The 288,358-nt window shown below is 33.0% G+C and overlaps 12 protein-coding genes, 3 long non-coding RNA genes, 2 other non-coding genes and 1 pseudogene across 33 annotated transcripts; 9 read left to right on the forward strand and 9 right to left on the reverse strand.

Moving 5' to 3' along the window:
- The first annotated feature begins 52,302 nt into the window (after window positions 1-52,302).
- On the forward strand, window positions 52,303-53,562 carry LOC121223320 (uncharacterized). Its single transcript, XR_005920635.1, has 3 exons — window positions 52,303-52,540; window positions 52,667-52,719; window positions 53,417-53,562. It is a non-coding gene; the product is annotated as an uncharacterized lncRNA (long non-coding RNA).
- A 7,093-nt stretch (window positions 53,563-60,655) lies between these two features.
- On the reverse strand, window positions 60,656-64,191 carry LOC107928715 (inositol phosphorylceramide glucuronosyltransferase 1-like; annotated as a pseudogene).
- Window positions 64,192-69,037: 4,846 nt separating this feature from the next.
- Window positions 69,038-69,141, reverse strand: LOC121223833 (small nucleolar RNA R71). The gene has a single exon (XR_005921299.1). It is a non-coding gene; the product is annotated as a small nucleolar RNA R71 (small nucleolar RNA).
- A 14,484-nt stretch (window positions 69,142-83,625) lies between these two features.
- LOC121223922 (small nucleolar RNA R71) lies at window positions 83,626-83,732 on the forward strand. Its single transcript, XR_005921388.1, has one exon. It is a non-coding gene; the product is annotated as a small nucleolar RNA R71 (small nucleolar RNA).
- An 11,130-nt stretch (window positions 83,733-94,862) lies between these two features.
- On the reverse strand, window positions 94,863-98,392 carry LOC107928764 (putative disease resistance protein RGA3). The gene is made up of 2 exons (XM_016860030.2): window positions 95,588-98,392; window positions 94,863-95,286 (listed from the first exon to the last, which is right to left on the reverse strand). Exons 1-2 carry the CDS (start codon window positions 98,001-98,003, stop codon window positions 95,261-95,263), a joined length of 2,442 nt encoding a protein of 813 aa, XP_016715519.2. The 5' UTR covers window positions 98,004-98,392; the 3' UTR covers window positions 94,863-95,260.
- A 13,845-nt stretch (window positions 98,393-112,237) lies between these two features.
- On the forward strand, window positions 112,238-115,888 carry LOC107928738 (leucine-rich repeat receptor-like protein kinase PXL1). The gene is made up of 2 exons (XM_016859993.2): window positions 112,238-114,972; window positions 115,067-115,888. Exons 1-2 carry the CDS (start codon window positions 112,314-112,316, stop codon window positions 115,471-115,473), a joined length of 3,066 nt encoding a protein of 1,021 aa, XP_016715482.2. The 5' UTR covers window positions 112,238-112,313; the 3' UTR covers window positions 115,474-115,888.
- On the reverse strand, window positions 115,741-126,994 carry LOC107928737 (probable inactive ATP-dependent zinc metalloprotease FTSHI 5, chloroplastic). 5 transcript variants are annotated; one of them, XR_001692695.2, is made up of 20 exons: window positions 125,781-126,979; window positions 124,674-125,145; window positions 124,200-124,400; window positions 123,810-124,103; window positions 123,449-123,718; window positions 123,159-123,248; window positions 122,946-123,077; window positions 122,067-122,240; window positions 120,984-121,105; window positions 120,289-120,490; window positions 119,850-119,978; window positions 119,329-119,511; window positions 118,816-118,935; window positions 117,819-118,004; window positions 117,629-117,703; window positions 117,427-117,486; window positions 117,210-117,317; window positions 116,653-116,733; window positions 116,219-116,466; window positions 115,741-116,101 (listed from the first exon to the last, which is right to left on the reverse strand). XR_001692695.2 is itself a non-coding variant. In XM_016859992.2 (19 exons), the coding sequence occupies exons 1-19, from the start codon at window positions 126,746-126,748 to the stop codon at window positions 116,398-116,400; spliced, it is 3,936 nt and encodes a 1,311-aa protein (XP_016715481.2). In that variant the 5' UTR covers window positions 126,749-126,994; the 3' UTR covers window positions 115,741-116,397. The 5 variants fall into 5 exon arrangements, 1 of the variants encoding a protein (XP_016715481.2); XR_001692696.2 differs by having other exon boundaries at window positions 115,741-116,108; XR_001692694.2 differs by having other exon boundaries at window positions 116,203-116,466.
- A 506-nt stretch (window positions 126,995-127,500) lies between these two features.
- On the forward strand, window positions 127,501-143,460 carry LOC107928742 (protein CHROMATIN REMODELING 20). Of its 2 annotated transcripts, none has more exons than XM_041104537.1 (26): window positions 127,501-127,682; window positions 128,524-128,697; window positions 128,859-128,921; window positions 128,999-129,094; window positions 129,175-129,267; window positions 129,777-129,967; window positions 130,462-130,708; window positions 131,366-131,479; window positions 131,933-132,016; window positions 133,028-133,582; window positions 133,739-134,028; window positions 134,782-134,872; window positions 134,952-135,158; window positions 135,689-135,808; window positions 136,021-136,187; window positions 136,863-137,004; window positions 137,462-137,611; window positions 137,690-137,745; window positions 137,833-138,133; window positions 139,157-139,292; window positions 141,050-141,111; window positions 141,234-141,460; window positions 141,801-142,004; window positions 142,081-142,159; window positions 142,232-142,491; window positions 142,708-143,460. In XM_041104537.1, exons 2-26 carry the CDS (start codon window positions 128,575-128,577, stop codon window positions 143,102-143,104), a joined length of 4,455 nt encoding a protein of 1,484 aa, XP_040960471.1. In that variant the 5' UTR covers window positions 127,501-127,682; window positions 128,524-128,574; the 3' UTR covers window positions 143,105-143,460. The 2 variants fall into 2 exon arrangements, with proteins under 2 accessions (XP_040960471.1, XP_040960472.1); XM_041104538.1 differs by lacking the exon at window positions 127,501-127,682 and adding an exon at window positions 128,385-128,400.
- A 1,775-nt stretch (window positions 143,461-145,235) lies between these two features.
- On the reverse strand, window positions 145,236-149,011 carry LOC107928743 (uncharacterized). Its single transcript, XM_016859998.2, has 2 exons — window positions 148,494-149,011; window positions 145,236-147,194 (listed from the first exon to the last, which is right to left on the reverse strand). The coding sequence occupies exons 1-2, from the start codon at window positions 148,624-148,626 to the stop codon at window positions 145,609-145,611; spliced, it is 1,719 nt and encodes a 572-aa protein (XP_016715487.2). The 5' UTR covers window positions 148,627-149,011; the 3' UTR covers window positions 145,236-145,608.
- Window positions 149,012-220,457: 71,446 nt separating this feature from the next.
- On the reverse strand, window positions 220,458-221,567 carry LOC107928729 (uncharacterized). The gene has a single exon (XM_016859986.2). The coding sequence runs from the start codon at window positions 221,565-221,567 to the stop codon at window positions 220,458-220,460; it is 1,110 nt and encodes a 369-aa protein (XP_016715475.2).
- A 1,811-nt stretch (window positions 221,568-223,378) lies between these two features.
- LOC107928721 (uncharacterized) lies at window positions 223,379-224,582 on the reverse strand. Its single transcript, XR_001692689.2, has 2 exons — window positions 224,038-224,582; window positions 223,379-223,718 (listed from the first exon to the last, which is right to left on the reverse strand). It is a non-coding gene; the product is annotated as an uncharacterized lncRNA (long non-coding RNA).
- An 11,085-nt stretch (window positions 224,583-235,667) lies between these two features.
- On the forward strand, window positions 235,668-237,149 carry LOC107928735 (plasmodesmata-located protein 2). Its single transcript, XM_016859991.2, has 3 exons — window positions 235,668-236,558; window positions 236,634-236,756; window positions 236,868-237,149. Exons 1-3 carry the CDS (start codon window positions 235,799-235,801, stop codon window positions 236,873-236,875), a joined length of 891 nt encoding a protein of 296 aa, XP_016715480.1. The 5' UTR covers window positions 235,668-235,798; the 3' UTR covers window positions 236,876-237,149.
- Window positions 237,150-253,084: 15,935 nt separating this feature from the next.
- Window positions 253,085-263,278, forward strand: LOC121223321 (receptor-like protein kinase FERONIA). Of its 2 annotated transcripts, none has more exons than XM_041104539.1 (2): window positions 253,085-255,635; window positions 262,511-263,278. In XM_041104539.1, the coding sequence occupies exons 1-2, from the start codon at window positions 253,376-253,378 to the stop codon at window positions 262,774-262,776; spliced, it is 2,526 nt and encodes an 841-aa protein (XP_040960473.1). In that variant the 5' UTR covers window positions 253,085-253,375; the 3' UTR covers window positions 262,777-263,278. The 2 variants fall into 2 exon arrangements, with proteins under 2 accessions (XP_040960473.1, XP_040960474.1); XM_041104540.1 differs by having other exon boundaries at window positions 253,085-255,583; window positions 262,459-263,278.
- On the forward strand, window positions 257,386-261,097 carry LOC121223322 (uncharacterized). Of its 2 annotated transcripts, none has more exons than XR_005920636.1 (8): window positions 257,386-258,247; window positions 258,359-258,534; window positions 258,619-259,197; window positions 259,271-259,345; window positions 259,556-259,671; window positions 259,821-259,919; window positions 260,132-260,198; window positions 260,671-261,097. XR_005920636.1 is itself a non-coding variant. In XM_041104541.1 (8 exons), exons 1-8 carry the CDS (start codon window positions 257,927-257,929, stop codon window positions 260,700-260,702), a joined length of 1,527 nt encoding a protein of 508 aa, XP_040960475.1. In that variant the 5' UTR covers window positions 257,386-257,926; the 3' UTR covers window positions 260,703-261,097. The 2 variants fall into 2 exon arrangements, 1 of the variants encoding a protein (XP_040960475.1); XM_041104541.1 differs by having other exon boundaries at window positions 259,556-259,733.
- Window positions 261,851-263,407, reverse strand: LOC107928720 (uncharacterized). Of its 3 annotated transcripts, XR_005920637.1 has the most exons (3): window positions 263,275-263,370; window positions 262,292-262,494; window positions 261,851-262,143 (listed from the first exon to the last, which is right to left on the reverse strand). It is a non-coding gene; the product is annotated as an uncharacterized lncRNA (long non-coding RNA). The 3 variants fall into 3 exon arrangements; XR_001692688.2 differs by having other exon boundaries at window positions 261,851-262,436; window positions 263,275-263,407; XR_001692687.2 differs by having other exon boundaries at window positions 261,851-262,494; window positions 263,275-263,369.
- A 538-nt stretch (window positions 263,408-263,945) lies between these two features.
- Window positions 263,946-268,067, forward strand: LOC107928756 (protein PHR1-LIKE 1). 8 transcript variants are annotated; one of them, XM_041104545.1, is made up of 9 exons: window positions 263,946-264,136; window positions 264,905-265,028; window positions 265,409-265,894; window positions 266,228-266,445; window positions 266,572-266,581; window positions 266,671-266,710; window positions 266,813-266,870; window positions 267,093-267,162; window positions 267,507-268,067. In XM_041104545.1, exons 2-9 carry the CDS (start codon window positions 265,005-265,007, stop codon window positions 267,858-267,860), a joined length of 1,260 nt encoding a protein of 419 aa, XP_040960479.1. In that variant the 5' UTR covers window positions 263,946-264,136; window positions 264,905-265,004; the 3' UTR covers window positions 267,861-268,067. The 8 variants fall into 8 exon arrangements, with proteins under 8 accessions (XP_040960479.1, XP_016715505.2, XP_016715507.2 ...); XM_016860016.2 differs by having other exon boundaries at window positions 266,228-266,420; window positions 266,505-266,581; XM_016860018.2 differs by lacking the exon at window positions 264,905-265,028 and adding an exon at window positions 265,284-265,328 and having other exon boundaries at window positions 266,228-266,420; window positions 266,505-266,581.
- A 136-nt stretch (window positions 268,068-268,203) lies between these two features.
- LOC107928763 (peroxisome biogenesis protein 12) lies at window positions 268,204-273,890 on the forward strand. Its single transcript, XM_016860029.2, has 10 exons — window positions 268,204-268,921; window positions 269,316-269,421; window positions 270,332-270,480; window positions 270,697-270,943; window positions 271,275-271,384; window positions 271,621-271,695; window positions 271,816-271,902; window positions 272,448-272,534; window positions 272,894-273,031; window positions 273,520-273,890. The coding sequence occupies exons 1-10, from the start codon at window positions 268,814-268,816 to the stop codon at window positions 273,589-273,591; spliced, it is 1,179 nt and encodes a 392-aa protein (XP_016715518.1). The 5' UTR covers window positions 268,204-268,813; the 3' UTR covers window positions 273,592-273,890.
- A 261-nt stretch (window positions 273,891-274,151) lies between these two features.
- On the reverse strand, window positions 274,152-276,043 carry LOC107928761 (uncharacterized). The gene is made up of 4 exons (XM_016860027.2): window positions 275,719-276,043; window positions 275,571-275,647; window positions 274,517-275,474; window positions 274,152-274,437 (listed from the first exon to the last, which is right to left on the reverse strand). The coding sequence occupies exons 1-4, from the start codon at window positions 275,803-275,805 to the stop codon at window positions 274,357-274,359; spliced, it is 1,203 nt and encodes a 400-aa protein (XP_016715516.2). The 5' UTR covers window positions 275,806-276,043; the 3' UTR covers window positions 274,152-274,356.
- Between the last annotated feature and the right edge of the window lie 12,315 nt (window positions 276,044-288,358).

Raw genomic sequence — 288,358 nt, forward strand, 5'->3', positions numbered from 1 at the left:
ATCAATAAACTAAACAACTTGATTCATCGGCACAAAGTCTGCTAGGCACAAAGCCCGATAATCACATCGATATTTAGCCTACTAAGCACTAAGCTTGATAGATTCACTGGCACAAAGCCTACTAGGCATAAAGCCCAATAAGTTCACCGGTACAAAGCCTGTTAATCATTAAGCTTGATAAATTCACTAGCACAAAGTCTGATAGGCACAAAGCCCGATAACTACACCGACACAAAACCTACTAGGCACTAAGCTTTATAAATTCACCAGCATGGAGCCTGCTAGGCATAAAGCTTGCTAAGCACTAAGGTTGATAAATTCATTGGCACGAAGCCTGCTAGGCACAAAGCTCAATAATTTCATAACATACCAAATACTCAATGAAATTCCTCACAATCAATATACAATAATACAACATCAAAATTAAAATAATTAACCATAATTTACATAATACAAACTTACCTTGATTCCTATGATTTCAAAAATAAAGTTCAAGATTAGTCCAAGACTTTAGCTTTTCCCCGATTTATGTCTGGTTCTTGTTTGTCTTGATCTAAATGATAAATTAACTTAATTAAATGTTTCCAACAACTTCAAATATTAGATTAAAACCTATAATCCATGTTTAATATAAATTTTCAACATTACTCCCAAATATTTCAGGTTTTAAACAATTTAGTCCCAAATTTCGAAATTAACAAAGATACCATTTTTACTCTCTAGACATACTAACCAAACTTCCTAAGCACCCATACCAGTCCATTTATATAATCAATTCACAATATTACCATGAAAATTTACTATTTCATAAATAAGTCCCTAAATCACATAATTACTAAATAATACTTAACAAAACTTGTATATTTAACAACTCAACTTAATAATATATTATCTAAATTTAAAACACATTCAAACCCTAACATGGCAAGTCCATAAACTTTTAACAACTTAACAAATTAATCCTTGGGCTAAGTAAACTAAGTTGAAATGAATTCAAAAGTGTAAAAAATCATCCAAAATAAAGTTCAAATACATACCATGCACTCAATTTTTTGCTTAACCGAAGCTCCCTCTTCTTACAACAATGGAATTTTGGTTTGGTAAGGAAAATAAGAAAGATGACACACTTTGTTTTTCTAATTGTTTTATTTAACTATTACTTTAATTCTTAACCTACAAAAATAACCTTTAAAAATAATTATAAATACATTAAAATCTATCCATAAACCTTCACTAGCATGTTTCATGATATAATTACTACTAAAGTTCCTTAGTTTACCTTTTAAAAGATAATTGGTCCATTTAACAAAGAGAAACAAACTTTTTATCCTTTTTCAATTTAATCCTTTTCACTTAGTTAACCATTTAAATTTCATAATTTCTAAATGAAAAGATAATACAACTTTAATGTAACCATATAGAAATTAAATAAACATTAAAATATTGGCTCACTCGTTGGAATCGTGGTCCCAAAACCACTCTTTCTGACACCACTAAAAATAGGCTGTTACAAGACCGACCTTTTAAAACCTTCAAGTGGAGTAGGATCAGTATTATTAATACAGGCCACTTCTAATGGTCCTACAATTTGACCGTCAGTAGGAGATCTAGATACAATATCCCTTGCTGAAGAATGGTTTGCTACAAAAGAAACCCATGGTGGACTTGCCAAAGAAAAGACCCTACCTGAAGTTGATGAGGGATTTGAGTCATGTTCACGATACCTAGTAGTAGCCACAACCACAGGTGAATACGATTGTTGATACGATGCATTATGGAGCCTAACCGAGACTGTGATGAAAAACCCCACCTAAAAGGAAACTTGTGCAAATCAAAAACAACATGTCGAGAAACAAATACTCGACCTTCTTCATCAAGACATTTATAGCTTTTTTTATTTGCACCAAACCCAAGAAAAACACACTACTTCGATCGAAATTGAATTTTATGTCAATTGAAAGGCCTCGGACAATGGAAAAAGAACACCCGAACACTTTAAGCTGTGAATAAATAGATTTTTCTCTGTAAAGCTTCTTACAAGGAATACATCCTTCCAAAACAATAATAGGCATACGAGCTTCTCACAAGTTACGAAAAGCTTGTCATAAAGAGCTTCCAAAATAGATTTGGCTCTGTAAAGCTTATCATAAGGAGTTACCTATTTTGTTAGGAAAGCTTATAAGGAGTACATCCTCATGTGAGCTTCTCATAAGGACTCACTTTAAAGCATTTTGATAGAATATCCAAACTGAACCTGAACAAACTTCTGGAAATGAAGAAAACAACTTAAAACTTAAGATTTATTCTTGAGAAAATAAAACCAGGTATATTTGTTAGAGTATGCCCAAAGATCAATCATGAGATGGTTGTAATAATATACTTGATTTATCATGTTTATTAATATAAGGCGTTACCATTATTATTTCAGTTTCTTTTCTGTGTGCATAAATAAACTGTTTTGTAATAATGTCCTGAGAATAATATGATTATTCTTAAAAAGTCCTTAGTCAAGTATTATTATTGGCTAGGACAACAATAATGCATTAAGACTAACATGTAGTTGATTGATGATAAAGAGTTTTCATTGATATGGAATGTCTAAATCGATGCATGAATATGTGTGTTAGAGAACAACATATTGGACTGACCCGTTATAAGTATGTTTCTTGGATTATTATGTAATTGTCACAAAATTACTCATAGTGTAATATGTATATGATCCTTAGACTTGAGATCATCATAATCCCAACATCGTGAGTTGTATATTTTGATACAGTCAAACGTACACCATAACTGGTTGTTCTATAAAGGCTGATGTTGGATATACCATGAGCTGTGTAGAGAGATATGGTTGATCGATATAGGATAAGTCCCTCCTACATAATGGGAGTAATATCTTAGGCCACTTGATTGAGTGAGACTAGAAATGCATGGCCATGCTCAAATAAGTTGATATGAGATGTCATACTTATTTGTATATCATAGTCTACTTAAGATATCAAGGAACATAGAATGGACTATGCAAGTGTGACTATTATATGACTTGTGTCCAATCTAGAGATAAAAGACTTAAGGATTATTGCATGAAAGGTTAATCATAAAAAGGTTATGTCGAATCATGATTTCTTGTGACTTAGTTAGCAATGATGCATTGCTAGGTGCCACTCATTGTTTGTAACATTGGAATCGTTCTAGTATTACTGCTAACATTACAAGAACCTACAGGGTCACACCCTATAGTTGAAATGAACAGAATAAAACATAGTTGGTATTGTGTTTGGTTGTCGCTTGAATTAAATTAATTATAGAATTAATTTAATTGGGTAATCAAATATCGAATACATTATATGTACAAGGTTGTTGTACGCATAATGAGAACATGAATTTGGTTCGTATATAAATTCAAATAAATATGTAGTTTACCGAAACTATTATTATAATTAATGTAATTATAATTTTTGGTTTAAAAACATTGTTATATTTATTTAATTTCTAGAAACCCTAAAACTAGATATAAAATCCCGTTTTTTCTTTGCTTGGTGGGTCTAGCAGCCGTCAAAGCAAAGTCTTTTCAAAAATAGTTTTGGGGATTCCTTCCATTCATTGTCAACTGGATGGATTACCTAGAGGCCAGAGTCACAATGGATTATGGCTTGGTTCGATAGTAGATCAGATTACTCGTTGTTGAGGCATCGCTGTCTACTCAGAATAAAGATTCGGTAATTTCGGAACCTTTATTTCACCCCGATTCGTTCCTCACACATGGATCCATGGTTAGGATCGTCGGATGTTTCATTTTTCTTTTGTACTGTAGGGATGCCGGCATTCCAACAATATCGGGTGCACATGTCATCAAACGAAACATAATAGAGAAAACCATCTAATTGTGTGTGTGTTGGTCCCCAAACATCCGATACAACTAATTCAAAAGGTAAAGTATACACTATTTTTGAAGAATCAAAAGGTTACTTGTGAGCTTTTCCTAGTTGACAAGTCGAACACACATGAGGCAATTTGTTATTACTAAAAATAACATTACAATCATGTAAAACACGACCAAGAGTGCTATTGTGAGGATGATCAAGTCGTTTAAGCCACAATTCAATAGAAGTTCCTAGCTGAGCATCGCACACAAGTTTTGATGCTGACCCTTGTGTGCTAATAGCTACACCAATGGCTGAGTTGGAAGTTGCATAAGAAACATCAAATCTGTAGAGTCCATCATGCATGTGGCCCACTAGCAGTTGTTTTCCTGTCTAAATATCCTTCACAAAATAAAAAATTGATGAAACTTAAAATAAACCTCATTGTCTTTTGCAAATTGTCCTACTAATAGCAAATTTTTACAAACAATTGGTACATGAAGCATATTCCTAAGTTGCAAAATCCTAGTACCAGTCATTAGAGTAGAAGGCCCTATGGTAGCTATAGATACTATTTCTGTAATGCCCCAAAATTTTAATTTTGGGTATTGTGAATGTGTGACACAAATATCTGTCTACTTCAGTTGTTAAGTGTTCTAGGTGTGTGTATGAGGTCCCAAGTTCAAGCTATGCCTTTGGTGAAATTTTGGAATTTTTTTTGATTAAAGCCTTATCCTTATTCAGTGGGCTTAAGTTTAATTATTTGTAAAACCATATCAGAATGAGCCTGCTGGTTCAAGTGGTAAGGGAGTTGGAGTGTTGGAGGTTCTGTGTTCGAATCTCTACGCGAACGAGAATGTTAATCTTTTTACTCGGTTTCCTAGAAGAGTTGTACAGAAGATAGATTCTGAGTAGTGGATTGTTAGTGGGTAGTTAATTGGGAGAAGATAAGGGAGTTGGGATTTGGGGAGTTATCAGGATTATTTTTGTTTTATTATTATTATTTTATTCCTTTGAAAATTCACTTCTCTCTCTTTCTCTCCAAAATTTTGACGTCAACTTTCTTCTTCACTTTTCTTCATCAATTTTTCGCGGTTTCCTGTTGGATTTTTCACAGTCAATCATCGCTCTTGCGTTCGTGGCCCTTTTTCATCTGGTAAGTGATTTCTTTTGGCCTTATTCCTTTGATTTGGGGTCTAGCAACGTCAATTTATGGTAGTTAATCGATGTATCCTGTGTTTATAAGAAGATCAAGGTACTGGGGTTTCCCAATCGGCGCTTTAAACGTGCAGATTAACATTGCTCGACCTAAGGTAAGATTTTTGTCTATTTATGTAGGTTGTCCATCACTTTTGGTTTGGTTTAATGTCATTCTAAGCGTTTAATTCTGGGTTTGTTTGGTCAATTTTAGGTATCGGAGTGCTCGGGAGTGTTTTTGCAACGAAACAAAACCAGGTGTGTACCCGAAACACAAAAATAAGGGATTCGGCGAAAAGCTGAAATTGCTTGCTGTTTGGACAGTAGCAGTAGGCTAAATTTAAAAAATCACCATAAATTGTGGAAATTGAATTAGAGGATTAAATATATTTGAGTCTAGTTTCCCATAGAAGAAATGAAATAAGAAAAAGAATTCCATATTAAGAGATATTTGAATTTTAGGGAGACAGGGTCAAAATGATTTCGGAATCCCCTGTCCTGAATTTGGAAAATTATTAAAAAATTTATAAAAATAATTATGTGTTAGAATTTATATTTTTAAAATCCTTAACGAGTCTATTTTCAAGAGAAACAAACAAGAACAACATCTGAATTCTGTACGAGAAGATAATTAATTTTTAGTGTAGAAAGGTTGAAACTGTCAGACAACAGAACGGGGGAAACTTTAAATAATAAACTGTACTTATTGGTTAAACCAAAAATTCTGAAAATTTTATGGTAAGAAGATATGTGAGTCTAGTTTCAGGGAAAATTTGGGGATCTTAATTTGAAATTTTATAGCTTAAAATATAAATAATTTAGTAACAGTGACTTAAGTAGACATCTTTGAAGGATCATATGAGTATATAGTGGAAACACATATAAATAATTAACTAGCACAGGTTACATTAAAATGGATCACGAGGCCAAGGCCAATTTGGGTCATGTGGGCCACACCGGCGTGTGGGCCTACATGGCGAACATCATGGTTTTGTAGGCCCATTTTCACTGTTTGACTAATAAGGTTGCACGGGTCACCCAAGTCGACTATGAACCTCCTGTAGGGTCGGTAAGCTTACCTAGACCCTTAATTGACTGTAATGACTGTATGATTGATATGATTAAGCCTGATGATGTCCCACTGATTTGATACTGTATGCCCTATTTACTTACATGATATTATGTTATAGCATGTCATATCTGTATATTACATTGCATTGGGTTGGGGGATTATAATGTTCGGAGGAAGCGTACTGAAAAGCCTTGAGCCTAATTTAGTGGTAGCTCAGCTGCAAATTACTTTCTAGTGCCGCATTCGGTACTACTTAGAGTGTAGGGATGGGTGGGTTGATTATATCCCCACATGGAGTGTAGGGTTGGACGAAGATGGTCTGTAGAGGTTGGATGGGTAGGATTTTTGTGACTGCATATCTGTTACTGCTACTGATACTGTGATAGGCTAAAGCCCTACTGCATGACTGTTTTTGTATTGAGATGGGCTAAGGGCCAAACTGGACTGATACTGATACTGAAAAGGGCTTAAGCTCAAACTGTGATTATCTGTTTACTGTTTATTCATTTGTATGGAGATTACACACTAAGTTTACGTAAACTCGCCCTTTCTGTTTAATTTGTACAGGTAATCCCCAGATTTAGGCGGTCGGTGCGGCGGAGGACTCAGTGGTGGCCACACAACTTTTTTTACACTGTTTATTACCTATTTATGATTTTACTTTTATTTGGGAGTATTTTGCTGTAATAAGATCTTTTTAAATTGTTAACTTTTAATTTGGGATTTTAATTATTTAAAATCTTACTGATAGTAGTAGGACGCTAATTTTCAAAAGATGTTTGTTTTTCAAGGCACCACGTTTTTGTAAAATACTGTAACAGCTTTCGCATCAAATAATGTTTTAAATATAGTAACAAACTAATATGATCAAGAAACTGCTAAAGACAACTTGAGTTTTCAACAAACGAGAATTAATATAGAACGGGTTTTTTCATTGAAACTATGTTTTCGAAAAACTCTTCAATGTGATATCGCCAGATTCGGCCATAACGTCTAGGCCGGGTTTGGGGTGTTACAAATTCACCATTGCCCATAGACACCTTACTTGTACTCGCATAGGTTGATGTATTCATGAGAGTAGCCATGTCATAAGTAATGTGATTAGTTGCTCTTGAATCAAGATACCAGGTTTGATCTACATTGGTAAAAGAAGAGCCTCGAAGATTGCTTTGAATTGTTTGAGATGGAGTTTGTGAAGATGAAACACTTGATCCACAACAATTGGACATGGTGGAATAGTGAGGTACTTGAGTAACACATCCTTATCCATTAAAGTGATGATAATTGACTAACATCGAAGAACCTTGATCAACACTAAAACAATTCTCATCAAATCTGTAATAGCAGTTTTGAACCACATGACCAACTTTGCCATACAACTGACATTGTGGCAGAACAAGACCAACCATGACCAATACCACAAGTTCTGACACGAGACCAATCTCTTCCATGCCCTCTGTGTCCGTACTTAAAATTCTAAGGATAACTCTTGGAATCCTCAGTTTGTTTTGTTCAAATTGCACCATCTTGTTTCTATTGAGATTTTCCTGCATAGGGACTTCAGTAAGTAAAGCCAACTGTCTTGCTTCACATCAAGAAGCATCTCAATCAGCAAAACAAGTGACAAAGAAGTTGCTGAAGAAAACACACGAATAGATTTATATTCCATTGAAAGTCCTGCCAAAATAATGCTCACTTGTTCCTGATCGACCACCATACTACCAACTGTAATCAAACTATCATTCAAACTTTTTACCTTGAACAAGTATTCTTTGATAGTAAGATTTGCTTTCTTTAAAGAATAGAAGGAAAAACGCATACTTGAAATTTTGACACTGGACATTGTACTAAACCTCCTTTCAATAGTTGTCCAAACTTTAAAACTAGTACTAGCCTTTATGAGATACACCAATACGTCAACTGTGATTGTAGATAATAACCAATAAGCTAGAAGCTTGTCTTACTTCTTGTGAATAAGAAAAGCTAGATTTTCAACTAACTAACCCTCGTTGCCAGTTACAAATTGTGAACGAACATTAACTGTACCTAAAACATATCCCTCAAGATCGAACCCTTCAAGAATCAATAGAATTTGATGCTTCTATAAAAGAAAATTATTCTCACCAAGTTTTATCGTGTTATGCTTTGAAAAATATTGAACCTTCTACAAAACCACACCACCATTATCTTGGGAACGAACTACCTCCCAAATGTTTAAGGAATGATGAGGAGTATCAACTACCAGAACATCCCCCATAGCCATTAAACCACAAGACTGGGCACTTGTTATACCAAGAAAATACTAGCTTTAGAAACCATGTTAGAATAGCAAACAAACAAGAAGAAGAAGACTTGCTTTTCAATTTAAGAACCAATTTACAGAATGGAATACTATGGCTATTTAACGCAACCATGTACTCATACCAGAAATAACATAAACAACTACTTAGCCTAACAACTAGGCAACTTCTTTAACCAACTATATCAATAACAGTAGTAACCATTGGTTTTAATACTCATAACAAGTCCGGGCAGCCTAGTCTGGTCCAGGGCATTAAGGGAAAAAAGGTTTTGAAACACCTCGAGGAAAGCAACCTCATTCCTTTGATGATAAAGAATAAGGAAGCCAATCAAAATCCACTGCAGATCCAAAAAGCTACCTAGGTGCCACCCCATAATAGTTCAAGACCTCGCAAATAAATTCGTAAGGTGGCAAATGAAAACTAGCCTCCAAAGTCTAAAGTGGCAAGACTCGGCTTCCCACCACCATACTCTGGTCCACTCATGATGCTTAACACTCTAAACTCAAACTCGTAGTTGTTCATTTGTAACCTTCTACACAATAACAATTTTTACATCTCGTTAACCTCAATGGTGTGACACGGAGCTAGAACTTTAGTCTAGAAAATCGCACGGCCTTAGGCGATTTATTGGGTTCAAATCCGCCTAAGTTAGCCTAACTTTCAAAAAATAATTTCTAATACACTGAAGCAAAGAGGAAGCAAACTCGAAAAAAAAAAGAACACACGAACGAATAAAAAAGCCACAAGAAAAATAGCACACATCAAGTATTTAAGTAAATGCTCTCAAAAGTACTATATTACTTTGAAGATTTACAACTGAGTGATTACAAATTAAGGGGAAGGCCTCTATTTATAGTTGTGCTCCCCCAGACCTATGGTACAAATTGAATTACATCAACGGTTGAGATTTGTGCCTATCTACAAAATGAGAGTCCTAAGAGATTTAAACTCTATACATCTTTCTCCCTTAGGATTTACAATAATTACTTTGATAACTCTAGTTTTACTGGAATGTTTCACTGAGCCGCCAAGGCTTCAAGTAGATGAGGTTCTCCATGTGTTCCACGAATCAGGCTAGTTCAGATGGGTCAAATGAGCTCCATTTCATCAATTGAATTCTATGAGACGTTCCATGCGTATTCATCATGAGCTTTGATCCATGACTTGTGACAAGTGCACCGAGTTAGGCCACCAACATAGGGAACCTTCATTAACCTATTACGACTACCCCTCTTTTTACCCTCTCCATCGTCACTACTACTGGCTTCCCCACTACGATTACCCCCTCACCATTTTACTACGAAAAAAAAGAGATCACTATAAATTGATAACTTACTAAAGAATCTCCATAGAGTTAACTCAAACAACCCCAAGAAAATACGAGCCCAAACGAAGAGGAAAGGAAAAGAAAATTGCAAAAATTAAAATTTTTTTTAAGAATAAAAGATTCTAAAAAATTAGCAAATTTCCTTAGATGGATAGAAGAAAACTAACAAAAAATTCGAGCACTTTAATAAGCCTGAACACTCTAAAAAACTTTCTAGAAAACATTTTTGCTCTAGCCAATGAAAACTAAACACTTGGCACCCTCTAGTAAAGAAACGGCAAAAAATAGTTAGCAATGTCTACTAGGATATATTGTAATGCACAATCATAGATACAAGTGTATACAAGCGTAAAATACTATGCAACACACCCCTCGTGTATGTCTCACACGCAAGCATTTGATGATTCAAATTTTAAAAAAATTAAATATAATACAATAATCAATATTAGACGCTTTGGATTAAAAGATACGTGGTAACGCCTTAAGAAAGGTTTTGTATAACCTTCTTTTCAACTAGGGGGAAATTATTATAGCCATACCCCTCGAAGATACTCCTTAGAGAACCCATCAGACACTCACTCCTCGGAGAGGTCACCATGCACAACTCCTCGACCACACAATCACGTGGGTCTCAAGCATTAACTGCTACCCTTAACATCAACTGTTGTGTCCCATCTGAAGTGATTGATAATGTGTCTAATCGCCACCCTACCTAGACCTATGGTCGTAGATGTTAAAACCGAAAGGATTTGATATAAAACTTAAAATCATAAACCAAAATCTGTCATGTCAAATCATCAAGAATAAACCAAGAACAAGACTAAATCTGAAAGCGTACCTAAATCCATTGATATCTTGAAATCTTTGAGACTTGTGGTTTTGATATTCCAAATTAACACACAAGTAATTTAAAGAATGTAACTCTCTCTTTTCTAAAGATGAGATGTCAAAAAAGTTACGCATGTGTAATTCTGGTGACCCCTTCATGATAAATCCTGGTACGATTATGCCATACTACCCAAAATATAATCCCCTGCACTTTACATGTGCCTAAATTGTTATTCACAAATTCCTGGGCTAACCATAATTTCCAACTATTTGTTCTGTTGGAGGATGAAAATGGCACCTCCAGCTCCTGTAGGATTTGATTAGAGACTAGGCACTCTCTGAACACATGTTCGACCGGCTCCTTAGCCCTCCGACAGATAGGACAACAGCTTACCGCAATGGTTCTCCTCGCCTGAAGATTACCAAGGGTAGGCAAAAAATTATTAGCAATCTTCCAGCATGTAATTTTGACTTTGGTAGCAACATCTAAGCTCCAGAGCTTTTTGTAAAAAGCCTTTAGCATTGAATTTTAATTTGTTGCATCATTTGTTGTTGTATCATTGTTTTGTAACATGAGCCACTTGTAGCCACTCTTGGCTGAATAAACCCTAGTATTATCCCTTCGCCACACAAGTTCATCCATTCGAGCAAACTGGGAAAGTGGAATTCACACAATTCTATTCACCTGCTCACTATCAAAGAGCTTATTTAGCACAACCATTTTCTAGGTAGTCAAATTTTCCTTGATCAAGTCTACCACTTATGAATAATTAATATTGATGTCTTGACCTCTCACCCTTCCCTGCCTAGGTCCTGGCAGCCATGACTCATTCCAAATATTTATCATCTTGCCACTGCCCACTCTCCACCCACAACCATCCTCTAACAACTTTCAAGCACTCCAAATGCTCCTCCAGGTAAATGAAGGGTAAGACCCCAATCTTGAACTCATAAAATCACCTGTCTGATAACACATAGCTCTCATAACATGAGCAAACAAGCCATCTGGCTTCGTTAATAATCTCTAGGCCTGTTTTGCTAATAATAATATATTAAATTTGCCTCAATCACGAAATCCAAGGCCACCATCACTTCTCGACATACATAATAATTTCCATTGGCAGCAATGTATTCCCCTCCTTGTTCTACTATTTTACCACCAGAATTTGCTCATAATGCCTTCTAATTTCCGGCACAAAATAATCAGCAATAGAAAACACTACATAGCATATATCAGAATTGCTTGCAAAATTGATTTAATAAAAACGTCATTTCCTCTTGCCGAAAGGAGCCTCACATTCCAACTCTCTATGCACTTGAGAAATCTCTCTTTAAAAGTAACAAACGCTTCCTTCAAAATCAAATCTTATAAAACTAAACTTAATACTTAAAACTCAAGCAAATCTTTAAAATAATATTCAAAATATTTAAAACCAAAGTTAAAAAACTTAAACCATTTTTTAATACTTAGTTAAGTACCCATAAAATATTTAAAATGATATTCAAAATCAAATTTTATAAAACTAAACTTAAAACTAAATTCGTATTATAATTTATATGAGTTTATATCAAAATACCCAAAAATTAAATATCTATCCATATAAAAAGATAATTTGGATGAATGCCCATCAAACCAATTTGAAAAAAAATCCATAAAAAAATTATCGAAAACCGTAGCATCAATACACACAAAACTTAAAACCATAAATTTTTATAAATTCAATAATATCCATTTCACGCATTATAACCTCAGAATCATTTATATGAATATCAAAACCAATAAAAAATTATATATAGATTGAAAGCCTAATAATTAACAATTACTTGTATATAAAATTTGGCACAGATATGATTACACCAAAACTGTTGAAATAAAAATCTACTGCACCATTATCGGTTTTTAATTAAATAATTTAAAAGGATAGATCAAGGCTTCAAAACACCACATACCAAATCAAATTCTATTTTGATACTTCCTTGAAAACTTGAATTTTGATTTTAAATTTAAACAATAATCCAGGAGATCCATAATTAGACGCAAAGTTAGTGAGTTGAAGTGATTATTCATCTTCAAATGTGAAACCAACTTCAAACATTCTTTTTGAAATATATCACTAAAGTTGGTTGTTATAAGAGAAGGTAACATCGTTAGATCATTTATTATTATTATTATTAAACATGAGGATCATGTCAAACATCATACAACAATCAATCAGCAGTAGAAGATTGACTAACCTGAATAAAACACTACAACAATCCCACAACTTAATTGACATGGGGCCATGGGAAAGCACCACTAGAACTCCCCCACTAGCATGCGGGCACAATATTAACTACTGAAACAAATAGAACAAGCCTACTTCTTTGACAACAAAGAGTAAATATGATATAAATGACAAAAAGGATAGGCAAACAAATTCAGAAGTGAAGAGCCCAACCTAAATAAAGGTCCTGAACATACACCTCAAACTTGACTTATATGGACAATTATTACTTAAAAAACCATATGTTCAAGAACAAAGAAATAACTTGACCTGCCATCAAACTAAAGGATTATCCCCTTTCCAATTACATGACAGAGGTCCAATAGTTCAACTGCATAAAGCTTGTAATCCAGATTCATTTTAGCAGAACAAAAATATGACTTCTTTCAGTTTATTAACACAGTTCATAGAAACCAAATCCTCAAAACACTGAATAAAGCCTGGCCAGACTATATGCAAGGGCACACATCGGTTTTCAAGCCAATAAACTGAATCCATATATTGATTATATTGAATCTATCGTGGGTATTTATTTTAATAATCAATCAAAACCTAATTCTCAAACATAAATTCAAAACATTTAATATGTATATGATCAAAAATACTAAATCCATAAAATCCGAGAAATGAATTAACTCAAAATTAATAAAAATAACTCAATCTCAATGATTCGATATAACGAGACTCTGATGCCACTTGTTAGAACTCAAAAATTTTGATATAGAACTTAAAATTATAAACTAGGATCTGTCATGTTAAATCATCAATAATAAATCAAGAGCAATACTAAATGCAAAAGCAAACCTAAATCCATAACCTTAATAGATAACTTTTGCTTATAAACATTAATTTCTAATCATCACATCATCAATTAGAAATTAGTTACAAGAGTATTTACACATATTTTATTTATTAATTGAAGTGTAATAAACTTTAATCAAATTAAATCACTTTTAATTTAGACTAATATTTTATAATAATAAATAATATGTAACTATGCTTATTATATACATGTAATGTCTCACTTACCTTTGATCCACCAATAAGAACAAGCCACACGGCACTTTAGGTATAAAACCCTTTCCCCCGATCAAAAGAGGATCTTCTTCTTCCCTCTTCTTTTCCTGTAGATATATTTCAATATATTCCCCTCTCTCTCCTCAATACACTCCGACGGCAACCAACAACAGCTCTCCACCTTACACTAAGCAAGGTAAATCCCCCATCACCGCCATATACTTCGCTTTGTATAGCTATATCAACAGTACCGTTTACGCTATCTTGCATTAATTAAATGAAAGAAAATGATGTCCATATTTATAGACTTTAGGAAACAGCAATGTAAATTAAATCGTGGGTATCTTTTGGAAATGTTGGCTGGATTTCAAAATTCCTGTATTATTATTCTATAAGTTTATTCTGAATTATGATTAGTTTATTGATGTTTCAATGCTTTTGATTGGGATAAGTTTATCACTGATGAAATTTTAGTTTCAGTTTGTGGATGGACAAAATTTGGGCTTTAGTATGAATTTCTGAAATTGGGAAGATCCCTAAGCTACTAAGTACTTTTTTCTTTTTTGGTTTGTAGTTTCTGATTTAGACTACTAAACCAACAATTCATGATAAAATACGTAAACACTAAGGATTATTTTTTTTAGAATTAATAAAAGATCATGTAATCAAAATATTCAATTTTTAATAATGTTGGTGAAAAAATTTAAAAAACAATTAGAGTTTAATAACAAAAATATATATACTAATACTTGAATGGACTAAAGAGGTAATTTACCTAAATTTCAAATGAAAATATTATTGAATCATATTTTTAATAAAGGATAAATCTTATAAATTCCTTAAACTAAAGGATTTTACGCACCCTCAAACTAATGACCTAGTAATATATACATAAATATATATATATATGATTGTGGGGCCAATTGGCAAATAACAATAATTTATATAATTGGTAAATTACATAACAAATAACAATAATTTATATAACAAATTTACCCAAATATAATATGAAAGATAAAAAAAAATTATATAACTTTTTAATTTTTTTTATATATATAGTAAATTATATTAAAAATAATACTTTTGATTTAAACATTTATAAATTTATTGTTAATCGTAATTACTTTAAATGATAATGCTATTCTACACTAAAAAAGTATTATTGCATTTTAAATCATTGATATTTATAATTATGAAACTAATAATAAATTACGTTAAAAATTTATAAATAATTCTTATTTTGTTAATAAATATAAGGAAATTTATTCATACGGTGTTCTAGAATTTTTTTTTTAAATTCCACAAGTGAGTTTAGGTTGTGACAGATATGTTATAGAGTGCAATAAAAAAGTTAAAAAAGACTAAATATATAATTAAATGTGATATTTTTCATACCCTCAATCCGCTTGTGGGTCTAAAAAAATTTATAGGCGAAATAGTTACCCTAAATATAATACATTTAAAAGTTTTATAACATATTAATAATATAAATAAATTCAATAAAAAATCATGTAAATAAAATATTATTTTTAATCTAAGGGTAAAATTGTTAATTTCAATTTATTCATAGCCTATTCTACAATATTATTTTATCCAACGAAACAATATAATACCTATTACACTAGTTTTTTTACCCGTGCGATGCAAAAGTTGATTGTACGTATTAATTAAATTACATTTAATTATTTATTAAAATTTTCATAAATTTTTTAATGTTTCATTAATAATACAATTCTGGAATTAAAACATAATAATATATAAGTTTAATTTTTTAAAACACGATAATTGGTATTAGACTGAATCAAAATAAACAATATTTTGAAATTATTTTTTATATATTGTGTGAAGTTTTTAAATAAACATGATAATTGTGTAAAATTCTATTTTTGTTATATATTTTCTAACTTAATCTTAATTATTAATTAGTTAATCTAGATTGTTAATTAAATTTAAATATCGCGACCACTATATAACTTATTGTAACATTATTTATATTTTTAAATATCTATTTCAATATTAATAGTGTATTTAATTTGTCAAAATAGTGATAAACTTTAAAATTCATAATGACTTATTATGTAAAATTGTAAATTCAATTATTAAATATAAACAAATTGGAAGAAATTATTATGAAAGTATACAAATTATATAAAAAGATTGAGGGGTTTATGTTAGTAATTTTACCCTCTACAATACTTTCTTTCTTTCATTGTCACATGTGAAATATATATATATATATATATATATATCCATTTAATCTAACCAAACTATTGTTATACTCATTCTATTCTATTAATTTTCACATGATAGCAATCCATTACAATTTTATTTTATTTCTCCAAATTAAGCGGTTTTTATTTTGTGAAATAAAATCACATGTTTTATATTGGATTCATGAAAAGTTTTATAAATATTTAGCTTAATTTTATATTGCATCTCAATTTATGTAATTTGTCATGATGAATTTATTTACAAATTAAATGCTAAAATATTAAATACTGAATTTTTGAATAAATTGCTAATATGGACAAGTATGGGGGCAACATTTGAAGAAATAAGAGGACGACACGTGGATTTATCTTTAATCATTCTTAAAAAATTAAAATTAAACCTTAAAATTTTGAAAAAGAAAATCAGAAAAATTTTAAAATTTAAGAATATTATAAATTATAAAAATTAAATAAATTAAATTTATAAAAAATAAAAAAATAAAGTTAAAATTTAACATTTAAAAGCTTACTCTATAAATATTCAACTTTTAAAAACATAAAAAATATATTTTTAAAATATAAAAAAATAAAAAAATAAAATTTAAAGTATACAAAAATAATAATCACTTTTTTTTAGAAATTTACAAAAAGAAAAAGAAAAAGAAAAAAAGACAAAAAAAATAATGAAAAATTGATCGAGTGTTGATCGAAGTTAACTAAGCTTGACTAACATTGATCGACGTTGACGAATTGACCAATGTCAATCAATCAATTTTTTATTTAATTATTTAATTTTATATTTTTACAATTTCTTGCAATTTACTAAAAATTTAACCATATTTTTTATTTTTTTATTTTTAAACATATTTAATTTTGTTTTGAATTATTTGAAATTTTATCTAATTTTTTTATTTTTATTTTAAATATATATTCTCTTTTTATTTTCATTTTATATATTCTTTTTATTTTTATTTTAAATTTATATATATTCTTTTTTTAAAGTTTTATAATTTATATATTTCTTATATTTTTTGACAAAATTTAAAATTTTTTTAGAATTTTAAGATTTTTTAAAATTTTTTAAGAATGATTAAAGATGAATCCACGTGTCGCCCCCTTATTTCTCAATGTGTCAGCCCAATGCTTGTCCACGTCAACAAATTCTTAAAAAACAAACAGAGTTAGTGGAGGGAGCAATCTATATAACATATACCAACCTTAGGAACCAATATGGTCCAAAACAATTTTAGCTGTCAATGCGAGAAAATTTGTTAAATTCAGAGGTTAACTTATATATTAAGCCATAATTTAATAAACATAAGGAAAACAATGTGTCACGAAACCAATGGTGTATTTTCTTAATATGTCACACTTAAACTATCATTATGTGTTGGGTAAACTACACTAATCGTCACCTAACTATTAGTATTTTTTTTGTGACTCAATTATGAAAAGTTACAAAATGGTCACTTAACTATTAGTAAATTTATTTTTTGGTCACTCAACTATGAAAGTTACAAAATTGTCACCCAACTATTCAATTTTATCTTTTTTGTCACAAGAGGGGGTAATGGTGACAGCTTTTAAAATGGACATGATAGCAACTTTAACTCTCAAAATTTATATATTGTGACAATTTAGTCTTGATTCTAATAAAATCTAACCGTAAATATTTACATATTGTGCAGCTTGTCTTTTTTGCAGTTTTACTTTTCGTTGTAACCCTTTCACCTAAAAATGTAAAAAAAATTATCAACTAAATTTTATTGAAAATATACAAAACATGGAAACACCTAAAAATCAAAGATAATAATTTTCATCTTTTCTTATTCTTTTAAAATTAGACCTCAATGTCACAAAGAAAGCAAAATTGCAAAAAAAAAGAGGCCAAATTATACAATGTGTAAATGTTGAGGGTTTAATTTTGTTAGAATCAAGACTAAATTTATATAATTTATAAATGTTAAGGGTTAATATTGCTATTGTGTCAAATTTAAAAGCAGCAACCGTTAGCCAACTAATGATAAATAAATAAAAAAGACAAAATTAAATAGTTAGGAAACCATTTTGTAACTTTTCATAGTTACATAATAAAAAAATTATTAATAATTGAGTGACTACTAATATAATTTATCCTAACACAAAAATACACCTTAGAATAATAATTGAGTCCATGAAAAATGCTTTTCTATAAAAAATATAGTCCTTTTCTTATTTAAAACCTTATGGATTTTGTAAATTATAATTGTCTAGCTGTGCTAAAAGGTTTGTGTTATAAAATAATAACAAACCTATAAATAAAAATTAGGTTTGAAGACAAATCTTGCTTGGTGGAAACCATTATCCAACTTGTTCGAGAATAATTATTTTATTTTATTTTATAATTAATAAATTATTGAGTGGTTTAATTATAATGTTTTGTCCATCCATCTATACTATAATAAAATGATAACAAAATATAAAGAGTGTAACACCTTAAACCCAGTCTAGATGTCCTGTCCAAATTTAGAGAGTTACATCATCGATACTCAGTTACCACAAAAAAAACAATACTAAATCATGCTTCGTAGAATATTTATCACAAATATTAGTTAAGTATATAATCTTTCAAAGTCATACTATCATAGTTTACCAAAACTCCTAACATAATACTTAAAAGAAAGGTAAAAGTTTGACCGAGCTCCCATGGTGCCGACCCTTTCAAGACTGAGAACCACCTGAAATCCAATCAATAACAAATAGAGTTGTGCACTCAGTGCGAAAAAAAAAGTTTGTTCAACTAATGCTCACTTATAAAATGATTCCGAATTCAAAGATTCGGTTCGATACAGAAGTAATTTCAGTTCAGATTTAAAGCAGATTAGTTACATATATATATAAGCAATTTCAGTTCCATATACGATATAGATCAAATACAGATGAAATATTCCTACCCCCACCCACTACACATCGTCTTCAGCCATCCCAACACACCGTTAAGGACATTCAATGCCCAACCAAACCTGCACACTTTAGAGTGTTCATTTGACACTTTTACAGAGACGCAACTTATCTACTAGATCAGAATGCGACAAAGCACCAGAATCAGATTTATATGCATTGTGGCTTAGCCACAATTTTAGAACAGATTATTTCATTCTTCACAATATCCCAACCCATGCAAATGCAGAACACAAATACCCGTACCATGTATTCAGTCATTCTAATTTATTTAAAAAATAGATAAGACAGTTCAACATCAGAATAAGTATCATAGTATACATATAACTATGTTATTCACACATCAGTCTCAGAGTATCAGACAGTTCTCATATAATCAAATTCAATCAATCATACATTGAGGAGGCTAGTATCGGTGTTAAGAAACATTCACTGCCTCAAAAATAGGTTTCAGGCCCCAATAACATGCCACATGGCATGGTCACATGCCCATGCCCTTTGCTCGTGTGGTTCTGAAGCACAAACAGTGAGTTACACGGTTTGGACTGTAACACCCCTAACTCATATCCGTCGCCAGAATAGGGTTACGAAACATTACTAAAATTTATAGATCAAATAAATAAACATTTCAAATCACATAGCATTCATACTAGAATTCTATCATAATTTCCCTTATATGAGCCCTTGAGGCCCAAACATACATTAGAAACAAGTCGGGACTAAACCGGGTACTCAGAGAATTCTTTGCAAAATCTCAAAATTTTTCCAAGGTCCAAAGGACACACTCCCGTGTGGCCAGGCCATATGGCTCACTTGGCCAACAGACACACCCGTGTCTCAGGCTATGTGAGCATTCAAAATAGGGCACACGGTCGTGCCCCTGCCCATGTCCTTACCCGTGTAACTTTCTGACTTGGGTCACACGGCCAAGTCACACGCCCGTGTTTTAGGCCGTGTGAATATGACGATTTGAATTAAATAGGTGCAGGGGTCACACGCCCATGTGCTAGGTTGTGTGCCACACACGGCTGAGACGCACGCCCTTGTCTCTACTCGTGTGGAAAAAATAAGGTCATTTCCAAGCCTTATTTCTTACCCAATTTGTATTCCACCTACATCAACACTTTAACACTTTCACAAGCCAATGTAAAACATTCAAATCAAGCCAAAACTAAGCCTTATACATGACATATCAACTCATATGTTCAATTATCCAAACTTACTAAAACAACCATTCATACATATAGACATATTTTATCAAATTTATACTATCACAAACCAATCATCAACATGTCTATACGATTTCCATCATTTATCCATTTCAAACACATCAACATATTAAGGGCACTTTTTACATTTCAAAACATACCAATTACAAGCCATACCAATGGCTAATTTCAACCAAACACATACATGCCATCCTTGACCACTTTTAGCCTATACATGCTATTATAACCTAAAATTTAAATTTCTATTTATATCGAAACAAGTTGATGGATAGTGTGAGATATCTCCGCCAAGCTTTCAACCCAACGAGCTTCCGAAGTACTATAAAACAGAAGAAATAAAACAGAGTAAGCAATTCATATTTAGTAAGTTCGTATAACAGGAAATTAACTTACCATTTAATTCACAATTAAGGTAAGCTAACTAAACATGCTCAAACCAATTTGGCCAATTACCTAAACACATATCCTCATTAGTCATGTAATTCACATGAATATCAAGAAACATATATGAGCTCATCAATAATCAATTTCCTTATACTTATACTTTTCACATCAAGTATTCATGAAACATGTTCAAATCATATCCTTGTATTTCAAGTATATACTCGTAACAATTCATCTTAGATTCATATAATTTCATGTCAGTACTTTCCCCGTTGAAACATTTAAAATATCGATGGATACACAGGTAGTACACACTAGGTGTACAAAATATGTATTCCGTCAATTCATTTTCGGGAATGCTCATGTGAGCATATAAATGGGAAACTCTCTCTCTTGAGCCATATAACGAGAAGCTCATGTGAGCCATGTAACGGAAAGCTCATGAGAGCCATTAACAGGAAGCTCATAAGAGGTATAATCAAAAAGTTCAAGCGAGCCATTATCGGGAAGCTGCAGAGAGCCATTATCGGGAAGCTCCAGAGAGCCATTAATTGGGAAGCTCATGAAAGAGTCTTTAATCGGGAAGCTCCGAAAAGCCATATATCAGGACGCTAATAAGAGTTGTGGTGTGACTAAAACACATGCAGAATCACAACTAAATTGGGATGCTCCGAAGAGCTATTAACGGGAAGTTTGCAAGAACCATATAACAAGAAGCTCGTGAGAGCCAAATATTGAGATATTTATTAGAGCTAATAACGGGACGCTCTTTCAAACTGTGGTGTGTCTGCAACACATGCAAGACTACAACCAATTCAGGAACCCTTTATCCATTGAATTTTTTTTATTCGAACGAGACTTAATATCTGTCGGACATTTTTGGATACATGTTTGATTTTCATGCATGGAAATTACACAACATACATACATACATAACATTCAACTCAAACATATAATTATACAATTTTGTTACATGAACTTACCTTGACAAGTATTCATAAATTGTAATCAACTAATCTGATACTTTTTCTTTTCCTCGATCCAATTCCGTATTCAGTGTATCCGGATCCAATTAAGTCAAATAAGTTTGCTACCTTCAAGCTCTTCTAAACTAGGGTTCCATGTTTTTTTATTTGGGAAAGATGATATTAAATGATGATATTTCCTATTTAATTAAAATATCATATTTTATTATTTCATATTTCCAATTTAGTCATTTTCTTTAATTAATTTTCCATGGATGAATCATCATACTTACCTATTAACTCTTCTTAATGGTTTATTTGTCATATAAGGACCTCAAATTTTGAATTCCATAGCTATTTGATACCTATAGCTACTAGAACCCAGCTTTTGCATTTTATGCAATTTGGTCCTTTTCATCAAATTAAACATGTAATTGTTAAATTTTTCTTAACAATATTTTCATACGATATTTAAATCTTAATGTATACAATAAAATAATAATAAATTAATTTTCTTCTGGACTCAGATTTGTGGTCCTAAAACCATTGTTCCGATTTCACTAAAAACGGGTTGTTACAACTTTCCCACCTTAAAGAATTTTCGTTATCGAAAATCTTACTAGTAAAGAGGTTCGGATATTACTTTCTCATTGTTTCCTCAGGTCCCAAGTAGCTTCTTCAATACCGTGTCGTTGCCAGAGGACTTTTACTAAAGCTACCTTTTATTTCTTAATTCTTTCGTCTCAAGTGCCAGAATTCTGATTGGTTCTTCACTGTAAGTCATGTTAGGCTGAATTTCAATATCTGTCGGAGAGATAACATGTGAAGGATCTGATCGAGATCGTCATAACATAGACACATGAAAGACATTGTGAATCTTTTCTAGTTCTGGTGGTAAAGCCAATCGGTACACTGCAGGTCTGATTCTTTTAGTAATTTCATATGGCCCGATAAATCGCGGACTCAATTTTCCTATATGACCAAACTGAAGAACTTTCTTCCAAGGTGAAACTTTCAAGAATACCTTGTTTCCAACTTGAAACTTTATTTTTTGTTTAAGATCTGCATAAGATTTCTGACGATCAGAAGCTGCTTGTAAACTATCTCGGATCACTTTCACTTTTTCTTCGATTTCTCGGATCAAATCAACTCCATGTATCTTTTTCTCACTGAGCTCAGCCCAATAAATAGAGTTCTACATTTATGACCATACAGAGCTTCATATGGTGCCATTTTAATACTTGACTGATAACTATTATTATATGCAAATTCGACTAAAGGTAGATATTTCTCTCAATTGCCTTCAAACTCTAATACATAGCACCGAAGCATATCTTCAAAAATTTGAATCACACGCTCTGTTTGGCCATCTGTCTGAGAGTGAAATGTGGTACTAAAATGCAACTGCGTACCCAGCACTACTTGTAGCTTTTCCTAGAATCGGGATGTGAACTGTGGATCTCTATCAGAAATAATAGGAACTGATACGCAATGTAACCTGACAATCTTAGAAACATATAATTCTGCTAACCTGTCTAGGGAGAAATCCATATGTACCGGAATAAAGTAAGCGGACTTCGTCAAACGATCGATGATTACCCAAATGACCTCTTTCTTTTTCGGAGATAGGGGTAACCCTGATATAAAGTCCATAGTAATTATATATCATTTCCATTCCGGTATCGTAACTGGCTGTAACAATCCTAAAGGTACCTGATGTTTGCTTTAACTTACTGACATATCAAACATCTAGATACGAATTCAAAAATGTCACATTTCATTCCCGGCCATCAGTACCTCTTTTTCAAATCATTATACATTTTATTACTCCCTGGATGAACAGTCATAGTACCATTATGAGCTTCATGTAAAATTTTCTGTACAGGCTCTAAATTCTTCGGAACACAAACTCTGGCTCTGAATAGCAGAAAGTCATTGGGTCTTATCTGAAATTTTGAATCAGAAGTCATTTCACATTGTACCCGTTTAGCTTACAACTCATTATCACTTTTCTGAGCTTCACAGATCTGTTGTAGAAATGTCAGTTTAGCTTTTAACTTAGCTAAGATGGAACCATCATCAAATAGTGACAATCGGGTATTCATTGCTCGTAAAGTAAACAGAGAATTTTTACTCAAAACATCAGCAACTACATTTGTTTTTCTCGGATGATAATCAATTAGCAAGTCATAATCTTTCAGCAGTTCAAGACACTTACGCTTTCTCAAATTCAAATCTTTCTACGACATCAGATACTTTAAACTTTTTTGATCGGTGAATATATGACATTTTTCACCAAATAGATAGTGCTGCCAGATTTTCAGTGCAAATACAATAGTTGCTAGTTCAAAATCATGTATCAGGTAATTCTTTTCATGTGGTTTAAGCTGTCTAGAAGAATAGACTATTATTTTACCTTCTTGCATCAAGACACAGCCTAAACCGTTCAATGATGCATCACTGTAAATGACAAATTCCTTACCTGATTTAGGCTGAATTAAAACTGGTGCTTCAGTCAACAAGGTTTTCAACCGGTCAAAACTTTATTGACATTTATCGATTCACTTAAATTTCACATCTTTCTGCAACAACCGTGTCATCGGCGAAGCTATCATCGAAAACCCTTATACAAAACTCCGGTAGTAACCAGCTAATCCCAAAAAACTTCTAACTTTCGATACATTTTTCAGCGGTTTCTAGTTAACAATTGTTGAAATTTTATTCAGATCAACTCTAATGCCTTCAGTCGATACTATATGTCCTAGAAAACCAACTTTTCGAAGCCAAAATTCATATTTGTTAAATTTATCATATAGTTATTTTCTCATGCAGAGTTTGTAGAACAATTCTCAAACGATTAGCATGCTCAGTTTCATCTTAAGAATATACCAGGATATCATTAATGAATACAACAACAAATCTATCCAGATACGATCTGAAAATTTTATTCATTAAATCCAAAAATACCGCTGGTGCATTATTCAAGCCAAACGGCATCACAAGGAATTCATAATGCCCGTATCTGGCTCTAAAGGTTGTTTTTGGTACATTTGAGTCTTTCACTCATAACTGATACTAACCAGAATAGAGATCAATCTTTGAAAATACTGTGGCACCTTTTAACTGGTCAAACAAGTCGTCAATACGAGGCAATGGATACTTGTTCTTAATTGTAACTTTATTAAGCTTTCGGTAATAAATACAAAATCTCAATGATCTGTATTTTTTCTTAACAAATAAAATCGGTGCACTCTAGGGTGAAAAACTTGGTCGAGCAAAACCTCTATCAGTCAACTCTTGCAACTATGCTTTCAATTCTTTTAATTTTGTCGAAGCCATTCTGTAGGGTGCTATAGATATCGGTGTTGTCTCCAGAACAATATCTATAGAAAATTCCACTTCTCTAACCGACAGTAATCCGGGTAACTCTTTCGAAAATACATCAGGATATTCACGAACTACTGGCACAGATTTAATCTTTCATTCAGATACTTTAGTGTCCAGCACATAAGCAAGATAAACATCATAATCCGTTTTGACATATTTCTGTGTTGACATGGCTAATATCACATTAGACAACCCATTTAAATTATCAGATTCAATATAGAACATTTCACCATTCTAACATTTTAATACAATATGCTTTTGTTTACAATTTACCACGGCATCATGCTGAGTTAACCAGTCCATACCCAGAATCACATCGAATTTGTCAAATGACAATAACATCAAATCAACCAAGAAATAGAAACCCTGTATTATTAACGAAAAATTCTTGCAACTTTTATCCACCATCACATATTGGCCCAGGGGGTTCGATACTTTAACCACGAATTCAGTGGACTCGACAGGTAAATTTTTATTAAATACCAAATTCGTACAAATAATGAATGAGTTGAACCAGGATAAATTAAAGTAGTTATATCAGTATCAAGAAGAGAAAATGTATCAATAATAACATCAGGTGTAGAAGCATCCCCACATGCACGAATGACATATGTTTTGGTTGGTGCTCGTGCTTCAGATCTGACAGTTGAATCTTTTGTCGTGCCCCGGCTACCATTTACATTACCAAAATTACGAGGTGGTCTACCTCCTGTAGTGGGGTTGCTCAGCCTTGAAGTTTGAATTGTATCTTTTTTAGGCTTTTTCGGGTAGTCTCTTAGATAGTGATCAAAAGAACCGCATCTAAAGAAAGCTCCACTTCTCATTTTACATTCACCAAAATGCATTTTGTTATAGTGCTTGCATCTGGGTTTAGTGTTTCTAACACTACCCGCACTTGCTACAGATGTAGCCAGAGATCTTAGACTGAATCGTTGAATACTTCTATCTCTACCCGAATATTTCACAGAGATAGTAGAATGATCATGATATCTTTTTAATTTCTTTGAGGCCGATTGTTGTGACTTTCACATAAGTCTTTTACTTGAAGTCCTGGCTTCCATCTCAGCTTGTCTTTTTTCTTTACTCAGCTCTTCGACTTTATAAGCTCAATCAACTAGTACAACAAATTCTTTCAACTCAAGAATCTCAACCAATAATTTTATGTATTCATTTAAACACTCTTCAAATCGCTTACACATTGGAATTTTAGTCAAGATACATTCTCTGACATACTTACTCAGACAAATTTTCGTTCATACTAAGATACAGTCATGTGCCCCTATTTGAGCTTCAAAAATTCTTTCTGTTTCTGATTAAGAAACCTCTGGCTGATATATTTGTTTTTGAATTTAGTTTGGAAAAATTCCCAAGTGATCTTCTTTTTCGGTACAACAGAAATCAGTGTATTCCACCATTGGTAAGTTGAATCTTTTAACGAAGATACAACACATTTCAAACATTAGGCCGGTGTGCAAGATAATTCATCTAGAACTCTAATAGTGTTTTCTAACCAAAATTCAGCCCTTTCAAGATCATCTTCACCTGTAGCTCTGAATTCTTCTGCCCTATATTTACAAATTTTATCTACTGGAGGCTTACCAGTTTTAAGAAGTTCTATATCCTGTGGCATATCAGGAACTAGTTGAAAGACAGGAGGAGGTGGAGGTTGTTGTATAGCCGAGTTTGTTCTTACATATTCGATAAACTATTCATTTATTATTTGGAAGAAGGCTTCTTCTGCCTCTCGTCCTCAACCCTCAGATACAAGCCTTCTACTACTAGATGTTGCTCTTTGTATAGAAGTTTGAGTATTGCTTTCAGCTTCTTTGGATTCAGCTCGGTTGGATGACATTATTATATGAAAAACATGTTTTAAAATGGTTAGGAGATATCACACTATCACAGGTTATATAATGACATGTATAGCTAGACTCGTATATGGTACGTTAGTCCAAGAATCGACTAAACCATAGCTTTGATACCAATAAATGTAACACCCCTAACCCATACCTATCGCCGAAATAGAGTTACGGAGCATTACCGAAATTTATAGATCAAGTAAACAAACATTTCAAATCACATAACAATAATACCAAAATTATATCATAGTGTCTCTTTTATGAGCCCTTGAGGCCCAAACATATATTAGAAACAAGTCGGGACTAAATCGGGTACTTAGAGAATTTTTCACAAAATCTCAAAATTTTTCCAAGGTGTCTCAGGCCGTGTAGGCATTCAAAATAGGGCACACGGCCATGTCTCAGCCCATGTCCTTACCTGTGTAACTCTCTAACTTGGGCCACACGGCCAAGTCACACACCCGTGTGTTAGGCCGTGTGAACATGATAATTTGCATTTAAATAGGTGCAGAGGTCACACGGCCAAGCCACACGTCCATGTACCAAACTGTGTGATCAATTCTAAGCATTCTGTTTTGAAATTTTAAAGATTCAGGGGGCACGCAGCCAAGTCACATGCTCATGTGCTAGGCTGTGTGTCACACACGGTCAATTTAGTCATTTTTTTATTTAATTTTCCATGGATGAATCATCATACTTATCTATTAACTCTTTTTAATGGTGTATTTGCCATATAAGGACCTCAAATCTTGAATTCCAAAGCTATATGATACCAATAGCTACTAGAACTCAACTTTTGCATTTTATACAATTTGGTCCTTTTCATCAAATTAAACATGTAAGCGATAAAATTTTCTTAATGAAATTTTCATACGATATTTAAATCTTAATGCATACCATAAAATAATAGTAAATTAATTTTTCTTCTGTACTCAGATTTGTGGTCCCGAAACCACTGTTCCAATTTAACTAAAAACGAGATGTTACATGGACACATACCCATGTCCCTACCCGTGTGACTCACATGGCCTGGGCACACGCTCGTGTCTCTGGCCGTATGGTCTTCTACCACAAAAAGTGAGTTACGTGACCCAGACACACACCTGTGTCTACTGCCCGTGTGAACCCTGCACTAAAATGGTCACGCATGACCTAGACACACACCTGAGTACCTTGCCCGTGTGGCCCCAAATTGATAAACAGTGAGTTACTCGACCAACCACACGACTTGCCACATGGCCATATGGCGCACACGGCCTGGACACATGCCCATATGAATGGTCGTGTGGTGTCGACAACCACCATTTTTGATGACTAAAATATGAAAAAATTAAGGTTTCCGGTACGCACCTAGAGAGATTCCGAAGTAACAACAATGCAAAAGATCCTTGAAGCCTAAAACAATTATTCAGTAACACAATTTAGCCATTTAATCAACAAAATTTCACGATTACGCACTTAATGCCTATGTAAAAAATTTTGACATGAAATTTTCAACGGACCCAAACTTACCGAAACTTCAGCGACAATCACAGAAATTGTCGTGCTGCTATTCCTTATTTCTAATATTCTCGCCTATTAGGGAAACAAATGATCATTTATCAGAGATTCTCGCAACTCACAAAATACCCAATTCAAAGCAAGTTACGAAAAAGAAGAAAACCGCAGAAACGCTCACATTGACAGCTACTTACCTGATAGCCTTCTGACCAGCGACTAACAACAAAATTTTTGTAATTCCGTATCCCCCACGAATCCGATTAGCAAAATAAAATAAAATGGAAAAGAATGAAGAAAAAGATAGAAGTGACGAGAAAAAAAAGAAATAAAAAAACTAAAGAAGGAAGAACAAACGTTAATTAAATTCCTAACTTTCAAGCAGATTTCTAACAATTGACAAAAATTTTCCTTATCGTCCCCTTCGGGACTCGAACACGGGACCTAACAGAATATAGATGCTTAACTAGTGAACCAGCATGCTCATTTTTAGCACAGTTTCATACTGAATTGAACTTAACTGGGTAATGCATGATTAAGGGTTGCTTTTAAAATAACAAAACTTTTAACAACACAACTTGAATTTCAGACCTTAAATGCAAAAGTAGAGCATAGGACCACAGATACAAAAATTTAATTACTGCATATTCTCACAATTAAATTCTTAAAATTTTGGGGGGTTACAATTTTCTTCCCCAAAAAGAAATTTCGGCCTCGAAATTTTACCTAACTCAAACAGATACGAAAACAAGTGTCAGATTGATTCTTCAGGTTCCCACGTGGCTTCCTTAATACCATGGTTTCGCCACAGAACTTTTACTAGAGGAACAGATTTCTTTCTGAGCACCTTAACATCACGTTCCAAGATCTGGACTAGTTCTTCCTTAAATGTTGGATTAGGTCGCAACTCGATTTTGTCGATAGGGACAATATGCGGCAGATTAGATCAATACCATCTCAACATCGAGACATGAAACACATCGTGAATTCATTCTAATTCAGAAGGCAATTCTAACTGATACGCAACAGGTCCGACATGCTTCAAAATACGGAAAGGTCCAATGAACCTCTAGCTCAGCTTACACTTGCGTCCAAATCGGAGAACCTTTTTCCGCGGTGATACCTTTAGAAACACTTGATCACCTACCGAAAACTAAATATCCTTTCTTTTTAAATCTGTATAAGACTTCTGTTGATCAGAGGCTACTTTCAGGAGATCACGAATCACTTTCACAGTACTCTCAGTTTCAGAAACCAGCTTAGGACTCAATATTCAGCGTTCACTTAATTTTGTCCAACATAACGGAGTACGGCACTTACGATCATACAAGGCCTCATAGGGTGTCATCTGAATACTAGACTAAAAGTTGTTATTGTATGCAAACTCCGCCAATGGTAGATACTTCTCCCAACTGTAACACCCCTAACCCGTATCCTTCTCCAGAATAGGGTTATAGAGCATTACCGGAGTGTACAAATTAATTTACAGACATTTCATTTCATCAAACATTCATATTTATAACAAGTCAAAATCAAAACATTAATGAGCTAACGTTGGCCAATTTAACTTATACATGCCTTTATAACCAGAACCAAAACATCCAAAATTACTGATAGAATTAATGGATAGTGTGATAAACATTCATACATCCATTCAATGCATTATTCCCCTTTTATCAAATATATCAATGTTTCATCAATTTTCATACAATGAACATTCAAATTATATTCACACCAGTAACATACATTTCAAGCATTTAAGAATATAATTCAAGTTACACGAACTTACGAGACTAAATTACAAAAGTACCAAAATTAAGGGACATTTTGGTAATTTTTTATTTTTTTTAAATTTCCACCCAATCTTGATCTAAATTAATATTTCATTCAATTTATAAATTTAAATAATAAAAAAATTCATTTCATGCAATTTGGTCACTTTTTGACATTTTTACCAATCTACCTTTAAAATATTACTTTTATTCAATTTAGTCTCTAAACCTAAAACATGCAAATTGGCCATTTTTAATGAAAACTCATGCTATTTGAATGATCATATATCTTTCTCCTCCTCCTCTCCATTTCACATCCTTAATGTATATAACATGCTCATATATAACATTATCTATAATTTCACCATTTATTTATATATTCATTCAAAGTTGTCCACTTGAGTCATAGTCACTAAATTATTTATATATTGAGATGAAGAACTTCAAATTGAGATCCGTTAATTTTATCTGAAACTAGACTCACATATATTCTTACCATAAAATCTTCAAAATTTTTGGTTTAGCCAATAAGTACAGTTTATTCTTTAAAGTCATCCATATTCTGCTGTCTGACAGTTTTGACTCTTCTTCACTAAAAATTAATTATCTCCTTTTACAGAATTCAGATGATGTTTCCATTTGTTTTTCTTAAAAATAGACTTATTAAATATTTCATACATATAAATTTATGCCCCTAATTATTTTTCTCCAATTTTTGATGATTTTCCAAAGTCAGAATAGGGGAACCCGAAATCATTCTGATCTTATCTCACAAAATTTATTATAACTCATGATTTACAATTCCATTACTTACACTGTTTCTTTTATGAGAAACTAGACTCAATAATATTTAATTCCATATTTTATTCATACTATAATTCGATTTTCACAATTTATGGTGATTTTTCAAATTTAACCTACTATTGTTGTCCAAAACTATTTTAGTGCAAGATGTTAAGTACTAAGTTTATAACTTCCTTATTCCCTTTCTCTATAATATTTCCCATCAGTTTCACTTATTTCTCTTCACTAATATATCAAGAACATAAGACTTTATATAAGAAAACTCTACTATAACATCTTTTCCATGCTTTTTCAATAATATCAAACTTAAAAATATATTGAAATCTCAATGTTCTTACCTTGTCCTATTGGTTTCAACCTTTAACTTGATTTTCTCTCTCCTCCAGCTTCTATTTCTTGAATCCAACTTGATATTCTAGCTCCCCATAGTCTCCTTGTTATCTTTCTCTCTTGATGGCTATGGAAATTCCTTTGATTTCTAAGTGAAAATGGTGAATTTTTGGTGAAAGGACCAAATTGTAAAGAAAGCAAAAATTTCTTTCTTCTCTTCTCTTCTAACGTGAAATGCATGGAAAAGATGATGAGAAATCATCATCTTTCCTCCCTTTTATATTAATCATTTAATAAAAAAATAATACAAAAATCTTAATAAAATATTAATTAAATAACATTTATCTAATTAATTAATTAAAAATATCACAAACATCATCATTAACTTCTAGAATTATCTCTCTTTCTAATTGACCATTTTGCCCTTCATAATCTTTTGAAATTTCATCCTTGAGTCATCACTTAATTTAGTAAAATTATAATTTAGTCCCTCAAAATTCTTCACCTTTTCAATTTGGTCCTAATTCATTCATTTTCTTTAGTTTCTAGATTATTTCATCCTTAAAATATTAACACTGTTGACCCTTCAACTTTTCCGTATTTACATTTTAACCCTTCAAATTTTGAGTATTTACTCTTAGGCCACAAAACTTTTCTCACTTTTGCGATTGAATCCTTTCTTGAATTAATGTGTCATAATATACTTCTCAATGTTGACATAACTCAAAATTACTCTTTTTATCACTTTATTTTCTTATTTTACTATATCATGAATATTATCTTACTTTCTTACTGTACTAATTTTTGGGGTATTACACCAACTACCGTAGAAGTTTAACATACAACTCCAAAACATATCATCTAGAATTTGAATGATGCGCTCAGGCTGTCCGTCGGTCTGAGGGTGATACACAGTACTGAAATTAAGTCGGGTGCCTAAGGCCTCGAGAAGTTTCTTCTAGAACCGAAATATGAAACGTGGGTTTCTATCGGAGATAATTGAGATTGGGACCCCGTGTAGTCTCACAATTTTAGCAATATATAGTTTAGCTAAATTTTGTAGGGAGAAATCTATTCCGATAGGAATGAACTGGGCTGATTTGGTCAATCAATGAACGATGACCCAAATTGAATCTTTCTTAGTGAGGGTTAAAGGCAACCCAGTAACAAAATCAATTGTTACCCCTTCCCATTTCCACTACGAAATCTTAACTAGCTGAAACAATCCGGAGGGAAACTAATGTTCGGCCTTAACTTTTTAATACGTTAGACAGTGGGATACAAAAGCAACTACCTCCCGTTTCAGTCCGAGCCACCAGTAGAGCTCTCGGAGATTCCGATACATTTTGTTCCCACCAAGATGCATAGCATAGGGACCACTATGTGCCTCCTGTAGGATCGAATACTTCAACTCTTTATCTTAGGTACACAAATTTGACCTTTGAAGCACAACATATTTTCGTTGTTCAAGCAAAAATTGGAAGTCTCATTTGAACTAACATGTTGCAATCGCTGAACTAATGATTCATCGCTCAATCGTTTAGCTCGAATCTACTCCACCCAAATCGATTTAAACCGTAATTCTGCCAACAAACCCCTATCCTCAACCAAACTCACACGAGCTAACATTACTCTCAGATTAGTCATCGCTCTACGACTAAGGGCATTAGCTACCACATTAGTCTTACCAGGGTGGTACACTATCGTGAAATCATAATCTTTGAGTTATTCAACCTATCTGTGCTGCCGAAGATTTAATTTTTTTGAGTTAACAAATATTTAAGACTCTTGTGATCGGTGTAAATGATACACCTTTCACCATACAAATAGTGTCTCTAGTTCTTCTAAGCAAACACAACCGCAGCCAGCTCAAGATCGTGAGTAGGATAATTATCCTCGTGTGTCTGAAGTTACCGCAACGCGTAAGTGACCACCCTACCATCTTGCATAAGCACACATCCTAACCCGACATGTGATGCATCATTGTATACCATAAATTCCCAACCGATTCTGATTGAACTAAAATAGGAGCTTGTGTCAGAACGAACTTGAGCTTATCGAAACTAGACTACTGTGCCTCAGACCACACAAACGGAGTATTCTTACGTAACAGCTTCGTTAAAGGTGACGCAATTAGAGAAAATCCCTCAACGAATCGTTGTAATAACTGGCTAAACCCAGAAAACTACGAAGCTCAACTACATTTTTCGGTTGCTTCCACTCAACTAAAACGTCTATTTTCTTGGGATCGACTCGAATCCCTTCCACAGTTACCACATGACCCAAAAAGGCAACTTCCTATAACCAAAACTCACACTTACTGAACTTGGCATACAATTATTTTTTTCGGAGTACTTGAAGTACAATACAAAGGTGATTATCATGCTCAATTTCTATTTTGGAGTAAATTAGGATGTCATCGATGAAAACCACTACAAATTTATCCAACTACGGTTGAAACACCCGATTTATTAAGTCCATAAACACTGCTGGAGCATTCGTCAAATGAAAAGGCATCACTAGGAACTCGTAATATCCGTAATGAGTCCTGAAGGCGGTTTTGTACACATCAGCCTCCTTGAATTTGAGTTGATAGTAACCGGAGCACAGATCGATTTTGGAAAAGACGGATGCTCCTAAAAACTGGTCGAACAAGTCGTCAATCCTCAATATCGGGTACTTATTCTTGATTGTCAACTTGTTCAACTGCCGATAATCTATGCACATCCTCATCGACCTGTCTTTCTTCTTAACAAATAACATCAGCGCCCCCTACGAAGACTAGCTCAGTCGAATAAATCCCCTATCAAGGAGTTCCTGAAGCTGTGCTTTTAGCTCGGTCAGCTCTTTCGGTGCCATGCGATAGGGTGCAATGGTCACCAGAGCACTACCTAGTAACAAATAAATTCCAAACTCAACCTCTCTATCCGGAGGTACTCCGGGCAATTCCTCTGGACAGACGTCCGAGAATTCCCTCACTGTGTGAATATCTCTCACTGAAAGTTTTAGGAAAATAGAAACGGATATGTAAGTAAGGTATGCCTAACACCCCTTTCGGACTAACTTATCTGCTACAAGAGCGGAGATTACATTAGAGAGGTAATCTCGACGCTCACCAACCATAACCACCTCGTAGTTCTCATTCGATCTTAGAGCAACTCTCTTGATTGCAAAATCTAGACTAACCCGATACTCAACGAGCCAATCCATTCCTAGAATCAAATCAAACTCATTAAAGGGAAATTCTATCAGGTCAGCTGGAAATACCATGCCATGGAGCTCTAGGGGTACTCGTTTGTATACTCTATCAACTTGAATTGGCTGACCCAAAGAACTAATCACAAAAAACTCTTTAGTAGTATTTTTAGTGGTTAAACCCAGATTTATAGAAACAACACTAGCTATGTACGAGTAAGTAGATCCAATATCAATGAGAGCATAATACAGAACAAAATAAAAAAAATAAGGTACCTGCAATGACATCAACATCATCGCTCTCCCCACAGTGTTTCACTGCATAAACCAATACCGACTGACGAGCCTCAGTTTGACTTACACCTCTACCTGATGCCGTCCGTCCTCTCCCTGAACTATTACCACCTCTGCCAGTACTCTAACCTCTGGGTGATTGCTGAACCACTCTCGAAGGCTGAACAGAACCTAGAGTCGAAGTTTGTGCGACAGCTAGTACTTTATTTGGCCTACGAGGGAAATCCCTAACTCGATGCTTCATCCTCCAACACTCGCCTAGATGGCGCTTCCCACAATCACTGCGCAGCTGAATCCCAATCACTACAAATGGTGCCTCAGCCCTTGGGGGTCGATCAGAACTAAGAGGACCCGAATCCATCTTAATCTTACTCTGATCCTTCTTATGATCATGCCACCCGCGCTCAGTGTGCTTCACTTCTTCCACTATCTTTGCTTTGTAAACAAGAACTGTAAAATCTGCTCCCTCTGAGGGGCTATCAAAACTCGTAAATCATATCTCAATCACTTTTCAAATCGCAAGCACTTGTCGTAGTCAGATGCTACTAAAGTCCGTGCATACCTACTCAGTCGCAAAAACTTGGCTTCATATTCAGCCACAGATCGGTCGCCCTGAACTAGGCTCGTGAACTCACGTCGGCGAGCTTCAACATAACTCACCCCCACATACTTACCCTAGAAGGCGTTCTTGAAATAATCCCAGTTAACCTGTTCGGGCTGAGCACCTTGCTCAACTGTCAGCCACCACTGATAAGCTTCGTTCCAAAGTAGGAACACAACACTCCTCAATTTTCGAGTGAGAGTATAGTCAAGATCTATCATAATACGCTCGATAGCCTCGAGCCAATATTTAGTAGTAGTAGGAGTGACTCCTATGACGCCCCTAAATAATTCAGCCCCATTCAGTAACCGACCCTCGGTCTCTCGATCCTGAATGGGTTCCTACGACTCCCTCCAATGCTCGAATTATGGCCTAGAATAATGCATCGTCCCTAGCCATCGGAGTTCGGGACTCCGTCTCTGAAGTGGGAGTACAACAGTCTCATTGGTCTCAAGATTGGGCATATTACCCATAAAGGATGACTTTGCTCGAGCTCCTCCTTGACGTCCTCGACTCCTCCGAATACCGCATCCATGACTACCACGCGAACTCATTATGACAATCTAGCTACAATGTTAGAGTACACAAATCAATTCAGACATCCAATAGGATGATCTCACCAGTTTATATCAAAACATTTAACCAAACAACTATTTAGGTATTACAATCTTTATAACATAACAGAAATACTTGCAGGATCAACGTCGGAGGCTCGGTCATTCACTAAAGTTTTAGTGTTTCCATATTAATTCAGATACTAGGTTATCACTAAACTATTTTTCTCTTACATTATGATCTCAAACACAGTTCGAGTGTTGACAAACTTGGCTCTGATACCACTAAATGTAACACTCTAAACCCAGCCTAAACATCCAGTCCAATTTTAGAGAGTTACATCATTGATACTCAGTTACCACACAAATAACACAATAATATTAAACCATGTTTCACATAATATTTATCACAAATATTAGTTAAGTATATAATCTTCCAAAGTCATACTATCATAGTTTACCAAAACCCCTAACATAATACTTAAAAAGAAAGGTGAAAGCTTGACCGAGCTCCCGCGGCACCTACCCGTTCAAGACTGAGAACCACCTGAAATCCAATCAATAAAAAAATAAGTTGTGCACTCAGTGCAAAAATAAAAGTTTGTTCAACTAATGCTCACTTATAAAATAATTTTGAATTTAAAGATTCGGTTCGATACAGAAATAATTTCAATTCAGATTCAGAGCAGATTAGTTACATATATATAAGTAATTTCAATTCCATATACGATACAGATCAGATTCAGATGCAATATTCCTACCCCTATCCACTACACACCGTCTTCGGCCATCCCAACACACCATTAAGGATATTCAATGCCCAACCAACCCTGCACACCTTAGAGTGTCCGTTTGACACTTTTACAGAGACGCATCTTAGATGCTAGATTAGAATGCGACAAAGTGCCAAAATCAGATTTATACGCATTGTGGCTTAGCCACAATTTCAAAACAGATTACTTCCTTCTTCACAATATCCCAACCATTGCAAATGTAGAGCACAAATACCTGTATCATATATTCAGTCATTCTAATTTATTTCACAAATCAGTCTCAGAGTATCAAACAGTTCTCATATAATGAAATTCAATCATTCATAAATTGAGGAGGCCAGTATCGGTGTTAAGCAACATTCACGACCTCAAAAATAGGTTTTGGGACCTAATAACATACCACACGGCCAACCACAAAGCCAACAACATGGCCTGCCACTCGGCTATGTGGATCACACGGCTTGGACACACGCCCGTGTACCTGGCCGTGTGGCATCAACAGCTACCATTTTTGACAACCGAAATTTGTAAAAATTAAAGTTTCCAGTACGCACCTAGAGAGATTCCAAAGTAACAACAACATAAAAGATCCTCGAAGCCTAAAAAAATCTTTCAATAACACAATTTAACCATTTAATCAACAGAATTTCCCGATTACGCACTTAATGCCTATGTCGAAAGTTTCGACATGAAACCTTCAACGAACCCAAACTTACCGAAACTTCAGCGACAATCACAAAAATTGTCGTGCTACTATTCATTAGTGCTATTATTCTCGCCTATTAGGGAAACAAACGATCGTTTATCATAGATTCTCGCAACTCACAAAATACCCAATTCAAAGCAAGTTATGAAAATGAAAAAAACTGCAAAAACGCTCACATTGACTGTTACTTAACCAATAGCCTTCTGACCAGCGACTAACAACAAAATTTCTGTAATTCCGTATCTCCCATGGCTTTGATTAGCAAAATAAAATAAAACAAAAAAGAACAAAGAAGAAGATAGAAGTGACGAAGAAGAAAAGAAATAAAAAAATTAAAGAAAAAATAATTAACGTTAATTAAATTCCTAACTTCCAAGCAGATTTCTAACATTTGACAAAAAGTTTCCTTATCGTCCCCTTCGAGACTCGAACACAAGACCTAACAGAATATAGATATTTAACCAGTGAACCAGCAAACTCATTCTTAGCATAGTTTCACACTGAATTGAACTTAACTGGGTAATGCATGATTAATGGTTGCTTTTAAAATAACAAAATTTTAACAATGCAACTCGAACTTCAGACCTTAAATGCAAAAGGAAAGCACAGGACCACAGATACAAAAATTTAATTGCTACAAATTTTCACAGTTAAATTCTTAAAATTTTGAGGCATTACAAAGAGGGGTATTTAAGTCTTTTAATTTTAATAAATAAAAATTTTACTTTATACTATTGTTAAATTTTTACTCACTATTTTTTTTAGAAAATTACTTGATACAATGGAGTTTTTAAATTTCACAAGCAGTTTAAGGGTTTGACAAATGTATTATACGATGTAATAAAAAATTTAATTACATAAATAAATGTGACACTTGCCACACTTTCAATCTGTTTATAGATTTCAAAAAAGTTGACAGATGATGTATCAAAATTTATCTATATATATTATTTTATCAATAATTAATAATTTTTAAAAAATATTTATCAATTAAAATTTTATTTTTTTCACTCACATAGATAATAGATAATGGGTAATAAATAAAATCTCTTTTTTTATATTAAAAAAACAGACATAATAATCTTTGAGTTCAGATTATGAGAAAAAAGAAGAAATCATTATGAATATAGGTTTAGTTATCATTATTTGCACTAACTATATATTATATTGTTTTTAATGGAGTTTGGTGGTTTGGTTAACAAGCTAATTGGTAATTAGTTGTCTAATAATAATTGGGTCATATTAAAAAATAAAGTTTGAATCACCTTATAATTGCTTTTTGTCAATCATATCCTATGCTCCTTTTAAATATATGGCTAAGTTAAAAATAAAGTTGAATTATGTATGAATATACATCTAATATAGTTCTTATCTATTTGTAGCATTGTTGGTAACATCCTCACAATTTAATCTTAAACTTTCCTCCTTTTTTTAACTCATCTTAAACTGGCCTTATTAGCAAATTACAACATCCCTCCATTTTTTTGGAATGAATAGACCCTACAATTAGCTGGTTCACCATAGATTCCCACTTAAAACAGAGTCTCTTTAATTTATTTAATTTAAGCAATTTTGTTTTTAATATAACAACCCATTTATACAAACATGTGAAGTAGGCCCTCACATGTAAGTGGACCTCTTCTCTTCATTTTCCATTTAAAATATTTTATTCCTTTTTAACTATTGTTTCACCCGTCCAACATACCAAGAACTATGAAAATTAATACTATTCTTCCCTCCTCAATTATATATGTATATATAATGTACGATGAATGTATTATACATGAATAAGAAATCATGCCACACATTAAAAAAATACTATTACATGTATTTGTTATTAATTTTTTATAATTAAGGTACAAAAATTGTCTAAACCGTAATTTTAACGTCTCATAACATAATACTTTTGTCACTAATTAAGAGGTTGTTAGCATCAGTATTTTTTTTGGGAAAAAGAACTTTTAAAATTTTATATTTTAATGTTCATGTGTTGTTATCATAAAATTCATTATTATAGATATTTATAAAATCTCGAGTTAAATTTTTGGACAAGTTATTCCCCTTATACCTTTATCAATATACATATAAATAAATATTATATATATACATATTAGTCTATGTTTGGCTTTCGAGTATCTCATCCTATTCTCTACCTAGCTTTTGATATCCTCTTTTCCATTTTGGGGTCTTTTAGGGTTTTAATTGGTACATGTTGGATGAAGGAGAGGGAGATGATGAACATGGAATTACCTCGCGGAATTGAGGGAAGATTTCAAGGCCAAGTCTTCAACGGTAATATCATTGCACAGTCCAAGAATGGTTTTGCATACGAGCCATGGGCTTAAATAATTGGAGCAAATTATGAAGACGATGATCTTGGCTTCGAGGAACTATTAACCTCTAGGCAAGTCTAATGCTTGGCTTATCCTCCTCTCTCTGGGTTTTCTTTTGGTTTTTTTTTTTGGCTGTTCTTGATAGTGTTTGGTTGCTGAGAAAATGGAGGATATCATATGAATAAGATTTGGAAACTTGACTTCATCTAAGATTTCCACGACTTTTCTTCTTTGAAACACTATTGTCTTTTTAGCAACCGAACAGGTTTTTAATTTTGTGAATGACATAGTTTCTTGTTCATCATTTATATATTCATAACCTCTCCCTCACTGGTTTTAATCTTTATATAGGTATAATAATTAATTCCATGGTAGAATTTAGATGAATATCAGTGTAGAAAAATAATGTAATCTATCAAGTTATGAAACATGCTTGTTCAAGAATGAATCACATGGAACCTGAAATTGTTTTGTGTTCCACCACTGCTTGAATTATTTGTTCTTCTCATTTTATGTTAAAAGTCCAATAGGCATTCTATTATTAACATACAGGATATATCTTTCTGATACATGAATAAATAAATAAATAGAAATTGAAGTACTATACAGATATCTGACAAAATGCCTATATCCAGATCTATATTACAATGGAAAGCCAGCTGCCCATACATATATATAAACGCTAAGGTAGAAAGAGGAAAGATAATTTTGGGAAATCTTGGTCGTGAAGTAAAGGTTATACTTGAAAATTTTTAAGGTTGTCTGTAATTGATTGAGCAAAAACATGATATGTATGTGTGTGACCTTCGATAAGGTTGGAGGAGTCGGGGATTTGGCAGCCTTTTAGAGGACACTGAGAACTTGACCTCATTTATAACATCCTTAGGGACATCCACCCAACATAGAAGCTACAAATATGTAAAATTGACAAATTAACATTACAATATAGTATTCGATTAAATATATCACATTTGATTAATGTAAATGTAAGCTTAGTTGCTAAGTTCATATTTTCATTTTCTTTTGATGTTTTTTAAGCAGTTTTATATCAATCTAAAATGATCAAATCAAAACATAAGATACCAATGTGCAATTATGGAATCTTCTTCTTCTTCTTCTTTTTCCAACTAATTAGAGTAACAGGCAGAAAGCAATGCGCAGATTTTGTAGCTTTCTTTTGCCTTTTCTTTTACGTAAAAAAAAAAAGGAAAAAAGAGATGTCAAATTCAATCAGCATTTTAACTTTAGGATAAGGATGATGAATGATGATTGATATAAATTCCATTTTATCATTATTAAAGTTTTAGCCGCCCTCCAGGTGTCTTTACCACACACATCCACAGCAAAATAGTTGGAAAAATAAATTATTAATCATTCAATTAACTATTTGACTCATCACAGAAATTGGGAAAGGAGTGTTTACTATCCAGGAAGATATCCTTCTTCCCAGGTCTTTACTTCACAGACTGACCATTGCTTTTATTCTGCTTTTTGTCAACAGGGCCACGGATTAGGTAGTTGGGTATACCAATGTTTTAAAAATGGATAGGAAATCGAATCCGTCAAACTACTTATTTTCAATTTAATTAATTTAATCATCAGTTTATAATTAAAATGTTATAAATCGGTTTAATTATAATTTTTATCGGTTTCGAGTGATTTGCATAAAGATTAATTTAATTTTTTTATTTAAATTAATATACTAATCAGTTCTCAATTTAACCGACCAATCCGATTTAGTTCTCAACATTATTTATACTCGACTTAATTGTTCCTAACAATTGGACTAGCGTCCCCTCCTAACCTCTCTCATATATATTATTTTTAAATAATCCTAACAAGCTCTCACATATCTGTTTTCTTTTCTAATAATCTTGTGTCACATGACACTTTTCAATGAGAAAGAAAACAAAAACACCCGAATATAATGTAATAAAATTATATATACTATTTGTTATACCCTTATGCTAGAACATCTCTTGTGCCTTAACAATGGAGCCTATACCCTTATAGCTACCGGAGGAACTATCTTCGAAACACTTTCAAGGACAATTTGTTGGATAAAACATGTTAGCGAATAAATATAAATATTTACTGTTGGACAAAACACGTTAGCGAATAAATATAAATACTTATATTAAATACAAGTTCTGAAAAAAATATAAATAAATATTTATATTTATATAAAACACCAGATTTAAAACAAAACAAATTAAATAACTATTTATATTTATTTAAAACTTCATATTTGAAAACAATTAAGTAAACAAGAATTTTGAAAAACCAGAAATGGAATAAGAGAATCGAGTTTTACTAGATGTTGAGGCCTATTACGTTAGTCGACTATCTCCCAGGATACAACAACAAAATAATCATGACAGTAGTACTTTTGCAGTGATCAACAAACAAATCTTGCCTTCTTTTATCACCGAAACGTTTGAAAATTTGGAGAGGAAAAAGAAAACAATTTTTTAGAGTGAAATAAATTTGTTGTGGCTGTAAAGAATTATGTAGTATTCTTTAGGTTTTTATAGGAACTCAATATGGAAGAATTTTAGAAGCTTCCATGAATAAAGATACAAATCTGCATTAAAGGAGCCTTTAAATCAATTTGAATAAAATCAAATAAAATCAAATAGAGATATTTTTCCTTTTACAACAAATTTTGTATAATATCTGTTGAGAAAAAATAAATTACATATTGGGCTAAAATATCCACAGGCCTAGAAGGGCTTGACCGGTCCAAACAATTCTCATTGCCCAAATTGTGCAGGTGTGCTCCCAACCCCAATGGATTTGGATTCGCACCCCCTACGAGCACAGGAAAGCATTAGTTTATTCATTTAATAACCATCAATTTGGTTTACATATATATACAAGTTCCACACTTGATTCCCAGTTAATGTGGGACTAATGCTTTTCATTTTCCTCAACATAATTCACAAGTAACTTACTTTGAGCATCAATTTCTCATTCATCACTCAATCATTGTAAGCATATGATATACCATTGTAAAGGTCTAATAAATTGGAATATAAAACCATAATTTTATGATTCAACTCTCCACCTTTACCAATCAATAATATGCCTCAAAGTTTCCAAAAATTACATTTTTTTCAAACACAACCATCACATTAAGTCTTATCTCATTTAATGATCCTAATTATCTAAGCTCATCAACCCCCAAAAAGGTTGTATCCAACCTACACCCTAAACCAAGCCTAAAAGAAAGTCATCATGAGATGAGAGCCCACTCTAAACTCATCCCCATCCATAAATACCACCTTTTCCAAGACCGAAAGACAAGCACGAGATACTAAAACTCAACTCTAATATTGCTTCAACCTTCTCCAACCACCCAACCCAACCAAGCGACCCTCGGCACCATTCACAGTGTGAATTGCCCTCAACCAAGCAACTCTCCACACCCCATACGGTGTGAACCACCTTTATTGTAATGCCAAAGAGTATGTGTAACCTTAGTGTTATAATAATTGGCACCGTATGTGGGAAACACTAAATAATAATATACGGCTCAACTAGCTCAATGCATGTCAAGAACACGAGTTGACGAGGCTAACTACGAACAAGGAGATTAGTACTACTAGGACTAATATTATGACTAGCATAGATATAAATGTGATCAATACGAAAAAAGAGGAGTATTACCAGCAATATCCTTGGACATAGAATCAAGGTTATCCAAGTCATAACCAACACAACCAACCAAAGGCCAAGGAAACAACCATTAGGAACATTAGTGAGAACAACCATCTCGGTACTATTAAGAGTATCTTAATCAACCAAATCTCGCGGGAGGCAAACTGTCAACCACAACACCAAGAGGTCAATAACCTGACAAAATAACACTTCGATGGCACATTAAGATAAAAAGTTTCAAGAATAACTTAGGCTTTTTCTAGAGAAATACAATCAGCAATAGGAGATCATACAACAAAATGAACAAATTATTTGCGAGCTCAAGGAAAAAAGAGGCTATTAAAAATGGTGAATATGACACCAAGGCATGAAGAAATGGCATCATTAGCAAATGGGCGAAGAGAGCACCTCACAAGAAGGGTGAAAGGGGCATAGGGTGTGGCCTAATAGGGTTAGATACAATGCCAACGAGTTCCTTGCTTGAGCAATAGATAGAATCGCTGAGAAGAGAACTGGATCTCTTAATGGTATTGACAAAACCTGAAGAGATTTCATCCTCTCAATACGCCTATAATCTTTTGATCATGCAGGTCGCAATGAAGTCAATCCTAGATTCCTTTAAGCTTCCAAAGGAAACTTATTATAGAACAGAAGACATGATAGACCACTTATATCAATATAATAGTTACATGAGGATTATGAAAGTCTCTTAGACCTTTAAATGCAAGTTGTTCTCTATAACATTGCAAAAGGACACTAGGAGTTGGTACCTAGCACTCTTAGCCAGATCTATTAAAAACTTTGATAATCTAGCTCGATAGTTTGAAAGTCACCACTCCGCCAATATTACCATAAAAAAGAACTTGATCATGTTCTTTAACACCAAATAGGAAGAATGTAAAATCTTATGAGAATACATCCAACGATTTAATATTGCCAATAAGGGAATTAAGGGCTTGACAAATGATTAGGCGATTTAAGAATTTCTGGTCTTAGGGTTTTAGGGTTTAGGGTTTTGGGTTTTGGGTTTTAGGGTTAGTGAAAGAACCCTTGTCTAGGGGTTAGTATGAAGAAGCAATTGTTCTTCGAGCATTCCTAGATTAGAAAACAACCATTGAGGTAACAAGATGAATTTTGAAGAAGGAATGAGCTTTTTTATCCACTATTTTAAGGGAAGACGCCTTTGAACATGTCCTGCACACATATTTTGAACCAAGTCACTAAAGAAGGAGTGGTGGAGGCTCCAACACCTATGAAACCTTTACCCACTTGATAGAGATCGAGAGAAAGATGTACATACTATGGATAAGTGGGACACAACGTAGAGGAATGTATGGATTTGATTAATGTTATAGAATGAGGCATGAGTAAATGATGGTTAAAATAATTTGTGAAAAGATATTTTAGACAGAGGCGGTATTAGAAAGAATATCAAGACAAAGATAGACAAGTGATAGAGAACCAATTCAGAGAACCATTAACGTAACAATAGGTGTGAAGGAAAAATGGGTACCTCAAATTGACGAAAGAAAGCTCATTTGAAGAGTATCACACCGATTGAAGCACCTTAAGAATGATTAAGAGACGGAGATAGGTAGAAAATAAGTTTCAATGAAACTAATGAAAGGATTGTCATTAACAATGATAGCAATGATCCCTCGATAATAATAGCCACCATTTTTAACCACAAAGTTAAGAGAATCTTGATGGACAAGGGAAGCACTACTAAGGTGTTGCATAGGACATTTTCAGATATATATAAATTAATGAATAACAACTGAAAAAAGTTTTTCCTATTTATGGGTTCTCTAATAAGCTAATTAAAGTGAAAGGATTAGTCATGTTTTCAATAATCTTAAGAGAATATGAATAAGATGTTATAGAAATGATGAAAATACAAGTGGTTGACTAACCTTCTGCATACAAAACCACCTTTGGACATCCACTAATGAAGAAGTTTAAAGTAACCTTGGCAACCTTCTGCATAAATGTGAAATTCCCCAGTCCAAAAGGAACTTGGACAATACAAGCATATTAACGAGCAATGTGATAATGCCTCATGTTATTATTACAAATGACTCAACCCCAAGCAATCAAAATGGGTAAAAGGGTATTTGATGTTTGCATGGAAAGATATATATATATAAGGTTATGGGTACACATAATTAATAGGAAGGTAACGAGTCTAGAAAGCTTGAACGTCCGTAGAGAAATTAGCCAATACAACGCAAAGCTAACAAGGGAAATTGAAAGCATCTGTCTCTAATCAGGAAAGGAAGACAAGGTACCATAGATGTCTACCACCATTCCAAGGTAACACAAGGCACACTAAAAAAAATTAAGACATGTATATGTCTTTTCCTAGATCGGGGTAGACATGCAAGGAGTAGATCCCAGTGTAATGGAGAACTCGCTAAAGGTTTACCAACACCAATGTCATACAGTAGAAAACTACGAAGTTTACCCTTGATAAGATTTTAATAGTGAAAGAAAAGGTGTAGAGGCTGCTTGCAACCAACTTTATTAGAGAAATCACATACCCAAAATGGTCATTGTTAGCCCTAATTTTTTAAATGTTTTAATATAACAAAATAAAATAAAATAATAAAATATAAAATTTGAAACCAATTGATAATCTCATAAAATTATTTTCAAGTGTTTACAGATTCATAAGATGGTGTAATTGTAAAATGCCTTTGAAAAATCTCAATTCAAAACCATTTTTACCAAATATACTTCTACCTGTACAAGTGAACAATTGCATCATAGAAGCAATTCAAAAAACACCCCAAGTATTCTGTCAAAATTCTACGACTTTAGGGCTCTTCTTTCAAAATTTGTGTTATTGTACTAATACTTGGGGACACTTCACTGATACAAGTAAGTCAGTAAGCATTTTTTGTTTCCCCTACACATTTTACCAATACAAACATGGGCACAAGTCATAAACCTTGAAACCCTCAAACTTCTACCGATACAAATACTTTTCCATCAGTACACTAGGCTTCAATGGTCACATTTTCAAAGAATTCTACAGGTACAAGTCCACTTTTACCGATACGAGTTGCCTGCAATATACAATTAATGCTCGAATTTATTGCTACAATAGCTCTAATTTACTCCCAACATCTCCAAAAAATTCCAAGGTTGTTAAAAGGCATAAATATAAGTTAATAGCTCTATATTGAAGACAAGAAACAAGTTTGTAAAGTCAATTGTACAAAAATCCAATCATTTCATTGATATTCTCTTTGTTTTTCAAAACACACTTAGGTAATAAGCTCTTTCATTCTTTCAAGTGTTTTATTGACATTAAGTGAGCTTCATCATTGTAATATATTCCTTAGAGAGGTGTCATTAATCCTTTAAATGCCATATTTGTTTCATTTTCGGTCCACAATGAGACAATATTATCTCTAAGATCTTTCGTTTCCTTAAATCCTTATAGAAAAACACACACAGGGTTAGTGGTTCCTGAATCAATGACCCAATAATCTATTGATTCTTCCACTAAAAAAATTTATTTCATAAATAGTTTCATACATTTACCCTTGATGGCTAGGTAATCCTTCCCCTCTTTATAGTTGGTCTTGAAGTTCCCTTTTCTTATTGTAGAAGAAACATTTAGACTTAGATAAGTTTTTAGGCTTCTTAGTTCTTTCCTTTTCCACTTTAGGTGGCCTAGAGGACTTTATCTTGTTTCTCTTAGCATGCTTTCCTTTCCCTTTAGAGGAAGAAGCAACTGATAAGTAAGTTTTTACTTTTCAGACTAGTTAACTTCTATTTAGCATCAGCTCATAGGATTGTAACTCATTCATGAGTTGTGTAAGTACCCGTTTCGTATTTCCATGGTTATGCGGGCCTGAAGCTTGCAAAGTCCTTGGACAAAGCTTTTGAACACCATTTCAATTTGTGTGTTTTGGTCCAAATTGGCCTCTTTATTAGTGGTCTCAAAAACGTAACCCATAAGAGTAATCATATGGTTTTTTACCAAAGTCTGTTGGGCATTCATCAAACTAGTTATAGCTGACTGTCAAGCCAAGACAGCTTGGCCTCTGAACATGTCCCTTAGCTTGTCTAACATCGCTTTGGTAGAATCATAGCTCTTCAATTTCTTATAAAGAGTATTGTTCACACTTGCCAACATATAATAATGAACTATCTCATCAGATTCTTTTTGTAACGCCTTAACCTGACCAGATTCACCGAGTCTGGATCTCGGGTGTTACTAAACGATACAAACATTTAACAAAAGTAGTTTGCTATTTCCCATATATTTAAAAATCTGTTATGTGAAGTTCCAAAAGAAAACCTTAACATTTGGAAATTTAAAATAAAAATAAATAACTTATTACATCAGACTTGATACATATCTTTAATAGTTAGAAACTATTTTAAGATAGACTAAAAAGGTGTATTCAAGATTGCGCCACAAATCCATTGTATGCATAATAGCTGACTATACCACCAACTTGGCGTACTCCTAACGTTGTCCCTCCAGGTAAAGTCTCTCCTCAACATACCTAAAAAGTAATAATAAACCTTACAAGTACAAGAGTACTTAGTGAACTCACTATAACCATACATGTATGAATATTTTGTAGTCTTTTATGAATAACTAAGAGTCAACCAAATTTTGTGCCATTTACTTCAGCTGATACCATAACAGTGTTATCATTCTCTTATACGCCAGTTGTCATACCCTTATCATACTTAACCTTTCTTATCTTGTTAACTGAGGAATCCTTCCAATCATTTCATAAATCTCTTAATCCATAATACTTACTTAACAGAACATACCCTTAGAAACCACATCCAATAATCCATACATTAACCAATACTCTTCTCTCAAACAATTGTTCATTGACATTATCTTGGGTGGATACATATATATATATGGTGGATACTTACATAGAATTTCATACCATACTCATACTTACCCTGATTCAGTTCTGTACATATATCCATACTGATAATTCACTGTGTATAACATTTAGATGAGCTCCATATCATGCTATATCAAAATTTCATAATTCAAAATAGCATTTACTCATATTTAAAATAATTTTAAAAGAAGATACAATACCTCTTCCTTTCCGTATTTATATTTCATTAAGACGGATACTCTTCTCAACATACAGATATATATTTCTTTTTTATGGAACCCCTGCGAATTTATTCAACTCTTACTCCTGAGCATATCAATACCTTGTCTTGGTCGTACTTATTATAGAACTATTATAATTTACTCATATTTTACCATAGAGAAAGACATTCATATTCATAGCTTACCAGATATTACTGACAGTTCAAACCACATAGACTTAGCAGAACACACCATACAAACAATCATATAGAGTATGCCACTAATGCGATCTATTCAGAATTTGCCACAAAGGCATTCCTTTTAGAGTTCGCCACTAATGTTATTCTTTTAGGGTTCTCAACTAAGGTTATTCTTCTAGAGTTTGCCACAAAGGCTATTCTTAGTTGTCGTGTTTACCATATGGATTTGCCTAAACTCATATTTACCCAACATCGTCCTGGGACATGTAGAGAACCCTATTGGGTAATCACCATTCCTTAGTTCTTTTTTCAAAGGGTGTCATAGCCATGAACTTTTCCTTTAGAATTTATATCAGAATTCATGTTTTCAGTCTCAATGGACTCCATTAGACACCACTACGGTGAACAAACATAGACTCTCTTGATAGACCCTTCATGCATTGACACAATCTAAATTCAACATTTTACTTCACTAACTTACACTTAGTCAGAACACACACATCTTATAGCATACATTTCAGACATATATAGGCTCAGTCATACTCCAATGTTTCAATACTCGTACACCAATCATCACATATTATACTTTTCGTGACTTCAGATCCAGATTTTAATCAATTTCCTATAGATGACTCACAATATGAACAATATACATGCAAGATTCAGCATAGAACTCACCTAATTCTCACTAATGGTAGTTCAAAACTCCATATCTGGATATCCATCTCGAACCAAGAGCAACCATTGCTTTCAAAACATAAGAACATTATTAAGACTCATTCGTATACAATTTACCATCGATTCGAGCATTGACAACTCTCATACAAAGCCTTATTCTTACATCTTACTATTCATGCACCTCTTTTAGACTTACTTTTTCAGAATTTAACATGCAAAATAGTAATACTTACATAACTATGGAATAGCCACTGATCATGACATAAACTTAGCTTCTAGATTATGGATAAAGAGATAAATCCAGACTTAAAGAAGGTATCAGTAAATTCCACTTAAGGAAGAGGAAGAAGAAAGAAGAATAACCCATTTCATAACACACTTTCACATATAAATATGAATCATCTTGCTTAATGAAATTTAATAAGTGTCATATGTATCAAAACTTGCCTTTTTAATAGCCTATAATTTCTGAGAAAAATATAAATAAGTTCCCTTTATCAAACTTATCAGGTTAAACTATACGGTTGGTTTCTAACCAGATTACTTAAAGTCTAACTAGCATAATATTCTACACAAACTAAGTGTACTATACTTTTGACAAATATTCATCTCATATTTCCCTTTTATCCCTTAACACGAACGTCTCCTTAATATAGCAGAATCTTATGAAATCAAATTCTTACTAACTCAAGTGGTTGTTACTATATGCCCACACGTATGTGCCAAAAATGATCATTTGGGCAGATAACACCATACTAGACAAACTGTTTATTGCTATACGCCAAAAATTTTAGATCTGCCAAAACTAGGGTGTTACACTTTTCAGCAATTTCTAACCTTAACTTGGTTGGCTGAAAGACATTTAGTATCAAGAATTGTCGTGAGTTTCTCACAGCTTAGGACATTCATAAGGTTCATTTTCTATTCTTTATAGTTATTTTCATTCAATTTTTTCTCAGTAAAGATATTCAATAAGGGAGTTATAGTTATTTTTGAACTAAAATTAAAAAACATCAATTCATTAATATCTTTGTATTAAGGAAATATTTTGAAAAGCTTTTGCAACATATAATATGCATTAAGATGGTGCATGCGTCTTACATTAAACCCTGAAAAACATTTATAAGTTGTTGCAATGATAATTCCTACATCCATTGAATTAAGTCACCCTTGGGAAATCTTAATCAACTAGTAAGAACGTGCATTTCCATCCAATTAATACATGGACCTAATTCCTTAGGTATTCACACATACTAATAATCATTTAATGGTTGACCATTATTCTCACACTATCATATTTGGTGTTGTCATCTTCAAGGAGGTCTCCAATGGTTGGAGTAACATAAGGGGTAAAGTTAAGCACCTTATAATCTAAAGTCTCCTTATTCCAACTATCTTACACCTCATTAGTAGGTTTTTTTATATTAACAAAATTCGGTAAAAACTTAATGGTTGTCAAGCAAATGCTTGAAAAGTTAAAGGGCCCATACAACATTTAAACATAAGCTAACATTACAGCCTAGACTTGGACAATGTTCAAGGTAACTCTTTACAATTTTCCTTCCAAATAGTGTCCAAGGTCGAGTAATATTTTTTTAATTGGTGATATTTTTCTCTTTCACATTTTTTAATGACGCTTAGCTCAAGATGGAAACCATCCAATTCCCTCATTAATAGATCTGCTACTTTTTTTCAACCCATCAATCTTTTGAAAAGATATTACAGTTTGTTCCTTCAGCCTTGTCATTTCTTATCCATCCATTTTTTTCCTACAAAAAACTTTAACCTCCTCCTTAGAAGTGGCTAGCCTAACCTTTAACTCTCACACGACCCTTTTATCAACAACTAACTCTTTTTTTTCAAACCTTTCGTCTAAACCATAAACACTACCAACTCAATGCTTAATTATAGCTTCATTTTTCTTTTCAAAGTTGCATTAACAATAAGGCATTTTTTTGTTCATCGCAATCATCATTAGCAAGGCCTCAAGTAATAAAGAGACTCCTCATTGAGTCAAAGTTTAGATTGGTTGGAGAATGAAGTTCCATATGTCACATCCTAAAAACTGGGTTAGTAGAAATTGGGTTAATGAACCGAGAGTGGTCACGCCCGAATTCCTTTTAGTGATTGAGTAGTGGTGGAGCTGTCCTTGATGACCTGTATTCGAATACCTTCCCTCACAGTATTTTCTATGTGGTACAATTTTGCATCAAACCTTAGCAAAGGTCACACCATGTTTTTAAAATAAATATTGTAGGAATTATAATAAGAAAGTGAGTTGGTTTAATGGTTAAGTGCTTAGATAATTTTCTAAAGATTCTATGTTCAATTCCCCATATTCTCATATTTTTTATTGAAATTTTGGCTCATAAAAATTTGGTCAAAGCTTCCATAACCGTCCACTCCTACTTACAATGCAAAAAAAGATTATTTCCTCCTTTAGCTAGTAAACATTTCCTCAATATCCCCCTTTTCACTCCCATGATCCCTTTTTTGCTCATTTGTCCCCACAACATGTTTATTTTTCCACCATTACCTTGTGTGACATACACTGAACCTGGACAAGGTGAATGGCAACCTTTTATTGTTCATCTTTTATTTTCCTATTCATTTTTGCCACCCTTATTTTTTCTCCTCCTTATTTCCCCAATTTTTTTTCTTTTGTTTTAGCCATCAACCACCATTTGTATTAATTTTCCTCCTTTCCTCTACCCCCATTTGCCTCAAACCACAAACGTCACCACCAGACCTCCATCTTGCTGCTACTTCTCTCCTCTATTTTCTCCTTTATCGCCCTTAGCACCGCCTTTATCCACCGTGTCAACCACCGAGAGCCACCATGCATCTTCATCCTCTTTTTTATATTTTTTTATTTTCTCCTCTCTTCTCCTTTAAGGAGTGATCGAAACCATAACCCCTTTTATTTCTCCCTTACTGGACCACTGCCTCTGATGCCAAACTGCCACCGTCGCTACTAATGTAGAACCACCGTCAACAGTGGGGATTTTTTATCCATTCTTCTTCATTTTCAATTATTCATTATTCTTTTTAGTAGTCAAGAAACTTCTACACTAATTATTTTGTTTAATTCTTAATCCGAAACTTTATTTTCTTGAATTTATTTTCAAATAGTCCTCCTTTTTAAATATTTCTTTCCCCTCTAATCCGTGATCAATATGATCCGTCGATCCTTCCATTCTAATCGTGATAGTGTAAGTGTAAGGGTGGTGTTGAAATGTTTTTCTCCTCCCTATTTCTTCCCTTGGCTGAATACTTTTGAGGGCCTTAATGATTTATTCTCTCAAATATTAACATATCATATGTCTTGTTTATTGAAGGGCCGATTGGCACCAACTCGAGATAACTAATCCAAGTGATTACTTTTCTAAGGGTAAGTGTTAATAGGAAAATCGATACCAACTAACGTATCAACCTTACTAATGGTAACCTTATTTTGAAAAGAATGTTGTGTGATACTGATGCTTATTATTGATTTGGAAAATATGTACATCTCATTCTCATGTTATGTGATTATATGGTATATGTAATGTTCACATGAAAATAAATTGTGAAATTTTGGTACCATGTGTACATATAAGATTTGCATGTTACACATGCCTATATGATTTGAGTGATTCTGGCCATATCACATGCATGAGTTGAGATATATGTAAGGTGGAAGTATGTGGCAGTTTATTTGCATTAATGTGACACTGTTCACGATTTTGATTATGTGGCGGTATACTTGTAATTTTGGTAGCTTGTCCACGATATTGATTATTGGCAGTTTATTTGCGATTTTGGTGACAGTGTTCACAATCTGGTGTGTTGGATGGATGAGTTCTAGGAAAAACTCGATTATGGTGAGTAGTGGAGATGGGTAGGATCGTTTTCACAAAATCTGCATTGTTTTTCAAAATGTGCATTGACATGATCACGCATAGTATAAGTGTGAAATATTGAGTTATATGAAATTGATACAATTACTATGATTCTATAATGTATATGTTTATATGTATGTGATTCTGTTTATGTTAATCTCACACTGAGCTTTATAGCTCACCCCCTTTAGTTTTCTGATTTTACAGATAACCCCGAGGTTAGGATTCAACGACGGCATTTGAAGGAGTTTCTCAAAAGTATTTTTCAATTAAAGTAATTAAATTTTATTTTGATATTTTGGGTTTGTAATAAGTTTGTGTATGGACTGTGGCATGAGACTTTTTTTGGGGAATTTTTCATTCTGATTTGCATAAATTACTTGCATGACATTAAGTTTTAAAAATAGCATAAATTAGTATTTGATGAGATTTCACTTGAAACTCAGTTTTTAAAATAAAATTTGTCAATAACACATTTTTTCGCTGCATTTTTGAAAAATGAGTTTTCTAATAAAATTAGGCTTAGTTTTCAAAATTATTAATATTTACAAATGAGTTTTCTAAAGACATTTGATTTATGAAGTTAATATGTTTTTATTTCTGAAATAATGACGAATAACCAAGTTCTCCAATTTCAAATAAAAAGACAAATTATTTAGAAGTATGATTGAAAATTAGAAATAGTTTTGAATAAAAGATTGAATGTTTACAATTGAGATATTATTTATTTCGATTCCTGAAATTTGCACGATTTTTATGAAATTAAAATAAATGTTTTATTTCATTTGTTTTGAATTCGTAAGACAATAGTTTTAAAAAAAATTCAAAATTCTAAAAGTTTATTTCAGCCATTTTCATGGACAAATAGTTTCTGGAATGAGATCGAAATTAAAGTTGAACATTATATTTTACTAGTTTTGAATAAATTGCGCAAATGGTTTAAAAAAATACGTTCGAAATCAAGAAAGTTTTTCTAAGCCATTCTAGTGGCCAATGTAGCTTTTCGAATTCAGTCATATCGACTAGGTCGAGTTTGAGGTGCTACACCAGGTAATCAATTTTCACATTGATCTTTATCGAGAGTGTATTGTGCTTGAGGAATCTAAAGGAAAACCATCAGTAGATACTGACCTTCATCAAGAAAAGGGTTCCTCAAAATCTTCCTTACTCAATTCCTTCTTCCTCTAGCTTTAAGAACCCTCAGCCATGGTCGTGATCTACATAGCACCCTCACTTTGACCTAGCTTAGAGGCATTGGCGATGAGTAAAGACACAACAAGATGAGAAGTTTGGTGAATTGGCATAATGATGACGCCAGAAATAGGGATAGCCAAAAACGTATCAATAATGGTACGTATTGCCTCGCTAAGCATAGTGACATCCATAGCCAACATCATCACTGGTAAAGATGATGAAAAAGGAGAAGGTTTAGTAGTTGGGGTAGGCATGACCTAACAAATGTAGAAGATTTAGGAGTATTAACAACACTCTTCCTAATCCAGTTTTACTAAGATTCTTGCTAATTGATAATGCATAGTGTTGTTCCTATAAAGCATCACATAAGGAATAAATACGCAATCAGTAAAACCAACTCCACATTGTATATATCCAGAAACCTAAACCTCAGGGTTCTCATTAAATTACGAACAATTGAAGCACCCATACCACATTTGGGTGTAGCAAGACTTAGCTTCACCTTTGCATGTTGTTTTATCTCTTTGCAGATAACATCCTCTTTATTAGAAGGAATAACCTCTCCAAGAGGGTGGGTTTGGGTTTGGCAATCCCTTTCGAAAACGATGATCACCAAAAGAGTTGTGCTTACCAACCTTTGCTTCTTTAGCACCCATGAGGCAACGAGCTTCGCCATTTTTTGTTTAGACAAAGATTTTGAGGAAGGGGAGGAAGCACATGTATTTTCCCTTTGCTTTTTGGATTCCTCTATTATTTCAACTAGCCTGCACCCTAGATTGCCAAAAGATCCTACAAGCTAAACCCCATCTTGTGTGGGCCAAGCCCCTATTATGTGGCCTTGAAGTTTTTAGCATCAATAGGGACAACCCCATTTAAAGTCTTTCTTTCCAAGAAATGAACCCAAATGGGGTCAAGCTTTAATAACTTTTTTTACGAAAAAGTAAGAACCTAGCTTATAATGATTAAATTAGGCTTCAACGCAATCTTCTTTATGGTTGGGCCTTCGAGCAAGATTTAAAAAATTGGAATCTTGCTACACAATAGGAAAGGGGAAGACATTCTAATAATCTTTCACAAAGATATACTGGCCTTTCTCCTAGTGTCAATTACTTGACTTGTCAACAATAGGTGTGCTGACATGTTTTTGTCGTTGAAAGAAGCAAAGCCCTTGTTAACCTTGCTTATGAGGAAATTGTAGAAAATAAAAAAATTTGAAACCTATCAAGGCATGGCTCCTCTCCCCTAATTCAACAATCTAGGGAAAACCCCACCAATTGGAACTAAGATCTTCGATGAAGTATTAGTGGTGTGTTAGATTCAATATAAAAAAATGAATAGTATAAAAATGAGCTGACACCTGTCAAACCACAGTGCACGATTGTCATCAAAGTAATAAGATGAAATGAAAACTTTCTAGGTGTATATCGAGGATTGTGTCCCAAGGGATTTATCGTATAAACTTAAGAAATAAAGGTTGGGAGGTATAAAAGGGTTAAATACTAACTAAGATAACTTATGGTTACTAATAGAATTACAGAAATATTATCAATGTGACCAATGAGTTAAATTTGTAATAACTAAGGGCTAAACTAAAAGGTAAATTAATGATTAACTGTTAAATACCAAGCTAGATGCAGAATGATCAAATAGTGACTAATAATATTACTAACATGCTAACATGGATTTAATAATTACGCTCTACTTAACATGCAAATGTGCTACCCCTATATTCCAAATCTATCTCTTGAGATGCATCAAGTAGAACGATCACCTCTAACACTTAACTCTCACAAATATTAGGCTAGCAAACACCTCATATCTCCAATCTAGGGCTCGGTGTGCTAAAGGAATGGTTCTTGTAAAAGTCAGCTCTAAAAAGTATTCCCTAAACAAGTTCCTACTTAGGGCGTCACTCCAAATCCTTTTAAGTCCATCTATTTAATTGCATGTATCATAAACAAAGCAAGATAAACCCACTTCACATATTTTGCCACACTATTAGTCATGTAAAAGTTTAGCTATCCATGGAATTCAAACACTCAATAGTAACAATATCAAGAATCATCATCATTTGTGCAATAAAAATGAAGAGATTAATTTTAAAGATGCTTAGTAATAAATGATAGCCCAATATTGAAAAATCCAAGTGTAGAATCCAAGCTTTTTCTTGAAGTTCCAACTTTGTGTACTTTATTTCAAGAAAATGACCAAAATAAAAGAAACTTTTACTGAATTAAACTATGTCAAGGTCTTACAAAATGTATTAAAAAGGAAACTACATGAAACTTTTAAAATAAAAAGGAAAAGACTAGAAAATTAAAGGAAAACCTAAAACAAAAACGGAGGAAAACTAAAACCTATCCTAGATTCAATTTTCAGTCTCTTCTCCTATCCAATAGCTAAAATTGGAAAAAAAAATTTATATCAAGGAATCCATGCAAGACAAAAGATAGATTTTCCCTTAATGAATGTGTAAAAAACAAGAAAAGGTTGCAACCTTGCTTGCATCATGTCATGACCCTACCTCAATTTCCTTTAAGTTACCCTTATAACTATCCTAGATATAGCTTAATGTCATGACCTTCAATGGTGAATGTTGTGACTCTTAAGTAATGAGTCGTCTTCTGTGTTAACTAGCCTTAAGCATTGCGACCCCACATTCATGTAACATCGCAACTTCCACATAAATGATTGGGCTCTATTTTAGATGGCCTTTGATGTCATAACCTAGCTTGAGATAACATTGCGACTAAAGTCTACTTTAGCCTTGTATTGCAACATAGGACTTAAGGTTGCAACCTTGCTCAGGTTCATGTCATGACCCACATTGTTGTTTCAACTCTCTTTATAGAATTTGGCCTTTTCCACCTTTTTCATGAAGACGGATATCATAATATTTATTCAAACACTAAAGTAGTATGAAAATATAACAAAGAATTTCTAAACTAGCATGCATAATCCTATAATACTAAAAAGACTTCTAAAATTGAAGGTTTTCACTAAAAAAAGTCAAGAATAAGAATAGAAAGAATGCCAAAATATACACTAATTATCTACTCATGAATCCTCCTAATAATTGATTTGGTCCCATGCTGCATGATTGCAAAACCTCCCCAAACCAAAGGTAAATAAGGAGGTGAAAACCTAATTCAAAGATATGCAATGGTAGGAGTGTACCCATTTGGTTGCATGTTATGTCGCTTAGTTGGTGCTCACCCTCTCTAATAGAGAACCTATACCGATTAAGGGATCCTCAAGCCTACTCAAGTGAAGAACTTGGTGTATGTCCTCCACCTTGGTGGTACAAAAGACATAGTCACTCATGGTAGGGATATCATTCCCTTGTACTTTTCTTTCCCCATTTCCAGGTTTTATAGAAAGACCCTTCATGGATACAATGCAAATAGAAAACAAAAGGAAAAGGCAAATAAAGAAAATCAAATTTCTAAAAGAAAAGGAAGGAAAAACTTACCCAAAGTAAAAAAAAAAGAATTCCTAATGGTTTTTGGAAAATAAAGAGCAAAAAAAAAAATACAAGCATTAGGGGAAAAACTCAAGAAGCATGAAAGTGCAAACCATAAAGCTTCAAATCTTATATTCATAAATAAGGAAATGATAGGATGTTAAAATGACAAAAGGAAAGTAACTCTTGGAACCAGTGTAATTATTAGTCAGTTAAATGACACCATGCTAAAAATAAGCAATTATGCCCATTAAAGGCATAATTTCGAAAGAACCACACAAGTAATCATTGTATCCCAACATTGGTATTTTAAACAACAACAGTCTCTGCCATTTCCAACCGGACATTGCCCATGCACCATATGATGATAGTTTCAAAGTAACTTGCTTTATATGTTCCTCTTTAATTAGGGGAAATTATTATACCCTTACGCCAGAACATCCTTTACACCTTAAGAATAAAGCTTATGCCATTATAGCTACTTAGGGATGCATCTGTAGAACACCATCAATGACAACCATCACAATGGCTCTAATCTCATTTAATGATCTCAACTCCCCAGGCTCACCAACCCCTAGGAAAGTTACATCCAACCTACTTCCCAAGCTCACCAACTGTCAAAAAGGTCATATCTAGTCTACACCCTAAACCTAGCCTAAGGTTGGACTCTATTTGAAAGTCATCAAGAGATGAGGGCCCACTCTATTTCATTCTCCATCTATAAATACCTCATCCTCCAAAAAGAATGACAGATAAGCACATAGTATTGAAACTTTGCTCTAATATTGTCTCAACCTTCTTCAACCATCTAACTAAATTGCTCTTTGCACTACTCACGATGTAATCATCTTCAACAAAATTACTCTCCGCACCATATATAGTGTGGATTGCCTTCATTTATAATGCCTAAAACCTTTTATAACTTTGATTTTATAACACAATTAATAGATATTTAATTTAAAATTTTATTATTATTTAAAAATAATTCACTTAATAAATTACGTTTTTAAATAAAAAGTAATACGTCAACTTGCTTTTGCTATAAAATTAAACTTTTTCTCCCTCAAACAATTTGGTGGATTAATTCATCAAATTTGAAGAATATTCAGCATCTCTCCTAAAGATGGTTACAAGTTGGGATTCGGATTGACAACCTTTTCAATAGCACGCTATAACCTTATATATATATATATAAAGCTTTTTATTAAGTTTAATCCCCAGTTATGGATGGTACTATAAAGTTTGAAAGTGGACAGTGGCAATAATTAATGATCTGAAACATCCTTTATGGAATATTTGCTTCTTAATTCTTTGGTGGATTGTCTGGTTGTCATAAATGTTCTTTAGTACATAACTGAAAGCAATATTACAGCCTTACTTTAATGGAGCTTTGTAACCTTTAAAATTTCATTTCACTTTTGTCAAAAATTGCTTTTGTTAGGTACATTAGGCAATCCATGAGGTGGGATTTATTTATTTGTTTATTTATAATCAAGGTTTGCAGCAGGGCAGGTGGAATATCTTAAGCAAACTCTGCTGGCTTCCAGAAAAAAAATAACAATAATACTCAGCTTTGTCAAAAGCTTTTTGTATAAAATTTACAGGATAAATTAAAGATAAAGTTTTCGTTTTGATCATTTAACTAAAAAAATTATAATTTAATTATTGAATTATTTGAAAACTTTCATTTAAGTCACTAAATTATTCAAAAAATTTTATTGAAATCACTAGCCTGTTAAGTTTTTTTTAAGAAAAAGTTCAATTTGCGAGATCCAAGCGACGATTCCACGATCAATACGATAGATCAATATTCATCAACGAGTAGAAGAACATACATTAAATCCAAATCGATCTAACGGCTAGTATCAGAAATCAGAGAAAAAAGTTGTTTGAATTTTAGTTTACAGGTTCATTATATCTAAAGCTATTTCATGAAAAAAAAATTGAATTGTAGAACAAAAGGGGAAAAAGATCTTTAAATTGGTGTAGACAATGTGAATAAAGAAAGCAATAAAACATCAATTTTAACAGCCCAACAACTTAAACTTAAATGAAAACCTTTAAATAGTTCAATGATTAAATTGTAACTTTTTTTTTTAGTTAAGTAACCAAAACAAAAACTTAGCATATAAGTAATTTGGTTGGCATCAACATTATCTCAATGTAAGAAAAGAAGGATTTGAACATGCTAAAATGTTTTATCCTCTATTTAAGAGTTAAAGAAAGTTATGCCTATAAGTAATTCTAAGGATGGTATAAATACAATTATCCAAAAAGATCTTTGTAATTTGTAAGTTGATGAGAATCACTGTATTTTGTATTCCATGTCATCAAAATTTAAGGTTGTTATTCGTTAATCGAATCCAAATTTGGGTTAATGGAATCATTGGTGAAGCAGCAAAAAAATTTACATTAAAATCTTCAATTTCTCGGATAATCTTTATCCCGTATCCTTGTAGAAAAATTCCCTTGGCAGAGTTCCAAAATATATGGCCTTAATTTCCATGGTTTCAAATGATTGTACCTTCAACCAATTTGTCAAATATAAGGTTTGCACTAGCATCCATCTTCATGACATTTTGGACCGTCAAACTGTTTCCATTCTTTATTTGCTGACTTTGGCAAAACATTGGAAACTTAATCCAATTGTTTTCAATCCATGAACAGATCTAATCATTATTTTCAAAGATGACAAGAAATGATCAAAGATCAATGATGCATGAGTTGAGTAGGGGCAGGAAAAGGAATACTTAATTTCAAACGTGTGTGAAAGTACTGAACCGAAAGAATGATGTTACAACAAACACCTAGTATAGAAAATTTGTTTTTATAATTTGACAATTTTCTGCAATATTCTACAAATTAATTGTTGTGATTGTATGTTAAATAAAATGCAACATTAAAAGGAAAAATGTAGTGGTGGTAAGTACCATGAACAATTTTGAAGCCTTCTATCAACATAAGAAACATTCCCTCGATTGCGTGGTGTCCCGGTCTTCACAACCTTTCAAGAATGACCTAATTGCAAGATGCTCCGAAGCATATGTCATAAAAGATGCTAATATAATCCCTCCGACTACCATTAGACCCAACCTGGTATGAAAATGTCATGGACCATGAAAATTAATCAGACTGATTTGAGAACATTTTAAAGAATTTCAAACATTTGATTCAACGGTTTAACACCCAAAACCATGTCGACAAGTACACACGAAGAAACAAAGCCGGCAACCTGCAACTTATTCTTTTCCCTTTTCCTTTTTCAGATTTGAACAAACTGTCTTTTAAAAATGTTCGGAGAAAACAAGGATATACCACTAGAAATTACCTCAAGAACAGAGCGGTGATCCCGAAAATACATGGCAAGGATGGGGCCACAATAACCAGAAAGGCCATCCCTAACCCGTAGTACCAAGAAACAATATCACAAGAGGATGCCTGTAGATGATCTAAAAAGGAACATACAAGTCTTGTAAACCAACAGTATTAGACGAATATGAAAAGAGAACTCACATTGTATTTTATCATGACTATGTACAATATTTTATGTATTTGTTCCAAGTAAATAAACCTTTTTTAGGATCGGAATTAAACAAATCTGTATCAGCAGAAACTGGGGTCAGTTGCGTCACTATTCTCCTTCCCCGCTGATAAATCAAATGAAGAAAAGCTCCAAACAAAAGAAAGAAGATTGTAAACGTCCACTCATTGTGGAGGCACAATTGCGATAGAAATTCCAAGGGACACCACAGCAGCCATAAAACATACAAAAACAGAAATGCCACCCAGGTAGACAGGCACCTTGGTCTGTGAACCATTATGAAACAGGATAACGTTACATCAAAAAAAAAAAGAAGAGAAGAAATAACAATTCACAGCATATTTCCATAGACTGATTATGAACCAGAAAGAATTCAGCTTAAAAGATGAAGGAACCTAACTGGATTATTAACATTAATGTTAGATGATGAAGATACACCACTGTAAGCAACTGTTCCACTTGATCTAATTATGAAGTAAAGGTGTCTGATGTGATTGCATAATGAAGTTCTGAAAAGAGAGCCCCCTGTCTGCACCAAAAAACTGATATGGTTTGGGAACAGGACAGCACACATCTATGCATTGATTTAGAAAAAGTAAAATAATTTGTATCCACTAACCTGAAGAAAAGAACGATAGTAACAAAAGACAAGAACACAGAAAGGTAACAGGAAAGGAATTTGACCAAAAGCTCATCATTCGGATTTTTGCCTCCTCCAGTACCAATGAGGGTTTCTTCAAGTCGTTCCCTAACATTCTACAGAATTAGCAAATAAATCACATTTGGCAGTTGTCCTAACATTCAGAGCTTTTAATATAAATTTGCCAATGAGTCGATATACCTGCCAGACATCAACCAGTTTTAATAGCCAAGATGAAGTTCACTCTCATCTACCATCCACTGAGAAAGAAGACATCAAGAAATCAGGATACTTATCAGAAAATAATAACTTAGTTTCTGTTTTTTGTTTTTGCATAAAGTCTCATCACTTTATAGTGAAAAAGATGTCCTGAAAATCAAAGAAAAGAATTGAAACAAATCCTTGTGATCTAAAAACAAGAGAAAGCCACAAAAGTCTGTCATCATAATGTATGTAACAGTACCTTGTTGGCAAGCATGTAAAGCCCAACATCTGCATTGTATAGAGTAGAGAGTTGCTCCATCTCAGGAACAGGTCGGACTTTCAACACCTCCTGAGGTATATTAGGGTCAAAAACATGGGAATTTGGGAAACCAGAGTAATAAGAATTCAGAAATCCCTGATCTCCTCCAGTATAAGATGGCAAAGTATTCACTTTGCTCATCATGTCATTGAAAACAGCCTCAGATGGTTCAACTACCATGACTCCTGAATTTAGCCTCTCAGAATGCTTCAAATTTGCACAGAATTTCTCACATTTAAAAAGATCTTCAATGCTTTTGACTACTATAGTATCTGCATCAAGATATACAACTGCACAAGCAAACTCCAACAGTGAAACACTGCAACTCACCAGAAGAAACATAAACATAAAAGGAATAATGGACTAAAACACAACTAGAATAGCTAACAATAGAAGAGATGCAAGAAAACCAATAGAAGATACTTACAGGAAACATATTTCTTGTTCTAGATTTTACTCTTTAAGAAAGAGAACTTTTCAGGATACGGGTGTTCTTTTATGCAATAAATGGGTTAGCAAATCACAAGCTGCTACCAAATTAGGTGCAAACTTTTAAATACATTCATTTAAAATTTTCCAACCTTATTGGAGTTACTTTGGAGGGCTTCTGTACATTTAAATTTGCTCATTACTTAGATGGTCTCATGTTATTCACATCGCATTGAATTTATGCTCTGCAGTACATCAAATATAAGCTAAAACTCTATCCATCCATTGTCCTATCTACCAACGAAAATGAACCATAAACAGAACTCCAGAAAAAAGAAGTTTTACCTTTTTTGTAGTTAGTCATATTAAAAATTTTCAATTTGGTATAAACACCCCAAAACCTCTTTGGCCGAACTTGATTTGGATTCACCAATAAACTAATATTCTCCACTATCCAACCATCAGCCTGCTCAATTAACCACCATTGCAAAATGAAAAATGAAGTTAAAACAAATGTTAAAAATTCAAACTTCAGTTTATTATGCCGAAAGAGCAATGCCAAGACTTTTTATAAATTTTGTCAGTGAACTAACAGAGCATTAACTGTAAAGCCAATAATTACAGAGCATCAATAAATATCATTTTTGTGGTTTTTTTCAAAAAATTATAAAGTAACCGACTGTGAGGATCGTAATTTTCTATGAAAATATGGAAATAAATATAAAAGTAAAGGGATCGCCAAATTGTAACCTCGAGAAGCTTCTTGGCGTAATCGGAGACGCCGTCGGAGACCAAAACAACCATCTCTTTAGTTGATCCAGTGTCCCTTATCGACTTTCAAAAACCCTAACTCCCAAAAGGAACCCATCTCCATAAAGCAGCGTCACGCAAGCTTGTTTCGATGAATATTGAGCTTTAGCCCCCAAAGCCAACTTGGATTGGATCGTAACCAGAAGAACTAGAAACAGGATCCAGAGTTTTGGGAATTTCATAGTATTTATTTGCTCGAGATAATGATCCAGATTTTCTCGAGAAGCAACAAAAAATTCGGTTTCTTTTCACTTGTGTTGGATCGAAGGAAGCTCTAAAAGTTTATGAATGCAGTGGCGGTTTGGTGGAGCAGAAGCTTCTTCCTTTCTGTATTTTTTTCTCTCTCTCATTTTAGTTGTCAAACATTGGAAATATTTTAACAAGGGATAGTATACCATTTGGTATACCATTTGGTACCTAATATTTTAATATTTAATTTGGTACTTGAATATTTTAATGATCAATTTAGTATCTGAGTTTGTTCAATTTGATACTTCAATATTTTTTATCTCATTTAAGCATATGAGTTTCAGTTTAATGTTATGTTTGCTACTCTAGCATTTTTTATGTCCCAAATTAAACATTAAAACAAAAAGAATACCAAATAATATTTTAGTCCTTTATCAAAAAAGGTTAAAATTAAAGTTTTGTTTTATTTTTTCTATTTTTTTTAAAAAAAAAGTTACATTATTTTATCATTATTTTTTAAAGCTTTCACTGAATTGTAATATCACTTGCAATTCCATCCCTTTTATGTCATTTACATCTTAAGTAAATTATAGCAAAATGTACAAGTTTGCATATGAACCTAAAATATTATATTTAATAATTTATCATTTCATTTCAATTAAAACCCTCATTTGTTTATTATTTTAATTTTTTATAATATATTTGTTATATAATTTTTTTGTCATAACATAAAACTAGTAAAAAAATTAAATAAAAATATTAGTTAATTATGTTTTCTTAATTAAAAAAATTTATTCCCATGTGTTAAGGGTAGGAATCAACAAGGGAGGATCATGATGGTTTCTAATGGTTCACCTAGCTAAATGTGATGTGGAGAGTCATTGTGGACAGTGGTCAGAAGGGTAGATGGAAAAGAAGGGCGTAAAGTCAGGAATAAAGGAGAGAGAGAGCGATTCAGTCTTCAAATTTGGGAGTCATTGTTGGTTATATAAGGTGGGTTGTAATCGTGAGGAGTCACCTGTCTTAGTATTATTGGTGACTGGGGGTGATTATAGTAGTTGGTCGACCATGGTAGGTTTGGGCTTAGGTGTGGCTGTTAGGGTGGCGATTGGACAAGCTGCCAATCGTGTTAGAAGAATTAGTGTCTGGCGATTGGTGTCATAAATGATGGTTTTGTGGGGTCCACACATGGTTTATGTGCAAGTATGCCTAGAGCAAGGGGTTCTCATATCGTGGTTGAGCAAAGTGTTAGGCGAGGAGTTCGCACATTCAGTACTTCGGAAGGTGAAAAATGAGGAGTTTTCCCGATGTGTGGATTTGGTTCTCGAGGAGTGGCATTCTGGGTATATTTTTTAGGGTGTTGACCCTAATCCTTGAGGAGTTTTGCGCGAGGGTTTAAAGGTATAACAATTAACCTTCAGTCCAGAGGGAAGTTATAAAACCTCCCTCTAGACATTGCTATGTGTCAACTAAGTTCGAAGTGTTCGTTAGGATTTTTGAATTTGATTTGTCTTGGCTTTGGCGTATGTAACATACGTTTGGTTTGCATTGTTTCTCCTTTCTATTTGTGCATGCACTTGCATTGATTGCCATGGGGTACCGTTCATTCTCAATAAATGGCAAAGTTTGTTTCTCTTATGATATGTCATTTCGCTGGATACGTGTCTATTGTATGTGGATTGTACTTCGTCACTTGTTTTAAAAGCTTCCTTAGTTGAAAAAACCGCTATAATTTTTTTGATTTTTTTACCCCAATGATGTTTTATTATAGTTGAAGTGTTTTCAGAGTCAAATTTCTTGTTTCTTGCTTCTTTTTTTCTTTCTTTCTTTTAAGTGGTAGTTCTTCGTTTTTCTGGAGTTAGTTAAACTTCAAGCTTTGGTAAGTTTCTTTTATAGATCTTGTTTTTCCGTGTTGGTAGAGTGAGAATGGTGAGGAGTAACCTATTAGGAAATGTACTCATATTGTAGTAAACATGTAATTGTTTTCTATTTATTTGAATGATGAATAAATAAATAAAGTTAATTTCACATTTCATTGTTATGTTTTTCGTGTTTTTGTCTTTCATGTTTTGTATGCATAGCGAAATTGTGACAAGAAAATATTAGTTAATTGATTGTCTAATTTCAAACTGATGATAAGTGACACTGTAAGAACTTTTACATTTCGAGAAAGATAACTTACTTCAATAGATAATCTAAACAAGTCTGTAATCCCGTAAAAGAATCAAAATGAGCATTTGATTCAAATATTTAGAATGATTATTATGTCATCTACAATTCCAATTGAGGAGATGACTAGTATTAGCTATCGGAGTAGTTGACTCCACGGGTAGAGACATAGATGTATTCATTGGAAGAATGATACATTAGACTAGACTCAAGATGAATTAATTCTGAATCTATTTATGAACTAATTCACTTATGACGTTCATGGTGTGATTTACTTGAATTTTGAGTTAGCCACAAACCATTGGAAACACGAAAATATACACACTTTTTCATGACCTTTAAAACTCAAGTTTATGCATTTTGATAAAAATTATTGTCAAAAAATATTTAATTATTATAAAATAATTAAATTGTACTTAAATTATGAACATGTTTAATTTTACTTAATTTTATAATAAATTTTGATTAATTTTGATCATTTTCGACAAATTTATAAAAAGGGCGAAAAATAACTCAGTAGACATTGCTAGAAGCGCAAAACCGAAAAGCAATTTGAAGCATCAAGGCAAATTAATTTTTCAGCCTAAGACGGTCCAAATTATGTGTATTAATTCATAATATAATGAATTTTAATTTTGATCTAATTTAATTTGGGTTAAATAAATTATTATTAATTAATTATGAAAAATGACCCAATTGAGCTAAACCGAGAAAACCAATCCAATTGAGCACTGGGTAGCCCAAAACCGTCCCACATGCTGATCCAATCAGCTTGCTTGGCTGATTATTTGGCTTGCAAAATGACCCTTGAAGACTCCTTCAAATTGCATTCAAACCCCTCCACTATTTATGCCTTTTTGGATTTGCCCCTACCTTAAATAACATGTTTGAAATCATCAAACATGCCACATGTGTGACGGCCATGGGAGGAGTCTTTGCTACTGATTTTGGCTATTTTTAGCAGTCTTCTCAACCTATAAATACCCCATTGGCTGCTCACTTCAACATCATCTCAACCCTTCTCATCTCTTCACTTCTCTCATTTTTCTCTCTTCATTCCCTTCCATTGTTTTCATTTCCTTTCCCTATTCCCTTGTCGATTTCACCTCTTGAAAAAGAGTCAATCAACCACCATTTGGAGCAGCATTCAAGTGTTCGTAGAAGCCTCGGTTTGACAAGAACAAGTAGAGAATGAGGAGTGGAGCAAACTAGTCAAGCCACGGATAAACACCGGATTTGATTCTTGTTCCCTATCCTTTTACTTTTGTTGTTGTTATGATGAACATGTCTATAAATATTTGTGATGTTGATATGTTTAATTTAATTAATATGGCTTAAATCTAATTCATGTTAGGTTGATTGCATTTCGTTTACTTAATTTATTAAAGTTGTGTTTGTGTTGTTATAGGCCTTGGTAAGATGTTTGATTAAGTAAAACCATGACTAAGTTATTCTTGCATTAGAAATTTTAAGGTAGCTAATGAATTAATCATTTAAATGGATTAAAATTGTAATTAATTGACACAATACTTAATTAGTGCATGTTTAATCATCTAAGGTAGCTGAGGGTTAAATTAGCAACGGTATCTAACGATACATTAGCCTTGCATAACTTGTAAGATTATTGTAATTAAACTGTTTCAAGGTAGAAATACATTGTTACCCCATGTAATCTTTTATGTGCTTATTGAATTGGCATAGGGATATGTACAAGAGATTATTTTAATTTTATAAGTATGTATGTGCATTAATGCATTTGCTTATTAAAATTTATTTAATCGGTTGAATTGACATAGAGATATAGTTAAGAGATAAATGGATTTTTGTAGGTGAATATGTTCATAAGTTAGGAAATTACCGAGTTGCCGTGAATTTATTTGTAACAACATAAACATGAGTTTAATAATTCTAATTAAGAAATGTAACTAATCTAACACAATTATGTCATCTTGATTAAAATCATCTTTTGAAATCGTGCATTGGAACTTTTATTTTATTTTTATTTATTTACTTTGTTAAATCCTAGTTTTTAATCACTTCTTCAAATCAAAATATTTTTCTTCACCAAAGTATTTTTTAAAATTGCGTTCATAAATAATTCTTTTCACAGTCCCTGTGAGTACGATAACTCGAATTTTACTTGTCACTTTATTACTTGTTGCGATTGTGTACACTTGCATATTTTCGTCATTTCAAGTTTTTGGTGCTGTTGCCGGGGACTGTTTTAAAAAGTCATTATTTGTGAATTTGTTAATTTTTCATTTTGGTTTATTTTCCTGTTCAATTTTAACTTAATTATTTTTTCTGTGTTTATTTTAGGTGTTTATGAGTATTGACCGAATTATCGATTTACTCCTTGTAGACCCTGAGATTGAAAGAACTTTTCGACAGCGAAGAAGACAAGCAAGTCAGAGAAGGACTGAAGAGATGAACTTCGAAAATTCGAATCAAGGAAACAGAGCAAACCCTATTCAAAATCCTATCCTTATCGTTGATGATAAAGATATAGCTCTAAGACAGTATGTTGTGCCAGTGTTTCACGATCTTAATTCGGGTATTAGGAGACCAAAATCAAGGTACAATAGTTCGAGCTAAAGCCAGTCATGTTCCAGATGCTTTAGATAGCATGCCAATTCAGTGGAATGCCTACTGAAGATCCGCACCTGCACTTAAGATTGTTTATAGAGGTGAGCAATTCTTTCAAGTTAGCCAGAGTACCCGAAGATGCATTACGATTGAAGCTATTCCCATATTCGCTAACGGATAGAGCTCGAACCTGGTTGAATTCATTGCAACCAAATTCAATTTCCACATGGCAAGAGTTAGCAAAAAGATTCCTCATAAAGTATTTCTCACCTAGCAAAAATGCTAAGTTGAGGAACGAGATCACTGCTTTCCAACAAATTGATGATGAGTCCTTGTATGAGGCATGGGAAAGGTATAAAGAATTATTACGGAAGTGCCCTCATCACGTAATCCCATATTGCATCCAACTTGAGCTGTTTTACAATGGTCTCAATGCCCACACGAGGATGGTAGTGGACCATTCTACTAATTGTACTCTCCTTTCTAAGTCTTATAATGAGGCTTATGAAATCATAGAGAGGATTGCCAACAACAATTATTAATGACCAACCAATCGAGCAGTGTTAGGAAGGCGAGTCACTAAAATACATGAAGTAGACACTTTTACTTCATTCGCATCTCAGGTATCGTCAATATCCTCAATGCTTAAAAATCTAACCACTAATGGGTTTAATAGTTTTACAGCACAGCCACCGAATCAATTTGAAAACGTAGCCTATATCTATTGTGGGGAAGGAAATTTGTTCGAAGAATGTCCATCAAACCCAGAATCTGTGCATTACATGGATAACTAAAACCAAAATCGAGAATTGCAAGGAATGCAATCCAATTTCTATAGCCCATCATGGTAAAACCACTCGAGTTTTTCTTGAAGTAACTAAAGGGCTGGAACCAGTAACACTTACGCCCAACCTAGACCGACCCAACCACTTGGTTTCCCCCAACAAGTTCAGAAACCAACCCAAGCTAAACCGTTCAATAGCTTAGAGAACCTATTGAATGCATACATGGCAAAAAATGACGCCACTCTAAGGAATTTGGAGAATTAAATGGGTTAACTTGTAACTAAACTCAAAAACTGACCACAAGGTAATTTACCTAGTGATACGGAGAATCTGAGAAATCTAGGGAAGGAGCATTGTAAATCATTGACATTAAGGAGAGGAAAGACATTAGAGCCCAACACCGTCAAAGTTGAAAAAGAGCCAGCTGATGCTCAAGGCTCAGAAGAAGTTCAATCGAGTGTTGAAATTCCAGTTTCACCAGAACCTGAATTTGCAAAATCTAATAAGGTAACTTCTAAACTAGCTAATTTTGATAAACTACAACTTCGTTAGATACAGAATTGCCATAGAAGACGAATCAACCAGTTCCAGTAAAGAAGCCTCCACCACCCTACCCTCAAAGACTTCAGAAGCAAAAGCGGGAAATTCAATTCAAGAAGTTCCTAGACGTACTCAAGCAACTTCATATTAACATCCCATTGATTGAAGCACTTGAACAAATGCCGAACTACGTCAAATTCATGAAGGACATCATCCTGTTTAAAAAATGAAGACTTAGAGGATTTGAGACGGTAACCTTGACAATGGAGTGTAGTGCATATCTTCAAGACGAACTACCCCCAGAGTTGAAGGATCCTAGATGTTTTACCATACCTTGCAACATTGGAGCAATATATTGTAGTAAGGCAATATGTGACTTAGGTGGGAGTATCAACTTGATGCCAATGTCAATATTTAGAAAGTTAGGGATATGTGAAGTTAGACCTACAACGATTACACTTCAATTAACAGATCGTTCCTTAGCATATCCAGAAGGAAAAATTAAGGATGTATTGGTACGTGTAGACAAATTTATTTTTCCTACTGGCTTTGTGATTCTAGACTTTGAAACAGATAATGAAGTGTCAATCATCCTAGGAAGGCCTTTCCTAGCAACCGGAAGGACTCTTATTGATGTGCAAAAAGGAGAACTTATTATGCGTGTTCAGGAAGATCAAGTACCATTTAATGTTTTTAAGTCTATGCAATTTCCTAACACAATTGATGATTGTTCTGCAATTTCTAAATTAGAGGAATTAATTGTGGATAAGGAACTCAACTATGTTGAGGACCTATTGGAACATATTTGACATCAGACCCACCAAATGATGAAGAGGAGGATGAATACTTAGCTTTGCTAGAAGCTAACCAAAGGGGATTTAATTCGCAATCCCGTTTTGAATCTTTGGAGTTAAAGAATAGAGATCATGCCTAACCAAAAGCGTCAATCAAGGAGCCACCCAAATTAGAACTTAAGGTACTTCCTTCGCATTTAAAATATGTTTATTTAGGTAACGCTTTTAATTTGCATGTGATTGTTTCAGCGGAATCAACCATTGAGCAAGAAGAGAAACTCATCTTAGTATTGAAACAATTCAAGAAGGCTATCGAATGGACCATAGTCGATATTTGCGGCATTAGTCCGTCTGTATGCATGCACAAGATCATCCTAGAAGATGGTGAGAAAGGGACGATTGATGGACAACAAAGACTGAACCCCATCATGAAGGATGTGGTAAAGAAAGAAATCATCAAGTGGTTAGATGCGGGTATAATTTACCCCATCTCAGATAGTTTATGGGTAAGTCTGGTCCAATGCATGCCAAAGAAAGAAAGTATTATGGTCATTGAGAATGAGAATAACGAGTTGATACCGACTAGAACAGTTACGAGATGGAGAATTTGCATCGATTACCTGAAGCTAGACAAGGAAATTAGGAAATATCACTTTCCATTGCCGTTTTTAGACCAGATGCTGGATAGACTCGTTGGGCGAGACTACTACTATTTTATCGATGGATACTCGGGGTATAATCAGATTATAGTATCACTAGAAGATCAACACAAGACAACATTCACCTACTTGTACGGTACATTCGCATTTAGATGCATGTCATTTGGTTTATGTAATGCACCTGCTACATTTCAAATATGTTTGATGTCCATTTTTATTGACATGGTTGAGAAATACTTAGAAGACATTATGGATATTTTTCAGTATTCGGAGATACATATGATGATTGTCTAGCCAATCTAGCCAAGGTACTAAGACGATGTGAAGAAACAAACCTCGTACTCAAATGAGAAAAGTGTCATTTCATGGTACGAGAAGGTATTGTTCTAGGGCATTGGATAATGAGACATGGGATTGAGGTAGATAAAGCAAAGGTAGACGTTGTTGAGAAACTCCCACCTCCAACATCTATAAAGGGTGTTAAGAGCTTTTTGGCCACGCCGATTTCTATCGAAGATTTATCAATGACTTCTCCAAAATTGCTAAACCTTTATGCAAATTATTAGAGAAGGACATGGCATTCAAATTTGATGAGGAATGCTTAAGAGCTTTCAAATATTTGAAGAGTCGGTTAGTTTCGGCACCCATAATCGTCACACCAGATTGGGATTTTCCATTTGAATTGATGTGTGATGCAAGTGACTTCGCGATAGGAGCTATCATGGGCCAGCGAAGGAACAGAGTTTTTCATCTCATCTACTACGCGAGTCAGACTCTAACAAGAGCTTAACTAAATTTTACGGTAACAAAGAAAGAGTTACTTACTATTGTGTTTGCTTTTGACAAGTTTCAATCTTATCTTATAGGTACCAAAGTGACTGTCTATACAGACCATTCGGCAATTAAGTATTTACTTACCAAGAAAGACGGTAAGCCGAGACTGATCTGATGGGTACTGCTACTTCAAGAGTTTGATCTAGAAATTGAAGTTCGAAAGAGAGTAGAAAACCAAGTAGCAGACCACTTGTCCAGATTGGAGCTACAAGAAGCGAATTCTCCACTTATACCCATTCAGGAGACATTTCTAGATGAACACATACTGAAGGTAAATCATGTTCATAATACCCCCTGGTTTGATGATATTGCTAACTATTTAGCTTGTGGTTTGATGCCAATTGATAAGACGTATCATCAAAAAAGTTTCTTCATTATGTGAAGTACTATTTCTGGGAATAACCATACTTGTTTAAAAGTGTGCAGATCAAATAATCAGGAGATGCATGGCAGAAGATGAAGTACATAAGATTATATATCATTGCCACTCAGCTCCGAGTGGGGGACACTTCGGAGGTACACGTACTGCGGCCAAAGTATTGCAAGCCAAATTCTTTTGGCCAACACTATTTAAAGACGTGTTTACTTACGTAAAGAGTTGTGATTGATGCCAAAGGGTTGGAAATGTCACCAACAGAAATGAGATGCCTCGAATAAACATTATTAAGGTAGAATTATTTGATATTTGGGATATTGACTTTCTCGGTCCTTTCACTCCGTCTTTTGCTCTTAAGTACATATTGGTAACAGTAGACTATGTGTCTAAGTGGGTTGAGGCTGAGGTATATCCGACGAACGATGCTAAGGTTGTAATAAAGTTTTTGCAGAAGCATGTGTTCACAAGGTTTGGAACCCCAAGAGCCATCATTAGTGATGAAGGGTCCCATTTTGTGAACAAGTGGTTGAAATGGTTACTCGAAAAACATGGAGTGAAGCTCAAGGTTGCCACAGCTTACCATCTTCAGGTGAATGGGCAAGCTGAACTGGAAAACAAGAGGATCAAAGGCATACTCGAGAAGGTAGTTTGCCTGAACCGATGAGATTGGTCCAAAAGACTGGATGATGCTTTATGGGCCTACAGGACAGCATACAAGACACCTTTAGGAATGTCACCCTATAAGTTGGTCTTTGGGAAAGCCTGTCATCTACTTTTGGAGTAAGAACACAAAGCTTACTGGGTTCTCCAACAACTCAACTTGGATCTTAAGCTTGCTAAAGAGAAACGGAAGCTCTAACTCAATGAGTTAGAAGAGTTCCGAATTTTCTCATACGAGAATGCCAAATTACTCAAGAAAAGAATTAAGAGATGGCATGACAAACACATTCGAGTTCGAGAATTTGAAGTAGGTTAGCAAGCCTTGTTATTCAATTCCAAGTTAAGGTTCTTTCCAGGTAAGTTAAAATTACGTTGGTCTCATCTATTTACGATTCACCAAGTTTATCCATATGGAGTTATCAAACTTCAAAGCAAGGGAGGTAATTTTTGAGTTAATGCTCAGCGCTTAAAACATTACTGGGGAGATAAAATTGAACGGGATCACATCTTGTCCATTTTATCTTATGATTAAACTTTCTTGTTTTCCTTTTTAAATAAATGATTAGAGTATATTTTCAGGATTAGTATGTTTAAATAAATTCTGTCTAGAAGATTGGAACTTAAGCGGTACCGCTTGTGACCCCTCCAATCTTTCCTCGGAATTGATTTTAACATAATTTTCTGAGAGATTATTCCTTAAATGGGAAAATAAATTTTTAAGTTTTCAAATAAAAGGGTCAATTTTGATCCAAGTTTTAAATTGCAACTCAATTTCAAATTTTCTTTAAGTCTAGGTACTTAATTGAACTATTTTCAAAATTTGGTTGCTCTTTTTGTAAATATTAAAAATTAGATGTCTTTTTTGTAAATATTTTCAAAAGGCATCTAGAATAAATATTTTTAATTTAATAAATAAGATGATAATCATTAATATATAATTATATCTATTATAATATATATTAATTATTATCAACTTTGAATAGAATTAGGATTAGTTTAAATTTGATCATATTTTATTTAATAAATATTTATTTTTAATAAATTAATAGCAAATAATAATTTAATATGCATTATATTAATTATTAATTGTTGTTAACTATATGTAGAATTAGAACTTGAAATATCTTAATTATTAATTTGTTCTAAGAATTCTAATTAAACTCCTACTCTTTCACCCACTTTTGCCATTTTTTTCACTCATCCCTCCATAGCATCCAAAACCCACCAAGTATCAAATTACCTAGTGCCGAACTTTCTAGCCATAACACCTCCCAGCCTCGCACATCACCCTCACACCCAGCAACCCCACGCACACCTTGAGTGCCAGCAGTATGTTCCCTGTCGCCGCACTTGTTGCATGTCCTCCAGTAGCTCATCAGGCATGCTCGATGCACCTGCTTGCTACCCACTTCCCTGCATCCGTATGGAACACGCATGCCCTACGATAGGTGCGGTGAGTTTCACAATGTCTAATTACAGTCTCTAACATGTGTAATAAAGTCTCTACCAAGCCTAAATCTCTTGGAACTCTCTTACTCGGCTCCTCAGCTCCTCAAGCTCGATGATTGTCTGCGTGAACTGTGAGGGTATGAGCTTTAAAAAGCTCAATGAATGTTAATAAAATGACTAGTAAATCAATATCCAAATCATGCTTAGTTCACATCCAATCGATCACCAACTATCAGCTATAATAATAATATATGTCAATTTAACTTCTATATGCATTATTAATATCAAGAATCAATTATTCACGGCTTACAATCATTAAATGATTTAACAATCACACATAAATATATTTCATACACTTCTCATAGCTTAACCGAGTGATCATACATCGAATAAACGAATCTCCAAACTCCCACAAATAAAAAATACAATCCACCAAGTTGAGCGGGCCGAAGCACACGCTCCCTTATAGCGCCTCAAGTAACCAACTGAGTGGACAATCATGCACAACACTACCTTATCTACTCCAAACAAATCAGTCCACCTAAAATTATATACTCATAATGTCACAAATAAAGGTGAGTACTCACATATCCTATGGTATGCCAACTATATCTAATTAATCCACCATGCATGTTGCCAATATATTCAATCAAGCATAGCATATAAATTAGTCATTATTGTGCTCAATTTAATGTGACAAAATGTTTATGAGTAACATTTAACATAACCATTTAACATCCAATTAAATCAAGCATTTCATTTTCCATTTTCCAATATTCAATTACTAATTGTAACACCAACATATCATGATAAAAAAAACTCCAGTAAACATGCTTTAATCATCTTTATAATTAACCTAATTAAATAGCATAACATCACTCAAAAACTTACTTACCATTATTCAATAAAAATTCAACTCTTGCACATTTAATATCAATCTTGCAATAATTAGTCATTCAACCAAAATTAATCAATTGGAGTAATCAAATAAGCTATTAATTAAACATAAATGAGGGTCAATTTACCAAATCGCCCTTATAAACACTCACCACACAATTTATCCTACTACAAACAAGTGATCAACCAAGCAAATCCAAGCTTCAATTCCGGTTATCTTGGTCCTCCTCAAGATACCTTAGCGGATTTGTAACATCAAGTCGAAAACTCGATTCCTCAAAAAAACAATCTCTCCAACCCTGCTAAACACTTTCAATCATCAATACTAGACCAAATACTCTTATACCAAGCATCAACTTCATCTTTAAATCAATTTCACAAAACTCCGAAAAATTGGTTCATGAAGACGATGAACTTCAATTTTTTTTAAATTACCTGACAAATCAAGTTTAATCTTGATAAATAAGATAAGAAAAACCTTTTAATAGATCTATTTTGAGTTGGAACAACCATTGATTTGCGGATTTTCTCTCAAAATTCAAGATCCACCATTCAAGAACCATGTGTTTAATGGTCACTAAACTAACTATAATTACGGCAAAGGCAAGCGCACCTATCGAACAATAGTACAGTTATGGTGAGTAGGAAAAATCGTATCCACGACGACTAAAAATACTAATAATTACCATTTTTCTATTATTTAGCCAAAAAATTAGAGTGATTGTTTTTAATCTAAAATTACTAAACTAATCTAATTAAGAATGCAATAGAAAATAAAATAGGAAAATAATCGAAGATAACCAATGAGATAGACAATACCCAGGAAAGAATCCACCTAGACTTCACCTATTATTTTGAATCTGAATTAAACGATTTACTCACTTGTGTCTTGATCCGTAGGAATCCTAAATTATGTTAACATCTCTTTTGAGAGTAAGAACAACTGACTCTAGGTTGATTAATTGAAATCTCTTTCTAATTAAAACCTCTATTGTTGCATTAACTCGATCTATGGATTCCCCTATTAGATTTGACTCTAATCCGTTGATTTATGTCCTCTTATTTCTAGGATTGCATGCAACTCCACTCAATTATACTAGATCTACTCTTAAATAATGACTTTTATTCCACTGAAATAAGCACATTAAACATGAATAAATATCCTGAAAATATTAAAACACGAAATAAGCATACATAATTGAAAACAATAATCAAGTATTTATCATGTAAATCAGAAATAAAATAATAAGATTCATCATTGGTTTCATCTTCGCTAGGTATCTAGGGAATTTAGTTCATAATTTGGAACGAAAACATCTCAAAATTAGGATAACCACAAGAAAAAAAAAGAAACTCAATAAAACTTCGAAGGAAATTAAATGGAAATCTTCAATCTTGAAGGAGATCAGCTTCCGAGTTGATTCTAATGCCTTTCTTCGATTCTTTTCTTCAATCTTTCCTTGAATGCCCCCTTAGCTCTTCTTCTAATTGGTATTTATAGACTTTAGAATGCTCAAAAAGCCTGAAAACTGGGTTTTTCCGCGTATTTGAGAAGTAGGGTGTGATATTGACACGGGCTGGCACATGGGCATATGGCCAGCCCGTGTGGATACTGGAAACATCTCTATTTGTCTGATTTTGGCTCATTTTTCGCTCCTTTTGCTCCCAAATGTTCTCCTAATTATAAAGACATGAATTTAAAGGATTAGGGGCATCAAATTCACTAATTTACATAATTAATCATCCAAAAACACATCAAGAATGGGATTAAAACTATGTTACTTATATGGCTTATCAAATATCCCCACACTTAAGCGTTGCTTGTCCTCAAGCAAAATCCTCAACTTTCAATTAAAATTAATCTTTCTCAACTTATAATTCTCATCAATGATGTTTCGTCATAATTCACAAATAATCATACATTGATAATTCAACTAAAACATCACTAAAGATTCAAACAATCCAAGTCGAACATTTTTAAAGCATGAAAACATAGGTATTTTCCCTTATCTAAGTAATTACCTTTAATTCAAAATTGACAAGAATCGACATCCTCACTAAATATTCACTCAAATCACTCAAAATGTTTAAGGTTCAATAATAAGCACTCAATAGTCAAACATGAAAAAGTCATTACCATATGCTTGCATGAAAATTAAATCTCCACAACTATAAAATGATATGATACACAAATCAAAAGGTCTTTAAGAGGTTGTAATAGGGCTTAGGTTCAGGGTGTGGAGAAAGGCCGAAAAAGATGGTTAAAATCAAGATTGAATTGATACATTACCAAACTAAAAAATAACAAATGTTGAATTAAAAACAAGTGCATAAATCAAGAAATATTCAAGAATAAGAAAATGTGCTTCTTCTCTAAATATGAATTTAACTGATCAAGCTTAATCATAGAACTAAATAATAATCAATTTTTTTATATTTTCTATTTTTTTTACAATAAGAAATAATTTAGCAAATTAAACAAATGAGATTAGTTAGACAACTAACCAAATGAAATCTCGACAAAAAGAGAGTCAATAAAACGGGAAAAATTCTCAACGAACAAAAAAATGAGTTACGGGTGAACATTAATAGGTAAATCAAGAAACGGTGTGTTAGGCTCAACGGGGTTCACTAAGGGTTATTTATGTAGGTAGGCTTTTTTATGGGATAAACGAGTTAAAACCTAAGTGCCTTTATCATCTCAGCATATCAAATCAAACGTGTGATCTAGACATGCATAATCAAAGCAAGTTCTAGAATAACAAATCAAATCGACACACTCATAACCAATAATAAAATGAGCAAGAAAAATGTATGCTCTAAAGGCTCAAAATCTCACAAAAAAATCATGGTTTTTGATGTCAATCTTTCAAATTTCAAACTTCAAGATAATACTTCAATTTAGAGAAACAACCTAAAATTTTTAATTCTAAAAAAAAACTTATCATGCTTGATTCTCTCATGTCTTAAAGTTTAAATCAACTAATACACAATTATCGACAAATTAATCTAAAACACATCAACAAAAATCACAAATCGATAAAAATTCATTCTAATAGAATTATGAGAAAATTACTTAAACACAAGACATAATTCAGGGATTTTCTAATAATTATATAAATAACCTCCCCACACATAAGATGTACAAACAGATATAATCATAGTAGAAGCATAATACCATAAGAGAGGAAGAAAACTGAATCTGCCTTGAATATTGGATGAAATTGTCAGAATGGTGAAAAGCGAAAGTGTAGACAAATCTGGATGTAGTGCATGATTCCGAGCAAACTAATAAGAAAATAAACACAAATAGTGAAGAAGATTAAGGAGTTACTACTCGAATAAAAACAACCATAAAAAAATATAGTTCAAAAGATAAAAAATGAGATAAGTCTAAGAAAATAACAATAAACATAAGAAGAAAAATAAAAATAAAAATAAAACAAATAAACTTAATGGTCCTCATCATCAGAAGCGTCGATGTCGTTAGTCGTCAGCGCTGAGGAAGAGATATGGAGATGCTGACAGATCTACTGTAATATCACGTCAATACTGTCAAACCTCTGAAAGCAATGTTGCTCGAAGTGAGTGAACCACTCAGAGAGGTCCTCTAACGTAGCAGCAGAAGACACATGATGGTGATGCAAAGGTGGAGGATGAGATGGGACTTCGTGATGGAAAGGGACATCATCAATGAAGTTCTCGGGTTCATTCTGAGAGTCAAAATGAAATAATCGGTACTGAGAGGGATCAACTCCACGAAGTCGCTCGATCATCCTCATATGGGTCATGCTCGATATTCTCTGTGGAGACATCAAGTCGGCGAGTGTAAGTGTAGAGGACTACTCCAGTGTGTCAAGAAGACCGAAGTGTCGAGCTAGTCGAGTCACATAAGGGCCTAAATAGATAGGACCCTTCCTATTGCGATCTTTCTGATGGCGGAAAGTGAGGGCAACAAAGTATGTTAAATAAAAAATATGCCCAGTAGCCATACTCTATAGAAAATAGGCATCGATAATACTGACGACTCTGGTGCTCTCTCTCTTAGTGGTCAGAGCATGAGCTAAAATGGCATGAATATATCGTAAAGCCGAAAGGAGAGAAGTTACCTTCGAGCAACTCGCATCATAAAGTGTCATACTCACCGTAAGATCTGCCCAACAACTCGATGGCGGTACTGGATGTGTCGGTGTAGGCAGAGAAAGTTCTTGGCACTCATAAACTCCTCAGTATATAATCCCAAAGTAGTGCCGAACTCAGGGACACTCATATGGCGCACCAGGCCACCGAGTCTAAAAGTGATGGAGTGTAAATGTCGAGCAGAACTCCAAAGTTAGCTCCATGTATGTGGGCCCGATGATAAAGATGAACCGGTTCCATAGAGTTGTGACAATAAAGGCTCAAACAAGATCATCGAGGTAGACCTGCTCCAAAGTGGCCCAATCAATACATCGGTCTAAGTCGAGTGGTCACAATCGAAGTAGCTGAAATAATTCCTCTTGAGGACCCACTAAAAATCAAAGATAAGGGTGGCGGGTCTCGGTGGAAGCGCTCGATGAGGAGGGTGCACTAGGGGTCTTCCGCTTTTTTGAAGCGGGGATAGCAACCTTGGACTTGCTATGAGTGTTCTTCATGATGAATCTGTAAGAAAATCAAACAGTCAAGTATTAAAACAAAACGAAACAAATGGATGAACCGAACATAATAGAAGGAAACCTATATCTTATGCTATACTCAAAGGTAACATCAGTAACTAAACAAATTAAAGAAATCGATGGTGAACAGACTATAAACAAGAACTAGAATTTGGAGATATCAAAAGACATAAGACGTAGTTTTAACCAATCAAGAATCATGGTACTAAAAATAATAAGAGGGCTATAAAAATCAAACTAAATTAAAAATAACTACTGAATCAAATTTTTTTAGACTAAACGATATATTCATAAATGGAACAAAACAAAATGTAGTAGCAAAACCTTGAACAAAATATAATAAAATACAACGAAATAATAAAGAAAACTTAAAAGAAAAACTAAAGTTAAAGCAGAATAAAACAAATAAATAATAATAATAGCAAGAAAAGAGGAATAAAATAAAAATAAAGGATAAAAAAGTACGAATATTAATCAAATAAATAAAATAAAAATAAAGAGTGGACAAATAGTGGTGGTGGCTACGAGGAAAGGACAGTGGCATGGTGGTGGGTCGGGTCGGGTCGGGTTGTGCGCGTAGGTGTGTGAATGAGGGGGAGGTGCTGATTATGGGAAAGCTAGTGGGTCGAGACGTGCGTTGGTGGTGGAAAGGGGTATGCGCATAAGGGGAAATCAGGGAGAGGGACGGTTGCAATGGGAAAGAAGGGAGGCACAAGCGACGAGGGTTAATGGCGGTGGCCCTAAAAGGGTGAAAAGGGTAGGAACGGTGGCTAGGGTTTGTTGGTAATTTGGGGAAGATGAAAGTAAAAAGAAGTTAGGGTTTGAGGGTTAAAAAGGGAGACACGGTCGTGTAAGGGCCCGTGTTGGGCTACATAGCCGTGTCACACGCCCGTGTGAAAGCCCACACGTCCGTGTGACTCGACCGTGTCTCACACATGGTCATGTGCCTTGCCCGTGTAACTCATTAACTTGATTTAAAAATTAAAAAATTAGCTCCAGGTTTCACACGACCAAGGACATGCCCATGTGTCCAGGCCGTGTAACTTACTATCGAACCCCTTTTAGTGCACACGACCTGTGACATGCCTGTGTGTCCAGGTAGTGTGGCTCAAAAACACATTTTTTTTTAATTTTAAAAATTAATTAGTTTTAAAAATAACATGAAATAAAATTAAAATAATTAGCAGTGTCAACACTCGGGTTGCCTCCCGAGAAGCTCTTATTTAAAGTCTATGCTCGACCTACTCTGCATTTGCACGGTCACGATGGTTCGAGGAGTCGAAACTCCTCTTTCTCGTTATCAATTCTATTATCAACATAAGGTTTAAGTCAAGTACTATTTACCTTAAATGTGCGAAATTCAGAATGAGTTACCTTAACTGTACAGTATGGGAAGACATTTTGTACCGTAAAGGGATTTGATCCGTTTGCTTCAAGCTCTGAAGTGGCAATTCGACGATCCGTTTTATCTAAAAGTACCTTGTCTCCAACATTAAATTGTTTTGTTCCATCCACATTCTTATCATGGTGTCTCCTTAACTCTTCATCGTGTTTTTGTGTTTTCTCATTAACATGTGTTCACCATTCATCTAGTTCATCAATTTGCAACATCCGTTCATCATGAGTCGTTCTGTTTCTGTCACATGGACTGGAACGTGGCTCCATCACATTTTTTCGAAGGGTTTCCTGCAAAGAAGTTTCAGCCACATGGTTACTCATATTAACATCACTTGCAAAATCATCTCGATCATTAGATGTCTTAACAGAATCATGAACTTGGAGAGTAATCGTTTTGTCACCTACACGAAGTACTAACTCACATGTACCAACATCAATAATAGTTCTTGTAGTTGCTAAAAATGATCTTCCTAAAATTAAAGGTACTTCATTACCCTCATCCATGTCTAAAATAACGAAATCAATTGGGAATATGAATTTATCCATTTTTACGAGAACATCTTAAATAATACCTCTAGGAAATCTAATGGTTTATCTGCTAATTAAATAATCATCCTAGTTTGTTTGGATTTCCCAAGACCTAATTGTTTAAACATTTTATAGGGGATGACATTTATACTCACCCTAAATCAGGCCAAAGCATTATTAATATTCAAACTACCAATTAAACAAGGAATAGTAAAACTCCCTGGATCTTTCAATTTGTTGGGTAGTTTATTTTGCAAAATGGCTGAGCAAACTACATTTAGCTCCACATGCGACGAATCATCTAACTTCCTCTTGTTTGCCAAAAGCTCCTTTAAAATTTTAACGGAATTGGGCATCTACGAAATAACTTTAATAAACAGTAAGTTAATATGTAATTATTTTAGAAGTTTAAGAAATTTACCAAATTCTTCATTTGTGTGGTCTTTCTTCGTCGCGTTAGGATATGAAACTCGAGGTTTATATTTTTTACCAATCAGTTTTTGTTCATTCTGGCTTACCTCAAGCTTACTGTTACTTACCATACTTTCTTGCCTCAGTTCTGATTCAGATTCAACCAACCCTGCTTCTTCTCAAACGGTAATTGCATGAAGCTGCTCTCTTGGGTTAGTTTCGGTATTACTAGGCAAGCTACCTTGTGGTCTTTCTAAGAATAGCTTAGCAAGTTGACCTATTTGGTTCTCGATCCCTTGAATTGATGTTTGTTGATTTTTAAGTGCTACTTCAGTGTTTTGAAAGTGGATTTCCGACACTGAGATAAACTTCGTCAACATCTCCTTAAGATTCAGCTTCTTCTCTTATTGGTAAGGTTATTGTTGGAAGCCTGGATGGAGTTGTGCTCTTTGATTTCCTTGATCACCCCAATAAAAATTGGGATGGTTCCTCCAACCTGCATTATAGGTGTTACTGTAAGGATTATTTTGAGGCCTAGAATTATTACCCATATAGTTGATTTGTTCGTTCTCTATGCTAGGAATGTAGGGTAAATATTCTGGATTGTTCATTCCTCCTCCATTCGTATCGCATTTCATCACCAGACGTACCTACGTAGAAACACATAAACCATCAATTTTCTTATTTAATAGTTCTACCTAATTTGATAATGTGGTGACGGCATCTAAGTTGAAAACATCGGCTGCTTTCATCGACTTCATCCTCATGACTTTCCACTAATAATTATTCAATGCCATCTCCTCTATAAATTCATAAGCCGCTTCGGGTGTTTTATTGTTAAGTGTTCAAACCGTTGTAGAAGGTCTGAAACTGTAGCCATAGAGGTAACCCATCATGAGGGCACCGTCTCAATAAGTCCTTATACCTCTCTCATGAATCATATAGGGTCTCTAAGTTAATCTGAACGAATGAAGAGATATCATTCCTCAACTTAGCTGTCTTAACCAGTGTAAAGTACTTTAGTAAGAATTTCTCAGTCATTTGATCCCATGTAGTGATAAAACCTCGTGGTTAAGAATTCAACCATTGTTTAGCTTTGTTCCTCAACAAGAAGGTAAATAACCGTAGGCGAATGGCGTCTCCAGAAATGTCATTTATCTTGAAAGTATCACAGACTTCCAAAAAAATTAGCCAAATAAGTATTTGGATCTCCGTCTTGCAAACCATCAAACTAAACAAATTGTTGTACCATCTGAATAGTGTTCGACTTCAGTTCAAAATTATTTGCAGCAATAGTAGGTCTCACAATACTAGATTCAACCCCAGTTAGAGTGGGCTTGGCATAATCGTACATAGTACGAGGAGAAAGATTTGGATTTACAAGATCTGCAGCAACCACAGCAAGTAGCTGATTATTTTGATTATCACCCATCTCCTCAATAACAAAAATGGCCTCTTGCTCGTCAACTATACTCTGTCAACTCTGCCTTGCTTCTCTACAATTTCTATGAGCCATACTTTCAATTTTTCTATTAAACAATAATGGTTTCGACAGGTTTCTTCTAGTCATAAACTAAAAGGACCTGCTAGAAGCAAATAAAAGAAAAAATAGAAAACAAAAATTAAACTAAAAAAAAATAAAATTCAATAAAAATAAATGGCTAAATTAATAAAAATCAAGTGTTCCTAATATTTTAGTCCCTGGTAACGGCGCCAAAAACTTGATAGTCACTAAACTAACTATAATTACGACAAAGGCAAGCGCACCTATCGAACAATAGTATAGTTATGGTGAGTATGGAATATCGTGTCCACGAAGACTAAAAATACTAATAATTACCTTTTTTCTATTATTTAACCAACAAATTGGAGTGATTGTTTTTAATCTAAAATTACTAAACTAATCTAACTAAGAACGCAACAGAGAATGAAATAGGAAAATAATCGAAGATAATCAATGAGATAAACAATACCCAGGAAAGAATCCACCTAGACTTCACCTATTATTATGAATCTGAATTAAAAGATTTATTCACTTGTGTCTTGATATGTAAGAATCCCTAAATTATATTAATATCTTTTTTGAGAGTAAGAACAACTGACTCTAGGTTGATTAATTGAAATCTCTTTCTAAGTCAAACCTATATTGTCACATTAACTCGATCTATGGATTCCCCTATTAGATTTGACTCTAATATAGTAGATTTATGTCGTTCTATTTCTAGGATTGCATGCAAATCCACTCAATTATGCTAGATCTACTCTTAAACAGGGACTTTTGCTCCACTGAAATAAGCATATTAAACATGAATTAATATCGTAAAAATATTAAAACATGAAATAAGCATACATAATTGAAAACAAGGACCAAGTATTTATCATGTAAATTGGAAATCAAATAATAAGATTCATCATAGGTTTCATCTTCCCTAGGTATATAGGGAATTTAGTTCATAATCTGGAATAAAAAATCTCAAAATTAGGATAGCAACAAGACATAAAGAAACTCAATAAAACTTCGAAGGAAATTAAATAGAGATCTTCAATCTTGAAGAAAATCCGCTTCCGAGTTGATTCTGATGGCGTTCTTTGAGTCTTTTCTTCAATCTTCCCCTGAGTGCCCCCTTAGGTCTTCTTCTAATTGGTATTTATAGACTTTAGAATGCTCAGAAAGCCTAAAAATTAGATTTTTTTGCATATTTAGGAAGCAAGGTGCAATATCGAAACGGGCTGGCACATGGGCATGTGGCCAACCCATATGGCTCAGACGAGCGTGTGGCCAGCCCGTGTGGAAATGCCCAGGCCGTATGGATATTGGAAGCAGCTCTATTTGTTTGATTTTGGCTCATTTTTCGCTCCTTTTGCTCTCAAATATTCTCCTAAGTATAAAGACATGAATTTAAAGGATTAGAAGCTTCAAATTCACTAATTTACATAATTAATCATCCAAAAACGCATCAAGAATAGGATTAAAAATATCTTACTTTTATGGCTTATCAGTGTTCTTGGAAGAAGATGACATTGATAAAAATCATTTCATTGACTCTCAAATCATGTAAAAATGTTTCTAATCATCATAAAAACAAGTTTAGGATTGAAGATTACCTTTGATTCACTCTAAATTCGTTGATTGAAAATCTTGATTGAAGAAACTTGAGAAATTTAAAATATTTTTTGCTACTTTTGAGAATAATTGCAGGTAAATTGAAAGAGTATTTTGACAAGGAAACTGATTTATTTTCTCTAATGATAGATCTTTAAAATCATGCACAGAAAATAAATTTTAAAGCTCTCTAATCTAATGCAAAATGTGTAAAAAGTGGGCTAGATACATTAGTTTTAAAATTGAAACCACCCACCCAGAAATTAAAAAATTGAGAAATTTGCCTAATGGCCACTCCAACATTTCCCTTATTTTACCATTTAATCATTTCCCTCCAAAATTCAGAATTTTAAGGTATACTTGTCATATAAATACTTTAAATTTTCCTTTGTTTTACAATTAAATCCTATTTAATTAATATTTAAATTTTACTCAATACCCCCAATAAAAATTATTTTAAAATTCTTTTTCAACCCAAATTGATTATTTTCACTAATAATTATTTAAAATATTTTAAATTAATTTTTTGAAAACATTTTTTAAAATTTTCTAGATTATTGTTTTAATCGATTTTAGATGAAATTAACTTCCTAAATTAAATTAAAAATTACTAGAAACCCTATAAATTCCTAGTTTCACACTCAAAACCCGAAAATTATACCCGAAACTACTAGACCCAATTTAGGGATATTACAAATAATATTGTGTCAGACTACTGTTGCACCCGTATGAGTTTAGTTATTGAACACATTCTTGAAATTAAATAGAAAGAGGGTATTTATATTTTCACTTAACAGACACAGACAATGTCATCACCTATTTATATGTAGTTTCTAGAACTTGGGGTAATTGAAATTGTTGGTGTTTTAAGCCAAGAAGAACATAGAACAAAATTAGAAAAGTGCAGCAAAGAAGCATGAAAAATATCAGCTACTTCATTAAATTAGAAAAGTAATACCAATCCTACTAATGACATAAAAACAAGAAAAACTTAACTTGCACTCAAGGTAATTATGTCAATCAGCACCTAATTACATAAAAGAAATGAAAAAATAAGTTTATTTTCTATAGAATAACATAACAAGAGAACTAAACAAAAATTGAACCAAGTCAGCATGTTATCGAGCTGACTTAGCATGCAACAGAAAAGTAATAACTGCATGGTTGGCCAGCTTTCAACACTCCTCCTTGGCCTCCATACTGTAAATACCAATATCATTCCTTAATTTTTCAAACATGGTAGTCCCAAAAGTCTTTGTTACAATATTTGCAAGCTGATCTTCAAAACTACAATGAATCAATTTTATCTCTTTTGATTGCTCCACTTCCTTTACAGAGTGATATTTGATCTTAAAGAGTTTTGTTTTGTTTTTAAACACTAGATTCTTTGCAATTGCAACAGCAAATTGATTATCATTTTAATCTTTGTTGTTTCCTCTTGGCTCAAGTTCAAATCAATCAAAAGTTACCTTAACCAAATGGCATGGTTGACAGTTGCAGCAACTACAACATACTCTATTTTAGCTGTTGATTGATCCACCGATTGTTACTTCTTTAAGCTCCAACAGAGAACACTTGAGCTTAAAGTGAAAAAACAACCTGAGGTGTTTTTCATATCTTCAATTGATCCTACCCAGTCACTATTTGTGTAACCAATCAGCTTAACTTCATCAATTTTCATGAATTTAACCCCCAAAGTTGAGTGTTCCTTTCACATACCTCAAAACTCTCTCAGTTGTTTTGTAATAAGTCACATTGCTGCAATGTATGAACCTTGACAAAAGACTTACATCAAACATAATATCAGGTCTGGATGTTGTCAAATATAACATGCGTCCAACTAAGCTCTTGTAGCTTGTTTCATTCACCCTTTCAAAGTCTCCCTTATTGGTGAGCTTCTCTCCTTGAGCAATGGAAGTGCTTGTTGGTTTACAATTCTCCATACAATATCTGTTCAGGATCTTCAAGCAAAAGTCATTTGACTTATGAAAATTATTTGATCAATCTGCAACACTTTTATGCCAAGGATATATGTCATCTCCCCTAATTCTGACATCTCAATACTTGTTGCATCTGCTTTTTAAACTTGACAACTAACACAATGTTGTTGTCAATCACTAGTAAATCATTAACATACAATACACTACCAGCAATGTTTCTTTCTCAACTTTCTTCACATGCAAGGTTGGCTCACTTGTGCTTCTTTCAAATCCCAATCATGCTAGATGATTTTCAATTCTTTCATACCAGGCTCTTGGAGCCTATTTTAGGCCATATAAGGCCCTCTTCAATCTGTAAACTTTAATCTCAGTTTCAGCTACAACAAAGCCTTGAGGCTGATCAACATAAATTTCCTCCTTTAGAAAGTCATTTAAGAAGGTTGACTTTACATATAGTTGATGTATCTTTCATCCTTTTTGAGCTGCAAGAGTAAGCAACAACCTAATTTTGTCTAACATTGCCACTGGTGCAAAGGTTTCACCATAGTCTACACCATACTACTGATTAAATCCCTTTGAATTCAGCCTAACCTACAATTTGTTGACTGAACCATCAGGATTCATTTTAGTTTGATTACCCATTGGACCCCAATGATCTTCTTGTGAATTGGTCTATCTACAAGTTATCATATCTGATTCTTGTTAATCATGTCGATTTCATCCTTCATGGCTTCCCTCCAATTAATTTCTTGTTTTGTTTTTTCAAAACTAACTGGCTCCAATATTGCTAAGTTACATCTTTGATAAACTTCAGTAATAGGCTTGGTACCACTAACTGGAAAGTGATCAAACCCTTCACTAACTTGTGCTTCATCTTCTTCAAATTGCAAGTCCAATTCAAGCTCACTTTGCTTGAGCATTTCTTCTTCAATCACATCTCATTTCCATGTTCTGCTTTCATTAAACTTCACATCTCTACTTACAATGACCTTGCTTGTAAAAGGATCAAAGACCCTATAACCTTTCTATTGTTGTTGTATCCAACAAAGATATCTGACTTTGATCTTCTTTCTAGTTTTCTCTTCTTCACTAATGGTATGTGAGCAAAGCAGATACAACAAAATATTTTCAAATGAAAAACAAAATGTTTTTGTCCAAACCAAGCTTCAAATAGAGTCTTTCCCTTCACTATCTCAGCTTCTTTCATCTTCAAATTTTCAAAATCTCTCCTTTATGAGTTGTTCCTGCCTTGTCTTGCCTAAGCCTTGAAACTCCTCCTTCAGTCTGTCCTAAACTTGTTTGGGAGTCTCACATGCCATGATTCTGGTAAAGATTACATTTAAAACATTATTTTGGAGGCATGACATTACTTTATGCTTTTTGGCACACTCCTCATTATGTTGCCTTAATTGAGCTAATGAGTTATGAAACCAAAAAATCTGACTAAAGCAAGTGCACCTATCAATTAATAGTATAGGTACGGTGAGCATAGATATCGTTCTCACGAAGACTAAAAGCACTAGTAATTACCATCTTTCTATTATTGAACCGATAAATTTGAGTGATTGATTAAAAATAAAATTAACTAATTTAATTAACTAATGAACATGACAAAGAACAAAACAAGCAAATAAAGAATTAACAACCAAGAAGCGAAACAATATCCAAGAAAGAATTCACCTAGATTTCATCTGTCATTATCAATCTAAATTATGCAATTTCTTTACTTAGTATTTTGATCCGTAGAAGTCCCAAGATTATGCTAATATCTCTTTCGAGAATAAGAGCAACTGACTTTAGGTTGATTAATTGAAATTTCTTTCTAATTAAAACCCCTATTATTGCATTAACTCGATCTATGGATTCCCTATTAGATTTGACTCTAATCTGGTAGATTTATGTTGTCCTATTTCTAAGATTGCATGCAACTCCAGTCAATTACACAATATCTACTATTAAACAGGGTCTATTCCTCCTCTGATTTAAGCACATCAAACATGGATCAATAATCTAGAAATACCAAACCAAGAATTAAGCACACATAATTGAGAATAAGATCTAAGTAGTTATTGCATAAAATAAAATTCATATGACATAATTCATCATAGGGTTCATCTCCCCTGGGTATTTAGAATTTTAGTTCATGCTTGAAAATAAAAAAAAACATTTAAGACACAATATAACCGAAAGAAATAAAGAAACTTATGATAATCTCTTGAGAAAACAATTGAGAGTCTTCAATCTTGGCGGAAATCTAATTCAAAATCGACTTCAATGGTGTTTTATGAGTTATTTCTTGAATATTCTATGACGACTCCCTCTTATCTTTTTATGTTTGTCATATATACATCTTAAAATGCCAGAAAAACCTAAAAATGTGTTTCCCCATAGTTCAGAGTGCCAATTTGCTAAATTGACATGGCTTGCCACTTAGCCGTGTGGCAGCTCGTGTTGATAGCCCATGTGGCTCCTGCAGCTTGCTCTGCTTTTTCGGGTTTTGTTCGTTTTTCATTTATTTTACTCTCAAATGATCTCCTAAGTATAAAAACATGAATTTAAAATATTAGAAGCATAAAATTCACCATTAACATCAAATAATCACCCAAAAACGAATTAAGAATGAAATTAAAACATGTTATTTTTAGCACTTATCATGAGCAATAATTGGATTTGCACTCAATATTAGTGGCTCGATGTCAGCATTTACAACTTCCCACAAATCAAAAGCTTGAACATAAGTCTTCATCTTGACTACCTAAATGTGGTAGTTCTCACCAGTAAAGACAAGAGGTGGATGTGGTGAAAAGCTTGTTGAAGACATACAAGTAACAACAAAGTAGAAAAAAGATAAAACGTATCTTTCTCGGCAACAAACTCAAAAACATAAACAATGACCCTCAAAGATGGTTTGCTCTAGGTACTAATTATTGGTGTTTTAAGCCAAGAAGAACAAAAAACAAAGAACAAAAACAGAAAAGTGCAGCAAAAAAGCATGAAAAGTATCAGCAACTTCATTCAATTAGAAAAGTAATACATTTTAGTGATAAAACACTACCAAACACACAACTACTCCCACTAATAACATGGAAACAAGAAAAACTTAACTTGCACTTGTGCTGATTCTGTTAATCATCACCTATTTACATAAAAAAATTTAACAACTAAGTTCATTTTCAACAAAATAACATAACAAGGAAACTAAACAAAAACTAAACCAAGTCAAAATGCTATGGAGGAGACTTAGCATGCAACAAAAAAGTAACAGCTACATGGTTGGCCAGCTTTCGACAGAAACATTTCTTTTCTTAAAACTATCATTGTAAGTGATTACACACTGTTAAGAAGATTGGTAGGTGTAAGATAATTAAACCATTGGCAGTGTTGGAAACTTGAATTTTTGCTGTGAAAAGTGATTAATGCAATTTATGACAAACATAAATAGTCAAAACATATCGTTTTGAAACTCTCTCATGGAGTTGGAATGGTTTTCATCTCCATTAACACAACAGTTACTAGAAGATAAGCATTAAATAACATTGTACCAAAACATATGAAATCCAACAACTATTAGCCACGAAATTAAATGGGCTAGTGACTAATGACGCATTATCAGAAACTCAAGCTCCCAAGAACTTCTTAGCAATCTTGAGAAGGGAATTTCAATTTATGTCTGGAAATTGGAAAGTCTATTGACCTGATTTGTCAACTATTAATATCCCATTCCTACGAAGTGGATTATGGAAATTTGCTATTTTGCGGGCCATTAGCACAATTCTTCTTCAACTAAGGCTCTGTTTATTTTAAGGTAAAAGTTTTTAATATTTTCCGATGTTTGTTTCATGTAAAATAGGATAGTCAACGTAAAAGGCTTTCCAGCCAACGTAAAATTACCCCCTTATTCCCGTAAAATATTTTACTAATTTTTTTCCGTAAGACATTTTCAAACTGATAAGACTCTATTCACTGTAACACCCCCATACCTGACTTGAGTATCAGGTCAAAACATTGAGATGTTACATTCTCTACTAAATTCATTTATCAAATATTTTCTTATAAACTTTCATAACTTTTCAATTTAGTCCCTTTTTGTCATAAAAGTTCAATATTTACTAATTAATCATATTAAATCAACTTTCTTTCTTGTTACACTTTAACCATATAATTTATCTCAATATTTTGTTTCACATATCAAATTTCTATGTATTTCACTTCTATTATTTCATCCATCTCAAGTTTAACAATTTAGTCATTGTCGTAATAAAAAATTTATATTTTTCCACAATTTCACTTTTACAATACTTTATGCATATTTCATCATCTCATAACACATTCATTAAACTTTTATCATAATTTTCTTATTCACATATTAAATTGTTTCATACTTAAATTTTTTACAATTTTCAATTTAGTCCCCATTGCCATGTAATTTATTTTTCATCATATAAGCCCTTTAATCAAATAATTCATTATATATCTTATTTCACATAACAAATTTTCATGCATATCACTTCTTTTGTTTCAATTATAAATTTTACAAAGTTTACAATTTAATCATTAACATCATGAACACTCATTATTTACTATAATTTCACCTTAACATCACTTTGTAATCAATTCACTACTTCATTTAAACTCTTTATCATAAATCTCAAATGTATGTTTGTTTCATTAAAAACAACTTTTATGAAATATTTTCAAGAAATCTGTCAAACAACACAAATATTTTACACAGATTCATCCAAACACAAAAAAAATATTAGTTTTTCCAGATAAGTAAGTCATTTTTTAGAAATCATTTTCTGAAGCCATTTTCAATAAAACAAACGGAGCCTAAGTTCATAATAAAAATTCTTCTATTAATTGGTGTGCTCTAATTGAGTTCATTTGAATTTTTGTAATTTTAAATTTTTCATTTAAGTTACTGAACTATTCAAAAGTTTTTATTTAAGTCATTGAGCTGTTAAGTTTTTTTTTTAAGTTCCATTAGTGAGCTCCAAGTGATGATTTGATGATTGGTATGGTGGATCACTACCCATCGACAAGTAGAATAACATACCTTAGATCCAAGCCAATCTAATGGTCAACGTTGTTTCATGAAAAAAATGAATTGTAAAAGGGAAGGGGAAAAATAGATTTTAATTAGTGTAGACAGTGCAAACTAGAAAAATTCGTATAGCATCGGTTTTAACAACTCAATGACTTAAATGAGAACTTTTGAATAGTTCAGTGACCAAATTATAACTTTTTTTTAGCTAAGTGACTAAAATGAAAACTCACCCATAGTTTAGTGACTAATGGTGTAGTTTACCCTTTTGAAATTTATGTCTCAACCTAAATGGTAGTACTTAAATCCATTAAAGTTAAATTTTATAATTAATCTCGTACTATGTGTAAGTTGTGAATTTAGTTCTTATTTTTTAATATGATCATTTTTAGTTTCTTATACTTTTCAAAATTTGAAATTTTAATTATAACTGAAATAGTAGCCGTTAAATTCACGAACTAAAGTGACTCGATTTCTTTTCTACATATTTTGTGGAAAAAACAAGAAGACGTGATATTACAAATGTGATAATACATTTATTGTATGAAATTTTGAAAATAACATAATTTAACTTAATAAACAATTATCTTTTGAATTAAGACTAACATTTTAAATTTAAAAAATATAAAAACTAAAATTAACCAAATTAAAAGATAAAGATTTAATTTACAACTTATTCGTAATATAGGGGTTAATAGAAGAATTTAACTTTTAAATATAAGTTATGGGTATGGGATTTTTTCTTTACATGTTATTCAAGATTTAATAAATTATTTTTTATATTTAAAATTCAAAAATAAAATAGAATAATTTAGTAATTTTTTTCATATTTGTAATTTTACATATATTAGTATTTTTTGTTATTTCTTAATGAATCTATCGAAGCGAACCCAATAATTAATCTTTCGCATTTTCTAAGACCATTAAGGGGTAGATACTATCCACAAGTTTTAAAACTGCTCCATACCCAAGACGAGGACCGAACCCTCGAACACCAGTTAAGATAGGAGAGACCCTTATCGTTTCACCTAACTCCCGTGATTATACTAATATATTTTAATGTTAAGTTTTTTTTAATTCAACAAATAAAATATTTTTATTTCATGTAATTAATATGAAATTAATATTATTATACTTAATTAAAATATATTAATTATTTTGATAATTAAAATATTAAAACAATAAACAAACTTCAAACTGTAATTAAAATTTGAATTGAAATAATAATGAAAATTTAAAAAAAGAATTTTGTGATTTCCTAACAACAAATTAAACACATTTTTTTTATAGTAAATTTGAGTTTGAAATATTGACAGTAGAGCCACTCAACTTTAAACAATTTAAAATTAGAATGGGCGTGTAATTTACTAGTAAAAAATAAAGAGTTGAAAACGTGCATTATATATGTATTCATTATATATGTCTTTAACAAATTCCCTTCGATTGGGCGGGAGACATGTAATAAGTACTTTCTTAATATAGACTTCACCACTCCTATATCCTTATGACGCAACTTCATCAATCAACACTTTAATAAGAGCAATACGTTACTAAAATTAAACTTTGTGATATATGTAAAAATAAAATGGAGAGAATTTTCCTTTTCAACTAAAAATGCAAGTGATTTAAAATTTAAAAATATTATTACTTCAGGCCATGTAGTTTAAACATTAAAAATATTACTTCTAACAGGGAGAAGTGGTGGATTGTATGGTGGTTGGTCTCTGAGTGGGGCGGAGAACCACTAGAAACGGAGTTGATCTTTGGTGGGAAAGTTTAGGAGGAAGAAGTTTCCAATATGGAAAAGGAAATTAATCTTCTTCAACTATTGTTGTGGGCTTTTATACTGGAAGGTAAGGTTATATATGTGTCTAGAGATGGTTGATAGTGAGATTATATCCGGTTCTCTTACAGTGAGTGAATATAATGTTTTTTTTTTTTGTTACATGAATATCAAATGAATATTTTTGCACCGATAAATTTAATTGAAAAAAAAATGTAACAACAAATGAATCTAAATTTTTAAATCCAAAAAGTAGGGAGAGATTAAATTCCAAATATACAAAATGTAACAACAAATAATGTTTTACTCTATATTATACTAAAAAATAAATAATTAACCCAAGTTGGTGAAACCATACTTTCACAATCTAAAAGTGGCAGGAAGCACACAAAGTCTTACAGATTTTTGAACAACTACACATTATTTGTTTCCTTCTTCCCCTATAGAACTGTAAATACCTAGAATTGAACATATCTTTCTTCATGTCTACTTTTTAGCATCAAGGCGACCTCTCTCGGTTGACAATTTGGTCAAACTCACTATCATGGACCACATAGTATGACTCTTGAGTAATGGAAAAGTAATTGCCATTTCACGGTGAACTTGATGAAGCAAAATCTTCAAAGTTTTTACCTGGTTTCTTGGTTCTTTTCAATCACTTGTACTCTTCCCACTTCCTGCAAAAAAAATTGTCGTCTCGGATTATAAATTAAAATAAATATAAGACTTTTTGCTACTTTGAAGAAGAAAGTGTTTTTTGAGATCATGAATAAGTGTGGAGAAATAGAGTTGTTTTACCGTTCATCATATTGAATATTAATTCCAGCTACAATAAGTTTTATAGTAGAGCAAACCAAAAATTTTTGTTTTGATATATTATAGAAGTGAGATATTCTATTGAATATTTCTCATCTCAATTCATTTTAATTCGTAGAGTGAAAAATAATTAATCATAAGAGAAGAATGAGCTTTCCTCACCGGAGCTACAATCAGCTATAAATTTAAGAGCTGCTCTGCTCACAATGCGAGCAACTATAAGTTTCTCCCTTATCTTCATCCTCTGAATGCGAGCTTCATTGAAGGGCAACCACTTCTGGTAATCGAACAATTCTACAAGCAAGGTGGATGGTGGGTTTAAAGCTTTAAGTACCTCTTCTTTCTTTATATTCGGTGAGCAGATCCATATATCTGTTCTCTTGAGATGTATTTTATTGTGAAGCTTGGCTCTATTAGCTTCAGCCCAATTTAGTGCATCTCCTATCAACTCAACACAAAGGCTTCCACCCAGGAGGTCTAAATTTTCGAGATCCCCAATACTGAATTCATTACCATCACTTTGATCTACTCTCATCCTGATACCACTTAATCTCGTGAGAGAAGTTAAATGACGTATCCCTTTAGGGTAGTAACTCAGACGAGGACATTCCTTAATACAAAGATACCTCAAGTTAATCAGTTTCCCCATTCCAACTGCCAGTTTCTTAAGATCCAAGCAATCTCGAAGATTCAAAGATTGTAAATTAATCAATTCACAAACTGATTCAGGTAGATTTTCTAACCCCGAGCAAGATATCAAGCTAAGGTACCTCAAGTGAATCAAATTTTTCATGCCACCAGCAATTTGTTCAGGGCGTAGACGAAGCCAATCAAACTCCAAGAACCTTAGCAGCTTGGATCGGCTGAACAAATCTTGTAAGCCATCACCGGATGATAAACCATCGGAGACTACTACAAGGCTTCGCAATTTCTCTATGAGGCAAGTGGACAAAGGAGAAGCGTCCCAACTTGGAATTTCCAACCTCAAATGGCGAACTCTTTTGGAAGATAAGTCCAATGTAGAATTTCTAGCCACCACTTCTGTCACAAATCTATGTTCAGTCAAAAACTGAACAAATTCATGTACCATGTCATGCATCTTACAAGAAATTATGCTGCCAGAAGTATCTTTTTCAAAATCTTGGAAAAAAGAACGAGTGGCTAAGTACTTAAAGTAATCTTCCCCTTTCAATTCTCTTCTTCTGTTGCCATCAGAGTTCAGATAACCTTGTGCCATCCAACATTGGATCAATTCATCTTTATAAATTGTAAAGCTATTAGGAAAGATTGCACAATATGATAAACATTGCCTTATGGGTGAGGGCAAATCATGATAACTCAATAATAGAGGTGAAAAAATTTCATGTGCAAAACTTGATTTCCAGATCACATTATTTAAAACATCTTGCCACTCTTCTCTTCCTTTTTTATCTTGTAGTAAACCTCCAATAGTTTTTGCTGCAAGGGGTAAACCTTTGCACTTGTTTGCAATCTCCCTTCCAATGTCTTCCAAAATTTCACGGCTCGCTTGGCTCCTTCCAGAAAATGCTTTTTGAGAAAGTATCAACCAACACATTTCCTCAGATAAAAGTTGTAGAGGAACAACATGAGGCGACTCCAGTCGCCTAGCAACTGATTCCTTACGAGTAGTCACTAAAATACAACTCCCAGGCATGCCGTATTTAAAAGCCACTTTTAATGTTTCCCAATCTTGATCACGATCCGTCCACACATCATCAAAAACAAACAGGAATTTCTCCCTTGTAAGCCTTTCGCTTATTTTACTTAAAACACTTTGCAATGTTGGAGTTTTGAGGGATATTAGTGAATCAGGGTCAAGATCACCCAGAATTGCTCTTGCAATTTGGGTTTGATCAAAGGGATCCGACGCACAAACCCAGATTGTTTTGCTGAAATGAGTCTGAATTCTATGATCGTTATAAATCAATTGGGCTAGAGCGGTTTTCCCTATCCCTCCCATCCCTACTAAAGTGATAGTGGGAACATTTCTACACTTATAATCACATAGCAAAATGCTGATTATCTCTTCTTTCATTGCATCTCGACCAATTAACTCTGAAACATCCACAAAAGAAGTAGTTTCTGGACGTTTGGGTTGCTTGATTTTTCTTTTTATCAACTCAAACCTAACTTTGTCTTTAACAGTCTCATCTACTTCTTCATTGACTTTCTTTATTTTGGTAGCAATATTATAACGCCTGACAACTTGAGAACCGGAAGAAAAGCATGAAACAAAGGGGCATACCTTCCACTTACGAACAGAAGCAGAGCCAGAAGGATCTGTTTGCAACTGCTGAACTGCAGTTTCCCACTCATCTAATACATCTTCCATGTCATAAGAAACATCTCTGAACTTGTCTAACCAATGTTTAACCCGTTTGTCCACGTATTCTTTCTCCTCTGCATCTTCAAGCTCCAACCGGAGTGCTTTAAAATTGGTTTCAAGTCTTTTCACCTCTTTCTCAGCACCTTGCACCAGACTCCAGGCTTCGATTGCTTTATCAATGGTGATTGCAGTCATCTGCTCCAAGATCGCCGAAACAATCGCTTCCGCCATATCTTCAAACACTGATCGATATATAGGAAGTACAAAGTAGAGAGTTGCAGTCGACGTTCAGTGGGTAACTAAAACACTGCGTAGAATTTATTTTGAGATATGGATACTGCAAAAGCAGTAAGAATCACTGGATCTGAGTGATGGCGTGTACCGTGTGAAGTCAATAATTTTTTATTTTTATTTTTATTTTTTGGCTCTGTAACAACCCCCCCCCCCCCCGGGACTACATTTAGGTCAAACAACAGGGTGTTCCTTAAGCTATTTCCATATTTAAGAGATCGTTCCAGGGCATGATTAAATGCTTTATCGTCAGGAACAATGGTATCATAGAATGACCTTTGTTAGAGATTTTTGTTACAGAATAATCCTCCACTATAAATGCTAAGTTGAGAAACTATATTACATATTTTCGGCAATTTGAAGATGAGACGTTATATTTAAGGAGTTGATTAGGAAATATCTGATGCGAGCTAAATGCACATACACGAATGGTAGTTGATGTCTCGAAAAATGGTATTTTGTTGGACAAGACATATGATGAAGCATGCGAAATTTTGGAAAAAAATTGTCAACAATGATAACCAGTATCCGACTACACGAGTTGGGATGGGTAAGAGATATGTCGGTACCATTGAGCTCGATGCAATCACTTCATTGACAATCTAGGTATCTTTTCTAGCTAATATAATTAAAACCATGAAATCTTCAACTATTATGCAGGAAATAAAAGGCAGTTGAATCATGTGTTTATTGTGGTGAAAGTCACATGTTTGATGAATGTCTGTCTAGTCCAATGTAAATATACTATATGGGGAACCCTAATCAAAACAATAATCCATGCTCCAATACCTACAATTCGAGGTGGAGACAACATCCAAATTTTAGTTAGAATAATCAAAGTGTAGAAAATTTCAATACTGTCGCAATGCAAAATGTCAACAATGTATCGCCAGGATACATTCAACCAATGCCCCGACAAAATAATCAGTATGGTCAGGCGTAATCATCTACTTCTATGGAAGCTTTGTTAAAGGAGTATATGGCCAAGAATGATGTTGTGATCTAGAGTTAGGCTGCATCCTTCCTAGCACTTGAGAATCAAGTGGGGCAGATAGCCAATGCTTGGAACATAAGACCGTATGGAGCATTACCCAGTGACACTGAAAATTTGGGGACATAAGACAAGGAGCAATGCAAGGCTATTACTCTCAGAAGTGGGACTTAGTTAGATGATGTTGTTCAAAATGTCGCAACAGAAGAGGACGACTCAAGACATGACCAGGTAAAGATCCTAGAGCCATCTGAAAAATATACTGCACTTGAAAAGGGTAAGCAAAATAATGTTGTGGTAGAACCAGATCAGGCTACCAACAAAAATGCCACAGCAAAATAGTATCAGCAACCTGAAAGACGACCACCTCTACCATTTCCTCAGCGATTTCATAATTCTAGGAAAGATACTTAGTTTAAAAGATTTTTAGATGTCTTGAAACAACTTCATATCAACATACTGCTAGTTGAAGCATTAGAGCAAATGCCCAACTACATAAAATCCATGAAGGACATATTGTCGAAGAAACACACACATCGGTGGGGCAGGCTCGGACACATTTAGTACACCCAATACATGTATCATAAATTTTTACTAAATGTGACATGAGATCTATAAATTTTTGAACATCATAAAATTTCAATCTAGTAAACTTGTAAATAAATATAGATTGGGAGAATTTGATATTGTTACTCTCATTGAAGGGTGCATAGCAATATTGATAAATAAATTACCTCCGAAGTTAAAAGATCCTGAAAGTTTCACTATCTAACGTGCAATTGGAAACCATTATGTAGGTAAGGCATTATGTGATTTAGGAGTGAGTATAAATTTGATGCCTATGTTTATTTTCAGGAAGTTAGGAATTGGGAAAGCGAGACCTACTACGGTTACATTGCAACTGGCTGATCGATTTTATGCCTATCTAGAAGGTAAAATTGAAGACATATTGGTAAGGGTAAATAAATTTATCTTTCCTGCATATTTTCTTATTTTAGAATGTGAAGCTGACCATGTCGTGCTAATTATTCTTGGAAGACCTTTTCTTGGTACCATTATTTGCATCTATCCCAACAACTACAAGCAAGTAGCCACCATAATAGCCCTTTAAGAAATATCCATCTAAACCTACTATCCTCCTACAACCAACCTTATAGCCATTTTTGCATACCTGCAGACAGACATACATCCTTTGAAACAACCTGTTATCCAGATAACAGATTGTTGTTGTTCCCTCATTTTAGGTCCTAACCTCCAACAAATACTCATAAATCTTCTCATATTGAGCCTTATGAGCTCCTTCAATTAATTCCAATGCTTTAAGTTTAGCCTTCCTACATTTTGTTAGTGAGACTATGCAACATAAATATCTTTTGACATCTTGTTCTAATGATTTCAGAGAATAATTAGGATCAACAATGAATTTTTCTTTATAATGTTCACCTATCCAAGCTGAGGTTACATTCTTATTTTTATGGACTTTAGAACAAGTATGGTTAGGGTTTGAACTCCTAATTTGTCAAGTCTGGTCAGTAGGGTCATTAGGGTTTAGTCTAGAGGCCCATATGAACCAAGAACATTTTTCACTGCAGACTACCTTTAACCTTTTTAAATCATTTTTGGGAAACTTAATAAAATAACTATTCAACCTACCATATTGCTTGACAGCTTCTTTTAGACTGTCTTTAGACTTAAATAACATTCCAACCTTAAGTCTAAGATTACTCATGTCATTCTCTAGGTTGAACTCAGGCCAATTTTGGCCATCTGAGTCAAATTCATGTGCACTATCTAACCTCCCAGAATCATCACTATCACACAGTTAACCTACTTCTATATCTTCCATGTTTAAACCATCTAAATTAACTCTTATCCTATTCGACACATCACTTTCAAATGCATCACTACCAGACATATCACTACCAGAAATTTCTTCTTCATTCTCATTAAAATTGTCATCAATTAAACCTACCAAACAAATTACTCATCAATAAAGGCAGACAACATAGGCAAACACTTTAACCATTTTTGTCAGAAAATGACCAATACAAAATAATTTAATACAAACTCAACCATTTCTGTCATGCACATGGCAGACAACAACCAATACAAAAATAATTTAATACAAACACAACCATTTTTGTCATGCACATGGCAGACAACAATAGACAATAACTAGTACAATATAGAAGGTAAATAACAAATTTGATATTGCCACATTATAGCAACTTGGATACAAACAATGGCAGATATAAACAATAAACATCAGTTCGATAATGCCATTCATACAATGGCAGAAACAAACAATAAACATCATGCACATAGCATACAATACACATTCTATGTCATTCACTTTAATAACCAAACCCTAATATGTCATGCACATTAATAACAAATAAAACTAAAATTGAAATAACCTTAAATCGAAATCGAAATCGAAATCGAAATCGAAATCGAAATCGAAATCAAAATCGAAATCGAAATCGAAATCGAAATCAAAATCAAAATCAAAATCAAAATCAAAATCAAAATTGAAATCAAAGTCAAAATCAAAATCAGTGAGTGTTTCAAAATTGAAATCAAAATCAAAATCGAAATCAAAATTAGAATCATAATCGAAATCAAAATTGAAATCGAAATCGAAATAACCCTAAATAACCCTAAATTGAAATAACCCTAAATTCAAAAAATAAAAAACTAAATATAACAACTTACCCGTTAAAGTGGATGTAACAACATTGGCAACTTCTTTTCTGTTGCCCATTGTCGCTGAGAATCAAAAATACTGAATGGTTTCTGGTTTCGTCTTATTTTCTCCCTAAACAAAAAAGACCAATCGTACCCTAAACCCTTATACCCTGTTAATCAATTATTGAATCTATTTCTAACCCTAAACCAACTTTTTTAATCGATTCCCGAATCAGTTTCAAACCAAAACCAACCCAAATCACAATCAAAATTTCCCCAAATTGATTATCTTCCCCCCCCCCAAATCCCCTTAATCGGAATCTATTTCTAATTTTTTACCTAAACCCCATAACCCTTCAATTTTTTTCCCTAAACCCGCCCCAAACCAAGACCTATCAGCCACTTCACCAACATGGCAAGTTAACTTGCCACATCAGTTGGATAACTTGCCACATCAGTGGTCCCGTTAACACCCTAATAGAAATTGTTAATCAATGACTATTTTGTCACTTTTTTATAGCGTTAGTGACTATTTTGTAACTTTTCTGTAACATCCTGATTTTGGGCCTAGTCGAAATAGTGGTTTCGGGATCACAAATTCGACGAGGAAAAATTAATTTTTCTTATATTTTTATGGTCTAAAATTTCACAGAATGATTTTTTAAAAATTTCGTTCAAAAATTTCGACGTTTGGGCACTCAATTTAGTCAAAAGGACTAAATTGTAAAAAGTGCAAAAGTTGAGTTCTACATGTTAAAGGTGTCCAATTGTTATGAAATTTTAAATTGAAGGTCCTTATATGGTAATTAGACCATTGGTTAAGTTGGTAGACAAAAATGGACATGGTTAGGCATGTTTCCAAAGTTTTTCATTAAGGGCATTTTGGTCATTTAGTTATTAAAATGAATTAAAAACAAAATTAAAAGCCAATTTTTGCCCATCTTCAACCCCATGGCCGAATTTCACAAGGGGAAACCATGGCTAGGGTTTTTCAAGCTTCCAAGCTCGATTATCAAGAAGAACAAAGTTCGGAGTTAGACCGGGGAAAGAAAAAGGTTGAGGACTAAAGTGCTAGGTTTGATCATATTTTGTACCGAGGTAAGTTTACAGTAAATAAATGCAATATTTTGATAATTATTATTAATGTTGTTATTTTTCAGCAATTATGTATTTATTTCATGAAAATATCTAATGTTAACTCAAGTATGAGATGACAGAGAATCAGTGTTAAAAGGCCCTGTTGAAACATGAGGAATGTATTGGATACAAATGTCATGACATTTGGGTAAAGAGATCCCATGTAAGACTATGTCTGGGACATGGCATTGGCATCATTGAGATTATGAGAGGTCCCATGTAAGACCATGTCTGGGACATGGCGTTGGCACCGAGATGAGAGGTCTCATATAAGACCATGTCTGGGACATGGCGTTGGCACCGAGATAAGAGGTCCCATGTAAGACCATGTCTGGGACATGGCGTTGGCACCGAGATGAAAGGTCCCCCGTAAGACCATGTCTGGGACATGGCATAGGCACCTATATTAGAACTCTCATGTAAGACCATATCTGGGATATGGCTTTGGCAGTACAAGAAACATCCCATGTAAGACTGTCTCGGACATAGCTTTGGCATGTTATATTCAAACAGGAGACCGAGTATCCTTAGTATTCCAAGTGATTCAACTGGCTAATAAATAGACGATGTTACATGAAAGTTCAGGTAAAAGCCTAATAGACAAGTTCAGGTGAGTTAATAAGATTAAGAGTATCTCAGTTATCAGTTCAGAAAAGAAATTTCAGCAACGAAGGAGTAAGTTAAGCAAGCAAGCAAGTAAGTAAACGAGTAAGAGAGTAAGTAAAGAAGAAAGTAAAGATCTTAATGCTTAATAAAAATTTATGAATATAATTGTTTATGATAAATGTTGTTATTTATTTACTTGTAAACTTACTAAGCTTTATGCTTATTTCTTTTATTTCTTTTTCTTTCATATAGTATTATCAAGTATAGTCGGGATCTTGAAGACGTCGGAGAGCGTTCACACTATCAATCACCACAACTCGGTATTTTAAGACGATAAATGTTTTGAGCTATGGCATGTATAGGGACTTGGTCATTTCAATTTATACTCTTAAGATATGACCAAAAGATGATATGTAAATATTTGATGATGAATAGTTATTAAAATGGCTAAGTATGAAGGTGTTTGTTGTTATAAATGTCTAGGTGATAAATTATGCATAGAAATCATGAAAAAGTAAAAATTGGTAGTGAATTAGTTTTGAGACAGCGTAGTGACGTGAATTTGAAAAATCACCAAGGATAGTAGAAAATGAATTAGAGGGTGGATGAGAAATATAATTAAAGCTTATTGAGTCTATTTTCAAAGAAAAATAACGGTGTAGACAAAGGAATTATATATTTTGAGATATTTGCATTTTAGTTAGACAATGTCAAAGTGGTTTTCGGAATCCCCTGTTCTGATTTTGGAAAATCATTAAAAATTGTAAAAAAATATTTATGAGTTGTAATTTATATGTCTAGATTCCTTATTTAGTCTATTTTTTGTAGAAATAAGTGAGAACACCATATGAAGTCTGTAAAATGAGATAATTGAATTTTAGTGACGAGAGGTCAGGACAGTCGATCAGTGAAACAGGAGAGATTTTAACTAATAAACTGTACTAATTGGCTGAACCAAAAATTCTAAAAACTTTATGGTAAAAATATATATGAGTCTAGTTTCAGGGAAAATTTACGGATCTAAATTTTGAGTTTCGCATCTCGAGTTATAATTTATTTAGTGACTACTGCGCAGGTGGACAGCCTTATTATGAGCAGTGAAATAACTTTTAAAAGTAAATTTTTATGCCCCGAACTTTTAAGTTAAGTCCGGCAACGGTCTCGGGTAAGGGGTGTTACATTTTTAAAAGCTAAGTGACTGAAATGAAACCTAGGTGACTGTTTTGTTAACTACCCCAAAGTTGGGTGACTGTTGGTGTAATTTACCCTTCTCAGAATTTCCTATTTTGCTGGCCATTAACGTGATTCTTGCTCAACTAAGTTCGTATTAAAAACTCTGCTATGCACGACTAGTAATTAAATTATGGATAAGTTCTTTTTTTTGGTCACTTAATTAACAAAATTATAATTTAGTCACTGAACTATTCGAAAATTTTTGTTTTAGGTCATTGAACTATTCAAAAGTTCTTACTTAAGTCACTGGGCTATCAAGTTTTTTTTTAAAAGTTCCATCAGTGAGCTCCAAGTGATGATTTGATGATCGACACGATGGATCACTACCCGCATCGATAAGTAGAAGAACATACCTTAAATTCAAGTCGATCTAACGGTCAAAGTTATTTCTTGAAAAAAAAATTTAACTGTAGAAAAGAATGGGAAATAGAGTTTTTGATTGATTGAGGCAATACGAACAGAGAAAGCCATATAGCATCAATTTTAACAACCCATTAACTTAAATGAAAACTTTGGAATAGTTCAGTGACCAATTTGTAACTTTTTTTAATTAAGTAACCAAAATGAAAACTCGCTCATAATTTAGTGATTAACGATGTAGTTTACCGTTTTGAAATTTATGTCTCAACCTAAATGGTAGTACTTAAATCCGTTGAAGTTAAATTGTATGTAAGTTGTGAATTTAGTCCTTATTTTCCAATATGGTGATGTTTAGTTTTGAGGTTTTAATTATAACTGAAATAGTAATAGTTAAATTCACAAACTAAAATGACATGATTTTTTTCTAAATGTTTTGTGGAAAAAAGTAAGAAGACATGATATTACAAATGTAATAATATGTTTATTGTATGAAATTTTGAAAATAATATAATTTAACTTAATAAATTTAACAGTTATATTTTTTGGGTTAAGACTAAAATTTCAAATTTAAAAAGTATAAAGATTAAAATTGACCAAATTAGAGCATAAAGATTTAATTTACAACTTATTTATAATACAAGGGACTAATACAAGAATTTAACCTTAAAAATAAGTTTTTCTGCTGTCATGGGATAATATTTTGTCAAACAACTATAGGATTTTTTGTTTTACATGTTATTCAAGTTTAATAAATTAATTTTTTTATATTTAAAATTCAAAAATAAAATAGAATACTAATGCTTATTTAGTAATTATTTTCCATATACTAGTATATTTTAATGTTAAGTGTCTTTTATTCAACAAATAAAATATTTTTATTTCATGTAATTAATACGAAATTAATATTATTAAACTTAATTAATATATTAATTATTTTGATAATTAAAATATTACAACAATAAACAAACTGTAATTAAAGTTTGGATGGAAATAATAATGAAAATTTAAAAAAAAAATCCAGTGATTTCCTATCTACAAATCAAATGAAAATATCTGAATGTTGAATATTAATACATTTTTTATAGTAAATTTGGATTTGAAATATTGACAGTGCAACTCAACATTAAATAATATAAATTACAATGGACGTGTAATTTAACATGGATATATATTTCTTTAACAAATATTGATATAAAATTTAATAGTAAAAATAAAGATTAAGAGTTGAAAACGTGCGTTATACATCTATTCATTATTACAATCTAAGAATGTAGATTATCTTGACAAATGTCACTTTATAACTTCCTTTCGTTTGAGAGGAACAAGTACCTTGCTCATGTAACTTCACCACCCTTATATCTATGTAACACAACTTTGCCAATCAACACTTTGCCAAGAGTAACACGTTGCTGAGACTGAAATTTGTGAACATACACATGACACTTGAAACTCTTATGATTCATCTCGTCAAAGATAGGTGTTGGGTCTTTTTTTTACATCACTCACATGTGAGACCTTACTTAGTTATCTCTATCTCATCGTTGGTTATCTAGAAAACTATAGTGCTTCCCAAGTGACTGATCAAGATAGAACTTGCGTCATACATATTTCACAACTCAAAGCTAAAAAGAGGGTCACCCTCACTTATAAATACTTGTCATTATCCCTAAAAAGGATTCATGTTTTTCCATTGCATCTCCACTTACGATATGTCTCTCATCTTGTGAGCTTTTATCTCTCTTCTTTCTTTTATTTATCTTTAATAAAAACAAATAATTAGTTGAATAATAAAATATAAATAATTATAAATAAAATTAAAATATAAAAATAAATAATTATGGATGAAATAAAGGTAAAAATGTTTCAAGTCTCATTGATTTTCACTATTATTATTTTCAACCTTTTTTATTTTTCTAATTTTGATTTAAGTATTGGAAAATATGTTGAAGTTAAAACTCTAATACCTTTTAATTATCTTTTATCTAACATATCATTATCTAAACTCCCCGGAAAGAGTCATCAACAATTGGTGTTATATGTGAGGATGAGGCTCTAGAGAGAACTTATTGTAATTGAGTATTTAGAGTGTACTTTTTAAACTATTAGCTGCTTAGATCTAAAAATCAGCTCTTGTTTAATTAATAAGACATCTACTTAGGGACGTTAGTAGCTCACACTTTGTGAATGGTTTATGAGATATATGTTAGAAAATATGAACATTATATATATAATAAGAGTAATTATATATTATTATTTATTATCATAAAAGGTTAGTCTAAATTAAACGTGATCTAATTTAGTTAAGATTTATTGGGCTTTAGTTATTAAATAAAGTATGGGCCAAAGATGTCTAGACACTCTAGTAACTAATTTCTAATTAATGATAGACTGATTAGAAATTAGAGTTAATATGCAAAAGTTATATGTTAGGGTTACGGTCACCAAATTGCACATACGTAACTTTTCTAATATCTCATCTTCATAAAAGAGAGGGCCACCCTTCTTTAAAATATTTATGTGTTAATTTGGAAGATCAAAACCACAAGTCTTGAAGATTTCAAGATATCGATGGATTCAAGTACGTTTCCGCACCTAGTTTGAGTCTTGATTTATTATTAAATATAATTTGATATGACAGATCCTGGTTTACAGTTTTAAATTTATATTAGATCTTGCTTTACAATTCTAACAAGTGGTATCAAAGTTTCATCATATTGAATTATTAAAAACGAATTAATTCTCTATTAATTTTGGATTGAATCTTTTGAAGTCTTTAGATTCTTTGATTAATTATGCATTGCAGTTATGAAGAATTTATTATGGGCAGTGGCGAAACTAAGGGGGGCTGGTAGGGGCCCGACCCCCCTAAAATGAAATATTTTTCATATGACCCCTTTAAAATTTTTAAAATTTTAAATTAGTAAAGGTAAAATCACACTTTGCCCCCTTAAAAATATAAAAATTTGATTTAATTCTTTAAAAATTATAAAGATATAGTCTATTAAAACGGTAAAATTATATTTTTTCTATCGTAAAAATTATAATTTAATGTCGACCCTAAAAACGCTTACTTGAAGAACTGAAAATCTAATAATTGATACTCTTTAATAATTATGAGTGATGTATGTGAAATATTAGTTGACCGAATGATAAATTTCAGTTCAAAGATTTAGTTTCAAAGTTATGTACATGGGTTATTTCGATTCTGTGTTTCTATTTCTATTTGCCAATTCTATACATACTCTTGGTATTTAGTTAAAAAAAAAAAAGTAGTCCTAAGTGCCATCACCATCGAATACCCTAAATATGTTGGCTCTTTCTTTGCTTGGTCTTTGTGCTGTCTCACCTTTGCTACTCTGTTTTTGCAAATACCTCAATGTTTTGTAAGGATAAACAAATCTGATATGAAGATTTAAAACGAGGCAATAGAAAAAGATAGAAGGGTTTGAGATGAGTTTTTTTTTTTGTTTGTTTGGGAAATAAATAGGAAATAATGAAATTTGTGATTCATGCAATTCTTGCTCAACTAAGTTCATATTAAAAATTCTGCTCTGCTCTGAGTTAATATTAATTTTTATACTTTTAAATTATTAAAAAGGGTAAACTATACCATTAGTTACCAAACTATAGTTAGATTTTTGTTCTGGTCATTGAACTATTCGAAAGTTTTCGTTTAAGCCACTGAATTATTCAAAAGTTCTTAGTTAAGTCATTGAGTTGTTAAGTTTTTTTATCGATTTTAATTTATAATAGACTTATTCATAAGTTAGGCTACTTGCTCAAGTTCGAAGGTTCGTCTAAATTTTGAGAGGATTTGAACAAAATTATTAGGCCCATTTAAAATATGAGTTGGGTTTGAGCTTAAACATTTAAGGTTTAAGCCTGATCCAACCCATTTTTGAGTGTCATATTTTATATTATGTAATTTATAATAAATGAAAATTAAATATATAATAGTATACAATATTACCATAATGTAAACATTTAAAAAATGTAAAGATAATTATCTTTAAAATTTTAATAAAAAATATTAAATAAAAAAATATAAATATTAGAATACAAAGATTAAACTTACAACTTATACATAATTTAGGAACTAATAGAAAATTTTAACCTTAAAAAAATAAGTTTTTCTGCTGTCATGGGATAATATTATGTCAAACAACTATAAGATTTTTTCTTTACATGTTATTCAAGATTTAATAAATTAATTTTTTGTTATTCAAAATTAAAAAATAAAACAGAATACTAATGCTTATTTAGTAATTTTTTTCCCATATTTGTACAAATAAAATATTTTTATTTCATGTAATTAATGTAAAACAATAATTATAATTAACGTTATTAAAATTATTAAACATAATCAAAATATACTAACTATTTTAATAATTAAAATATTACAACAATAAACAAACTTCAAACTATAATTAAAGTTTGGATGGTAATAATAATGAAATTAAAAAAAAAATCTTGTGCAACTCAACATTGAATCATTTACATTACAATGGAGGTGTAATTTAATATAGATATAAAATTTAAGAGTAAAAAATAAGGATTAAAAGTTGAAAACGTGTATTACACGTGAACAAATCAAGAACGTAAATTGTGTTGAATGCCACTTTATAATCTCCCCTTGTTTGGGAGGCAATTGTTATAAGTATGTCATACAGATTTTGTCATTCCTTGGGCCACAACTTTGCCAATCAACACCTTACAAAGAGCAACACGTTGTCGAGACTGAACTTTGTGAACATACATACACATGACATGTGAAACTCCTACAATCTACCTCGTCAAAGATAAGTGTTGTGTCCTTATATAACTCACACGTGAACCTTACTTAGTTATCTCCATCCCATCGTTGTTTATTCGCAGGACTATAGTGCTCCTCAAGTGAATGACTGAGATAGAACTTGCGCCGTACACATTTCAAGACCCAATGCTAAAAAGAGGATCATCCTCACTTATAAATACTTATCATTATCCCTAAATAGGATTCATGTTTCTGCATTGCATAACATATTGTCTTCACTTACGACTCTTTGTACGTCCTTTACCGTGTGAGCTTTCACCTCTCCTCTTTCCCTTATTTATCTTTAATAAAAATAAATAAATAGTTGAATAAAAAGATATAATTATGAATAAAATCAAAATATAAAAATAAATAATTATGAATGAAATAAACAAATAAATGAATGAATGCAATAATTAAAAGTAAAAATGTTTTAAGTCTCATTGTTATACAGGCCTACAACAAAGTCGGTTTTTTAATATTCTTCATGTCCGTTTTACGGTTAATGTTCGGGATTTGTGGTTGCTTCTCTCAACAATATCGCCTCCAAGGTTTGAACCTATGTCTCCCATTGAGAATACAATATGTTTTACCATTACACTCAATACTTGTTGATCTAAACAACGTGATCTTTCTATTTTATATTTAATATTAAATTTTATTATTTTATTTTATTAAAAAACTTACTTTACGAAGAATTCCAAATATAAACAACAAAATAAACATGTAATATATATATATATATATATAAGACTTGCATTAACATTCAAATTCAATTCTAAGCAATCTCTTCTCCTTATAAAAAAAATAATTTATAAAAATTGACCTGAAAAATAATTTTATCAATAAAATTATGAAAAAAATTAATTTTGGATCGTAATATAATGATAAATTTGATTTTAAATCCCCAGAAGGGAAATAAAAGGACTATAAAATAAAATTTGATATGTATCTCCCTTGATGATGAAATGATTGATGAAAGTGGTGGGTTTGGCATAAATCCATGTATGACAACATAAGGAATGTCCCTACAAAATAATGGCATAATTTGAGTGCATATTATTTTATATAAGGAAACTGCCCCTTTGCACATGGTTTCCAGCCTTCTCCACCTTCACTTATGCTTTGCATTATTACCCTTTCATCTATTATCTCTAATTATTCACACACACACACATATATATATATTTCTCTCATATTGGATTCTTACTATATAATAATTGCTAGAGGCCAGATAGGTACATGTGAATATATATCAAGAAATGGGCTATAAAGTTTTTTAAAGAAGGAATAGTGTTTGGTGAGCAAGAAAATGGAGTTCAATATTTCATTATTATGATCCATCAAGCTTTCTCTCTTAGAAAGTTAGTTGTCTATTTTTTCCCCTTTTTAAAAAAAAAATTGGTAAACTCTATAACATGAACATGAAGAGATGCTTTTCTTTTCTGCAAAAAATATATATATATATATATTTATACTCATGTTTGTTCATGCACAATAGTAATTTATCATTATAGTTCGAACAATACTTGTATATCATAATTATAAATTTAGTAATAGTTTACGAATGAATTTTTATGTATAATTCGTATCATTTATGTAAATATAAATACAATAAAAAAAATTACATGTATCGAAATTTTAAATATATTTTTATGTTTATTGAATCCATTAAAATTAATTATCTCAAATTAAAATTTTGATTGGGGAATGGATTGGGAAATGGACAACTCAGTTTAAAATATTCTCTGTACTGTGTAAGAATAAATAATTGGTATGTCCTTTGGCTTTATTATTAAACTGTTATAATTATGGTATAATGATAGAGAATGATTGTGAGAAATGTTGCTTTGTTTAGAAGCCAAAAACTACATATTTATAGAAAAAATGCAAATAAAAGAGATAAATTCAACCAGGTAAAATACATATATATATATAATTGCTTTGATACTGTCAAAAACGAATATTTAATGAAAAATAAAAAGTGGGACTTAATGATAGCTTTAATTTCCACCATGAAACAGGAAAATAACTTGGGAAAATATTTTTAACTAGTTAATCTCCCACATTGGGTTGACTTATACTATGATAAATGATTGAAGAAGAAAAATATAAAGAACAATCTCTGGGAACACATTCCATCCATGTTTTAGTGTCTTGGAGATTTGTAATAAGTCCAAAGCTTTACAGTCATTAATGGTAGATAATTATCTGGTGTCAATCCCAAGAACCCACGAACTGATATTAAATTAATCAATCTACCCTGGTCACTGAGTTTTATTAACTATTACTAAGCTAATTATAAGCTTAATTATTCTCATATGTCCTATATATTAACTTTCGTGGTCTTCCTCTAACTCCTTTGTTCCACCATACCCAAAAATGCAAAACTTTTAGTAGGAACAAACTTAGAACACAATATTTTTCTTTTTTCTTTTTTTAAATGGAACCCAAATCTTGCTTGCTGTTCTTCTACTGTTGCATTCGTCTCTTTCTGGTTATTGCAGAGGGTGCTAATAGCATTCCAGTGCCAAATGATGAAGAATCAACCTTACTTTTGATGAAAAGAAGTTTGATCGATCCGTTGAAGAAGCTCGAAGATTGGAAAGCGGTGAGTAATGCGGCGGAAACCAGATTGGCTCATTGTAACTGGACTGGTGTTTGGTGTAACTCCAGAGGCTTTGTTGAGAAACTTGATCTTTCTAATATGAATCTCAGTGGCATTGTATCGGATCGTATTCAAGGTCTGCGCAGTCTCTTGATTCTCAACCTTTACAACAACAGTTTCGATACGTCTTTGCCAAAGTCATTTGCAAATCTCACTTCACTGAAGAGCATTGATGTGAGTCAAAACAACTTCATTGGCAGCTTTCCAACAGGTCTTGGGATGGCTTCAGGATTGACTTATGTGAATGCATCAAGCAACAATTTCTCAGGGTTTCTCCCTGAGGATCTTGGTAATGCAACTTCACTTGAAACTTTAGATTTCAGAGGCAGTTTCTTGGAGGGCACGATTCCTACATCTTTCAAGAATTTGCAGAAACTGAAGTTTCTTGGGCTTTCAGGCAATAATCTGACTGGAAAGCTTCCGAGAGAGCTCGGACAACTTTCAGCATTGGAAACTATCATTCTCGGTTACAACGAGTTCGTAGGCGAAATACCAGAAGAATTTGGCAATCTCACCAATCTGCAGTACCTTGATTTGGCTGTTGGAACTCTCAGTGGTCAAATCCCATCATCATTGGGTAGGCTTAAACAGCTAACTACAGTTTATTTGTATAAAAATAATTTCACAGGAAGGATCCCACCAGAGCTTGGCAATGCTACTTCGTTGGTTTTCTTGGATCTTTCCGATAATCAGATATCAGGAGAGATACCAGTAGAGTTAGCAGAGTTGAAGGATTTGCAGCTATTGAATTTGATGACAAATCAGTTGAATGGTTCAGTTCCTGTTAAACTTGGAGAATTGACCAAACTAGAGGTACTTGAGCTATGGAAAAATTCATTCACAGGTTCTTTGCCGATGAATCTAGGACGAAACTCGCCTTTACAGTGGTTAGATGTGTCATCAAATTCATTGTCAGGTGAGATTCCACCAGGTTTATGTGATTCAGGAAATCTGACTAAACTTATCCTCTTCAACAACTCCTTTTCTGGTCCAATCCCAGTAGGTTTATCAACATGTAAGTCACTGGTTCGTGTTCGAGTACAAAACAATCTGATTTCCGGGACTATTCCTATCGGCTTTGGAAACCTCCCTCTACTTCAACGTCTGGAATTGGCAAAAAACAATCTTACAGGCCAAATTCCAGACGATATAGCTTTGTCAACATCTCTTTCTTTCATTGATGTATCTTGGAACCACCTTGAATCAACCCTTCCTTCCAGCATCATTTCCCTCCCTAATCTCCAAACAATCATTGTCTCCCACAATTACTTGGCAGGCAAAATTCCTGATCAGTTTCAAGATTGCCCATTGTTATCTGTGCTTGATCTTTCGAGCAACCATTTCTCTGGAGAAATTCCAGAAAGTATAGCTTCTTGTGAAAAGCTGGTAACTCTAAACCTTAGAAACAATCAGTTCAGTGGAGAAATCCCAAAAGCACTTGCAACAATGCCCACGCTAGCCATGCTTGACTTGTCGAATAATTCTCTAGTTGGCTCAATACCGTTAAATCTCGGCACCTCACCAGCCTTGGAAATGCTGAACCTGTCATACAACAAGCTTGAAGGTCCGGTCCCTGCTAATGGTTTGTTGATAACAATAAATCCTGAGGACCTTGCAGGCAATGCTGGTCTTTGTGGTGGCATACTCCCACCGTGCTCTTCAAGTCCGATAAAAGCACCAGAGCAACCAAGGAAAATGCACATTAAACATGTTGCGGCCGGGTTTATCATCGGAGCATTGGTAATATTATCTGTTGGCATAACATTTTTTGCAGGAAGATGGGCATATCAAAGATGGTACTTATATAACAGTTTCCTCAGTGACTTGTTCGAAAAAAGTAACAATCAATGGCCTTGGAGATTGGTTGCATTTCAAAGGCTAAGTTTTACAAGTAGTGATATCCTAGCCTGTATAAAAGAATCAAACATCATCGGCATGGGAGGAACCGGTGTAGTTTATAAGGCTGAAGTCCATCGTCCACGAGCAGTGGTTGCAGTTAAGAAGCTGTGGAGATCACAGACCGATATTGAAAGCAGTGACTATCTATTCGGAGAAGTGAGTCTCCTCGGAAGACTTCGGCACCGTAACATTGTAAGATTGTTGGGGTATGTTCACAATGAGACTAATCTATTGATAGTATATGAGTACATGCCGAATGGAAATCTTGGGACAGCTTTGCACGGTAAACAAGAAGGGAAGGTGTTGGTAGACTGGGTTTCAAGGTACAACATAGCAGTTGGTATTGCACAAGGGCTGAATTATCTCCACCATGACTGCCATCCCCCAGTCATTCACCGGGATATCAAGTCAAACAACATTCTTCTCGATGCAAATCTAGAGGCAAGAATCGCGGATTTCGGACTAGCAAGGATGATGATTCATAAGAACGAAACCGTTTCAATGGTTGCTGGATCTTATGGATATATTGCTCCTGGTACGTTTCAAATCTATGATTTTATATATCAAAGCTTGTTTTCTTCGACAAGAACCCTTTACTAATGTTATTATTGAAACCTTTCTTATGACAGAATATGGGTACACTCTGAAGGTTGACGAAAAGATCGACATCTATAGCTTTGGTGTAGTTCTGTTAGAGCTTCTATCTGGGAAAATGCCATTAGATCCTTCCTTCGGAGAATCAGTCGATATAGTCGAGTGGACTCGAATGAAAATCAAGAAAAACAGAGGGTTCGAAGTACTGGATCCAGCCATAGCCGGTCAATGCAAACATGTCCAAGAAGAGATGCAACTTGTCCTAAGGATTGCACTTCTTTGTACTGCAAAGCTCCCAAAGGACAGACCATCCATGAGAGACATCATTACAATGCTTGCTGAGGCAAAGCCCAGAAGGAAAAGTGTGTGTCAAAATGGAGGTCACAATTCTAGCAAAGAGGCTCCTATTTTTAGCACCTCACCTGTAACCGGGCTTATGTAACAGTTCCATTAAAATTTCTTTTTCAGGCTAATGTTTTTCATTAATTTCTTGTTTATGTAAATTTTATTGAAAAGCCGGCTCTATTGTAGGCTCAGTTGCAACCATGCAGGCAAAGGGATAAATGTTCATATACAAAAGTATCTTTAATCTTTTGCAGAATACATAATAAACTTAATACTCGATAATACTTCGATCCCTCTGCCTCTATGACAGGAAAGAGATTGCATGTACAAGTAGTACTTGTTTATAAATGTGAAGTCAAATAGATCTTGCAATAAGCCTTTGTATTGATGATTGCAAGACAAGCATAACTAAAATCTACAGTCAGAACATTTGATACTTATCCTCTATTATGTTTTGTCCCGCAATAAGTTAACAAATCAAAAGATACTACAGAAAAGAATGGCGAAATAAAGGAAAGAACAAGGAACAGGAGTATAACCGGAATTTCAATATTTTTCCAAGCCACAAACAATTACATATACAGTCATCACCTTGGCCATGAACACTGGAAAATGTTATCTTTAGCAGATTTGAAGTTCCTCCATGAATTTCCTTGCAAACAACGGATTGAGGATTTTATTTTTTTTGCTACCATATCCAGAAGATGATCCCCGAGCAGTGAAAACTGGACACTTGATGTGGATACAAATATAATTATACATGCTGAGCACAAAATATTCCTTAAAACATGTTTCATTTTGATAAGAACATCAAGGAAACAATTACCTGAATCATTACTGACCTTTAAATCCAGTAACATAAAGATAAGGTTGAGAAGGAAAAATATGACACCTCTTCTCAATCCAAAGAAAGGTTACCCCTCTGTACAACTGCGTTCATATCCTAAGCTCAAAAGATTGAAAACCTTTTGCACAATTTGCCTTTGAGGTATGAATGTAAGAGCTGGATGTTATTTTGGTCCTATGCCGCAACATCTAGAAAGGTGGTTCCTGATGCACTCCCTTCATCAAGAAAGCTTCTAGACAATGGCTGGAAAATAATAACAGATAAAGAGACTCAGTGCTTAAATCAAGTTAGATAACTTTAAAAAGTAAATAGTCATATTTGGCATCAATATGGATTCTAATGAGAAAGTAGCAAAATGTTTCCATCACAAATTTTTAAAACTTTATTAAACCAAAAATAATACCAAAAGAATAAATGTCTAGAGTATACCTCCTTATAATCAACGTGCAATAAAGAAAAAGGCTCCTTCTCTCTGAGACCTCCATTTTCATTTAATATTCTGTCCAAATCCTGCAAAAAGAATGAGCCAACTATGAGACTTACATTACTTGTAATTCCTGAAAAATGTATGGACACAATATGAGTCAATCCAACTCTTTAAGATGTTCTACGCTTTAACTAAAGAGGTGAATAAAAGCACCAAGCATAAAATATTAGAACATGTTTCACAATGCAGATACAAAGTATTTTGTGCACCACCTTTGCAAGCCAACATAGAAGATGGGGATCGCAGACCGATTACCCCCACAAGTTTCATTATCAACTAATTGGCTAGTCTAAATTTTCCAACTATAATATTGCAACATAACTGGACAACAGCTTCAACAGAGCCTTAATTCAATCACCTCAACATTCCCTTACATTTCAAAGTTCCCTATATAAGTTTATAAATGCGTAACTGCAAGCAGAGACCATATAAGAGAAAAACCAAGTTCAGAAAAGCTGTATGATATTTTAATTTAAACAATTTAAACCAACCATTTTACCTTTCCAGTCAAGATTTCAAACTCAAGCAACTCTTCCACAATCTTTTCAAGAACTTGACGATTTTTCTTAAGCATTTCCCTTGCCTTTTCATATGCTAAATCGTAAATCTGCATATATAACAAGCATCGTTATAGAGTTACAATAGTAAATCAACCTCAATGGTTTTATCAAGAATCACACAGTTAAATGAATCTGTGTATCAAACTTGGCATATACCTTTTCAACTTTAGCTGCCATCTCAAACTCGTGATTGTTTCCCATGCTCAAAGCTGTAACCTAATATCAATGAAGAAAAGTCCAACATAAACAATCTATTGAGCAGTTGCAGCAGATATCAACAAAGCATATTATTCCAGAACTTAAATAAGAATCATATGCAATTGTTTCAGTATTTGGATCTATAAAGAAAAGAGAGTACCGCATTAGTACTATAGTAAACTGCAGGACTATCATCAGGACCCCATCCATACTGAATCACCATCCTTGTAGCTATCTATTGCAATTTTCACAAAAGTAACCCAGACATAATAGTTAAAATGAAAATTATTTCAAGTAACAAAGTTAATATGCTCAGGCACATGAATCAGTAAGAATAGGATTATATCAACCTCCTGAGCCTGCTTTAATTCTGACGCAGAAAGAAAATTTTCTTCTCCAAAAGGTAGCAGCAGTTGGGCTGCAATATGTGATCCAAAGCAGAATACAAGCTTCTTTTCAAGGTAAGACCTTGATTCTGCATTTCCATACATAGACCCTTCATTTCTTGCCTTGGTAATCTTTGTACATCCAATTCCCTGAAAGACAGAAACAGTTAATTAGTACTATATTCATCCTGCCCTAAACACAGGCTGATTACTGGTGTCTGTTGCCAGTAAAATATGCAAGAATTATAGATTCACATATTTAGAATACAAAAAACACAGCAACTGTGATGTAGACAAAAGAGTTTAAATAAAAAGATGAGCTGAAAAACAATATAAACTAGCCATGCTCCCATAGAGCTTTCCTGCGGTTCACCAGTTCCTGATCCATCTTCATGCAGGCAGAATAAAGAACCACTATTTTGGCCTAAAGTGTAGCATCATAATCATTTGATGTGCATCACCCTCTTATTTTCTGAGAAGAACCATGTTTTGTTTCTCATGGGTAATTTGAATTGGCAGATGTCTCATAAAGCTTACAAGCATACTATATATTTAGATTCTCCCTATACTATTTTTTGTAATCTACCTAAGCAAAGGATGCCCCCTACAGCAGATACAAGACTGCAATAAAATGGGGAGGGAGAATATGATGCTGCTACTGGTATCACAAAAATGGCAGGTAAGAACATTCTTTTAATCTTCGGCTATAAAAAGTTTCAACAAATAGATAACAAAGAATTAACATTGAACAGACAGAAAACAAGCAAAAACTAACATAATTGAAGTACCAGCATCATCAGTTTACTACTCATACCTAAAGAAAGCATTAAGAGCCCACTTGCAGTTTTGAATTAAGCATGAAAGCACAATAGTGGCACCATAGTCATAGACTCCTTAAAGATAAATAGCACTTATAAAACATACTTCAGAAATGTAATCTGAAGATATTAGAATTGCTAACCTCCCATGAACAAGGTTCAAGCCATAGATTATCCACAACATCAAAATTTGGTAGAAGTAGTGCAATGAGACCACGACCAGCAGCCCAAACAGAATGTGGGAACTTAGTCTCCCTTGTCCACTACAAATAATCACACCGACATTAATAAAACTTTCATGATAGAAGAAGGCCAAAAGTTTCTATCATTGTGAGTATCCGAGTACAAAAATCAATACAAAGATTTATAACCTCAAACTATCAAACAATTCCATTCATCTAAAGACATCCATAGAACATTTATGAGCACTATGTCATACTCATTTATCAGCTCTTAAAAAATTAACAGCATGTATGACCTGGCAATTCAATTAATCACCACATTTCATCCAGCAAGCACTTTATTGGCTTTCTATAAAATTTAAGATTCTTAGACTAGCCCCAGAAATTATTTTTCAGTCCAAAAAGAATCCAACAGAAAATTATTAATAGCAATTGACTTGCATATTTAAAATGACAAGCAAGTTAGTTACTGACATCAAGGGGAGGATTTAGATATTCTATTCCATTGCTTATCTGACCATATGGCTCCATTAAATCAACCACGTTCTGCAGATCATCTTTGGTCAAATTTAGTCCAAGGTGATTCACCAGCATTTGGCTAATTTGCTTGACAATTTTGGTTTTCCGCAGCCATTTTGGGATCATGCTGCTGAATGTCTGCAAGCAGTAACAAATTACACTTAGATAATTTGGTTAAAATTGCTTAGTGCCTAAAACATGAATTTACCACAATTAAGATGGATTAGTTAAATATGAAACTCAGAGAAACAGAGGTAAACATGTAAACTGAATGAAAACACTTAAATAACTGATTCTTCGAATTTCAGGAAGAATAAAACAAGACATTAATGAGATTATATTGACCTGGTAAGGTACTAACACCCACAACATAAGATCCTTGTAAAAGAATGAAAAAGGGCAACAGAAATATTATAGACGGTGAAGTATTAAACCATTCCAGGTACCATAAAATAGCAATAGGAGTCATTTCTTACCGCAAACCAGCTACAGTAGCTCATAAGTTCATCCGTATCAAGAAACTTGCTTCTAAATGCACTGCCTTCCAGGGCCACAGGAACAAGTTTAAGTTCTATAGGCCGCAGAAGAGCAGTCTTCTCAGCAACCTAAAGATATAGAAGGATCATGATTTAAGAGTATATTGGCAGACACAACTTAAATTTAAAATAAAAACCATTAACAACAACATAAATTCCGCAAACAAATACATGCAGACAGGCAAAATAGAGAGAGAGTGAGAGACCAGTAAGCAATGAAGGTTTAAAGATTCATTTAACAAAATTGATTCATAAATAAGAATAGCAATTGGCGATTTGGGTGGCAAAAGTTGAAAAGAAGCATGACTATGATATGACAGCTTAAACACATGGATGAACTTGCAAATGGAACTTCAAGAGAAAGAAGTTCAGAAACTACCTTTTTCCAGTCTACCATATCTATAAGCTCCTCATCCATAGTTTCTTTTGCAGCAATCTGTAGTATCCTCTCCCTTTCCGCTTGAGTTGGCCTTTGAAGATGAAATACTCTGTCCATACGACCAGGCCGTTGTAAGGCCTCATCAATTTGCTTGATATTTCTAGTAGTAGCCATCAAAACAACCCCATCTTGTTTCTCAAACCTGCAAAAGGTCCACAGTGCATTAGGAAAATAAAAAGATGCCAACCTTTCCTCTTTTGTTAATAAAGGTCAATGACTTCACACGGTATTGAAATTACATGAACACAACAAACTGTAAGGACAAAAAAGAAAATATCAGCTCCAAAAGGCGAGGATACATGATAGAAAAACAGGCAGCTTGGCAAACTATTTGAAAGCTTCCAACAGAACTTAGCAACCAGACCTTCCATAAGAGAAAGTTGTATCTCATTGCCCAATCTTTTAAAGAAAAGCTCCAAAAATTACGTTCAAAGATAGATTCCTTCCAGAAGATACACAGGCAGGAATAACTTAAAGCATAAATTATCAAATTATTAAAGCACTGTCTGCCTACTAGAATCCCCAGTCAGTTATCATGAGCAAGCCATATATCTCATGAGCATCTTAATTAATGCATGTAGAGAAAGTTTAGTGCCGGTGAACCATATGAACAAAAGGGAAACACAGTATATTACCCATCAAGTTCCACAAGAAGTTGATTGATGAAGGCCTCATGGTCCTGCTTTTTTGTGTGAATAAATTTTCCACGAACACCAGCAAAGAGGTCAAAATCCTCCACAAATATAATTACAGGTGCCTAGAAAAGGGGATTAGACAAGTCAGCAAAGATTGAATAAAATATGGTTATAAAGTGTATATAGTCCTCCCAAGGCTAGCAAATTTAAGAAACCATACAGACACCACAACTAAAAGGTTAGTTTTCTAAAAACTGAAAAATATTTTTTCAAGAACCAAATATATTTAGTTATTAAAACTACAACAGTTACAATTGTTTTATGCAAAAGAATGTTGGCTTACATCTATAAGATATAAACAGAAATGGTACAGTAACAGAAAGTGGAAAACAAATTGGTCACAATACGCTCCAAGTCCCTATACTCTTTGTACATTTGAAATTTAGTCCCTCTACTTTTATTTTCAGGAATTTAGTCCCTCTACTTTTATTTAACAGAAGAATGTTAACAATTAAGCTTGCATTTTCAAATCTGAAAAATAGAGGGACTAAATTTTAAATGTACGAAGAGTGTAGGGATTTGGAGCATATTTTAACCAGGCAAATTCTAAAAACAAAATCATATCATGTTGGAAATATAGCTAAATGGTTTGGTCAAGTCAAACAAAGCCCAAGGATAAACAAGGAGCAAATAGATAAAAAATTGCATGACTGAAGTACTAAGAAAAAAATTAGAATGGAAAAAAAGCATGATTTCGAAATGTAAGTTGAACATGGTGAAACATTGCCATTAGTAAGACAGACCAATTTTGGAGGAGAAACAAATGTACAAGGGAGATTGGAAACTAATGAAGAACCAAATCATCACCATCATTCCACATCTATAACTTACAAGTCTATTCTAGAGAGAGAAAAGGTATAGAAGAATGTAGAATGACATTATTGTATACTTTTGTATCTTTCACCAACATTTTAATCAGGGCAGTTAGACCTCGAATCTGAACCATGTTATACTTGCCAATAAATTATTTAATTTCTAGTAAGCAAAATCTGAAAATCAACAATAAGGCTCATAGAGGATTACCAAATCCCTGGCTGTCTGAAAAAGCTCCCTAACATTTGATGCACTTTGGCCAACCCACAGTCCAGCTTCCAATTGTTGTGCTTCAACATTGACAACTGGCACCCTTGCCTCAGCAGCTATGGCTAGTGCAAGAGATGTTTTTCCTGTTCCTCTCTCTCCAACAATAAGAACTCCCTGAAATATAATAACAGATTACCTGACCTTGTCCACACCAAATTCAACATGGATATCTATTTTCTCAAGTGAAGGATCTTTACAATGCACAGATTAATTTACATGCTCATGCTAACAAGTTAAAATGCAACATTTTTATGGTTGAATAGTTTAAAACAGTTTCAAATCACATTAACCTCAGAAAATATATAATAGAGGACAGATATTATGTTCATAACATTGATTGCATAATTTTTTTTCCAGCTGATTGCTGGTCTTCCATAAAATGGGAGAGATTGCTAAAACTATCCAAGTATAAACAGCTCTGTTAATGACTGAGATTACCACTGCAGTGGAAAGCTCCCCATAACAAATTTAGAACATGAGAACCAAAAAGGAATATTATCCAGTTTATTGGTTGTAAAAATCTGCCAAAGAAAAGAACCTGAAAAGCAGGACAACCTACAAAATCATCCTTCTCCCCTTCTCAGTGAGAGGAGATGGCAGCATGTCATGCTGTACTAGCCCAGAGGAATTCAAGACCATTATTTCTTTTTTATATTTTTATTTTTGAGATCAAACCATAATTTCATTTTAAGCATCAACACAAGAGTTTAGAAAGGAAAAAAGAACAGTTAAAAGGCATTCCAACTCCAAAATGATGCATAAAAAGGAAGAGGGAAATAATATTATGGCAGGATATGGGTCATTGTTAGAATAACATACCCTAGGTGCACGGGCACCCATTTCTTGGAATGCACCAGGGTTCTGTAGAAATGCAACTACTTCATTGATTTCCTCTCTCATAGACTCAATGCTAGCAAAATTCTTCAAGGGGATTGGAGGATTTTTCACTCTCTGCATGCCAAAACAAACTTAAAAATAATCTCATAGAAAACTCCAGTTATTGAATACTTAAATTGTGTGTCAGAATTGAACCTTCATTCCATCAAAAGCAGTTCTTATGGGATCAATGCCAGCCTTTTTCTTGCGTTTGATCCTCCTCAACCTATAATTAAAATAGCCTTTCTGCAAAGTAAGATAAAAACAATCTTAATACCAGACCACAAAAGCCCAGTGTAGAGAAAACAAATGCCTAACAAAGCCACAAGAAAACCTCTACCGAAACAGCATCATAAGAATTTGCACTCATAAAAACGCTGTAGTTATAACAAAAAAAAAATGGAATAAAGTAAAAAGGCAATATTAAAAAGGGAAGGAAATAATACCACTCTCCGCAGTTTTCTCATGTTTGGATCTTTACGTATAGGTCCATAACCAAGAACTCCTGGAACTTTTCTTCTAAGGAAGCGGAATGCATGATACAAAATATATCCATAGATAGCACTTCGAATGAGAAACCAAACAAACCATTTAAAGTCATCTGTCTTTCTGGACTTGAAATTCATTTCTGCTTCAGACTGCCATTTCAAATACCAAGTGGAGGCCACAGTTTGACCTATTTCCTCTGGCCATGCCATCCCCAACTGCATCCTAACCTGTAACCAGGGCAAAGCAGAACTTTTTGAAAAACATAAGCAATGAAAGAAATTGGGAACTATTTTCTGAATGCACTAACAGAATCCATACCGGGTAAGGAATGATATATTCAATGAGTGGAAATACAATAACCATCATTATATCATCGTTTATATTTCTAATTTTCTGATAAACCCAATCTTTTCCATATGATACAAATTTTGTCTTCCATAACCCAGTTAAGCATCGATGAGCCAGCCTTATTGTCAAGAGAAACTGTTGACGAAAATCCAACTCTGAGAAGGGGATATACATCAATTGAACAGCGGTTGGGATGCCGCAAGCAAGCATTTTCATGTATAACCCATCAAATCCTCCAAAATTCTCATATAGCATGTCAAATTCCTGGAATCAAAAGGAAAGGGAAAAGGAAAACATTAAGTAAGAAGAATGCCAATATCGCTCATGGAGTCACTAGAAAGGTTTCTACACTCATGTAACCTTGATGTCGACAAAATATTCCTTATCATCCCCTTTCAGTGCAATATACATCACAGCCCAGTCATGCCTGATTCGAGCATGCTCTACTAACTTCTTAGACACTGCATAAGGAACAGCCATTGGATCCATTTCCCACCTGCTTCTCTCTTCATTGTACCAAGTCTTTGCAACCACTCTATCTCGATCCAAGAGAATCCGTTCCTGCGATAAACATTTTATACAACATGAACCACACACTGAAAATAGTCTCATAATAGGTCTTTTCTTCAATATGTGGAAAATAAGGCTTATGATATCTGAAGATCAAATATACACCTTCCACATCATTGAGCTTCATGATATGAAGGAAGGATGAAATAACAGAACATTTGTAACGGTAACATATGCATCCTCCCCGTTTAACTTTCTAAAATGAGTGTAAATTTAAAATATATATATCTCCACAAAACGAGCTTCTGTTAAGGGAAATGCTACCTGTCTTTGAGCTACATAATGTTTGCCAAAATCAACATCTTCCAACAAGTGTCTTTTCAGGTCAGCTTTAGCTTCTTCACGCCACTTCTTCCAACCATGGTGCAAATGTAGACCAATAGCTTTAGGAACAACAACTTCCTTATCTCCAAACATCCACTTCAGTTCAACTTCTGGAAATCCTTTCACAATTTCATCCTCAGGTGTTTTTACAACAAAACGCTTTTCACTGCCAAATTTTTTCATCTTTCTTCTTATGCGAGATTCCAGATTCCTTTGCATCTGCCTAGAATCTTTAAGACATTGTTTTATGCGTAAAGCAAAATCCATAGAATCTTGATTAAAGAATGGCCCAAGATCTTCAACCTCCACAACACTAGGCAAAATCATCTGTTCAAAGAGCTTTCTTTGTGCCATTTTAAGTTCATCTCGAATTTCAGACCTCGAAAGATTGGTAATAGAGCTTTTAGGCGGACTGCAAGCACAAACCCCAATACTTTAGATAAGGAGATGAAGAGTTATCTAACAAAAACATTTTCAAAGTGAAATTAAATTTCCAAAGGGAGATACTCAAGTACTCATGTAAATTATACAACAATTTAGAAAGACGATTACAGTCAATATATCAAAATCAGCATCAGGACAAAGTATGCCAAAACTGTTGGAAGCTAAACTTACAAATCATCCGCATCATCAAAGTTAAAAATGTTAAGAGTGGTTGCAAAGAAACTCCTTTAACACATGAAAGCTAGGCGCAAAGAAACTCCTTTAACAAGCACTGCAAACTAAAAGTAAAATAAAATAACAACTGCAACGCTATTTACTCTTTGTAAGAGGCAGAAAATAAACATTTAGATAACCAAATAATTGCATTTAGATTAGGTAATGAGATAACTTTAAGACTGCGAAGTCTATACCACAAAATAAAGAATGAAGAAGGGCAGAATAAGAGAAACAAGATAAAGTGATAAACCATCTGAGCAGATAAATATGGATTATAGGATACACCAAATATTTTATAATTTTACTCGAGCAAACTAATTCAGATTGAAATCCTATAGATGAGAAACAACATATACAAATATATAATAATCGGTAGAAAAGGTTTACCTCTGGAAAAGCTCCTTCCTCCTCATTTGGTTATTAAACCTTTGCACCAACTCCTCACACTCCCTCTCAATAAAACAAAGCTCCCTCACACCAATACTCAGTGCTGTGGTCTCTCTCCTCAGTATCTCATCCTCAATCTCCCCAATTCTCTCCCATATCCTACTATACTCCTCCTCCATTCTCTCTATTCCCTCTTCCAACTTCTCCACTGTATTCCGTCCTTGTCCTTGTCCTTTCCCCTTCCCCTTCCCCTTCCCCCCTCTCCCACTCATCACCTTCTCCTTCTCACTCCCCACTTTCACTGCCTTATCCACAATCTCCTCAGCTTTTTTCTCTAACTCCTCTTTCTCTCTCTTCAACTCCCTAAATTCCCTATACAACCCTTTCATTATCTCCCGTTGCAACTCCTCTTTCTTCACTTTCACAGCTTTTAACACTTGCCCAACTTCCTTAACATCACCATTTCCAGTCCTAACCTCCTCTACCCTGCTCAACAACTCCGAAACCACCTCTAACAACCTCCTTGTATAATCCGAAAACTCGTGCTCATTTTTCCTCAAAGCCCCTTCCTTTTCTTCTTCTTCTTTTCCCCTCACACTCAGTTTTTCCACTACTGCAGCCATTGCCACACATTTAAACTCCCCATTTGGACTGAAATTCGATAACCCAATTGCAAAACAAAGCAAAGTAAAAGCAAAACTCTTAACCAAACATTGAAATGAAGAATACCCAGACGAGACTTTGACTTCCTTTTCACAATTTTCCTTTCTGGGTAGCACCAAATTTTGATGTTTCACAGGTTTGGAGCCTTTGGGATTTCCTAGGAATGCAAAAGCTTTGAAGTTGAGCTTAATGGAGAGGGTTCTGGTGGGTTTCTTGATATACCTATGGGTTCTGATAAGATGCCTTGTTCTGAAATTGGGAGGGGAGAGTTGAGAGAGGCATGGTGAAGTGAAGATGGAGTCCATTGAAAGAGATGAATATTGGCGAAGCTAAGGAGAGTGAATTAATTGATAAGATGGTAGAAATTTGGTGGTCATTTTGGAATGTAGGAAAACGTTTGAGGTTAGTTTCGGAAATAGAAAAGTTGGAAGACTGCAACAATGGAGGAGAAGAAGAAAGGTTTCAGAGACGGAGAGGTTTATGTAGGGATTAGACTTTAGAAGTGGGAGAGATATCATAAACCGATGTGGTTTTTTAACATTGTTTGATTTGGATTGAACCGGGTTCATAATGATCAGTTTTGTTTCTTAAGTTCATAAAAGAGGTCAAATTCTTATTTTTATCCCTCTACTATGTTCAAATTTATATTTTGACCCCTTTGTTTTAATTTGATAAAGTTTAGTCTTCTTTTTCTAAAATAAGTTTAATCTTCTACTTTATAATTTTATTAGGTAGCTCAAGGAATTTTTTAAAATATAGTTTAAATTAATATTTTTAATTAGTGTGCTTTTTCTTTTAAAATAATTTTTAGTACTTTAATAATTAATTAACAGTTTTCATCATTTAAATCAATTAATATATTATAAAAATAAAAATAAAAAAATCATATCAAATTAAAATATAGAAATTTAATTTCAAATTTAATTATAATAAAGGATTAAAATCTTAATTTATTTTTTTCGAAAATGCCCTTCCAAAATGACACAATCACCAAAATCCCCCTATTAGAAGCACCCTAAAATTTGTTTTAAGAAAATAAAAAGAAAATGGTTTAAGCATTCAAAAAATAATAATAATTGTTTTAAAGATGATATAATTTAAAAGCCGAAATTTTTAGTTCTTTGGTTCTAATTTTTCAATTTTTTCCTTGTCCTAAAAAACGAAGTATATTAAACGTTTCCCTCCTCTAAGAAATCTGAGTTGGATTTCCGCTTCAATCGCGAATCTTCTTACCTTCTGGTGAGTCAACTCGTTCTCTTTGATCCCCGATTCCCAATTCACTAATCTTTTAGGCAGTGGCTTAGCAGAGTAGCTCGTGGTCGAAGTTGAATAGAGCTTGAACTTGGAATCGCGTGTTCGTTTTTTTATTATTTCTAGTCTTAGTTCTTCTGTTTCTATAAATTTCATTATTTTAGGGTTTTCAAGTGATTTAGCATTATGTTAATGGCGTTGTTGTTATAGGAGTTCAAGAGAGTTTTTATATAAAAATGAGAAAATTTGCAAATGTGAGGTTTTTAGGAGGGTTTTTTTACTGTTCCTAGAAGTTGATATTGTGTTCTAATTTTGATGTTTTATTACTTCTTTCTATCAAGGAATTGCTTAGTTCAAATTGATAACCTGGTATTAGTTAGTTGCGGCCACCTGTTCTGTGTTTATGCTGTCATTAGCTTTTTGTTGTTGATTTGTTTTCTGTGCTTTTCTTTTAGTTAGGGATTTTTTATTGCTTAACTCTCTTAGTATGAAGCAAATTTGTAGTTGGAAAAATATTAGGATTTGATTCCAAAAATCCTAACATAAATGTAGAAGTTTTAATTCCGTTTTCCTGAGTCATCCTTTTGTTCTAACAAAAGTTGGTGTTTTTTAATGCGTAATGTAACAATACAGAGACACCATTGGTGGAAGCCACTTGCAAGTAATTTTGAGGGTAGTTTGAGAAAATTAAGGAAACCAGTTTCAAGTAATCATGAATGTTTGCCATCTCTGTTTCCTTTTTGTTTTATGCCAAGACTATGTGATTCTCTTGGTTGATTGATCGGTGCGTTTCTTAGTTTGCTGATATGTTTAGTTGCCATCCTTTTAGCTGCTGCTGCTTTGGAGGGTTATTCTCTTTCTTGATGCAACTTGAATAAAGATGGAGGAAAAACATGATGAAGTTGAAGATGTTGACAGAGCCTCTAGTGGTTCTTTTATCGTTGATTCAGATGATGATGATGAACCATCAACATCTGGACAAGATGATGGGTTGCATTTTGAGGTAAGTCAATACTGATGTTTCTTATCATTATATTACTCATCTTTTTGATGGATTTTAAGAACTTCACCATCATCATCACTGTTGCTACTTATATTCTTCTGTGTTTCTAATGCTTGAATTATTTTTGTACTTATACACACTTTTTTACATGAAATTTGCAGGAGCCATTGACTGAGAAGGAAATAGAAGAGCTGGTATCTGAGTTTTTGGAGGTTGAGAGCAAGGTACCATGTTTATTCAGGCAACTTTGATGCTTTATTTTTCTTTATTATGTTGGAATGTTTTCTCACATTCATTTCAGGCTGCAGAGGCTCAAGAAACACTTGAAAAGGAATCTCTTGCTAATGTGGAGAGTGAAGTGAGAGAGGAGCTGGCCCAAACTCTTAAGGGGGATGATGTTAGTAAACTCTCTTGGTTCTATCTCATCAAAATTATGCCGCTCTTTCCTATCTCTGATTCTTTTTACTTTGATCATAGTTGGAGACAGCTATAGCAGATGAAATGACCACTTTTATAGAGCAGTGGGAAGCTGTGCTAGATGAGCTTGAAACAGAGAGTGCACAATTGTTGGTCTGCTTCTTTCTTCTATCTTGGTTAAAATCTTTGCTTCCTGATACATATATTTTTGTGTGAATGAGTATTATTATTCATAAAATTAATTTTATGTGGAAAATTAACATTTGAATGTCAGCTCGGATTTTATCTTTTATATTTTAACTTGTGCTCTGTGGGCCAAACTTGACTTCTTTTCCTTGGGAGATGAAAAATTTTCTGTTCAATGATGTCTCAGCTCAGCTTTTCTTCTTTTGATGCAACCTAGAGACTAATCTTGAGTTTCTTTAATATTCCCTTTCAATCTTTTCCTTTCTTACTATATTTTCTTCCAATGAATTACTGGTAACCAATGTAATTAATAATTGCCTTTGGTATATCATTGTTAACTTTTTGAATCATATGATTCTTCTCCCGAAGTTTATTTTAGTGGCAAATACAGTTTCTTATGCTCCCCCACCCCCTTCTTTTTTTCTTTTTTCCTGCCTAGAAAGTATGGTTGTTCTTTACATCTGTCTTCTGAACAGGAACAACTTGATGGGGCTGGTATTGAATTACCCAGCCTTTATAAGTGGATTGAGAGTCAAGCTCCAAATGGTTGCTGCACTGAAGCTTGGAAAAGAAGAGCACACTGGGTAGGATCTCAGGTGACTAGTGAAACTGCTGAGTCTTTAGCTGATGCTGAAAAGCATCTTCAAACCCAGAGGCCTGTAAGGAGGTATGATTCTGTCTTAGGATTCTGAATTATTGAGTAGCAATGAACCAGTTAAATTTGGCCATACCATTTGAGAGAGTGTTGCTAAATGTATTGTACCATACAAAGTAGATAAATATTACCCTTGTCCATGTGTGACATTTTAATCCTTAGCTTTTATTTTTTATGCTTCTTGATTGTTGAATTATACAGAAAAAGAGGAGAAAATTCTGTTAGTGCTAGTTAATTAGCCACCATTTTGTGAAACATTGCTTTTGTATGTGTAGTTAATTAGCCAGCCACAGGTAACTACTGCTCAGCCTAAGGCCTTGACCTAAACCCAAGGTCCTAGTTTCAAGGTTTGATGTTATCTTGACATGTCTAATTCTAGAATTAAAACAAAGTATATGTGCTGTTAAAGTTCATCCACCACATCAAGGTTTTAGCAATAAATTTGGTCCCCTTAGTTCTGCTCTAAAAGGCTTAAGTTGATTTGTAGATCAATGTTTTTGATTCAGGAAACATGGTAGACTATTGGAGGAAGGTGCTAGTGGATTTCTGCAAAAGAAGCTTTCTGATGATATGAGCCAGGAGGCACCAACAGGGAAATCGGACATAGAGTGGAGCTCTTTCATGAAAATTTGTTCTAATGGTTTACCTGAGGATGAAACTGGTTTTGGCAGCAAGAACTGGGCTTCTGTCTACTTGGCCAGCACCCCACAACAAGCTACATTAATGGGACTTAAATTTCCTGGAGTCAATGAGGTGACAAATTCCTTTTCTTTCATAAGCTAGGACTAAAACCCTTTTAGAAATCTTGTTCTTTTATCATCAACATGGTGTTTCTAGCTCTTAAAATTCCTTTTTCTTTCGTTCTTTTTTTCCCCCGGGGTATAGATGAGGAACTAGGGAGTATTGAAGAAGGGAATTGGACTTTGGACCACAAACCTTAGAATAATGTCTTCCCTAAAATTACCGCATGCAATTTTATCTTGTTATTTATCAGGCAGAGACAGATGCTCAAAAGCTTTTTGGATTCACCTGAGCATTTGGCTCCATGGTTAGTGAATTTGTCCCTTACTCAGAGCTGGATTTGAATCCCCTCATCCCTCCTCTACCCCTTGTACCAAAAAATAATCTAAGTGGCATGCCTTGACCCCTTACCTATTCTACCATGCCCTAGGATATTCTTCGTTTCTGGTTTTGGTACCAAAAAGTTTGGCAATCAATTTATACCTAGTCATTTTTTCCATTCATGGACATGATTTCTGTCAACTCAAATGTTGTATTTCTTCTTAACAAAAAGAATTTTACAATGATTACCTTTTATGTGCTTAAAATTTCTCTTTTTATAAAATCTTCTGTAGTCTGTATAGATTCAGTTGTTCTGTGGATGAAGTTTCTGGTAACCATTTTTTATAGGTGGAGGAGATTGAAGATGTTGACGGCAGTTCAGATAATCCACTGGTTGCAGATGCCATAGAAAATGAGAGAGAGCTGATTCTTTCTGAAGAGCAAAGGAAATATTTTAGAAAGGTTAGTCAGCATCGTTTGATGTAATTATTCTTCATTCCCAGAACCTTTACTGCATGGGAATGTATATTCAGTTTTTTATATATCAATCTATTGATATTTTTAATAGCAGCTCGCTGCATTGATCACCTTGAGCTGTATCAATTTTTCCAATAATTTTCTGTCATGTTTTGTAGTTGGTACATTGGAGTGGTCATCTCCTTTTCAAACACTTGTTTCTAAATGTTACTTTTTGTTTGAATCTCTTTTCCTCAAATTGATTATCTGGTCTTTTTTGGAAGATGCATCCTGGATGATATTCATCTGGGTAGTGACTACTGAGAGTTTGCTCAGGGTCATGGACATTCCATGGTGTAATATGTAACCATATGTTATCTTCTACAGTATCCTGCTTGTCAATATTCCAACTCCTACAGCTCATCTATCCTTGCATTAACATCTATGATGTATTGACAGGTCAAAGAGGAAGATGATCTAAATATTGACAAGAAATTTCAGCTGCATTTGAAAAAGAGGAGACATCGAAGGAGATCTAAACAGGTTTTATGGTCAATTACATTTATTGTTTTTCTTCTTGTGCTGCCCTAGATTAGTTCATGTTTCTATATGGGGACACCTTATCATTGACTTAAAGTAACAGAACTCTCATGCACTAAGGCTGAAGATTGATGAAATTTAAGTTCCCTTTGATATAGTATTTAATTAGTTTAACAGTAAATGAAATAGATCATGATGTTTAGTAACATATGACGTTATATTAGTGAATTGCTTACCCTTATATAGTACAAATCTGATAAATCATGTGGCTTTTTGGTGGGTTTGGCTCAAGAAATTTCAAGTGTTGCAGTTATAGTATAATAATAAGAAAAAGTTGCATGGATTTAAAGGTCATTTGGAGTTTGATCTAGTTATTCTTGAAGGAGTAATAGTGGTTTAATGGGACAACCGTGTTCCTTGTATCAATAAAAGTTGGATTCTCAGTTTTGCTTAGAAGGTCTATTGGTAAGAGTTGGGCAAAATATTTTTTGAAGGTTCAGTTGTTTGATGGCGCAAAGCAGAGGACTTGATTTCATTAGGACAAAGAAATTAGTTTAAGGGGTGATGCTTTTGTGTTGTCAATAGTTGTGAGGAAAAACAGTCAGTTTTGTTGTCAGAAATGTACTAGATAATGGGAAGTCTGATGATGGTATTTGCAGAGACTTCTGGACTAGTCCTTATGCTTCAAAGACTGTCTCCTGCATAGGAGACTACCTAATGGCACCCTCCCTTCTCAGGAAAAAAAGGAGCAACAAATTTTCAACTTTATTCCCATCACATGATACTCTAGGAACTGCTTAACAACAAAACCCAATTACACAAAAGAAGAAAGCTTCTTTGCATATTCATCTATGCTAGTTGATCAAATGGAAATAATTTAGCATGTCAGAGGACCTAACATTCTTTAGTGAAACTTAAATGATATATGACTATGCATGCCAGGACTTTTAACATTCTTTCTCCTTTTATGTTACTAAAACCTTGTCCCTCAGAGAATTTTGCTCTTTTGATCAGGTAACAGAAAGCAAATTAGATCAGTCCCAGCCTTTAGAAGACAATTCTAACTCAATTTCAAACAAGGCAAGTAGAGAAGATAGGGAATGCGTGCCTAATAATGAGAATGGGGTTGCTTGTCAGATTTTGAAGGATGATGTGCTTGAAAGTTTTGAATCATGTAAGCTGACCAGGACACAGTCTAGTCCTAATGGCATGTCCGAGTTAGATATGTCTGGTTCTGGAATATCTGTTGGGTCCAAGCGTTCAAATGAAGATATGGAGGCTAATGAAAATAATAAGAAGGCACGGACTGTTATCACAGCTAGTGATGATGAAGCCAATATTACAGTGAAGGATGACTTGATTTCCTCCAAATTGGACGATCAGTTTACTATTCCCGAAAAAAGTGATGCTGATGTGGGTGTTGAATCTATTTCTTCAGAGTGTCTGACTGACAAGTTCATTTGTACCGCTTGTCATAAACTGGCTGTTGAGGTGCAGCAACATCCACTTCTTAAAGTAATTATTTGCAGGGATTGCAAATGCTTCCTGGAAGAGAAAATGCATATGAAGGTACTAATGGTGCAGACTAATTGCATTGTTGACAATATGTTGGCGATGCTACTAAATAGTCCCATGAAATAACCACTGCATAATTTGTTTCATCAGGTTCTTCTGTTAAAAGTATCAGTAAATATGTCAGATATGACCTTTTTTCTATTGTGACAGGACTCTGAGTGCTCAGAGTGTTATTGTGGATGGTGCGGACAAAGCAATGACCTATTGAGTTGCGAGTCATGCAAAACATTATTTTGTACAAAGTGTGTAAGGAAGAATATTGGTGAAAAATATTTGCTTGAGGTCCAGGCCTCCGGTTGGCAATGTTGTTGCTGCTCGCCAACTATTCTGCAAAAATTAACATCAGATTTAGAGAGAGCCATGGGATCTTCAGACACAACGGTTTCTAGCTCTGATAGTGAGTCAGAGAATTCAGATGCTGATATTAGTACTTCCGTCAGGTACCTGATATTCCTTTGAGATCTGAAAATTTTAGACAATCTGCATCTCTTTTTCATTTCTTCCTTTTTTTCATCATTTATTTGATTTAAAAATATTTATATATGCTTGTCTTCTCTGAGTTTGTATTAATAGTATTCTGCAACATCTTATTGGAGTCAAGAATGCTGTTGGCAAGTGTTGTTGTAGGATGTTAAGGTTGCTCGTTGCATAATTTTTATTGGTCATACAATAGAAGCTAATGTTTTCAGTACTCATACTTAATTTCTTCCCTGGAGTCATGGCAGACCCAATATGTTATAATTAATGCTTCAATGTATCCCTTGTTTCTAAACCATGCCTCTCATGCATGTGTCATTGATATGACACAAATATCATCATCTCTTGTTATATAAATTACTGTTCAGGCTTTTTTATATAGGTGCAGTTTGTGCAATTTATGCCCCTCCTTTTTTTGCAATTTAGCAATTTTTAGTAGTCTTCATTCAATGTCTTCTTTTTCATGGATATTCTGTGCCATTTTATTTACAATTTGACAGTTAAACTATGTGGTTGATTCAGCCAGTAGGTCTAATGTAATTATGCACCATTTTTCTATATAGCCTATGTCCTATTAGCCATCGATGTGAATGTGTAGGGGTTTCACGTTGTCTGTTTTGGCATATTTAAAATTTGACCAATTAGCATTTAACAATACCAAATATTCTAAGGCTTGTTTCTCTGAGTTAATAACCGGTTGGGTGCTTCTGTACTAGTTCTAAGCGAAAGCAAAAAAAGAAAATTCGAAGGATTCTCGATGATGCTGAATTAGGAGAAGAGACAAAGAGGAAAATTGCAATAGAAAAGGTATCTTATGCTAAGTTTATTCTTTTTAAATCGAACTGGTTTCTGGTACTGAGTTTTGCATTGTGTTCCAATTTTGTAGGAACGTCAAGAGCGCTTAAAATCAATGCAGTTTTCTGCCAAATATAACATGAACTCTTCAAGCTGCAGTAGGAACTTATTAGATGAAGCTAGTGTAGAGGTGCTTGGTGATGCCAATACTGGTTATATAGTGAATGTTAGGAGGGAGGATGGTGAAGAAGCCGTAAGGGTTCCCCCAAGCATATCAGCCAAATTAAAAGTCCATCAGGTTTCGCTTTCATACTTGTATAAGTTATTGATATATAAGCTTGCAGTTGATATTGTTGTTTACTTGGGCTATTCATCATTTGTTTTGAGCAAGCTATCATTTAATTTGCTTGATTATGTCACATCCTATTGTACTGAAAATTGTCATCTGGTTGTAGTTACTCCCTTTTTTTAATTTGCTTGGTAACACATCCTATTATGTAGCTTTCAAGTTTTAATTCTGACATAGTAAACCTGGATTTCATGAGAGTTCTCATGAAAATATATGCTATTGCTCTTGATTGGGTCTAGATACATCAAACCATTCTCATAGCAATATTTTTACCCATTGACTGATATTACAACGCTTTATGTTATTTTGAACATACAGAAGTGGGGTTGGGGAGGGTGCGTTAAGATGGGTTTTTTTCTTCTTTCCACCCTTTTTGGTTCTGGCTCTTATTAGAGAATTTGGTTGAAAGTCTTTATTGATGATGCTGCTAGTAAGTTCAATCACTGTTGAATGTCTTTTTGGTTGATTTATTGCTGCAGATAGCTGGGATTCGATTTATGTGGGAAAACATTATACAGTCAATCACAAAAGTGAAGTCTGGGGATAAGGGTCTTGGTTGCATTCTAGCTCACACAATGGGCCTTGGTAAAACATTTCAGGTATATTTACTCCCTCTTCTTTATATTTCTTTATTCCTCTCTTTCGGCCCGTCCTCTTTTTGGTATGACCGTGCAGGCATGCCTGCTAGTATATGTTTTGGTGTCATAGTTCTGACCTTATGCTACTCCCATTGCTAACACTCAATTTGTGCTCCTTGTAGTCCAAGTTTTTTGGTGGTTAGCTTGCCTGACATGTCTAGTTCTAATTGCAGGTTATAGCTTTCTTATACACTGCAATGAGAAGTGTTGATTTGGGATTAAAAACTGCACTTATTGTCACTCCTGTAAATGTGCTGCACAACTGGCGCCAGGAGTTCATGAAGTGGAGACCTTCAGAATTAAAGCCCCTCCGTGTCTACATGTTAGAGGATGTGCCAAGGTTCAGTTAATGTTTTTTGAAATACTCAACTAGAAGTTTATCCTATTTTTCCATGCCTTACTATTGTTATAACCTTATATGAATGTTTTTTATGCGTGTAAATGATGGTGTACCCAAATTTTATGCCTCTGCAGGTGTCATTGTAAAACAAAGATTTGTTTTCTTTGGCAAGAGCACATTTGATCTGTATAGTGTGGAAAATCCTGCCTTGCAGTTGCCCTTGGAGAACTGAAACTTGTTAGCATAAAATAGGATGCATTTTGTAGTTCTAGAAGCCAAGTTTTATAACATGTGTCGCTAGAGGAAGCAACCATGTGGCTAAGATTAGTTTTATCATTGTCAGGATAGGATAAGGGGGAAGTTTTGCATGTTCTTCTGGATGGTTACTAAGATAAAACTATGGGAAGAATAGGAGCTATAATTGGAATCATAAGTGTTGGAGTAATAAATTTGCATTATCTTAGAAATGATTGTGAACTTGCGTAATCAGGTCTTTTAGTGAAAAAAGAAAAAAAGAAATGTTTGGGCTGCCCTACAAATATGCCAGTTAACTTTTATGAGACAGTTACCTGTTCTCTCTTCCATTTTGTGGAAAATTGCTACTGATTTAGGTGGGGGTAAAAAGGAAAATATCTACTGTCTAACTTGCTTGCTGCAATCATTATTTTCTTTCAGGGAGAGACGGGCAGAATTGCTTGCCAAGTGGAGAAGGAAAGGTGGAATTTTTTTAATAGGCTATACTGCTTTTCGAAACTTGTCTCTTGGAAAACATGTGAAGGATCGCAACATGGCTAGAGATATTTGTTATGCTTTGCAGGTGATTGTTATTAACTTCAACAACTTGCCAGGAAATTTTTATTGATTATTCAAATGGTATATTTGACTTGTAGGAATAGTGAAATGTATGGTCAACATAGATTATTATCTGACTAGTTTAAATATTGCTGCTTTATTAGCAAAACAGATTTAGATTGCATTGTATTGAAACCATTTGCCATGAGCATTCTTGGTTATAAACTAGTATAGCTTTTTTATGCACTGTGCTGCAATGCTAGGCCTGTGTGGTTATTGAAGCATTGCTTTGTTTTCAAATTGAAAATGGACGTGGATATTGTATGATTTGAGGTGATTTGACTGTGGTATAGGTCAGTGACTGATAATTTGCTACATATGTATGTATATCATATTTTGCATCATTTCTGGACAAACCGTCTCTGTTACATCCATTTATAAGGATTTTCTGTCTCTGACTCAAGCTTTATTTCTACTTCCAGGATGGTCCTGATATACTAGTTTGTGATGAAGCCCATACTATTAAGAACACCAGGGCTGATACAACCCAGGCGTTGAAACAAGTGAAGTGTCAGAGGAGGATTGCCTTAACTGGATCACCACTTCAGAACAATCTCATGGAGTACTACTGTGTAAGCTATTATTTTTTAGCTAGAAATCTCCTTTTCCCACGTACCAAACACTGTTCTTATTGGGTTTCCTTGGAACAGATGGTTGATTTTGTAAGAGAAGGTTTTCTTGGAAGCAGCCACGAGTTTAGGAACCGGCAAGGCGCTAACCTCTGTATCATCCTCATTCATCTATGTCTCCTTTTTTGTCAATTTGATGTGATCTTGGTTTTCTGTGTATGCAGCTTCCAAAATCCAATAGAAAATGGTCAGCACACAAATTCAACGCATGAAGATGTAAAAATTATGAATCAAAGGTCCCACATCCTTTATGAACAGTTAAAAGGATTCGTTCAGAGGATGGATATGAGTGTGGTGAAAAAAGACTTGCCTCCTAAAACTGTCTTTGTTATTGCTGTAAAGCTTTCTCCACTACAGCGTAAGCTCTACAAGAGATTCCTTGATGTACATGGTTTTGCAAATGACAGACCTTCTAATGAAAAAATTAGGAAGAGCTTTTTTGCTGGGTACCAGGCCTTGGCTCAGGTACAATCTATACGGCTTGTTCTTTAAGTTTATAAAGCTGCTTTATCACATGATACATGCATGCATGGCAAAACAATCCCTGTATGTGTTAAGATTATGGTGGAAATGAGGATGTCCTGAATTTTGTATTGGCATGTTTGTCTATTAATGAGCCAATCACAAAGAAGAAGATGAAAAAAAGAGGTAGAATCAGTTAACCAAATCAAATGTGTTGAGATGCATGGAAAACTTAAAACTTGAGCTCAAAACCGGTGAGGTTCCATATTATCCTGCTAGTCTCACCAAGAGTTGTCCAAAACTCTTTGTATGCAACATCCTTGAGTGTTAATGAATGCAAATACAAGCCACATCCCCCATTTCTTCAGAGGATCTTCAAGCCTAATGCCCTTCTGGAATTACTGTGTTAGATAAAAGTTGATTGTTAAAAAAAAATTATGAAATGACATGATAAGTTACAATAGGTTTACGCCTGAGATTTACAGGATTACCAAAGTAGATCCATGATATCTTATAGAACTGGACAAACCTTTATTAATCTAAAAGCAGGTGCACTTCAACCTTTTTAGAAAATAATATGGTCTTCACTTTTTTTCAGTGTTTTATAGGCAGCCTTGTTTGAGTGATGCATATATCTTTGTTCTTAAAATATTTTGGTGCCTTATTTTTGAAATGATAGAACATGTTATCTATCTCATTAACTTTGGAGCATTATTTGAGTAATTCAAGAAAAGAGGCTCATTGATTGGTTTTAGTAAATTGTCAACTAATAGATATTTACAGTGAGAGATGAGAATTATGAACAAACCTAGATAATTTCCTAAGTTCTAGGTTCCATGATGCTTTTAGGATTCTTTTTACTTGCAATTAAATGTTTGGGCTTTTCTAGAATCTATGGGTTGAAAATGATATGGTAGAAGGGTTCATATCAATTTTTTTCTTGTTTTTCTCTCTCTACTTTTTCCCTTAAAAGAAATAATTTTGAATGCATGTTGTTTTGACTTAACTATTTCTTTTAATTAGTAGATATGGAACCATCCTGGGATACTGCAATTGAACAAAGAAGATAGAAACTATATTAGTCGTGAAGATGCTGCTGAAAACTTCCTTGCAGATGAGAGCTCTAGTGATGAAAATATAGATTATAATTTGGGTGTAGGAGGTATTCACTCTCTCTTCATATTTTCTGTACCTAGCATTATTTACATGTGGACATGTCAATTTGCTTGCTAAATATGTTAGTTTTGAATTTATGGCTCGACTAGATAAGGTTGATATTTTTTCTTTTCCCTGAATGCAGTGAACTAATGATGCGTGTTTAGATTCATATCTTGTTTGTTCTTATGATCTGTGGAATTTGTAGGGTATTAGTTTTTTTTATTGAACTGCTAATAATAACAATATATATGCTCATTATTAGTAAGTTGGATAAATCTAGAGTAAGTCTCAACTTATTAGCATGTATGAAAAAATAATAATAAATAAAAGAGAGTGAGGCGGCGGAATCAGAAACATACTGTCTTTTTAGGGTGTGAAATTGCAGAGTTAGTGTGACACATAGTGGGTGATAGCTTTGATTTTCCAAGTATTTTGATATAACAAATCGTCAAGATTAAAATTATATTTTATATCCCTTAACAGTTTTAATTGAATAGGTCTCAAATGTCTTCTAGTGTCAAATAAGCTCCAACACAGGCTCTATATGTGTTTTATACTTGATCAAATGTTTTTGAGTTGCTCCTAAAGTATTTTCAAGTGTTTTAAATGTTTTCAAGGCAATAAGGGATAACAATTGATACCAGAGGTCCAGGAATTAGTACATGGCAAGTCAGTAGTCAAATTTGCAAAACAAGGGAGCAATGTATCTGTACATAGATGGGATGTATCAGTACAAGTCTAGTCAGTAGCCAAATTTGCAAAACAGGGGTGCAAGGTATCAGTACCTGCCTGAAGGTATCGGAACTTGCTTATGAGGTATTAGTACATGTCTTGAAGTACTGATACCCTGGCTTTTCCAACAGCTATATTTTTAGCAAAGTCTCGAGACTTGACCCTGTAGACTGCATATAATGCACGAAATAAATACTTGCGACGGCTCTAATTCATCTCCAACAACTCCAAACTGCTAGATTTCACTTCTTTGATATAAATGCAAGCCAAGAACATTTCAGGATACGAGAGATATTCAAGCATCAAACACGAGAATTAGCTTCAAATATTCATTTTCTTCATTTCTCTTGTACATGTTCTTTTGAGAGCTTATTGTAATATCTTTAATCACTCTCATTTCATTTCTTTGGGATCTTAAATTGTGTAGACATATTCCTTATAGAGGATTTCTTTGTTTACCTGCATTCGTTCATCAATTGTAAACTGGGAGTATTCTAGTTGAGCCACAAAAGGTATCAATTTTAAGTAGTGAAAAGATAGTGTTGCAAAGTTTATACCTTATCCTCAAAAGGTATCAATTTTAAGTAGTAAATTGTGAAATACTTGGTTGAGGTATACCAAGGTAATGGAGGTAAGCAATTGGGGCTGAACCACTATAAATTGAATTTGTAAGCTTTTCTCCTTTCTCTTTTAATTTTTAAAAAAGTTTGTAGATATTTTAGAATATCAATTCACCCCCTCTTGGTATTTCCGGGCCTAACAGGGGGCAATCTGGTAGGTTTCCAGGTCTGGTCTGCTTACTGCTTTCCCTACCCAGGCAATTAATGTTACTGATTATATCAGTAAATGAGATTGAAAACAAACTTTGAGTAATTTGTAGTCAATGAGTATTGATTTTTGCAGCCTCGTCCATTTCAAGTCATTCAGCCATGTTTATAGTTTATAGAGTAATTGGATAGCTTTCTCTGTTCAATAGGTTTTCATATATTTAACCTTGGTGTCTAAATGGTCTGGCTTCTTGTACTTCAGATAAAACAAGGAGTATGAATGATTCTCTGCATGAAAAAAATGATTACGGGTTTATTCAGAAGGTATGTGAATGTTTTTTGGGTTTTGTTTTTTTAATGTGCCGTTGTGAATCTTCATTAGACAATAGCTTATGTATATATTAGTTTTCTTATCTCGCTGATGCTTGAATGTTTCTCCTTAATAGGGTTGGTGGAGAGATCTTCTTCACCAAAATAATTATAAGGAACTTGACTACAGTGGCAAAATGGTTTTGTTGCTTGACATCATAACCATGTGTTCAAATGTGGGTGACAAGGCACTGATTTTTAGTCAGAGCATTCCAACTTTAGATCTGATAGAACTATATCTTTCAAGATTACCTAGACGCGGAAAAAAAGGGAAGTTCTGGAAAAAGGGGAAAGACTGGTATAGGTGTGTATATCACTGGAAACTGTTTGGAAGTTGTTAAATTTTTTTAATATCATCCTCTTCTGACACCGTATCTTTCTGTTAATTTACTTATTTTTATGGTGAAAGTGTGTTTGCATTTATAGGATTTTTCTACGAATGGTTCTTGCTGCATAAGCATTTTTTTTATTATGCTGTAAGCTTCTCCAAAAATGTACCTGATTTTGCTGGGAAGCTGGTTTATTTTTAATATATAGCATATTGTGATCCTTAACAAGACTGCTATTCGTAAATATGATTGTTATAAGAAATTCTGAAAACAAAGATGTCTCATGCACTCTTTTCTTTGCCATGCACCATACAGGTTGGATGGAAGAACAGAAAGTTCTGAAAGGCAAAAGTTGGTTGAGAAGTTTAATGAGCCAATGAATAAAAGAGCCAAGTGTACTTTGATCTCTACCAGAGCTGGATCTCTTGGGATTAATCTATATGCTGCAAATCGTGTAATTATTGTTGACGGTTCTTGGAACCCTACATATGATCTTCAAGCTATATATCGGGCCTGGAGGTGGGTTTAAGTCAATTATTTCTGTTAAATTTGACTCACATGTTTTGACTGCATAATATGTTTGTTATTATTATAGGTATGGCCAGACAAAGCCGGTGTTTGCTTATCGATTGATGGCACATGGGACTATGGAAGAAAAAATTTATAAGCGTCAGGTAAGAGAAACTTTGTCCTTCTTTGGTTTTTGTTTCTTGAATAACCTTTTGACTTGAAAATGGTGCAAATAGGTGACGAAAGAAGGTCTTGCTGCAAGGGTTGTAGATAGACAACAAGTACATAGGACTATCTCCAAGGAGGAGATGTTACATCTGTTTGAATTTGGTGAGGAAGAGAACTTTGATACTTTAATGGAACTTAGTGAAGAGAACGGAAACCAAAATATGGCTAGTGAAGTTGGAAAGTCACTGAACCCGAAGATTCCTCTCTCCCATGGAAGCTGTTCCTCTGACAAAGTAATGGAAAGTTTACTTAGTAAACATCATCCAAGGTACGGTCAATCTGTTTTTGTCTATTGGTCTCAGCTTTTATTAGCAAGGAATAGGTATTCTCCATTCTTTCTGTTGCGGTTATGTTCATTTTCGTTTAAAAAACAAACCAGCAAAATTAGAAGCTTCTTTATCTGATTCTGCTGTTTGAGTGCTATGTTATACAACATTTGTTCCCGTAATAATTAGAGTAACTTAACTACTATTGATGTTTTTAGGTGGATTGCCAATTTCCATGAACATGAGACCCTTTTGCAAGAGAATGAAGACGAAAAGCTCTCGAAAGAAGAGCAAGATATGGCTTGGGAAGTCTTTCGGAAAACCTTAGAATGGGAGGAGGTACAGCGAGTATCCCTTGATGAATCTGCAGCAGAGCGCAGGCCTGTTGTTCCTGATGTGGCCCCTCCTCCTAAACCAGAGCCTGTGATGAATCACTTAACAAAACCCCAGGGTATTTTCAGGAGTCGGATTGTGCAACGAAAATGTACTAATCTTGCCCACCTACTTACTCTCAGAAGCCAGGGGACAAAATTTGGTTGTAGTACTGTATGTGGGGAATGTGCCCAGGAGATAAGCTGGGAGGACTTAAATAGGGACAGCAAAATAGCAAGGTAACAAAGATAATGATCATTATTTTTTCCTTCATAATATGGTCATTCCAGTGTAATTTGTTGTGATTGTACATGACAACTTATATGATGTCAGTTCAATCCCCTTTTGAACACAATACATTCTTTCTGGGGCCCCTTCATTTACAGTCATTTTTGTGTATGTTTCTTTGGGGGCATGCTGAGGCCTGGGGTGTTGGATTCATGTTCTGGTTTGATGAAGATCATGAAGGTAACCTTTTTTGAAATTTTTGAAAGGGCACACAGGTTGGAGGCAGTGAAAATTTGGACTGGCTGGAATTTGCCCTCTGTTAATCTGAGTTCTAATATATATTTTATTGAAATGAGTACATCAAAGTTTTATCTGCTTCTCTGCCTTATTATAAAAGCTTTTGCTATTATTTTCATGCTAAAGAGGTGAAGTCTGAAATAGGCGAAAATTACAGAATTTTGGACTATGCTGCTCCAAATTGCAACTCTTTTTGGATATCAAGTTTTAATACATCCTTAAGGCTTTAATGGTACTTTGTATTAGTATGTTTATGGAGTTATTACAGCTCATAACCAGTTAAGATTTAATCTAAAGGCAAGGGTACATATCCATCTAGAGTGTCAAGCCATGGTTTGTGATGTACAGGACAGCCATCTATTATTACATACCTTAAGATAAGCTTGATTGCACTAAATGTCTTTTTACGTGTTAAAAACTAAATTGGTTGTATAATTTCTGAAGCTTCTAGTTGAGTTTTAATATTATTACTATTCTTTCATTCAAGTCTTCCATTAGTTTTTTTTTTTTTTTGCGGAAGTTGTGCATTTAATTCTTATATTTTTCTTTGATCAATTTTAGTTTATAATTTCAAATTTTAGTCTTGATTCAAACAATAGCGGTTAAACTCATTTGGTTAAATTCAACTATTAGTTTTGTACTATTTATATGGTTGTTTGGCGGATTAGACTTTACAAGTATCAGAATTTAATGAATTTAATAATTACTGGTTTGTGAGTATTAAAATTTTATAAAATTTTAAAAGTATAAGGATTAAATCTATTTTTTTTATTAGATGATGTTTCATTATCTGGTTGTAGGCTTGCAGCATGTTTCATTATTTTCTTTTAGTTCTCTTTTCCTTATTCACACTTTTTATCTTTTCATTTTCATTAACAAATACAAATTAAAATAAAAAATAATGTCATGATTAAAATAATTTTTAGATTTATAATGAATTATAATTAATTGTATCACTTTTATGAAAAAAAATAATATCCTTTTTTATATGAATATATCATAATTTGAATTAAATGTTTTAATGAAATATTTTATGAATTATTATTGAACTTGTTCATAATTTATAATTTAATAGTAATGTTTATTGCTTTTCATTCTTTTTTCATTTTTTTTCTTCTTTAAACTACAAGGAAAAACAAATAATATTATTTCTTCACATTTCTTCTTTTCGTTTTCTTTATTTTTTTTTCAATTTTTCCTCGTTAGAATACAAACAAACAAATAAAAATTGTATCTTCCTATTTTTCTCTTCTTTTTTTTTTTGCAATTTGTTTTTCTTTAGAATACAAGCAAAAATAAAATAAAATTTATTGGCTCATAAAAATACTTAAAATATTTTTCTTATATTTTTTTATAATTTTTTTCTTTTTATCTATTTATAAATAAATATGAAAAAACAAGGAATAGTTCATATCAATAAGTATTTTAGTTGCACTAATTTAATTGAAGCAAATAAAAATAAATAAAGTAAAATATAATGTGTAGTATTAATTAAGTAATGTAAATAAAATTTTTGTACTTCATAAATAATGTATTTTTTACATAATTATTTTACTCAAAAGAAAAATAGGTGTTGGGGGGAGAATACTTTAATTATGGTCAAATTTTATTATTTTTGTCCATTTATAAAAGGGAACCTAATAGATGTGGCCATCCACGCCACCAACTGAAATCTATTGGAAGTCCAACAAAAATAGAAATCTAATAGAAAAGTTAATGAAATGGTTGTTGGAAGAACCAAATTAGAATGATAATGACAATTTGAGGACTCAATTTTGAAGTTTAAATTTTAAATCGTAATTCAGGGACCCCCGGTGCAAATGCAATTAACCCCAATAAGACAGAAAAATTGGAGGAGAATGACAACAGGTTTCACATATACTTTCGGTTTCAGATTTTACAGATCAAACTCAAGGACTAGGACACAACCTTTAACCATAACACTATACATTTAAGGATCAATGCCAAAACACATTTTTATAGAACTTCCCCCATTTCAACCTACTCTCTATCCACCTTAAAAGAATTTGTATATAGCCACACGGATGCATACAACCTCTGCACTCTGCATTCTGCATTTGATTCATCAATTTGTGGTTTCTCACTATGCCGGGAGCATGGGCACATCCTTTGTTCTCAACCGGTTCCCCATGCCGACTTTAAACAGTGGAAGGTCTCTGAATGCCATGCCAGTATGAATGTACACAAAGCAAGATAAGGTATCAACTTCTTTCATCTCCTACCCAATTATCCTTTTCCTTGGGTCCAGTCGGACCTTCCTCACCGTAAAGCTCTGTTGGAAACAGGTCAAAGATGTTCTCCACCGAAAACCGAACAAACAATGGGAGGAGGCTAATTATCTTATCCAGTTCAGACCTTGAATCATATACTATGGTTGGACCCCATTCTCTCATGTACTGCAACCAACACGGTTCTGTAACTACTCCTCCAAGATACTCAGCTGCAACAATCTGATACCTAGTGCTTGAATCTACAAAATAATTGCTTCGAGCAGTATCGTTTCTAATTCCAATTCCGAGTTTATCTGACCCCTGAAGGTAAATCCCGGGATGTGGAAAACTAGCATGCCCGTGTTTGGATGAGTAAACGATCGGCTTATTACCTTCAATAAATTCCAAGTTGAAAGCATCAACCCACTCACCACCACTATGCTGTGAGAAGTATACTTGCCATAGTTCACCCGTGAAGTTGCTTATCCGAAGAGTGAAGTGTTCCCAGTCACCTACATGTTGCCCGATTTTGTTCATTTGTATATTCATTAACCCGATCTTAAGGTTAGCCGGTCCGTTGAAGGGACAAAATATCCACATGACAATATCAGTAAATGTTCCACCCAATGCTGGTTTTACATGAACATAGAGCTCTGCACTTTCCAAGTTCCCATTTCTAACATTTTTTCTTGCATTATCGTCTCTTGGTAAATCTATCCAAAATGCACCATCATTTGTCCCTCCACTCGGCAAGTTAGAGCCCAAATAATCAATAGGTTCACCATTAACCTTGCCATCTTTGTACAAAAGTGCCCCGTTTTTGAAAAACCATTGCACAGATGACGGCATACAATCTTCCTTGGGATGAAAGAAAACCGTTGCACCATAGTGCTTGATGACAGCGTGAATTTGGTCCAAATTTGGCATTGCGTGTAATGAAGGGTCAAGATTCTTCAAGCATGCAATCTCCAGCTCTTGATTTTCAGAAATAAAGTAGGTGCAACAGAAGAAAGTCCCAACCGAAATGCCTTTGCAGAACATTCCCCTTTTGCAAGGTCTAGTGGTCCAAACCTGAAATGTGTTTGCATCAGTAGCAAGTATGGTGTCCATAATTTCACAAGTCTCGGTAAGATCTTCCCTGACACATCTAACTTCTTCCACATCAGGCTCATCCTGGGTGTCGGTAACCAAAATCCCCATCGCTTTGTATCCCAAAGGCGGGTTCGGCAGCCAGAAGAAACCACAACCACTACCACAATCTGTACTCCAAATCAATGAGTAGTTAACAGGCTTTCTCAGTGCAGGAAAATCTGTATCGGAGTCATAGTCACAATAAACTTCTGTACTCGAAGCTACCCTCTCCCGAGCCGCAAGAACATACCCTCTCAACGGCTGGTCATTTGGTTGACAATAATAACCGAGACAGAAGAATCCATCCGGAATCCCCACAGGCTTATAAAACGTGACACCTTCCGCTTTACCTCGCAGCAAACTGCAGCTCCATACCCTCTCAAACTCAGTAATTTTAACCACTTCTAATTCCCCTAGGTTAATTTTTCCAGTACCAAATCCTTGACCTGAGAAAAATATGGAAGTACATCATTATCAAAGTGAATAATAAAGCTCAACTACCGTATAATGATTGAATAATAAAGTAGGCAAGCTTATCAGTTGTTCAAACAAGAAATTTTGCAGGGAATGTTAGTTAGCTTGTTTCTTGGTTATCAAGTCATCAAGAAAACAACCATCATATTGCTACCCTCTTTGAAGTAAAGGGTAAGGGGATAGATACCCCACACCTCCAAAAGCAATCTAGAATGTTTGTAAAAAATAGAAATATTGACTAACTTGTTCAAGTTGCTTAAGCTATTGAAATTCTTCTTGAAACAAGAAATAACCATTTTTTTACAAAAGGAAAAAAGAAATAAAATAATGCAACTAAAGGTATTGGAAATGAAAATATACATTAAAAAAACAGACAAACAATATCCTTATGACTTTTTCTTTCTGACTGTGGTGTGGGAGTCCCAAAGAAAAAGGATGACTTTATTAAAGAAAAATGTTGGTAAACATCTAACATCATTGGTAAAACCATATTTATAGAAAGAAAAACATGCTATTTTATTTTTTTTTAAGAATTGGTAATTAAATAAAAATATTTTATTTATGAATATTAATTAAAATTTAATATTTGGGATCCTAATTGAACGAAAACAGTGGTGTATATATAAGGTAGAAGTTAATTTGATGTCAAAAGAGTATGGAGAGAAATTCTTTCAAAAGGGGGGGAAGAAAAATAAGAGAACATGGTTACATTGATAAAGGCAACAAAGAGTAAAGAAAGTTTTAGATTTTTGGAGGCAAGCAAGTTTCTCCAGAGTTCCAATGCGTCAAAGAGCCATTAATTTACAAAATCCAAAGCAAATATTGGGGTCACCACCACATCCATAAATGCTTTTTAATTTTTATGTAAGGTAAGAGAAAGGAAGCAAAAGCCTCTAGAGCCATACAAGCATATTCCTTCTGCTACTTAATTTTGTTTATATTCATAAATTTATATTTAATAATAATAACCATATTTTTTTGGATTAACTATTTTTTAAAATAATGTTTATATTATTATCCAAATAATTAGCTAAAAATCTTCATAATCATCATACTACATAGTAAATTTTATTCAATAATTAAAAGAAATCAATTGTTGCAGAAGAAAATAGTGGGAAAAAGGAGAGAAAAAAAAACCCTCCATATCTCAAGTAATCATGATTATATTTAGGAAGGGAAAATAAACACATAATTTGAATCAGAAATTCCTGAAAATTAAGAAGAAATCAAAGGGAATAATGGGTTGTGAATAGAAAAAGAGAAAGGCATACCTAAAGGCCATTCTGGAATTGGAGAAGGCAAGAAAAAAGGCTGAGGCTGAGGCAAAGGGTATTGATGATCAGTATGTTTGCGCCAACAAAAACATTCACACCCAAACATCTTACCTCCCAATAACTCAAACATAAATCCCACCCACAAAATTATCTTCAACAGTATCACCCCCAAACCCTCTTTCCACTTCAATTCCTTTTCATACTTCAATACAAAGAAACTCCAGGAGAAAGAGAAGATGGAGGAAAAGGAGAGAGAGAGCTCCCCTTCTCTCTGTGAAAAGAACAAACAAAGATGACTAAACAGAAAGTCTCTAACTTTTTGGTTTTATAAAAGAGGAGAAAGTCTGGGTTTTGAGGGAAAGTTTTGATGGGTCGTGATGACGGGAATTATGTTAAAACTTGTACTCTAATACAACACAAATACATACATATATATATTATAATAGCTTTCATATGTATGTATGTATGTATGTATGGTGTTTTTAATTGTTTGGTTTGGGTTTGGAGTTTACTTTGCTTCAAATATTCATTATAGGAGGAACTACCATTATTTTCTTTTTAATATTTCACACCAAATATTCCTACTCTCTCTTTAAAGAAATTGTACTTCACTCTCTCCTCTTCTTATTTTCTTTCGACAAATCTCAAGTTTGATAAAAAAAAAAATTTAGGCTACATTAGGTTTCAAATCCCTGTATTGTTCTGTATTCTTCGTATATTTAAATTTTAATTTTATTTTTATTTTTGAATTTCAAAATTCAAATCCAATTCATTTTCTTTTCAAATGCTTTTATTATTTTAATAGATTTCATTATTAATGATTTTTTTTATTTTTTTATCATTGCAATAGTGATATTTAATTTAAATAAAACTAGTTTAATGTATTTATTTCAAATATAATTGAATTAACTATAAGTTCAAAATATTTAAAAATTGCTTGAATTAAATATAATTTAATTTACCGATGGAGTATTAACTCGATTGGTATGAGCATTACTATCAATGCAAGAGGACGTAGGTTCGAGTGCGTTGAAGCAGATTATCCTCCCATTTATGTATTGGAGAGAGGCTATGAGTAGTTTTAGGCACTATGTCAAAAAGAACAAGATCAAATGAGATTATATAAATATACATAATTTAATATTATAGAAATTCAAGATAATTTTAAAACCATTTAAATTTTCATTATTTAGTAATTAAAATTTTAAAAAGAGTATAATTAATTTTATTTCAAAAAAATAAGGAGATAAATGTATTTTTCCAAGAAACGTGAACTTTAGGCTGCTTTTAATATGTCTTCCATCATGTCGCCCACATTTTGGCTCTTCCTTTTGTTTTCGTCTTTTTCAATCTTTTATTTGAGGATTTATTTTCACTCACATTTCCAACTTTAATAATTAATTTATCCATAATTCTTCTTTCTAAACATGATTTAAGTAATAAGTCTACCAACTTTATTTTACTAATGTGAATTTTATTTTAGTTTATTTACATAAACATTTAATTAATTTAATATTTTAATTTCATTTTAGCATTTATAAACTCTATTTTATCTCTTATGCTAACATTAGGGCGAGTTTCGTTCGAATCAAGTGAAAAAATTTCGAACTAATCAAATTGACAAGTCCTATTTTATCGTCCTAACTCGATTTGAATTTTTTTTCGAATCAAGTCGAGTAAAATAAAATTCAAGTATAATCAAATCGGTGAAATTGTTCGAGTTAAATTAAAAATTAAACATGTCAAATTAAATTCTTGTTATAGTATAGCACATGAATTTGAAAATTTTTTCAAAGTAAAATAATAATAATAAATAATAAGATACTTTGGTGTGATAAACTTGAATCATTAATTAACTTATTTAGGTCCCAAAATTATTATTGTAGAAAAATTTAAATTTTTGATTTTTGATTTTTTTTGTAATTTTTGTTGAGAGAGAGATCAATTTGCTCATTTTCAAAATTGACAGAGACTAAAGTGGTATTGTAACGCCCTCAACTCGAACCGGTTCGCCGGGTCTGGGTCTCGACTGTTACTACATAGAATACTTAACTGAATTATCGAAACAGTTGACAAATACTCCTTACTGAAAATATTTTTCTTATTATTTTAATTGAAATACTAAATATCTAAGAACAAAGGAAAGTATTTAAAATAAAATAAAATATTACAGCAGGCTTGTTACAACTCATTACAGGATAAAAGTTCGTTAAAGACAGACTCTTAAGGGTAACCCTAAATTACACCATTATCCCTCTGCAGGCATAATAACTCATTTCGCCGCTAACTTGGTATGTTCCTAGCCTAACCCTCCTAGCGCATTCAAACAACTGTCACACTTGGAAACAAGAGCAAATCTTATAAGTTCAATAGAACTTGGTGAGGTTTATCACAAAAATACTCTGGCGAATAGTTAATCAAATTGGAAGAACATCAATGTGCCAGCTACTTTTTTGAACCACTTACTTCCATTTCGGGCGGATACTATCATAGTTTTGGCTTACACTTACACGCCAACTATCATACTTTTAACATATCAATTCTTTCTTAGCTGTCTATCTGAAAATCCTTCTAAACATTTCATAAATCATAAGTACTTCTCAAGAGAATATACATTTATAGCCCCATTTCATATAGACCATCTCTTAACACACACACTTACTCCAGAACAGTTGTTCACATATATTAATCACTAGCGGATACATACACATTTGGCGAATACTTATGCAGATTTGAATATCATCAAACTCATAATGATAATATACTACATAGATCATTCAGATGAATTCCACAACCACTTTATCATAAGATCCCAAATACTCATGATAAAAATAACCCAGATCCCATTCGATTTTGGAAGAAGACATAATACAACTTAGATATGGCAAATTCCAAACAACTTAAATTTATCGATTACATAACTCAGACAAACTCACATTAACAATTTCTTATGTCTATCATAACTACGAATACACCTAATTTCAACACTAATAGAATATCATGGTGGATACCCTTTTTTAACACATAGATACATACTTTTTTTCAGAACTTCCTTTATCTAATTCAACCAAATTAACCTTAGAGGTTTCATAACCTTATCATAGCAGTATCTATCACAAAACAATTAGAATTTATCTAGAACTTACCATAAAGGCGGATAACTACGTCTTACCATATAGACTTAGCTGAGCACACCACAAAGGCCAACCAGAATACACCATAAGGCTTCATACAGAATCGCGTGCTCACTGTCCCAGTGAACTATTACAGAAGGTGTCATGGGTTTCTTCCTCATGAATTTATACATAATTTCATGTATCGTGATCTACCATTTATATTCATACATTATCGAACCATGAACATACATACAAACATATCTTACCATGGGTCTTAGCAAGATGGACTTACACACACATTCATGTATCTAACCTGCCATTCCTAACTTCATCTTACTGGAGGCTACACCGTGTGTAGTTCCAAAACATATTAAGATGTCATGGGTCTCAACCTTATGGTCTTACTCTTGTTTTCATATTGTGATCTACCTGTCTGGTTAGCAATATAACTGCCCTACCAAAGGCATCACAGAGGAACATTTTCTTAATAATCACTTACCCAGATGATCACATTTTTCTGATTCATACAACTCGTTTATCAGACCTTACCTACATTTTTACCAAAAATTATTCTTTTAACAGAACCTTATACATATCATCATGGTACATTTCTCATCTTTACTATACTTACACTCTTACCAATTACTGTAGACATCATCATCCCATATATCTATACTTCTTATTTGAACAGTTCATATGAAAAACTCAGGATAGAAACTCAATTGACACTCACCTACTATAGTTCAAAGCTCCAGGCTCAACCTTCCTTCTCGAACGAACAACAACAACTGCTTACAAAACATAAGATCACCATTAAAACTCATTTACATACAACTTATTATCATCTTAATTACTAATAACCCCAATGCAAAATCTTATACTTATAACTTACTGTTCAAATACCACATACAGACTTACTCATTCAGAACTCGACATGCAGAGCTGTAATACTTACCCGAAGATGGAATAACCACTCATTAACTAAGAATAATAGCTTCCAACTTAACGAAGAAGAGATACCATTAGACTTAAGAAAAAGAATTAGAGAGTACTTTTGAAGGAAGAAGATGAACCTTTCTCAGAACCCCTTTCATAGGTATAAATATGACCCATCCTATTTAGTGGAACTTAACAAGTGTCACACATTTCATAATTTTCCTTCTTAATGGTCTACAGTTTTTCGAGTGAACCTTGTAGTTACAAATATCATACTAATCTATCCAGATGATTCCTAATCAGATTACTTTCCAACCTAATTAGCACAGTACTTCAGACAAACAAGGCGTACTATACCTTTGACCATAACTCATATCATACTTACCCATTTTCGCTCAACACCATCTTGTCCTTTAAATACCAGAATATCTTGAAATAAAATATTTACTTACTTATATGGCGGCTACTATACGCTCACACATATACGCCAAAATAAGCAACTGGGCAGATTATACTTCGCCAGACAAATTATTTTACTAGAATACGCCTAAATCTTAGACCTGTCAGACTTGGGATGTGACAGGTATTTACATCAACCTGTTATTCGAATTATTCGAGTTGTTTGAATTGTAAAATTCAACTCGATTCGAACTTGAAACTCAAATTACTTATTTGAGTTGACTTAAATAACTCAATTCGATTAACTCAAAATTCGAATTTTTTTGATTTTTTGAATCGAATTGAGTTTTACTCACCCCTACATTACATATTGGAATTTTGAAAAAACTTGAATATATTTGTATCTAGATCATAATAAAGTTGGATAGGACTTATGGTGAGACGGAAACCCTAAATAATTTAGAAAAACACACATGACATTTACATATGATAAGACTCGAACCTTACCTAGGGACGAAGCTAAAAGGGCAAGCAAGGGCTCTGCCCTCTCCACCACCACCCCCCCCAAAAAAATTGAAAATTTAGTCCCTTAAGCATTTGTAAAATTTTAAGATCATTTCATGGTAAAATTATATTTCAATCCCTCTCAAAATTTAAAATTCATTATGCTCTCTCTAAAAATAAAAAAATTATAATTTAATCCTTTTAAAGTTATAAAATTTTACATTAATAAAATGTCAAAATTACAATTTTAACTCTCCTAAAATTTTATAATTTAAATTCAACCCTTTCTTAACGTTATCCATTAAGATCCAAAACCTTAACCTTTCCAACATAACATCATCAGCAACAATAACTTTTTTATACCTACGAAGTGTCAAACTACTTTATGAACATTTTTAAGATGTTGATATTATCTAAAACTTAATGATTTTAAAATATAAATTATAGGATCAATATTTTCATGTAGTGAATCCATAAATCGGAATTATTATTTTTAAATCCCTGTAAGTTTTTAAAATTTTGTGATTTTTAAGTGCAATTCTAAGTATTCAAATAATATTATGATGGGGTTTCAGGTGGAGGTGGCCCGGCCAGACGGTCCGCCCGAAATATGGGAGGGTTCGGGTAAAAATATAAGCCCGAAATATGGATTTGGGCAAAAAAACGAGGCCAGTTTAGAAAACGGGCTAGGCCTTAGGCACCACTTTTTTGGCCAGGGCCCGGCCCAATCCGACCTAAATATATAATAAATTTTTTTATTTTTTTAATTTTAAAATATTTTTAAAATAAATTTTTGGTGTTTATTAAAAAAATGGGCCGGACTCGGGCTTAAGAATTTTTTCCTGGACCGGTCCTGGATAAAATTTTAGACCCATATTTCAGGCCGGGCCGAGCTCGTGCCAAAATTTTTTTGGGCCCAATCCGGCCCGACCCATGAGCACCTCTAGTTTCAGGTATTAGAAGCACATCTAAAGGCGATGAAATTTTGAGGGACTTGTATAATTTATAGTGGCTAAATATAATGGGAGCCAAAAGGGTTTTGCCTCAAAATTTTGGAAAATTTTCGTTAATTTTTTGAAAATTTTAAATAGACCCTCAAATTATTTTAAAAGTTCTTATTAAATCCTTCAAAAGTTTTGGAAATTTTATTTACTTTTCAAAACATTTAAAATTTTTCATTAATCCTTTTAAAATTTTAATCAAAGCTTCAAATTTTTAAAAGAAAATTTTCATTAATATTTCCAACTTTTTTTTTTAAGATTTTAAGTAAACATCTCAAAATTTATTAAAAAAATTAAATTAAATAGGGTCCTCCAAAATCTGATGTTCTGGCGCTGCCGATTTATATACACACGACAAGACTCACGCCCCCCCCCCCCCACCGGCCATGTTGGATAGTGAGGTGATCTCATAATAAATGCTCTGCATTCGGCTGTGTTTCTATTTTTATTTTTTTTAATTTACAAATAAATTTAAAATTTTATCAATTCTCTTAGTTATATAAATATATTCAGCATTATAATAGATTTAGAGAATAAATTATTTGAAAGAGTAACTATAAACTTCGAATGTATTGTAAAGCAAATATAAATAATATAAAAGAATCAATTATAAAAAGTTACTAAATTAAGAATTTATACTAAGTAAATCTTAACTCGGTTAGTATTTGTATTATTACTATTTTGAGAAGATAAATGTTTGAACACATTAGAACACGTCTAACTTTTTATTTAAGAGTTAGGAAGAAAATTATAAATACTTTTAGAAGAAATTATTTTATGTACGCTTCTCACCATATCATTTATGGTCCCTTTCCAATTATTTAATGATATTTCGATAATTTTTTTATGTTATTGATACAAAATTTTGATTTTTTATCTAGAATCCTAAACCTCGAATCTCAAACTCTAAATCTTAAATCCAAAATTCATAATCCTAAACATTAAACCCCAAATCTTGATTCAGGATTCGAGATTCAAAATTCGGGTACGAAGTTTAGGATTAGGGTTCAAATTAAAAAAAACCAAAAATTATATATTAATTACATAAAAAAATTGATAAAATGTTATTAAATAATTAAAAAAGAACCATAAATAATATAATGGGAAAAGTCTGTAAAATAATTTATGATATTTTTAGGCATTGTAATTAAATTATAATAATCAAAACAAACAAAACATGAAACACGTGGAGTTTTGGAATTGAACCAACAACTTTTGGTAAACAATGTAAAAACGTGTTCGTTTATACTTACTTCTTCGACAGGGGTAGTTAGGGCTACGCGTCCTAAAAAAAAAAAAGTTTTTTAAAATTTTAAATTAATAAAAATAAAATTATATTTTAATCTCTTAAAATTAATAATAATTTAATTTAATCATTAAAAATTATAAAAATATAGACTATTAAAATGATAAAATTATATTTTTACTATCATAAAAATTACAATTTAATTTTAACCCCTAATAAATTTTTCTAACTTATAATTTATTATTTTAAAAAATTAAAAGTATAAAATATTGTAAACTGTTATTTTAAGTTTATTAAAAAAACGCATTTAGAACTAAGTTTGACATATTTATGTTTAAATTCGTTTGAATTTAAAAAATGGTTTATAGGTAACGAAACTTTTTAATAATTTTATATTTTTATAATTTCAAAGAAAAAAATTCTAATTTTAATGGGATGAGCTTGAGATGCATTTACCCAGTTTCATTATCAACATGCAAACTTTTCCCAAAAATTGTGCATTTTTAATAATATTTTATATTTTTATAATAAATAATGTAAAAGAATCTCATACTTCTATTTTTTTTTATAAATTTATATGATTTATTTGTTATAATTTTGTATGAATTCTAATATTTACTTATTTAAATTATTTATAAGTTTTGTAAATTTCTAAGATTTTCTTAAAATCTAATTAATGATTTTGTCATCCCGAATTCAAATTCAAGAACTAATATAAAAAAAATTCAGTTACTTATTTGACAAAATAAAAAATTAAGCCTCTGTTTGTTTCAACGTAAAAGCTTTTACGAAAAATATTTTCAATTTTTCCGATGTTTCATGTAAAATAGGATAATCAACATAAAAGATTTTCCGGCTAACGTAAAATTACCCCCTTATTCTCCTAAAATGTCTTATCAATTTTTTTCCGTAAGACATTTTCCAAATTGATAAGACTCTGTCCACTGTAGCACCCTCATACCCAACCCGCATCGGGTCAAAGCACCGGAATGTTACATTCTCTACCACATTCTTCACTTATCAAATATTTTCTTATAAACTTTCATAACTTTTTAATTTAGTTCCTTTTTGTCATAAGAGTTCAATATTCAGTAATTAATCATATTAAATCAATTTTCTTTCTTATAATACATACCTTGTTTCACATATCAAATTTATATGTATTTCACTTCTATATTTCATTCACATATTTTCTCAAGTTTAACAATTTAGTCCTTGTCATCATAAAAATTCTATATTTTTCCACAAGTCACTTTTATAATACTTTATGTGTTTTTCATAATCTCATAACACATTCATTAAGCTTATATCATAATTTTCTTATTCACATGTTAAACTGTTTCACACTAAAACTTTTGTACAATTTTCAATTTAATCCCTATTACCATGTAATTTATTTTCACCGTCTAAGCACTTCAATGAAATAATTGATTATAATATTTTATTTCACATAACAAATTTTCATGCATATCACTTCTCTTATTTCAATTATAAATTTCAAAAAGTTTACAATTTGATCCTTAATATGATGAAAATTCATTATTTACTATAATTTCACCTTAACATCACTTTATAATAAATTCACTACTTCATTTAAACTCTTTATCATAAATCTCAAATATTTTACACAAAAAAATAACTTTTATGAAGTCAAACACCAAAAAAACATTTTACACAAATTTATCTAAACACCAAAAAAATATTAATTTAAAAAAAAAACAAATCATTTTCCAAAAACAGCTAAAAAGCTTCATTGCAAAACAAAAACTTGAAAAATGCAAAATAGCAGCATTTAATTAAATGTACAAATCACGCGCCTCAAGACACGTGAGGTTTTGTTTATTTTTTCCAAGCATTTAAAGTGCCGTTAGCTAAGAGCCTAAAACTCTCTCTAAACAAGTAGAATAAACGGTGTGTTTTCAACTAGCTACACTTCGGAGCAGTAGCACTAGATTTTTTAGAAAATTCACCCAATTATTAACATATCTAAATTTTTTTATTTTAGTCTTTAATATTATCAAAATTTAATATTTTGATTACTTTTCTGTTAATTTATTAAACATTTTTTATTGGTATAATAACAAATTTTGTCCTCCAATTTCTATAAATTTTTATCATAAATATAAAAAAGTTCAACAATTTACCCCTCAACTTTATATATTCTATCAGGTTAATATTGATTCTTAAAAATAAAAAATTATTTAAAATTTCATTTTAAATAAAATACATAAAAAATTACAAATAACATTTATAAATAAATGAATATATATTATTTTCTAACACAAAATTTATTTATTAAAATACTAATTTTATAAGTAAAGCAATTTAAGGGGAAAATCATGAATAAGACTTATGCAAATTCAACTTTTTCCCTTTTCAATATTAATGATCACCATGTTCATGTTGGATCAAAAACTACAATCTAAGGTTGAAACGAGTAAGACTCTATGTTTTTAGGTTGTTGCCCAAAATGACTTTGTTGCATTTGAGGACAAGAATGATTGAGGAATATTTTGGCGAATATGAGGTCTTAAAGATTTAGAAGGTGAAAGGTCATGTTGGCAATTCCATAACCAATTTTTAGTTCATTGAAGCGATGATGGAGGATGTGAAAATCGAAGAGTTTGAAGTAAGGGTTATTTGTGTCAGTGGTTGTGGACAAAGATGATGCCCAACGCTTGACAAATTTGATTAGGGCTAAGGAGTAAGGCTAAATGTATAATAAAATTTATTATTTAAAAATAATCTAAAAAAAGTTTAAATCTAGTAAGTACTGTTTATGGGTTTTTTTTAAATATATGTTTTATTTACAAAATTAATATTTGATAAATAAATTTCATATAAAAAAGAGAGAAAAATGGTATTCATTTATTTTAGATTTACATGTATTATTATAAAATTTTATGTATTTTTATCAAAAATTAAACTTTTAAATCATTTTTATTTTTAAAATTTTTAGAAAAAAAAATTAACTTTGGATTTTTAAGAAGTGAAATGAAATTGACAAAATGTATAAAGTTGAGGGCTAAATTTATTATTATGCTAATAAAAAAGGTCATTATTAGTGATTTAATGAACGAGTGATCAAAATATTAAATTTTAATTATTAATTAAAATAAAAAAATTTAAACTTGGGCGACCAAAAATAAAAGAAGCTAATGATTGAGTGAATAATGTATAGTTTAGCCAATTTTTTATTAAAAATAATGCTTTTTTACAATAAAAATATTACTTTTTTTGTTAACTACAAAATCAGACCAATTTGTTTTTGTTTCTTTATTTTTTTTTACTTTCTCTTTTTTTTCCATACCTCCTTATTTGTAAGATAAATAATTAAATAATTAGAGGAAATTATTTTTTTCTTCTATATGTTTATTTGATTGTGAAATATTTACATTGCGTGTTTGTCACTATCTCACTAAAATATTATTATTTTGTATAACCTAAATTAATATTAAAGAAATAAATAATTCATAACTTGAGTTTTAAAATATTATTATTAATCCAAGGTTAGTATGATTAATGAATTATAAAAATTGATGATGATGGAAGGTCTTTACATAGCAAAGCATATCCACCATTTGCTCATTAAACAATATTTAAAAGGCTATAGCCAGCCCAAAAAGATAACAATAAAGTCAAATAAAATACTTAGTTAGAATTTGACCTTATCAATCTCCTATTCAAACCGGCTCTGGTTTAATAATATTAAACTTCACATTTTAGGTTGGGTCCAATTCCCAACTTACGAAATTATGTATGGCTTTTCAATTGAAATTTAGTTTGGTTTTAAGTATCATTTCTAGTTTTAGCTTAGGTTTAAATGTATTTCGATTTTAGTATTTTATTTAAATGATTAATTCCAGTCGTAATTATACGAATGTATTACTTGTTACTATAATATCGCTTGTATATTGTATCGATTGATTTCTAGTTAGCTCATCGACGTCCTTTGCATGATTCAAGGGAAGAAGGGCCCTTTGTATGGTCAAGATGGCGCTCTTTGTTTTCTTCACAGCACCACTGTCAACATGAGAAACCTCTCATTGCCTTATGTGAAAAGTTGTCATGGGATTCCTACACATATATTTAATAAGCATATAAAGCAAATTTCTTGCAAGAAAAGAACAAACAACATTAGTAGAGGATCACCAATGTAAAGAATGATAAAACTTGAACACACACCGAAATTCTCTAGAGCTAAAGATTCTTGAATATCCTGTCTTGCAATATAAACAATTATTCCCTCGTCTGGAAGAGAGGGAGTAGAAAGATGAACCCTCCACTTCTTTAGAATTAAAAAGCAATAATTTTTTTTTATCATTAGCAGTCACTAAAATTGTAAGAGGAATAATAGTTTTTGTCATCATGTTATTAGGACCCATACCTACATCCGCAACTTCGCCAATGGTCATAGCAATAGCCTTGGTATCATTTTCAATTTCGTATCCAAATTTTCATCTACTTTAGTATTTTGAGCAATAGGCTCAACCACTACCACTAACAATAAGCTTGTAATGCGTTTTTCTCTTTAACCTTCATGGGTGGGAACAAATACAATCCTTACCAAAGTTGTAGCTCACTAGTTCTTGTCCAAGCCAATTCATCCTTAGCCCCAAGGGCCATTTATCACGCTGCATAGGCTAATTTGAAATGTCTAATGTTCCCTTGAAATGGTTTGCATAAAAAAGACCCGTGCCATTTGGGTTTTTCTCCTCCATCCAGAAAACTCAAATCTTATTCAACTTTAAAAGGTTCCTAATGGAGAAACAGGAGTCACAAGCATAACAAGTAACTTAATATATGGCGATGTTATCCTCTATGACAAGCATTTACATCATCAAAACACAAGCATTTTCTAAGATGTGGGAAAAGGAAAATCATTCCTTTACATATCCTCCTTGTCACTGAAATTTTAATCAAGACTTGGCCATAATGGATTGGAGACCTTGGGTTATTTTATATGTTTCAATTTGATCCTACATCCTATTTGTACCAAATTGTAAATTTTGGAGGCTAAATTGGGCATTATGAGGATTGTAATTTTTTTTGAAAGACTTGTTGGGAAAAATGGCTCGTTCTAGTATTTTATATTAAAATTGGGTTAGTGCTTGCATGGAAAATGTTAAACGGCCAGTATAAGAGTGGTTATATAAGAGGACATGGAAAACAATTAACATATATTATTTTTCCTTTTTCCATCTTCTTCTCAATTGACATTTTCTCTCTGAATATTTTGGGACCATAGACAGAGGAATGAAGGGATCGAGCTACATGAGGGTGAAAAATAGCAATTTAGTTTAATCAAATGCGAAATTTTTGAACTGGTAACATTCCTATACTCTTATGTACTTTTTTATTTTGAAGGAAAGAAATAAACTATGGATATCCAGCTAAATGTTGGTTGCAAGGAAAAAGAAGAACGTTAAGTAGAGAATTTACTATGCATGTTGTCAAAGCTCGATTATTATACTCGTAAATGTCTCACTATAACACCCTATACCCGATCCAATCACCTGACCAGAGCTATAAGGTATTACAGTTGTAAAACATTACTACCATACAAAGATTCGACGTAAATAATCAACAAGTCTATTAAACATCATTAATACAAGTGTGATGTGATTTACAATCAAAGTCGGGAATTAATTAAGCATACAAAACCTTTAAACCAATTCAAAATCAACTTAGGACTAAACTGAAACTTGTACAAAAATTCAGGTAAAAAATGCAATAGGGGTCACATGGTCGTGTGGCCAGGCCATGTGACAAGGTTGAGATCGTGTGGTCCTAAGACATGGTCGTGTTGCCTAACTGTGTGACAAACTGATGTCGTGTAATCCAGTGTCACATGGCCGTGTAACAAACTGATGTCGTGTGAACAAACTTGCACCAAAATCAAACAGACCATATGGTTGTGTAATGCAATCGTGTGTGGCACACGACTGTGTGCACCTAAAATGCCTTCTAAACCAAGCAATCTCACCTAAGTTCACTTGTGTTAGAAGCCATGCAATACACCAACCATTTAACCTATTCAAATGCATCAAAAACCTGTCAAAATATACCAAATGACATCCATCCTGAGTGTCTAACCAATATACCATAATTGGTACCACAATTCAAGCATATTGCCATTAGCATTCAATACCATTCAATCACATTATATTTTTGATTCCATGGCTATCATAATACCAACCAAAGTTCACTAAGTTACCTAAAACATATAGACAAATTCAACAATCTAAAATGTATTTAGGTACCAAAATATGTCTATGTCATCACACACCACAACCAACCAAAATAACCATTAAAGATTTACATTTAAATACACATCTCATATCTCAAATGGTACAAAACATAACCAAAGCGCTTATAAACATACATAGCCAAGATCCTATTTACATGCCACTTATAACCGGGCTAAAATAAGTGAATAGCTACCAAAAGTATTTACGGATAGTGTGATCTCCAATGACGATCCAATCGACAACTCGAATCCGAAAATCCACAAGAAAATCAAACGAAACGAGGTAAGCTTACTTAAAGCTTAGTAAGTTCGTAAAAATTAAATATTGCATACCTGTCATTTAAAGCATATAATCTAATTTAACATATAACAACAATCCTTTCCATAATTCACATTACCTACCATACCAAAAGATTAGTAATATTCATAACATTGGCAAGATTCACAAGATAAGTGTTCCACGTACCATTTCACTTCTATATAAGTAAGCAACCATTCATGCCACAAGTTCCATTTTTGTATATTTCACTAATTGTTTTGCATGGAGAACTTTAGTAACTAACTTTGGATACATAGGGAAATAACTGCTCACACGAGCTGATCATTGAGACGTTAACTAATACACAATGTTGCTTACACAAGCTGACGAGAATTTGCAACATTAAAAAATATTAAAATTTATAAAATGATTAGTAATTTATAACTTTTAATGAGAAGTAATTTTCTATTCTTGTAATTTCTAAATTTTTATAAAATTTTAATAAATTTTTATAAAATTTTAATAAATTTTAATAAAATTTAAAAACTTTTTTAATAAAAGATTACAGCTCTTTTTTATTTTCCTTCACACACTATCTTACGTCATACCTTAGTTCATCCTTATCGAGTTCCCTCACAAACCTCTCTTCAACCAAAATATTACTCATTGTTTACCTTAAGCCACTAAACATTAAACTCATTGTCACTCAAACATTTTACTCGACATCCCATTCAAGTGTTGGGAAATATGTTCATATTGTAGTAAACATGTAATTATTTTCTATGTATTTAAATAATTAATAAATAAATTTCACATTCACTGTTATGTCTTTTGTATTTCTGTCTTTCATATTTTGCATGCATAGCAAAATTGTGACAAGAAAATATTAGCTCATTGATTGTCCAAGTTCAAACTGATAATAAGTGGCATTGTAAGAACATTTACGCACTACAGCAGAACAGGTTTTTAGCGGCGTTTTTTTAGGTCTTTAGCAGTGCTTTTTAACGCCACTAACTCCATTTCCGGCGCTTGTAGAAGCGCCACAAAAAATACCGCTAACGACAACGTCGCTAACTTTTGCGGCGCTTACATAAAAAAACGCCGCTAAAGATCATGTTTTTTAGCGGCGCTTAGAAAAAAACGCCGCTAAAGATCATGTTCTTTAGCGGCGCTTAGAAAAAAACACCGCTAGAGATCATGTTCTTTAGCGGCGCTTAGAAACAAACGCTGCTAAAGATCATGTTCTTTAGCGGCGCTTAGGAAAAAAACGCCGCTAAAGATCATGTTCTTTAGCGGCGCTTTGGAGGAAAACACCTCTAAAAGTAATGTTCTATAGCGGCGCTTGTTCAAAAACGCCGCTAAAAGTAGTGTTCTTTAGCGGTGCTTATTTCACAAACGCCACTGTTTTGATATGACTTTTAGCGGCGCTTTTTTAAAAAACGCCATTAATTTTGGGATTTTTTTAAAATAAAATTTTTTGTTTTTTTCAGCCCTCTTGCAACAACAAATCAAAAGCAACCAAATCTAAACTAACCAAAAACAATAAATTTATATAATATTTCAAATTAAATGACTAAAATAATATTAATTGATAAATAAAAGTGAATTCATACTTTTCTTTACAAAAGCATTAAAAGTATTTATGCAACATACACTATGACGTCGGAAGTTGCGACTGCTGAAACATCTTCATCATAATCTGAAGCTGCTGTTGAAGTTTGTCGTACTTTTTGCTCTGCTCTGCTTCTCTCGATGCCGCATCTTTTTGAAGTCGTAGCTGTAGTTCTTCATATTTCTTTTGAACCTCTGCTTCTATTGCTGCTTCTCTCGCTGTAGCCTCTGCTCCCCTCGCTGCCGCCTCTGCTTTAAGTTGCTGCTGAAGTTCTTCATATTTCCTTTGAACCTCAAATGTAGTCGCTTGCATCTGAGCCATCTGGTCTTTTAACCTCTGAACTTCAGCTTGAGATTGACTCCCCGAAGCCATGTATTGGTGCGAGCTGTATCCAAAATATTGGGTTGGGCTGATAAAAGATCCTTGAAATCGAACCCGACCATACTTTTCAGGACCCAAAACTTCAGTAATAATCCGGTTATCAATGTCTTCAAGATGAACCGAACTATCAGTAGAAGCAATCGCTTCGTACTTCGTCTTTTTTTCCTTTAGTTTTTCCTAATAAATAAATCACATAGTTAGGAACGCAATATATAGTAAAAAAACAAATGCAATATAACAATAGTCGCATTACATGCAATGAATTAAACCATTAGAAAATAAACACTATAAATAACTAAAACAAGTGAAATCGTATTAAGTAAACATACCATAATTTCACCAGCTTCAGGAGTCATAGCAGATCCATCTTTCTTCTTATGTGTAATTTCAAAAAGTTGTAGGCGTCCAACTTTTTGACCGGACGACCGTTCCTACAATATAGTAGTAAAAATATTATTTAATAGAAAGTTATACATATTTGAGAATATTAAAAAATTAAAAATACCTCCGCCTCAGCTACACATGCAAAACTTCTCGACCCGGCTGTGTGAGTGAATTTTTGTTGCTGCCGGCTGCTTTTTCCAACTCGTTCACGATCCTACATTATAAAATCTTTAGTACGTAAATAGTAAATACTATAAACCAAAATAATTACAATAGTTTGGAAGTACGTCGTACTTCGCCTTTCTTAGAATGCCAAAATCTAACCGCATCTTCCCATTGGTACCTCAACATACCCGGCGGGACATTTTGCAATTTCTCATCGAGGGTTGTTTTTGTCTTATAATAATTTTTCTTCAAAGTACTTTTATTGTCTCCATCTTTTTCCCAATGCCTTCTTTACATAAGCATCGGAGACCTCTAAAGCAAACCTCGCCTACAAAAAACACAAGTTAATAAAGTAAATATAAATGAAATTATTTCCCAAGCATTACAGATGACATTAACATTTTGTTACCTTAATATTATCGAGGGCTTAGTTTTTGTTGCTATCGGGCATTTGACGCCATGGCTCGTAGCTGATAGGCAACATATTCCCATTTCGTGCTAAAATGCCCATGTATCCTGCTAAAAGTCGAGCTCCTGATCCAACAAGCTGACCAAAACTGTTTCTGCATACCTTGACACGCTCGACTGGATCTAACTCGTATAACTCTCTAAGTATCGTACGTCCTCGACCTCTACGCGTCCCACCATTTTCAGCTACAAATGGTATATTATAATATAAGAATTTGAAAAATAAATCAATTATAAGTCAACACGCATAGAATTAATGTAAGTTACTTTGAACTTCCGTAGGATCCTGTGTGTAATCAGAACATTCGAAGATCCAATTGCTGTCTATTGTTCAGTACTATTTGTTTCTGTCGAGTTTGGATTATTTTAAACAATGCTTTCCCTTATAATTTTTCTTCTAGGCATTTTATCTGCAATACACAAAATGTAATTAAACTTAATAACTAATTACAACAATAACAGCACATATAAAATAGTTGAGTTATATAATAAGACCAAGATTTAATACTAATGTAAGTTACATATAATTAAACAATCGTAAAATCTTACTACATCATTATTCGTAAATATCTTCATCCGTATCCTGACGAACCCATTGAAATTGTGCACTAGTACTAGGGATATTATCGTTTAAGTTTTGTTCTGGAAATGGCAAAGTTTCTGATCTGTCGTCGATGTTATCTCTACTTCCACTGCCCATGTCAAACAAGTCTCTAGGGATGTTACGGAGTACAACGTACCAACCCTCATCAGTTGGATCTTTTGAGTAAAAAACTTGTTTGACTTGACTTGAGAATACATACGGCTCATCTATCAGTTGTTGTCCTGTGTGAATCAATGGTCAAAGTTCACCATTGTAAAACCAAATTGATCTTGCTTGATTCCACGAGTTGTATTAACATCGGCCCAATCAGCTCGAAATAAGACAACTTTCCATTTGCCGTAGTAATCCAACTCAATTATGTCAGTAAGCTGTCCGAAATATTCCACATTTCCCTTGACAGGATTATTGTCCCTAGCGCTAGCATAACTTGTAATTGCAGAATTAACAACTATTCCACAATTTTGCGTTCTCCTCAACCTCTCGCGATATTTTGTATGAAATTTGAATCCGTTGATGAGGAACGCACTATATCTTTTAACCACTCGATTTGGACCTTGGGAGAGCCATTTAACTTCGTCGTTTACGCTCTTCCCATTCCAAACCTATTGAATGGAAAGTAAACTAAGTAATTAAAAAAGTTATGAGAAAGCATTATAATTTGTAAGCGAAAGCTCCAACCACATACCGTTTGGCTTAACCATTCGTAAAAAGATTCTGTAAACAACTTATTGATATCTCGATGTTTTGTTCTTCGGGAGCTCGAACGAGATCTCAATATTTGTCTGTACTCACTATGTTAAAAAAATGTGATCTTTGTTAGAAGATAAACAATTTTTAGTTTGATAAATATTTATAAAATTTGTAGAACTTACTTCCGTAAAGGTTCCAATGATTCGTGGTGAAACAGAACATATCGATGTGCTTGTACCCACGATAAATTATCTAATTCCGCAATTTCAAGTTTGCTGATTGGTTGTCCAAAACTTTGGAACAAATAAGTATCGGCTAAGTCATAGTCCGTGAGTCCAGCATTCCTATTTGGTCTGTTCAACCTTGTTTCGACATCTTCCAAATATCTCGAGCAGAAGGTCATACATTCCTCTACCAAGTAGCCTTCAGCAATCGATCCTTCTGGATATCGCTTGTTACGGCAGTAAGACTTTAATTTGGATAGGAACCTAAACACAATATACAACATTATCAAAAGTTGTAACTAGAGGCATAGAGGTGAATGAAGGAAAATTTTAAAAATAAATCTTTAAGACCTTTCTATGGGATACATCCATCGATAGGAAACGGGTCCGCCAAGAATTACTTCATACGGGAGATGAATTATCAAGTGAACCATAATGGTGAAGAAGGAAGGTGGGAAGATTTTCTCCATGTGGTATAAAGTCAAAGCGGCTCGATCCTGTACCTTCTGAAGTTCTTGAACATCCAAAACTTTGCCACAAATGGCTTTCATTATGTTGGATAGTTCAATGATCCAAGACGTCACCTTCTTGGACATACAACATCGTAGAGCAACTGGCATTAAATCTTGCATCAAGATGTGATAGTCATGTGATTTTAGCGAATATAATCGTCGATCTTTAACACTAACACATCGAGATATATTTGATGCATACGCATCCAGAACCTTTATATCCCACCATGCAAAACAATTCTTTCTCCATCTTGGACATTGAGAAAATAGAAGGCGGTAACCGATATTTCCCATTCGGAAGTGGATTGGGATGAAGATCAGGCCGAATTCCCATTTGGACTAAATCAAGTCGACTCTGAAGATTGTCTTTTGATTTTTCGTCGACGTTCAAAATTGTACCCACAATGTTCTCGCAGACATTTTTCTCAATCTGCATAACATCAAGATTGTGTCGTAAAAGGTGATGCTCCCAATAAGGCAACTCAAAAAAAATACTTCTTTTTTTCCACAAGTCCGCCTCATTAGGATCATCCTCTTCGTCGGAGCTTTCATCGGCTTCATCATTTGATATTCTGTTTCTCTGTGTGTTTGGCGGTTGGTTCATTTTCCCATAAATAAAATTCATATCTTCCAACATGAATAAGATTTCAAAGCCACTGGTCTGGGAAGGAGCTTCTCTGAACTCTTCAGTGCCGTCAAATACAAAACTCTGAAATCTAAATCTATGATTTTCCGGTAACCACCGACGATGCCCCATGTAAGAGAACTTCTTCCCATTGTACAACCATTGCGAGCATGTTTGTGCAGCACAACAAGGACACGCATAACGACCCTTAGTACTCCAACCGGATAAATTGGCATAAGCGGGAAAGTCATTAATGGTCCACATCAAAGCTGCACGTAAATTAAAGTTCTCCTTTCTCAGCACATCGTATGTCTCGACACCAGCCCATAATTATTTTAACTCTTCAATAAGTGGCTGTAAATAAATGTCGATATCATTCCCGGGCCCTTTCTCTCCAGGGATAATCATAGATAAGATAAGGGAAGATTGCTTCATGCAAATCCACGGAGGCAGATTGTAAGGAACAAGCACTCCTAGGATCGCTTGCAAAGCTTGGAAATTTATTGTCAAATGCTTTCCAAGCTAAAGAATCTGCCGGATGCCTTAGTAATCCATCATCGGTTCATCCATCATGGTGCCACGTCATTGACTCTGCCGTCTTCGACGACATGAAAAGCCTTTGAAGCCTTGGTATCAACGGAAAATATCGCAAAATCTTAACTGGCTTCTTCCTCGACTGTGCATCATTTTCATCGTCGTTCCCATCTTCTGTGTTTCTATTTATCCAACGGGATTGGCCGCATACATGACAGCACTATTGGTTTTTCCGTTCACCCCAATACAACATGCAGTCATTTGGGCAACTATGGATTTTGTTGTACCCAAGGCCTAAATCTTTTATCATTTTCTTCATATCCTTGCATGACTGAGGGATTTTTGCAAACGAAAACATCTCTCTCAAGAACTCTAATATCATTGTCAACGAGTTTCCGGTCCACCCTCCCAAACATTTTAACTGAAAAAGACGAACACAGAAGGCCATTTTTGAAAATTTTGATCCCTCATACAATTCTTCGTTCATGTCATTAAGTAGAGCGTAGAACTTTACCGTTTCTACATTTGGCTCTTCATGAGGTACACTACTTCCCGGTTCTGTAAAAGCAGTTCCACCAATATTACAATCATCAGATGCCATAAAATCCTCTGGGAACGATTGCACACCATGATTGTGCATATTAAATGCATCCCGCAACATACCTTCCATGTCATCCCCTCTATCAGACTGATGGTAAGCAGTACCAGGATAAGATATATCCATCGTTGAAGAGGAAGTACTTCTAAGGCATTCTCCATGAAAAAGCCATTGCTTATAACCCTTAACAAACCCATCAACAATTAGATGCTCGTATACAACCTCACGGTAATGCCAGTTTATGTTGACACACTTCTTACATGGGCAAAGAATCATGTTCTCTTGGCTTGCATATCGAAATGCAAAATTTAGAAAACTCTGCACCCCATTTCGATAACCATTGCTAACCCTTGACAAATTCATCCAAGAACGGTCCATTTCTTAATTCTTGAAGTCTGACATTGACAATAAATTGCACGGGTTTAGGATTTAGGAATAACTTATTTATTATGTAAGTTATGTAAGTTGTGTAAGTTATGTAAGCTATGTAAGTTGTGTATTATGCAACTTATGTAAGTTGTGTATTATGTAAGTTATGTCAGTTGTGTATTATGAAACTTATGTAAGTTATGTCTTTTGTAAGTGATGTAAAATATGTATTATGTAAGTTATGTCAGTTGTGTATTATGTAAATTATGTATTATGTAAGTTATGTAATTTGTGTATTATGTAACTTATTTAATTTATGTAAGTATGTATTATTATGTAATTTATTATGTAGGATATTATCTAAGTTATGTAAGTTTTTTTTTGGTGTATCATGTAACTTATTTAATTTATGTACAGTATGTGTTATTATGTAAGTTCTTTATTATGTTTGTTATGTACTTATGTATTATGTAAGATATATAAGCTTATATATAATTATTTAGAAAACTTAAAAATTTAATACTAATAAATTTAATATTTGAACAATATTTATAATTATTTAGAAAACTTTTAAATTTTATAGGTTATATTAAAACAATATTTATAATACTAATATAGATATTAAAACAATATTTATAATTATTTATAAATTTAATAGTAATAAATTTAATACTAATATAGAAACCTTATAAATTTAGAAAACTTATATAGATATTAAAACAATATTTATAATTATTTAGAAAATGTTATCATTATAAAAAATTGAAATATAGGTTATATATCCATATTAATTTATGTAATATATAAAAAGAATCTAAATTTACTGCGTTTTTGGCACGAATGATTTCGTTTTTTGCACGAACGGTCCAAATCATATTCCTTTCAAAGTTGCTGCTGGAAAATATTAACATGCTAGATGGACTATGACAATTATGTGTTCATTTTCTAAGCATTGCAAATTGTTACCAATTAATTAAAATATTTCATTTCAAATAATTAAAACTGAATTCATAAATGAATCTGATTACAAACCATAAATGAGTAGTTTATAAACCGAATTCATAGTTTACAAACCACAAACCGAATAGATAGTAATTTGTAACACGGATTCTAGAACACATTGACCCATTTTCAATCGGCTAATTAAATTTTAGGTTTTTTACTAATGTACCACTTATATAATCACAAATTGCAATAAGAATCTGCCGGAAAAACAATTTTAACAAACAAACAAAGATGATATATTTTCGGGTTAAAATCTGACTAAAAAACAACATGGCCTAATAAATTTCAACTTAAAAATCATCTTCATTACCTGGACATGTTTAAAGCAAAATTATAAATTACGAGAACAGTTATATAATCACCAACCAATATAAAATCAAATAAAAAATCTAACAAATACGAGAACACCCAATCTATAAAATACGCAGCATTGATTTAAATACCCAGATGCAATTGCCGATTGCCAAGTTTAAAGCAAAATTAAAAGTCCCCTAATCTTCTTGTCTATGAATTCAATAGTTTAATACAAATCAAATTTTGAACCCCCAAATCAGTAACTTACCCTTGCAGCAGATGAACAACTCCCCAAGCCTTAATCCTCCACTAGAATAGTTGCTCTGTGACCTTGAACAAAATAATCCAAAATATTAATATCGAAAACATGCACCCGATTCAACAAGGTAACAAATATTACGGAATAATGGGCTTTAATCCGAAGAAATATAACCTTAACCGAATAAAAGAAACACTGAATAGAAGAAGTAGACGACTGTAAAAGCGGGTTATAGAGCGACCGTCGGAGTGGAGCCGACTGCAATGACAGGGGGGATTTGGGAATTTGGGATTTAGGGAAATTAAATCGGGGAAACTGGGGAAATAGGAATTAGGGGGAAATGAAATCGGGGAATTGGAGGGAATACGAAATGGGAAATTAGGGAATGAATTTGGGGAAATCAAAGAGGGGGTGAACTAAGGAAATTCTGCGCGACAAAAACGACGCCGTTTACGTTAGTTCAGTATAAATTTACGGCTTTTATAATAAATTTAGCATATCCCTTAAATGTGGAAAAAAGAAATTTAAACCCTAAACCATAGGCCCCTAACTTTAACCCGTAACCTTTAAACTTTAAACCCGTAACCTTTAAACTTTAAACTCTTAAACCATAAACTACAAACCTTACACTCTAAACCCGTAACCTTACACTCAAAACCATGCATTGTAAGCCTTAAATTATAAACTACAAACCGTTAACCAGAAGCATCAAGCCTTAAAATACTAATTAATCCCAAACCCCAAAACTTAAACCCCAAACTACTAACCCTAAACCCAAGACACCAAAACCTACATCATAAACCCTAAACTCAAAACTCTAATATTCATAAAATAATAAACTTTATACAATGATTAACCTTAAAACCCTAAACTATATACGATAAACTTTTTAACTTATAATAATCACTGAACCTTAATCATCAAACTTTCAAACCCTAAACTAAAAACACTAAACCTACATTGTAGACCTTAAACCCTAAACTATAATCTAAAAATACTAAACATTATATAATGAACTCTAATAACCTAAACCTAAACCAAATATGATAAACTAAATATATAATAACCTACATTATATAATGCATGGTTAAGACCAAATTACTGTTAACATATTTTGCGGCGCTTTCAGGAAAGCGCCACTAATTTTAGTATACATAACGACAAAAACGCTGCGTTTTGTTTAAGGTATTTTGCTTTTTTGCGGCGTTTTAACGTCAGCACCACTAATTGAAGTATACATCGAGACCAAAACGGTGCGTTTTGGTTCAGATATTTTGCGGCATTTTCATATAAGCGCCACTAAATGTAACATAGCTTAAGACAAAACACTGCGTTTTGTTAAGATACGTTGCGACGCTTGACCCAAAGCGCCGCTAAATCTATTCTTTAACGGCGTTTTCTAGTAAGCGCCACTAATATAAGTATACATCAAAATTAAAACTACGCGTTTTAGTTAAGATATTTTTGCGGCGTTTCAACGTCAGCGCCACTAATTGAAGTATACATCGAGACCAAAACGGTGTGTTTTGGTTCAGATATTTTGCGGCGTTTTCATAGAAGCGCCACTAAATGTAACATAGCTTAAGACAAAACACTGCGTTTTGTTAAGATACTTTGCGGCGCTTGACCCAAAGCGCCGCTAAATCTATTCTTTAACTGCGTTTTCTAGTAAGCGCCACTAATATAATCAAAATTAAAACTACGCGTTTTAGTTAAGATATTTTTGTGGCGTTTTAACGTCAGCGCCACTAATTGAAGTATACATCAAGACCAAAACGGTGCGTTTTGGTTCAGATTTTTTGCGGCGTTTTCCTATAACACCCACTAAATGTAACATAGCTTAAGACCAAACACTGCGTTTTGTTAAGATATGTTGCGGCGCTTTGGCTCAATCGCCGATAAAGATATTCTTTAACGGCGTTTTCTAGTAAGCGCCACTAATATAAGTATACATCAAAATTAAAACTACGCGTTTTAGTAAAGATATTTTGCGGCGCTTTAAACGAAACGCCGCTAATACGGTGCTTTAGCAGCGCATATCAAAAAGCGCCACTAAATCTAGGATACATCAACACCAAAAACGATGCGTTTTGGTTAAGATATTTTGCGGCGCATATTGCAAAACGCCGTTAAGATACTTTAGCGGCGTTTTTTTCGAAGCGCCACTAATTCTAGGATACATCAACACTGAAAACGATGCATTTTGGTTAGGAGAAATTACGGCGCATTGTTGTAAAACGCCGCTAAGACACTTTAGCGGCGTGTTTTTTGAAGCGCCACTAATTATTGCATACATAAAGACGAAAATGTTGCGTTTTGGATAGGAGATTTTGCGGCGTGTGGTTGTAAACGCCGCTGATAATATTCTTTTACGGCGTTTAGTTCACTACGCCACTAATACTGGAATTTTAGCGACATTTGTCATGCAAACACCACAAAATATGCCGCTAAAAGCATATTTTGGTGTAGTGACGTTGTGAGAAAGACAACCTACTTTAGTAGATAATCTAAACGAGTCTGTAATCCCGTAAAAGAATCAAAGTGAACATTTGATTCAAATATTGAGAAGGACTTTTATGTTGTCTACAATTTCAATTGAGGAGATGGCTAGTCTTGGCTATCGGAACAGTTGACTCTAAGGGTAGAGATATAGATGTATTCTTTGGGAGAATGATAAATTGGACTGGACCCAAGATGAATTAATTTTGAATTCATTTGTGAATTAATTCACTTGTGACATTCATGGTGTAACCTAAATCCTGAGTTAGTCACTGACCATGTGTATGTAACTCATGTGTTTTGATATGAGTGGATGTTTATGCTCTAAAAATGATCGAGTCGATAGCCGGTATGTTGGGTACATGACTTGTGTATGGCATGAATTTACTAGCAACAGTGAAATTCATAGCTCAATTAAAGAGTTAACGATATTATTTCATTGGTATTGTGTGGATTATTAAATATGGAACGTGACCATGGGTTGCTTGTTCTCGAACGAGCAATTTATCACAGTCATTTTTAACAGTGATCATATTAATCATTAAGAAAACACAATGGTGACAATGAGATAAAATAGGATTATATTAAGTGAACGAATTTAACTCAAATGAATCAAGGATATCATATGAGGGTAACAAACACATGATGAGGTCATTAGACAAAGTAGTTGGATGAATTACTTTCGTAAAGAGTATACAATAAGGAATTTTCAATCATGACACTTCTTGTGGACTGATTCCATGATTAAGTAATTGCAAATTATTGGAACGATACTTCTAGACATAATTGCAATTACTAGAGCCTAATTGCATGTGTTCGATTGTTCTCTCCGCTAGCTCAACAAAAGCTCGATCAAACTGCATTTGAATTAGAAGTAAATTTTATGACTTTGAAAATAATTTAATTGAATTGATTTATTCGATATGGAATTAAATTGGGCAATCGCAATAATTGTTCAACTAGAGATTTGATTAAAGAATTTTCTTAAAAACTTAATTTGAAAATTTTAAGTAATTTTTGGAAAAATTAAATTTGATAAAGTAAAAATAAATTAATTAAAATTAATATAATATTTTTGGAAATTCAATTTCAAGTTAGAAAATTTGCCCAATGGGTAATTGAACTTGAAAATTAAATATGAAATCGTAAATTGGGTCTGGAAGCCTAAAACCGAGACTAAGATCCAAAAATTGATCGAACGGGGCCTGGTATGTGAAACTGGATCGACAATTCAATCGGTGGCTAGATCGGATTGGTTGGGCCGTCACTGGCTTTGACTAAACCAACGGAAATCGAACCGCTCAGGGTGCCGACGACTGTGACGGCGGCATTCCGATGGTCGGCAAATGGTCGGCGGTGGTGGGTCTTCGGTGGTTGAGCTGTGGAAGAATTACACTCCTACTAATACTCTACTACAAAATTTGATTTCAGATTAAATATTCAAAAAATAATATTATTTAATAGATTTAATATTAAATTTAATCTAATATTTTTAGATTAAATTTAATATTAAAGTGATTAAGTTTAATTATAGTTGAACTCTCTAAACTCTCCATTTATAAAGAAAACTTTGGGTTATCATTATTTACACACTTGAATTCAAAAGAAAGTTGTAAAAAGAAAATTCTATAAAGAAATTATTTAAAAAAATTTCTAGAAATATTTTTTATTTACAACTTGACCCAAAAGTTTAGAGAAATTACGAAATTACCCTACTGATAATTTTTGAGAAAAATTTTCTGATTCAAGTGAGTCTACACTCGGTAGATATGAGCTTGAGGATAGTAGAGAAGACCACTCAATCAAAGCGTTAATCCTAGACGAATAAAAAAGGTACAATTTTGATTAAGTGTTTATTACTTTAGATATCACAATCAAGTTCTTATTTTAAAATTCTTTTTAAAACTCTGGTTTTTTCCTAAATTTATTTTCCGTTACGTTTTCCAAACTCGATTTTCCGACAACAAGTCCGATCACCATCTCACTTTAAGCTCTCATTTCCTTATTATTGAATCCAAAGACTCCAACCTTCAAAATAACAAACATTTTTATATTTTTTTATATTTTTCATAACTATTTAATATATATTTTTAATTTTTTTATCATTTTAATATTTTTATATAACTTTCTATAAGTTCTATTGTTTTTTTTCATTATTTTAATAACTTTTAGGGTAAACTACCATGTTAGTCACCCTAAAATAAAGATCGTTTCTATTTTAATCACTTTAATTTTTTTTATCAATTTAGTCATGACAATTAGAAAAAATTGTTCAAAATGGTCATTCAATTGTTTTCTCATTAGTGGACCACGTCAACATTTTTTTTCACAATATTCTATTGAAAAAAATTACAAAAAAATGAAAAAGAATTGTTCTATTAGTCCCTTTAAAAATGACAAGTTTTAAGTTAATTCCTTAAATCCTTGTCAAAAACCTAAAAATGCTAGAACCAACTTTCAATATGCTTTTGTTGTCGTCTTCCCCCTCTATCTTGTCTAATCTCAACACCAAGTGAGTATTAGTTTTTCAACCAGTACTTTCCAAGCTCCGTCACATTACAACCATCGATGCCTTTGTTGGAAAATAGTTATGAGTGATGAATGATAATTGTATCTCTTGGTTTAATAGTGTATTTTTCCATACAATTGTATCTTTTGAAAAAATGTATCTCTTGGCTTAATATTGAATTTTTTTATTCATTGTCTCTATTCACCCATGTCTATTAATTTTTCAACAAATCTCTTCATTCATTTCATCTCCTCTATATAAAGCCAAGTTAGGAGATTTCAAAAACATATCATCAAAATTATCAATATAAAAAATTCCTTTTAAATTCATTTCTCTTGGTAATAGAGAAAGGTAAGATTGTGTTTGATTGATCACTGTTGTTGTGCTACTATTGTGATTGTTTGTTGTTGTATCATGGGGCCAGACGTCCAACATTACTCAAAGCACCGAAGAGAGGACGAATCTTTCTTAAGGAAACTATTTATATAGGCCTTGACAAAATTCTTTTTCTAATTTTTAACTTTGTCCGATTACAGGTATTTTATTGTGTTACTGTTACTGCATTGTACTGGATTATCATTGTTACTGACATATTAATACTACATACAATATAATATTTTCTTACATTCTTAAGACAAATTAATTGTTGTAGTTTTAATCCAAGGCGTACAGTTTACCATCATAACTTATTTAAAGATTGATTTATACTTCTATTTCAGATTTTAATTTATATACATATTCTGGTTCTTTATTCCGATTACAAAAATGTCTCATACGTCAAACAAATCATCCAATTCAAAGGCTAAGGCGATTGTTGCTATTTAGGCTCATGCTGTAAGCCAAACGTTACCTGTGACTATGAGTCACAATGAAAAGCCTGCGAAATTTACTGGAGAGAATTTTAAAACATGGCAACATAAAATGTTTTTCTATTTGACCATGTTGAATATGACAATTTTCTGAAAGATGATCCTCCTATTTTTAGAGAGGATGAGGAAGATACTATTACTGCCTTCAACATTGTCGAAGTATGGAACAACTCTGATTTCCTATGTCGTAACTACATTTTGAACAGTTTATCTGATGAACTTTATGAAGTATACAGTATCAAGAAAAATGATAAGGAATAATGAGAATTGCTGGACCATAAATAAAAAACTGAAGATGCTGATGCTAAGAAATTATTAGTTGCCAAGTTCTTAACATTTGTAATGGTTGATTCTAAAGCTGTTATAAATCAGGTGTAGGAATTCCAACTGATCATTCATGGTATTCTTGCAGAAGGGATGGAGATAAGTGAATCATTTCAGGTGACAACCATTATTGAAAAACTTCCCATACTTGGAATGACTTTAAAAACTATCTTAAACATAAGAGAAAGGAAATGACGGTGGAGGATCTAATTCTCAGACTTTGAATTGAAGAAGACAATCGAAGTGCAGCTAAGAGGCTAAACAAAGCAGCCAATCCTAACTTTGCCAAGGCAAACGTAGTGAAAGTAAAGAAGGACTTCAAGAAAGAAAACATTCTCAGACTAGGTCTAAACTAGGACCAAAAAGTGGTGTTTTCAAGAAGCCAAAGTTCCAAGAAGAATACTTTAATTGTAGGCTTCCAAAGAGGGTTTGAACAAACGAGGCCAACACTGTGGAAAATATTTCTAAGGAAGTATTTGATCTTGACCTTTACGCTGTGATTTTTGAAGTAAACTTGGTTGATTCAAATCCAAGAGAATGGTGGCTTGATACTGGTGCTACACGTCATATTTGTTGTAATAATGACTCTTTTGTTGAGTTGGTTCCGTGTGAGAAAAGGGAGAAACTCCATATGGGCAACGCTGCAACTTCCAAGATTAAGGGGAAATGCACTGTGATTTTAAAGTTGACTTCTAGCAAAGAGTTGAAACTTCAAAATGTGTTATGTGTGCTTGACATACGAAAGAATCTTGACTTTGGGACCTTCCTAAGTATGCATGGCTTTAGGATGGTATTTGAATCCCTGAAGTTAGTTTTGTTAAAAGGGGGAATATTTGCGGGAAAGGGATATGTATTAAATGATATGTGGAAACTCAATGCTATCTCTGTAAAATCTAATACTATGAATAAGGATAATGCTTATTTTTTTTATTTATATGCTTCAGTCATTTAATTTATGGTATGGTCGGCTCAGACATGTTAATTCTAATACTTCACGTAGATTAACTAACATAAAGCACATTCATTCATTTCACATTAATTATAATCATAAATGTGAAACGTGTGTTGAGGCAAAACTAACAAGGTCTTCATCTTAATCTGTTGAAAGAAATACTGAATCACTTGATCTAATACATAGTGATATTTGTAACTTAAAGTTTATTCAAACTAGAGGAGGGAATGAATATTTTATTACCTTTATTGATGATAGCACAAAATATTGCTATGTATATTTGCTTAAAAGCAAAGATGAAGCTATAGAGAAATTTATTCTCTATAGGCAGGAAGTTGAAACCCAACTTAATAAAAGAATTAAGAGGGTGAGAAGTGACCGTTGTGGTGAATATGTTGAACCATTTGGTAAATTTTGTGCACAACATGATATTATTCATGAAGTGACACCACCATACTCTCCTCAATCCAATAGAGTAGTAGAGCGTAAAAATTGAACCCTAAAGGAAATGATGAACGCAATACTAAAAACTTTTGGGTTGTCACAAAACATGTGGGGGAGTTATTTTATTAGCAAATTACATTTTAAATAAGATGCCTTGTAAGAAAAAGAACAAAACACCATATGAGTTATGGAAGGGCAGAAAACCTTCCTACAACTACTTGAAAGTGTAGGGGTGTCTTGCAAAGGTAATGGTTCATTTGCCGAAGCAAATGAAAATAGGTCCTAAAATGGTAGATTATATTTTTATTGGTTATTCACGTCACAGCAATGCATATCGATTTCTTGTACATGAATCAAAGAATCCTGAAATTATCAAGAATACGATATTGAAATCTAAAAATGCTTCATTCTTTGAAAATATATTCCTTTGTAAGACTAGGGAAGATAAGTCAAGTTCAAGAAACCGAACTTCAGAAACTATTGATAATCAAGGCTTCAACAATAAGTTGAAGTCAAGGCAGAACCAAGAAAAAGTAAAAGGGCAAGGGTGGAAAAGTCCTTTGGATCAAATTTTTTAACCTATACGCTAGAAACTGAACCTCAAATTTATAGTGAAGCTATATGCTCAGTTGAAAGCAGTTTTTTGGAAAAATGCTATTAAAAGTGAAATTGATTCCATCATGAAAAATCATACGTGGGAATTAGTGGATCTACCTCAGAGAATTAAACCACTAAATTTTAAATGGATTTTCAAACAAAAAATGAAAACAGATGGAACAATTGATAAGTACAATGCCAGATTGGTTATAAAAGGTTATAGACAAAAGGAAGGTATTGATTACTTTGATAGATTTTCTCCTGTATCAAGAATAACTTTTATAAGAATGATACTTGCTATTGCCGCTTTGCGAAATCTAGAAGTTCATCAAATGGATGTTAAGACAGCTTTTCAAAATGAAGATCTTGTTAAGGAGATTTGCATGAAACAACCTGATGGTCATATAGCTCTAGGGCAAGAAAGAAAAGTCTGTAGATTGGTAAAATCTTTGTATGGACTTAATCAAGCACCAAAGCAGTGGCATGAAAAGTTTGACAGTGTCATGATATCAAATGGATATAAAATTAATGAGTGTGACAAATGTGTATGTGTCAAAACCACTGTTAATGGATATGTAAGTCTATGTTTATATGTTGATGATATACTCATTGTTGGAAGTAACAATAAAATGGTAAAACGTACCAAATAATTGTTAAATTCAAGATTTGATATGAAAGATATGAGACTTACTGACGTGATATTGGGCATCCAAATTAAAAGGTCATCTAAAGGTTTCGTATTGGCTCAATCACACTACATAGACAAGATTCTTAAGAAATTTTGTAATGATGATTTTGGTGTAGCTAGAACTCCGATAGATATAAATCAACATTTGTCCAAAAACAAAGGTGAAAACATTGACCAAGTGGAATAAGCAAGGGTCATAGGCAGTCTAATGTACCTTATGAGTTGCACTAGACTGATATTGCTTTCACTGTAAGCAGTTTAAGCAGATTCACAAGTAATCTAAGGGAGAACTATTGGAAAGTGATTGTTAGGGTACTGAGATATCTCAGATATACTCAGAACTACAGATTACATTATTCCAAAGATCCTGTTGTAGTAGAAGGATTCTCCGATGCCAATTGGATATCTGGTATTCAAGATACCAAAGGCACAAGTTGTTATATTTTCAAATTGGGAGGAGGAGCTGTGTCGTAGAAATCCTCAACGCAAACGATTATAACAAGATCCACAATGGAATCTGAGTTTGTAGCTCTAGACAAATCTGAAGAAAAGGCAGAATGGCTATGAAACTTTTTAGAGTATTGTGCCCACAATATGCATATATTGTGATAACTAAGCAACAATTGGTAGAGCATAGAATGTAATCTATAATGGTAAGTCAAGACACATGCGTCGTCGACACAATACCATTAGACAATTGATCTCAACTGAAGTTATCTCTATTAAATTTATAAGATCAAAAGATAACATTGCGGGTCCGCTAACCAAAAGGTTAAATCGAGATCAAGTTGATAAAACATCGAAAGGAATGAGACTAAAGCCCATGAATATTTAAGGCGCTATGTGAAGGAAAACCCAACCTAGTTGACTGAAGATCTCAAGATCTAGGTTCAATGGGATAACCTACTTGCATAGACCTTGTGAGGTTACTGTGGGGGTTCTTATCCCAAATCCATTCCTATGATGAAAATAGTGATTAAAATGTGGAAAAGGTTAAGCAATGTTTTTAATGACCATTGTTTGTTTCGATGAAACGGACAAAATAAGTCACCCATGTGAGAGTGAAATGGGGCCGCTTCAAGGAGACTATTGGGGCATAATTCTCTAAGCTCTTGTAGAACCACGAAGATGTTCACTACCATATGAACATGCTTATGAGAACCAAAAATCTTGTTAGAAAAGTATTTGCATGAGGAATATCATCGTTTACATAAATGGCAGAACAGTTCAAGGACACCGTGTCTACTGGTTAGCTAGTAAAGTAAATATACTTTCACAATGGAAGGTTCAAGGGTTGATGCCTATCTATCCTATGCAAATATCGAACATAGAATCTATCACCTCTTTGAGTCTTTGAGTTTTGTTGACCTACCAATTTTATTTATGTGGGGGATTGTTGGAAAATAGTTATAAGTGATGAATGATAATTGTATCTCTTGGTTTAATAGTGCATTTTTCCAAACAGTTGTATCTTTTGAAAAAAAAATGTATCTCTAGGTTTAATATTGAATTTTTTCATTTATTGTCTCTATTCACTCATGTCTATTAATTTTTCAATAAATCTCTTCATTCATTTCCTCTCCTCTATATAAAGCCAAGTTAGGAGATTTCAAAAACATATCATCAAAACTATTAATATAAAAAATTCCTTTTAAATTCATTTCTCTTGGTAATAGAGAAAGGTAAGATTGTGTTCGATTGATCACTGTTGTTGTGCTAGTACTGTGATTGTTTGTTGTTGTATCCTGGGAGACAGACGTCCAACGTTACTCAAAGCACCAAGAAGAGGATGAATATATTTTTAGGAAACTGTTTATATAGGCCTCGACAAAATTCTTTTTCTAATTTTTAACTTTGTCGATTACAGGTATTCTATTGTGTTACTGCTACTGCATTGTATTGCATTATCATTGTTACTGACACATTAATACTACATACGATATCAGATTTTCTTACAGTTTTCCCCCAAAGTAATGGCAAGGGAAGATTCAATTTAACATCGAATAAATTTGAAGGAATAGTAATTTTTCCCTACCAACTCAAGCAAAACAAAAAAAACTTCAAATTTGTTCAACCATTTCTATACATATATCCTGCAATTTTGATCGTTGATTGTAGCCAAGAACCTCACACTGTTTTTCCACTAAATGCCTTCTAGTGTTTCATCTCTAATTCCATGTGAAGCAAATGATGTTGATATTGGAAAACGCAACATCTTCATCCTTCCTAGACATCATAAATATATATATTTTAGAAGTGCTCTTCTAATTGTTGACCTATGAGTTCTCCTTGCATTGGGTGAATGTCTTAAACCAATAGAATTCAACCAAGAAAACTACCAAATCCATAGTTTCTTAAGGGGTATAACTTGCTCGATATGTAATGCCTATTGCTTGACAAACTAATTTTATCCATTCAGTGTAGCACTTTGAGGGAAGATGGCGGTGGTTGTGCTGTGACGGAGCTCAGAAAGTAACGGTTAGAAAACTTACATGCACTTAGTGTCAAGATCAGAAGAGGAAATGGAGGAGATAGTAGGAGAAGGCGACGACGGAAGCATATTAGAGGCTGGATCTAGCATTTTTGGGTTTTTTATGGGGATTTAATGGATTAACTTAAAATTTTGTAATTTTTAAAGAGATTAAAAAAAGAAATATTCATTTTGTAATTTTTTCAAGAAAATATGATGAAAAAAAATGTTGAAGTGCAAGTTCAGTCAGCAACCTATTAATGAGATAACAATTGAGTGACCATTTTGAATATTTTTTTAACTGCAGTGACTAAATTGACAAAAAAAATTAGAGTGATCATATTTTAGGGCGACTAATGGGGTAGTTTACCCTAATTTTTTTTAATTTCTAAATCTTTTATAATTCTTTCATTTTTTATAATATATTAACAATATTTTATAATATTTAATACTTTTTTTATAATTCTAAGTTTTTTTTATAATTTATAAAATTTTATAATGGTTTTCGTAATATTAATAACATTTTGTAATATTTAATAATTTTAGCGTTCAATTAATTGTAGCTTTTAATTAAAAACTTGAATGCCCTCTAAAGAAGTAAACGACTAGTCATGAAATGTGACACATTATCATAAACAAATATTGAACCTTCAACCATATGATCAATGGATGAGGTCAGCCACCATACCCTACCCCATTTTAGAAATTAATTATATTTTGATGTATAAAAATATGAGCAATAGTAAATTTTTGTAATCGCAATTAATAAGTTAGGTTCCGATTGGATCAGATTCAGAATAGTTTTTTAGTGTTTAATCAGCTCGACTCATTTTATTTTATTGTTTCAATAGTAAAATATTTTTAGTTTTTAATTTTATCATTAAATTTTAATATTTATTGTATCTCAATATTTTGAATAATAAATGGTAAACTATAAAAATAGACGTTAACTTTTTAATTTAGTCACTCTCCCATCAGTTCCCATTAGATAAGTGACAGAAAGTTGACTTGGGCTTGTTTTGTTAGCTTAATAATAAATTCAGCCCTCTAATATTTACATATTCTATCAATTTTATCTTAAATCTAAAAAATTCAACAAATTTAACCCTCAATATTTACAAAATTCGTCATTTTAGTTCTAATTCTAAAAAAATCAATAAATTTAACTCTAAACATTTACAAAAAATTACCAATTTAGTTCAAATTCTAAAAGTTTAAAAAATGATTTAAAGATGTAAAAAACCTTCAAACTTTTTCAAAAAAAAAAAAATTAAAGCCCTGCTCTTTTTTTTGCACTCATTTGGGTACTTGAACTATCAAAATGCATCAAAAGGCCTTTTGACTGTTTATTTTAATATTGACCATTAAAGTTAGCTGCATCTTTTTTTTTTTTCAGTTAAGCCACCGCGTGTCATAACCATGACATGACATGTGGCAAAAAAATATAAAAAAAATCTATAAAAATTATAAAAATCGTAAAAAAATATAAAATGTATCAAAAAGGCCCTTTAACTGTTGACCATTAAAGTTAACGACCCCCAGTTTTCTTAGTTAAAGTCATCACGTGTCGCAACGCAACATGACATGTGGCGAAAAATGATAAAAAAAATAAAAATGAATAAAAGTTATAAAAATATTAAAGTTTTATTAAAAATAGAAAAAAAATTTATAAAAAGCACAAATTATAAATTTTTTATGCATTTTAATAGTTCAAGTACCCAATTAAAAAAAAAGAAAATTACTTTTCTTAAAAAAAAATTGAGGGGTCACTCTTAAACCTTTAAAAATTATTTCTGAATTAAAAATATAAAAATGATTTAAAAATGGAAAAAGTACAAAGAGATGGTAATGAATCACATCGTAATAGACATGTATCGAATTTGGACAATATTATTTATGCGTTTGATCAATAAACTCCTAAATTGATAGAATGTGAGTCACTTGTTTTGCCATCTCAACCAAATAGTAACAACTCTAATCCCTTGTTTTGCAAAACTAAAATGGAGATCCTCATCTTCAACCTTCCTGCTTTTCTTTTACTCTTTCAAAATCCTGTCTCTATACCTTCTTAATTTCTTTTTTTATTTTTTTAAAATTAGAACCAAATTGATAAACTTTAATATTTATTCACGTAACAATCACGTGTCAACCTTTTTATTACTTTTATTAGTTACATAAACATTCATTACCTATCAATGATAATTTTTTTTTCTAATTAAGTTTTTTATAGCTAAAAACTTAGTTGAGTACTAAATTATGTTATCAAAATTTAATTAAGATAAAAAAAAGATCCAATATTGGTAATAAACATATATTTCCTCTCTTTATAATTTTTTTTATTAATTTTATTAGAAGTTCATATCGTTCTTATTTTTTATTTTACACAATATTTAAAACTACCCACAATTTATTCCCAACTCATAAATAAAAAATAATACGTGATCATTATTTATCCATTTCTTCTAAAATTATAGATAGAGTTAGAAAAAAAAAAAAAAAAAGGGGGCACCAACCAAGATGCTTGGGATCTTTTGTTATATGCTCATATCCTTCCAATTAATTTTTTGAAATAATGTTTCCCCAAATTTCATTATCAAAATCATAAAGCTTTTGGTTGGTTCAGAAATTAATTAATTCAGCCGCCTTCTATTATTATATTCACCACAAAGCTGGACACCGAATTTATTTGGAGGAGTATATGAGTTGGAAGAATGTAAAGCTTTTCTTCGTTTTTATCAAGGAAAATTGGATAATTTACTCTGTTAGTCACTCTAAAATTATTTTATTCTTGTTTTGGTCATTTTAATTTTTTTTTGTCAAATATAACCTTGCCATTAATAACTATTCCTGTTTTGATCACTGTTCTGTTAAAACTCAAATGAAAATCTGACTAGGCTGTCATACGTATATATCATTTTAAACATATCAAAAGTAACAGTCCCAAAAAATAAATGGCGTTTCAAACAGTAAAGTAGAAAATATTAAAAAAACTGGAGGTAAAATATATGGTTTTTTCTCGAAAATTTTGAGATATTTTTGGGATTTTTATTTTTAATGTGTAAAATTATATATACATGTGACGGATTTTAACAATAATGTTATATTTAACAAAAAAAAATTAAAGTGATAAAAACAAAAACAAAATAAATTTAAAGTCATTATCTGAATACATTTTTATTATTCTTAAAAGAGAAGTTTTTTTTACCAAATATCTGCAGATCCAATCACACGATTTTATAATAAGAACAAGAGATTTTTCTCGACTAATCCCTTTGCCCCTTGTTCTTCGAGAATCAAAAAGATCATTTGTTCATTTGAAATCTAGGTTCTTCTGCTTCATTTTTATTTACTTATTTATTGTTTTTATCATTTTTCTCCTCTCTTTTTGATTTCTTTTTTTTTATTCCCTTCCATCATTCCCTAAGTCCCATAGGTTTTATCCTACAGAATCATTCTGACACATTTTTCATTGAATGAGGGGTACAAAATCAATCAGATTGATTTTTCGATCAAAAGCAGTATGTAAAATCTTCGATTTTTCCTCTTTCTCTATCCCTATCCCATAAGTAACATTTGAATCAATAGAAAATCTTTTCCTCCTATATGAATCAATATTATTACTTTATTAGATTCCAATTCTTTACTATTAATTATGCATCAATTACCAAGGGGCAGTTATCTTATTCAGAATTTTCTTTTTTGGGATTCCATTGGTCTCTAAACATTGCTATTTGGGTAGTTATGAGAGAGGATATATAACCAAAATGTATTCTAATATCCTTTTTCCATTTTTTTAAACAAATTTTAATATTTTCTTTTACTTAATCATGACGTGTGGTGTAATAGTTGTTTCTTATCTTTCAATTATAACCGTAATGGTGGTAGGCTAAGATTGAGTTGTCTTCAGATTTGGATCAGCTCGGACTCTAATATTTTTGGACTTAAACCTTTTTTGAGCTCAAAAATTTTCAAGTTTAAATTTTCTCATATTCTATCGGGTCTGGTTGGGCATGCTTAAATAAATTCAAATGATTTTTTATATTTTATAAATTATATTTCAAATGTAATAATTACTTTTGCTTTTAAATGATCATAATATAATAAAAATTTGCTTCATATAAAGCAGGAATTTTATATAAATGTTTTATTTTAATAGAAATGTTGTGTATAACAACAAAAAATGCTTATTTATATGTAATGTTTATGATTATATAATATATAAGAATTTTATAAACACAATTATTATATAATATGTATATGAATTTGTATGTCATATTTATGGTTCTATAATATGTATACAAAATTTATTTATTTAAATTATTATCTAATATATATATAACACGAGTTTGGAAAAATTTTTAAATTTACAAAAATAATATTTATTATTTATTATATTACTAAATTTACATTTGAATCATTTATATTTTATTATTAAATTTTGAATATTAAAATATATTCATTATATTTAGGCTCAAGGTAAGAAAAGTCTTTAGTAAAATTTTTTTTTAAAAATAAATCCTTAAGAAAACACTCAATTCAACCTTCAAAGACAAAAAAGTAAAAATAAAATAAAATCAACTGGACTTGAAAACTGTAAATCAGTGAGAAACTAGTACATGACATGTCATCTGGACAAATATATTGACGTGACATGTCACGTACCATATATTAAAAAGATTTAAAATTTATAAAAATACACTAAAAATGCATGTCCAGAATACTTGGACAAATGAACGTTCAAGTTTATTTGAATTTGAACACTAATTTGTCCAACTCATTCTAAATGTAGTTATGAATATTACAAAAAATATAAAAAAAATTTAAAATGTTGTAAAATATTATAAAATTATAATAATTAACTATAAATAATAAAATTTTCTAATAAACTACAAAAATGATAAAATGTTAAAATATAAAAAAAAAATCTAGATTTTGTCCATGTCATGTGGTCCTTATAGAATTTTTGAAACCTACTGGAAATGGACACAAAAGTCATGTTATTTGATCAGTTTCGTAATTCAAGTTGGTATTCATCAGAAAGTCTCAAATTAACAATAAAAATTATTTTAAGAGGTTTTCATTTTCATTTTTCATATGAATTATAGGTACAATAAACACATTCAAAAATGACTTTTCCTTAACTACAAGTTTAATAAATTCGATAAGTAAATTCTTTAGGCTTAATTTGATTTTCACATCATTAATTTAATATATTACATTGTTATATATATTTAAATTTTGTAAATTTGAATAATTACTAACTTTGAATATTTATTATAAATATATAATAATTACATTAAAAGTTATTATATATTCATAAATAATGTTTTTATAATTTATTTTAATTTATAATTTAACATAGATATATTTTGTTATTTATAAATTTTTAATATAATTATATAGTATTTAAAATATATTTTCATAATTTCAGACTTTTTCGGGTTTTAGTTTCAAGTTATCTCAGGCTTAAGCTTGGATCGATCTCAGGCCCGAGTTCAATCTCGAATTATTTCGGGCTTGGGCTTTTTCAAGGTTGGATTTTTCTCGAATTCTCGAATTTTTTTAGGTTCAAATCGTTACAAGCTAAAATTGAACGGACGAGCTTTTAAGCTCGAGCTTGTTTTGCTAGCTCTATATGGTCGGAGGGTTTGATCTTCGTCTATGAGAATGGAAGACGTTTCATGATTAGTCGTTTACCTCTTTGAATAGCACTTGCAACGAAGGAATTAAGCATTGCTCCAAACGAATATTCTCTAGTTACAATTTTTTTTATTATAAATTTTGTGTTTGATTTTTGAATTTGATAACTATTTTAAATATGATGTAATGGACTTCAAATGTATAAACGGTTTCAAAGAATTGAGTTGTGTCAAACACTTTCACTTTGTATTTGACAATTCATCTCTTCTAGTTGATTACAGATATATCATTTGTGAACGATACAACTTAAATTTCTCTCTCTATAATAAATATCTATCCTTTAAATGTAAACTACACTGTTGCATGTGATTTTACGTGTTTAATATTTAATTAACTTTTTTAAATTATTTTATTTTTAAGTGTAATAATTCGAGTAAAATAATATTTATTATTTATTATAATAGAAAATTTTCAAATAATAATTAAAACATTTTAAAGTGATAATTAATGCAAAATTTTAAAACAGATACAGATCAAATTAAAGATATTAAGCATAACAAAATTTTGTTCTTCGAGATAATTTTGATTGAGTTATTAATATGTTTTTTGATATAAGGAAAAAAATGAAGAAAGGAAAATAAGATATGATTCGACTCGAATTTTATTTCACCCGACTCGATAAAAAAAATTCAAATAAGTTAGGATAATAAAATAGGACTCGTTAATTCGGTTAACTCAAATTTTTTAATCGATTCGACCGAACGCTTAGTACCGCAAATATTCATCTAGAGAAAGAAGTATTTATATTAGCCTGTCTATTTTCTTTTTTGAAAAAATCCATTTAATTAATTTCCAGTGTTTACCAAAGAAAAAAGATTTGAGAAAAACCATTGATGAATTTACTGATACAAGAAGTGAAAGTAGTATTTAGTGAAGTAAATCCAAAGGACTTCATCACCTACCTACTTCTTTGCAAATTCACCTACTCTGGGGAGTCCATGTATGTACAAATTTTGTATGTCACCTCAAAAATGGGAGATAAATAATTTTATAACGTAATTTCAAATCAAGAGTTTACTTTTCAAGAATCATTAAGACTTAATTTTTCAAAACAAGTTTAAAGAATTGTTTTGGTCGATGGGATTTACTTTAAGGGTTATTTAGATTTGATATTGAAGAATGAGTTCGATCTCTTTTATGTTGTAGAAATAATATTGAAAAGATTTTTGATCTAAGAGTCTTCAAAACTTAATCTTAGATAACTGAATTCGCTTCAAATATTGTCGAGACTTAATATTAAAGAATATATTTTATCCTTTTTTATATTGGCTAAACAAAATCAAAGAACAACTGTTGAAAGTTATTCAAAACTGATGTAGATTTTTTCGGAATTTCTTCAAGTTCTTCAATTCCTTTAAAGACTTATTTAGATTTTAAAGAGTTTCGTTCTTCAAAATCTTCTCAAACTTCTAAATTTTGCACCTGTGAACTGGTGTTGAAAGGTTTGGAATTCACCTCTTATAATGCCAATGATTGAGTTCTTTTAGAATATAGTTTCTTAGGTAAATGACTCACAAAGATTATTTCTTTTATTTATTATTTGTTTCATGATTAATTAGAGATGATGTGGCATTATAAAATTGTATTTCACAACATCACCTGAAAATATTTAAAATATCAAAGTTGATCTACTTGTCAAGTTTAATAGCTAAAAATTGTATTAACCCTTATATCAATTAGGTCATTCTGTTAATCTATTGTCAATTTAGGTGTTAAATGTCAGTTCATATCTAAAGTGAAGCATACTTAATGTTGACACCATTTTTTGGATGAAAACGGGGTCGACTTGGATTTTGAAAATGAAACGAAATTGGGAGTCGCCACCAACCTTTTTTTGATGAGGTGTGATCGGGTCACCTCAAAAAGTGGTTGTTTTTAATAAATGATTTAATTTTATTAAAACAACGATTTTGGTCTACGAAATTCAGAAAAATGAGTTCGGGAGTCGGTTACGCACGAGGAAGGATTAGCACCCTCGATACGCCCAAAATTGGTACCTAGTTGATTAATTAGTGTCTTAGTGTCGAAAATTGAAAATTTGAAGAGTTTTAAAAAATACGATCCTTAAAAGAAACTCTGATAACGTGAATTGAAATATAAGATTCTCTTGTTCCGAAGGAATATCACATCCAGCATGTTAGGACACGATACTCTAAACCATCGAAACCAAGATCACCTTATAGTTTAATGAAACCATACTTTGAAGCTTTAAGAGGATATTTGGCTATTTAGTCGAACGAGAAATCGAAACCCAGCACGTTAGGGCACGTTTTCTCGATTTTCCAAACACGAAATATTGCCTTATTTAGAAAAATACAAGTGAAATTCCGGAGAGATATTCGATTATTTTGGACAAACGGGAGATTGCAGCCCAGCACGATAGGGCACTATTCCGCGAATTGCCAAATATTGAGTCTCGTCTTCATGATAAATAAAATATAATAAGTATAATAAACTATATTTAAAATTATTATAAAATATGTATATAAAAAGAAATAGTACAAAAAAATGATTATTAGTAAAACAAAAATAATATAACAAGTAATGTGATACATATAATGACGATTTATACATAAAATAATTCGTTTTATTTTAAATATATATATATATGAAGCATATAACAAATATATAAATAAATAAATAATATAATAATGTGAAACTTAACTCCAATTGATCAAATTAGATGAAAAGAAAGAAGAAATAATGAAAATGATATAATAAGTATAATAAATAATAGTGTAAAAAACAGTATAATAAATAATAGAAAAATAATTTAAAAATGATAATAAAAAATAGTAATATTAGATTAATAATAATACCAAAAAAAATTTTGTGATAAAAGTGTCTAAAATAAATAAAATAGGGCTTAATTGAATTAAAAAATAAAATTCTGGAGTGAAAACAGAATAAAAGGATACAAGGGGACCAAAATGGACACGTGGGTAAGGAGGGAGGGGTCTGGGCGCAAATTTCCGGGGTAATTTGAAAGCACTTAAAGAAAACAAAAAAAGGACTTGATTGAACGTAGGAACCCAGGACAGGGACTAATCGCGAAAATTTCCCATTTAAGAAATGTGCACATTTCCATCCCTTAATGCACGGTCAGCTTTTTCCCTTCCCAAACACAAAAAAAAAATAAATAAATAAATAAATAAAAACCTTGGCCACCTACTCCACCGCCTTTGTTGGCCACCCACCTTGGCCACCTAAACCACCCCAACCACTCCACTTGTAAAATTTGGCTATAAAAGCCATTCAAGACTTTGTTTTTAGGGGGTGGGTTTTTGGTTTTTTGGAGAAAGATTGTTCTTTGTTTTGGAGGAGGTTTTTTTTTTGTTTTTTGGAGGTGTTTTTTTTTGTTTTTTTGGAAAAAAGGTTATTTTTGTTTCTTGGAAAGGCTAGTTTTTGGAGATTAATCAAAGATCAAAGCAAAAGAGGTTTCTTTTGTCTATTCTTAAAAAAAAATGGTGTCAACAGCTTGGCGACTCCACTGGGGACAATAAGAGAGTCAAGCCACGTGTTGATTATTTCTTGTCTTTTTGTCGAAAGTTGAAAATTCGATTTAAATTTACGATCCTCTCATTGCATCTCTTTTGTTTTGAGTTATATTTTTTATCGTGTTCTGTATTTTATTTTATACCTCCGCACATTGCATTGCATGACCGCTGGTCATACCCTTTTAAGTGGGAGTGAGAAACTACGCCTTCGTGAGGTTTTCACCTCCGCATGGGATAGTGAATCGCTTCCGGGATACATCCGTACCTATGTCTTCGTGAGATTTTCATCTCCGCATGGCCATAGGGAAATGTATTCCCCTGAACTGAACTCGGTCCATATGAGCCTATAATGGGTGAGGATCGAGGAATCTGCTGGTTCAGGTACCCTTACTCTAGAACCAAACCACATATAGAGAGACCTAGGAGCCTACCCTACGTAGAGCCACTCCAAACCCCTAGTGGTCACCCGAATTGCTTTATTTGTTATTTATTCTGCACTAACGTGTTTTGTTTTTTTGTTTATAATTGCATTGTATTACATCATCCTAGGAAGGAGGTGTTGATTCATATTTGATTGCTAAATAGAACAGTTTGTCATAAGAAAACAAATTTTTTTGATAAAGTGGATTATAACACGGTTGTCTAAATATGGTCCAAGTGAATACATGAAAGAAGGCTGATAGTCCGTGAAGAAATACAAGACTTTGCTTCATTTCCTAAAGACAGAAACTAACAAAGATTATTCGAGAGCTGTCATGTCTTGACTTTCTTAAAAGAGCTGAAAAGTATCATAGAAATAAGTGAGCAACGAGTCGCAGCCTGGATCAAGCAAAAAAAAGGAGTTAATATAGACATCTCTTGGAGAATTCGTCAGACTCGACCATAAGATCCAGATATGAAGAGGAAGAAAGGTGTCTTCACTTGGAATATGAGAGAAAGACCGTGTATGTAGTCCGTTTTATGTAAAGGAATTTGTTTTCTAGAAAAGTTGTTCCAATGAAATTAAATTCAGAATCAATGTCTTCCTTTCTTTTTTGCATTCATGCATTTGCATTACATTACATCAAAGAAAAGAATGTGTTGATTCGGAATTCGATTCCTAAATAGAATAGTTTGTCATAAGGAAGCGAATTTTTTGATAAAGTGGATTATAGTGCGGTCGCCTGAATATAGTCTGAGTAAACACGATGAGAGAAAGCTGGTAGTTCACGGAGGAATACATAATGTAATTTCTAGAGATTCAAGCCAACGAAGGCATGACGAGAGAAAGCCGGAAGTCCACGAAGGAATACATGACTTGATTTAATTGCCAACGAAGATTATCCAAGAGCTGGCACTTTTTGATGAGTATCATGGAGATAAGCGAGCAAGAGATCGAGGCTCAGATTAAGCAGTAAGGAGCTAGAAAATGCATCTTTTAGAGAATTTACAGGGTTTAACCATGAAGAAAATATCAGCGTTTACTTGGACTATGAAGGGCAATACCACATATGTAAACTATTTTCATGTAAAAAAATCTGTCTTTTAGAAAAATTATTCTAATAGAATTAAATTTAGAATCAACGCCTTCCTTTCTTTTGCATTCATTTCATGCATTTGCATTGCATTGCTTTATTTTGCATTAGACTTTCCCTAAAAGGACCCTAATTAGGTAAAATTATCCCAGTTAACTTGGAAACCGACAAAAGTCAAATGACTAGGCATCTTTACGTTACACGATAATGAGCAAAGAGTTGTAATGCCTTGAACAAGTCATAAGCCTGAAAGGAATATCGAGGAATTTCAATGATATATCCGAAAAGGGAACTGAGGAATAAAAGTCTCCAAACTTTTGCATATTTGGGAGTGTTTTGAACAATGGGACTGTGGAAGAGATCCCTGTATTTTTAGAGCTAATCTAGAGTAATATTCAGAACACTTGTTGCCCTAAGCCTGGGGGTGATAAGAATCTTTTGTAAAAGGCACATGTCCAAAATCTAATTTTAGTGAAAACTTATCATTCAGTTTCATCTTGAGCAAATATTCTTTCATTCTTTTCATTCCCTTTATAATCATACTATGCAGACAAGTATTCTTAGATTCTTTTATTTGGGCCTCCATTTGTTCCAATAACAGGTCTTCAGATATCAACGAGATGAGCGACGCTGTTACGAATTCAGAGTCTCTATTTGAACAAGACATGAGTATAGATGATCCTCAAGATTTTGAAGGTGACCAAGACAGCGTTTCATCTCCGGATTTGTTAAGAATGATGGAAGAAGAAGAAAAACAAATTCTACCCTATAAGGAATCAGTAGAAGTTGTGATCTTAGAAGAGGGCAGAGAGGTAAAAGTTGGCGCTTGCATTGCCAAGGAAACAAGGCAAGACCTTGTTGAGTTGCTTCAAGAGTTTAAAGATGTCTTCGCATGGTCCTACCAAGATATGCCAGGGTTAAGTACTGATATCGTGGTACACCGATTGCCTATAAAGGAAGAATGCAAACCAGTCCAACAAAAGCTTCGAAGGATGAGGCCTGATGTCTTGTTAAAAATAAAGGAAGAAGTTAAGAAGCAATTTGATGCTGGTTTCTTACAGGTGGTCAAGTACTCAGAATGGGTAGCCAATATAGTCCCTGTTCCTAAGAAAGATGGGAAGGTGCGAATGTGTGTGGACTACAGAGACTTGAACAAAGCCAGCCCAAAAGATAATTTCCCACTGCCTCATATCGATACCTTGGTAGACAACACGGCCGGATACTCACTGTTCTCTTTCATGGATGGTTTCTCCGGGTACAACCAAATTAAGATGCTTTCTGAAGACAGGGAGAAGACCACATTCATAACGATGTGGGGGACGTTTTGTTATAAAGTAATGCCTTTTGGGTTGAAAAATGCGGGATCAACGTATCAGAGAGTCATGGTAGCATTATTCCATGATATGATGCATAAAGAGATAGAAGTTTATGTTGATGACATGATCGCAAAATCCAGAACAGAAGGGGAACATGTGCAAGTTCTGAGAAAACTGTTTCTAAGGTTAAGGAAGTTCCAGCTAAAACTTAACCCAGCCAAGTGTACTTTCGGGGCGAGATCAGGAAAATTGCTAGGATTCTTAGTCAGCGAAAAGGGAATTGAAATTGACCCAGACAAAGTTAAGGCCATACAAGAATTACCTCCGCCAAGTACTCAAAAAGAAGTTCGGGGTTTCCTAGGAAGACTAAATTACATCGCTCGATTCATTTCACAATTAACTAAGAAATGTGACCCCATATTCCGTCTTCTTAGGAAACACAATCCAGGTGTATGGGATAAAGAGTGCCAGAAAACTTTCGAAAGAGTTAAACATTACTTGTCCAACGCCCCAGTACTGATGCCACTTTGCCCTGACAAGCCACTGATACTATACTTGGCAGTATTTGAGAATTCTATGGGGTGCGTGCTTGGCCAACATGATAAGTCAGGACGAAAGGAAAGAGCGATCTATTATCTCAGTAAGAAGTTCACTGAATGCGAAACGAGATATTCGCCAATTGAAAAATTATGTTGCGCATTGGTTTGGACTACTCGGAGATTGAGACAATACATGTTGTACCATACGACTTGGTTAATCTCAAAGTTAGACCCTCTGAAATACATGATGGAGTCAACTGCTCTAAATGGAAGGATGGCCCGATGGCAAATTCTACTATCTGAATTTGACATAACCTATGTGAATCAAAAGGCTGTAAAAGGGAGCGCGATAGCAGATTTTCTAGCAAGTAGAACCCTGGACGATTATGAGCCTTTGAACTTTGATTTCCCAAATGAGGATCTGATGTATGTGGCAACTACTGAAGCAAGCACACAAGAAGGCAATACTTGGAAATTAAATTTTGACGGAGCCTCAAATGCCATGGGCAACGGGATTGGGGCAGTCTTGGTATCTCCAAACGGTGATCATTATCCTTTCACCAGTAAACTAGATTTTGATTGCACAAATAACATGGCGGAATATGAAGCATGTATCATGGGAATCCGCGCGGCTATGGAACGCAAAATCAAGGTACTTGAGGTATATGGGGATTCGGCATTGGTAATTTATCAGCTCAAAGGCGAATGGGAAACAAGAGACCCTAAGTTGATTAGTTACCGAAGGCTAGTCCTAGAATTGATTGAGGAGTTTGACGACATCACTTTTCGTTATCTCCCACGAGACGAGAATCAGATGGCCGACGCTTTAGCTACATTGGCTTCCATGATCAAAGTAAATAAACCAGAGGATGTGAAGCCTATCCAAATGAGCGTTTATGATGCTCCAGCCCACTGTTGTAACATTGACGAGGAAGAAGAAAAGGACGACAACCCTTGGTATCAGGATATATTGCGATACGTGAAAAATCGTGAATACCCAAACCAAGCAACTGAGAATGACAAGAGAATGTTGAGGAGGATGGCCAGTGGTTATGTCTTAGATGGAGAGATCTTGTACAAAAGAGGAAAAGATCAGGTGCTGTTAAGATGTGTGGACGCTGTGGAAGCCAAGCAGATCTTGGAAGAAGTCCATAATGGTATTTGTGGAACACACGCTAACGGTTTCACAATGGCCAGACAGATCATGAGATTTGGATATTATTGGTCTACCATGGAAGGAGACTGCATCAAATATGCTAAGAAGTGCCATAAATGCCAGATTTACGGAGACAAAATTCATGTGCCTCCATCACCTCTTCACGTCATGACTTCCCCATGGCCTTTCTCCATGTGGGGCATGGACGTCATTGGGCCGATATCGCCAAAGGCTTCAAACGGACATCGTTTCATTTTTGTAGTGATTGACTACTTTACTAAGTGGGTAGAGGCTACTTCTTACGCCAACGTCACAAAGACAGCTGTCAGCAAGTTTTTAAAGAAGGAAATCATATGTTGGTATGGGATGCCCTAAAGGATTATATCTGACAACGCATTAAATTTGAATAATAGCATGATAGCAGAGGTTTGTAGGCAATTCAAGATCAAGCACCACAACTCATCGCCATATCGTCCAAAGATGAATGGTGCGGTGGAGGCAGCCAATAAAAATATCAAAAAGATTGTGAGGAAAATGACTGAGACCTATAGAGATTGGCACGAGAAGTTTCCATTCGCCCTCTATGCTTATCGAACGTCCGTCAGGACTTCTACCGGAGCAACACCATTCTCTTTGGTTTATGGAATAGAGGCAGTGCTACCAATTGAGGTTGAAATTCCCTCTCTCCGAGTTTTTTTTAGAACTAAAGTTAGACGAAGCAGAATGGGTCCAATCCCGATATGATCAGCTGAACTTGATTGAAGAAAGGAGGTTAAGAGCTATCCATCATGGTCAAATGTACCAGAAACGAATGATGCGAGCTTACAATAAGAAAGTTCGTCCTAGAAACTTCCATGAAGGGGACTTGGTACTGAAGAAGATCCTTCCCATACAAAAAGACTTCAGAGGAAAGTGGATGTCAAACTGGGAGGGACCTTATGTAGTAAAAAAGGCCTTTTCAGGAGGGGCATTAATTTTAACTGGGATGGATGGCAAAAGCTTGCCCAATCCTGTGAATTCGGATTCAGTGAAGAGGTACTTTGCCTAAAAAAAAAAAAGGAGAGGCCAAGGCGAAAACCCGCAAAGGGCACCTTGAGACCAAATGGGTTTTGAATTGAAAACCCAGGAATGGGCAATTCAAATTTTCGATCAAAGATGAGGCATAGAGTAGTTTTGTCTTCTCCGAATTAACAAGAAGGAAAGATGCTACATCTTGGGGCATCAACAAAGCCTTCTAGGACTTCTAAACACATATCAAGTTCAAAAGGGTCCCTAAGAAGTTTGGGGCAGAGAAGCTCATACTACGATATCTGGGGCACCTATTTCCATTTTATTCATTTTCTGTATTTTTGACAAAATACATCATCTTGATTAATTTATTCTCGTTTTGTATTCTAGCAACATTTGCTATCTTGATTAATTTGTTCATTTAGAGCTTTGCTCTCAGTAAATTTTCATCTTATCCGTTGTGATAATCTTTTTCATCTTATTCATCTCGTATCTCAGCAAAATTTGCTATCTTGATTTGTTTGTTTAGAGCTCTGCTCTCAACAAAATTTCATTTTGTCCATTTTGATAATCTTTTTCAAGCATTTTTCATTGAAATAACGATTAATGGACTGACAATACACACGCAGAAGGAGTTCTGCATATTACTCTGAAAGTTTCTAAATAATACGAGGACCTGAAACAGGACTATTGTTTAGAACTAACCAAACCTAAGGGTTGGAAACATTTGAGAAATGATAGTCTAAATAGCGTCTATTTCTTTAGGTTTTCTGTCAAACTGGCTGAACAAGAAGGCATCAGTGATAGAACCTTGATGAACAATGAGGAATGACAACCTAAGCATTAAAAATGGATCATTCTCATGACATTCTACAAATATAATACATACACATCTAGTTAGGAGCATTTGATTCATTCTGATCATGTCATCCTAAACACTAGGCATAAATAGGTCCATGAAATAGATTTTGCAGGTCATGTTCCCCAGAGAACAGATCAAAGAAACAAATCCTATACCCCTGAAGTTACAGTGGGATGGATTGAAGTCATTAAAGCAGATCTTGTCTTCATGTATTGGCGTGAAGTGGATCAAAGATAGTAGGTCTTGTCTTCCTATATTGGTAGGAAGTGGATCGACGATGCAGATCTTGTCTTCCCATATTGGTGGCGAAGTAGATCGCAGAAAGCAGATCTTGTCTTCATGTATTGGCGTGAAGTAGATCAAAGATAACAGGTCCTGTCTTCCTATATTGGTAGGAAGTGGATCGACGATGCAGATCTTGTCTTCCCATATTGGTGGCGAAGTAGATCGCAGAAATCAAATCTTGTCTTCATGTATTAGCGTGAAGTAGATCAAAGATAACAGGTCCTGTCCTCCTATATTGGTAGGAAGTGGATCGACGATGCAGATTCTGTCTTCCTATATTGGTAGGAAGTAGATCGAAGAAAGCAGATCTTGTCTTCATGTATTGGCGTGAAGTAGATCAAAGATAACAGTCCTGTCTTCCTATATTGGTAGGAAGTGGATCGACGATGCAGATCTTGTCTTCCTATATTGGTAGGAAGTAGATCGAAGAAAGCAGATCTTGTCTTCATGTATTGGCGTGAAGTAGATCAAAGATAACAGGTCCTGTCTTCCTATATTGGTAGGAAGTGGATCGACGATGCAGATCTTGTCTTCCTATATTGGTAGGAAGTAGATCGAAGAAAGCAGATCTTGTCTTCATGTATTGGCGTGAAGTAGATCAAAGATAACAGGTCCTGTCTTCCTATATTGGTAGGAAGTGGATCGACGATGCAGATTCTGTCTTCCTATATTGGTAGGAAGTAGATCGAAGAAAGCAGATCTTGTCTTCATGTATTGGCGTGAAGTAGATCAAAGATAACAGGTCCTATCTTCCTATATTGGTAGGAAGTGGATCGACGATGCAGATCTTGTCTTCCTATATTGGTAGGAAGTAGATCGAAGAAAGCAGATCTTGTCTTCATGTATTGGCGTGAAGTAGATCAAAGATAACAGGTCCTGTCTTCCTATATTGGTAGGAAGTGGATCGACGATGCAGATCTTGTCTTCCCATACTGGTGGCGAAGTAGACCGAAGAAAGCAGATCTTATCTTCATGTATTGGCGTGAAGTAGATCGAAGATTGCAGATCTTGCCTTCCTGTATTTGGCAGAGAAGCAGATCGAAGATGGCAGATTTTACCTCCCTGACTACAATGGAGTACATTGAAGCCGATAACTCTATCTCCCTGTATTTGTCAGTGGAATAGATTGAAGATCAAAGATGGCAGATTTTACCTCCATGTGACTACAGTGGAGTACATTGAAGCCGATAACTCTATCTCCCTGTATTTGGCAGTGGAATAGATTGAAGATTGCAGATCTTGCCTTCCTGTATTTGGCAGTGAAGCAGATCGAAGATGACAGATTTTACCTCCATGTGACTACAGTGGAGTACATTGAAGCCGATAACTCTATCTCCCTGTATTTGGCAGTGGAATAGATTGAAGATTGCAGATCTTGCCTTCCTATATTTGGCAGCAAAGCAGGTTGAAGACGGCGGATTTTACCTCCCTGATTACAGTGGAGTACATTGAAGCTGGTAGTTCTACTTCCTTGGGAAATAGTGGAATAGATCGAAGATTACAATCTTATCTCCCTAAGCAGTAGTGGAGTAGATCGCATTAAGTCTTATCTCCCTAAGCAGTAGCGGAGCAGACGAAACCATAGATATTATCTCCCTAAGTAGTAGTGGAACAGATCACATCCAGTCTTATCTCCCTAAGTAGTAGTGGAGCAGACTAAAAACACAAATCTTATCCCCATGGAGTCGTAGCAGAGTAGATTGAAGCTACAAGGCGTATCTGAAGTTGCAGTAGAGTGGATCAAAGCAACAAGACGTAGCAGACTGGAATAAGGCTACTGGAAGAAGATGAGCACCAAAAAGTCAAGACTCGGCAAGACCGGGCAAAATTGGCCCTTTTGATGTCTTTGCTCTATTCTCGTTACACGAAAATGAGCAAAGAGGGGCAGCTGTAAAGGCCCAATTTTGGCCCAACTTAAACCAACCCTAACCAAACCCAATTTAGCCCAACAGACTAAAACCCTAAGCCCAACCCAAACCTAAACAATTTTCAGCAAAAAAAGAGAGGAGAAGAACCCTAGCTGCCGCCCCACCTTGGCCCGCCACTACCAGTTGTCTGCCACCAGCACACCCACTTGCCTCCACCACTCTATGCCTGCAAAAGAAGACAAAAAAGGACAGCAAAGAAAAGCACCAAAAAATGAAATTCTTTGTATTTTTTTTCTTTGGATTTTGGGTTATATAAAAGCCCTATGGTCATTGTAAAAGGGGGGTTTTTTCTTTTCTGTTTTCGTTTGAACATTCGTTCAAATGTTCAAAAGAAATCAATAACCAAGATAGAATGAAACACATGTACAACCCGTGATTTTAACACTGAAATCAGAAGTTCAAAATTGTCAAAAAAAAAAAATCAAAAACTACAAGTATAAGGTAATCTTTTTCTTTATTTTTTTAGTCTCGTTCTCTAAACCTATTTTCCATACATAAATATTAATATATATAAAAAATACAAGAAATAAAAAAAAATTTACCTTTTCCGGCCACCGCGTGCGGTGGCCGGTGCCGGCGCCGGCGAGCCTCCGGTGGCCGTCCGGTGACCCCCCTGGCCGGATTTCCCTTCCCCCCTCCCTTCTCTCTTCCTTCTCTCTTCCCTCTCTCTTTTTTTTTTCTTTCCCTCTCCCCAAATGATTTTTTTGGTTAGTTTAGGCCTTATATAGCCCTCCAAAACGACGTCGTTTTGGGGGCTACACTTAAGCCCCAAAACGACGTCGTTTTGGCCATGCCCGACCCATCCGACCCGACCCGCTAGAGGATCCGCGTGTTTTCATTTGAATGGGATATTTATGCGCGCAGTCCTTCCGCTTTTCTGATGCTTCACAATTAAGTTTTTTATGGTTTTCAATTTGGCCCTATAATTTCTCGCGCTTTTCGATTTAGTCCCCGCCAATGTGCTGCGTTTTAATGGAAAGGAATAATCGTTGTTTCGGTCCTCCAACGTTTCACGCGCGTACAATTAAGTCCCTTTTCTTTGTTTTCATTTCAAATTGGCCCCACAACTTTGTTTTTAATTCAATTTTAGTCCTTTTTTGTTGATTTTTATATCTTTATTAAATATCCTTGTTATTTTTATATTATTAGTATTATTAGTATTACCATTATTATTATTATGTATTAGTATATATTTTTATTATGTACGTGTATACCTATATATATTCTCATATTTAATATTTTTATTTCACTTTATTTTAATATTTTATTAATGTTATGTTTGTTTCTTTTATATTCCAATGTTATCATTATTATTATTCTTATTATTTTTATTAGTTTATGCTTTGTTATATATTTATATATTTATAATACGTATATATACTTGATATATTTGTATATACCTCGGTAATATTATTACTAGTTTTCAATATACGCATATATTACCTAAATATTTTAGTATTATGTAAATATTTTAACATTATATTATATATGTATTTATATATTACGTATGTACATATACCTTTTAATATTATATTTTGTATTACGTAAATATTATTTTAAATACTGTATTGTATATATATATCCTTAGTACCACGTTACATATATATTGTGTATATACTTGTTTTCTTACCCCTATTATATTCATTGTTAATACATTTATTTTTTATACATGTATACGTACCCTTTTTATAATATTATTTTTTACACATATATATATATATATATTTATCTATGTTTTCATATTCTATAATTTATATGCATTTCTTATTTTATGGCTTAAAATTATACATGCATATACATTTTTACATAATTGTATTTATTGTCATCATTGTTATTTGGCGTTTGTTTATTTATTCATGTACACTTGTGCTTTTTCTAAAAGATTAGTTCTATTTATTTATTTGTATGCTTTGTTTATGTAATCGCCTCGTCATTTCATTTTGCCTATTGTATTGTTGTTACTCACTTTACTTTGCTCACCTTGTCGTATTCGTTGTTGTTTTGTCAAGCATTGACACTAAACATCAAAAGGAAAATTTTTCTAAATGAGGCAATATTTCGCGTTTGGAAAATCAAGAAAACGTGCCCTAACGTGCTGGGCTTCGATTCCTCGTTCGACTAAATAGCCAAATATCCTCTTAAAGCTTCAAAGTATGGTTTCATTAAACTATAAGGTGATCTTGGTTTCGATGGTTTAGAGTGTCGTGTCCTAACGTGCTGGATGTGATATTCCTTCGGAACAAGAGAATCTTATATTTCAATTCACGTTATCAGAGTTTCTTTTAAGGATCGTATTTTTTAAAACTCTTCAAATTTTTAATTTTCGACACTAAGACACTGATTAATCAACTAGGTACCAATTTTGGGCGTATCGAGGGTGCTAATCCTTCCTCGTGCGTAACCGACTCCCGAACCCGTTTTTCTTTTTTTGGATTTCGTAGACCAAACTCGTTGTTTTAATAAAATCAAATTGTTTATCAAAAATAACCATTTTACGAGGTGACCCGATCACACCTCATCAAAAAAAAGATTGGTGGCGACTCCCAATTTCGTTTCATTTTCAAAATCCAAGTCGACCCCGTTTTCATCCAAAAAATGGTGTCAACACTTAATACTGAGGATCAAATTGTAAATAGGTCCATCCCTACTACATAGACAACCTGGATTTGACGTGTAAAAAAAACTGTGTTAATAAAACTTAGATTAAGAAGGGTTATTTTATTTTTTTTAACACATCATATCTACATATTTTAAATATATTTCACATCATATTTGAATTGACATTTAACATTCAATTTATGGGTTAGGTTTGATTAAAAGACTTGATTGATATCACATTAATACTTTTAATGACTCAATTAAAATATTTTGAAATTTAGTATTGTTATACTTATACCTAGTAAGCTTGCCTTGTGGGTTAGCACCTTTGTCTATGGGGGATCACCTTCTTAGGTACATGGATGGGATGCCTACTATTCACATGTCACATATATTTATTTCCCAAATATGTCAGCACATACATTAAGACCTTCCCAATACAACCAACGATGACAAGACGTCAATAGACCAACTAACTTATAGGGAGTTTGAAACTAATATAGAAGCAACATGTAGCACCTTGGGAACTATTAGAGAGAACCTCCTTAAAGGCTTTTGGGCACCAAGAAAAAGGGGTTGATACCTTCTCCTCTAACTAAACTCTCAATTCTTTCCTCCCCTCTTTAATCCTCTTCCAACACTCATATTCTGGTCATTCTAACCCATCTAGGACTCTCCACCCTTCAGCGGGTAGAGATGTTCAAACAATCGATTTGGTTATTAATTGAATCGAACCACCATTAACTAAAGTTTTAGAACTCTTAGTCATTAATTGAATTAATTTTTTTTCAAAAATAATTAATTGAAAGTTAATTCGATCGATTTTCGAATTAACCGGAATTTGTAACATGTTTTTTTTCTTTTCTTTTGGTTCAAACAAGTTTAAAATATGGCTAAAATTACAATGATAGTATTTTTTTCTTTGTTTTTAGTTCAAATAAGTTTAATATATGAAAAAAAAAACAAAGAACATAATGGCAAGAATTGCATTCATCTCTTACTCATGTCATGGGATCAAGTCACAAGAATTATGTGCCAGTGATTTATGCTGTGTTGTAGTGATTTGCTCCTATATATGAGTTGTACCAAAAAAATTCAACACAATAATAACACTAAATTAAAATTATTTCTCTAAATACGTTGTTCTTAATTCTTAATAGTTTTTATTTTATTTTAATTAAATTCATAAAACTTTTTTTTCTTTGGCCCATTATATCACATTCAATTGGGCCTATTAAGTTAAAAAATATACTAGGCTTATATATAATATTTATTGTTATTAATTTCAGTTAATTGGTTAATTAAACATTTTCGAAATGTTATTAATTTCAGTTAATTGGTTAATTAAATATTTTCGAAATGAATTAATTGATAATAAACATTTACAAAACTTTTAATCAATCGCAATCAGTCTAATTTTGATGGTTGACTGATTAATTTAACTAATTTGATTTAGTTGATTGGTCATGTTGAGAAATATGAAATGACTGAGACGTGCTTGAGGAAGTTTGCTTAGTTCCTTCCCCAATGCGATAGATAACAACTTTCCATATTTAGGAGATTGGTAATTTATTAAGTCATATCTTTGGATTAAGATGAGATCGTAGATTATATTTAGCCCATCAACGAAGATCATATTAGGAGATATATTTTATTGTTAATTTGTTACTATGTTATTTTTTGGTTTGACTAAGGGTGGGTTTGAATGGAACATTAGGTGTAGTGCGGTGCGTTTAATTTACTTTTTGTCTCACGCTATAGTATCGCCACAGTATTCAATCTCACCGCCACTCCTGTTTTTACACTAATCGCAGGTAAACGCACCACCCATCCAAACCCACCCTAAGTTATTAAAAGTGTGATCTTCTAAGTTATCATTATCTTAGGAGTTTGTCAGTCATGTTTACCCATGTTCCTTTATTTTAGCTGAGTTTATTGATGTAATTGCCCATAAAAGGCACTCTTTTGATGGAATGATTGAATTACATTTCAACTTATTATTTTCTTTACTTTCTGACACATATCACTTGGAGAAACTTATTTGGATGATCAAAATGGATTGGATTAATTTTATCTAATCCTTTGGATCGAGGAAGTTGGATCAGATTGAAATGTTGAAGACTTAGTTGTCAGCAGTCCTCGTTTACCTTATTTGTTATTATTATATTGTATTCAATTAGTTTAGTTGTTGTTTAAATTTAATAGAGATTGTGATAGATCTTCATTATGTTAGCAAGTTTTGAAAACTTCATATAATTGAGAGACTTGTATAGGTAGATATAGTAATTTTCTAGAGGACTTAATCTGTTGAAGTAAGGAAACATTATTTGCGATAGTGCATTTGATTGTAAAAAGTTAAGTTCACACGGAAGAATTTGGTGGTGAAAGTTCTATAGTCTTCAAATATACAAAAGTGAATAAATTATCATTAGGGTACGATGGATTTAACTTCACTTTTGTAAGTGTTTGAAGATAGTGAATACTTTTTACTAAACGAGATTCCACAAATATAGAGAAACCGAACTATGAAAACAAACTTGACTGTCACTGTTGTGTCTATATTTTCATAATAGTTAGAAAAATACCAACTTCTGTAGTCACTTTTCTCAATACTTGTTATTTAGCAACTTGCTTTGAAGTCAACAATTGATATTAAGCATGCACAACCCTACTTTTGGATGAACCGTCTCAAACAAATATCAATTTAAAACCTAAGCATCATTCAATTAATCCTTGCGGTATATATATTTTATATAGAATGCTCAAACATTACAAACAAAATACAATATGAGAACGAAAACTATAGTAATAAGCAAATAACCACACACTATGAGAAAAACTAAATTAAAGTTAAAATAAAAAGAGCTTAACAATGGCTCCTTTTGCCTTTTACATCGATTCATCATTTTTTTGGTTTCTTCATTCCCCCATCCAACTCTCCATTCTCCACTGCTTCTTGCTCATTGTTCAATTGAGGAGATCGTGGCTGAAAACGATATAAATTGGCTCCTTCGTTGTCAATGAACGTTATGCTAACCTGCTTCGTCACTTCTTTGCGATGAAAATTCCGATGACAACCACACGCTTCACAATCAAAATCCACGACATGTCCCGTTTCCGACGACGGCGACATTCCTTTGGGAGCGAACTCTCCACAACCATCCACAACATTGATACCAAGTTGAGGTGCATGGTTACGCTTGCATTCTTTGTATTTAACGTCGAGTGTTTTCGTTCTCCTGGCTATGATCTCAAAAGGTGGCTTGAAGGGCTTTTGTTCGAAGAAATTGCTGGCCATGACCAAAGGAAAAACAGAGAAAACAATGGGGGTTTGGGTTTGTGTTGAGGCAAAGGGGGGTTTGATTGATTTATAGTTGGAAGCTGGTACCTGCTTCATTGTCTCTATTGGTTGCATGGCTGACACACAAGACAACTGTGATGATTAAGCGTTAAGGATGATGAGCTTGTGAGCGTTAGAAATTGCATGTGTATCAATATCTATAAGATTCTTTCACCTTTTCATAAACACATTCATTTTGTTTTTCAAATTTTCCGAGTTTATTTATTTTTGGTTTAATATATTCTTTCCTACTTGAATTTAACATTTTTCTCTAATATGGTACCTCAGTTATTTTTTAGTCCAATACTTATATTTGACAAAAATTATATATTTTGATACTTGAAAATAACGGTGTTAACTTTTTCAAGGCTTAATTTAGGTTTTAGGATTGATTTGACGAAAGTTAATTTCTAAAATTATAAAGTTCGAATTTTTTTCTTGATTTTTTTAATAGAATAAAATTAGTTTTGATTGTAAATTTGTTTAATTTTGCTTTTAATTTGTCAAATGCAGTCAGATGGATATGATTTAATTTGGATTTAATAGTCGATTTGATAAAAAATAATAGTTAATATTATTAATTAATTTTGAATTGTCATCGAATCGACTCTATAACCCAAATTAAAAACTAAAACTTTAGATACTAAAATGTATAACTTTTGTTAAATACATGTACCACATCGGACCAAAAAATAACTCAAGTACCACATTAAAAAAGAGTGTCAAGTACCAAATTATATATTAAAATTTTTTTGAATGAAGATAATTCAATGTGTTTATTATTTCAAAAGAAGAAATGAAAATGAAAAAAAGTATGATCATTAAAACCAAGAGGTATTTTACGATTTTTGTGGATTATAAAACGATGAGTTATTTGCATCAGATATTCCTAAATTATGATATTCATTTTAAATTGGTTTTTAAATTTTAAAACATTTTAATTACATTTTTAAACTATCGATGTTATATCAATTACATTCTTTCATTATTAAATCTGTTAATTTAACTATTAAATGACACGTCAAATCTTATAGAATTAAATTTAAAATGAAAAATTGAATGTTGCTAAGATGACACTTTTGGGCCGACACTTTCTTAAGTGTCGGGATAGACTCTTTGTATAAGGGTTGGGATATGAATGCCTGATGCAACGCTTAAATAAGAGTTGGCTTTATCCAACACTATGTCGACTTTTGTTATACTTTTCTCAACTATATAAAAGTGTAGCCATATGAAAAGCCTAAGATGATTCTTTTTTGACTATGACGGCCCTTTTTTGTATCGTTTAAATTTGTACCTTTAAGCAACTTTTTTGGGTGTTGGCAAAATCTAACTATATCATTACTTTTTAGGAAAAGTTGGGAAAATGTTAACTTATCCCAACTTTTATTTTTCGTTGGCAAATATTTTAAATCGATTTTTTGCTTCTTTGAATCGATTGTTTTAGAATCGATTAATATTTGTAACAAATTGATTAATATTCATTATTGTCGTATTAAATTGATTCTTTACTTCTTTGAATCGATTGTTTGTTGTTTTATTTATTAAATCAATTATTTAATCGATTCTTTGCTTCTTTAATAAATTAATTAACAATGTTCATCGTTTAAATTAATTAATAATATTATAAAAAAAACATATCAAATTAAAATAAAAATATTAAAATTAAAATTTAATCATAATAAAGGATTAAAATCTTAATTTAATATCTTCAAAAATCCCCTTCCAAAATGACACAATCACCAAAATCCCCCTATTAGAAACAAAATTTTGTGTTAATTTATTAATTTAGAAGGGTCAATTGATGTTAATTTAGTGCTTCCCCTCTTGAAATTCAAAACCTCTCAAAATTTCCATTTTGGATCCCCGCCTTTTTGAATCTCAATTTTCCCTCTTTCCCCCCAATTTACCTCTCTTTATAATCGTCTAAAAACTGCCATCCCAAAATCCAACGGCTCTTATCCTATGGCTCCAAACTACTTCTTGTTGTTGTTTTTATTTGTTAATGGTGCACTGTAACGCCCCAAAACTTGACTTTTTGATTTTTTTTTTAAATTTACCAAGTTGTTTGTTTTGTTTTAGTGGTTAAGTGTGGTGTTTATGTGTGAAAGGTTCTGGGTTTGAATCATTCTCTTTAAATTTTTTGCTATTGCTGTCCTCATCTTTATCTCAAACATCTGACTCAAATTTAATTTCCGCACAAATATTGACAGAACGTGTTTGTTGGTTTAGTGGTAAGACTTTAACTTATCCTTTGGTCTTGTATTTGAATCCCTACATGAGCAAAATAAAATTATTTTTGCTAATATCCTTGTATGCCGCCCATCTACTGGTATGTGGGTTAAATTCGAACCCTAGCAAATCCCTTTAGATAAGGATCAAATTAGTGGTTAGTTTTCCTTTTGCCATTTCCTTTTCCCGCTCTCCCCAATTTCCCAATCGTTTTCTTTTTTTTTGGTTGGCCTCAACTTGTTTTCTTCTTCTTGCTACTTTTCTGTTCTTTAATCACAAACCTTCACCACTTTGGGTTCTTTTTCCTTTCGTGGCCATCTCCTTGCCATTTTTTCTTTGCCATTCACTCATTAATTTTTGTGTTGGCTGCTAATGGGTAGAAAGTTTCGGTCTGGTAAGCGAGTCTTTCTTTGGTATCATTCGTTTATTGCGTAAGTACATTGTTTTGGGTTTGTGTGAAATTTTGAATGATGATTTGGTTGTTCAATTGGGAATAGGTTTAATTATCTTTGGAATTATTATTTTAGGTTAGACTCTTAAGATGAACCCTTCTCCGACAATTTAGTACTGTTGGAAGTTGTGAGTTCTTCGATTGAGGGTAAATGCCTAATTGCTCTTTGGGAGCGAATTGTTGGCTTCATGGTTGAATTTTTTATTAGGTTGTGCATAGTATTGCTAAATAACTTGTTTAATTGTCGATTTAGGTACTAGAAATCTCACTTTTGGGTTCACATCAGCATACATCTAGGTCTGTGACTCGATCTCATAAAAACAACGAATGACGGAAAGCCGAAAACCCCACTGTTGGTGTCACACGTCCGTGTGCCAGATCATGTGAGGCACACGATTTAGGTTGTTTAGGCCATATGTAAACTATGTGGGCCACACGGGCTGGGCTAGTTGGGCCATTTGGGCCACACGAGTGCGTGGGCCCATTTTTTAAAATTGTCACCTAGAGTCGTTTGGATCTGTGATTCGTATTTAGACTCATTGTAGGGTTATACTGCTTAAATAAGACTTAGAAACATGATATCTATTAATATTCCTCTGTGTATGATATGATTAAGGTATGTGATTTATACATGTATGATTTGTGTTTAGATAATTCTGAAAGCATGACTGCATATGAAAATCATGCATGACATCTATATATTGAATTTCTATTAATATGTACATGTGCATTGGGTTGGGGTATGATATGACGGAGGAAGTGTTGGTAGTCTAGTTATCTGCCTTATTTTGTAGTTTAAAACCACATATATATGTTCTGGTGGCTCAACCACATATTTATGTTTCTAGCAAATTACCACATATTATTATCTAGCAGCTTGCCTGCACTACTTCTGAAAAGTGATATATGCATACTTATTGGTGTGTGGGGTTGGATAAGTATTTGATACCTTATTTGATGTGCAGGGATGGACATAGATGGTGTGTAGTGGATGAAAGTAGGATCTGTTTATGCATCTGTATTTGAATCTGTTTATGAAATGCATCTGATTTCGTATTTGAGCATATATATGAAATATCACCTGTTAAATCATTTGTATCTGATTTATTGATTGAGATAAGTTACACATTGAGCTTGTAAGCTTCCTTTCTGTTTGTTTTCCTTCCAAGTAATCGACAAACTTAGGATGGATTGGTGCGACAGGAGCTCGATTTAAAATTTGTTGATTCATAATTTTTTATTAAGTTTAAGCATTAATTTCAATTGGATTGTTTTTGGACTTTTGGAGAATGTTTTATGTTTTGGATTTTATTTCTCGTTTTGAACTTGTAATAACTCATTTTTCAGTGATGTTAGAAACGATGGTTTTAAAACCTCAAATCCAGCGAGTGAGTCCGTAAATATTATTATTTAATATTTAGGAGTAAAATAAAGTATTATAATAAATTTTGATTTGATAATTTTTGTTATTTGAATGAATAGTTAAGTTCAAGTGGTTTGTTGCTTAAGTCAAGTGGTTTTGGAAAATGAGGTTTCGGGACCTCATTTTTGTAAACTGAGCTCGTAAATTAAAAATATTTATGGAGTGATTATTTTGGTACATCGAAATTTGGTTTAGAAATTTTGATATTTGGTTAGTTAATTAAGTAAAAAGGACTAAATCGAAAAAATTATAAAAGTTAATCGTTGTTAATTTATTTGCGGTAAATGGTTATGAAAACATAATTGAATGGATTTATACGGTAATTTAACCATATTTAAAGTGTTGGACGGTAGATATATATGAATCAATGTCATTTTGGTAAATAATAAAAAGATTAAATAATAAAACAAACTTCATCTTCTTCATTTTGGCTTTGAAAATCGATTCCTCTATGCTTAAAGAACACAAGCTTCAACCTTGACAAATTTCTATTGCATGGTGAGTATTTCTTGTCCGTTTTTAAAAATTTTTATGTTTTTGAGTTCGTTTTAGCTTAATTTAGCTAACTTAGGGAGTAATTTGTGAAACTATCAAATGTTTTGAGTTATGCCATGGATGAATTTGTGATTTTTTTGAAGTTTAATGATAGATTTATAAGCTTGATTGTTAAATATGACAATTTTGTAGAGTGGATTTGGTTAATTTTAAAGTTTAAGGACTAAGTTGTTAAAATTGTAAAGTTACAGGAAATCTTTGTAAAAATATGATAAATATGGGCTGTAAGGGAATTATATAAAATTTGGCTAGCCTTGTTTGGATTATTGAAAGTTTCGGGTTTAGGACTAATTTGAATAAAAGGTAAAAGTTTAGGGTAAAAGTGTAAAATATTGATAAAAGGTCAAATATGTGAATTTTACTATTTAAAAGTATTTGAATTGGATAATTAAATTAAATTATTATATTTAGATCAAGAAATGAGTCAATTGGACATTAATTGCGAGAAAAGAAAGTTAGTGGAGTAATCGTCAGTGTTGCGTTCGTAACTGTTTTTGATTAGGTAAGTTTGTATGTTGATTAAACTAGTTAATTGTTGTTTTTGATAATTTATTAAATATTATATATATTTAATGTATGTAATTAATTGAATTATATATATGGTAACTAATGAATTGAAATAAATTGCGAAGTTAGCCAAGTTGATGATTATGTCTAAAAATGGAAACTATATGGATGAGTTTTTGTAATGGTATAACGTGAATAAAGTTAAATTGTAACACCCCTAACCCGTATCCATCGCCGGAACCGGGTTATGAAGCATTACCGGAGTTTATAGATCAAACAGACAAAAATTTCAAACATTTTATATCATATAATATTCAGATCAGAAACCAATCAATTCATACATACTGTCCCTTATTCGGGCCCTCGAGGCCCAAAATACTCGTTAGAAACAAATCGGGACTAATTCGAAAACTCAAAAAAATTTTCAAAACTGTAGGGTTCACACGGGTGTGTGGTCAGGTCGTACATATGCCCGTGTAACTCTCTGACGTGGGTCACACAGCCAAGCCACACGCCTATGTGTCAGGTCGTGTACCTTTTCGAAATGGCCTCGCACGCCCGTGTGCTAGCTGTGTGTCTCACATGGTCGAGTCACATGCCTGTGTGTCTGGCCGTGTGGACCTAGAATGTGCCCTAAACAACAAAATTACCATTTCCTACATGCTTGGACATTAAACAACTCAAAACCCATTCATTTAACCATTTCAAAACATGATCAAACACATTCAAATCTAAATTATAAACATACCAATTTCAATGCATTTTGCCTAGCTCATAAGCACTTAAACACTAACTTAAATTCACATGCACATATCTAGATTTAGTTCAATTTACCATGCCATAATATGGCTTCAAAAACAAACACATGTTTATATACATACCAAACCAACATTAAACTTATAACCTTATTTACAATCAATCTACAAAATAACTATTATTTAGACACCCTAGGTACATGCCGACACAAAAGATAGACATCACCACATTTGAGTTCGGGATCATTGTTGGATGCTGAAACTGGATAAAAAAGTTAAGTACCTAACTTGCGCACGGAAAACAAAACCATACGCTGAGTAAAACTCAGTGGTATTTCTATAATCCGAATATTAAACACAAGATAATATCATATGCACAATTTAATTATAAGCATATATTAATATCTAGTATCATGACTATCAAATTTCATTTGTTAAACAATGTCCCAATCCACACAATTGCTATATAAATAATTATTCACATATCAAACCACCTTTATTCATACAATGACACTAGCCATTCAATACCCAACTCAACTCATGAATACATCATCTGTTATATAATAGCTTTTCACAATTTGATCCACATATCATTTAAACAATAACATTATCCATTCCATATTCAATTCATAAGTACATAACTCATGTATTTCATATTCATGTTTCAAATTACTATTCCATTTTCAATTCACATACAATATCATCCAATATCAATCATAGTATTATTTTATTTAATTACCCGTATTAACACGACTCGGACTCCGACGGATACACAGATCCAACCAACACACTAGTTTGGCACCTAGTGCCTCATCGGATAAATCCGAAGTAGTAACCACGCCTAGCGCTATATAAATTTGACACCCAGTGTCTCATCAGTTAAACCGAAGTAAATTGGCACCCGGTGCCTCATCGACTTGAAGTCAAAAAAATCCCTAAACTCTTTCAATCCTATGGCATGCCATCTATATTCGACTCATTCTGATACAGTTAATAGGGTTCCAATTCACTTTTCAAATATAACCAATATCCAATATCAAATTTTCATATATTCACATTATCACATATATACATATGAATTCAATTCAATTCATATAAATTCAATAAATTCATCACATACCGAATCAATCAATTTCAATTGTAAAACACAATAGTTCTGACCTCCAATACTTACCATAAGCAAGAAATCAAAATGCAATAATTTTACAACCTAGTTCGGATTATAGAAATACAAACCAGGAATTCTGAGCTATTCAACGTCGACTTTATATTTCCTCTTTTTAGTCGAGGGTTTCGGTACGATGTTAGCTATGGAATTAAAACAATTAAAATTCATCAATATAACACAATTCAATTTCATATTGAATATTTCAATTTTTTACTCAATATTTGTCTAATTTCCAATTTAGTCCCTAAACCGAGACTAATTTTTATTCTTCACATTTAATTCTATATTTTCATACAAATTCCACTTTAAACTAAATTTAACCCCCTATTTTCACTTAAATCCCTAAATTTCAAAATTTTTACAATTTAGTCCCTATTACTCAAAATTTACAATTTATTCTACAATTTAATCCTTTTTCATTTCTAGCTTAAAAATCTATCGATTTAATCCCTAATACTAAAACTATTCAACATTAACAACCTTTAAAAACTCAATTAATGCTAAAATTTCGACATGAGTTGGGTAATACTTAACACCGGAATTCCAAAAACATAAAAATTACAAGAACAAGGAACTAAATTGACTAACCAATTGAACTTGGAAACTTTGAAACCCCTAAGCCTGGCGTCTGTTTCTTTCTTCTTTTCTTTATTTTTCTTTCTCAATTTTGATTTTGATTTTGCTTTTGTCTTTCTTTATTTCATTTACTTATTTGTTTTATTATATTTTATTTATTATTATATTATATATTTATATATATACTTAATACTTAAGTAAACATATTATAATATATTTTAACTTTAATATTATAATATATATAAAATAAATTTAAACATGCAAGTTACTAATACAGTCCACTTAATGGAATAAGGTATAATTGCTTCTTTAGTCCCTTTAATTATTCTTTAATCTATAATTCAACTTTCACTCTATATGCAATTTAGTCCTTGTACCTAATTACTTTTAATTCAAGCAAATTCACTTAACCAAAACTTAATTAACTACACAAATATCTTCATAAATATTTTTAAAAAATATTTACGATTTTGATTTACGGGAATTGTAACACCCCAAACTCGGCCTAGACGTTATTGTCGAATCTGATGTGTTACATTGAAATGTTTTTCGAAACCATGTTTTCATTGAAAACCCTTCTTGAAATTTCAAACTTCTTACCATTTAAAACTTGTACAAAACCTCAGTTTGCGTTTGCTTATTTTTAATCGAGGTTTATTAAAGAAACGTTGTTACTTTCAAAACCTTATTGTTGCGGAAGCTTAATTTAAAACAAATGATTTGCAAAAATGTGTTATTCAAAAATTGAGTTGCGGAAACATAGCGTTTGAAAATTGTTATTGTTTTGAAAATTCGAGTTCTCTTTCTAGCAGATAAGAATCACAATCAATAAAATCCCGAATTTAAAATTCAGAATTTTTGAGGCCTTATTACAACCCGACACAAAATCAAAGTGCTTTAGTAAATGAGCAAAATAGAATAAAACTTGTGCAGTTGTGTGGCCCTCTCCGAGTCCCTCGCAGCTCCGAACCGTCTAACGCTGGAGATTACGTGAAAGGTTAAAAACGGGGTACGTTTACAAAAACTCAGTGTGTAATCCCTTATCATTCAGTCAGTAATATAAGCCGTAACAATCTGGGCCTGAGACTTTTTCAGTAACAAAACTATGTGGCTTTAGCCCAAAACAGTAAAAGTGTAGTGTGGGCCTTAGCCCATTACAGTATCAGAATCAAAAATAGAATACATGTGGGCCTAAGCCTAATACAGTGACAGAATCAGTAATAGAAATGCAGCAATGCAATCATGCAACCCATCCCAATCTAGCCAACACACCACCCGTACCAACCAACATACCATGTGGGGATAAAATCGACCTACCCAGCCAATACACTAATATTAACACCTGTTGTGACACTAATCAGTATCGCAGCAAAGCTGCCAGTAACCAGAATGACTAAGAGCTGTAAACAGGATAGCTATAAGCTATAAACAGAATGACTACAAGCCATAAGTATAGTAATATAATTGGTACAAAGCCATCAGTAGTAGTGATATGATCGACACACAACCATCAGTAACGGTAATATGATCGGCACAAAGCTATCAGTAGCATTGCAGCAAAGCTGCTAGCAATAGTATTGCAGCAAAGCTGCCAGTAATAGTATATGTGGCCAAGCCATCGGTAACAGTGATTGTGGCAGAGCCACCAGTACAGTACTTCCTCCATAACAGTATCCCAACCCCATGCAGTATGTCATGTATGTAGAATGCCATGCTCAGAATCAGTAATACAAATCACAGACAAATCAATCATACCAATCACAGACAAATTAGTCATTTAAATCACAAACAAATCAGTCATTTACATCATGGACAAATCAATCATTTAAACTCGAGGGGTAAAATAGTCATTTACCCTCTAGGGGCATTACGATCATTTTACCTTACAGGGGTATTTCGGCCATTTAATCCTATAAGGGTATTACGACTATTTTACCCTAGAGGGGCATTACGGTCATTTTACCTTATGGGGGTTTTTCGGTCATTTTACACTACAGAGGTATTACGATTGTTTTATCTTATTGGGACATTACAGTCATTTTATCCTACGGGGGCATTACGATCATTTTACCCTACAAGGGTATTACGATCATTTTACAAATATTGGGGTGTCGATACTTATTATGGCCTCCTAAAAGGTCTATCGTTGCTTCGAGTGACTCAGATAACCTACACGGCTAGAACAATGTATATGGGCCCAAAACTCGCTATTGGGCCCAAATGGGCCCACACGCTCGTGTGGCCCATTTAGTCTAGATTCACATACGGTATCGTGAGCCTCATAAACCAACCTACCAATGATCACTTACTGAGGATTTTACCCGTGTGGGCCCATAAGCCCATGGGGCCCATGCGGCTTATTTCGACCTATCGAGGCCCATAACGGCCCCCGCTATGCAAACGTCACAGTCCAACAACACTTACCACATCTCATACATTTTATCCGTGTAGCCCATAAGCCCACTGGGCCCACACAACCCATTTCGGCCCAACGAAGCCCAAAATAGCCCAAGACCACGAGAGTGTTCGTGGTGGCCTCTACAGACTAACGTCCGATCGCATGCTCGTGTGGCATCATAGCCATATTTCTGACTTTTTGGCATTTTGCCGATCTACAGTCATAGCAGTGTAACAACACATACTTTCGGCTTTTCAGCTGATCATCGAATATTGCATACAAATACACGAAGAGTGCAAATAATCTGGAGCACAAAACCTATAACCAAAACAACACAAGATTAACGCATAATCTTAATCTATAAACTTTATTTACTAAACCACAAACACTCACCTTGCTAGATCTAACAGATACTAGCGCCTCACTACTGATCAAGGGCGAATCCCCCCTCCTAACATGATTCGGCAGATCAAAAGTTGTTAGAAAACAACCATACATTTGGCCCCTAAGAGAAAGAAAAGGGAAAATCGAAGCTTGTTAATAGAGCCATAAGAAATTTGACTAAGAACGAAATAATAAAGTGGTTGTAACACCTCCTTACAAAAAAAATAAACGTATTTTGGCAATAGTAAGTCAGGAAGATTCGGCCCGAAACAAGAAGAACAAAGAGATTTGAGAGGGAGAGAGTATGAGAATTCGGCCTAACAGAGAAAGGAAAAATAGAATTGGAAAAGAAGTAGGGATGAAAGTAAAAGAGGGGGTCGACTATAGCAGAAAATGATTAAAGAAGATATGAGTAGGAAGTTTCAAGTAGAGAAGAAACAGTATTCGGTTTCTTTTAGAGAAAAGAAGCAAAACTAAAGCGGAAAAGGAGAGACCAAACGGCAACATACAAAAGAGCCAGCCAAGAAAACCGCTCCGGCACTTCGAATATACCTAACAAAAGCCCCTAGTCGAATTTCCAAGACCAAGAAACCTATTTCGGCACAACTTCTCAAGCCTTCAAACTCCTTGAAAATCTCCACCCCCCTCTCATTGATTTTCTCCCCTTATCCCTCTTTGATATCCTCCACAACCAACTCACAAGACTAAATCAAACTCTCCAACAACAGAGTTCAAATCCAACACCAACTCTTGCCTCCTCATGAACAAAATATATAATCCTATTTGCATGCAGTGAGACTCGAACTCCAGTCCCCTACCAGAAACAACACGCCACCTTGCCACAGTGAAACCACTATTTCTGACTCCACTAAAAAACGGGTTGTTACATAAATGATTTGGATATGTAATGTGACCCGTATGAACCTTGTGAAGGCTTAGGATACAAATTACATGTCATTAGGGTTATTACAGTTCGAGTGTTGGTCTTGGATGTCTTACCGATGGCTGAGGTTCAACATTTGTTGCAGATTTTCCACAACTTGTGTGAGCAGCACCGTGTAGCCTAACATCCTAACCCATAGCTCGTGTGAGCATACCCATTTCACAGCTCATGTAAGCATTTACAATTTCAGTTACAGTCATACTTTGTGTGAGTATTTACAATTACAGTTATAGTTACAATCACACTTTGTGTGAGCATTATTCCTATGAATCTAGCGCTATTTCATTATGGTTTATCGAGTGGAAAATGAGTAAACAGAAATGGTAATATGAAATGGACATATGAATTATTTATATGGATCTAGATATGTGAAAAAGGGATAATTGAAATGAATACTTGAAATGAAGATGTAAAATATTAAACGAATATGTGATGGTTGGTTTATGTACCAAATGTGTTTTTCATGTATATGTTTGATAACATTATAAAGTTACATGCTTCATATATGAACTCACCTATGGAATGCCATCTATATTCGACTTAGCCCGATATAGTTAATAGGGTTCCAATTCATTTTTCAAATACAACCAATATTCATTTCAATTCAAATAATCAATATATTCAAAAAATATATATACTAATTCAATCTATTTAATCAACTTAAATTCAATTCAATGACAAAGTGTCAAGTACTCACCTCAATACTTACCATATGCATTAAATAAAAAAATACAACAAATAATAATTAAGTTCGGATTATAGAAATACAAATCAAAAATTCCGAGCTATTCCTCGTCGACTTTATCTTTTCCCTTTTCAGTCAAGGGTTCCGGTACGACTTTAGCTACGGAATTAAAATAAATAAAATTCATCAATACAACACAATTCAATCTCATATTTAACATTTCAATTTTTACTCAATATTTGCCTAAATTCCAATTTAGTCCCTAAATTGAGATTAACTTTATTTCTTTACATTTAATTCTTTATTTTCATACAAATTCCACTTTAGAGTAAATTTAACTCCCTATTTTCACTTAAATCCTTAAATTTCAAATTTTTTCACAATTTAGTCCCTATTACTCAAATTTTAGAATTTATTCTACAATTCAATTCTTTTTCATTTCTAACTTAAAAATTATCAGTTTAATCCCTAATACTAAAATTATTCAACATTAACAACTCTTAAAAACTTAATAATTTCTAAAATTTCGACATGAGTCGGGTAGTATTTAACACCGGGATTCTAAAAATATAAAGATTACAAGAAAAAGTGACTAAATTGACTAACCAATTGATTTTTAAAACTTTGAAGCCCTTAAGGCCCTTCGTCTCCTTCTTTCTTTCCCTTATTTTTTTCTTTCTTTTCCTTTCTGTTTCGTTTTGCTTGTCTTTTTTTTCTTTTATTTATTTGTTTTATTTTATTATAATATATAATACATATACTTAATAATTAAGTAAGTATAATTTAATATAATATATATTAAATTTACATACTTTTAACTAGCAGTTTGGAAGATCCAACTAAGATATAAGCTTGCTCATAAAATTACAAATTTCTTGGATGACTCGAATCACTTTCTAAATTATTTTCTGTAGTTTTTGGTTAGGTATATCTGCTTTATCTTGGAGAAGATTGAATAGAGTGATGATTAATATATGATTTGCTCAGGCCATCGTTTTTGTTCTCTAACATATCAGAAATTTTTAGCAACAAATGTTTTTGAACTAATTATTTAATCAAGTTCATTTCTAGACTTTTTTTTATGGTTTTCATATTGTTAGTCTAACCATGAACAAAATCTAACTTATCAAATGAAGCAAGCATAACATGAGTCTGTACACCTTTTGCTAGACAAAAATCATTTCTTATACTCCTTTTAGTTAATCTATTGTTTGGATAACTATCAAATACTTGTTTGCTTTTAGTGTGAAGCAATTAGAAGAGTAGTTGATGTTATTCAGATTCCAACATAAATATGATCAATTTATGTTAATTAATTGTTCAATTAATACCGTATCAAACTTGTCCAAACCCAACACATACAAATTTGCTCATATTTCGCCAAAATAGGTTCTTCAAAAGTTGAGAAAAACAGTCGTAAAAAACATGGGACCTGAACCAACTATGTAAGGTGTTGGTGCAGACGAGATCTATCCCAACTCTTTTAAAGTTGGTGTATAAATGCTTTATTCCGATCTTTTTTTGGTAGTCTATTTCCTCCTATCCCAATCTTTTTTAAAGGTTGGCCTTAACTAGGTCTTTGTCGACCCTTCAATAAATGTCAGCTTATGTTGAATTATGTCGGCACGTTTTTCAAAGCTTCGTGGTACCTATGCTAACGGTGCTAACAACGACGTTTTTGGAAGTGTCTAGAGAATCGTCGGGATAGCCTATGTCAACTTTTTTTGCGTCATCCTAAGTAAAAAAAAAAGTGTCTCCGTAGGCCTATTTTATTGTTGTGTTTTAAAAGTGAAAACTGAAAAATAAAAAACAATATAACTTATGTAAAAACTTTAAAAACCTCTTTGAGATTTTGAGAAGAGTTGCTCTTTGGAGAGCACAATACGATGAAAGTTGTAAGTTGTGTTCTGGGGGGGGAGTTAATGTCTATCGTTGGCCTCTATGGTAGAATCAATCAGTGGCCTGAGAGGCGGTGGTTTACCCTGTGGCGGATGCCAGCGGTTCGAGTCGGAACTAAATTTTTTTAAATAAATTTGTTATTCATAGTCCTTATTGCTTATAGTGAAAAAAACAAGTGAATAAATGAAGTAATTGCATTTAAACATTTTTAAAAATAAAATAACATATAAAAAGGAAAAAAATATTAATAATAATTAATAAAAGAATAAAAAAATGGACTTAATTCATTTTTTGTTCATTGTAATCTTATAGTATTTTTTATATTCTTTATTTTTTTTCTCATCTTGACAACAGTGTATCCAACCCCAAAAAGGCAACTATATAACTCATATTTTCCAGAAAAATAAAATTAAAGCTTCGAATTCTTGCTGTTCCATATGTGAATTGAATAAGATTCAAACAATAGATTGGCTATAATCATCATCCGCATCGCTTAGATGATAAACTTTATAATTGCTGCCATTGCCATTAATGCCTCCTTGTGCTTCATTTCCTCCACAAGTAATGGAAATCTCAATCCCGAATGAGTTACTAAAACATGAGAACAACTTGGTACTCCCTCCCTTTCCTTTTTTCCCTCTGATCGATTTCCGGGATACGGTTGCCGCCGGTGGGATTTTCGTTTCCCACCTCTCTATCTTCATTTCTAGCTCTTCTTCTTCTCTCTCTTTCCTTGTCCATTCCTTTATTCTTAAATTTTCTTTCGTCTGAACTTGGTTGTTTACCGGTGGTTTGTACAAGCCATGTGCAATGGCGGCGGCTACCACGGAAGCTGATGGCCCCACATCGGTGCTACATACAGAGCCACCGTTCACCATGCTACCACCATTCACCATGCTGCCATTGCATTTATCGTCCAACTCACTGGCATCGAAACCACCATTGATAGTCGAATCCTTTACAGGCCTTTCCATTGAGTTATCTTCCATTTTTAACTCGGTTCTGTCGCTTTGTGAACGGGTCATTTTCGCATTAACGTTTACATTTAGCTTGTCGTTTTGCGATTCATCGTCCTCGTGGTGATCATTTTCAGTTGGTTTTGGTATAGGTTCTTCTAACAAAGGCAAGCTACGCATGGTACTATCAACGAGGGAAACTTCCATGTTGAGAATCCCTTGAGGGCGGCCCGAGGGACGGCGGACTTGAAGCGTGACGGTTCTAGCCGTGGAGTTGTTGTTGATCTTAGAGTCGGTAACGGAGCGTAAATGGAAAATATCGTTGATGTTAACGTTAACGCATCCGACCAAGGCATCTTTAACCCAAGCAGCCGCGTAAATCTCAACAAAAATCTTAGCGTCCTCCTCGGAGCTAAGAAACTTGTCATCGACACGGAACGAGAACTTGTCATTCCAAGCAGGATGGGTTCCGCCGGTTTGGTCAATACCGGTTGCGAGTTTCCGGTCGGGTTGGACCCAAACAATGGCGTAGGTCTTCATGGTTTTGTAGACCTCGAGAAGATCTTCGGCGGAAAGGAGTGTGACCTCTAGGATCCTGGAATGAGCCATCATAGTTGGCTGTCGAGAGTCACCCACGATAATCTCTATACGGAAGATGCATGAAAAATAGTGGGATTGGAGGCTGGGGGGAATAAATATGGAGACGAGTTTTGGGGCGAAATGGTAGGGAAATTTGTTAGCTGCCATCGAATTTAGGCCATCACTTTTTTTAAACAAGGGCTGTTTATTTTGTTCAGTAGAATGCCAATTTTTGGATTCTGTAATTTCGATTAAGCAGTCTAAAAACAGGATTGAAGTGAGTTTTTTTAAGTACTTTTGCCCAAGGTTTATATGACTTGGCTGTATATTTGCTAAATTTTCTTGGTATTATTATTATTATTATTATTAGGAAAGGCTCAAATCTGAGTAGTCCAATTAAGAAGGAATTGTGGAATTGGATGAAGCTTTATCCATGAAAAGGTTAGTAAAGATTGAGATTAATAATCAGGTTATTCTTCCAGTACTGCATGCGGATCCGAAATTTGGGAGGTTATGGATAAAAATATAAGACTCGAAAAATGAATTTAGACAAAAAAATTAGACCTGTTTAAAATATGGGTCGGGCTCGAACTTGAACATTTGAGGCCCGAGCTCGGCCCAATCCTCTTTAAGTTTATAATACTTTATATTATGTTATTTAGAATATATTAAAAAAAACCAATACTAAATATATTATACTACTCTAATATAAACATTAAAATAATGTTAAAATGACTATATAATAACTTTCAATAAATAAAAAATATATAAAATTTTATTAAATATTAAAATAATATAATATAAATATTTTTTTAAATAAAAAATAATATGAGCGGGTTTGGACAACATTTTAGGCCCATATTTCGAGTTAAGTCGGGTTTAGGCAAACATAAAGTATGTTAATATCATGCTTAGACCCAACCCAAATTCAGCTCGACCCGGGCCATGAACGTCTCTAAATTAATAATAAATTGTATTTGGATGTAATTGCTTATAATTACACATATACAATCATTATTATAATTAATAGGTTCTATTGAATTGAGCAATTTTTAGGGGAAGGTGAGAATTGAAATAATTACAAATAATATCAAATTTAATTACTTTATATAGATTTTTAAACATGCCTTATTTAAGTTTAAAAAAATATTTTTATACAATAATAGTATTTTAATTTTGGGATATAGATATTTTATTTTAAAAATATAATTATATGTTATTTTTATTAATTTTATATAAATAATTTAAAAATTTTATTGATAAGAGGAGTATATACTTAATGTTAGCGAGAGAATAACACAACAAAAATGAAATGTTAGAGTAATTAAATAAAACTACATAAGATGTTTATTTTCTTGTTAATTGTATTAATGATTGTAATATCAAAATACTTTATTTGACTACGTATTATATACATATATTTGATTTTTAAGTTTTGTATAGAATTTTTTTTTCATGTATTATTGATAATTTTTATAATTTAAAATTATGTAGTTGTGTAATTACAAATAATGCTACAAAACATAGTATAGAGAATTACAATGTAATTGCACTTTGTGAGCAAAAAATGTTTAGGTAGTGTTTGGAAAATCACGTAATAATTGAATTTAGATGTAATTGTTTGTAATTATACAAGACTGACATGTTTTGGTAACCATTATATTTTTTTGGTGCCATTGAATTGATGTAACTGAAGCACCCTAATTACACTTTCTATTTTTTAAGGGGAGCTTGAGAATTGGAGTAATTACACTCAAATCCAATTTAAAAACGATTATTTTTATACAAGTTATAAACATTATATTATAAGTACGAACACATATGAGATTTTGAGATAATTATGACAAAAAAATTCTTATATTATAAATCACAAAAAAAATTATTATAAAAATAATTTATGTATTTTATAACTATAATACCCAATTTTAGCCCACGCCTAAATAAACAAAGGTGCCCAGTCCATTTAAAAACTTAATTCACGTGGCCCAATCACAAATGTTACAAGCCCAAATTGTAACCCAATTACATTAGCCTAAAACCAAATTTAACCTAGCCCAATAAACCCATCAAAGAACCCTCTTCGCATCAGTGCTGCAGCAGCAAGTAGCCTCCCCAATGCCGCACACGTTCTTCCTCCAGCGGTTATCGCCTCGCACAACCCACGTTCTCCAACGCCCACACCTGCAACAAATCGTGACCACGAACAAAGATAATAGCAGAAAATACAAGGGAAAAAAGGAAAAAAGAGAGTAGTTTTTGGGAGTTTTGATTCCCTTATTTCGGCTATTAAAGCCAATTGGATTTTTGTAAATGGGGTTAGCAAAATTTTTATACCGAAATCAAAAAGAAAATAGACGAAAAGAAACATTTTTGAAGGTGGGATATTGTTTTCTTTCTCTGTTCTTTTACTGTTTTTTTTTAATTTACCTTGTTCTTTTCTTTTGCTTCTTTTTTAAAAAAACAACAAAAATAAACGAAGAGGGAGAGAAAGGGGGCTTACCTGGTGTCGCCGGAGCGTCGTCGGAGGCCAAGGGACGGCTTAGCGGCGGTGGATCTTTGACGGTGGCGACGTGTGGGGAGGGTGCTAAGAAAAAACCTAGCAGAGAATCCCCCCTTTTTCCCCTCTGTTCTTAAAAGAAAATGGAATAAAGATGTTTTTAAAGGAAATGTTTTTTTCCTTATTTTTTTAATATTAACGAGGTTTTTTATTCAAATGGTTTATTTTCGAAACTGGTCCTCTCTTTTTACAGTGCTTGTAAATTAAATTATTTATTTCTTATAAATTTGGCCACATGTTTTATAACTGTTTCAATCTGACCCGTATTGTTGTGCAGCGTTTTGGAGGGAGGGATTATTTTCCCTTTTGATCCTTCAAAGTTAATTGTGCATTCTAATTGGTCCATTTGCATTTTATTTTTTATAAATTTGCCCTAAATGTTTGTTTAAAGTCTAAATTTGTAACGGCCCAAATTTCAGTGATATCGGAACAGTGATTTGAGATCACTAAATCCGACAAGTATGTTTAAAAATTTAATAAATTAATAATTATGAGTCAAGTGTGAATTTAGAAGAATTTTGAATTAGTGAATTTTGTGTAAAAAAAAGAGAGAAAAGAATTTAATAAGTAAATTGGGTCTAAAATGAGGTATCGAGACCTCGAATTCATAAACCAAGCCATAAATATTTTTAGAAATATTTATGGAGTGTAAATAAGTTAGTATTAAAGTTTTGTCAAGAAATTTTAAGATTTCGGTAGTTAATTAGGTGAAAAGGACTAAATTGAACTAATTGTAAAATTGTGAGATGTGATTAAATAGCTTAAGTATTTAAAAAGATGGATTTAAAGAGCAATTAGACCCAAAGGTTAATGGCCGGACGGTTTAGGTATGAAATAAGCAAGAAAACAATGTGAACAAGGGGCAAAATTGGAAATAGCATAAAAGTTAGTAATTAAATAATGATGTAATTGAAAAATCTAGACATTTTCTTCATCTTTCTCAGCCAGAAACGTCGTACCAGGTCTCCTATGCTGGTTTTTCATATTTTTACACCATATCAAGAGAAACGAGATTCAAGTCGTGATCGAGGGAAAAATAAAGTTTACGAGGAATAGGCTCGATTGCTAATATTTTATATCGAGTTTTGACAAGCTAGCTCGGAAATCGGGAACGGTCGGAGGCCCACTCACACTATACGTATACCATCTTGGCATAATGGCTTGTATATTTTGAGTATGGCATGTATAGCATTATAATCATTTTGTATATATGGTCTTATGATATGGTTATTGAGTGGTATGAAAATGCTTGGTAATGATTAGCCATTGGAATGGCTAATCATGATCATATTTGGTGTTATGTATGTCAAATTGCTAGTTAATCCATGGAAACCATGAAATAGGTAAAATTTACCATAAAATAGATTCAGACAGCAGTAGAGATGAGAATTTGAAAAATCACTAAAAATAGTAGAAATGGAATTAAATAATGAATAAGTTATGGAATCGAAGCTTGATGAGTCTATTTTCATATGGAAGAAGCGAAACAGGTATATGATCTATATTTTATGAGATGTTTAAATTTTTGTGAAACAGGGCCAGAGCGATTTCTGGATCCCCTGTTCTAAATTTGGAAATTCACCATAAATTTTAAAAAGATAATTAGAAGTCATGCTTTATATGTACAGATTCCTTATTGAGTCTAGTTTTATTAGAAACAAACGGCATAGTCATTTAAGCTCTGTACAGGGAGATATCTGATTCATAATACACAGAGGTCAGAGTAGTCGAACCCTGAAACAGGGGAGACTTTAACTAATAAACTGTACTAATTGGCCCAACCAAAAATTCTAGAAAAAAAATTAGTAGATAGATATATGAGTCTAGTTTCAGGAAAAATTTACGGAATTGAATTTCGAGTTTCGGAACTCGAGATATGAATTTTTAAGCAACTATGATGCAGTTGGACAGCTTGTCCGAATTTGTTTAAGTGCTCAAATAAGTTTAGTAATGCCTCGTGCTCGACTCCGGCGATGGTCTCGAGTAAGGGGGCGTTACATTTATTGGTATCAGAGCAGGTTTAGTCGGTTCTCGGACTAACTTAGTATGTGTAAAAGTTTAGCTATACATGCCATGCCACTGATCTGTGATAGTGTGATGTTTTCCGACGCGTATAAGTACCGTCTTATTTATACAGGGTACTCTCCAACCGAGATGCGCTGACCATGTTCAATATTATGTGAAGGTATTTGAGTAAAGTTATGATTATGATAAGTGTCGGTTCAGAAAAGTATGAATAAAAGTTTATGATACATATGTGATAATATGTGAGATGAAAGTTCATGTTATGATAAATATCCATATTTGCTTAATACTCATATGATGTAGTGTATGTGGCTTACTTGATAAGATGAACGGAAAAAAATAGAAAGTAGTAGAGGTATGAATAAAGGTCATAATATCATGATACGAATGAAAATGTCCTAGCCTTGATTGGACGTTGAATGTTGATGAATGTTAATGATATATAATTTTTATGAGATAAAGGATTATAATGAAATGAACTTATCTATGTTAAATTGTTGGACTGAATTATATGATTGTAATGATATGCACATGATGATGCACGAAATGAAAGTTGTGATTGTGATGCAAATATCTGTGTTTGTTTGGTCTTATATGATGTCATGAACATGAATTAATTTAAATAAATGAATGGATAAGTAAAGTTATCTAGAAAACATAGAATGTATGCATAAGTATATTGTCTAAATGGGACAATGGGAAAATTTGAGTAAGCCAACATGAATATTGCATTGCCTGAATAAATGATATGATTTTGATGATGTTGCTATGATGATGGAAGTTGTGTCATATGTGTATGTATAAGAAAGTCGAGTCAGAGGTCCTACAACCCCTCCCCCTTACCGAAGTGGTACTTATAATGGAATTTCATGAGATTTGTATTGAATAAGTTTCCAGTTGAGAACCCAAAGAGTTCAGTGATAGAATAATTATAAGTATGATCAGAGATTGAAAATGAGCTGATAAGTAAAGTCTGAGACAGTAAAGTATCGGATTGATGTAAAGATTATTGGAGTTATGCACTGTCCCAATTAGAGAAGGAATTCTCTTTGGTAAATCGAATTACTCAGGTGCAAGGTCGAGAAAAGAGTAAATCGAAATTTATTCAGAACTGGCATTCTTTAGTGAATGGTTTAATATGAAATTTGTGACGGCAGAACTAGTTAGGGAAATGATATTTGAAATGTGAACTATCTGAGTGTGATAGTTATGACTGGGCAGATTTAGCAGTCTCTTTTGAGATGTTCTATGTGTTTACCCGTTCTCAGAAATATTTCTATGGCTATTGATCTTCTGAAGAAATTTTTGTTATATGGGAATGTCTTTTAATCCTGGTGTTGGATGAAAGCATTGGTAGTCTGACTGGTTTATAATTTATATTGCTCTATTTCATCGGGTATTCTATTTCATTTTGTCTGATAAGAATTGATGAAAGAATACGTATGATATTATGATTTTGTTTCTTCTACTTGATGCTTCTCTGATATATATGTATGGGAAGATATATTGTTCTTGTTATATTTGACTCTAGTGGGATTAAATGATGTTTTCTTTTAGACTTTCTTTCTTTGAAGAATTATCGGGGTATTCTGTATTTTCTCTATGAGTTTGGTTTTCGATTCTCCGGCATAGTATCGTATCTTGGGTTTCTTTATCCTGGATCTCTTTATTCTGGATTTCTTTATTCTGGGTTTCTCTATTTTGGATTTCTTTATTCGGTTTTCTTTTTATCTTTGCTCCATAATTTGTCAATTACGACTCATGTTCGAAGTACGTTCTTCAGCTTGTGATAATCATGTCAAATATAACTATACTTCTAATTTGATCTTGGTAATGTGGTGATTTTAGTATTGGGATTTTTTTCTTCTAATTTCTGTGTAAGGATTTGACATCAGTAAAGGCATAGGTGATAAAAGCGCGAGTTTCAGTCGGTATGGTGAATTATTTATTTGAAAGATTTCGTGTGACAATTATGTTAGGATTATTTTTCTCAAGTTTGATAATAGAATTTCATTTTTGTGCTGATAAAAGAGTAAATAGTCTGAACGAGAAGTGTATATTTATTAGAAAGAGTTGGATATTAGTTAAAGTCACTATGAATGATAAGGTTTTCTTCTTGTGAAAGCTGAAAAGTTTATTACATGTTGACAGAGTTCGGATAGATGAGAATATTGGTAACCGAAGCGTCTGAACTAGACTAGTCTACATTGAGCAAAGACTTCCTGACTTTTAGTAATGTACTGTTGTATGAATTGTGATATGTTTCAAGATAGTGAGGTAATGTGATAGTTTAGAGCATTCGATGTTCCATAAAATCTGAGTTATTAAAGAGGTTAAAGCCGAGCATTGGGATCTATCAAAATTATCCTTGCCAGTGTTGATATTGGGATGGAAATGAAAAGGATTATTCTTGAGGCCATATCAGAATTATTTCTATGGCGGAAAGAGGAAAATGTGATGTATCCTATTCTTAAATGTTTGGCGAGATCTATAAATCATATCGGTATTGAATGAATTCCTACTCATCAGATTCATGGAATTTCAGCTCTCTTTGATTGTTGGATTTCTTGGAATTTCGGTCTCCATTAAATCAAGTTGAGATACAGGTTTTATGTCATGATATCATGGGAAACTGAGAAGGGTTGAAAATTTAAGAACAATTAAGAGATGAGTCCGTAAGCTTTCAGAATATATGAGAAATTAAAGAGATATATTGGAGGCACCGCCTGAGTGAAAGTTCTTCAGCACCGAATATGAAATTGAAGAATCTAAGTGAATACCACTTTTCCGGTAAGATTTTCGGGGACGAAAATCCCTAAAGGGGGGAGAGTTGTAACGGCCCAAATTTCAGTGATATCGGAACAGTGATTTGAGATCACTAAATCCGACAAGTATGTTTAAAAATTTAATAAATTAATAATTATGAGTCAAGTGTGAATTTAGAAGAATTTTGAATTAGTGAATTTTGTGTAAAAAAAAAAGAGAGAAAAGAATTTAATAAGTAAATTGGGTCTAAAATGAGGTATCGAGACCTCGAATTCATAAACCAAGCCATAAATATTTTTAGAAATATTTATGGAGTGTAAATAAGTTAGTATTAAAGTTTTGTCAAGAAATTTTAAGATTTCGGTAGTTAATTAGGTGAAAAGGACTAAATTGAACTAATTGTAAAATTGTGAGATGTGATTAAATAGCTTAAGTATTTAAAAAGATGGATTTAAAGAGCAATTAGACCCAAAGGTTAATGGCTGGACGGTTTGGGTATGAAATAAGCAAGAAAACAATGTGAACAAGGGGCAAAATTGGAAATAGCATAAAAGTTAGTAATTAAATAATGATGTAATTGAAAAATCTAGACATTTTCTTCATCTTTCTCAGCCAGAAACGTCGTACCAGGTCTCCTATGCTAGTTTTTCATATTTTTACACCATATCAAGAGAAACGAGATTCAAGTCGTGATCGAGGGAAAAATAAAGTTTACGAGGAATAGGCTCGATTGCTAATATTTTATATCGAGTTTTGACAAGCTAGCTCGGAAATCGGGAACGGTCGGAGGCCCCCTCACACTATCCGTATACCATCTTGGCATAATGGCTTGTATATTTTGAGTATGGCATGTATAGCATTATAATCATTTTGTATATATGGTCTTATGATATGGTTATTGAGTGGTATGAAAATGCTTGGTAATGATTAGCCATTGGAATGGCTAATCATGATCATATTTGGTGTTATGTATGTCAAATTGCTAGTTAATCCATGGAAACCATGAAATAGGTAAAATTTACCATAAAATAGATTCAGACAGCAGTAGAGATGAGAATTTGAAAAATCACTAAAAATAGTAGAAATGGAATTAAATAATGAATAAGTTATGGAATCGAAGCTTGATGAGTCTATTTTCATATGGAAGAAGCGAAACAGGTATATGATCTATATTTTATGAGATGTTTAAATTTTTGTGAAACAGGGCCAGAGCGATTTCTGGATCCCCTGTTCTAAATTTGGAAATTCACCATAAATTTTAAAAAGATAATTAGAAGTCATGCTTTATATGTACAGATTCCTTATTGAGTCTAGTTTTATTAGAAACAAACGGCATAGTCATTTAAGCTCTGTACAGGGAGATATCTGATTCGTAATACACAGAGGTCAGAGTAGTCGAACCCTGAAACAGGGGAGACTTTAACTAATAAACTGTACTAATTGGCCCAACCAAAAATTCTAGAAAAAGAATTAGTAGATAGATATATGAGTCTAGTTTCAGGAAAAATTTACGGAATTGGATTTCGAGTTTCGGAACTCGAGATATGAATTTTTAAGCAACTATGATGCAGTTGGACAGCTTGTCCGAATTTGTTTAAGTGCTCAAATAAGTTTAGTAATGCCTCGTGCTCGACTCCGGCGATGGTCTCGGGTAAGGGGGCGTTACAAAATTAGAATATTTTCTTTCTTTCTTCTTTATTTCCATTAATATTACCGTATTATTATCAGTTTATTATTATTATCATATTATATAGTATTATTATATTTATTTATATGTGTATATACATATTAATATATATATACATTTTTAAAACGTTTTAAAATATACACTATATGTATATCATATATTTGATTATTACTTTATTTTTCTTAGTTTTATATACATATGCATATATATATTTATATTATATAATTTTCATATCATTTTTTTTTATTTTAAAGAAATTCGATCAATTATATATGTTCTTTTAAATATATATATGTATATACGTTATTCATAAGTATTTAAATATATTTTTTGCATTTGTCTCGCATACATATATACACATTTTCATATTTTTATAATTATATTTTACTTATATTTTTTTATATACCTATACATATTTTATACCTCGCTTTCATAGTTTTTATATATACGTTTAACGTTTGCATAGGCATTTTATTTTAAGATATACTTATATGTCATAATTTATTTTGTAAATACACATATATGCATAATTTAAATTAAAATATTTGTTTCATATTGCATTAATATTTTAATATATTTTCAAAATATATATTGATTTTGTTAAAACATTTAAAACGGTTTTATGATCCAAAGGCTTTCAAAATAAAAACGATATTCAAGGTTGGGGATTTTCGAGGGAAATTGAGCCCTAACGTATTGGGTTCCGATTTTCTTTATCAATTCCAAATAACCGAGAATATTCGTTATTTAAAATGTATAAGTATAAAAATCATTTTCGGGAACTTAATTTGTGGTGTCCTAACATATTGGCATGACATATTATTTTCTCGAAATGAAGATTTTCTTTAAAAGCTAAAGGTGATATTCAAATTCGGGGATTTTGAGAAATTGTACCCTAACGTATTGGGTCTCAATTTCTTCGCATGACTTGAGTAATTGATTATCCTTTTCAGATTTCAACATTTGAGTTTGACAAAATCTCTTTAATTTTCGACTCCAAGACACTAAACAATCAATTTGGTACCGATTTTTGGGCGTTACGAGGGTGCTAATCCTTCCTCGTGCGTAACTGACTCCCAAACCCGTTTTCTCAAATTTCGCAGGCGAAATTTGTTTTTAAGGTGGGCCGATCACACCTCAATCAACGATCGGTGGCGACTCCAATTTTTGTTTTTAAAGTCGATAACTAAATTTTTTTTGTTTTCAAAAAAATGGTTTCGACAATAACAAAAATGTATTATTAAATCCTAAAAATTTAAATTTATGGAAAAAAAGTTTGTTATAAAAAATAATTTACGTGTTATAGAAGTGTTATAATATATTTATCTATAAAAAGTTATGGTCAAAAAGTATGAACATAGCTTATTTATATGTATATGCTATATATTATAAAAATAATATATTTATTCATAAAAAAAAAGTTATAGTTGTTTTTATCATAACTTATTTATAAAAAAAATAACTTTCTAAAATTATAACAAAAAGTATAATATATTATTTTTATTTAATTTATGTATTATAAAAGAGATATAATTTAGCATAAGTCTTTCTCCAAATTAAGTTTATATAAATTTTTATAATTAAAGTTATAAACTATTTAGACTATGAACCCAAATATTATAAGGTCGATGCTAATTATGTAAATAGAAAATATTTTTTTGCACCATATCATGAGATATGATACCATTTGAGAGAATAATGCCAAACACAAGCACTATAGATCGCTCACAGATTCTTTACTTTGAGATATTCAAGGTTTTGAAATGTGATTGAGAATATGCTTGTTGTTTAAAAAAAAATATTTCTCATATTAGCACCACCACCTTGGTATAATATTAAAAGAAAATAAGGTTGGATCGTATTAGCATTGTCGAAACCATTTTTATTTTGAAAAACGGGGTCGACTTTTAAAACGAAAATGGAGTCGCCACCAATCTTTTTTTCGAGGTGTGATCGGGTCACCTTGAGATTAATCATTTTAATAAAACATTTTGATTTATTAAAATAATGATTTTGGTCTACAAAATTCGAGAAAATAGGCTCGAGAGTTGGTTACATATGAGGAAGGATTAGCACCCTCGTAACGCCCAAAAATTGGTACCTAATTGATTAATTAACGTCCTAATAATGTCAAAAATTTGAAAAGATTTTAAAATACGATCCTCTTTAAAAATCTGAATAAATCGAATTTAATGTTAAGACCTCCTTGTCCCGAAGCAATAAGATGTCACATCCAGTAAGTTAGGATACGACATTTTAACCCTCGAAACTAAGTTTGTCTCATGCATTAAAGTTTTAAAAATGATATTCGGTTATTTGGATAAAAAAATCGAAACCCAGTAAGTTAGGGCACGATTTTCTCAAAGCTCCAAAGTACCGAATATTGCCTTATTTTTAAAAGTTTTCTTTTTTAAAATTAGGGAAAATTTACTCAATATTAAAACGATGCATAAAAACTTTGATAAAAAAACGGCAATATGAAAATACAAATAAAAAATTTACAAAACATATAATGGCAATTATTTAAATACTAGCATCAATAATCAAAGACCAATGAATTTAAAACAAAGAGTATAAAAAAATAAAAGGCAAAATAAAATGTAAACAAATTAAAAAATAATGAATTTGAGAATGAATAATAAGAGAAAAAGAAATTTGAAATCAACAATATACAAATCAATAAAGAAATTATATATATATATATATATATAAAGTAGGTAATATATGTATAAGTTTGGAATAAATAATATATAAAAAATGAAAATAGGTAATATATAAAGTAATAATATATAAATGAGTTTAAAAATAAATATTGTGTAATAAGGAATTTAGAACAAGTTATACACAAAACATCTTAAAAATAAATGGTATATATATAAAATAGATAGTATAAAAAAAAATTTGCAATTGATAATATATGGAAAAAAAATTAAAGCAAATAATCAAACAATTTAAAATGGATGATTTATAACACGAGTTTTTAAAAAATAAACAACATGTGTGACATAATATTAAAAACAAATAAAATATATAATTAATGGAAGAAAATAAAATAATGATAAGAATGGTTAAATGAATGAACAATATGTAAAAAAGAAAGTCGATGGATAAATAAACGAATAAAATTAAAAGAATAATTAATGATTAAATAATTAAATGAATAAATAAAAATGTTAAAAAAACGCTTAAGTCAGCCTAACTCTCACAATATGAAGATTCAACGAAATTCCTTCACCAAAATCCAACTCAAAAGAAAGCAACTTAAAAAGAAACGAAGATGAACGAAGAACAAAATAAGAACAAACCACAGAAAATAAGAACGCAAGAAAGAGAAAATTTTGAGTAAATGCTCTTAAGAATTATTATTGCTCCAAACTCAAGTGTTTTTACAATGAAAGGAGAGGCCTCTATTTATAGTTGAACCTCCCCAAATTCAACGGTACAGATCAATTACATCAACAGCTAAGATTAAAGGGTATCCACAAATTATATTCTAAGATTACAAAATTATATCTTCTAAGATTGCATATCATATCTAAGATTGCATATCCTTGAAGATTATGTTTCCATATGCGTCAAGCTTGTAAATGGACCTTCAACCTTTTCAAGTAATAGATCATTTCGATCGGGCCAAATCATATAATTTTGGACTGGACTTGGACTTTTTTTTATTATTTTGGGGGTTTTTTTTTGTGAGCCCTGGCTAAATTGGCCTATTACAAGCATGTTACATATTTCTTAACTTCAATCATAGGTGGAATTAAAATGATAAATAATTCGAAGAGTATATGGAAGAATGAGATTTTAATAATCCTAATGATGCATATTCAAATTCAAATGATGATGAACTTGGTCAAAGACCAACAAATGATGATGATAAGAAACATATGTTAACTATTAAAAAGGGAATAACCAATAAATATGCACTAGAATAATTAGATAAAATTGCATATGGTATTTATTTTTCTTATTATTTTTAATAGTAATCGTATTATGAACTACTTTTTTAGACTAACATGATTTGATTTTAATTTTTGTTATTTGTTTAGAAATTATTTTTATCATACCGATTTTTTATAGTAATTAATCTTTTTTTTAAATATGAATTATGTAACTCTTTAATTACAATTTGTACTATTAAACATGACATTGGGAATTACAACGTAATTTCACTCTGTCAGTCAAATATGTCTTGGCTCTTGGGAATTTCTATTCTTTGTAATTACAAGAGAGTGTAATTACTATCATTCAATTACTTTGTCTTGTCCAAACGGATCCTTAAGAATTTAGAAATTTTTTTGACACAATACCTATAACTACTTATAGGCCTTCCTCAACCCATAAATAAGAGGATAATGCGCTTCAATATAATCAAACTCACGTCCTCTTGAATTGGCCAAGGTAAAACTCAATTAACAAAAATTTAAAATTTCTTATAATTACAAGAAAATGTAATTACTACATTTTCATCTAATTACCGTAAAGGGAAGCAAGAGAAACCATAAAACCTTTTTCTTGTTTTAAGTACACTTTTTTTTAAGGGAAAGTGAGGAAAGATGAGAATATGTTACCTTCCCAATACCCAATTTATTTCATACAACAGTTTGGAGTAAACCGAAAAGAAAGTCAAATTTTTATATTTTGATACAATTTAAAATTTAGTTTATAGAATTTAACTTTTCTTATATTTACGATTTTAAAATATTATTTATTAATTTTGTTAGTATTTTTCATTAAAATTTATTAATTTGACATATTCATATGAGTCGGCAAAAAAATAAACATACAAAATTGAAAAATTTTGAAAAGAAAAACTAGCAGTTTTAATGATTTGTAAGACTTTTATATTGAAAATGTAAGGGATTTAATTTTATATTTTTTTAAATATAAAATTAAATCTCAAATTTTATCAAAGTAGAAGGACTAAAAGCATAATTTCTAGCGGTTCATAAAAACAAGAAAAATTACAATGAGAAAGAAATTATAATCAACAAGTTTCCCAATGTTAGATGAAGGTAGGAAGGAAATACAGAACCAAAATCCCAACTCCCTATTGTCACTTTCTGAACTATTTTAACCACTCAACTATCCAATCGAGTCATATTCAAACTGCTGATTCATTCTTTAATCCTTTTTGTCTTTTGAAAAACCAGCTACATATGTTGTCTGAAACCCAACATAAGAAGTAAAAAACCAGCTTCAACATCCAAATTTCCATATGGAATCATGGGTTCAACCTTGAAACCAATGTCTCTTCTTCCTCAAACACTAACCCTTTTAGCCTTTTCACATATAGTAATAATCCTATCAAATGCGGAAACCACTTCCGATTATAGTACCTTTATATTCAAAAACTGCACCACCAACACATTTACAGATTCAACCAAGTTCCATTCCGAAACCCTTTCGACCTTTTTCGAAGAACTTGTATCCAAATCTTCCCAAGAGAAGTTCTACAAAACTACCACGGGAGATGATAACAATGGCATTTCAGGCTTCTTTCAATGCAGGGGTGATCTAAACAACAATGACTGCTACAAATGCATAACATCTCTTCCTGAAATGTTGAACACTTTGTGTAATAAAGCTGTTTCGGCTCGGATTCAGCTCCATGGCTGCAATGTTCACTATGAAGCTGATGAGTTCATTGAGGAAAGGTCTAAATTCGAGTTGCTTCACAAGGTTTGCGAAGAGAAAAAGGCGGTGGTTGTGGAGTTCGAAGAGGTGAGGGATGCAGCATTTGCAGGTGTGGAAAGTGGGGTGATAGATGGAGATGGATATTGTAAAGAAAATTATGGACTGATGCAGGTCATTGCACAGTGTGAAGGGGATTTGGGGCCTTGTGATTGTGGTGAATGTGTGACTGCTGCACTTCAGATTGCTGAAGAAGAGTGTGGTACCTCACTTTCAGGACAAGTTTATTTGGACAGTTGCTTTATTAGCTATGGTTACTACCCAGATGGAATACCAGACAAGTTCAATCATGGTAATGATGATGTGAAATTGAGAAAATTTTCTATTATTTGATTTTTATTTGAGTAATTATGGATTTGTGTGACAGAAAGAAAAGGTGGGAATAATAACAATGGGAAATTGGTAGCAATTGTATTGGGAGGGGCAGCAGCTTTATTCATTGGCTACATATTATTCTTGTCTCTCAAGAACTTGGGGAAGAAAGAGGATGGTATGTATAGTTTTTTAAAAAACATTGCAAGATTAATCTCAAGTTTGCCTGAATTGTTTTGTAATAATTTAATTGAATATTATATTAACACTTGAATTGATTTGTTTGTAGATTTTTGAAGAAACATGTGCCTTAAATTTGATCTGTGAAGATGGTGAGAGCATTGTTGTTTTAGGTAGGAAAGAAGGATCAAATTTTCTTCAGCTGGTTGTTAAATTTGGTGAAAGAAAAGTGGAAATTGCAAAAAAGGCAATTTATCATGATTTCTCCTTATTATTTCATAACCTTTGAAATTTATTATATATAAAATTTTAGTAATATAGTCGACTCTCTTTATAATAGCCACTCATTATAACAATCAAGTTTCTAGTAAAATTGATTTTTTATGTTTTATTTTAACCTTATATAATAACTTTTCACTTATAACAACAATATCCATAGTTATGAAGTACATTCTTTATTAAGAGTATTTGCTCATAGAGGTGAAAGCATAGGTCAAGTCCTTGAAAAATGTCTTCGAGGTTGGAGGATTGAGAGGGTCTTCACTATTACAGTTGATAATGCATCCGCCAATAGTGTTGCCATTGAATATTTGAGAAAAAAAATTGAATAATCGAAATGCTTCTATTGCAAATGAGAAATTTATGCATATGAGATGTGTTGCACATATTCTTAATCTCATTGTGCAATATGGTATTAATGATGCTTCTGTGTCTGTGGATCGAGTTAGAGATGTTGTGAGGTATATAAGAGCATCACTATCAAGGTTGACAAAATTCAACTAACGGGCAAAAGAAGAAAAGATAGATACTAAGGCTTAACTGTGTTTAGATGTACCTATGTAAAAACTTTTGAGAGAAAAATGACTTTCTTCCTCTATATTAATAGGCCAGAAAGAGCCATATATATATATACATGATAAGCATGAAAAATAAATCACCCAATAAATCTATGTAAATCTCTAACTTCTCTCCTAAACATATTATTTACATAACTAAATATAGTATTTACATATTTAACAGATATTTGCATATCTTAATATATTCATTGATTTCTTTCCTAATACCCCTCAAGTTGGTGCGTGAAGATTACGAACCCTCAACTTGCATAGAAGATACCCAAATTGTTGTGTCTCCAACACCTTAGTGAAGATATTAGCTAGTTGTTTAAAGCTGTGAACATAAGCGGTTTGAACATGTGCATGTTGAATCTCATCACGAATAAAATGGCAATCAATTTCAATGTGCTTTGTTTGCTCATGAAACACGGGATTTGCACTAATATGTAAGGCTGCTTGACTATCACAATACAACAACATATTATCAGGTTGAACAATACCAAGAGGCAATAAGAGACCCTTTAACCATTTCAATTCACACACAATTGTAGCCCTGGAACGATACTTTGCTTCAGCAGAAGATCTCGATACTGTATGTTGCTTTTTAGTCTTCTAGGAAATAAAAGAGGTGCCGAGCATAACAAAATATCCAGTGAGGGTTTGTTACGTTAAAGAAAACTTCTTCAATTAGAGTCACAATAACTGTATAATCATAGATCACAATCAGCTCGTAGAAGTATTCCTTGTCTAAGACTTCTTTTCAAATAACAAACCACGAGTAAAGCTGCTTCCCAATGAGCTTCCTTTGGTTGATGCATAAATTGTGCCAAGATATGGACATTGTAGCACAACTCAGGTTGAGTGAGAGTCATGTAAATCAATCTTTCCACCAATCTTCGATACTTCTCCAAATCTACCAACAACACACTCTCTGCAATGCTAAATGATGATTTTGTTTGATGGGAAAACCAGATGGTTTAACACCTAATAAGCCAGCTTCACTAATAATGTCCAAAGCATATTTGCATTGGCAAAGAAAAATCCATTCGTGATTCCGTACCACCTCTACACCCAACAAATATTTCAATGTCCCCAAATCTTTCATGTGAAAATAGTGGCATAAATAATCTTTAAACTTTTGAATGGCAATACTATTATTTCCCGCAATAACAAGATCATCAACATACACTAGTATACTCAATTGTATCTTGTCCTGATTTAAAGTAAACAATGAATAGTCATACTGAGATTAAAGAAACCAATACCACTTTAACGCAATTGTCAACTTTGCAAACCAACACCGAGGGTCTTGTCGTAAACCATAAAGTGATTTACGTAATCTATAAACTTTGGTAGCCTGTTGAGTGACGAAACCAGGAGGCATCTTCATGTACACCTATTCTTCTAAATATCTATGCAAGAATGCATTATGAACATCCATTTGATGAAGTTTCCATGTCTTTGTTGCTGCCACAGAAAGAAAAGTACAAACAAACACCATTTGAATCTGATTATTGTCAAGTATCACCAATCGAGCTTTATAGCATTCAACCGACCCATCTGAATTTTATTTGATTTTGTAAACCTATTTACTCCCTATAGCTCATTTTTTCAGTGGTAAAATTTTCAAAGTCCATGTCCCATTAGCCTCAAGAGCCTCAATTTCTTTCATCATAGCATCCTTCCATCGAATATCTTTTATGGCTTGACATACGAGGTAGGCTCCCTTTCACTATCATAGCTGCTAAGAAAGAATGATGTTTTGGAGAAAATTTATCACAATTTACATAATGTGCTATAGGATAAAAGATACCTGAGGACATGATTGGTTTGGATGAATGTGCAAAGGGGCTTATTCGTTGTATAGTATATGTCACAAAATCTCATAGTCGAGTAGAAACTTCTTTTGTTCTATGACTGCGCCCAAGTTGTTCTTGAACAAATTCACCCGAGACTTTACTAAAACCCCCTATCATCATTATCACATTGAGTCACAATTGAATTCTCAAGCACCTCACTTTCTTCATCCTCATTCAAGTCACCATCAACATGATTGGTGATACCGAAAGGAACACTCTGTAATAAATCTGGCCTTGCACCCTCCTTACTAACACTAAAAAATGAAAATTCATATTTAGATAACACAACATCTCTTGATACAAAAAATTTCCTGTATCAAGATCATAAACTCTCCACCCTTTTTTTCTAAAGGGATATCCTACAAACACACAATGTTGACTTCTACTAGCAAATTTGTCTTTTTCCTCATTCAAATTCCAAGCATAATAAAGACATCCAAAAGTTCAAATATGATTATAACTAGAAGGTTTACCAAATAAGATCTAATAAGGAGTCTTTCCTCTTAATAGTTTAGAAAGTGTCCAATTGATCAAATATCCAGCTATCAAAACACATTCTCCCTAAAACTTGATGGGAAGATTGCCCTGAAGTCTTAAAGCTCTAGCCATATTTAATATATGGCAATGCTTCTTTTCAACACGACCATTCTGTTGAGGTGTTCCTACACATAAAGTCTGATATAAAATTCCATTTTCAAAAAAATAGTATTTCAAGTACGCAAGTTCAGTCCCATTATCAGTTCTAACTACTTTTACATCATTATGAAATTGTCTTTTAGTCACAGTAAAAAAAGTACTCATGACAAGGTCCACTTCTCTTTTTTAAGTCAACAAATATATCCATACACCCTTAGAAAAATCGTCAACAACGGTAAAAAATACGAAGCACCACAAGAAACAATAACACGATAAGGTCCCCACAAATCTCAATGAATTAATTCAAAATTTTCATTCACTTTATCGCCGCTAGAAACAAAAACTTACCTTGTATGCTTAGCTCTCAAACAAATGTCACATGGTTTATTCTTCACCAAACTATTACTAAGTTTAACCTGAGGAATAGCTTCAACTATTTTTGCAGACGGACGCCCCATTCTCCTATGCCATAATTCAAAGAATCTATATGACTAGCCTTGCATGCTTGGACTGATGGTGCTGACTTCAAATAGTAAAGCCCCTTGCGTTGTTCACCCGCTCTAATCACCATCCTTGAGTTACGGTCTTGTATAACACAAATTTTATTTGTAAATTAGACATCACAATTAGATCCATTAACCAATTATGGCGTAGATATCAAATTGCAATTTAAATTTGGAACATAAAAAACATTGTCCAATTTGATATGTTTTCCTAAGCAAACGGATCTGTAACACCCTTAACCCGTATTCGTCGCCAGAATAGAGTTACGGAGTATTACTATAAAATCTTAACTTAAAACATTCATTTCCAAACATTAGATAAATCATAGCATAAGTCATTTAAACACATACATATCGTCCCTTATTCAAGCCCTCGAGGCCTTAGAAACACTTTAAAGACGATTCGAGACTAAATTGGGAACATAAGAAAAATTAAGGAAAAAGTTAGAAAAATTCACATTGCAAAGGTCACACAGCCGTGTGACTCACATGGCTGTGACACATGCCCATGTTTCAGGCCATTAACATTCGAAATAGGGACAAACGGCCGTGTCCGTGCCTATGTAACTCTCTAAGTTGGGTCATACGGCCAAGCCCACACGCCCGTGTGCCAGGCCGTGTAGCTCTCGAAATGGCCCCACAAGGCCGTGTACCAGGCCGAGTGCTAGGCCATGTAACTGCCTGACTTGCAACCCTATTAAACCTTCAGGGGACACACGGTCGTGTTGCATATATTTCACACACGGCTGAGACATAAGCCTGTATCTTAGGCCGTGTAGACAAGAAATTGGTGAAAATCAAACCATTTCTTTCACCCATTTCCAACAAGTACCTACAAGCCAAATACACCTAAGATCAAGGCACCAAAACATGCCAAAACATACATAATATAACTATTTCAATATACAAACAATTCATTCAACCAAAATGCCAATAAGGCACCTCAAACATAATTCATCTAATCTACTTAAACATATACATATTTTAGCCATTCATCAACCATTCACATTTAATCTATTTTCATACCAAACTTAACACAATGACCACATACTAAATCATATCCTAACATACCAATTTGGTTATTCAAAACATACATTCACTTAGCCATATCAACACCAACCATCAAAGCATCAAAGTGTCAAAAGCACACCAACCAAAAATACTATATATACATGCCACACATATCAACTAGATCAATAAACACTAGTCCACCTATACATGTCATTATAACCATGACTAAAACATCAAAGTCTACCGATATAATCTCTAGATAGTGTGATAGGTCTCTGATAAGCTTCCAAATTGATCGAGCTTTTGATAATCTATAAAACATAGGAAAGAAAACCATGTAAGCATATAATGCTTAGTAAGTTCGTAATTCATGAACATAACTTACCATTTCAATGCAAAAACCTTATAAAATAGACATGAATCAATCAATCATAAGCTTGGCACAAGCCTAAGAATCATCAACAACCCAAGTTAGTGCTTTAACACATAATTCATCAACATCATCATATGGTAAGGTATAATACATGAGCATAGCATCATTTAACTCATACTTTCCAACAAACTTAAGAAATCACACAAACACATTCATGGAAAAACCATAACCCTTTAACAGTTTTGCAAATTAGTCACTGGGCTAACTAGATTAAGTTGCAATGATCCCGAAAATATAAAAATCCTTAAAAAGGGACAAAACAAAACTTACATACAAGGAGAATGTCTACTTGAATGTCCAAGCTCCTTCAATGGAGTTTTTCACCCTTATTTTTGGTGGAAAAGATGAACAACCAAGATGATGTTTTTGTTGTAATTAATTTACTAACATATATTTATTAAATTACATATATAACCTTATTATTTAACATTAAAATCACTTAATTCATGTCCATGAATGTCCACTATATAATTTAATGGTCTAATTACTACTTAAATCCCTTAACAATTTAATTTCATAGCTAATAAAAACCTTTAACTAATGTAACTATACTTTTGCACCTTTTACGATTTAATCCTTTTTACTTAATTAAGATACGACACTACTAACATGTCATAGATATTAAAAAATAATAAAATAAATATTTTTACGTCAGATTTATGGTCTCGAAACCACTGTTTCGATTTCACTGAAAATGGGATATTACAAGATCCCTCCTTCAACACCATTACCTCCTCACTATTAGGCAAACCAATTGGACATGCTTCAATTTCTTTCAAATTTGTTAAACATTCTAAAGTACTTGTCATATGTTGGGAAGCACCTAAATTAATGATCCAACTCAGAGTACTTTTACCATTCAACTTTTTGTTAGTACCCGATTCGCATGAGTTCAACAAATTGTGAAAGAGTGTCCATTGTTCAGCTGTCAAGGCCCCAAAAGTTATATTTTCTCCTCTTATTGCCACTGATGATGATGGTTGCCCAATTACATAAGTTGTATTAACCTTTGGCGTATTACTACATCCTTGCCATGTACTCTATCCCTCCTGTCACGTCCAGTCCCTTTGGATCGGTCACCCCACCATTATGGATATCCAATAAGTTGGAAACATGTTTCAGAATCATGTCTCTTTCTTTTGTAATGTGAGCAAACAATTGATTTGTCTTTTGTTTTTGTTTTATACTTTCAGCCTATTATCTTGGCTTGCACTACAAAACTAACAACTTATTCATGTTCCTTCTTCCCCTGTGAAATTTTTTTTAATGCGTTCTTCTTGACATACCAATGAGTATGCCTTGTTTAAGTTTGGGAACAGATTTGTGCTCAAAATATTGATACAAATAGTTCCATATAACGCATCTTTCAACCCCATCAAAAATTGATGAAGCCTCTTTTCTTCTCGTTTCTTGTCGAGTTCAGCTGCAATATTACAATTGCATTTCCACAACAACAGATGGAAATCTGCTCATAATTTACGAGTTCTTCCCATAGTTGTTTTAATTTCCCATAATAAGTCATTATTGGAAAACCTCTCTGTTTGCAGTTGGCAAGTTTTGCCTTGATCTGCTGAACACGAGGTCCATTAGCAATAGAGAATCGTTCTTTGATACCATCCTATAAATCCTTTGCAATCTCCATATAAGTTATAGTAGATCACAATGTTGGCTTCATTGTGTTAAGTATCCATGAAACCAACATAGAATTTACAATCCACCAATCCTCCAATTCAGAGGAATCATCATCGGGTTGTTCAATTATTCCATTAATAAATCTGAATTTGTTCTTGGCCCTCAACGCAGTTTGTATCACTCGAACCCATGCATCATAGTTGTCTCATTTCAATTGCACTTGAGTAATTATACTACTAGGATTATCGTTTGAAGTCAACACATAGGTGGAAGTAAGTTTCTTTCCCTTGTTATTAATGACTATTTTATTTTTCTTTGGCTCTTGATACCATGTAAAAACTTTTGAGAGAAAAATGACTTCCTTCCTTTGTATTCACAGGCCAAAAAGAGCCATATATACATGATAAGCATGAAAAATAAATCACCCAATAAATTTATGTAAATCCCTAACTTCTATCCTAAATATGTTATTTACATAACTAAATATATTATTTACATATTGAACAGATATTTGCATATCTTATTAAATTCCTCTATTTCTTTCCTAATAACTTACAAGATGGAACTAAACATATATGATGTTAAAGGTGGTAGAAAAATATGAACGTGCATTTGAAACATATGTACGTGATGATCATAACTTTTTTTCTTGACCTCATTGTCGGAGATTGAGTTCCTACATTTGATGATTGAGAAATTGTTCAAAGAGTTATAAAAGTTTTAGAGCATTTTTATCATCTTACAATAAAGGTGTCCGGATATTTGCATGTTATCTCCTATTTACTTTTTGAAGTATTAACGAATGTGCATTATCTTTTTGATAGGTGGCAAGATTGTGGAGATTTATACATAATTTCTATGACTTCCAAAATGAGGGATAAGTATAATAAGTATTGGGGTGAAGGAAATAAGATCAACATACTAGTTTGCAGGAAAATCTAGTTCTTTGACAAATATTTTCAATTCAATGGAAATAGATCGATAGAAATGCAAATAGGCTTGGCAAAGCGAAAATACCTTAAGAAGAAGAAACAAGTTAGACGATAAATTAAATATGAGTTGGATAAGTATTTGGGTGAGGAGGACGAAGTAGACAATTCAAGTTCATTTGATTTATTATTGTGGTGGGAAATGAACAGTCCTAGATTCTCTATTCTTGCAAAAATGGCTCAAAATATTCTTGATATTCCTATCTCAACAGTTGCATTGGAAAGTGCATTTAGCTCGGCTGGACGTGTTCTCGATAGTTTTAGAAGTTCTCTAACTCCTCTCATGGTCGAAGTTTTGGTTTGCACACAAGATTGGCTTTGAAAAATCTAAGGATCCCATCAATCTTGAAAACTATGTTGATGAACTTCAAACTGTGGAAGATGGTAATATATTAATTTTGATTCATAAAATAAGCTTTTATATTATTTATATTAGTAAGTATTCTCATAATTTAGCTAACAATTTTGTTTTTAAATTTACTAGACTTATCTAAAATACCCGAAGATCAAGAAGGTAATATACTTAGCATTAGTTTATAAAGTTAAATGTTTGTTTAATTTATTTTTGCAAACATTTTTTTATTATTTAACTAACTCGTTCAACGCTTTTACTAAATGTTTCAAGTTTACAGATAGTGTTTGAAGCAAAAGCAAAAACTTAACCTATTTTATAACGTTTTTTGAACTGATGTGTTATTGTTACCAGTTTGTTGTGTTATTGTTGATGGTTTATTGGAATTTTATTGTGTTGCTTTTATTTTTTGTTGTGTTGTTTGGACTAGTGTAATTTTCTACTATATTTTGGACTTTTGCTTATGTTTTCTATATAATCTTATTGTGTTCTTGTTGTTGTTTACTTGGATTCATGTTGTATTGCTTTTATTTATTCACTTGTTGACTTCAATTTTCCTTTGTATGGTCATGTTTAAAAACTTTTATAGAAGAATATTTTCAAAAAAATATTACATAAAAATAAATAACACCAAATTCATTTTTTAATTCAATTCGAACAAATATATTCGATTCAAATTTCATCTCACTCGAATCGATTTTGAGAAAATTTTAAATCAAGTTAGGATGATAAAACAAGATTTGTCAACTCGATTAACTTTAAATTTTTTCATTTGATTTGATTGAACGCTCACCCCTATTGTCAACAAGAAAGCTATCATTGAAAATCCTTTAACAAATCGCCAATAATATCTAGTTAGTCTCTGGAATTTCACACCTCTGTGATATTCTTTGATGGTCTTCAGTTCACAATTACTGAGATTTTATTCGGATCAACTCGTGTGCCTTCAGTCGATATCACATAACTCAAAAAGCCTTCTCGTAATTAGAACTAACATTGTCTGTAAGATTGTTTTCAAATTCTAATCATGTTAAGTTTCGGGACATATGGTTCTATGTCTAGAGACTTGTATACTAAAGTACTTTAAAAACATTTTAAACACCTTAGAACACTTTGGTATTGTCCCAAGAACATTTAGATAAATTAAAACATAATTAAAACATGTTTTTGAGTATATTGCAAGTATTTTAAAATATTTGATAAAATTTTTAACTATATTTTCACCAAATGAATTAGGAAATATAATACATATAAAATTTAGTTTGAATGTTGTTATATCAAAGCTAACAAAATATAAGGGATTAACTTGGAAAAAATGTTCAAGCCCCAATTTGGGAACAATTGTTAAGTTCAAGGACTAATTTGGACAAAAAAAAGTTCAAACCCCTAGGTAGGAACACTTGTCAAGTTTAGGCCCCAAATAGTGCATTAACCTTATTATATAAGTATGGAATCAATTTGTCATGACAAAGAATAATTTATAAAAAATTAAAATTGAAATTAGAAGTATGAGTAAAACTCTAGTTATGGCCTATTGCCGGGTATTCTCCTTTATAAGTAAAAAAAAAGAAAAAAAATTCATTTTTCTTTGCTCAAAACAAGTCTTAAAATGAACCTCAAGTTATAGCCTATTGTCGGGTATCCTACTTTCCAAGAAATAGCTTAGGTTAAATTTACTTGGTTAAATTCAATTAGTGTTATGTACTATGCATTTTAGATTTAATTAATATTTTTTAATTGGATTATTCTAAATTATTATATATTTTTTTAATTTTAAAATTTCAATCTACATCACATAACAGTGGCAGATCAAGGGGGTAGGGTCACGTTCCTCTCTAAAATTAATTTTTTTTATTTAGACTGTTTATAATTTATAAAATTTTAAATTAGTAATAATAAAATTACATTTTAACTTTAAAAATAATAATAATTTAATTTAATTCTTTAAAAATTATAAAAATATAAACTGAAATTATAATTTTACTATCTAAAAATATATAATTTAATCCGTCTAAAAATAAATTTTCGGATCTGCCGGTGTGAATGAATTGATAAAAACTCACCTGTATGTCCACACGTAACAATTACAATAGATGAAACTTATACTCGAGATGTCATCATCAACCATGCCAATCCCTCGTTGTTGGCTTTTAATTTTAAAATACGCAAGGGCTTTAAATGGTCAATAACCTGATTCAACCTACACAGACCTGCTTTTAAACATCCAAAATATCTTTGCTCTCGTCTCAAACCCTCCAAAACTCCAACCTTTCTTGCTCTTTCACGATTGCAACAAAAAAAAAAAAAGCTTCAGCTTTTCAACAAATTCTCCAATGTTTCCAAGTTTCCAACAACTATTTCGTAAATGCTGTATAAACTGTTGCTACTTCTTTACTTGTTTTAAATTCTCTCTTGCTCGTGTGCCATTGTGGTAGAATTTGTAGGATTTTTTAGCTAACAATTTGTGGTTTTCATGCTTTATTATGGGTGAGTTGTTAAACTTAGAGACTGTGTGGGCATTGAGAAATTTGGGAAATGAAATTTGGATGTGGTTATAATTTTTAGTTATGGCATGAATATCTTTGCTAGACAATCTTGAAATTATATTTCTGTGGGTTAAATTGTTTATCACAGTTTCATACAAATTACTCTTGAGGTTTCCTACTCAAATTTCTCTATTGTGGATTTTGTTTGTGCTAGAAAATTTTAGGATTTTAGAAATTAAATATTGACCATATGGCTAATATTAGCTGATAGTGATGAGTTGGTTGAGATTTCGTTTCATAATTCTAAAAATATAATGCATAGTGAGAAATGGAGCATTTAGTGCATTCTTGGTTAGTAGTTCAAGTGTAACTTTGTTGATTGCTTTGTGATATTTGGGGAACATATAATTCTTGTGTCTCTTGAGTGTGTTTTAATTGTGCGAAAAATTTCATCATTGTTGGTTGTGAGTAGAAGATTATGGCACCGAAAAGTTGAAAGATGGTGGCTTTGAGTTCTCAACCATTTGACAACTCAAAGTTTGTTTTAGACACTAAGGAATGGTATGGCCATTTCCTTCTTAAGAAAAATCTGGTACCCTATCGTGGATTTGTGCAAAATAGTATGGAGTTAACTGAGATTTAATGCACGCATTAAGAATCGCAATTGGGAAGTGTTTTTGCACATCCCCAAGCGGCGGTCCTCCAGGTCGTACAGGAATTTTATGCTATTTTACTAGATTCAGGTGGAAAATCTGTATTTGTCGAAGGGAAGCAAGCTCCCTTTGACGCTGCACTAAACTCTTGCCCACCCTAAAACATGACTGCCACGATTACATTCTCAATTAAGGTTTCGGGAAGGATTTCTGTTGGGAACCTTGTGGTGCTGCTAGTGTTTAGCTATGTGTGCAGTGTGATTTTAGTTTCCATCCTAAATGTGTTAAATCATCTTCAGCTAAACATGGATATCACAGACATCTGCTTATCTGTATGGAATCGATTAAAGAAGACAATTTTGGAGAATATCATTGTGATGTTTGTGAGAATGAAAGGAATTTAAAGCATCTTGTGTATTATTGTCCAAGTTGGAGGTATATGGCTCATGTTGAATGTGCACTTGCTGATGTAATAATTCCTTTTCATCCTTCAATTTATTTTTGCTAACAAACAAACACATGTTCCTGATGAAATGGGACTTGATGCATTTGAAATGGGATTTCATCCTTCAAATGCATCAAGCCACCGTGTTATGCTTGCCCTTTTGCGTTAAAGTCACTCATGTTTGCATATAATTGTGAACATTGTCTCATCAACCTCCATCCTACATGTGCTAGTTCCTTAAGGCGACCCTTGAAAAGTGAGTCCCACGGTCACATGCATGACCTTTACTATTTTGGGACAAATTTTCAGTTACTCATTGCCAAGTATCCACCACCGGCAGCAAGTTTTCTTTGTGCTGAATGTGGAAAACATATTAAAAGAGAACCCTTTTATTGTTGTCCACAATGTCGTTTCAATTTTCATGTGAAATGTATTCCCATTCCTGATATGGTTAAATCCACATATCATGATCATGTTTTAACTCTGAAAGGTTCTTTTGTTGAAGATGATTCTAGAGATCATCGTTGTGAATTTTGTGAGGAAGATAGAAATCCAAATGATCACGCATATTATTGTGAAGATTGTAACGGTCAAGTGATCGCTCATGTAGAATGCGTATTTGAACCTTTTAAATCTAAAGATAAAATACTTTTTTGCTGCGGAAAATCTCTAACATGATATGCTTGTTGTCAGGCAGTGGAGGCACTATTTTAAATTCGACCTTTGGGGCGAAAAGAGTCACTTATTCTTCATGAAATGCAGGGAAGATCTGAAGATTTTAACCCAGCTATAATTGATAAGTAGTAAGAGCTTTGGTGCTAATTAATTTGAAAGGTTGGTGATTATTTTTGTTGTGTGGATTTGGGAATCTAGATATTGCTTTCTATTTCTAAGTTAAACTTAAAAGTTCATCCATGACTCTTTGCTTATTAACAATTTCTTGCTAGGGTCCGTGTTTTTGTGAGATAATAGTTGTTATGACACTTGTCATCCCCGGTTCATTACCCAAATGGGTTTGGATCGGATTGTATCGAGCTCAAGCTCGTAGGCTGAGTTCATGGACCAAGCTCGCTCGCATAATAATGAGTGCTCGCAGGAGGGTGCCTGTATTCTTCTGTGAAGTCATATGTGAGATCGCACATGGAACCGCATAAATACGTGTTAAGTCTAGAATAAGATTCATGTCTATATGTATAGAACCTCCTAGCATGTCATATCAGTAAATAGTACCCATATAATATAAATAGACAAACATATCATCTAAAGAAAACAGAGAAAAACACTCAACAATAGTATATTAGTATTGTTAACAGTTTTCAACTAAAATTAACTAATATAACGTATATATTAAATTCTAAGGATAATTCTTGTAGTTATCGATTTATGCAAATTTAATCTTTATATTTATTAGTTCAAATTTGGTCCTACTTTTGAAATGGTTCACTTTCAGCCAGTTGAGTAAAAAAATTAAGGATAATCATAAACTTAGCTAGCAAACCTTTATGACTTTGGAAAATTTTACCCCTACTATTTTTTCCTCATACTCAAATTCATTCCCTATCCCATCATTTTGAGATGGGATGCCATGCCCAGGGCTGGCTTTCCTGATTTGTTCTTCTCCAAACGTTATCATCTTTTAAACGATTATTTTGTTAAACGATTTTTTTTAATGAGTAATTTTTTGAATAAAAATATTTCAAATAAGGAATAAATTTTTACCTAATGTTTTTTTTTACCTTAGAGATATTGAAATAGTAAAAAATAATAATATTTACATAATTTTCTTTATAAAAATAATTTTAAATTAGATGGTATAATCCAAATTATAATAAGTTGAACTCAATATTTGCTAAAGGGGGTCATGGGCTGGTCGAGCCCAAGCCAAACATTTAGGTTTGTTTACTAGGTTTGAGTTTGGCCCGACTCGAAAAATGGGCCTAAAAATTTGTCCAAACTTGGCTTAAATAAAATGCTAAAATTTAGACCTGATCTGACCCACTAATATTAATTTTTTATATTATGTTATTTTTTACATATTTTTAAATATATATAATATATCAAAAATACTAAAAATATTAAAATAAATATTTCTGAATAAATTGAAAATAAATTTTAAAAAAATATGTATTCTTAAATAATATTAAAATAAATGCAACTTAACAAGAAAATGTCTCTAAAATAATAACAAAATTAGTAATAAAATAAGTGTTATACAATATCCAAACAATAACAACATAATAGTAACAACATAATAGTGAAATGGTAGTAAAATAGGGATGAAAACAATAAGAAGATATCATTAAAATAACAAAAAAATAGCAAAATTTTTTTGTCATTTAGTGAATTCGGGATGGGCTCAAGGGCCAAAATGTCTTACTTGAGGCTTGACCCATTTTTAAAACGGGCTTATTTTTTTGTACAAGTTCATTTCTCAAGTTTATATTTTTGCCCAAATCCTTTCACTTTTCGGGCGGACCTTCGAGCCGGATCGGATGACGCGACCATGAGCAAATCTAATATAAACTCATAAGTGATAATTGCAACCTAACACATTCACCTACAACATTAGAGACATGATCAAATCATGTGAAATTGAAAAAAAGAAAAAAAGAACTATTGCAAACAAATTTCATATTCCTAATTATCATAAATTAAGAAAGAAAATAAGGGAAAACAAAAATTCTTTTAAGGGATTTGCGTCTTTTTTTCTCTTACAGATGATACGATTATTGATATTTTTATATCATTATAGATAACAATTTTTTTATTTTTAAATTATTTAATGATGTGGCATATAAAATAAAATAATATCACGTTGGAAATGAAATATAAGTGAACAATCATGTAAGTTGTCATATTAGTATTTGGTGTAATTTCTAATGATCTCGTTAAATTGTAACAAAATTTATCCAATTTGACAAAAAAAAATAAAGGTTGAGATTAAGACAAAGTCAAGGATAGGGACCAATTTGAAAATAATTGTAAAAGTTGAGAATTAAATTTATAATTGTAATTATTATTTACCTAGAAAATTGAAAATGAACAATTGGAAAAATAAAGGGATTAGTTTTAAGCTTTAAAACTGAGAGTTTTAATGAAAGCTTAAGTTTAAAAATAAGACCGTCTTGATAATGGATTAAAATGAGGTCATATGATGAAATTGTGATCAAAAGTGAATAAAATATCCCACGATTCACTTTTCCTATATTTTATGTTAGGTGGAAGTGCTATTGTCAAATCTATTAAGAAAGTAGAGTTCTGGACTCAAAGTTAGATGCAAAATGTATATAAACCATCAGTTGTATGTTATTGATTTCTTGATAAAGAGAGAGTAATATCATAGCATGTGTTTCATACCACATGTGCATTATACGACCAATATGAGTAATTGAAAAATTGATCTTTGCTTTAAAGTTGTATAAGATCCATGAAATCAAATAGGATTTATATTTTGTACCCCTACGACCCTTGACTGATTCTTAAAGTTTTAGTTTAATGTACACTATTTTACAATGTTATCAATGATCATGAAATGATTTGATCTAACATGACATATCTATAGAGCAGTTTAATTGAAATGAAGAGATTCAAGAAAAAGGGAAGATCAATTTAGTGTTGGATTCAATTGTATTTACCGGTCGACCAATTGTATTTTATATTGTAGATACAGTTGTGAATACAAAAAAAATTTATTGATATAAAAAGAGGTCATTAAAAACTTGAAATGTGACTAAATGAATTTAGAGTTCTGCATACTTACTCAACTTAACCAACAAATTTTGGGCACAATGGTAAGGCACATTGTCATGCCGCTTTATTAGTTTAAAATCGCATTATGTCAATAGGGAAAAAAATAGCATTTGGCCATTGGAATGAAAATGGCAATTTTCCATTGTTATTTAATTTTAAATGGTTTTCATATTAGAAGATATTTTGCCGTTAATGAAATTAATGACAGAAAAATAATTTTTTTTAGACAATGGATATCTATATTATGAAAATTTTAAGCTGTAAAATTGTAGACAATTTTCATCATGTGATCTTGTCTCTGACTAATAAATCAAGACCAGTGTTACATCAAACGATTATGTAAATTCACTAAATTTTAAATCCGTATTTATTTTTGAGTAATAATTTTCATATATAATATCATATTCATGGATACTTTTGCTAGATTTATTTTTGTATCTCGTAAATCATGGAGAAGTTACCATTGATGCTATTACTGGTGTTACCATAAGTTTTTGTTTACAGAGAAAATCAAGTAAGTTTTTGTTTTTCAATGAAATCTAAAACTGAATGTAGGAGAACAAAATGCAGTCTCATTGTTCTTTATATAACATACTATCTTTTGATTATGATTTGTAATTTTATCCTTACGTATAACTCCATTTAAATAAAGATTTATATTTGTGATAGAAGGCCGTATTAGCCTTGCTACTATGCTTTTACCAACTTGCTTAGAAATTCAAGAAATTGCAGCTTTGATAATTCAAGAATAGACTGGAATTGAAACCTTTTTAGGGGACAGCAATGGTGGGGCAAGGACAAGACTTCTATACGTGTTTGCTACTCATGCTTGACTAACTGAAAGAAAAGGCGAATAGATAAGAAGTAATCCACTTCCACAGGGAGAAGACTCTTAATGCTAGGCTGTTATTAGTTTGAACTTTCAACCTGTGGAATTAAAGTACATGCATATGGTTATATTTGCTACTTAATGGTGCAAGTTTCTAGGCTTCTTTCTTGTCTACACACAGTGGAGAGTCCTCAGCTTCAGCTATGTCTAAGAAGAACCAAAACATGGCCAGAAGCCGAATGCCCTCCATGTTTGGTATGTTGTTGTCTTTCTGCACTTTCTTATTTATAACACATAAAAATAGTTTAGTCGCTGTCTCTGTTGAGGTAGCATCTTCTTATGAGCCCACAGATATCTCAATCCTAGATTGTTCCTCATCTGATCTACCATTCCTTATAGACAGAGATGATATTGGTTCCCTTCACGTTCCTAGAACTAATTTCTCTGTCGTCTCGAAATATTATCCCTTGTCACCTGTTTATCATCAAAAACCAAAACTTTGCATCCACAAAAAACCATTCACATATACCTTTCCTGTATCTTCAGGTCCCAAGTTCATTCGACTTCATTTCAATCCATTCTCATTTTCAGGCTTTCATATGTCCAAAGCATTGTTCTCTGTCAGTGTTGCTCACTTCACTCTTCTCAAAACATCCGTTGCTTCATATTCTAAACTTCAGTTACATGATAGTTACACTGTGAAGGAATTTTGTACCAACGTCGATGATGGGGTGCTAAATGTAACGTTCACCCCATCACCGGATGTTTCTGATGCATTTGCATTTGTGAACAAGATTGAGGTTGTCTCGATGCCTTCAAATCTTTACATCCAAGAAGCTGTTTCGCTGCCCTTGATTGGACAAGCTTCTCCGTATTATATCAAGAATTCGAAAGCCCTTGAGATGATGCACCGATTGAACATAGGTGGAGAGTTCATTCCTGCACTGGAAGATACTGGCATGTTTCGCAAATGGATACCCGATGCAAGTTTTTTGACAACTGATGGAAGTAACTCGGGTATCGTCATCTCAGATGTTCAAATAAAGCAAAGTTCCAGAATACCAGCTTATGTTGGTCCTATGCAAGTTTATGCTTCCGCCAGGACCGTCGTTGCTGATGGAAGTAATCAAAGTAGAGCTACATGGTTACTGCCAGTTGAATCTGGTTTCTATTACCTTGTTAGACTCCATTTTTGTGAGATCTCAAATAAGGCTAAGGGTGTTGGTTACAGAGTTTTCCATGTCTATATTAAGGATCAAACTGCTGAAGATCAGGCAGATATATTTCTCTGGAGCCATGGAGCAGGTATTCCGGTTTATAGAGATTACATCGTAAATTTTTCAGAACATACCAAAAGGAGAAAAAATCTGTCACTTTCAATACATAATGGAAATGGTTCAATCAGGACATTCAAGCCAGCGATCTTAAACGGGTTAGAAATTTTCAAGTTGTCCGATTCCAACAACAGTCTTGCCGGAACATTTTCATTTGGAATGGCAAAGTACTCAAATCCATGGAGAAAAGAAGGTGCAAGTTATAAAGCTCTCAAAATTTGCGCCCAAATCATGAGTTGCATTCTTTTACTATTTTATCTACCTACTCTTTGGCAAATAGTAGCTGCAATTGATTGGAAAGGGCAGAGAAAAGCTTTCATGCAGTCTCAATCATCTGACCATTGCCAGAACTTCACATTTGATGAGGTAAAGGTAGCCACCAACAACTTCTCTGATGCTTTACTTCTTGGAGCTGGAGGTTATGGGAAAGTTTACAAGGGATCCATTAATGGTGGCACCAATCTTGTTGCAATAAAACGAGCCAATCCATGTTCTCACCAAGGACTAAATGAGTTCCAGACAGAAATTTTTCTGCTATCACAGCTCCGTCACCGCCACATAGTCTCTTTGATCGGATGCTGCAAGGAAAGAAAAGAAATGATACTCGTTTACGATTATATGGCAAACGGCACCTTACGTGATCATCTATACAAGATGAAGAAGCCTCCACTTTCGTGGACGCGAAGGCTCACAATCTGTATTGGTGCAGCTCGAGGATTGCATTACCTTCATACAGGTTTGAAGCATAGCATTATACACCGTGATGTGAAGAGTACTAATATCTTGTTAGATCAGAATTGGGTGGCCAAGGTTTCAGATTTTGGACTATCAAAAATTGGCCCCAACATGCTAACCCAATCGAACACGCATGTTACTACAATGGTGAAGGGAAGCTTTGGGTACTTAGATCCAGAGTATTACAAGCGTCAGAAATTAACTGAGAAATCAGATGTGTACTCCTTTGGGGTAGTGTTGTTTGAGGTATTGTGTGCCAGACCTGCTGTTCTACAACTGACAGAAAACATGGAGGAAGAGCAGGAGAAGGTAAATTTGGCTGAGTGGGTCATGCATTGTTACCAATCAGGGAGGGTTGATCAAATCATTGACCCGTATCTACAAGGAAAAATAGATCCAACAAGTCTGAGAACATTCACAGACATAGCAAGGAAATGTTTGGGTGAGAAGGGCGGTGAAAGGCCAACGATGGGTGAGGTGTTGTGGAATTTGGAGCAGGCATGGCTGCAGCAGCAGGAGAGTGATTGTTTCCAAAATGATGGCAACTACGGTGTAGCTGACAAGACAACAGCTAATGGATTATCTGTAATCGTAGACGCTGATGGAGTACCTCTGCATGGTGCTTCAGATCCCACCCCAGGAGTAGAGTTCTCCGAGATCGTAGCCCCGATCGGGCGCTGAAGAATCCCAAGTTTTCGGCAGTAAGGACTGATTTGTCTTCAATTACAAGGGTTTTTAGATTCAGTGGAACTTCAATTACAAGTGATAATTCAACAGAGAAGGCTATTGAATGCATTGATCCTTAATATTTAAATAATTAAAATTTAAAAATATTATGAAAGAATAAATAATATTATTAAAAATTTTATGAAAGAATAAATAATATTATTTAAAAGTTTATGAATGGATAAATAATATTTTATCCTTAAAATTATAACAATCAAAATATATCCTTAATCTTTTAAAATTTTACAAAATTATAAATCATATTTGATTCTTAAATTTAAACAGTTAAAATATTTAAAATTTATTTATTTTTGCTCTTCTCGCAAGTGAAATTAGTTGTTTATTTAAATCCATATGTATCCAGAATTTCCCATTTGTATTATTCACAATTTAACATTCTTTTAATCATTAGTTAATAAGTAAGCAGCTTCCTTGGATCAATAATATATAATTTTTAATTGCCTTAATAATAAATTTGACCACTAACGTTGGTATGTTTTGTCAAAATGGCCTTAATTATATTTTTGTGTCTTTTTTTATCATTAACCTTTATTGTTATTTTTCAATATGCACTTTCTAACAGATTTAATAAATAAATTTCAATTTTTCTTTTCTTTCAAAAGCTTTCAATCTTTCATAGTTTGTTTACTGAAAAATTGTTCTACTGAGTTATTTTTTTAGATAATTATGTTTATTTTCTTTAAATTAAGAGTTGTTTTTAATTTAATGTATTATTTATTTATTTTATTATTTTCTACATGTAATTATCTTATTGGGTTATCTTAGTAATAAATTACATCTCATTAAAAATATTTCATATTTTTTTAACGACTTTTATTAAATCTATTAGAAAAAACAGATTGAAAAAAAGAACAAAGGTTGGTAGTCAAGAAATGCTTAAAAATACAATTAATGCCATTTGACAAAACATGCAAGTGTTAATAGCCAAATTTGTTATTAAAACTTTTTAATTTTATGAAAGAATAAATAATATTTTTAAATTTTTATGAAAAATAATAATTATCCTTAAATTTATAACAGTCAAAATATCTAAAAATATTATTTATCCTTAATATTTAAACAATTAAAATTTTATGAAAGGATAAATATTATCCTTAAATTTATAAGAGTCAAAATATTTAAAATATTATTTATCCTTAATATTTAAGCAATTAAAATTTTATGAAAGAATAAATAATATTTTTTAAAATTTTATGAAAGGATAAATAATATTTTTAAAATTTTTATGAAAGGATAAATAATATTTGATTTTTAAATTTAAACAGTTAAAATATTTAAAATATTATTTATCCTTAAAATTTATTTTTTTCTCATACTTATATAAATCTATCTGTATCCAGAATTTACATTTCATCATTCTTTTATTCATTAGCTAGTAAGTAAGTATTTTAGCTTTATTGGATAAAAATATATTTTTTTTATTTTTTGAAAGAATAAATAATATTTTATTCTTAAAATTAAAATAGTTAAAATATTGTTTATTTATTTATTTATTTTTGGCTCTTTCTATATTATTCACAATTCATCTCTTCAGTTAAACATGATTAGCAAGTACAGAGCAGTTGCAAAATATTGAAGTTGGGAAGCACTTGAAGTAGTTAGCTTAACCGGTTATGATTCTGTTGCAATTAGTATTCTATTACAATTAGTTACAGTTTCTTGAGCCTCTGTTGCTTCTGTTATCTCAGTGTATAAATGCAGACCTGATGTATCGGGCAAATTATGAATGAATTCTATATTTTCTCTCATTTTCTAATAATCATTTTAGCTTCGTTGATTCTCCTTTGAGTGTTTCAGGTTGATTTAGCAAAACTTGAAAGCCAATCACCGTCAAATGTCGATTCCCTGAAGGAGAAGAAACAGCAACTGGGTTGTTTATTATCATCCTTATCACTTTCTCGAGAAAATCTTCAAAAGCAAAAAGTTCTTGAAATATCGATGGAGTCTTCCAGAAATGCCATTGAGGCATCATCCCCTGCTACCTCTCCTCCGGAAAAAGAAACGACTCCTGCTACCTTTCCTCCGGAAAAAGAAACGACTCCTGCTACCTTTCCTCCGGAAAAAGAAACGACTCCTGTTACCTTTCCTCCGGAAAAGGTAACGACTTCTTCTACCTCTCCTCTGGAAAAAGTAACGACTCCTGCTACTGCTACCTCTCCTCCGGAAAAAGTAACGACTCTTGCTACTGCCACCTCTCCTCCGGCAAAAGAAACGACTCCTTCTACTTCTCCTTCGGAAAAAGTAACGACTTCTGAAAAAGTAAACAATTTGGCTTGTATATTTTCCTTTTTTATTTTCCCCAAACATGTGTACCTAAAAGTATAGAAATGAATAAACACATAATTGGTAAAACCTTTGTTTTTATTGTAGAAATCTCCGGTTTCCGAATTTCTCAATGCTCTCTCTCCTATAATGCCATCCAGAGCGAGAGCATCACTGTGTAATCAAAGGCTTTCTGAGTTCAGTTTTCCATCGATTTCTTCATTGGTTAACTCACCACCTCTAAATGTACACCAACGACCAATATGCTTAAGCTTCGTTGAAAGGTGTTTTTTTTTCACTTATAATAGTTTTGGAAGTCAACTAATCACTTTGCTCATAACTAAAGATTGTTTTGTCTATGCTGATAGAGATAAAATTGGTGGGTCAAGTTCAAATGGTCACAACCAAGACGATTCTATGATAAAAAATGGTGAATACTGGGCTCAACATGACGAAACACGTGGTGCTTGTTTCAATGCTTCAGAAGTGACGACTGAAAAAACTAAGGATAACGCAAATGATGGCGTGGTTGAGATTTCCGGTGATGAAAGGTGGCGTAGGATGTTGGATTTTTCATCTAAAAACATCTCGGAACATGTTGAATCTGATGAATTTTTGGAACATGTGAGTCAAGGTTTCGATTCTCAGCCCACTTTCCTTGGTGGAAATCAGGGCATGTCGATTCCGCTCCCATCTTATATTCTACCATTAAACCATCATCCTTTCATTTCACCAGCTGGGGGAGTCGTACCATTAAACCATCATCCTTTGATTTCACCAGCTGGGAGAGTCAGTGATCATGTTGATAGTGATCACCATGGAGGTCGTGTACCAGAAAAAATGGAGGATTCTCAGGAAGTGTCATTTCTTCACCTGCTTAGAAGTAAACAATTTGCTGACATGGTTGACCAACAATCCAAATCCCAAGTTAGCTCAAAAGGAGAGAGGCAAGTTTACATAATATTTTTTACTTGAATGATTTTCACATTGCTTTTTAGCTGCGGGATTTGTTGAATTCAGGAATAGAGAAACATTCCCAGTGAAGATTCAAGCCTGGAAACACTGCAACTGCATAAGATCCAGATGTTTGAAACTGTAAGTTCACATGCTAGATAGAACATTTCACTTGAGTACTATGTTACTCGGACTCAGTTTAAGCATATACCCAAGATCGGTATGTTTAGTTTTCTTCATGTATTTAGAAGAAGTTTGGAACATCATACCCCCAACGTCCAGACGGTGCTGAAAAAAAGAAAAGAGTTTGGAGTACATCTGTTGAGTTTTGTTGTTTGTTGTGATTGGCAGTTATTGTGAGTGCTTTGCAGCAGAGATTTACTGCGAGAATTGTGCATGCCAGAACTGTTCCAACAATACAGATTATGACGATACTGTTCTTGATACTCGACAGCAAATTGAATTGCGTAACCCTCTTGCATTTGCTTCACCTATTGTTTTCCCATCCAATGATTCTCCTAATGTTACTGTAATTATAACTTCTATAATCTTACACCTTTTTCCCTTTAAATTTGTGTAATCCCGTAAGTGTTTGACATGAGAAACTATGCGCCAGGGTCATGGAAACTTGATGAACGCTGGATCACCCAGGCACAGAAGGGGATGCAAATGCAAGAGGACAAAATGCCTAAAAAAGTACTGCGATTGCTATCGAGTATGTTTTAACTTTGTAGCTCCATCATGTGTAATATACACCTTGGCATAGATATGTTATATGACTCTCTAAGTATATGAAAAAGAACTCTTTAAAATATTGAACAAGTCGGTGTTAGACATAAACCGACAACGCTCGAATTTGTGTTTAATAAATGGTTGTAATTACCTCTAATTAATCCGACTGCACAAATATTCTTCATTTATTTTTAGGCTGAAGTCGGATGCTCTGCCATATGCCAATGTGACGATTGTGACAATTCTTTTGGCAAGAAGCTAGGTAATTTCTAAACTTGAAAATGATTGAACATATCTATAATGGACACATTTCTGGATCCTAGGGTTGAAACTAGAAATTTTTTGAGATTGAGATTAAGTCACACATTTTTGTTTGAGCTAAAATGTAATTTCATAATTATATTAGTTTATATCTTCATACATTTTAGAATGATTAAATCAAGATTTCATTATTTTGAGGGGCAAACTATAATTTGACCATGCATTAACTTATAATTTTATAGATTTTGGGATCTAAAGAATAATTATCCCATTTTTGTGGGTGGGGGGAGCAGTGCCCCTGCCTCCCCTCCCTTGTCTCGTACTGAATCCGATGCTCACACCCGATCATTAGTGACATGGACCATTAAGTACTTATTTTTCCTGATTTGAATGATGAATGCTTAAACCCTTGCTGTGATGCTTACATACAAGTATTATATACCCAATTATTAGTGACTAACTAACTTCACCAGGGAGATACAAAATCAATGTTCCGCTCTCATGAGATGTTGAATACAACGCAAGTTATGTCTGACAGCACCTTGGTCGGGACTGCAAATCTGTTTTCATCAGTGTGGGAAAAACTAGCTGATAAGAACCATCTCACCGTATCAGCACATCCTCATTCAAGAGCACATGATATGAGGGACTGTCAAAATGTCTCACAGGCAATCAGAAAAGGGAACTAGCCTTCATTCTCCTCTGCCTTGAGTCGTAAGCAACCATGGCGGAGTAAGGAGAGTGATATATGTTAGATCATGGTAGATAGTTTTCTTGACTACTTCATGGAAACTTCCAACCCCATCAAAACAGTGAAATCTGGCTCGGGTTTGGGCTCTATAATGATGAATGACTTTGGTTTAATTTTGTCTGTTGTGCCTAATAAAATTGTTGAATGCATATCCCTCCAATTATGTTATCTCCATATTTTTCCTTTACATGAACAGAGGCTCCGATGCATATGACCTTTGTGTTCGTGTGTATTTTGTTGCAAATGCCATCCGTTTTCTTTTAAATATTTTGCGTTTATCTCTTACTTTTACACTTTAATTTTGACATAGACTCATTTTTCTAAAGGGACATTTCGTACGGTTTAATTTCATTTATTATAATAGAGGGATTTAAGCTCATTACATAGGAATGTTGAGATAGCAATTTTCTTAGCTGTATTCATGCTTACCTTTCTCCTACATTGTGCGCTAAATATATAGTGAGTGCTCTCATAGGATAAAGCATTTCATATCTCTATATTTTGGGGCTCTTTGCTTATTTAATAATTTAAAAATCCAATTTGCCTAAGCCCTGATTGAATTTCTAAATTGGACTATTTTTGAGGGTTTAGATGGCTTAATTGAGTCATTACTTTTGCATTTTAGCATTGCATGAATTTTGCTGAAAGAACGCTGTAGCAGGAAGGTAGTCTGGTCACATTTGAAAGGTTCACATTGTCCCAATTTTTGTATCTACATATATTCTGATTATATTAGAACTTAAATATTATCATAGTTAGTGACTTCTGCTTCTAATGTTCATTGGTGACAAATTTAAAACAGCAAAGGCAATTGCCTTAGAGAGATGTGCACATGTTGGAGCTTAATCTCATTGAAGGAAAAGTTTTGAGTTTGCTATCTGATTCGCAAAGAGGAAAACTTGTTTAGAAAATATTTGTATGCTTTGCTTCTCCATTCATTTTCTTAACTTTTTTGCAGTTTAAAAACAATAAAAGAGTATTTAAATTAATCATGTTGTTATACACCGTGATGTGAGAGTACTAATATCCTGTTAGCTCAGAATTGGGTGGCCAAGGTTTCAGATTTTGGACTATCCAATGTTGTTGCAATAAAACGAGCCAATCCATGTTCTCACCAAGGACTAAATGGGTTCCAGACAGAAATTTTTCTGCTATCACAGCTCCGACACCGCCACATGGTTTCTTTGATTGGATGCTGCAAGGAAAGAAAAGAAATGATACTCGTTTACGATTATATGGCAAACGGCACCTTGCATGATCATCTATACAAGATGAAGAAGCCTTCATTTTCATGGACGCGAAGGCTCACAATCTGTATTGGTGCAGCTCGAGGGTTGCATTACCTTCATACAGGTTCGAAGCATAGCATTATACACCATGATGTGAAGAGTACTACTATCCTGTCAGAAGTTAACTGAGAAATCAGATGTGTACTCCTTTGGGGTAGTATTGTTTGAGGTATTGTGTGCCAGACCTGCTGTTCTGCAACTGACATGCATTGCATTGTTACCAATCAGGGAGGGTTGATCAAATCATTGACCCGTATCTACAAGGAAAAATAGATCCAACAAGTCTGAGAACATTCACAGACATAGCAAGGAAATGTTTGGGTGAGAAGGGCGGTGAAAGGCCAACGATGGGTGAGGTGTTGTGGAATTTGGAGCAGGCATGGCTGCAGCAGCAGGAGAGTGATTGTTTCCAAAATGATGGCAACTACGGTGAAGCTGACAAGACAACAGCTAATGGATTATCTGTAATCGTAGACGTTGATGGAGTACCTCTGCATGGTGCTAAGTTTGCGGCAGTAAGGTCTGATTTGGCTTCCTAGTCCTAGGACTTGATTAGTAAACTAATGGCTTTTAGATTCAGTGGAACTTCAATTACAATGATAATTCAACTGCCTATATATTCATCCAATTCTTTTGACAACAATACTAAAATTCAACTCCTAATTCTTAGTTCAATCTAAGCAAACATAGTTGGCAATTTCTAAGCCATAATCTCACAATTTCCCCACACACACCAAAAAAAAAAAAAAAAAACCCTAAGACCTGTGTTCCTAATCCAAACCTCCAACATAGCATGAACAGAGTCAAAGCTATTTATATAGCAAAAGAACAAAAATGATCAATTCAATCATATTTCCAAATTGCACAAGACATATCATATTTCCAATTCCCAAAATGAAGAGAAAAAAAAAAGGAAACAATTCATAAAACCTTCAACTCATAGACTCTTTGTTATTAATCAGAAACAACAAAAGTGTAATCACAATTTGAAATTGAAATTGAAATTGAAATTGAAGTAGAAAAAGATAGAAGATTACTGGGTTTTGGAAGCTTCAAGCCATGGCATCCATTGCAAGGGGAGGTCTGTTCTTTCGCGGGGGGGGGGGGGCGCAGATCTTGTATTCATTGCACCACGTTTTAATTGTTCAAATACAAATATATAATTAATCATTTTCATATAATTGTTTTAGAAAATCCAGATTCCCAGAATTTTCATCTCCACAAGTTAAACAGAACTCTTTGGCAAGCGGTACCTTTAATTTGACCAAATTCCAAAATAAACTAATCGACAAATCTTATCTTAAGTGGATTTGCATCTATTAACAAAAAAAAAAAACCACTAATTTATGTCCTCAGCCTCTCATAATAACACACGCCAACAAACCAAAATGATAAATTATGCTTAAAACCCCTTCAATTTATTTTTCTTTGAAATAAAACATAATGAAATTTGATTCCCTTGTTATAAAGCTCACAATCATAATTCACAATAATAGTTTTTTGTGTAACATTCAGAAAGAAATATATTTCTATGTAGTTAAAATTGTAAGGGGAATGAAATTCCATTGTTATTTGACTTGTCAATAGAATCGTAGGGTGTCATTTGTAAAATGTGAAAAAGTAAGGGACGAAAAAGATGTTTTCCCCCCCAAAAAAAAACAGGAAGTACTTTTTTTTTCCTACTTGCAATAAAATTCGTGACCATGTTGAAACCGAGAAGAAAACAAAACCAGAGCCACCACGTGTGTTAATCAAAAAAGAATATTTCATTCCTATGCTGCTCTTCCCTTTCCTTGTTTTGGTAATTCGATTTTTTTGGGTCTCCAAGACATCTGCCCTTTCTATCCAATCATCGACTTCCCACTGATTCATTCACCCTTGATTTCACACCGTTTCCAAGTAAGATTCGTTAATATTTCTTCTTCTTCTTCTTCTTCTTCTTCTTCTTCTTCTTCTTCTTTTCATTTTCTTAAATCTGCTTTTATATGTTGACCTCAACTAAGATTAACCTTCAATACCCAATTCTTAAAAGTGCTCCTTGTCTGAATTTTGATTTTTCTTAGCTTGTTATAAAATGGGCTGTTTCTGTTTTTGCTTAGTAACCAGGTTTATTTGCTGATTTTTGTTGGTTTATTTTGTGTTATTGACTGTTTGCTTCATGGATTGATTTTCAGGTTTTTGTCTATAAATTTATTGATTGAAACTGGAATAGGTACACTTTTTGTATGTGTGTGCATGTAGTTTACTTTCTTGTTAACTTTGGAGACAGCTAATGATTATGCTGGAGAGTGGTGACTAATCTGATATTCCTGCTTTTTTTGGCTGTAAATAAATTGTCTTTTTTATTATGGCGATTTTCTTCCCTTTTTAGATATATCAACTTGTTGGTCAACATGTTGGGAGCTTTTGGTGAAAAATCACTCAAGTTGTTCTTGTTGATTCTTTGCTTATACGAAAAAAGTAAAATGAGTGTATTTCTTGCCCCCTTATGGTTTCCTTTTGTGGCTTTGACTTATTGGTACTGAATTGTAGGCCAGTTGCAAATACTATAAAAATTCATCTTTATAAGGAAAATCGATGTTATGGTTTTGGTTTAGGTTGGTGTTGGGATCCTAGTTTTTTTTTATCTCTTTCCAACACATTCAACATCACTGTTCATATGTGTAGGATTCATCCATGAATAGAGACGGTCATACTTGTCAATAGTGACTAGAATTGTATTGAAAAATGGACGGGAACCAAACCCAAGTGAAGTGAAATTACCGTGATGCTCGCAATGTGCTTTTTCCCGGTAATTTTCTATGTACTAGAAGTTGTTTTGTAATCATCATGTCAGCTTTATATGTATTGTTTCTAGAGATATTTTATTCATTTATTTGTTTGGCTGTCTATGTTATCAAAGCGAAAACTTGTCTGCAGTAAACTAAGAGTATAGCAATGATTTGTTTGATGAATAAATGTGTAAAATATGTTAGAGACGCTGAAGCAAAGATTGTTGAGTTTCTCGATATCTGGCATTAACAGGCATCTTGCTTTGCTTATTCAGGTTGTTGATATTTAGATATAAAACAGCTGAGAATCAGGAACTTAGGTCTTGCTGCTATGCCTTCATCTTTTCTGGCTCTTACTTCTTTTAAAGACAAGTATTCTACTTCGCCGAGTTCTTTTCAGGTTTCCTCAGGAAGGGAAGTGATGGAGAATTCTGCATCGCTTCAAGAATCTTCCTTAGCTCCCAGCAATGGTACCCTTGGGAATTCGTCTTTGTCCCCTTCCATAGTCACCGACCATATGTGTGCCTCAGCTCTACCACATGTTCAACATTCTCACAATCCCGCATTCATTTCCCAGTCATCAAGGGATTTAGCATCTTTGCCACCACTAGATGCTTCTTTTTCACAGTCCACAGCTTCACTTATTCACACACAAGGAAATAAGGATGTTTCTTGGAGTTTAGACCGGCTTCAAATGTTTCTCGATTTGCCTGAAAATACTCCAGCTCCAAATCAACTGGTGGAAAGCAGCACCGGTGTCTTGGCATCTGAGGATCACAACAAGAAAACTAATTGGCAGGAATGGGCGGATGATTTGATCAATGTTGTGGATCCAGACTGGAGTAAGATTCTTGATAATACCAATGTCTTAAACCCCAGAGTGGAGGTATGTTCCTAGATTCTATTAGAAGCAGTAGGTGCAGAAATGTCTCGAGCGGCTTTTGATATTCATTCTTTAATTTCTTTCACATAGCTTCACTAGCTTTGTGATTCTTGAGGTGATACAATTTTGCCACTGCTGCTATAATGTCAACTAATGGATTTTTTTTTTTTTTACTATTTCGGAATTAGCTATCAAGGCCAAGACTTGTTCATGGCTGAAAACCCCATTACCTTAGCCTTTGGCTTACGTAGATGATATGATCTATCTACCTTATCGATGTACTTTTTCTAGTTTTGCCTATCTTTTGGTTAATGAGAAAACTAAAAAATGTATCAGGTGCCAAAACCTTCTGGAGATATCTCAAAGCAACAGCCTCAGTTTCATCAGAATCAACTTGTGCCACATGGAGAATTTTCTAGCCATGCTTACCCATCATCCACTGCTCCTCCTACAAAGCCTCGTATGCGTTGGACACCTGAGCTTCATGAGGCCTTTTTGGAAGCTGTTAATCAGCTGGGTGGCAGCGAACGTGTGTATTTTCATCTCATTAGCATGTAGGCAAATTATCTGTTTACATCATTTGCTAATTTCATCAAGTAATTTAAACTTACAGGAGCTACTCCGAAAGGCATCTTAAAACTTATGAATGTTGAAGGCCTAACAATCTATCATGTTAAAAGTCATCTGCAGGTCTGTATGTAATCTCGTTTTATGGATCCTTTTTACTTTCTCAAACAATCTTATAAGTTTACTGGAACATTTTCCTGTTCGGAATCCAGAAATATAGAACGGCCAGATACATGCCAGAAACATCAGAAGGTAAGACAGCTATAATACTTTCAACAACATTTCACTGTACTTTCATATTATCATTTTGATTTTTCTTGTTTGTTAAGATGTATAATTTGCTTCTCATTGCAGGAACATCAGAGAAAAGAATCACTTCAATCGAGGAAATGAAATCGATAGACTTGAAGACGTAAGTAACCTTCTCTTTCCTTGTATCTTGAAGTAAAGTTTATCTACCATTTTTAAATTCTATTGAAGTCTCAATTATCTCTGTCTTGAGCTTCGATCTATGATCTGCAAATTTATCAGAATGTGTAGTTTTAGCATAGTGAGATTTGGCACTAACCTCACTTTCCTGTAAGAAAGTTTGAGTATATCTGTATGGTTCTGGCCTTTTTATTTCTCGTCACAGGAGTATAGGAATTACTGAAGCACTGCGATTGCAGGTGGAAGTTCAGAAGCAGCTCCATGAACAACTTGAGGTATGCTACTGGTAACTAAGCATTTATTTGTTTCTGTCACAAACTATGCAGGTTAACTCAAAGCACGGCTATGGCTTCTTACTTATATTATAATAACTTCTTTTCCAAGATTTCACCATGTTAGGGTCTCGGAGCTTTTTATAATTAGCTACTTTAACATTGTTATGTGGAATTCTAATTTTCCCAGCATACCCCATTTCTAATTTTCCAAACAAAGTCATGTTGAACCCTTTTTTATTGAGTTGCTGCAGATCGTTTGCACCCCATGCATCGTTAAAAGCATGGATGTATGTGCTATATAGATGCACATATATTTTCTAATGCCGGTGACATTTTTTCTCCAGATTCAGAGAAATTTGCAGCTACGAATCGAAGAACAAGGGAGGTATCTGCAAATGATGTTTGAGAAACAAAAAAAGGTGGAGGATGAAAAAGGTGGGGTTCCCTCTTCTGCCTCGGATGACCTTCTTGCACCATTACCAGGCTCAAAGCATCCACCTTGCAACAACGGTAAATCAGATTCAGAAGCTTTAGAGCAAGATCACTCAAGAACCGGGATTGGTCCAGGAAATGCTGGCACTAACGAGGACAAAAGCTCCTCAGGTGTAAGCACGAAGCTGAAGATGCTGGAAACAGAATCGACTGTCCATGATGAGTCCGGTTTCTCAGTCTCAAAACGTGCAAGAACAGAGAAATAGCAGGATTCTTAGACTTTTTAACATCTGATAAATAATCTTTTGTAGACAACATATCTCTGCTCCTGGAGATGATGTTGTTAATACAGATAAATATGCTGATAGAAACCAGTTGTTGAAACATTACATCATACATCCATCTTTATGTGTATTTCTCTAACATTTGACCACATGCAATATATTCTTTCATTTTGAAAGAATTGTAAGCTATATGTCATGATCATAAAAAGGTCTTGGGTGGAAGCAGATGAATGACATTTGGTAATAAAATCTTACGAGCAATTTGCCCTTCACAACTGGTTTCTTTTCATATGAACAAAAATGTAATTGCAGAAAATGCTGAGCACCAAACTGTTTTTATCTTCGACTTTTTTTTTTAAATAACAAGGAAACCCAAAAAAGAAAAAGAATTAAAAGGTCATCACAGTGAAACCTAAATGCAAAATTAAAATTATGACGAAGAAATGCCCAAATTAATCTAATAATTAAAGGGTTAATGTTATCAAACGTCCCTAAACTATCACCAGATTTTAAATTTGTCCTTAAACTTCAAAATATTTTTAATTGACCTGGTATTTAACACCCAAGTTAATGGATATGCCGAGAGAATGATCTAAATTAATTTGATATTGATAACTTGAGTATGAAATTAGAACATTTTAAAGTTTGGGACTATTAAAATCCAGGTCATAGTTGAGGATGTATTATGTAATTAACTCATACTAAAATGTAAAATTGTTGTCATCCTAACGTGCTGAACCAAAGACCCTTGAAAATCGAAAACTCTGTCATCTGAAGACAACTGAAACAAAAACAAAAAGAAAAAGAAACTAAATTAATTTTCTAGAAACCAAATTGGAAGAAAAAAAAAAAGAAACCTGGTCGAACCCGAAATCAAGATAGCCGAAGCTGGAAAGTTTCAGGAGAAGAGAAAGAAGCGGCGGAACAAGAAGAAGATGTTGTTTCAAGTGGGAGGACAAGGGGCTCGTCCCACCTTCTTTGAAATGGCTGCTGCTCAGCAACTCCCGGCTAGTCTCCGTGGAGCTCTCACTTACTCAATTGGGGTCACCCTCTATCTGTCTCTCTTTGCCTTTTTTATTATTAAAAAAGCACTTTTTATGTATTTATGGAATACCCATTTTAGTTTTCCTTATTTATTTCTCAAAATTGTTCAGTTTTTCTATAAATTTTGCCTAGAGGGTCAAATCTTGGTTTTTGTGTATATTCTTGTCTCTGAAACTTTTAGAATGAAATAAATTGATTGTTTAAATTAAGTACCTGGGAAACAAGTTTCAGTTTGTTTCAAATTAGCTTCTTTTCTTTTTGTTTAGTGGCATTTTTAGATTTATTACAATTTCTATTTTCAGATTGTTGCATTAATTACATTTTTTTTTGGCTGCAATTATTGTTATTATAATCGAATATTAAATACTTTGAGGTTTATTTGTGAATTTATAGGTATTAGCATTGAGAAGGCCGTTCCTTCATAAGGTCTTAGACTATGAAGATGAATTCTTTGCTTTGCTGATGTTGGTTCTTGAGACTCATAGTCTTCGAAATACAGGTTTCCTTCTGCTTTCATTTTCTTTTAGTTTCTTTATTACTTAAATTTCCTTTTTAGGTATTTTTTGCTCAGCATGTATTTGAATCTTCCTATTTTCGCATTCTAGACAGTGCTTTATGTATCCTAGTTTTAGATTTCTTCCGAATTACATCTTTTTTTTTTAAACTTTAATGCTCATTCTGATTTCACTACCATGCTTTCATTGTACATATAGAATAATAATCAGTTTTCCATTTTGTGTCTCTGTGAACTGTAGATTTGTTTTTGTTGCTTCTGTGTGATATATGTTGTAATCTATGATAGAAACAGTCTTCAAAAATGTCTGATGTGTTATATATGACTGTTCTTCCATTCACCCATTGAAATTTATTCCCTTTTGAAGATGTGAGTGTTAAGGTTGTAGGGTGTAGGAGAAATAAGCGGAGTCTGAGCCATGTATAGGATCTTGTGATAATGTATTTCATTCTGGGTGTTCTAATGTGATATGGAAAGCTTCTTAAATTTCAAGGCATGACTGAACTCCATGATCTCACTTGTTCAAAATGAGTTATGTAAGATCATCTCACATAGAACGAGCTTTCCTTGTTACTTTTTTAAACATCAATGAACCTTAGCCAGAAGCCTAGAATCGACCAGCTTGTTTGTGGAAGGAAGTTGTAGTACACGGGCTTTTCCTTTTTTGAGAAAACTTAATTATTTAATGCATAAGCAAAACTATCACTATCAGCCCTTAATGGAATTCAACATCTTGTTAACTAGTTTGTTATATTGGAACCTTATAACAATGCCCATTATATGATGTTTGCACTGTTGGTGTAAATATTACCTTAATTTTGTTTGTTGTTGTTGGAAGATGCATGTTTGTTTCAATTGATGAGATTCATTTTTCTAATATACCGTTCTTATACAGATGCTTCTTTTTCTGAGTCTCTATATGGTTTGCGGAGGAGAGCAGCAAAAATAAGAACAAAACAGGCTGATATCCGATCAAAGTCTAATGATGGGATCCAACACTCTAGTCTAGAAAAGCGCCAGAGAGTTCTTTCAGTTGTATTTTTGGTAGAATTCTACATATTTTTTCTCCTTTTTTTTTCTTATTAAGATGTTTTATAAACCTTATAATCAAGTAATCTACTGAAGTTCTTCCGTATGAGCGATTATATTTTGTCGTAGAAAATTACTTTGTGTACTTACAGCGTGAACTCTTTTAAATGCTGTATGACCAACAACCTTTACTAGAGCAGTAGTAACCTCTGATTTGCTATGTGTTTCTAGGTTGTTTTGCCCTACCTTAAGTCAAAATTGCATTCAATTTATAACAAAGAAAGGGAAGCCAGGCTTCAAGCTAGTTTATGGGGTCCTGGTGATGAGAGATTTGAAGATGTTGACTTTGATGAAGCTGAGGCTTCTATTGCTTCAAGAACATCCACAGAAACTGAAGCAACAATAAGAACACGATTGGCAAAGAATATTCAGAAAATTATAGGTGTATGTTATCCATGGCTTCATGCTACCACTGAAGGTGTGTTCAGATCTAAGTTATCATTTTGTACCCCTGTTTTCAAGAAAGAAAGTAATTTATTAATCCAATCATTGTTCATGGACTGCCGTGACCTAAAGTGGTGTCCAGTTAATAGTTAAATTGTGGTTGCTGAGCATGGGGCTTTCTAATATTTATATTTGTAATGATTTACAACATATCTAGTATAAATCTCCATGATGTAGGTTTTCTGATATTTATATTTGTAATAATTTCTTGAAAGAGCTTTGAGGGTCCATTAGCTGTTTTTGACCGTGCATTGGTTGGATCTCAAGTTACATGCTTTAATCTAATCTGGATTATTGTGGTGCAGGACTAACATTTACTTATCAACTTTTATATCTTCTGGATGCTACTGGGTTCTATTCTGTTGGATTACATGCACTTGGGATTCATGTTTGTCGAGCAACGGGGCAAGAATTGGTATTAGATTCAACAATAACTTCTGTTCTCTGTCTGCATGTATTACATGAATATCCATGGAGCAGTATTTGTGTTGCTTAATGCTTTTTCCAAGCCCTATAGACATTCATAGAGATACATGCTTGGTTACAGAAGACCTAAGTGTTGATGATAATTTTATTTATTGTGCATTTTGTTCTTATTTATATTATATTTATGCACACATACTCAGTATACTCATTTTGATGTCAAGGTAGATGGATACGTCTTCTAGAATATCCAAAATTCGAAATCGTGAGCGTGAGAGGCTTCCAGGTCCTCCATGGTTAAAGGTATTTTTCTATAAATATTTTAGTTAGGACTATTGAGATTGTTTTCAAAGATATTCCATCTAACTTTAACTAATGTTATGTTAAATTTAGCATATTGATTAGACAATATAATTCCTTCAGGCAGTACAAGGAGCTTTGCTTAAATGCACATATGCGGTGTTGGACTATGCACAGACCGGTTTAATTGCTGCAGTATTTATCTTTAAAGTAAGTGTGGTTTACTGGTTATTAAATTTACCATCTTTTGTGGTTTAGCCGTTTAGGGGTAATATATATCATTGCTATCTAATAACTTTATCTGAAAAACATAATTTATGCAAAATATATGATATTACATTTTCCAAAGCAAAAATCTGAAATAGTTGGACCAAAGGAAACTAAACCAATCAATTGCTTATTTGTTCTAGTCCAAACCCGTGAGCTCTACAATTAAGTTATTGCCATGATGACTTGTAATATTCCTTGATAGATGCTTTTTTAAACTCGTATGAGTTTTTTCTTTAACCTTCATTCACTTTCCTTAAACCCATGCAATCACTGAGATTTGTTATTGATATTATTTAAATCTGACAATTCGTAAAAGTGTCATCCTTTCCGGAGATAATATTTGTGTGTTAACTATTCTATGCCACTTTTTGTTCTTTGAACCTTTATTTTTATGTAACATTCATGCTTTTCTGGAAATAGTAATGGAATTTGCTATGATTTCATTTTCACTATGGATAACCATTGTTCGTGTACAATAATCATAGATGATGGAATGGTGGTATCAATCTGCCGAGGAGAGAATGTCAGCTCCAACTGTGTATCCTCCACCGCCGCCACCACCACCCCCAAAGGTGAAAAATTCACCTCTCTATCTTCTCACACATGGCCATGCAGACAAATGCAAACAAAACCATTCCTCAGTCTTTTGTGGACCATTTTCTTTTAGTAAAATGGAGAATTATGTAGGAGCATGTTTCTACATATGTTTCATTGTATGCATTGTTGGATATTAAACCTGGGATATGTCACCTAGGATATGATGGCATTTGTTTCTTTCATTGTATTTTTCTTAAACTATGCAACTATTTGAGGATTTTGGCAGCAGTTTCTATTTATCAAATGTCAGTCTGAACATAGAAGGAATAAGGAGGAGCAAGCTTTTATCACTCTGGTACTCAAAAACCAAATAACTCACTTATCATCTATGCAGGTCACCAAGGATGGGATCCCCTTGCCACCCGATAGAACAATCTGTCCATTGTGCTCACAGAAGCGTGCAAATCCATCAGTAGTTACAGTTTCAGGGTTTGTCTTCTGTTATGCTTGTATACACAAGTATGTTTCTCAGGTAAGGCCTTCAAACACTATTTGGTGAACCAAATAAATTCTTTCACAGTTCGCATATGATGATATAGGGGAACTTGCCAAAATGGCTTCATTGATTCATACTTTTTATGAATTCTTTTTGAGCGGCTCCCTTTTGTAGTCTAGTAATATTGAATATATCTTCTTAAATCACCTTCAATACATGGCTTTTCTAAGCAAATGAATATATGTTTTGTCTTGTTGATTGAGAAGCAATTTCTCTCTTATCCAACTTCAAGATGACCCACTTCTTCAAACCAAAGTGTCCCAGCACAGCTATGAAAAGATCTAAAGATTTGTTTCATGCATTTACGGATTTAATTGTTTTTACTAGTTTACAGTGAAATGTACCTTGTATGCATAAATTTAGATCATCCATGTGGATCTTCATCGTTATTTCTATTTAACTTCGTGTAGATTTGTTTTACATGGAAGAACTTATATGGTTTGTTCTGTATTTCTTTGCCACAGTATAAGCGCTGCCCTGTCACATTAATGCCAGCAGACATTGACCAGATAAGGCGACTCTTTCACGACATGTGACATCCTTGCTGGATACTGTGGATGTAAATTAATTCATTTTTATACATTTTCAACAGCCAAATCATCGATAAAAGTAAAGCTGCCAATGCGCAATGAGGGCCAAGACGAACACAAGAAGATAATGTAGGGAATTCCTGTTGCCATTATTTCTGGCGTTCTCAAAAGTTACTTTATATGTAAACGCTTAGATAACTTTGAAACTACAAATATCCTACTATGGTCAGTCACCATAGAAACACTATTGTACACCCCAAAAAAATCCATTTACAGTAAATCTATAATTTCGTCATTAACGTGTACCACATCGAACATTTTTTAAAAAAATTCAAGTATCACGTTTGACCTTGTGAGCTGCTCTATTTAGCTCCCCTGTTTCTCAGCCATGTTCTTGCCTGGGTACGTGCCGAAGGGTGCAATGCCAAACTTTGACCGGGATTGATTAGATGATTTTCGGGATCCATTCCATGTTTGAGAGGTTTAAAATAGCTCAAATCTTTGAGCTTGGTGTCAAAGCAGATTGTTATTTTCGTGCAAAAATATGTAGCCATAACAGGACAGACTTATCATCCAAATAAGGAATCATTTAGAGAATCTAGTCCCGAAGGATCTTCAGTTATTGACTAATTCTAATTCTCGCACAAAGCCAAATCAACTAAAAAATCAAACAACAAAAACTAAAAAGAGCATATAAACAGAAGCATTCATGGGAATGCACTATGCAGCAGAAAAATTATCTCCCAGGATCTCTCATAGTGATGAGACCTACTATACTCCTGCAATCCCTGTATCCAGAGCTCTCTCCAACCTTGCTCCAAATGGTATGGCCTTCAACTTCAGTCTCTCTTCCTGCGAAAATAATCATCACTTCCAACATATATATATGCAAAATGTATATATGAACACCAACGACAGTCACTTTGTATACCTGAATGTGTCTCGGTGTTCGTTTGCTAGGAGAGCTTGAATCAGTATCTATGTTCTGGCCAGTATGACTCCAATAGCTCCCAACAGTCCCTATGATAGGCGCTTCATCTGGACTCCAGCTCCCGCACTTTCTTGGAGAACTGGATGCAGAACGCTGTTTAAGCTCTCCCATTGTTATTGCTCCTAAAATAGGCCTATCTTCATGGCTTCTTGGTGAATTCATCTTCTGGGATATTGCTGAATTCCCCACTGAATTAGTACTAGCCTTTGAATTCGGTGTGTTTTCAGGTTCCACTAACCAGCTTGAAAGACTTGTATCAACAGCACTTTCTTTCCCTACCATCTTCCCATTGGAACATAGTTTTGAACTTGCAAGCTTAAAACTAGGCTCTGCACTAATCGGTATACCAAAACCTTGCTCTACATTGATGTTCTCCTTTTCTTGAAGATTCAATGGTATGCTTGCTTTTGCTTTCACTTCTTTCCATTGAGCAAGATTTTCTACAGGATTCAAAACTGATTGAACATACTGACCACCCTTATCTTTACCATTTCGATTTAACACAATTGGCATTGGACTACTAACTTCCTTCTCATCTGATTCAACTTCACAAACCTGTTTCCTAGACTCTATTGACAAAGAAAACAGTGACTCAGATGACTCTTCTATTACCAATTGTGACTCATTTTTAGCCTTTTCAATGCCATCATCCTCATTACCATCATCTAAATCATTTATTTCTAAATCCAAATCATTCAATTCATCCTCACTTTCTGCACTGTTCTGATATCTATTGTTTTGAGGCTTAAAAACTACAGTCTCCTCACTCTCCTTCCCCTCATCATTTTTCAACAACTTCTCAGATGATTCAACAGCCAATTCCTCATGAGTCTTCACATACAAATCAAAACTTAACTTCTCTTCACCACTGTTATTCAATAGCTCCCCTAGCTTCTCTCTACATAAATTGACATGAAACAAGCAAATCAACACGTGCATAAACATAAATAATAATTTAAAAAAAAGGGCCTGAAACTGGATTGCCATAACTTACTTTTTCACTATAATGGGATTAAAGGGTATCCCAAAATCTTCTTTACTTGATTGAACAGCTTCATTGGCTTCAGGTTTCTGGATGGTACAAATTTATTAAAAAAAAAACCCAAGAATCATAAACCATGAAGGTGAAGAACAAAACAAACCTGATCAATAGAGGAAGTCCCATCCACCACATGCTGGTCTTTTTCATTCTTGGAAGCAGAAAAACAAGCAAAAAGAAGGCAACCCATTATCACCCTAATTGACTTCTCCAAAAAGGTTCACTTTAAAAAGTTCCCTGGTCAAGAAAATAGTCTTCTTGGAGAGTGAAAGAGAAGAGAAAATCAATGGGAAAATAAAATAAAAATAAAAGCCAAAGAAACTGGTCAATGAATTTGAAGAAGATCTTGAAAAATATGACCGTTACAAGGTAGATTCGTATAGGCTTCATTTAAAATCAAGTATCCTATAATAAGGCAGAGTTTTGGCACTGAGATTAATGCAACTGTTGGGCTTTAAAAGAGGAAATGGGCTTTCGCTTTTTCACAATTTTGTATATTGTTTTGTGCATTAAAGAGTTCTTATAGGATTTGTGGGGCAAACACAGTAGTAATGGAACTGTCTCTATCTACCTATCAAACTCTAAATTACTTCTTCTATTACTGTTACCATTATTGTTAGAGCTTCCATGGTTGAGGTGGTGTTGGGTCAAGTAAAATATTTAGATTTACGACTTGAAAATAGACTTAAAATTTTGTCAAAATTCAACTCGAATAAAAATGTTAAAATTCGAGCTCGACCCGCTTGTACTAAAATTTTTTATATATAAAAATGAATTTTAAAAAAATAATGAATCAAACACACTAAAAACATTAAAATAAATATTTCCCAACAAATAAAAATAAACATATATATACTTAAATAACACTAAGATAAGTGCAATTTAACAAGAAAATACCTTAAAATAGTAACAAAATTAATAATAAAATAAGAGTTATACAATATTCAAATAATAACAACAAAATAGTAGCAATATAATAGTGGAATGATAGTAAAATAATAAAAAAATAGTAAAAAAAAAGAGTAAAAAACAGCAACAGTATTTTTTTTCTGCAAATTCAGGTTGGGCCGGGCTCGAGAAAAAAAACTTACCCAAGGCTCATTCCGTTTAGAAAATGAGTTTTATTTTTTGTTCAAGTCTATTTTTTGAACCTATATTTTTTATTCAAACCCTCTCACTTTTTGAATGGACATTCAGGTAGGGGCAATGGGCAAGTCTAATTTTGTAGTAACCTTTATTTACAAAATTTCTTTTTCAACTTGTTATTTTATATATTTATTCATTAGTTACTTTTATTTTTAGTTAAAATATGTTATTAGTTCTTATACTTTGATCAATTTTGAAATTTAATCTTTTCATTTTAAAATTTTAAAAAAATTTAAATTCTTCTAGTTTTTCAATTTAAAAATTCAAGTTCAATCATTATCATTGTTAGTAGTTTTTGTCAAAATTTGTCAACTTAATATGTTTATTTTTTTATCAATTATATGCCACATCATATACAGATGACGTAACCAAAATTTTAAATTGACAAATTTTCACAAAAAAAAAATACTTACTATTTTAATGATTAGATTGAAATTTCCAAATAAAAAGTTAAAAATACACATTTCAATTTGACAAATTCAAGAAATCAATCTAAATTTTCATTTTTTTAAGAATTATGTTTCGGAAGAAGTTACAATCACCAATACCAATCATAAACAATAGTTATAGTAAATTATTGAACGAAACTCACTAATAAAGTTAGAACATTTAAATAAAACTGGTTGCTACTTAAACCTCAAACTTCAAATTTTCTAAAATCTCTTTCTTATTATGAAGCCAAAATATTATTAGCAATTTTTTTAAAATTATTTTTTAAAAATATATCCTAACCCTTTTAAATATTCTAAAACCTCCCAATATTGATAATGAGAAACATGAGTAGTTAAAATTATAAAATTTCTCATTTTTCTAAGATATTAAAATAAAATAAATTTTGATTATTTTATTTTTATATTAAATTTGAGTTTTCAGGTTGGAATTTTTCTTTTGAGTTAAGATTTTCCAATTTCTTTTTTTCCTTTGAGCTCTTTCTAGATTTAAGTCAATTCTGGTAAAAACAAGCTCGGCCTCGAAATTTGCGACCTCTGCATATAGTGATTGAAGTGGTCGTTGAAAATCAAAATTAATTATGAAAAGAATATTAAATTTATATATTCATACGTATTTAAATAAATAAAAATTCATGCATACCAAAATTAGAAACTCTTGTTTTTGGTGACAAAAAAAAGTATTTTTCAGTAACGAATTAAAAAAATATCTCTTTTTTACTGATAAGATTACATTAAGTTTTGAAATTTTATTTATTTTTTAATTTTAAAAAATAAGCCTTTAGAGTCCTTGCTAATAAAGTTGAAGTGCTAATCAAGGACCTTAAGAGTGACCTTAATCATGCATTTTTGCACAAGTATTAGTGCCTAGGGAAGAGATATTGATACTTTTTCAACCATAATCTAAATGAGCTATTTGCCATTAAAGTATCTGTACTTATGGTCTATTTTCATCGGTGTCTAAAAATTCAGTTTTAATATCAATTTTCTTAAATTAAGTTAGCTGGAAATTTTAATCGAGTAGTACGAGACATATACAAAATTATAAGATCGAATTACTAAGTGTTTAAATATTACTAAAGGAAAAGGTTAGTCATTATTGAATAAGGATTAAATTGCAAGTAGTTATAACTTGAAGAATTAGGTCACTTTTTAACAAAGCCCTTAGTAATGATTAAATGTAGATAGTGGAGTACCATCATTTTTCATTAACTATTATCAAGTTCATCCCTACCCATTAACATTAATTAAAATGGAAATTAATAAACAATATGAATATGTAAGTATTCCTCCTCAGCTCATAAATAGGAGGATAATGCGCTTCAGTGTACTCAAACCCACATCCTCCTACATTGATGACAATACACATGTCAATCGAACTAAAATTCAATCAACTGCTCATGTTGTTGATTTTATATAATCTTTGTGGTGCTTCTTCGGAGTTCATCCTCTTCCTCATTCAAAAAAGCATTTGGTATCCCTTGTATTAATGTAACTGTTCTGTTCATACTCAAATAAAATGTTCCCACTCAACTTTCAAAGAGCTTAATAGTTGAGTTACCTCCAATTATATAAAATCTCCAACTATATCACCCATACTGTTTTAATTGATGGGATCAATTCGCTATGATTTATTATAAGGGTGAGTGTTTGGTCGAACCGAGTAAAAAAAATGTTGAGTTAATCAAGTTGATGAGTTTCATTTTATTATCTTAATTCGATTTGAATTTTTTTTGAATCAATTCGAGTAAAATGAAATTTGAGTCGAGTCGAATCGAGTAAAACTGTTCGAGTTAAATTTAAAAAATTAAACATATCAAATTAAAATCTTATTACAATATAACTAATTTCATTTTAAAGCATATCAATTTAAAACCATAAATATTTTCAAGCTCTTTTAAAGCAAAATAAAAGAAAAAAATAAAATAATTTAGTACGATAAACTTGAATCATTAATTTACTTATTTAGGTCCCAAAATTATTATTTTAGATTTTTCTAAAAAAATAAATTTTTTTATATATTCTTGAGAATTCTTTTAGAATTTTTAATATATTATTTAAATATAAATTTTGAATTTTTATAAATATTTTGATTTTTTTGTGGTTTTTGTTGAAAGAAATCAGTTTGTTCATTTTCAAAATTGACAAGGATCGAATGAGTATTTACCCAATTTTTTATTTGAGTTATTCGAATTATTCGAGTTATTCGAATTTAAAATTCAACTTGACTCGAATACAAAACTCGAATTACTTATTTGAGTTAACTCGAAAAAACCGAATAACTTCATTTGATTAACTCCAAAATTAAAAAAATCAAATTTTTTTAGTTGACTTAATTTTACTCACCCTTAATTTATCAGATGAATTGGGATATTTCACATTCACACTTTAATTATGACACCAATTGTATATATAAAAAAAAGATTATGACACTAATTACATAGTTAACATATAAGTGAATTGCATGATTTAATGGGGTTATATGTCATGTTTTAGATACATAAATCTATATATTGATTAAAAAAATCATATATCCATAAAAAAATTCAAACATATATAAGATTCTCTTCACAATATAGAAAAGTTTAAGAATTTTAACACTTTTATTTTATCATATTATCTCTTTCCAATAGTTTATTGTCATATCAACAATTTCATCCTGAATTTAATATTTTCATTTTCATTTGATATTTTTTCAAGATGGAAATACTGATGGTGCATTAAACTATTGAAAGAAAGATATAGATGATGTGACATCCTTGTTTCATACAATCATTTTCCTATTTGCAAGTAGGAATAAGCAAAACTTGATACGACTCGAAAAGATTGAAATTTTTTTTCAAATTTCGAGTTCGAATCGAGTTTAATTTTTGAATTTGAATAATTCGAATAAACCGAATATCAAACTATAATATTTTACATTTTATCTTTAAGATAACTTTTATTAAAAAATAATATTTTTTATATTTAATATATTTTTTAATTTCAAAATACATAATAACAAAAATCAGAAGATAATTGAAGCAACTAAGCACATAAAGAAGCTAACTTGTAACACCCCTAACCTGTATCCGTCGCCGGATTAGGGTTACGAGGCATTACTAAATATCGAAATCTCGTACTTAACAAAATGAACCAAGTACCATAACTGAATATAAATATGCGTCATGTGTATATATATATTTAAACCCTAATTTATCTCACCTAATGATCAAAACAGTTTGTACGTCAAAACATAGGTCAAGCCACACCAAATATCAATCATACTTTACTAATAAAATTACATTTTCAACTCATGCTTCCAATTTCAACCCTTTCATTAATATTTACCTAATCAAAATTTTATGCCAATCAAATACTTAAAACATCTTTCAAACATTTGTCGTTACATATCATATACCGAGCATATATCAAAACATCTATTTGTCTATATATATTTCATTAATAAATTATTAACTATGCAACATAATACAAACGTAGATAACCTACCCTGTTTTGGACAGCCTTTATACATCAAACTTGGACAGCATTAATATGCTCAAAATGGACAGCATTATAACATGTAAATACAGCCGCATTTGAATATCATAGTAACAAGCGAAATAATAACATTTTAATGTCTTTCAAACATATTTGTAGCACAATTGGGCAGCATCAATCAGTCACCATTAAGACAATTATAAACAATCATTTAAACACATTCGAGCATAATGTAATTGTAACACCCCTAACCTGTATCCATCTCCGGATTAGGGTTACGAGGCATTACTAAATATCGAAATCTTATACTTAACAAAATGAACCAAGTACCATAACTGAATATAAATATGCGTCATGTGTATGTATATATATATTTAAACCATAATTTATCTCACCTAATGATCAAAACAGTTTATATGTCAAAACATAGGTCATTCACAAGCCACACCAAATAGCAATCATACTTTACTAATAAAATTACATTTTCAACCCTTTCATTAATATTTACCTAATCAAAATTTTATGTCAATCAAATACTTAAAACATCTTTCAAACATTTATCATTACATATTATATACCGATCATATATCAAAACATCTATTTGTATATATATATTTTATTAATAAATTACTAACTATGCAACAAAATACAAACGTAGATAACTTATCCTGTTTTGGAGAGCCTTTATACCCCAAACTTGGACAGCATTAATATGCTCAAAATGGACAGCATTATAACGTGTAAAAATAGCCGCATTTGAATATCATAGTAACATTATAGTAACTTAAATTTTCTCGTAACATTATAGAACACTCAATGTTTCACACACTAATTGCCAATCATATAGCCAAAGCTATTATAATTCCGCACACTAAGTGCCTTACATAGCCGAAGCTATTACAATTCCGCACACTAAGTGCCTTACATAGCCAAAGCCATTTCAAATCGCACACTAAGTGCCATTAATAACCGAAGCTATCTCGAATTTCATATGAAGTGCTAAACATAGCCAATTTATCATTAAACATGACTGTATTCTCCTGTACACAATTTATGCAATATCAGAGCATTAAAAGCATAATTGCAACAATATTTATCGTGTATAAACTTACCTGGGATGCTAAAACAACGATTCAAGTCGTTTAGTCCATAACTTTAGTCTCCCCTGATTTAGGTCCGAATTCCGCTTTTCTTGATCTATATAATATCAAATTCAGCTTATTAAATCACTACTTTATTCAATTTAATCCAAAACACACACTTGGGTATGTTTACACTTTTGCCCCCAAAGTTTCATATTTTTTACAATTTAGTCCTTATTTCACAAAATCACAAATTACACAAAATTTCAATACACCCATGCTTAGCTGAATTTATTAGAGGTCCCTAGTAGGCCAAAACTTGCATTTATTTCACATTTCAACCACTCAATTTACACATTTCTCAATTTAATCCCTAATTAGCATTTTTATCAAAAATCACTTAATAAAATATAATAATCTATCAACAAATATTTATTTTTCATCATCAAAAAACAAAAATCTTGAATATTCATTAATGGAATTTCACAAAATCATCAACAATTTCAAAAAGTAAGACAAGGGCTAGCTAGTATACGAAGCAACGATTTCAAAAACATAAAAATCATCAAAAACGAAATAAAAATAGACTTACAATTGAGCTTAAAAGTGGCCGAACCTTAGCAAGCTTGTTAATGGCTTTCTCTTCTTCAACATTCGGCCAACAAAAAGATAAACATGCATGATTTTTTTTTATGTTTTGTTTTATTTATTACATAATAATATTCAATTTACCTCTTTACCCTTAATGAATAAACATAAAAATTTTATAATGCATGTCCATTAATGTCCATTAACACTGCCAATGGTCTATTATCATTATAAGGACTTTTAATTTAATTAATCATAGCAATTGAGCACTTTGAACAAATAGTATGCAACTTTTGTATTTTACGCGATTAAGTCCTTTTATCAATTTAACTAACCAATCGGTAAAATTAAATCACAACATTTTCACATATATCAAATAACATGTTGCAAATACCAAAAATAATATTAAAATAATTTTACGATCTCAAATTATTGTTTCCAAACCACTATTCTGATTTAGCTAAAACCGGGGTGTTACAACTCTCTCCCCTTAGGGATTTTCGTCCCCAAAAACTTTACCAGTGTATAGGTTTGACTATTGCTCTCTCATAGCATCCTCGGGCTCCCATGTACCTTCTTTAACCCCGTGTCGATACCATAATACTTTCACTAATAAAATTTTCTTATTTCTCAGTTCTTTAACCTCGCGATCTAAAACTCGGATCGGTTCTTCTTCGTATGCCATATCAGACTGAATCTCAATCTCAGACAGGGAAATCACATGTGAGGGATCGGATCGATATCGTCGAAGCATCAATACATGAAATACATTATGAATCTTTTCTAATTCAGGTGGCAACAACAATCTATAAGCAACTGGCCCGATACGCTCGATAATTTCATACGGCCCAATAAATCTCGGACTTAACTTACCTTTTCTGCCAAATCTAAGTATTTTTGTTCTATGGAGATACTTTCAAAAATACTCGATCCCCAATCTGAAACTCAATATCTTTTCGTTTCAAATCTGCGTACGATTTCTGATGATCTGGTGCTGCTTTCAGACTATCACTTTCACTTTCACTTTCTGTTCAGTCTCTTTAATCAAATCAACCCCGTTAATCTTATTCTTACTAAGTTAGGTCCAGTACAAAGGTGTTCCGCATTTGCGACCGTATAAAGCTTCGTAAGGTGTCATTTTTATACTCGATTGATAGCTGTTATTATACGCAAATTCAATCAACGGCAAATACTTTTCCCACATACTTTCAAACTCAAGAATGCGACATCGTAACATATCCTCGAGTATCTAAATAACTCACTCATATTGTCCATCCGTCTGTGGGTGAAAATCAGTACTGAAATGTAGCTTTGTACCTACTGCATCTTGCAGTTTCTTCCAAAATCGCGATGTGAACCTCGGATCTTTATCCGAAACAATGGAAATAGGTACTCCGTGCAATCTCACAACCTCAAAAATATACAACTTAGCTAACTTATCAAGCGAATAGTTCGTTCGTACTGGAATGAAATGAGCTGATTTCGTCAATCTGTCAACTATAACTCAGATCGCATCTTTCTTTCTCGGAGATAGGGGCAATCCCAATACAAAATCCATAGTCACTCTATCCCATTTCCACTCAGGAATCATAATCGGCTGCAATAAACCAGACGGTACCTGATGCTCAGCTTTAACTTGCTGACATATCAAACATTTAGAAATGAACTCTGAGATGTCACGTTTCATACCAGACCACCAGTAAAGTTGTTTCAGATCATTAAACATTTTCATGCTTCCTGGATGAACAAACAAACGACTACTATGAGCTTCATTTAAAATCATCAGAATTAACTCTGAATTTCTTAATACACATATTCGGTCTCTTAATCTTAAACAATCATTAGCATCAACTCGAAACTCTGAATCAGAATTCAAATCACATTGAGCCTGTTTTGCTAACAATTCACTGTCAACTTTCTGAGCTTCGCAAATCTGCTGCATAAATAACGGTCTTGCATTCAAATCAGCTATAATCGAGCCATCATCAAATAGAGCCAACTGAGTATTCATTGCACGTAGAGCAAACAAAGATTTCCAACTTAAAGCATCAGCAACAACATTGGTCTTTCCCGAATGGTAGTCAATCACTAGCTCGTAATCTTTTAACAATTCCAACCATCTTCGCTGTCGCAAATTCAAATCTTTCTGAGTCATCAGATATTTCAAACTCTTGTGATCTGAATAGATATGACATTTCTCACCGAAAAAATAATGACGCCAAATCTTCAACGCGAACACGATAGCTGCTAATTCCAAATCGTACGTCGGGTAATTCTTTTCATGCGACTTTAATTGTCTCGAGGCATAAGCTATGACTTTGCATTCTTGCATCAAAACACAACACAAACCATTCAACTATGCATCACTATAAATTACAAATTCCTTACCCGATTCTGGCTGTACTAACACTGAAGCTTCAGCCAATAGAGCTTTCAGCTGATCAAAACTTTTCTGGCACGTATCCGACCACTCGAACTTAATATATTTCTGAAGTAGTCTCATCAACGGAGTTACAATCATTGAGAAACCTTTTACGAATCGTCTGTAATAACCGACGAGTCCCAAAAAACTTCGGACTTCAGATACATTTTTTGGAGGCTTCCAATCCAGTATTGTCGAAATCTTACTCGAATCAACTCGAATACCCGATGCTGACATAATATGCCCCAGAAAACTAACTTCTCGTAACCAGAACTCACATTTACTGAACTTTGCAAATAGTTGTTTATCTTGCAAAGTCTGTAGCACCACTTTCAGATGTTCAGCATGCTCAGATTCATCACGGAAATAGATCAAGATGTCATCTATAAACAAAACAACAAATATATCCAAATATAGTCGGGAGATCCGATTCATTAGATCCATAAAAATATCAAGAGCATTCGTTAGTCCGAAAGGCATAACTAAAAACTCATAATGCCCGTACCTCGTCTGGAAAGCAGTTTTTGGCACATCTGAGTCTTTAACTCGCAGCTGTAATAACCTGATCTCAAATCTATCTTAGAAAACATTATATCCCCTTTTAGCTGATCAAACAAATCATCTATTCGTGGCAAAGGATATTTATTCTTGATGGTCACTTTATTGAGCTGGTGATAATCAATACATATTCTCATAGTTCCATCTTTCTTTTTCACAAATAATACTGGAGCACCCCAGAGAGAAAAATTCGGTCGTACAAATCCCCTATCAGTCAACTCTTGCAACTGAGATTTCAATTTTTTTAACTCGGTTGGAGCCAATCTATATGGAGCTATTGATATCGAGTAGTTCCCGGCACTAATTCAATACCAAATTCAACTTCTCGAATCGGTGGTAATCCCGGTAGCTCTTCAGGAAATACATCTAGATACTCACACACAACTGGCACATATTCAATCTTCTTTTCAGTTATTTTTGTATCAAGAACATAAGCAAAGTAAGTTTCATAGCCTTTTCTCACATAACTCTGAGCTTTCATCAACAAAATCATAGCCGGCAACCCATTCAGATCATTTGACTCAATTCGGATAATCTCATTATTCTGACATTTCAAATCAATCGTCTTTCGTTTGCATATCACAATCGCATCATGTAACGTTAGCCAATCTATACCCAGAATTATATCAAATTCACACTACACCAAAACAGGCTTTTAAAGCGCCGCTAAAATTATTTGCGGCGGTTTGAGAAGCACCGTAAAAAATGCCGTTAATGACTGCGTCGCTAACTGTAGCAGCGTTTTTAGAAATAAACGCCGCTAAAGACCATGACCTTTAGCGGCACTTCTCCGACAAACGCCGCTAAAGACAATGACCTTTAGCGGCGCTTTCCAAACAAACACCGCTAAAGACTCTGATCTTTAGCGGTGCTTTTCCCACAAACGCCGGTAAAGACCCTGATCTTTAGCTACGCTTTTCCCAAAAACGCCGCAAATGACCATGACCTTTAGTGGCGTTTTTTTAAAAAACGCCACTAATTTTGGCAGATTTATAAAAGATATTTTTTTATATTTTCAGCCCTCCTATAAAAATAAATCAGAAGAAACCAAGTCTAAACCAACCGAAAGTAATAAATCTATATAATATTTAAAATTAAACGAATAATATATAATAAATATCAATAAATAAAATAAAATTCGTATTATTCTTACAAAAATGTTAAAAGTTAAAATAATAATTAAAAGTCAAAATTGATGTATATTTACACGATAGTCTAAGACGGCGACTGTTGCGACTGCCGAAACATCTTCATCATATTTTGAAGCTGCTGCTGGAGTTCATCGTACTTTCTACGCTGCTCTGCTTCCCTCACTGCAGCCTCTACTTCCCTCGCTGCAACCTCTGCTTCTCTCGCTGCCGTATCTGCTTTAAGCTGCAGCTGGAGTTCTTCATACTTTCGTTGAACCTCAGCTTCTCTCGCTGCTGCATCTGCTTTAAGTTCTAGCTGGAGTTCTTCATATCTTTTTTGAACCTCAACTTCTCTCGATGCTGCCTCCGTTTTAAGTTGTGTAATTTGCTCAACTATTGTCGCTTGCATCTGAGCCATCTGGTCTCTTAACATTTTAACTTTAGCTTGAGCCTGACTCCTCGAAGGCATGTATTGTTGCGAGCTGGATCCAAAATATTGGGATGGGTTAACAAAAGATCCTTGAAATCGGACCCGACCATACCTTTCAGGACCCAAAACTTCAGTGATAATCCGGTTATCAATGTCGTCAATATGAACAGAACTATCACTGGAAGCAATCGCTTCGTACTCCGCCTTTTTATCATTTAGTTTTTCCTAAAAAATAAATCACATAGTTAGGAACGCAATATATATTAAAAAAAAACAAATGCAACATAACTTAACAATATTTGCATTACAAGAAATGAAATAAACCATTAGAAAATAAACACTATAAATAATTAAAACAAGTCAAATTGTATTAAGCAAACGTACCATAATTTCTGCAGCTTTAGGAGTCATAAGGTTTCCATCTTTCTTCCTATGTGTAATGTCAAAAAGTTGAAGGTGTCCAACTTTTTGACCGGACGATAGTTCCTACAATACAATAGTAAAAATATTATTTGATAGAAAGTAATAAATATCTGCCAGTATTAAAAATTCAAAATCCTCGGCCCGAGCTACACACGTAAAACTTTTCGACCCAGCTGTGTGAGTGAATTTTTGTTTCTGCCTACTACTTTTTCCAACTCGTTCACGATCCTACGTTATGAAATTATTAGTACGTTAATTAGTAAATACTATACACCAAAATAATTACAAGATTTTTGTAGTAACACATACCTCTCATTTCTTCGAAGTCTAAAATTTAACGACCTCTTCCCACTGGTACCTCAGCATTCCCAGCGGGACATTTTGTAATTTCTCATCGAGTGTTGTTTTTGTCTTAAAATAGTATTTCTTTAAAGTGCTCTTATGATCTCTCCATCTTTTTCTCAATGCCTTCTTTACATAAGCATCGGAGACCTCTAGAGCAAATCTCGCCTAAAAAAACACAAGTTAAGAAAGTAAATATAAATGAAACTTAAACCCAAGTATTATAAATGACATTAACGTTTTGTTACCTTAATGTTATCGAGAGCTTGGTTCTTGTTACTCTCGGGTATTTTATGCCATGACTCGAAGTTAATTGGCAACATATTTGCATTCCGTGCTAGAATGCCCATGTATCCTGCTAAAAGGTGAGTTTCTGATCCAACGGGCTGACCAAAGCTATTACTGGATACTTTGACACGCTCGACTGGATCTAGCTCGTATAAATCCCTCAGTAGCGTACGTCCTCGAACTCTCCGCATCCCACCACTTTCAGCTGGAAAATGTTATATTGTAATATAAGAATTTTAAAAATAAATAAGCAATAAGTCAACACGCATGTAAATTAAATGTTAAATTACTTTCAACTTCTGTAGGTTCCTCAGGTGTAATCGGAACATTCGAAGATCCAATAGCAGTCTGTTGTTCAGTGATGTTTGTTCCCGCCGAGTTTGGAGTCCCTTGAAGAATGCTTAG

Source organism: Gossypium hirsutum, chromosome D11 (assembly GCF_007990345.1).
Source record: "Gossypium hirsutum isolate 1008001.06 chromosome D11, Gossypium_hirsutum_v2.1, whole genome shotgun sequence".
Classification (NCBI taxonomy): Eukaryota; Viridiplantae; Streptophyta; class Magnoliopsida; order Malvales; family Malvaceae; genus Gossypium; species Gossypium hirsutum.

What these genes read in the sequence shown, in the direction of transcription:
- LOC107928764 (XM_016860030.2), bottom strand. Translation starts at nt 98,003, where the DNA reads ATGGCGGAAGCGATTGTTTCGGCGATCTTGGAGCAGATGACTGCAATC. An exon ending in TATAGCTGATTGTAGCTCCG is followed by an intron (nt 95,287 to 95,587) that starts GTGAGGAAAGCT and finishes TTTTTTTTGCAG; the next exon opens with GAAGTGGGAAGAGTACAAGT.
- LOC107928738 (XM_016859993.2), top strand. Translation starts at nt 112,314, where the DNA reads ATGGAACCCAAATCTTGCTTGCTGTTCTTCTACTGTTGCATTCGTCTC. An exon ending in TTATGGATATATTGCTCCTG is followed by an intron (nt 114,973 to 115,066) that starts GTACGTTTCAAA and finishes TTCTTATGACAG; the next exon opens with AATATGGGTACACTCTGAAG.
- LOC107928737 (XM_016859992.2), bottom strand. Translation starts at nt 126,748, where the DNA reads ATGGACTCCATCTTCACTTCACCATGCCTCTCTCAACTCTCCCCTCCC. An exon ending in ATTATGTAGCTCAAAGACAG is followed by an intron (nt 124,401 to 124,673) that starts GTAGCATTTCCC and finishes TGTTTATCGCAG; the next exon opens with GAACGGATTCTCTTGGATCG. An exon ending in GCTACTGTAGCTGGTTTGCG is followed by an intron (nt 119,512 to 119,849) that starts GTAAGAAATGAC and finishes TACTGCTTGCAG; the next exon opens with ACATTCAGCAGCATGATCCC.
- LOC107928742 (XM_041104537.1), top strand. Translation starts at nt 128,575, where the DNA reads ATGGAGGAAAAACATGATGAAGTTGAAGATGTTGACAGAGCCTCTAGT. An exon ending in CAGAGAGTGCACAATTGTTG is followed by an intron (nt 129,268 to 129,776) that starts GTCTGCTTCTTT and finishes TCTTCTGAACAG; the next exon opens with GAACAACTTGATGGGGCTGG. An exon ending in ATATTTGTTATGCTTTGCAG is followed by an intron (nt 137,005 to 137,461) that starts GTGATTGTTATT and finishes TTCTACTTCCAG; the next exon opens with GATGGTCCTGATATACTAGT.
- LOC107928743 (XM_016859998.2), bottom strand. Translation starts at nt 148,626, where the DNA reads ATGTTTGAGTTATTGGGAGGTAAGATGTTTGGGTGTGAATGTTTTTGT. An exon ending in AATTCCAGAATGGCCTTTAG is followed by an intron (nt 147,195 to 148,493) that starts GTATGCCTTTCT and finishes TATTTTTCTCAG; the next exon opens with GTCAAGGATTTGGTACTGGA.
- LOC107928729 (XM_016859986.2), bottom strand. Translation starts at nt 221,567, where the DNA reads ATGGCTCATTCCAGGATCCTAGAGGTCACACTCCTTTCCGCCGAAGAT.
- LOC107928735 (XM_016859991.2), top strand. Translation starts at nt 235,799, where the DNA reads ATGGGTTCAACCTTGAAACCAATGTCTCTTCTTCCTCAAACACTAACC. An exon ending in ACCAGACAAGTTCAATCATG is followed by an intron (nt 236,559 to 236,633) that starts GTAATGATGATG and finishes TTTGTGTGACAG; the next exon opens with AAAGAAAAGGTGGGAATAAT.
- LOC121223321 (XM_041104539.1), top strand. Translation starts at nt 253,376, where the DNA reads ATGTCTAAGAAGAACCAAAACATGGCCAGAAGCCGAATGCCCTCCATG. An exon ending in GTATCTACAAGGAAAAATAG is followed by an intron (nt 255,636 to 262,510) that starts ATCCAACAAGTC and finishes AAGGAAAAATAG; the next exon opens with ATCCAACAAGTCTGAGAACA.
- LOC121223322 (XM_041104541.1), top strand. Translation starts at nt 257,927, where the DNA reads ATGGAGTCTTCCAGAAATGCCATTGAGGCATCATCCCCTGCTACCTCT. An exon ending in TGCTTAAGCTTCGTTGAAAG is followed by an intron (nt 258,535 to 258,618) that starts GTGTTTTTTTTT and finishes CTATGCTGATAG; the next exon opens with AGATAAAATTGGTGGGTCAA. An exon ending in AGTACTGCGATTGCTATCGA is followed by an intron (nt 259,920 to 260,131) that starts GTATGTTTTAAC and finishes ATTTATTTTTAG; the next exon opens with GCTGAAGTCGGATGCTCTGC.
- LOC107928756 (XM_016860014.2), top strand. Translation starts at nt 265,340, where the DNA reads ATGCCTTCATCTTTTCTGGCTCTTACTTCTTTTAAAGACAAGTATTCT. An exon ending in ATGTTAAAAGTCATCTGCAG is followed by an intron (nt 266,582 to 266,670) that starts GTCTGTATGTAA and finishes TTCGGAATCCAG; the next exon opens with AAATATAGAACGGCCAGATA. An exon ending in AGCTCCATGAACAACTTGAG is followed by an intron (nt 267,163 to 267,506) that starts GTATGCTACTGG and finishes TTTTTTCTCCAG; the next exon opens with ATTCAGAGAAATTTGCAGCT.
- LOC107928763 (XM_016860029.2), top strand. Translation starts at nt 268,814, where the DNA reads ATGTTGTTTCAAGTGGGAGGACAAGGGGCTCGTCCCACCTTCTTTGAA. An exon ending in CTGCAGTATTTATCTTTAAA is followed by an intron (nt 271,903 to 272,447) that starts GTAAGTGTGGTT and finishes CAATAATCATAG; the next exon opens with ATGATGGAATGGTGGTATCA. An exon ending in CGCCACCACCACCCCCAAAG is followed by an intron (nt 272,535 to 272,893) that starts GTGAAAAATTCA and finishes TCATCTATGCAG; the next exon opens with GTCACCAAGGATGGGATCCC.
- LOC107928761 (XM_016860027.2), bottom strand. Translation starts at nt 275,805, where the DNA reads ATGGGTTGCCTTCTTTTTGCTTGTTTTTCTGCTTCCAAGAATGAAAAA. An exon ending in GGACTTCCTCTATTGATCAG is followed by an intron (nt 275,648 to 275,718) that starts GTTTGTTTTGTT and finishes TGTACCATCCAG; the next exon opens with AAACCTGAAGCCAATGAAGC. An exon ending in GAACACCGAGACACATTCAG is followed by an intron (nt 274,438 to 274,516) that starts GTATACAAAGTG and finishes TTATTTTCGCAG; the next exon opens with GAAGAGAGACTGAAGTTGAA.